The sequence below is a fragment of the Sapajus apella genome, unplaced genomic scaffold (genome assembly GCF_009761245.1).
Source record: "Sapajus apella isolate SASKATOON/1434 unplaced genomic scaffold, GSC_monkey_1.0 scaffold28, whole genome shotgun sequence".
In the NCBI taxonomy this organism is placed as follows: domain Eukaryota; kingdom Metazoa; phylum Chordata; class Mammalia; order Primates; family Cebidae; genus Sapajus; species Sapajus apella.
The window spans coordinates 5,527,603-5,815,960 of record NW_022436968.1 but is presented as its reverse complement, the minus strand read 5'-3'; the positions used below and the strand labels follow the sequence as shown (position 1 = coordinate 5,815,960).

The window sequence follows — 288,358 nt, the reverse complement described above, 5'->3', positions numbered from 1 at the left end:
TTGGTTTTATTCATCTTTGGAAACCCAGCACCTATTAGAATGCTTGGTACATAGCCACAATTGAATAAGTGGTATATAGCCACAGGTCACTACCAGAGCTGAGAACAAGTCATAGACTGAAATTCAGATTATGTCAGTAACTTCTGTGAACTTTCATGAGTCAGTTCCTATCCATCTGGTCACCTAGGAAGGAGGCTGCCTGTTGGGATGTGTAATGTATCCAATGTACATTGAAGTCACCATTTAAAAGTGCCAAATTACTATTATTAACTAAAGAACTGGTTCTTCGTATTCACAAAGGTATCATTCATCTACATACTTGAAAGCACTTCCAATCATAGCAAATTACTTCTATCACTTTTCTAAAACTTTAATACATTTTAAGTATTAAAAATGTGTTTATAGTTCTCATTTTTAGTTATCTTTACCCAGTCCTACATGGCTTAACTGTAATTACAACTTTTAAAGTCTTTGCCTGGTCTTTTACCTTTTTTAGTATTAATGAAATACTTACATGGAAAAGATTATGAGGTACAGAGAGATAATATAGTAGGCTCTTAGAATCAGTAAGTTCAAGGGCAGTACGACTTTAACTGTGTTCATACCTAGGCTCAGATAAATCTGAAGAAATCTTTGCCATTATCCAGAGACTTGTTATGTCTGAACTATCACTAGCCCTGGGTGGATGGGTCAGATCTAGGGCTTAAGTGGCCCATAACCACCAGGGAACAGCCATATTCAATAACAGAAACCAAAGTCCTCAGGAAGCCTTTAACTTCTTGGTTCTCCTAGCACCTGAGAAGTCAGGGGTGTTTCAGTGTTGAGAGGTTCCAACAGGACACATTCAAGGGCCCCCTCTACTTCGGCTGCTTAAATCTAGAGTAGCCTTGAGTATTGGTACTTTAGCCATTTCCAGGCAACCCTCTGAGAGTCACTTGTGATTGCAACACTCAAAGGCCCAATTTATAACTGGTGCAGAGCTACCTGCCTTCGCTGCTGAAAAGAGGGAAAATGCTCAGAGAAAACCAAAAAAGCCATGAGTCAATAATAGATTCAAAAAATGCTTATGTCTGTTTAAAAACTTTTTTTGAAAAATATGCGATTCTCTTGCAAATGTAATTTATTTCAATAAATAACAATAAAGTGACTTTTATAGGTAGGAGATATATCAGCACTATAAAGATTACAAGGGTGACTAAAATATAGATTCTAATCCATGACAGTTATTCCTACCTTTAAAGGAGAGGGAGTTGGGAATCCAATCCTTCTCCTTTAAAGGTAAGAAGGGGGTTGAGAATCCCAACCCCCTTCTTTCAAACAGAGGCAGCAAAAGCCAAAGACTCACTTTACCAAAGTCTCTTAACTGTTAGAGGGGTGAGTCCCTCAACTGCCGTGTGACCGTTTTGGCCAGTGAAATGTAAGAAGTCTGCTGGAGGTGTTGGGAGATATTTTTCTTTTGTGTTGTGCCTAACCCTGCCCCTTCGCCTCCACCTTGCCTCGAATGCTGACATGCTGCCTGGAGCTGTGGCAGGCATCTTGCCATCAAATGGGAAAGAATGGGAGTGTCGCCATGATGCTGGACCTGACAACATTGAGCTGCTGATGCAATGTCAGCCTCCACATCTTCCCAGCTTTTCTGTCATGTGAAAAAAAAATAAAGCCTTATCTTTTTAAGCCACTGTCAATCTTTGTTGCTTAAAATGGAAAAGCACTTGTAACTGATAGAGAATTAATAAAAGTATTTTTTAGGTACACAAATAACCAGGTTCAAAGAAAGAAATTACATGAAGTAGGTGCCACTGTACTCCAGCCTGGGTGATGGAGTGAGACCCTGTCTCAAAGAAAAGCTGCTTGAGTTTGAGTAGCTTATATTTATTAAAGTTCATTTTACTCTTATTTTATTTTTCTTTCCTGTGTTTCTTAAACATGGAAACAAAAACATCATAAACCCATTTAATCACGATAAATTATTGTTTATTAAAAAAATTAAACCATCAGTAGCCAATGATTCATTGCACCCTTCACACAAACCTGATTATTATATGTATATATTCTAAAAATAAATACAATAATGAGCTCCTTGCTTCCGCATAGATGTGACATCAAAATTATAGGATGTGTAGGCTTAAGGTCAGAGCAGTAAGTCAGAACTCTGATCCTAACCAGCCCTGGACAAAGCTGTTGATAAAAAACAAAAATTATTTTAAATAACATCAACAAAAATCCTATCCCAGTGCAGGGAAATGCATTGTGACTAATTATTAGATTCAAATATCTTTGCTGCTTATGGGCAAGTCCATTAAAGATGTTAATGAAAAGCCAATTTTTCTTTTAAAAAATGATAATTCTCCAAATATAATCCAATGGTGAGGATGATCAATTTAGTTATTTATTTAGAGTGTAAGAACATATCACTTGCATACTTGGCATTAGCAGGAAGGATTGATTTATATTCTCTGAAATAATCTCTACCTAGATAATTTTGGAATTTTCCAAATCTGTACATTGTCAGATTTCTGTAAGTATGTTTAATTCTGCAACAGTAATAATTAAGGATATTTTGTGCCAAGGTATTAAGACTAAAAATTCTGTTTTGTGTCTTAGTTTTCCCAAGCAAATTAGTCTTGAGAAGTTATTTTAGTATAGAGTTAAATACTAAGTTACATTTTTAAAAAGCTGATGTATTATAGCCTCTAATATTGCTATGCATTTTTAATATTCTGATTAGTTCAAAACAGAGATGACAGATTAAACCTGTTAACATACGTTCCCTGTTTTTAGGGGAACGTATGTTAACAGCTTTCATCTACAAAATATGTGAAGTTATTTTTAATAAGTAAAATTATGCTTCTAAGAGGGTACATGCTAAAAAAATGTCTAACTTTACTATGTTAGTTAATGGGCATCTAAACAACTTAAAAAATAATTTTTTTCTTCTTACTTAACTCATAATTACTAATTTGCATTTGATTTGATTTTATTAGTATTTACTTTAAATACTTCACCCATAGAATGTGTGTGTGTGTGTGTGTGTGTGTCTGCATGTATTTGTTCTTTTATTTCTTCATAGCTTCAGAAAGCTGATCTATTTATAGTTAAAATACATTAGTCTTCGAATACGCAAGTATTCACGACTTTCAAGTATCCTAAAATCAAAAGCTAATTTATTTTACTTTTAAAATATCTTTAAGCCTCTAAACATTATCCATATTTGTTTGTGTCTGTTACAGATTGAATTCTATTTAGCAAATATCGCACAACCTGAGAGCAAGGGACTGTCCCTTCTTACATGCACATCATTCTCAGCCTCCTCCACTCCCAAACTACCACCATACACGCACAATGTTTTTAACAAAACCAAGGAATCATATCTTGCTTTTTTCAACATTTCTTTGAAAACAAAAACTAATGGTTCATGTTTGGGGTTGAAGGTGGCCAACTTCTCAACAAAGGTACTCAAGAGCAAAGAGAATCTTCTGCTCCCAAAATAGAAGCAGTGGATCTTCCATCCACTCCTGACTGATACGGGGGAAACCAGGCAGAACCAGTCAAGAGTGGGATCCCAAATGTGTGCATATCTGTGCATACACATACATCTCTTTCTTTTTTTCTGTCTCTCTTACACATTTCCAGCTGACCGTTGGCCTAAGTAATTTGCTCCATGAAGTAAAACTGATTTCAGAATAAATTATGGAGACTACTAAATTACTGAATTCAACTTTGATACCTAAAGAGTTTAACCAAACCTTTCTAAATTTTTCCTAGTCAATTGCAATCATTAGGTTTCCATTTAATTTCTTTTAACTCATTCAGAGGCTGATCTTTCATGCACCATTACTTTTTAACACCCATAGTTATCTTCTATTACAGAGAGAAAATTTTATAAATATATATATTTAAAACTCATTCTTAAAAACAATTTGAATCATAATCAAATTCTTTCAACTCTTGCTAGGTTCACCTGAGCTCATATTGGTGTTACGAATAACTTGTTTTCCAAAGCCTCAACTTTTTTGACAGAATTAATTGGCACTGTCAGGATTTGGTTAGGAGTTTGTTTTTGTTTTGATTAACTGTGTTTATATTTATTTTTAACCAATTCAATAAAAATAACCAAATTAAAATAATATATTACTAAATTAATCATTTGTTTGATTGAACTGACCAATTCAACCATGAGTGTAATCAAATACAGTGCAAAATACCAAGATTAAAATTTAAATTTGTTCAGAAACATGGAAATTCAGAATATGTAACTACATTTATACTACACACACACACACGCACACACACACACATGCATATTATGGTAATGTACTCTCATCAGACAAAAAGGTACTGCCATAGGACATGATCAGATAACCTGAAAATACTGTGTGCTTTTAAGAGCTTTGAATACATGGAACTGTACAGAATAATATTTATGCAACTAAACAATGTGTAACAAGGTGTGGCTCTTGAGTGCCACATCATAATTGTTATTTAGACTTTTGAGCTTGTTCAACCATCACTTATAAGTACCAGGAGAGAAGCTAAGCTGACAGCATGGCAGACTGTGGCCTGGATGGGTAGATTGTCACGTGGTCCGAGTTTGTCTTTGGAGCTTCCCTTCCCTTTGCTGGGCCCTCCTTGGTGTGTATCCCTCATTTGCCCTCCACGTACACCCCCATATACTTCCTCCACTACCAAACTAGTCCTCTGGCCCTCAGCAAAACATGCTCCAGAAAATGATGGAATACATTCCCTTTCATGTGTAAATAGCCAACAAAGCTTCATTTGTTATCACCCCTGAATTATTTAAATTTTAGTTACACAACACATAAGTAAAGAATAAAATAATTAATTTTCTAATTTCAGGATCCTGGCAAATGAAGACAGTAGTTTTGTAGTAGGAGGTGGCACTCTTCCCAGCGAAAGGGTTAGGGGAAGCATAGTAACCTCAAATTATTTTCAGAATTTACTATAGATATTCACATAAACTTGGATCAAGTGAAATATTTCCATGTAAAATGTGAATGCCAATATTTCCTTATGTCAAGTAGTTGGTAACTTTTAGCTTGATAACTTAAACCATGATTACTTTCAAGACTCATTTTACCCTGAGTCGCCTCCAAATTACTATAATCTGTAGAAAAGTATTTGGTTGTCCACTTCCCAGGGATATTAATCTGTCATTTTTCACTCTGTTCCTGTTGCCTATTTTAACACATTATAATTTGGCTCACAGATAAAAGAGAAAAGTTCAGTTTTCTCATTTTAGTATTAAGAGAATGAAAATAGTAACTGTGTACTAGGTTAAGCAAGGAACATCATGTGAGACAAAGGGCAGGAAAACATGTTAGAATTAGGAGGATGATTGCCATGCAATTAAGCATTCAAGTTTCCCAATATGTTGAGGCTGTTAACTCTTTCCAATACTTCATGAACCGCATAAAGAAAGAGCCACATCCAAAGCAGCATTAGCCGATATCCCAGTACCCGTCTCTCTTGTCTCTGACACTCGACATCACAGTGTGAGAGCTACCCAGTTCTGCAGCAGTTTGTGCAGCTAATGAGAGCTGTTCATACCCCAGGGCTGCTCAAGCTCCATGTTTTTAACATGAGCACTGAGGATTGTTGGCGTTTTAGGCCGCATTGTTATAATGTGGCTTTCTCTCTCCCTCTTTTTCTTTCTTTCTTTCTTTCTTTTTTTTTTTTTTTTTTGCTTCTTATCACCTCCATCCAGTTGCCCTTCAGTGATCCCTACTGTGGTTGTATTTCCCAGGAGATCCAACAAAAACAGGGGCAAGGGTTTCCAAAGGCTTCCTCAGAATTTACAGAGTTTTTTTTTTTTTTTAGATGGAGTCTCACTCTGCCACCCAGACTGGAATGCAGTGGCTCCATCACAGCTCACTGCAGCCCCAACCTCTCAGGTTCAAGCGATCCTCCCACCTCAGGTCCCTGGGAGCTGAGACTACAGGTACACTACACCATGCCTGGCTATGTTTGTATTTTTTTGTAGAGATTGGGTCTCACTGTGTTGCCAAGACTGGTCTCGAACTTCTGAGCTGAAGCAATCCACCCGCCTCAGCCTCCCAAAGTGCTGGAATTACAGTTGTGAGCCATTGCACTCAGCCTAGGCACGAAATTTTTAAATGAGCTATGTTTGGGGCATTCTGAAGTGTTCTTCCTAACCGCATACCAGTTCATTTTCACAAGGGAAGCTACTGCAGGTCTCAGGTGAAGAATTCAGACAGATGGAATCTTTAGTGAGCAGTCAACATGCAAGGGAAGCAGCATGATATGCTGAAAAGAACACTGGTCCAGCAATCAGGAGGTCTGAATTCTAGACCTGGTTCTGCTGCAAATAGAGTAATTTAAATCAGCATTTATTTGCCCTGGGCCTCATTTTCCTCATCTATAAAAATAGATGATCATCAAGATCCAGTATAACATTTTTTTGAAATCTATAAATTCTACCAATCTGTAAGGTCCTATAAAAAAGTAACCAATTAGTTAAATTATTAGGTAGAAGTCTGACCTTCCAAGTAATCATAAAACCTTCCGAAAGGAAGAAAAATGACCAAAACAACAACAGAACAGCAAAGAAGCTTCACCCCATTCTTTTGAAATTATTCACTGTCTTTCCAGTAACAGCTCTGACTGTTACAGGCTAACACTTGTCTCTTGGCCTACTCATATGTTGAACACTTAGCATCTGAGGCAAAGGAATAGGAATTAGTTTCAGTTATTGACACCATATTCTTAAAGCTCCTTATACCACAGTTATCCAGTTTGGAACTCTAGTAATATAAAGGAAATTCTTCTCTTATATAATTCACAGAAATAATTTGTTAAGACAGAAAACAAATTAACCAATTTGAAGGTCAATGAACTTCTTGGTTGATTTAGAGATGGCTTTCTAAAAGGCTTTAGGGATCTTCAATTTCCTAGTAATAATATGCTACCCATACACAAAGCACTTTAATATAATTCTTTATGCTGTGTTATTTTTGTCTTTCTTTTCATAAAGTTCTACTATTTAACCTCCTTTGTAATCTATATTAAAACATTGCATGATGTTCTAATAAAAGTAATAATGATCAAAAATTAAAATTACTTAACAGGAAATTCATCATTTTCTAACTTTTTAATTAGTTGCTTAGTATCCAGATGAATTAAAGACATGTTCTCCTAAAGAAATTAAGCTTAAATTTATTTATGCTAATTCACTTGAGGTTAAAGCAGTTATAAAACAACGTAGGGCAGGTTCCTCAAAGATAAAGCTATCAAATTTGGCCTTCTACTTGAAGATAACACTGTGGTTTGACATAAATAATAGAGATTATAAAAACACACAGGAGAAACTGACATAGAAAAACTGTTAAAATCTGATAGGCAATGAAAAAACGGTGCTTATTGGAAAAACAGAACACACTTGATTTAAATAAAACTGGAAAACCATTCTAAAATAATAAACAAAAAAACAAAAATTTTATTTCGCCATCTCTGAATATTTCAAGATTGTGTCATTGGATTTTCTGATTCATTCCGGTAACTGTCTTCCTCTGCCTTTGTCCTTATTTTGTAGGGCTCTAAATGTATACAGATCACCCTGTTAGGAGTCTAGAAGATCACATTCCCCATGAAAGTTGCTTCAGTCTCGTTACTCATCTATAAAACAAGAAAATTAAACAAAGATCTCTGGGTTGGGTTTTTTAGATTTTTAAAAACTTTTTAGAAACTGAATCAATTTTTAAGAAAAAAAAATCTTAAATATGAAACCCAATAGTGTAAACAGATACAAGAGTAGCTGTGTGTGTGTGTGTGTGTGTGTGTTTGTGTGTGTGTGTGTGTGTGTCCATGTGTGTAGCATCACGGGATGAGAAAGGGCAGAGACCTATCCACTGGGCCTCTCCTCCTCTGCTTAATGACCATGAAACATCACAGGGTTTGAGAATAACCATGATCTCTTAGCTATTTCTGACATTTGACACATATTTGCACTCTGTTTAGTACTGCAATTATTACTGCAATAGAGCCAACTACATAGCAATGTTTTCTCAATTCCACAGAGGTACCTCTGGACTCTTGGGGGTAATGAGATTCAAAAAAGAAGCCTTGCCACTGGGGTTCTGTAACTTTCCTATCCCCCTCCCCAACCATTTCAACCAGAGCCTATATGTTGTATATATTTTAGGGTCATATAAAATTTAGTTTGAGAAAAAGACTCTGTGGCTTAAAAAGTTCAAAATCTACAATCTGGAACAGTGTTTTTAACCATTGTTTCACCTTGAAGCACAAGAAAAATGGCATTGGCATGCACCTCACAGTTTTGTAAGCAGAGACGTAGGCAGTAGCTTCACTCCTTTTCCTCCCTCTCAAGAACACATAAAAACTTTCAAGAGAGTGACCTTAATGTTACTACAGGGTTTGCCTTGAATACATGTATTTATTCCTCCTTTGTGGCTAAAATGACTGCTGTTCCCACCATTGCTTGTGAGCAAGAAATGAATAGGATATATTAACTTTAACTTAGTTCTTTATTTATAGAATTATTATATCCTGAGGCAGGAACTTTAACAACCACAAAAAACTAAGTTTGGTAGTTAAAAAGAACTAAAATGCATCACTAAATACATTCTTAGTTGCTTCATAATTTATAATTCATCTTCAAGGCTGCATTGGCAAGTCAGCAGGTCAAAGGGGCCTGATAGTAGCTAGTTTCTTTTTTCAGTTCCTTCTAAATGATGAGATTTAAAGAGATGAGAATCACCAATACTTGGAGCAAGGTGAAGGACAATATGGAGGATTTAAAGAGATGATTTGATATGTTCCTGTTTTTAAAGCCTGGCATATTTAAAATGCATGTGTGTGTAAATATATATGTGAAATATTAACTGATATTCTAATTACTGCCTACAAATGGTAATCATTGAGGTTTTTTAAAATGAAGTTGTTTATATAACCACAGTATTCATAATCAACAATCAAATGTATAAATGAATCAGGGCAAAATCAACCATTACTAAATTTGAGGCCACACAGCCTTTCCTTCTCTTCCCAGTTTCTCCATGTACTGCACTCTACATGGTATTGGGGTGGGATGGTGTACCCTACCACTCCAAATCCAGAGTATGTATCTGTTGTCTCTGAGAAGCTATACAACTTGGAGCTAGAGGGAAATATTTGTGGTTTTGATACCTTCCTGACCTACCTGAAGTGTGAGGTGAGACATAGTGACTCCCTGAACTCTATTTCATAACTTAAACATGAAAAGGTCTTGACTGCTTAGGAAATGCAATAAATAAATAAATAAAAATAATTTTTAAAAATATGAAAAGGTCCATCAGGTATGTATACAGGATGACTTAGGGTTATAATCCAGGTCTTCTCTTTCAGATTATTTCTTAAAATGTCCAACCTTCACATATTATCAGTTCCAGGGAAATTATTATTCACCATGCCCGAACAAAAAGAAAAGTCAATGATACCATGATCTAATGGAAATCTAATTTAAAATCAGCTAATCACAAATGTATTAGAAATCAAATCAATTATTTTTATATTAGATAGGGTTCTCAGCTATAGAAATATATATACTTATTATAACAACATATATACTTCCTTGTCTTCCCTCCCCCCAAAACAGTTTTTTTCAGAAGACTAAAAATTTCACAAACAGAAAATATCTTCTACTGTGGAAACTTGGTAAAATTAATTTTATTGCTATGTTCCAAACTTTCCATGTAAAGTTAGATACCAGATTACATTGGCAATATTTAAATTTTTATAAATTCATTTTAAAATTTACATAACAGAGACAATTTAATTGTAATGTGTGTGTTTTCTTAAAAATATGAAATAGATGCTTTTAGAATAGAATAGAATCTGAATTTGAAGGAACTACTGAGGTCATTTTGTATTTCTCTGTGTGTGTGTATACATATGTTTATATATACACATACAGAGAAATATAAATATGTATATATGTATATGTACATGTATGTATACATCTTTTACAACTCTCGTTTTTTCCCTTGCCAATCAAGCCAAAATTCCATGAAATTATGGTATAGAAATAGTGAATAAAATCTGTTAGCCAATAATATTAACAGAATGGGAACCTTGATTTTAGCTACTGAATTTGGAAATATTTCAGCTTTAAAGCTGTGAGGAAAAGCATGAAGAGAGTCTTTATGTATATCTACCTGATTTGAGCACTGTGAGCATCCAAGTAGAGTAATAAAGGACAGAGGCCTAGGAACTTGGAGAAAAGGAGGCCAGGAAAAATGTATCAAATATACAGAGCAGCTGAACCCAACAGCAGGCTAGGACCCAAGGAGAGAGCCTGGAAACACCTCCTGTTGGAGCTTGGGGAGGGAATTTAAGACAATCTAGTGTCCACCTTTCCTCACACTGCCTTAGAACATGAAGGAGGGGCTCTGGTCCCATTTGGGAGCCGTGAAAAAGAGAAGGATTGACATGCGGTATGGGGATCAAATGGCCAGTGACAACCAAGAACTGAGAAAACAATTTAATAAAAAGTGGCAAGTGACAATAAAACAGGTAAGATTCGAAGGAGCTCTCAAAAATACCCAGCTCTCAAAAACTCAGTTCCTTGTGGGCAAGCAAAGGAGAGTGAACAATTTTTATTTGATTGTTAATAAAAAGGACTACCCCAGAGGGCTGGAAAATGTAAAGCACTCCAGTTACACTTGTATTACCTAAAACATTCTATGTGCAATTATGAGATGTATTCTCAATGAAGCGGAAGTTACACTGTGAATACATTATGGCAACAACTAGTTAAAACCATTCTAACTTCTTTACTTGAAGAAAAAACACAACTCTCTCTAAATTAAGTCATTTATGTCTCTTTTGTGCTTCTATATATCGCCTGAAGAATGAGGAAAAGGACCTCACAGAGGGAAGAGAACTAATATTTATGGAGCACCCACTAAGTCCCAAGATGCTTTATAGACATTGTCTTCACTTAATCTAGAGCAACCTTTGGAAAGAGTTACTGTAAATCCATTTTATTGGGCAAGAAATTGGGGCTTAACGTCAACTCACTTGCCCAAGGTTGCGTAGTGTTTCTCACACTTGAGTAAAGAACAGGCTCCTTTTATAAACTATCACCAAGAATATGTCAAGTCCCTGGTTTAAAATACACAGATTTATGACATAATTCATGAAAGCATCATTCAGTTATGAATTATCAGTATAAAAAAATTTTCTTTCATGTAAAGGTAAATAATAATTTTATTTTATTTATTTATTTGAGATGAGGTCTTGCTCTGTCACCCAGACTGGGGTGCAATGGTGTTATCTTGCAACCTCCACATCCCAGGCTCAAGTGATCTTCTGGCCTCAGCCTCCAGAGTAGCTGGGACTACAGGCTTGCACCACCACCCCTGGCTACTTTTTTTCTTTTTTTAAGGGATGAAATTTCGTCATGTTGCCCCTGGCTAGTCTTGGACTCTTGGACTTAAGTGACCTGCCAACCTCAGCCTCCCTAAGTGTTGGGATTACAGGCATGAGCCACCGCGTCCGGCAGTAAACAATAATTTTAAATACCGTCATTGAACTGAAAACAGCCACATGCATGTGTACGTGCGTAAACACCCCAAAATTCAAAATACAAGTATCTGAGAATGTCTTCAGACTCTTAGATGTCAACAAACCCTTGAGAAACATTACATTTTTACCATACTCCCATCATTCAGACATCAATAAGAGGATTGAGCCGTGCTATACAATAATAAGTAGACTGTAACGTCGTTAGAACTCATTTTTAAGCTTGTAATCTACAACCAGACATGAAAATCCATATCCCTATTTTCTAATTAGCACACAAACTTCCACACTGTAGCCAAGTTGTTGCAAAGCTTTGCCAAAATGGGTCAGCCTCAGAAGATCAATGTTATGATATCCTCAAGCAGTGTAAGGCCATTATTTTTGGACCTAGTTTCATCCAGCGTTCTTCCTGCTTCCATAAGCATGTTTGACTGGTTTGGACAGTCTTAGACCCTTGCTGGCAGGTTTATCTCACCCTTCTTCTCCTCCCCCTCACAGATCTGCCTTGCACTAGCCTCTATATAAATAAACTAGTTAAAAGCGGCTCTCCATATATACTATGCTTTAGGAGCATTTTCATAAAGAGTCGTACCTCCATGTCCACTGGGGATTGGTCCTAGGACCCTCCTCCAGACCCTGATACCTAACAGATGCTCAAGTTCTTTTTCTTTTTGTTTGAGACAGAGTCTTGCTCTGTCTCCAGGCTGGAGTGCAGTGGCATGATCTCGGCTCACTGCAACCACTGCCTCCCAGGTAGTTGCGGTGAGCCGAGATCGTGCCACTGTACCAAAGTGACTATCCTGCCTCAGCCTCCTGAGTAGCTGGGATTACAGATGCGCACCACCACACCCAGCTAATTTTTGTATTTTTAGTAGAGACAGGGTTTTACCATGTTGGTCACACTGGTCTTGAACTCCTGACCTCATGATCCACTGGTCTAGGCTTCCGAAAGGGCTGGGATTACAGGTGTGAGCCACCCGCCCGGCTGAGATGCCCAAGTTCTTTATATAAAATGATATTTGCATTTAACCTACACATACCCTTCTATATACTTTAAGGCATCTCTGGATTACTTAAAATACCTAATACAACGTAAATCCTATGTAAATAGTTATTAAACTGTATTTTAAAAATTTCTATTACTTTCATTGTTACATTAGTTTTAAATTTTTTGGAAATATTTTCCACATGTTGTTAGTTGAATCCATGCATGCAGAATCCATGGATATGGAGGGCCAACTGTACAAATTCCAGGATACAACTCACATGATACAAACTTAAGAAATAGGAACTCTTTTACACTGTTGGTGGGAGTGTAAATTAGTTCAACCCTTGTGGAAGACAGTGTGGCGATTCCTCAAAGATCTGGAATAGAAATTCCATTTCACCCAGCATTCCCATTACCGGGTATATACCCAAGGGATTATAAATCGTTCTATTATAAAGACACATGCACACATATGTTCATTGTGGCACTGTTTACAATAGCAAAGATGTGGAACCAACCCAAATGCCCATCAGTGATAGACTGGACAAAGAAAATGTGGCACATATACAACATGGAATACTATGCAGCCATAAAAAAAACCTAGAGTTCATATCCCTTGTAGGGACATGGATGAATCTGGAAACCATCATTCTCAGCAAACTGACACAAGAACAGAAAACCAAACACCGCATATGCTCACTTACAGGTGGGTGTTGAACAATGAGAACACATGAACACAGGGAGGGGAAGGTCACACACTGGGGTCTCTTGAGGGACAGTGGGGGGTGGGAGGTTGGGGAGGGATAACACTGGGAGAAATGCCTGATGTAGGTGATGGGGGGATGGAGACAGCAAACCACCATGGCATATGTGTACCTATGCAACAATCCTGTAAGATCTGCACATGTACCCCAGAACTTAAAGTACAATTAAAAATTTGCATGATGATCCACGCCTTGTAGTCCCAGCTACTCAGAAGGCTGAAGTGGGAGGATCATTTGAGCCCAGGAAGGCAAGGCTGCAATGAGCCAAGATAGTACCACTGCACTCCATCATGGGCAACAGAGTAAGACCTGTCCAAGCAAAACAAAACAAAACCCACTAGATATGGTGATGGTTGTACAATTTGGTAAATTTACTAAAAATCATTAATTGTCTATATAAGATGGGAGATTTTGTGGTATATAAATTATACTTCAATAAAGGTGTGTTTTAAAAGAGGAAAGAAAAAAAAAAAGAACAAATGGGCCCCTTTAAACAGGAATTTCCTTTATCCCAGAGACTGTGCAGCCCACTTTACCAAGCATGTGATTTGGCAGTCTCCCAGGACTTCAGTATGATCCCTCTTTGCACCACTAGAGATAGAATAAATATGTATGATAAAAATGCATGTGATAACTAAAATAAATGGAAGTAGCAGAGCCTAATTACATTTCCAATAGGAAAGAACTAGTCATGAAACCATAAAGACATGAGTTTTTTTAAACAGTAAAATGGGAATTGTAATTTACAGCCCCTAAAAGTATGTTTTCAATTGCTTTCTATGAATTATTAAAGGTTGACTTTCTGACTTAAGAGGTCTTTTCCATCAAAAATGTCTAAACATGCCAGTTTAAATACATGGTGTCAGCAAAAAATGAAAACCAAACTGCATATATTTTTCCTCTCATTAATAAGAGTTGAGCCAGCTGTTCTCATGTGCCCACTCTGGCAGGGAAGCTGAAAGCAAGTATGTGAGAGGGAAGGAGTGGTATCAAGGCTCACACTTGCCTGCAGATGCCATAGCTGGCTTTCGTGTTGCTGTGATTCATATATTATTATAATATTGCAACCTCACCAACTGATTTCAACTAAAAAATAATTTGAATTATATATGACTTTTTCACCTCTATCTAGGGAAGAGAATGCATATTAAATTAGTCCATATATGATATTTTTTCCCTTGTGATAAACCCTGGAAGAACAATTTGCCAAAAAAAAAAAAAAATATATATATATATATATATATATATATATATATATAGCTAATAGGTTTCTTCCTGTTTCTTCCTTCCTTCGTTCTTTCCTTTTTCCTTCTTTCCTTCTTTTTTTTCCTAGCAAAAAGAAACCTAACCAATGGCATGTACTTTCCAAGTATCCATATATTGACTATTAAATTAGTTTAGAAAGATGAAATTGACAAAACACTTTTTCCCTTAATGCTAAACTCCAGACAACGACTGAGTTGTTTTCAGTTTGGAGTGTGTTTGTTTTTGACCAGTATGAGTCTGCAGTCCTTTAAGAGGCTGAAGCTGATATCTGGCACACGTCACTGGGCATGTCAGATAGTGAGAGTTTCAAGCTTGCGGAAGGCTGAAGCATGCAAGGTCGTATCTTCTCTTTGCCTTCTACTATTCAGAGCTCCACTTCCTGCAATTCTTTCCTAATGTGCTTCTTTGCCATTTTGCAAGTGTTGATCAAAAATGTCAAGATTCTTTGCTATCTCAAATCCCAAAATATCCGTGACCTTGAACAGCACATACATGATTTCTAAAAGGAAAACAGCAGAACTGATGGGAAGCATTTTTATACAGTCTTTTTTTATTTCCCTTGGAAATAATAGATATCTTGAAAGAACAACTTTAAAAATGTTATGCTTTATTGGGAGATTGATAACTATAATTTGAATAAGACTCAGTTAAATAACCAATTGATAAATATCAAGTTTACAACTTCTAGGTTAAAAATGAGATTTCCACCCTCCCTGCCCTACCTCTTAAATTAACCCATTTAATTCTCACAGCAACCCTATGGCCTCCTGCTTTATTTTTCAGTCTATATGTGTAGAAAATGAGATTTCTACCTCCTTCCCTCAAATACGAGCCAATTTAAAATTAAAAACGTACAAATGCTTGTTTCCTCAAGCAAATCTCAAGGATAGTTTAACTTTCTACCAGAAAAGGCAAACAAACCTGATTTGAGAAAGATAAGGCTGTTGCTAATGCTGAAATAAAGTATCAATCCAGAAGCTAGCCCAAGACAAGATGTCAAGGTATGCATATTTTGCTGGACATGGTGGCTCACACCTGTAATCCCAGCACTTAGGAAAGCCAAAGCGGACAGATTACTTGAAGTCAGGAGTTTGTAACCAGCCCGGCGAACCTGGTGAAACACTGTTTCTACTAAAAATACAAAAATTAGGGCTGGGCGCGGTGGCTCACACCTATAATCCCAGAACTTTGGGAGGCCCAGGCGGGTGGATCACGAGGTCAAGAGATCGAGACCATCCTGGTCAACATGGTGAAATGCCGTCTCTACTAAAAATACAAAAATTAGCTGGGCATGGTGGTGCACGCCTGTAGTCCCAACTACTCGGGAGGCTGAGGCATGAGAATTGCTTGAACCCAGGAGGCGGAGGTTGCGGTGAGCCGAGATCCCACCATTGCACTCCAGCCTGGGTAATAAGAGCGAAACTCCGTCTCAAAAAAAGAAAAAAAAATACAAAAATTAGCCTGGTATGGTCATGGGCACCTGTAGTCCCAGCTACTCAGGAGGCTGAGGCAGGACAATCACTTGAACCCAGGAGGCAGAGGTTGCAGTGAGCTGAGATCGCATGACTGCACTCTAGCCTGGGCAACAGAGCAAAACACCATCTGAAAATAAAACGAAGTATGCATACTTTTGTGTGTATATTTCTCCAGCATTTCGGATCTGCATTATGCAACCCACTTGATAACACCCTCTCCCTGACCCCTCAGCTGCTGGGAGGGCTCCACCAGGTTTCCTGTACACCACTCAGCCCTTTCCAAAGCTACTCTCAAATGGGGACTGAAGAAGACGTTTCCGTTCAGTCAATGTGACTATTGAGTCAGTCTGAGTAAACCTGTTAATCTCACGAAATGTGTTTTGAGTCTTACCTTTAATCATAGAATGAAAGGTAAAGTTTGCTTTGTTAAAACACCTTCAGGCTTTGTTGTGCAGGCCTGGAATTGTGATAGGGGATGCCAACCAAGAATTCCCTGTACTACTCTCAAGACTGACTTCTAAAATTAGGTTGAGATCCAGGACCAGCAATGGCAATGAGTCTGTGCAGACATATTCCATACAATCTGCATTTGAGAGAACTTTGTGAGTTTGTGACAATTGTACTTTTCAAGCTCCATTTCCCTGGCAGAATAAAAACACCTATTCTAACTTTCCTTTACTTGAAAATAAAAATAGTAAAGCATTTTGCCAAAATGTTTTCACAGCCATCAGCCTCACAACACCTGTGAGGTAGGCAAAGCTGGCCTTGTTTCTTCATTCTACGGATTGGGAAGCCAATGCTCAGAGAAACTGATGATCATGGTAAGGCTCAAAGAACCCAAGTAATCTCAGAATTCTTTCACTTGCCACAATGCATCCCAAACACAACATCAGGGTCAGATTCCTGAATCCTGCCCCAAAAAGGTCTGGAATAGATCTGGGAATCTGCATGTTTGTAAAGATCTCCCTAATGATTCTAGTGCTCAGACAGTTCATCCTAATGAGGTCATAATCAGCCGATAAGTGAAGAGAATCCTGGCCTGTCTTGATGTCTACTGTGATCATTCCCTCATCAGCTCTATGTTCCATTGGATTGAATCTCAATGGAACCAACTGAGAGAAGAGAGAACAGAGATATAAAAAAAGCAGAGAAGTAAGTAATTTGCCTCCATACTGCCTGGCTTCAAATCCCTGTACCTTGACTTAATAGTGTGTAAGCCAGATCAAGTTACTTTACCTCTTTTGCCTTAAGTGTCTTCAGGTCATAGGGTTTCTGTAAGGATTAAATGGGTTAATCCAGGTAAATCACCTAGAACAGTGGCAGGAACTTAGTAAATGTTATTAAGTATTATTATGATTCTGGTTTTTAAAGCTAATAAAAAAATAGAATATTTGATGTTTCATTTTAATGAAACACATATAATCACCAAATATATCAATTGGGGTTCTTTGTATACCAACATAGATTGGCTCTGGCTAAAAAAAGCCAAAAGAGGAATTAATTGGAAGCCATGGGACAGCTTGCAGAAAAGAAGGAAAAGCTGAAGAACGAGATCTCAATTAGGACAGGATTAAGACTGCTATGAATATTTAGATGTCAGGAACCACTTGACAGTCCCTTAGATTCCTGTCCTTGGCCTAATATATGGCCTATCCTTGAGAAACATTAATGTGCTGAGGAGAAGAATGTGTATTCTGTAGCTGTTAGTTGAAATGTTCTGTAAGTATCTATTAGGTTTATTTGCTCTATAGCGGCAATTAAGTCTGGTATTTCTTTGTTGATTTGTCTAGATGATTTGTCCAATGCTGAAAGTGGGGTGTTGAGGTCTTCAGCTATTATTGTATTGGGGTCTATCGCTCTCTTTAGTTCTAATAATATTTTCTTTATATACCTGGGTGCTCCAGTGTTGTGTGCATATATATTTACAATTGTTATATCCTCTTGCTGAATTGACTCCTTTACCATTATTTAATGACCTTCTTTGTCTCTTTTTGTAGTTTTTGTCTTTAAATCTACTTTGTCTGATATAGGCATAGCTATTCCTGCTCTTTTGTGGTTTCCATTGTCATGGAATATCTTTTTCCATCCCTTTATTTTCAGCCTATATGTGTCTTTATAGGTGAAGTGTGTTTCTCTCTCCCTTTCTTTCTTTCTTTCTTTCTTTCTTTCTTTCTTTCTTTCTTTCTTTCTTTTTCTTTCTTTCTTTCTTTTCCTTTCTTTTTCTTTCTTTCTTTCTTTCTTTTTTTTTTAGATAGAGTCCTGCTCTGTTGCCCAGACTGGAGTGCAACGGTGTGATCTCTGCTCACCACAACCTCCACCTCTTGGGTTCAAGCAATTCTCCTGCCTCAGCCTCCAGAGTAGCTGGGATTACAGGCATGTGCCCCCACAGCTGGATAATTTTTTGTGTTTTTAATAAAGATAGGGTTTTTCCATGTTGGCCAAGTGGGTCCTGAACTCCTGACCTCCTAAAGTGCTGGGATTACAGGCATGAGCCACCATGCCCAGCCAAGTGTATTTCTTGTGGGTAACAGATTGTTGGGTCTTGCTTTTTTAAAAATCCATTTAGTCACTCTACATCTTTTGATTGGATAATTTATTTACATTCAGTGTTGTTATTGATAAGTAAGAACTTACTCTTGCCATTTTGTTGTTTGTTTTCTAGTTGTTTTGTGGTCTTCTCTTTTCCCTTCCTTTCTGTTTTCATTTTAGTGAAGATGATATTCTGTAGTGGTATGTTTTAATTTCTTGCTCTTTTGTGTGTGTGTGTGTGTATGTGTGTGTGTCTGTTGTATGTTTTTTGAATTGAGGCTACCATGAGGCTTACAAATAATATCTTATAACCCATTACAAATAATATCTCATGACTTTAAACTGATGACAACTTAACACTGATTGAGGGTCCTGTCCTTAAGATGAAAGAACTACACTCTTTGTTTCAGATGACAGGTTACTCATTTAAGATTCAAATTCAAGATCATCTATTGACCTGGATAAGGTCATGTGCACACCTCTTGCCTAAGAGATAAAAGAGCATTTTAACTAAAACTCCCACTAAGACTTAAAGATAAGTAAGTAAAATCAGGGTACTGTTACTAGATGAAGAGATACATGCTGGGAAGACAAAGAAAACAGATATTCATCATCTAACTAAACTCCAACCTTGATTGGCTGGAATTTGTTTACATTTTGCCACAGATGCCCAAATAGGTGTGCTAAAGTCCTCTGGCTAGCCCCAAAAGAAAGCCAGTTTGACTTACAATATGCTAGAAACAACATTAGCAATATTCTAAAGTCAAGATATTCAAGGATTCTCAAGCCTGACCCTAAATCTGAGCACTCCTCTAAAAACTGTGTAAGAATGTTGGAAAACAGGCTCAGGAGTATACAGACCTATAAAAATTTCTAGGAGGCTGGCTGTGTTAATGACATGTTGATGTAGAAAGGAAACAATACCAGAATAAGAGATGAGGGGATGGGCAGGGCCTGGATTCTGTGGCTCCACTGGATATAGTAATGGGAAGCTTCCAAAGAAGACATAAAGTTTTCAAAAAGTTAAAACATAATTCATACAAATTAAGAATGCAGATGCATAAAGGTTTTACTCAACCTATTAACTAATGTGAGAACCATGAAAACAGTATTACTGGTGCAGAGAACATTTTGAAGAACTGAATATTTATAAGCATTTTGAGGAGGAATGCTAGAATAAGATTCCTACATTAAATAACAAACTGGTAAATATCTTTCAGGAAAATAAAACCATAATCACCATAATCTTTGAGTTCCCCTTTATGCCAGGCAGAAATAATGTGCATCTCTAATGGAGACAAATCTATAAATTAAAGAGTAACTTCCCAAAGTCTGGGCCAAATAATAAGTAGCTCATCTCAAACACAAGTTAATGACTCTAAGATAATTGAATAATCCTTGATGATGGGTGAGAGCTTATTATTAAATATTGTCTTTTATGACAAGAAGAATATGTGAAGAATTATCTTGTTTTTATTTTTAAGTTCTTATAATGTTTCTTAACAAAGGTATATCAACAGGAAGCAAGAACTCAGGGAGAGAAAGCAACAGTGGCTGCCAGGGTATCACAGGTAGGAGAGGTCTCTGCCTAGTGGCAGGGGACCGATGGGAGGCCTTCTTTCACACAAGGTGTTCCTATGCCAAGTGTTTTTGAATAAGAAACCATAATTAATATTTGCAATGGTGACAAGTCACAGTGGGTAATTCATGATTAAAGAAGAACATCAAAAGTCTTGTGTGTCTTGCATACTAGAATAATTGGATTTATTAAAATGTTCTGGTTGGTTAAATATCCTGTGTGTCTGATGCCACAAGAATTTATTAATTACTTAGGTTGCTGTTCTTTTTCTGAAGCACGGAAAGCATTTTTATTTCTCAGTTCTTTGGTTTTTGAAATTCCTAAAAATCCAATTTTCTGTCTTTTTAAGTCCTGTCATTCAAGAACAAAGCAGTAGAAATCCAACAATATTATGCTGTGATAACTTTATTATCCCAGAATAAAATCATAAAATCATTTTTAGGAAGTTACATTTCTCAAGACATTAAATGAAATGGATTTTTATTTTCTAGAATTTTTTTATTCTATTCTGCTCTGACACAAGGAATGAATTCAATAGCCTCCAGGATTCCTTTATTTTATTGTGATCCGAGAAATCTACCTTGACTAGGTTTTCCAAATGGTCACATAACCCATTTCCATGACAGATAATTAAAACTGTACATTGTGGCAGATTTTACCAATTCATCTTTTAAATGTTATGTCCTTAACACAATTAAAATATAAAATATATGCTGGCTCATTTCTAAGAACTTTTACAAATACCATACTTATGTTGGTCTCCCAAAAATTGAAAACCACTTTGTGAGAATAAAGATAAAACACATAATTGAGAATAACCTCTGCCTCCTGGGTTGTCTCAGCCCCCCCAAATAGCTGGGACTACAGGCGCATGCCACCATGCCCTGTTAATTTTGGTATTTTCAGTGGAGACAGGGTTTTGCCATCTTGGCCAGGATGGTTTCAAACTCCAGACCTCAAGTGATCTACCTGCCTTGGCCTCCAAAAGTCTGGGATTACAGACGTGAGCCACTGCACCTGGCCTGCAGCAGCAGCATTTTTTGAAGAGACTGTCTTTTCCCCCATTTAATTATCCTCTGACCTTTATTACGTCTTTTAGTCTTTCATCAGTGTATATTTTTTGCACCTTCATTAAAAATCAGTTGGCTATAAATACATGGATTTATGTCTGGGTTCTCTATTCTGTTCCATTGGTCTGTGTGTCTGTTTTTATACCAATACCATGCTGTTTGAGTTTCTATACCCTTGTAATATATTTTGAAGTCAGATAGTGTGCCTTCAACTGTGTTATTTTTGTTCAGGATTGCTTTGTCTATTAGGGCTCTTTTTTTTGGTTCTACATGAATTGTAGGTTTGCTTTTTTTCTGTTTCTGTGATGAATGCCATGTAATTTGATGGGTGTTGCATTAACTCTGTGGATCACTTTAGGTAGCATGGTTATCTTAACAATATTACTTCTTCCCATCCACAAGCATGGGATGGCTTTCAATTTGTTTGTGTACTCTTCAATTTCTCTCATCAGTGTTTTGTAGTTTTCCTCGTAGAGGTCTCTCACCTTCTTGGTTAAATTCATTCCTAGTGGGTTTTTTTTTTTTTTTTTTGTAGCTACTGATAATAGATTATAAATCTTTGAGGAATTGCCACACTGTCTTCCACAGTGATTGAACTAATTTATATTCCCACCAACAGTGTAAAAATGTTCCTATTTATCTGCAATCTTGCTGGAATCTGTTGTTTCTTGACCTATTAATAATTGCCATTCTGACTGGCATGAAATGATATCTCATTGTGGTTTTGATTTGCATTTCTCTAATGACCAATGATGTTGAGCTTTTTTTCATATATTTGTTGGCCACGTGTATGTCTTCTTTTAAGAGATATCTGTTCATGTCCTTTGCCTACTTTTTAACGAGGTTGTTTTCTTTTTGTAAATTTGCTTAAATTCCTTGCATATTCTGGATATTAGACCTTTGTCAGATAGATTGCAAAAATTTTCTCCTATTCTGTTGGTTGTCTGTTCACTCTGGATAGTTTATTTTGCTGTGCAGAAGCTCTTTAGTTTAATTAGATCCCATTTGTCATTACTGGGTATATATCCAAAGGAATATAAACCATTCTATTATAAAGACACATTCATGTGTATGTTCATTGCGGCACTATTCACAATAGCAAAGACATGGAATCAACCCAAATGTCCATCAGTAATAGACTGGTTAAAGAAAATGTGGTACATATATACCATGAAATACTATGCAGCCATAAAAAGGAATAAGATCATCTCCTCTGCAGGGACATGGATGGAGCTGGAAGCCATTATCCTCAGCAAACTAACACACGAAGAGAAAACCAAATACCACATGTTCTCACTTATAAGTGAAAGTGAACAATAAGAACACATAGACACAGGGAGGGAAACAAAATACACTGGGGCCTTTCAGGGGAGGGCAGGGATGGGTGGAGAGCATCAGGAAAAATAGCTAATGCATGCCAGGATTAATACTTAGGTGACGTGTTGATAAGTGTGGCAAACCACCATGGCACATGTTTACCTATGTAACAAACCTGCCCACCCTGCACATGTACCCTGGAACTTAAAATTTAAAAAACAAAAAAATTGACTTCTGTATTTCTTTTTCACATAGTTCATTATTGGTGTATAGACATACTATTGATTTTTTGTATGTTGATTTTCTATCCTCCAACTTTACTGAATTTATCAGATCTGAGTTTTTTAGTGGAGTTTTTCTTGGTATAATACCATGTTATCTGCACAGAGGAACACTCTGACTTCCTCTTTTTCAATTTGTATACCTTTGATTTTTTTTCTTTTGCCTGATTGCCTGGCTAGGGCTTCCAGTACTAGGTTGAATAGCAGTGGTAAAAATGTGCACCTTTGCTTTGTTCCAGTTCTTACAGTAAAGGCTTTCAGCTCTTCCCCATTTAGTATATGCTAGCTGTGGGTTTGTCTTAAATGAACTTCTATACCTAGTTTGCTGAGAATTTTTATCATGAAGAGGTATTTAATTTTTTTTTTTTTTTAGACAGAGTTTTACTCTGTGGCCAGGCTGGAGTGCAGTGGTGCAATCTTAGTTCACTGCAACCTCCACCTCCCGGGTTCAAGTGATTCTCCTGTCTCAGCCTCACAAGTAGCTGGGACTACAGTGCACACGACCACACCCAGCTAATTTTTGTATATTTAATAGAGACAGGGTTTCACCATGTTGGCCAGGATGGTCTCCATCTCTTGACCTTGTGATCTGCCCACCTCGGCCTCCCAAAGTGCTGGGATTACAGGTGTGAGCCACCATGCCCAGCCGGGATATTTAATTTTATCAAATGCTTTTTCTCTATTGAAATGATCATATGGTTTTTGTCCTTCATTCTGTTGGTATATCACATTTGTTGATTTGCATGTCAATCACTCTTGCGTTCCTAGTGTAAATCCCGTTAGATCATGGTGTATTATCTTTTTGATGTGCTGTAGGATTCAGTTTGCTAATATTTTGTTGGGGACTTTTGCATTTATGTTCATCAGCGATATTGGCCTATGGTTTCCTTTTTTGTTGTTGGTTGTCTGGTTTTGGTATCAGGGTAATGCTGGCCTTGTAGAATGAGTTAGGGAGAATTCCCTTCTCTTTAATTTTAGAATAGCTTGTGGAGAATTTACGTTAGTTCTTTGTAAGTTTGCTAGAATTTGGCAGTGAAGCCATCCAGTCCTGGGCTTTCCTTTGTTGAGAAACTTTTATTACTGATTCAATCTCACTACTGGTTATTGGTCTTTCAGGTTTTCTGTTTCTTCCCGATTCCATCTTGTTAGGTTGTGTATGTTTCCAAAAATTTACCCATTTCCTCTAGATTTTCCAGTTTATTCACATACAGTTGTTCATAATAATCTCTAATGGTTCTTTGTATTTCTATGATATCAGTTGTAATGTCTCCTCTTTTTTCTGATTTCATGTATTTGAGCTTTCTCTCATTTTTTTCTTAGTGTAGGTAACAGATTATTGATTTTCTTTATCTTTTCAAAAAAACAATTTTTAATTTTATTGATCTTTTGTAAATTTTTTAGTCTCTATTTCATTTAGTTCTCGTTTTACCTTTATTATTTCTTTTTATCTATTAATTTTGAGTTTGTTTTGTTCTTGCTTTTCTGGTTTCTTGAGGTACACTGTTAGATTGTTTATTGAAATATTTGTACTTTTTTGGTTGTAGGGATTTATTGCTACAAATTTCCCTCATAGCACAGCTTTTGTTGTATCCCATAAGTTTCTGAATGTCTTATTTATTTTAAAATTTTTTATTTATTTCTTCCTTAATTTCTTCAGTGACTCCATGGTCAATCAGAGCATGTTATTTAATATTTATGTATTTGTACAGCTCCCAAAGTTCCTCTCGTTATTAATATATTCAAACTGTGATTAACTACTCACTATTGTGGTTCTGTGAATTCTCTTTTCTTAACACAAAAGGTAATTGAGAGGAAACATGTCAGTTCCAGGGTAATCTATCAACCTTGAATTGGCTGTCCCATATTCAGATATTTTCCTTGGCATAATAAATAACTTCGTATAAGCTAGATTAAATAATATATGATAATAGTCTAACATAAAATGTAATATATAAAATTATTCTATATAAATCCTATATGTGATCATTATTCAGGCAAAATTAGGAAACTTCTGAGTAAAAATATATTTTCTCGAATTAGTTGGTAAAATTTGCTTGAATTATGGAGTTAATAGCAGCAAGAGCAATTGATTTTGTAATATATGTAGTAAACTGAGCATTAAGTGAACAGTATCATGGGCCTCACCTTAAATGCTATATCATGACTTAAACTGAAATTGAGTATTTTAGATTATTATTTGGTTGATTTCTGAAATTGCATAGCTCAATGGGAAGAGTTGGATTAATTCTGAAGTCAGATAGGTCCTCAGTTTCAGCTCAGTCACTTAACAGCTGAGTTTGAGCAAGTTGGTTAAGCCGTCAGAGCCTTAGTTTGACCATCTGTAAAATGGTGCACCACTATGCACTCCTCAGACGTGTTTTGAAGATTAAATGACTGCACACACATAATAGCATCCAACACATAGAACATGCTCACTAAATGTGGTGGTTTCCCCTTCTTTTCTTTGGGAATCTTAAGCTGAAATAATGATCATTAAGTGAAAGAAAACTAAATTAAGTAAAATGTGTTTCTTCTGGCAAGAAGCTCAGTTTAAGAATACCGATTTAAGAATAACCTAGCTCTCAGAGCACATACTGCTGAATTTCCTAAGAAACAATATACAAGTATTTGACTTCAGCAATCTTTAAAATTTAGTTGCACTACTGTAGCTGGTGCTGAGATTTAAGGCTTCAACAACTCATACCTTAAAGTAGCTTTTCAGTTCCTACATATGAGTTATTTTCCACAATGATAACAACCAAAAACCCACAGGTAAATGAGAGAACAGTAGATAAGAAGGAAAAATTTATTAACTTTTGTACTTTTGGAAAAAAAAACCCTGAGGGATTCTTAGAAATATGTTTGAATTTGGGAATATCAAACCTTAAAAAAAGTTACACAGTATATACCCATTACACAGATTTATCCTCTTAACCATTTGTCCTTTGGACTCTCTTGCTCACTCACATTCTCTTTTTCTCTCTATCTAGACGAATAGAGAAATGAATTTTTTTCAAATATTTAATGGTAAGTTGCATATAGCCCTTTCTCCCAAACTCCTAAATACTAGTTTCTTTGTATTATAGGAAAGATATTCCCTTACATACACACACAAAATATAATCAATTTAACATGGATACAAAATTTATCTATTGCCTATTAAAATCTTGGCAATTTATGCAGTAAAGTCCCCATGAGAATTAGCTTTTTGTTGTTTTCCGTTTTTCTGTTTTGCTTTGAGTTTTGGTTTTTGGTTCCTCCATTTTTGCCATTTAGAACATGATCCGGTAGGATAATTATATTTGGTTTTCATGTCTCTGGACATCCACCACAAAATTTTCAGATTCAAGGGTCAGGCAGTATGTCCAGATCATCCCCATTCCAGGAGCCCCAGGGAGCCCATTTCCCCAGTCAGGCTCTGCCAACATGAGTGAAAGAAGAGAGGTTCCTCAGGCTGCCCTCTTCACTGTCTCTGTCTTTAGGGATGGTCAACAAGAAAGTCTTTCATCTCCTCTGAGGAAAGAAATTTCTGTCAACAAAATGTTTCTGTACAATTAGACAAGATTAGCCACATGCTGCCACATCCTCTGAAAAACATGGTCTCTGTTATGTTTCTCATAACCAAGGATATTTATTCTTTCCAAATATATTTGTTCTTCTAGTAACTGAGTCCTGTCTTCTATCTCTACTGTGTTTGGAGCATTGTTTTGGGAATTACAGAAGTGTGAGCTCAGGGGAAGGAAGGAGTCCTCTTCAGCTCTTCCTGAGTGCCTGCTTTGGCTTCAAAAGTTAGGAGGAGGTTGACAGTAAGTTTGCACACCCTCCCAACTCACTGGTAGGTAGCCAAGGGAGTAGGCAGCACGGGGGCGGTGCTGGGTCTTCTTTACCCACCTAGATCAAGTGAACAGTGACTCATTCCCAATAGCCATTTTTGCAGGCTAGAGGCCTTCCCTTCTTCACTCAGAGAAGGTAAAAAGAGCTCAGTGTGTGAGGCATTGATAAGTATGTGCATAGTAACCATGACCCTGATTCTAAGATTCTGTGTACTCGTGGTGGAATGAGAGTAGTAAAGCAATATCTATGGTTTCCTTTTCCTCTTTATGTCAGAAGGAGGACAAAGAGAGGGGAGAAAAAGACCAGGAGCCAAAAGAAGACAAGGACTGTGAATCTCTATATATTTTCATGTAGTACCAGGTCACTTTCCATCACTAGAGTATGACCTGGATTCTAAGATTGGTACATAAAATTGACTCTTGACCTGGGCTGACTCTCCCCACCTCTTCTCCATGCTGCCGCCTCCACTCCAAGAAAGCCTAACTTCATAGTGGGTCAGGAACAGAAATATTTATTCTGAATACTATGGGTTTTTGCATTTTAGAGAAGTTTTCCAGTATCTTTGAACCCAGAACTGCATATACATTGGGTGAGAGTTTGGGTGGTGGACAATATTGCTGTGTTAGACTGTGGGCTGGCCCAAGGTACAGTGTATGATCAGGGTATGTTTCATTAAGGGTCTGTCGTATCTGTGGTATTAATCTGTCTGGGAAGCAAACTCTAAATTCATCACAACAATATCTCTCTGAAGCAGGCACACTTAGAAAATGAAACTTTTCCCCATGGAGTCTGCCCAAGGTGCCTGAATTGATGACATCATTGCTGAATGAAGGTATCACCTGGGTATCAATATTGGAAAGGTTCATGATGCCGCCTCTTTGTGCCTAGCGGAAAATGAGGCAGAAAGCGAAAAATTGGTTTGGGTTTCACTAAATAAGGAGAAAGAAGAACAAAAGGCCTGGAAAGAATGATCCAGCTAGTTTGAAGGAAAGGTAATGTTGCTGTTATCCCCAGTGCTGTCAGCTCCACACAAATACAACCTGATCTGGATCCCACCTCCCAGAGACTCATCAGGCACTGTGAGTATATTGACACCATCCTGGAGGAAACATGAAATGGCCTAGTTGTTGAGCACAAAAATAATGTTTATAGAAATATTCTCAGGTATGGCATGCCCTCTCTCCTCTCTGGGGATGGTGGCCTTGGTATGTTCCTTCTGGCCATTCTTGATGACAAGATGCAGAAATTATCTTCTGTACACAGTTCAACCATCAGGGTTGAGGCACCACCATGTGATTTTCATGCTCTGGGTGGAGCACTGACAGAAATCCTCCAGAGATAACCACAGTTCATGTACCACAGGTGAGTACTACACCTTGCTCTCAGCAGGCAATGTTTCTACAGGTTGCCTTGAGGCCCAGTTCAACAGTTTGAAGCCAAAGCAGTCAAAGATATCAAGTGAGTCCTCATCCTTGTCTACTTGTAATCATTTTTCTGTCCATTGGACTCTCTTGCTTCATGTCATCTGGATTAAAGCCACAGACTTCAGGGGTGTCAGAGAAGGCAAAGAAGCTATCAAGAGGATAGAGCTGCAAAGAATGGAGCAAAGGATGGAGCAAAAGTGGTTTGTAGAACCCAGGGAAAGGTAGAGCAAGAAGAGCCCCTTGAGCCACCAGATACCCCACTGCTATACTGTAGGCTTGGCAGGAGAAGTTAGGGCAGTGTGGTTCAATCAGTCTCCACCCCAGCCTCATCACTCTACCCAAGCTCTAAATAGGTCTAGAATAGCAACCATTATCTTTTACAGAGAGAGCCATTCTTAAAAGGAAATGAAGCCTACAGACTAGCAAGATTAATTTCAACTCTTAATAATATCACCTAGTACTGTACATCCCTCATTTTATTTGAGTCTCATTTCTGAACTTTAAGTTCAGAAAGGCTGAGTTATCCAATAAGTGAAAAATCAGTACTGAAGAACTCAGGGGATGTGACTGCTTATCTGTCGATGTTCGGCATGAGCAGAACAAAGACACCTAATCAAGGACTGAATGATTTCTCCAGGAATATAATTAAAGTCATCCCTGGATTTTTACTTATCTCTAGAGACACAAAGAAGATGAAGCAATAAGGCAGTTTTAAAACAGGAGTAAAGGAAGGATTTCCCCTATCTTACTCTGCTTCCAGCACTGTGTTTCTCCTTCCCAGGATCCATCCCATATGAAAAAGCAGGAGAACAGGCCAGACATGGTGGCTCACACCTGTAATCCCAGCAGGTAGGCTGAGACAGGCAGATCACAAGTCAGAAGATAGAGACCATCCTGGCCAACAAGGTGAAACCCATGATGAAAAAGCAGGAGAACAGGCCGGATGTGGTGGCTCACGCCTGTAATCCCAGCAGGTAGGCTGAGGGGGGCGGATCACAAGGTCAGAAGATAGAGATCATCCTGGCCAACATGGTGAAACGCTGTCTCTACTAAAAATACAAAAATTAGCTGGGTATGGTGGCGCATACTTGTAATCCCAGCTATTCCGAAAGCTGAGGCAAGAGAATTGCTTGAACCCAGGAGGCAGAGATTGTTGAGAGCTGAGATGGCCACGGCACTCCAGCCTTGTGACAGAGCAAGACTCCGCCTAAAACAAACAAACAAAGCAGGAGGACAAAACTCATTTGCTGCATACTAGTGGGAGAGATGAGGAGCTCTTTCTCATGTAAAATACAATGTTGAAACAAATTTTAGACCTTGACCTAGGTCTTACAGTGTTGCTTAATTCCAGGGGTCGTTTTTCACTTTGTATAGATGACTCTGATATAGAATACAATGGGAACAGGCTCCCTGGAGTCATAGGATACTAAGCCCTATGCCCTACACCTAATAGAGAGTCAATCAAAAATGCATGAAGGGCCTAGCACAGTGGCTCATGCTTGTAATCCCAGCATTTTGGGAGGCCAAGGCAGGTGGATCACCTGAGGTTAGCAGTTCAAGACCAGCCTGGCCAACATGGTAAAACCCTGTCTCCATTAAACATACAAAAATTAGCTGGGTGTGATGGTGGGCACCTATAATCCCAGCTACTCAGGAGGCTGAGGCACGAGAATTGCTTGAACCTGGGAGGTGGAGGTAGCCAAGATCATGCCATTGCACTCTGGGCAACAAGGGTGACAATTCATCTCGAAAAATAACAATAAAATAAATAAAAATTTTTAAATGTATGAATGGGCTGGAGCTTGGGGATGGAGCGGTTGTGGCTTACACATTTTGGGAGGTTGGTGTTTTAATTAAATTAAATATAAAATATTTACATATTTTATATTTAAAAAATGTTTTACATTCTTTTATTTATTATGAAAGAAAATAGAAGCATCTAGATGAGGCTCCAAACAATTACATTTTAACATTTTATCTGCCATCATCAGAATAACCCTCTAAAGAAATTTCCTTTAAAATGTTCCTCTTCAACAAATGTCCACATAAAAACTTGTACATGAGTCTTCACAGCAGTATTACTCATAAAGGCAAACAGTGGAAACAACAAAATGGTCATCAACTTATAAATGGTTAACAAAATATAGCATACCTATACAATAGAATATTATTTGGCAATAAAAAGAAATGAGTAGTGATACATGCTACAACACAGACGAGTCTTAAAAACATTACACTAAGTGAAAGAAGTCAGTCACAAAAGCCACATATCATATGATTCTATTTCTATGAAATGTCCAAAATAGGAAAGCCACAGAGACATAAAGTAGATCAGTGGCTGCCATGGGTGAAAACAGGAAATGATTGCTAATGCTGCTAATGGGTATGGAGTTTTGTGTTGAGGTAATGGAAATGTTCTAGGATTATATTTGCTGATTGTTGTATAACTTTTTCAATATACTAACTCAATTAATTTATACAATTTAAAGGGTAAATTTTATGGTATGTTTATAGTTCAACAAAGCTACTATAAAAAGTTTTTATAAAAAAGTTTTTAAAAAGTTTAAAAAAAAAGTTTTTATAAAAAGTTTTTATAGTAGCTTTGTTGAACTATAATTAGATGCAAAACTCAGAAGTACGAGTAAATAGCATTTCAACAAAGCAAAAAATAAATGAAAAAAGAAAACCCTGCTTGTACCTTAAATAAAGACAGAAAAGAAAAATATCAGAATTGGTTTTCTTTGAGTTGTGGAACTCTCAGTAAACTTTTTCTTTCTACGATTCTGTATTTTCCACATTTAAAAAAATAGACAAGTATAAATTTTTAATGAAAAACAAACACCAAAACTAATGCACATAGAAAAAAAAAATAAGTACACCAAGAAGTTAACAGACTTTAGTTTGGGGGAGTGGGATGGTGATTGATTTTTAATTTCGTCTTTGTGTGTGTGTCTTTATTCCCAACTTTTAAATATAGTAAGTATGCATTACTCACTTAAATAAAGGGAGAAAATTCCTAGATTATGGACATGGCTGAGCTGATTTTCACTTGCTCCCAGATCGCTAGCCAAGGTGCCATAGGCTTTCATGGAAGGGCGTGCACCATCATGCTAGGCTTGAGGATTCCTGAAAAGGCACACTCTGGAAGGAACTGCTCTGGAAGAAAGCTCTGGAAGGAACCCCTCATGACCAAACAGTAGAAGATGTGACTTGGCCACGTAGAAATTAGTCAGCCTTTAACACGTCCATTTTGGTACAGCGGTGCTTGCTGTTCATCCAGCTTTCATGCTGGGGATGGATAGCCGGCAGTCCAGCATAAAGGTAGCTCTTCAGTAAATATCTCCAAAACTGAGAAATTGCATTGGATACTGGTTGAGGTAATTATCAGTAAATACCTTCAACTTCTCTTTCTTTTAAAGCCACTCTTTCACCCTTTGCTTAGCTACTTTGTATCCCTTCCTGCCTCATCCGAAGTCTTCCCATCAGCTTGCCCTGACCTCTCTGTGTTCACCTCAACCTCTCTCTGGTTTGAGGCACCTCCTATGTGCTCTCACAGCACACTGCACTTTCCACATCACAGCATTGAAGAAGGTTTCTGTTCAGTTCTCTGCCTCTCTAACTACATCATGTGCTACTTGAAGCAAAGACAGCTGTCTGTCTTGTTCATTATATTCCTAGCACTTAGTTTAAAACAGAGTAGAAGCTAATATTTACTTGGGGGATGAATGAATAATATGTGTATGGCTTTATAGGAAGCACTGCATCGGTCCCATATTTCATTCTGCACAGGAATTTGGAAGGCATGGTGGATTAAAAGTGGTCTTCCATGATATCACAAGACATGCCTTCTGGATGGGTAGTGATACAGGCTGTGTCTTCAACAGAAATCGAAGAACTACAAAACCAAACATGTGGTCATTTGAATCTATCTCCCTGTTAGTTAGGGAGAGCTCCGTTTTAATTCCAGAGAATCACCCATGTTATTCCTGTTGTTTGAGTTGTTTTGTTTTTGATTTTGCAATTGAAACCTGAAAACTAATCAAAACACTAGCAGGAAACATATGCTGCTAAACAACATCAAGAGCTGGGGGCAGGAAAGAAGAGACAGAAGTAGGGAAGGGAGAATGAAAACAAGCTGAATAAATCAGCATTCCAAAACATACTCTTATTCTAAGACAGCAGGAAGTTATCTGACTGTGATTCTCATGAAACATTTGACAAGTTGGCTGATCTTCAAGAGAAAAAAATACAAACAACTTCTTGATATAAATCTAGTCTTTTTCTTAGACATCAAGCAGAAAAAAAAATCTTTCTTTTTCCAAGCTGGGATCTTAGCCAAAAAAAGAAAGACAGAAAATTCTGAAATTCTGTTTTCATTAATAAGATTATGTCATATAGTTCAGGCCTGATAGCTCCCACCTATAATTCCTAGCGCGTTGGGAGGCAGAGGTGGGTGGATTGCCTTGAGGTCAGGAGTTCAAGAATAGCCTAGGTAACATGGAGAAACCATGTCTCTACTAAAATACAAAAAATTAACTGGGTGTGGCGGTGCATGCCTGTAGTCCTAGCTACTCGGGAGGCGGAGGCACAAGAATTGCTTGAACCCAGGAGGTGGAGGTCACAGTGACCCAAAATCACATCACTGTCCTCCAGCATGGGTGACAGAGTGAGACTCCTTCTCCAAAACAACAAAAAAGAAAGGATTATGCTAAATAAGGTAAACAAAAACACTGAGAAACAGTGAAAACACTGGATTAACAGAATATCACCTTTAGAATGAACATTAAAAGGTTGGCTGTTTATCTTGATGATTTTTTAAAAACCCTTTTAATGCTCTTAGAAGACAAACACGCTCCTTCATTGCTTGAGTTCAGCAGTTACTATAGGAGCCACATATATTTGTGTATCTGGCCCCTTCCCATTCTCTCCTCACTCACCCTCCCATCAACACACACTTGCTAGCACCACATCCCCTGTAGGAAAGATGAATCCCATGAAACAATGTGATGCCTCCTCCCTGATCACAGGTGACTGAATCAGCATCAACACCTTCCCTCACTGTTACCAAACAGATGTTCTCAATTTAGAGCATACAGACAGCAAAGTCAATTTGGCTTTAATTCATCCCCCTTTATAGCAAGAATAAATGTATGCTGCTTTGAATCACTAATTTAAAAACTATTCCATTACAACATAATGAAAGAAGGAAAAGGAAGGGAGAAAAACAGGAGGAAGGAGGCAGAAAGAAAAGGAGAAAGGGAGGAAAGGTGGAAAGAAGGAAGAAGGGAAGGAGGGAAAAAGGAACAGAAACAGATTAACCATTTCCAAAGAGGTGAAATAAATATACATTAACCTGAGTTATGTTGTCAAAGTGATTCAATACATTTTGGCCTTTCAAAAGTAAAATTTCGTTATTGGGATTGAGAATTTATAGATACTAAACATATCTATAAATTCTGCTTCAATTTAAACAATTGTACTACATTAGGCAGTCTAAAATTGCCCATGAACTTTGAATTTAAGTATGAATCCAGGCAGCAAAAAAAAAAAAAATGAAATAACTCTCCTATTTTGAGAAATAGGGAATAAAACTCAATAAGATAAAGCTATTTTCAAGAGAATTTATCTACCTGGTAAAACCAAAAAAGAATCCTTTAATATGTAATGATGTGAGAAATTTAACTGAATTCTAGTTAAATCCAACATAAGTAATAATAAAATTACATTCATTTATTTAACAATCATTTATTGAAATCCACCACACCAGGCCCTGCAGTAGGCACTAAGGATATAACAATGGACAAAACCGACATAAATTACTGACACATGGAGCTTATATTTGAGATGGGGAAGATAAACAAAACTAATAAAATATACAACATAGTCTGTTATTTGTGGTGATAAAAGTAAAATAGAGAAAATGAAACAAGAAAGGGATGGTCAATTAAAAACTTACATTTGAGTAAAGATCTGAATGGACCTTTAAGTTTATTCACATAGTCTAAATGCTTAGATTGAAGTGACACTTTTTGAAAACAAAATATGAAGGGCAACGCTTCCTAGTTAAGAGTAGACTTTCTGTCCCTAGAACGAGGACACCATCAAGGTGGCATCATCCAGCCTTTGTCCAGCTGACAAACACCATCAAAGTTTCGTGGAGCTTTGCCAGACTCCCTCACTCTCAGACAGACTTAATCATCCACTCCTCTGTCTGATGCCTCCTCACTACATACAGACTTCTATGACATACCAGGCATTCTTCCCTAGTAAATTATATGCTCCTTAAGACTTTTTATGGCTCTGTTTATCCCTAACATGTAGCACAAGGACTTATTCATTATAGGATTCATTATATAATTCTTTTCTTCATTTTTATATCAGGTCTTGTTCTGACGCCCAGGCTGGAGTGCAATGGCACAATCTTGGCTCACTGCAACCTCCATCTCCTGGGTTCAAGTGATTCACATGCCTCAGCCTCCCCAGTAGCTGAGACTCCACACATACGCCACCACACCTGACTAATTTTTGTATTTTTAGTAGAGACAGGGGTTTCACCATGTTAGCCAATCTGGGCTTGAACTCCTGACCTCAAGCGATCTACCTGCCTTAGCCTCCCAAAGTGCTGGGATTACAAGCATGAACCACTGCACCTGGCCCTCTTTTTTCCTTTTTAATTGAACAGATGCACATAACCAAATAGTTATAGTAAATGCAATTATAAAACAAACATCTCAATATCCAAAGTCAGTAACCACTAAATAAAATATCAGTTGGCAAGAAATTCTTCAAGCATTTCTCATGGCTTGTAGGAGAGACCATTCAGAGACCTTAGCCAGGCATTCAAGGCCTACAGCAGCTGGCTCTTGCCCGCTTTCCCAGCCTCCTCTCCAATCACCATCTTCCATCTCCCCTATTCCAGTCATACCACCGAGTTTATCATCCCTTAAAAGCCATGCCTCTGAGCCTCTGCAGAGGCTGTTTCCTTTGCCTGGAATCCTTATTCTTTCTGCGTGCCTGGGAAACTCATAGTCATGCTAAGCATCTGTTCCTGCTTGGTTTCCTTTTAAAAGTCTTCCCTGATGTCCTCAGGTAGAGTTACGCTTTCCTCTGAGCTCCCAAATTTCCATTTCTCAGCTAGAATATTTATTACATTGTGGTATAACTGTTTCCTTGTCTGGCTCCTCTACTTGGCTAAGAATTCTTTGAGGATAGAGACCATTTTATTCATCTTTGTACCTTCAGCAGGTGGCAGCAGTGCCCATCACATAGTAGTAACTTAATAAGTCTAGGTTGACTGAATGTTGATTGAGAACATTCAGGGACATATTGTCAGAGGGAAGAAAAACAAGTCTCTAGTGTACTTTTTTCTATATACCATTGTCCACTTTGAGTAAGGTGGCTCACATTGTAAAAGCATAAAATCTAAACCAATAACATCATTTATCTAAAAAGAAAGAATCTCTTAGATCCTTGGTGATAGAGCATGTATGTAGTATGCTCTATTTCATATGGCATTAAAGATTTAAAATATATTCAAAATTAGAAATGTAAATAAGTATAAGAACTTTATAAGCAAGTGGTTTTCACTGGGGATGAATTTGACCCCTAGAGGACATTTGGCAATGTCTGGAACCAGTTTTGTTTGTTACAACTTGGAGGATGGGGCTGCTACTACCATCTAGTGGGTAGAGGCCAGGGATGCTGCCAAACATCCTATAAAGCAGGGGTCCCCAACTCCCAGGCCACGGACCAGCCTGTTAGGAACCAGGTTGTGCAGCCGGAGATGAACAGCAGGAGAGCAAGCAAAGTTTCACCTGTATCTACAACTCAGGTGGTAACCTGAGCTCCACCGCCTGTCAGATGAGTGGTGGCATTAGATTCTCATAGGATTGCAAACCCTATTGTAAACTCCACATGTGGATAATCTAGTTTTTGTGCTTCTTCTGAGAATCTAATGCCTGATGATCTGTCACTGTCTCCTATCACCCCCAGATTAGACCATCTAGTTGCAGGAAAACTATCTCAGATTTCCCACTGAGTCTACATTATGATGAGTTATATTATTATTTCATTATATATTACAATGTAATAATAATAGAAATAAAGTGCATGATAAATGTAGTACACATGAATTATACCAAAACCACTCCTGCTCACCACCTGTCTATGGAAAAACTGTCTTCCATGAAACCGTTCCCTGGTCCCAAGAAGAAGATTGGGGACTGCTGCCATAAAGCATAGGACAAATCCCACAGCAAAGAATTATCTGGCTTTAAATGTCAGTGGTACCAAGGTTGAAAAACTCTGACCTAACCCTTTTATCTCAAAAAACGATATATTTTTTTCAAATTATTATAATGACATTGAAGTTATGATGGGTTCTTAGGGTAATGCAATTGGTTCACTAATCAACTTTTAGGAATGTACAGCTTCTAAAAATAATTGTAAAATGTTGTACTCTGAACTCAGGGAAATATCAATCTTGAGAAAAGGGAAGGGCTGGGTTTCATGTTCCGCATTTGATCAGCAGCAACCTGAACTCTGCTAAAACAATTAGATGATAATAAACATCATATTCAATCTCAAAAACATTTGGATAATTATTAATAAGCATTAATGAAAGCATTATTGCTGATAAAATGGATTACGACTTTGGAAAGAATCACTTGGCTACTTAGCAATAAGCTTACCAACCTTTGTAACATTTCAGCAATGCATACAAGACTAGGGTAGTTTAAAAATCAGAAAATACATCAAAGCAGAATCAGAAAATGTGAAAGTACTCTAAATGATGACAACTAAGCTTAACTTGTCACCCAGACCCCAGAATATATGTTAAGAATGTGCTGAGAGTAGCAACACTTCAAACTTACTTACCTTATTGCAGTGACACAATAGGAATGTGATGCAAAGGAAAATCTCTATTTCTGTCTCTAACTTGTTACTGACCATATTTTGATGACCTACAGATGGGCTCATCTAGATTTACCTTCGATATGCAAATACAGATTGAGCAGTCCTAATGTGAAAATCTGAAATCTGAAATGCTCCAAAATCCAAAACATTTTGAGTGCTGATATGACACTACAAATGGAAAATTCCACACCAGTACTTTTGCTTTTCGATGGTTCAATGTACACAAACTTTGTTTCATGCACAAATTTATTGAAAATATTGTATAAAATTACCTTCAGATATATGTATAAGGTATATATGAAACATAAATGAATTCTGTGTTTAGACTTGAATCTCATCCCCAAGATCTCATTATGTATATGCATATTTAATCTAAAATCCAGAAAACTGAAATACGAAACACCTGCGGTCTCAAGCATTTCAGATAATACTCAACCTGTGTAACACTTCAAAAAAAAATGAACTTATCATTTTTCCATAATGAAGTGAAAACTCCTAAATTATTTTCAATGATGTCGCCCAATTTCTGGGTACCTAGGCTCATAATTCTATTATCTTTAATATCCAACTACCCTCTGGATTTGTATCATACAGTAGCTTTTTGATTTGATCCTTTGCCCAGTTTATTTCCTTTTAATCCTGCTCTTAAAGCCACTGCTTTAATGAGGTCCTTATCATTTGTTTCTAGATTTTTGTAACAACCTCAAAGGTCTTGTATCTTTAGTGTCTCCCTGCTCCACTCAGGTTATTACAAGATAATGAAATAATAACAACCACAATTATAATACCGACAATTCTAGGCTACTGTAGCTTCAGGGTTTATGGCCCAAGGTTTGGAATCAGACTGCCTGGATTTCAAGCAATTAATAACAATCCTACGAAGTAGCTACTGTGATTATTCACATTTTACAAATGAGAAAGTGAAAGTGTAGAGCATGGAAGTCACTTACCCTAGGTCACATATCTAGTAAGCGTGTAGCCAGGACTTGGTCTAGTCAGTTCGGCCCATCCTCCAGCCTATTTTCACCCAGGACTTGGTGGGTCCTATATCCATACCATGGAGCTACTCTCCATACATCTTGATCCAATGCGCATAACTTGTTTTCTCTTTCAGTATCACTTTTGCATGTAATAGGCTAGTCACATTTGTTTCTTTTTGTATATGGTAGTGAATCATTTTGAAATTGTTCTCAAGTAGCTCCATTTATTTTTTGTTTCTTCACCTAGGCTTAAGTTTTTTAAGAGTTTTGTTATTCTCTCAAATTTCCTACTATAATACCAATTATTAATTACTTTTAGACTACCTTTAACTACACTTCGGGAGGCCGAGTCAGTGGATCATGAGGTCAGGAGTTCGAGCCTAGCCTGGCCAACATGGTGAAGCCCGTCTCTAAAAATTAGCCAGACGTAGTAGCTTGTGCCTCTAATTTCAGCTATTTGGGTGGCTGAGGCAGGAGAATTGCTTGAACCCGGGAGGCAGAGGTTGCAGTGAGCCAAGGTTGTGCCATTGCACTTCAGCCTGGGCAACAGAGCCAGACTCTATCTCGAAAAAAAAAAAAAAAAGAAAGAAAAAAAACCCTTTACAAATAAAAAATGCAAGAAATTGAGGTGAGTACCTAATATGAGTTATTATTATAAAGATCGAGTTAGAGATTCCCAACATTTCCTAACAAATAACCACAGCAAGCTAAATTTGGGAATCCTAAAAAATAGTAAAAATTTTAGGCTTCATTTGCTAATGCCAAGTACAAGGGCTGAAAAACCAAAAATTTTATTCTTCCGATTAGTATAACTGTTCCAGTTGTTCCAGAATATCATCCAGCTTGAGGGCATAAAAGCTTTTGACACTTTCAACTGAAATCACAACCTAGATTGGAAGTCAGCAGTGATAGTTTTTACAATAATTGTAAATCATTTGAGCAAGAGCATTTGAGCAAGAATCTCAGGAAGGATAGAGACTAACATTTTTCTCCATTTAATACCACTGTTACCACTACGGCCACCATTCAGAAACCTTCCGTTGGAATGACAGCTGCAACAAGTCTTCAGTTTGGCTTATCCTTATTCAGAAAAGAGGAAGAGGTGAGAAGCTTAACTTATCCATTAACGTAAGTTCAGCCTTGTTCATTGCCGTTCACTGTCTTGTACCCAGAATGGGCCTTGCTCATAGGCACTCAATTTGTTGAATCAAAGGCATGGGTTCAGATATTTACATTCCCATTATATAACAGTAATCATAACAATAATATCTGCCATTCATCAAATTGATGATATAGCATGGTGGTTAAAAGCCAGCTCTCTAGAGCCAGATTGCCTGAATATACACTCCAGCTGTTTGTCCTTGGGAGAGTTATTTAATGTTTCAGACCCCCAGTTTCTTCACATGTAACGTTGGCCCAATGAATGTTAACGATCTTCCACCAGACTTTTGAAGGGATTAAAACAGAAAATTAATGCTACACACTTAGTATAGTATTACACAAATTCAGTGCTCTAAAAACTGCAGTTATTTTTGAGTGCCTCCTCTGTGTCAGGGACTATACCAGGGTTTCTCAAATTTACCACGATTGACATCTTGGGCCAGATAATTCTTTCTTGTGGGGGCTGCACTGTGCATTGCGAGAGGTTTAGCACATCCCTAACCTCTCTACCCACCAGATGCCAGTAGCATATCCTCAGTCATGACAATCATGACTGAGGAGCAAAACCATCCCTGGTTAAGAGCCACTGCACCAAATGAGCTCTTTCTTTACAAACATCTTATTGATCCCTTAACACAATTTGACAAATATGCCAATAGTATTGTCTCTATTTTACAGATAAGAAAATGGCAACTCAGAGATGTTACCAACTTGACCCAGGTGACCCAACCTGCCCAGCTTCAGCTGACTCCCATGGTTTTTCGTTTTTGATTTTGTTTTGAGACGGAGGTTCACTCTTGTTGCCCAGGCTGGAGTGCAATGGCATGATCTCTGCTCACTGCAACCTCTGCCTCTCAGGTTCAAGTGATTCTCCTGCCTCAGCCTCCCAGGTAGCTGGGATTACAGGTGCCTGCCACCACACCCAGCTAATTTTGGTTTTTTTTTTGTTGTTGTTGTTGTTGTTGTTGTTTTATTTTTTTAGTAGAGTCGGGGTTTCACCATGTTGGTCAAGCTGGTCTCGAACTCCTGACCTCAGATGATCTGCCCACCTTGGCCTCTCAAAGTACTGGGATTACAGGCATGAGCTACCATACCTGGCCTGACCCCATGGTCTTGACTATGTATTGCCACCTCTTTAGTGTAGACGATGTTTGTTTTTGTGCCTCTCTGTCTTGGTTTCTTACCCACAAAGGTACTATCTGTAGGCAGAGGCCACAGAAGGACCTTCAGAAGGTAACAACGAAGACAAATCTCACCTCTGCAGGGTTGTGAGATAATCTCAGGAATCCTCGTATTATTCCTAAAAACCTTGATCCACAGTTTTTCTATGCAGAGCAACACAATTTTGGTAAATCCTACCTGGAGTGGGTAAACAAGGAAACATGGCATTATTCTAAAAATATATTTCAGGAATGCGAACTTTGCATAAAGTCCCACCTTTAATTCCTCCCTCTTCCTCAGTTTCCTTGCCAAGTCCCTCACCAAGCAACATGGATGGCTCTTCCACTCAGCTTCTCTTTTTTGTTCCTACAAACTCCACGGCATCCCTGGCCCTCACAAGTCTGCATGGCACTGCAGTTTATTCAGCTTCTTGCTGCCAGACCAATCTTTCACAATAATTAAATTCACCAGGTTACTGCCCTGCTAGAAAAGCACTAACAAATCCTCATTTTCCGAAGCGTCATGTTTAAATTTCACTAAATTGATATTCCAGGCCCTTCAAATGCTGTCTCTGTCCACCTCTTGTCATGTTGTCTCTCCTCCCTTCACCAAATTCCTCACTATCCTACATATTTGCTGAGGAGAATCCTGCCTTTTTAAGCCCTTCATCCTATGGCTTCCTTGCTTGTCAATGCCCTCCCTTTTCTGCATCTCTGTGTCAAAATCCTGGCCATTCTTTTAGGCCCTGCTCAGTTAAAGGCCCTCCAGAGAGTATTGTTTGACTATTTCAGCCTCATCAAGGGCTTTAAAGATATTCACAGCCCTGACTGTCCAAGCCATACCACCTAGAATCTCAATTTTAATTCAGTATCTGCTGGAGTTTCATGTTTGCCCAGATGGATTATAATTCTGTTGCATATTGGTACTGTGTCTCACACTTATGGGCTATGCTCAGAGAAGGTCCTCAGTGAACCCTTACAAATGGAATTCATAGAATTCTTCTGCTGCTGTAGGAATAGAGAATAGGAAAAACCCGAAACCATGATCTTATCTTTAGTCTAGGGCTCCACCCAACATGAGGTCGCTTCATGCTTGCTGCTACTTGGAAACATTATTACCAGCACACCTGCCAACTCACTTCCTGCTTTGGCCCTTTGTCAGTCCTTAGCTTTCAAGACTCCTGGTCTCCTTTTCTTATCAGCACATCCTGACTTATTTCTGTATCATGGTCTTTGACACTAACCTTCTTCCTTGGGAGTAAACCCAAATCATCACGTTGAGATTGTGCTTTATGGCCTCTTTACTGGTGTCTGGGAATGGAAATTATGACATCATCTAAGTCAATAAATTCCAACATAACTGATTATAAGATCAGTTGTGTGCTTATTAAACATTCCAATTCGCAGGCCCTGCTCCAGACCTTCTGCATCAGAATATCCAGGGTAAGGGCCTGGGAACTTGAGAGATTAATAAGCATCTCAGGTGATTCTTATGATCAGATGAATCAAGGAAGCACTGAGCTCAGCTACTGGGTAATATTTTACCAACTCGGCTGATGAGACATTCAGATTCAGTTGAAAATCAGAAAATAGGCATCCTGGAGAAGGAAAGCATTGATTTCAGGAGCCTGGCAGCATTCCTCTTTATCAACTTCCATTTTTCTAGCTATTAATATAAGGGAGTGTATTAGTCTGTTTTTATACTGCTGATAAAGACATACCTGAGACTGGGTAATTTATAAAGAAAAAGAGGTTTAATGGACTCAACATTTCCAAGTGGCTGGGGAGGCCTCCCAATCATGGTGGAAGGGGAAGGACAGCAAAGGCACATCTCACATGGCAACAGGCAAAAAGAGAATGAGAAGCAAGCAAAACGGGAAACCCCTTATTTAAAACCATCAGATCTCATGAGACTTATTCAGTATCACGAGAACAGTATGGGGGAAACCATGATTCAGTTATCTACTAGTGGGTTCCTCATACAACATGTGGGAATTATTCAAGATGAGATTTGGGAGAGGACACAGTCAAACCATATTAGGGAGTATGTTTTATTAATGAACCACTAATATAGAATCTAGCTGTGGTTCCTTAAACAAGTTATCTAGGAATTCCGAACTTCAATTTACTAACTTATACAAAAAGGGAAGATTGGATCATATCAGTAATTTTTTTTTTAATGAATACTCACTGCATTTCCCTTAGAATCACTCCCAGGAATTCTGTTATTGATCCAATTCTGTCGTATAATTGAGGTTAAAATAAAGTATACTGGCGATTTTTAAGATGACTTACAGCTCTAAAATAACCCTTTGATTAAGAACTCTATTTTTTAAAAATACTTGTGTCAATTCTAGACATTTATTTCATACCATAGGTAAATATATATATATATATATATACTTTTTATTCCATTTTTTCAATATCATCTTTGTTAAGTGTTTGACATTTATGTAAAAAAGAGGCTGAATAATTCTTTCTCTCTCTTTTTTTTTTTTTTTTTTTTTTTTTTTAAGATAAGGTCTTGCTCTGTAACCCGGGCTGGAGTGTGATGGCTCAATCGCAGCTTACTGCAGCCTCAGACTCCTGGACTCAAGTGATCCTCCCACCTCAGACTCCCAAGATGCTGAGACTACAGGTGTGCACCACCATGCCCAGCTATTTAAAAAAAAAAATTTTTTTTTAGAGATGGGATCTCCTTATGTTGCCCAGGCTGGTCTAGAGCTCCTGGGCTCAAGCAATCCTCCTGCCTCTGCCTGAACAATTTGTATGAGTTATTATTACTATACAAATACATTCAGGAGTATAATAAAGTCTTTTAAAATATATAAGCCAAGAGACACGTGAATAACAACAACCTAGCTGTTAATCCAATCAAAGGTAGGCATATATTTATCCATTCCTTCAGTATTTTGGCTAATATTTATTGTTGAATGCCTGCTAATTTATCAGCTCCAGTTGTAGTTCCTGGGGATACAACAATACATGAGAAACAGTCCAGTCCCACATTGGAAAGACAAACATACTGTCACTGAGACAAACATGGTAAGGATGACAAAGGAATCCAAACAGCTACAAGAACATATAAAGAAAGACCTCCTCCTCTGCTCAGGAAAGGCTTGTAGGAAGAAGTGACAAGTAGGGTGAAACCCGAGAAGTTAATTGGAATTAAGTGTCTACATTAGGGCAAGGTAAACAGCATGTTGGAAGAACCTGAAGTAGAAAGAGCACGAGAGTACTAGGAAGAGAAAGAAGTAAGGGCAAAAAGGCTGGAAATGGTCAACGAAGGGGACAGTGGCACAAGCAACTACCATGTAGGCCCAGGTAAAAGAGTGCAGCATTTAAGAGCACTGGGGAGCCACTGAATACTTTAAGCAAGGGGCTGAAGTAATCTTATTTACATATTTAAAAGTTCCCAACGTGCTTGGAGGGTAGAGATGCCTGAGTAGGTACAGGGAAAACAGGCTGTTGTAGAAGTCAGGGGAAATACGACAGACTAAAGTGTTAGGAGCAGAGATGGAATAAGGGGAATGGATTTCAGAAATCTGTCTAAAGGAACTCAGAAGAGCTCAGTGATTGGCGGGCTGTGGGAGGTAGAAAAATCCATGAGTCAAGGTTTCAGACTTGAGTAACCGGGTGTGTGCCCATGTCATTTACTGAGATAAGAAATCCGAGAAGAGGAAACTTAATGAGTTCAGTCTGGGACACATTGAATGTGAAACATCTGTGAGTCAATCAAGTGCAGGTCTTGAGTAAAATGAATCTAGAACTCAAATGAAATATCTAAACTCAAGTTACAAATTGAGAGTTGTCAGCATATAGATAAAAATGGAAGTCATTAGATGTGGATGAAATCACCTACTATGAAAGGTGCTGGAGCTAAACTTATATACCTGTAAGACCTATTCACTGTCAAGGGGTTCACAGGCCAACACATGCAGCTATGTATGAGCAAGGCCAGAATTTTACTTCAATTAACATGGAAACTACACTGAAAAGCGCTATTATTGATCACTATAGGTATACCCCTTCTTTGTTCTACCCTCTGGAAGCATATTTCCCAATTCAACCCAAAACTAGAAATGCACCTAAAAGTAAACTAGCCACCACTTTGTTTTAGTAAAGTAGGCTTCAACAGAGAGTACCTCTTGAGTCACTAAGAGATTTCAGTTAACTCTTAAAAATAAAATTTAGAAGTTGAAATATATTTACATTGATACTATGCTTTTCTAAATCATTAAGCAAGAAAATACAGGGAGTGAATTGCAGATTTTGTGTGTGGACATTCTCACCGTCATGTAAACTTTACAGTTTACAAGGCTGTGATCACAAAGCCCAAGGTCTGCTGCTAGACTTGTGCTGCATGCCAGTCAGTCCGCAGTCTGAGGGATTTTGGGGACACGGTCTATTTTCAAAATGTATTTTGTAGCTTGAAAGAGCAGTTAAGCTTTCTGTTTGAAAGTTCACTTAATATCATAAATAATTACCAATTAACCTAATGAATATTGACATTTTTGAGATTTGACCCAATTATCCCTTTTCCTCCCTCCATTCCTTTCTCTTTCTTCTCCCACTTCTTCCCTCAATCATTCCCTCCCTCTCTTCATTCCTTTCATCCTACCTCTTCTTTTTTTCCTATTTTTCCATTTCTCAACAGTTTCTGCTTCAAAGCTTTTTTTGTGGAATAAGACAGAGCACACACATAAAATCTACACACCTAATACAGCAATGTTAAGCAACCTCTTCTATGGAAAGCACTTTGACGGAACCACAGCATCAGTATCAAAATTGGAAGAGTTCTTGTGGATCATCTTACCCAATTCACCTATTTTACAAATCAAAAAAGGAAAACTTCTACCCATTGGTGTGCTTGAGACTCATCTTAAGGCTTTTTTGGCCATCATGCTAGATTTCACATAATAATGGCAGACACTCTTTTTTATTATTTTATTAAGTTAGCAGGCCTAGACCTATACTAACAATACAGTTAACCACTGACACATGTGCCGGATGAACCCTTGAAATCCAGCAAGTTTGAATTGAAATGTGCTGTAAGTATAAAATATGCAATAGATTTTGAAAACAGCATAAAAAAGTAAAATGTCTTAATTTTTATATTGATTTTATGGTGAAATGGTAATGTTTTAGATACATTAAGTAAAATATATTCCTGAAATTCATTTTACCTGTCTCTGTTTAGTTTTTTAATGTGGCTACTAGAAAATTATATATGATGCTCACATTTTGACTCATTTCCATTCTGTTGCAGAATAATAGTGCCTATCTCATTTAAATTTTTGTTGGTTAGCTAATATTTCAGGCCTTTATCGTAAGTTCCCAAACTCATCCAACATTGATAAGTAAAGAAATTCAGTTACCTTACCAAAAAAAGGGGGGGGAGAGATCACATGACCTAAAGAATGCTGAGAATACATTGGTGGTACATCAATAATCCAAAGAATGTAATGATTTGTCCAATATCACAGAGATTGGTACAGATATGATTCCAGGGCTTAGGACTTATATTTTCTTGTTGACCTTTTATCTTGAAGAGTTCGGTGAATAAAACTGGGGAGTGGTTTTCAATGGCTGCAAAACTGATTTCAGTTGAATTAAACAAATATTTGAAAGCCTAATAGGTGCCAGGCATTTTGCTAGGCAGTAGTAATTGAAGGGCTTAAGTTTTATCACTTTAATGTGTGGAGAACTTCCCTTGAGTTCTAAATGAAAAATAAAACTACTTTTGTCACACTTTTCTCATATTCTTAATTTAATTATGACCATGTCCATGTGGGCATGTTTCTTAATTTTAAAGCTCTAAACAGAAAATTTCATCAACATAAAAATGCTGTTAAAAATTTCATAAAATGTGGCTGGATATAGTGGCTCATGCCTGTAATCCCAGCACTTTGGGAGGCCAAGGTGGGTGGATCACTTGAGGTCAGGAGTTCGAGACCAGCCTGGCCAACATGATGAAACCCTGTTTCTACTAAAAATACAAAAATTAGACAGGTGTGATGGTGTGTGCCTGTAATCCCAGCTACTCGGGAAGCTGAGGCATAAGAATCACTTGAACCCAGGGGGTGAAAGTTGTAGTGAACTGAGGTCACACTACTGCACTCCAGTCTAAATGAAAGAGTGAGACTGTCTCAAAACACAATTCATAAAATTTGATTATATGTTAATAAAAAATTAATTTTAACTTTAAAAAATATATCAAAGTCATTATCAAAGTTTTTCACAAAATGGTCTATTTCTTCTGGTTATATTTTAGTTGAAGCTTGAAGCTTAAGTATATTATCTGAAATATACTATTTATTCTTTCTTTAAAAGACCAGATTTTGACATCTATTTATATCATCTATGGTCATGAGGTTTATAAGTGTTCTGTTATCAAACAGCAAATTTTAGTTTTTAACTATAGGCAACTCATAAATATGCTTGGCAAATTTAAAGGAATTATACTTTTTTCAGAGTAATTCTTCACTGCAAGAATAGTAAAGGAATTACTCAAATTACTTGCCTTAAAACTTTGGACACTGTGGCTTAGTTCTTCTATTATCATCTTGGCTTTAACTACTTATTGTTTATATCATCAACAAGGAAATGCACCATCGTAAACTACAGAATTATTTCTACTTTGTTATGAGTCTTCTAGTATGGTGATGGATTCAATATATAAATATTTTAGTTAATTATTTACATCTATATTCATAATTTTGGGGGCTATTTCTATCAAGTTTTGGTATGCAAACCATGCTGGCTTCAAAAATTGGAGGTTTTCCATAATATTTCATAATTATCAGTGTAGTAGGTCAATCCAAATACATGAAATTGTCAGTTCTTTGTAGATGAGAAAAATATCAGTAGTCAAAAAACCACTCAGCCTTATGCGTTTTAAAACAGTATTTCTCCAACAATCTTTTCAATTTCTTCTGTATTTATTAGTCTTTCACTGTTTACTTACTTTTCTTGAGTTACTTGTGTTCATGCATATTTAGCCATAAACAGTTTTATCTGGACTTTCAAATTTATTGCCACTGAATCACAAATAATCTTCTCCTTAAAAGATTTTCTTTTTAATTTTGCCATGCCTGTTCTTATATTCCCTTTCTCATTTCTAAATTTATATATTTTACTTTTTTCCTTTTTACTTAATCAGGCTTACTAATCTTTTTTAAGAACTCAGGCTTGGTCAGGTACAAGCCTGTAATCCTAGCACTTTGGGAAGCCAAGGTGGGCAGATCACTTGAGCCCAGGAGTTTGAGGCCAAACTGGGCAACATGGTGAAATCCCATCTTTACCAAAAATACCAAAAACAGCTAGGCATGGTGGCACATGCAGGTAATCCCAGTTACTCTGAGGGCTTATGTGGGAGAATCACCTTAGCTCAGGGAGGTGGAGGATGCAGTGAGTTGTGATGGTGTCACTGTATTGCCGGGTGACAGAGTGAGACCCTGTCTCAAAACAAAACAAAACAAAAAACATTTAAAAATCTGTTCAAATTTTATCATCATTAAATCTCTGTTCCTAGTTGTTTTTATTTTGTTGCTTTCTTTTTCAGTCTCTTTATTTGAATTTTAATATCATATATTTTCAGTGTACCTGTTTTGAAAATAAGCAAATAATGTTTTAAACACTCAGGTGGGAGGGGGGGAAAGAGGAAAAATAACATGTTTTCTTTGGTGCTTTTCTTTGTCATTTGAATTCTGGCCAAAATATAATTAATCTTATCTTGCCTCTGTAGTTTGACAGAAAAACAAAACAATAAGCATATTTTTAAATTTGTGATTTATTATCTCAGGTCCCACAGAAATGGTGGTGGGTAGGGAAGAAAAAAATCTTTGTATCCCACATTCATTCAATAATCAACCCACTAAAAAATCTGTCTCCAGTCAAATATCTCTGTCCCTTCCTGCCCCCATGAACACTGGCATCTATGCCCAATAATGGGTGGTTAATTTCTGGCTAAAGTGAGATGTTGGAAACATTAGTGTAAACAAGATGAAAATCTATTTCAAAGTAATATTACAAATGTCACAAGGCTGTGAAGTGATGTTTCAGGAATTACTGAAAAAGCCTTTAACCAAAGAGAAATTCAAGAAGGCATATATGTAATACAGTAGGTGCTTCAAAAGAGAATGTTTTGAATACCAAAATACTTAGAGTCAACTTTGGGAAAATTGATAAAGTATGAAGTCTGCAAATATTTTTGGAAAATCAGCACTTTTTGGTCATTTCAGGCAAATCAAATGTGAAGTGAAAGATGTCAAATCGGGCTCTTATATGGTGTTGGGTTTTTCTTCTGGTGCCTACAAAAGCCAACACAATTCATTCCTTGTTCATTCAAAAAATTATGGCATAGTTGACATATAACTCTATTTTGTTAAGCATCAGATGATATGAATTTATTTGCATAACTGTTTATATTCAAAGTTTTTAATGTATTTACTATAAAATTTGTTTTCACTATAAACATATTCAATTTAATAAAGTTTTCATGTACAAATTATCCCATAATTAAACTTAGCAATGTTCCCAGAAAATTTAGCAACATTCCCAGAAACCAGGTGAAAACCATTTTTTCCTTCTTCATACAGTAGAATAAGAAGTAAAAAGGAATGAAGAGAGCAGGCATCGAGAAATAATTTAACTGCTTCCTAGTCCCTCCCCACTAGGCCTTTCTCACATTGCTTTATTACTAGTTATTAGTTGCGTTCTGAAGACAATGGGCAAAACAAGCTGTAATACCATATCAGGAACGTAGCTCCTGGAGCAAGGTTGCCTTAATTCATGTCTCACATTTACTATTTACTAACTGCATAGCGTTGGGCAAGTTAACCATGCCCTATGCATCCTCATCTGTAAAATGGAGACGATACTGACTGCACTTGCTCCTTATGGCATTATTACAAGGATTAAGTGAGTTAAAATACATAAAGGCATTAAATCAGTGCCTGGTATGTAGTGATAAGTTTCCAGTAAATTTAGCTGCTGTTTTTATTCGTATATTCCTGTTCAAATGCCAAGTGTAAAAGTACATACTTTTAATTGTGTAGTATCATTAATTATCCTTGGTTGCCTGTGAGTGGTTTCATTGGAATAGATAAATGAGAGTAAACTGTAATAGTTCCTCAGGAGTTTTATCATATATGTTTTTACCAAGTAGAAAAATTAACACTAAACACCACTACATTTTCAATTATTAAATTTGGTTATAACAATAGATGACAACTTGACCTTGAAAATAAAGATTATATTCCATAAAAAGATTATAAATATTTTTCTATTTCAACAATAGCATCACTATTATTTTTCAATTTGTTGTTTTCTAATATAAAACAACTTAGTTTTATATTAGAAAAAACATAATTCCAAAGAACAGTGGAAATATCTGGTAAAATGATATTATCTTTCTCTGTACTAAGAGAAGACAGTAAAACCTTAGGGATACACATGATCCTTTGCTATTAAGTATAAAAATACCATGTAATGGAAAGATGAGGACAGAAAAGTATGGAAACACCAGAATTCAACCGTTTTCCAGGTGTATAATAAAAATGGCAAATATGTTTGCACCTGTGTGGACAATTCTATTCCTTCTGTCTTTTTCCAACCCTTCTACTTATTGTTTTATTCAAATACATTAGTTACAGAAACACTGAAGCTATAAATTGCTTTTAAAATCTAGGTTTTATTTTCCTAGATGTCATATTGCTATACCAAATCTATTCAACTGTATCTGAAAATGTTTTGATTGATTATTTTAAAATATACCCTAATAACTGGTTTCAGAGGCTCTAGGCTGTCTCAGGAATTTTTTAAAATATATGCTTGCTTTCCCCCACAAACTTGTCTTTTTTACAAATTCCCAGGGCTACAAGTGTAACATTCTGACTGGTTACAAATTAAAACTATTCACCCATATATTTGGCAAATAATAGTGACCTATGTGCCAGACACAACAGTCATAGTCTGCCCTCACTGAGGTTAGTTAAGTAAATAATTATATAAATAAATGCATAGTTACAAACTGCTACAAATGAGAAGGAAGATTTTCTAATTAAATTCAGAAGGTCAGGAAAGGCATCTCTGAATCTGAGAAAGCTATTGCAATAGTTTATGCAAGAGATGATTAATTGGCCTTGGATGGTACCTATGTAATGGAGAGAAGACCGCAGGTTTGGATTTATTTTACAAGTAGAATAATAGGACTCTGATAGTTTGAAAAGAGAGATGAGAAGCAGGAAAGAACTGAAGATGACTCAAAGGTTATGACATGTACAAGTTTTTGGATGAAGGCACCATTTACTGAACTGGGGAAAACTGAAAGAGAAGTAGGTTTTCAGGGGGATGACATAAAGTTCAATTTGGGATATGTTTACTACAAGATGTTTGTAAGGCATTTATAATGAAATGTCAAATGAGGATTTAGATATAACAGGCCTAAATCTCAGAAGAAAGCCATGGGCAAGATCAAGTTGAGCTGTTGGGATTTAAACGCATTAAAAGCCTCAGAAGTAAATGAGGTTGCCTAAGACAAAAGTGTTAAGAGGAGAGGAAGGTTTACAACTAAGTCCCAATTAATTTCAATATTTAGAGCTTGGATAGGGATGGTCAAAAATGTCTAATTTGACTAAGAAATCAAATAAAACACTATTAAGTAGGAGTTATTATCCCCATTTTCCAAAGGAGAAAACCTAGGTTTAAAGAGGTTAAGTAACTTACCCAGTTGACACAGCAAGTAAGTCATCCCGACGCCAGATGCCAACTAGGTATGTGTGGTACCAAAGCTGTATTCATTTCCTGTGGCATATTGTCAGACATACTACTACTCTGAAATTATTGCTTTTCCATCTGCTAATGTAGGGCTATATCGAACATGTTCTTCTATCAATGTAGACATTTCTCTGTTCCCTAAAATATATTCATACTATAAGTTTAGTCACTAATAAGAATACCTCAGTAGAATGCATAATTGTATGCTCTATTTTTGTAAATGAATAATAAATAATTTTTCCTTGAGAAAATAAAAGACTTAGCCTCATACTCCCTTGCAGTGTGGACTTAAGTCATTAATTTCTTTGAGTTACAGATTCCTTATCTATAAAATAAGCAAAAGAATACCCATCTCACAGGATTGCTGAACATTAAATGAAATGACACATATTAAAAGGGTTGTAAACTGAAAAGTGTTTTACAAGTAACCATTTTTATTAGTATTATTATTTTCATTTCCAAGGTCATTATAGGCTGCTTCTACCAAAACACTAAAGTTTTCTAATCCCACAATTTATCTCTCTAAAACAGTATTATAACATGATATAAATACAAAATAATTTACTTACAGTTAAAGAAGGTACATTACATTCAATACTTAAAACCAAATGAGCAATCATCAAAACTAAAATAATTTCTAGATGTTATATGCTTTCCTAAACAACTTTTTAAAATTTTCTGTGACATTTGCCATTGAAAATAAATAATTTTCACATAATTATAATAGTTTTACTCAACATTATTTTATATGGCCATACCGTTCTATGTGTCTAGATATCTTATGTTTATTATAATGAATGCACAGTGTTTCATAGAGATAAAACCATAAATTATTAATTAGGCCTGACCTACAATTGAAAATTTAAAGTATTTTCAGAACACTATTTGGATATTTGATTATATTAAAGAATTACTTAATTCTTAATTATTTACCTTTGATAACTTATGTGTTTTAAATGAGTCATTTTCAAAGATTCACAATGAATGACTCATGTACAAAATGATATAAAGTCTGGGGTTTGCTTCAAGCTAATGATGGGGGAAGATGAGTGGGGAGAGAGATACATGAAACATGAGGCCATGAGTTTATAATTATTGAAGCTTAGTGATGGAACACAGAGGTTCATTATCCTCTTTCTGGTTTTTGTATATGTTTGAAAATTTTCATAATAAAAACATTTTTAAATGAAAAGGCTAAATGTCCACTAAGAAAAAACTAAACTAAACTAAAGCTTACGTGCAAACCAGAGCAAGGCTTTTCAAAATGTGGTTGAATGACTACATGTCTCCTCACAATCAGTTGCAGGACTTACTACAAAATACAAGCCTCCTGGAAATCTAGAACTTTGGGAGATGAAGCTTAGGAATCTAACGGGGAACTTCAACTACAGACTGGATTTTGACAGCTACTCTTTTATATCTAAAGTACTTGGGGGAAAAGAAGTCTTTCTAGGCAACATTTAAGACTGTGTTCTTAGAGATGACCCGAGTCCTCAATTATAGAAGAGAAGTTTAATAACTTTTGTTTGAGTATTCTGTATCCAAGGGGGTTGCAATTAGTTTGTGTTTCTTCTTTCATCCCAGCTATGTTTAAGTAATCCTTTAGGAAGTTTCATGTCACTCTTATAATTCAGGTAAGGTACTAATTATTAGCCTTATTTTACAGAAAAGAAAATGGAGGCACAGAGTTTCTGGAACTTGCTCAAAGTTACACGATGAATTAGGGCTATCTTGGATTTAGAAGTTATAATTTCACATTTTTAGACTAGAATATACTTCTAGGGTATGGAATAACTTCCACTTTGAAGAGGGATCAAAGGGATATTATACAATTGTTGATACTGTTGCATTTTGTTTTTGTTTATCAATAAGGATTAAGTTAACTTTTTATGAGTATTTTTATTAGAAATTATACTTTTAGAATTAAAAACAGCAAAGCATAAACCATAAAGAAAAAAATGAGATAGTGTAGAGTTCAGAAACCCTTATCACTCTAAGAGAGTTTATCACTCCAAAAAAGGACTATGAAAGATGATACTGGGCCAGACAAGGTGGCTCACACCTATAATTCCAGCAGACTTTAGGAGGCCGAAGCAGACAGATCACTTGAGGTCAGGAGTTCAAGACCAGCCTGGCCAACATGGCGAAATCTCGTCTCTATTAAAAATACAAAAAATTAGCCGAGCGTGGTGGCACTTGCCTGTAATCCCAGCTACTCAGGACGCTGAGGCAGGAGAATTGCTTGAACCTGGGAGGTGGAGGTTGCAGTGAGCTGAGATTCTGCCATTGTACCCCATCCAGCCTGGGCAATGCAGCAAGACTCCATCTTAAAAAAAAAAAAAAAAAAAAGAGCCCAAACAAACAAACAAAAACGACAACAGCAACAAAGATTATACTGGTTTCAGATAGCTGGTTTCAGGTGGATTTAGTTCCCAGCAAGAGTATCCCTTTCCTATGGATTCCCTTCTGGTTCTTCCTCTAATAGGCAACCTTCCTTGATATAACATGGGATAAAGTAGTCTGGTTTAGGAAATGCTTAGGAAATTCATTAAATATTTTACGACCTTCAAGAAAGTAAAATTTATGAATGACAGAATTCTTGAATGGAATAAATGGGAAAAAAATGATCCAGGGTCTTGTGACTCTTGTAAAAATATTCAAACCTGGATAACTAAGTTTTCTCTAAATAGTTTCACTAGATACTTTAAACCATGTACCTTGCAGGAAAAAAAAAAAAAAATCGAACCAGTTATTGATTTGAATTCACAGGCTACTCTACCCACCTGTGTTTTGTCTTCACTAACTTGACTCCAAAATCATAACTAGTTTAAATAACAGTACTAGTGGTACAATAATATTTTCTGGTTCTTGGAACGAAATAGTCTGCGAAGTTCTAACTGCTCAGCTTCCTTCCTACCCTTTCACTTCCTCCCCTCCCCCTGCTCCCTTTATACATTCCTCCTTCTGCAAAAGCCCTCCTGTGCCCTTTCTGTCAAGAGGTTTCAATCACAGTGGCAGCCACACCTATGATTATAACACTACATCAGCAGGAAGTATGGCTTTAAGAATTTAATCTCAACTTCCATTAGAAAATAATCAGAAACACAGATACTTAAACATGTTTTGTTCTGGGACAAGCCAACAACCATAGCATAGCAGTGGTTTTACAACAATAACAACTGAACCTACAAGCAAACACAGGTGAATGGAGCTAAACTGCTTCTTTCACTGTCGTAACAGAAGTAGTATTTTTCTGACTAATTGTTAAGACCCCAACGCACAGTTACTTTTGATCATAAACAGACATTAATTAATCATTTTGTAAAACTTTATTATTGCTAACAATCAGAAGTAGGGTAAAAACGCCTCAGCTTTGAAGAGCTCTGCATTATAGTGAAGGCACTGTGTGAAGAAAAACATCATCTGAATACATAAACAATTATCACTAATATGTCACTTAGGCTTTATTTGTCTCTCTTGCTTCACTCAGGTGGAAATACTTACACATGTTTCTTAAAGCATCTCAATTCGAATTCAGTAACAATAAATCCCTCATCATTATTTGCAACTCCTCAGAGAGTAAACGTTTCACAACTATTTTATTTAAAGGGACCAGCCACGTACTGTGACCTAAATAATAGACTATTACATTTAATTTTGTTTCTTCAATAATGTAGACCAAAATATTTCGAGCATGTCCTCAGTGTTTGGGAAAGAGGTGGACAGTGGCACCCACATGTAACAGTTCTGAAAGAAGCCAAGATAATTTTGATTAACCTGCTTTATAGCTGTCTGACATGTAAAGATACAACAGGCATGGGCGGTATATAAAGCATCTTTCACTGGTGTCATTCACAAGCCACACTGACCTCTAGGTTGTAAAACAGAAATACCAATGGAATCTTTAAATCCAGCTGGCAGGAGCGCAGAGCTGTGACTGAGATGAGGCTTGTGAGGCGCCTGGGGCGGAAAGTCTGAAGAGGCTTTTCCTGCAGGACTCAGAGTCCGTGCGTCTTCAGATTTTGCGCCCTGCCTCACTGGCCACATCCTAACTTTCTGCCCTGCACAAAACCCCGCAGCGAAGTTGGCTGCAAGAGTCAGGGAGGCCCGATGTCCACATTCCACAGCTTTGACGCAAAGCTTGAGAGTCAGCCTTATCGCAGGTAAAAAGGATTTACTTGGAGACTGCCATTTCCCTTGGGACCAGCCTGGTGCGCGTTGTGAGGACAACAAAACGTTTTCCCCTCATTCTCCCCACAAAGAGTTTCCGATAAGGATCCAGTAGTTCCTCTCGCAGATCCTAGAGCCCTGCTGGAGAACAGCAGTCCGATATCTCAGGCCCTGTCACCTTCTGACGGAACTCTTGCTACAGATCGCCTGTTTAGACTGTGATATTACCTCCCCCTTGACTTCACCCCTTGGTCTTACAGCCTGCCTTACTTCGCCCTCCGCGCCCTGTGCAATTCCCCGTACTGTCTGCTTGCTGAGATTTCCCTTTGGTCTGCTAGTCTACGCTTCTTAGAAGAGTCTGTAGTTGAGTCTGTCTCCTTTGAAATGGCTCCCAGTTTGTCCTACCCCATCGGAGTTGACAGAACCATCCAATCCCTGTGACAACCAACACTACCTCCACACATTTTTAAAAGCATCTGCTAGGGAAACCCCTAGCTCTGTTGAGACTCACTGAAAGAGAAGACACAGCTTCTAGTTGAATGGTGGGCTGCAGATGGGCAGTCTGGAGCCAGTTAGACACGACACGTGGCACCAGCTAACCCAAAGCTGACTTCAAGCAATGCAGGAGTTAGAGCAGCTGAGGGCGGAAATAGAAGCAAATAGGTAAATACTCCTAAAATAAGATAAAGAGTGAAAGCATTTTAAGACAGTTTAGCATCATATTAAAATGATTGTCACCACTTGGTTGAGTACTATGTTGTCTTGGGCAGCCCCTGCTGTGAATAAACAAAAACGTCAGAACGTGGCAGGGCCATAAGCAACAGCCCACTTCCCAGAACGGGGTGAGCAGTTATAGACCAATCAGCGGTGTCGGGTGTTTCCGGCTGCTCAGTATGGACATGCTTGTGAGTCAGAGCCAGTCCCGACTTTAACCAGAGCTTCCACTCTGCCAGACACTACAGTAGAAGTTGGGGTACAAAGACCAATATGCTGGCGTGCTCAGTCTCTGCAGCTTTACAGATAAGCCTCACTATTACCTCTAAACAAAGTGGAAGCCAGGGCTGCCAGCGAACACCAGGAATCCCAGCACTTTGGAAGGCTGAGGTGGGCAGACAGCTTGAAGCCAGGAGTTTGAGACCAGCCTGGCCAGCACGGTGAAACCTCCATCTCTACTAAAAATACGAAAATTAGCTGGGCACGGTGGCACAAACTTGTAATCCCAGGTACTCGGGAGGCTGAGGCAGGAGAATCACTTAAACACAGAAGGCAGAGGTTGCAGTGAGCAGAGAAGGCGCCACTCACTGCACTCCAGCGGAGGCAACAGAGAAAAAGTGTCCCAAAACAGCAGCAGCAAGTGAAGTGACACTTCAGAGTTCTCTGTTTCCTAAACTTGGATTCCTAAAATGTTTCTAAGCCAGCAGTTTTGTAAAACCTTTTTTTTTTTTTTTCCTTAAAAATCTAGCACATTTAAAGCATTGGAAATTCTAGGCTTTAAAAAATATTGGTATTATACCAGTGCTTATTTATCTCTATAAACTAGTCAGAACAGAGGCCCTCTAACTAGAGACATTAGAGTAGAATTTATTAACACACTCCAGAAGTAGGGAAATAGTTTACATTCACACAGTGAGACATAAAGCCTGTTCTAAATTATAGACACACGACACAGAGAGGTTATTGCTTCTGTTTTACAACTTCAATCTCAGGTCAAAAGTAAACACAAAACCACAAACATTCACCAGCACTTCTGCTTGAGCTGCCTTTATGTTAAAACAGACAGGCTGGGCGTGGTAACTCACGCCTGTGATCCAGCACTTGGGGAGGCTGAGGCAGGCAGTTCACCAGGTCAGGAGTTCAAGACAAGTCTGACCAACATGGCGAAACCCTGTATCTCCTAAAAATATAAAATTAGCCAGGCGTGGGGGCATCCGCCTGTAGTCTCAGCTACTCAGGAGGCTGAAACAGAAGAATCGCTTGAACCCTGGAGGCAGACGTTGCAGTGAGCCAAGATCGCAGCACTGCACTCCAGCCTGGGTAACAAAGCAAGACTCCATCTCGAAAACAACAAAAACAGACAAAACAAAACCTTACCAGCCCACATCTCAAACAGCTGCTCTCCTTCCCTCTCAGTGGACACAAAAGTAATTAATTAATTTGAGCTCACAAGTGATAAACAAAAAGACTTACAAACTGGCTTCTTTATCACCTCTCTTTATTTATTTGAACCTCTGGCCTCAAGCAATCCTCCCACCTCAGCCCCGAGTGGCTGAGATTACAGGTTTGGGCCACTGCACCTATCTACCTCAATGGAGACTAGACGTCCATCATGCAACAGATATCACCAAGTACTTAGACTACACCACCAAACTCCCAATCATTGATGCTATCAATGTATCAGTAATGTATAAGTTATACCTGAATAACATCGGGAACGTACAAATCAGAAACAAAAACAAAATTTTTAAAAATCAATAAAAAGGAAAAAAGTATAACCACTTGGGATTTCTCTAAGAGCAAATAAAAAACATGCCTCAGGTTGAAAAATCTGTGATGTATACATTTCTTTAGCCAGACAGTTTGATTCATCACATAAGTCCACTTGGGCATCTCTGTGGAATCTTAAGATTTCCAATATTAGAGTATAATTCTCAAAAATCTAAAATCATGTCTCTAATGTGAACATAAAATGAATATACATCAAAGTTTTATTCAACGCATTAGTTAATGAGGGAACTGATAAGACTTTAAAACCAGTACAGAATATTAGAGAAGCTAGGCATATATCAATAAAGAAATGTTAAGATAGAATTGCCGGGTTAGATACAACACTGACTAATGTGTTACAGGACAATAAATCATAACCTGTGTTGGTATCTGGTGCACCAAAAAAAAATTATTTCCATCCCTACCAGACCAAAATTCCTACCAAAGTTAACCTTTGTCCCTACAGAATTGTAAAACAGCCCAGTCAACATAATAAAGTCCACAGCAGCACTGAAAAAAAACCCAGTAAATCTCTTTTGCCTATTTCCAAGTTTTAGTCATTTTTTCCACAGAAATGAGATATTGCAAATATTGCATGGGACATAGATGTCTAAAAAACTATTAATTCATCTGAAATTCATACTGCATTTTATCCGGCAACACTAACCACGAGTTAACCAAAACTTTACCAAGTTTGTACAGTTCTGTTGCCAACATGGTATCTCTTAAATCCGTTCCTCAGCTTCATCTTTCCGTAGATAATAAATAATATATTAAGTCCTATTTCTATTGCACGACTATTCTTTATATTTACCACTGGAGGGCGCACATAACTCGTAGTATACTAGATAAGCGGTCGTGAAGAAACCACCTGAGCGTTTCTGCATCCCAACCACTAGAGGGCAGTACAGGAACATCAGATTTTGCAACCAGATGGTTGACTCGCGCCCTCAGCAGCCATGCGCAGGCGCAAAACTGCTCCCCAGGCCAGACCCGGCCTGCGCATGCGTTTAAGTGAGGGCGCAGACTCCGTTGTTAACACTCGCGGGAAAAGAGGGAGCGCGGCTGGAAGCGCGCATGCGCCTTGGCTGCTGCTGTATGCTCCTTCAGCGCTGAGCATCCTGTCGGTCTCGTGCTGGGTGGAAATGCCCAACCGAGGGACGCGCCCAGAGGACAGCTCTGTGCTGACCCCCACCGACAATTCGACCCCACACAAGGAGGATCTTAGCAGCAAGGTGAGGGTGAGACGCGACGAAAGGCTCCTGAACTAGGGACCGGGCGCTCCTGGACCCTGAAGTTGGTCCGCAGGGGGCAGCCTGGGGCCTGCCCGGGCCTCGTCTTTGCCCTGCTGCTTTGCTCTTTTTATTCTTAGCACTTGACAGCCACAGTTCGTCCTTTTATTTTCTGAAAACAGTTGCGATAAAGGAGATCTTGAAATTTCTTCCGAGATTGGACCCTCCGGTGGCAGTGGGGCGGAGTTTTGGTTGAGGGTTGTCCTCCCTAGCCTTTTTAAACTTTTGGAAATACCGCCCACCCCAAATCTGTTCCATCGCAGATATTCTCCATCCAGTTAACCGTGCCAGCAACCCGGGGTCCATCCTTGACGCCCCTCACGGAGGCTTATCAGTTCTACCTGTGAGGCTCATCTCAAATATGCCCCTTTATCACCATCAACACCCTCAGCACCCCAAATAAGCCACCGTCATCTGCCGTTGGGACCTCCCCGCCACCCCCGCCGCGAAAGAGGAAGCCAATATAATATAAACCTTAACTTCAACAAACAGACATAACCTTTAAAGATAAATGGGGGTGGGTGGTGAGGAGGGATACAGTGGGGAGAAGTGTCAGATATAGTTGTTGGGGAATGGAGGCAGCAAACTACTTTGCCATGTGTGTAACTATGCAACAACCCTGCATGATCTGCACATGTACCCCAGAACCTAAAGTACAATTTAAAAAAAGAATATATTACTATTTAGAAAATACATCTTTATTGACAAGTTTGAGAGGTAACTGCCCCCTGCAATATAGGTCAGCACTTTTTTTGTTTCAAATTTTATTGCATATTAGAAATCACCTGAGGAGATTTTTTTCCCAATAGTTTTTAGGGAATAGGTGGTTTTTGGTTACAAGAATACGTTACTTAGTGGTGATTTCTTAGATTTTGGTGTACCTGTCACCCAAAAAGTGTTAAAAAAAACAACAAAAAAAAGATAAATGGGGGTGTGGAGGGTTATAGTCCTTCAGGTATTACACGTCCTAGATTCTACTTTGGTTCTCTCCCAAATGACATCTTGGGCAAATCTCTTTAATCTTTCTGTATCAGTTACCTTCTTTGAAGTAAAGTGAAATGTAACACCTGTCATTCCTAAAATGGGAAAGCCCTGTACAAATGTAAGTCTCAAAGAATGTTTGCAAATTCGGTCTTGGAATTCAACCTCATTACTACAGCTCTGCCAATGGGGAGACCAGAAGGTGCACACTCATGGGGATGGGGGCTGAATTTTCAAAAGACACACAGCCCATTCTGATTACCACCGTAACAAGCCACTTATGCGTACTGATGGATACAGATCCCTGAGGAGTGTCAGGTAGCACAAATATTGTAAAAGCTGCTTTTAGAGGCACTTGCGACACTGTAGTGAGTCATATTCACAAAATAAAGAGTTAAAAGGAAACTTAGTTTTCACTTAGTTGAGCCCTCACCTACAAATAAATAAAGTCACGGCCAGAACGGACGCCCAGACCTGTAGTCCCAGCTACTCTAGGAGGCTAAGGTAGGAGAATCACCTGAGCCCAGGAAGGTCAAGGCTACACTGGGCCTTGATGGCGCCACTGCATTCCAGCTTGGGCAACAGAGCAAGACCCTGTTTCACAAAACCAGAAGAAGCCTAGTTCAACAGTGCCAGCTCTATGCTAATCATTGAGATAAAAAGAGGGAAAAATACAAGGATGGAATGTGATAGGTCTTACTGTCCCCAAATAGGGCATTGCTTGATTTGAATGTTTGACTACACCACTTAGTAAACAAAATCATGAAAATGTTGAAAAAAGTAATCCACCTCTCATTCTATTTGCCTTTTTAAAAAAAATCTAAATCACAACTTAATTGAAAGACTGGAACAGCTTTTGGTGTATATCATATATTTTTAATAAAGGTATAAATGTCATTTATTAACTATAGTCCTTGGAGTGATTGCTGGATACCAACACCAAATCCCCTGTCTGGACTTAATGGGTTATCTAACATTTTGCAAATGTAATCACTTTTTTTTCTCCTCCAGCTTTTCCCCAACTGTACCCCCATACAGACTGCTGTTGAAAATAATCTGTATATTCATGAACTGCTCGTTTGGAAAATCAGTACATCATGGCCCCTTATCCCATCTCTAATTTTAAAACAACCCCTTAAGGATTTTCATTGAGCATACTTTGAAAACATCTAACTTAAGTTTTTTTTATTGTTTTTTTTTTTTTCGTTATTTCAATAGATTAAAGAACAAAAAATTGTTGTGGATGAACTTTCTAACCTTAAGAAGAATAGGGTGAGTTATTACAGGAATTCTGAATAATATGTGGGAGGTTTATTTAACTATATATTAAAATTATAAGAATTATATATAAGATATAATCATACTTTAACAAAATTTGTAGTATTTCAGCATCTTTTTAGTTAAATTGCAAGTGTCTAGACTCTTTTTTTAAATGGATAGATCTCATGGTTGAAGATGTCTTTTTTCTATCATATGCCATTCACATTGCCTTTGCAACAAATGATTCTAGTTGTACTTTGGTATCTTGGAGCTGTAATCACTAATGATGTTTATTTTATACTTGAATTTGGTGTTTTCTTTGGATATACATGAACTTTGTATTGAGATGAGAAGAAACTTTTAAATGAATGTGGATAATTAATGAACAAAAAAGGATACATTGCTTCCCCTCCCTCTAAAAATTTTTACATAGATTTTTCTAAATGTGTAACATGGTTATTTAATATCATTTCCATTAATATAAACAAGCAAGCTACTGCTTTGTGTATAATTATAGTGTCAAATTACATTTTAAAGTTCAGGAAGAAATGAATTTGAGCTCTTAAAAGCATTTTAAAGATTATTTAATAACTGGCAGGCGAGATATTTCTCATATTGTCACTTATGGAATATTAGAAGTTGAGGCACATACAAAAATTAGCTGGGCACATCTCTGTAATCCCAGCTACTTAGGAGGCCGAGGCACAAGAATCACTTGAACCTGGGAGGCAAAGGTTGCCGTGAGCCAAGATCACGCTGCTGCACTCCAGCATAAGTGACAGAGCAGGACTCCATCTCACAAAAATAAAAAAAGTCCAGGCACAATTAATACAAACTTTCTCTAGAGGCCGAATTGACAGAAAGTCTCAACAACTCAAAACTATAACACTTTGACTCAGCAGTTCCATTTGTAGTAATTGATACTTTGGAGAGAGACAAGAGGGTACACAAAGATTTGGTTATGAAGATATTCCTCACAACATTGATTTACAGTAGTGAAGAGTTGGTAACACCTTAAATGTCTACTATTTGAAAGCTCAGCAAATAAACTATAATATGTTATATCTATATAGCAGGAAGTATAATTTGGTTGCCGTAGCTCGTTTTAGCGTTTTAGTGTTCCTGTAAAAGAACACTTAAGAAAAAGTGTTCTCAATGTATTGCTCATTGATAAAAGCACAAATCTGCAGGCATAGTAAGAACCTTTTCTGTTAAAATAGTATATGGAGAGAAAATAGTTTCATTTTAGTAGTAGCAATTTCTGGTGTTAGGGTAATGGGTGACTTTTACTTGTCTTTTTGTTTATCTGTATTTGCTAAAGTATTGTGCTGAATATATATTACTGAAGTTCAAGAATTAGTGATAATAGGGTTAAGGATTTTAACATCTACTTTTTAGATCAAAACTTGATATTAGCCTAAATTTTGTTTTGCAGAAAGTATATAGGCAACAACAGAACAGCAATATATTCTTTCTTGCAGACCGAACAGAAATGCTGTCTGAGAGCAAAAGTAAGTTTTTTTGGGGGGCGGGGGGGTGGGTGCCTAAATTATACTCATCTGAATGTTAAAATATATATCTAAAGAATAATGCAGCAGTTTGGTTTTCAAGTTAGCCTTCAAAGATGAGTCAACAGTTTTAAAAATATATATATCATAATATGTGTTAGAAAGCAATGGTTATTAACATGTGCTTTAGAGTCTCAAACAGGTCTCAGTATGACAAACTATTACCATCTTCTATGTTTGTGATTTCAGGTGAAATATTTTAAGCCTCCAAGGTATTGTGGGATCTAAATAAGATGCTCTATATAAAGTGCTTAGCCAAGTGCTTGGGCCAAAATGAGTACTCAGCAAACAGAAGCTATTTTTCTAAATGATAAATATATTTTATTAGTAGCCTGTTAATTATTATTGGCACTGGCACAGTGTGTGTGTTTATATGGTTTGATTTTGGTAAACAGACTTGTATTGCCCTATGAATTACTAGGTAAAAGTTCAAAAATTTTTATTTTATTTAATATTTATTCTCCTTCCCTGCAACAGATATATTGGATGAACTGAAAAAAGAATACCAAGAAATAGAAAACTTAGAGAAGACCAAAATCAAGAAATAGTCAACCTGATTTCACATAGTAATGTGTGGCATTTGTTGTTCTGTAAACTTTTCTGCTGAGCATTTCAGTCAAAATTTAAAAGAGGACTTACTGTATAATCTTAAACAGCGGGGACCCGATAGTAGTAAACAATTGCTGAAGTCTGATGTTAACTATCAGTGTTTATTTTCTGGTCATGTCCTCCACTTGAGGGGTGTTTTGACTATCCAGCCTGTGGAAGATGAAAGAGGCAATGTGTTTCTATGGAATGGAGAAGTTTTTAGTGGAATAAAAGTTGAAGCTGAAGAGAATGACACTCAAATTATGTTTAATTATCTTACCTCCTGTAAGAATGAATCTGAGATTTTGTCACTCTTCTCAGAAGTGCAAGGTCCCTGGTCATTTATATATTATCAAGCATCCAGTCATTATTTATGGTTTGGTAGGGATTTTTTTGGTCGCCGTAGCTTGCTTTGGCATTTTAGTAATTTGGGCAAGAGTTTCTGCCTCTCTTCAGTTGGCACCCAAACATCTGGAGAGACAAATCAGTGGCAAGAAGTTCCAGCATCTGGACTTTTCAGAATTGATCTTAAGTCTACTGCCATTTCCAGGTGCATTATTTTACAACTGTATCCTTGGAAGTATATTTCTAGGGAGAATATTATTGAAGGAAATGTTAACAGCCTGAGTCAAATTTCAGCAGACTTACCAGCATTTGTATCAGTGGTAGCAAATGAAGCCAAACTATATCTTGAAAAACCAGTTGTTCCTTTAAATATGATGTTGCCAAAAGCTGAATTGGATACTCACTGCAGTAATATTTCCAATGTGCCACCTACGAGAGAGACACTTCAAGTCTTTCTTACCGATGTACACATGAAGGAAATAATTCAACAGTTCATTGATGTCCTAAGTATCGCAGTCAAGAAACGTGTCTTGTGTTTACCTAGGGATGAAAACCTGACAGCAAATGAAGTTGTGAAAACGTGTGATAGGAAAGCAAATGTTGCAATTCTGTTTTCTGGGGGCATTGATTCCATGGTTATTGCAACCCTTGCTGACCGTCATATTCCTTTAGATGAACCCATTGATCTTCTTAATGTAGCTTTCATAGCTGAAAAAAAGACCATGCCAACTAGCTTTAACAAAGAAAGGAATAAACAGAAAAATAAATGTGAAATACCTTCTGAAGAATCCTCTAAAGATGTTGGTCCTGCTGCTGATGGCAGTCCTGATAAACATGTCAATGTGCCAGATCGAATCACAGGAAGAGCAGGACTAAAGGAACTACAAGCTCTTAGCCCTTCCCGAATTTGGAATTTTGTTGAAGTTAATGTTTCTATGGAAGAACTGCAGAAATTAAGAAGAACTCGAATATGTCACTTAATTTGGCCGTTGGATACAGTTTTGGATGATAGTATTGGCTGTGCAGTCTGGTTTGCTTCTAGAGGAATTGGTCAGTTAGTGGCCCAGGATGGAGTGAAGTCGTATCAGAGCAATGCAAAGGTATGACACAGTATTTCTTCTCATAAGAATTTCCGAGACCTATTTTTGACCCTCAAAGCTTTTAGTATTTTGATTGTAAGAATATAGTGTATTTTAGTTGCATTTAAGCCACAACACAACATATATGACGTCTTTAGAATTGGATATATTTTACCTTATCTGGTTTTTCTCCAAAAGTGTTATCTTTAGATTTGTAATTTTTTAAGCTTTTATTTTCTTTACTGTGTAGTTGATAACATTTTTATATGGATTTCTTTAAACCGCTTAGGTAGTTCTCACTGGAATTGGTGCAGATGAGCAACTTGCAGGTTATTCTCGTCATCGTGTTCGCTTTCAGTCACATGGGCTGGAAGGATTGAATAAGGAAATAATGATGGAACTGGGTCGAATTTCTTCTAGAAATCTTGGTCGTGATGACAGAGTTATTGGTGATCATGGAAAAGAAGCAAGGTAATTCTAATCATTTGAGTGTTATGATATTTTTATAAAAAACAGCAGAGTATAAATGGAGACTTGTAAGTTTCCTTTCTCTTGGAGATTATTCAAATGAATAACAGCAGTAATAATAGCTTGGCTTTATATTATAAACACAGAAACAGAGCTGGGAAGAGCTAGGAGAGCAGTTATTTTCTAAAACCCATTCTCTTAGAAATGTCTTTTCAGCAATTTTCAAAGGTGACATAATTACATGATTGTTTTTAAGACTACAGTGAAAAAGACTGTCAAAGTAGGCCAAGCATAGTGGCTCACATCTGTAATACCAGCACTTTGGGAGGCTGAGGTGGGCAGATCACCTGAGGTCAGGAGTTCAAAACCAGCCTGGTCAACATGGTGAAACCCCGCCTCTACTAAAAATATTTTAAAAATTATTTGGTTGTGGTGGTGTGTGCCCATAGTTCCAGCTACTTAGGAGCTGAGAATGACTTGAACCCGGGAGCTGGAGGTTGCAGTGAGCCGAGATTGTGTCACTGCCCTTCAGCCTGGGCAATAGTGCGAGACTCTGTCTCCACAAAAAAACAAAACAAAACAAACAAAAAAAAAACACTGTCAAAGTAAAACTGAGATGTGAAATATGAAGAGAAGGTATTTAGAGGGTTTTGTTCAGTTTTAAGTGTTTGCTTTCCTCCCAGTAAGGGCATAAGCACCCCCTGCAAGCTTTTTTCTTCAATGTTATAGAATTTGGCCTTGTCTCTATAGACATTTCTGTATGTATAGATCCATACTAATTTGAAGGTAGTCCTTAAACTGGATATTCCTCTGCCACATGTTTTTTGAACACAATTTAGTCACATACTGCAGATTACCTAAAACCTGCAAAGAGACCAAGGCATTTTCATGTATGTATTCTTGCTTTTCAGGTTTGTTTTTACCTATATCCTATTTCTGGTGGTAGTGAACAAGTGCAATATTTAAATAGAACTTTCTAAAACCTTAAGGATAAAGGAAGATGTGACATTTAAAGAGCAAAAATCCATTCAAGTAGGCTAATTTATTAAGTGGTAGTTTATTACAAGGGTACAAGCATCCAAGAACAGGAAGTCCAAGTAAGCTTCATACTACACTTTGTCTCTCTCTCTCTCTGTCTCTCTGTCTCTGTCTCTGAGACTTCATTGTTTCTTGTCTCTACCTTAGTCTTTTCATCTTTCCACTGACTCTTGGTTGCCTTTACACAGTTGTCATTGTTAAGTTTCTGATATTGGCCCATGTAAAATTTTGGCTACTATGTCATTATTCTGTCATAATTTTCAAGATTTCACTATAAAGAGATAATTAATACAATAATTCAAAGTCTGTAAACTGTTTTTGAAGAACATGAGAGAGAAAGAGGAGAAATTTAGTTTTATTTCAGCTAGGTCATAGAGAAGGGAATTTGTCTAGTAAAGACACTTACTTATGAAAGTTTTATGCTATGCTCAAATAAAAATGCATATGAAGAATGTTTAAACCAGCTAATACAGAATTGTGATCTAACAAATATTATAGTGGCTAGATCTAAATAATTTATTGTGTATCTTGACATATATATTAACAACAGTGTGTTGATTTGATTCTTTAGTTAAAATTGCTTTTGCAACTCATTGATTTTTATGTAATATTCCCTATAACAAATGTCTTTACCCTTTCCAATCTCTTAACCTAGAATAAGAAGTAATAAAGCAGAAACACTAGTGTAACTGCATTGCATTTTGAGGCGTGGGATGGAGGGTGTTAAGTATTTTAAACAGAAAAAGAACATAATTTTTTAAAAATTGGGGAAGCAAAAGGGCAGAAAGTTTTTTTTTAAATCTAATATTTTGTTTCTAGATCATCCCAGAACTTAGGGGGAAAAAAAATCCAATATTTTGTTCTGTTATACCAATTTATCACCATTTCGTTGGTTTAAGTATAATTAAACAATTTCGATTAACAAAGTTTTACCATAAGTAAGTGTTTTTTAGGTTCAGGACTGTGGAGCCCTTCTATATTCGTTCCATATCCCTAAGGCATCATTTCTTTAGATGGGATAAAGGTCAGACTTAACTAAGATCATGCTTGTAAGCCAAGTGCAGTGGCTCACACCTGTATTCCCAGCACTTTGGGAGGCTGAAGCAGGTGGGTTACTTGAGTTCAGAAGTCTGAGACCAGCCTGGGCAACATGGCAAAACCTCATTGCCACCAAAAAAATACAAAGATTAGCTGGGCGTGGTGGTGCCTAGGCAGGAGGATTGCTTGAGCCTGGGAGGCAGAGGTTGCAGTGACCTTGCTCCAGATTGCACCACTGCACTGTAACCTGGGCAACAGAGCAAGAACTTGTCTCAAAAAAAAAAAAAAAAAAAAAAAAAAAAAAAAAAAAAATCATGCTGTTTTCAGGGCCTCCACAATGATACCTTGTAAAACAATTTGAAATTATTTCCGGACACCATAAACCTAATTTATTTATTGAGACTTAGACTATTTTGTAGTATATGTATTAAAATCAGTCATATGTTATGAAACACTTTTAATGTGACTAAATTTTAGCTATAAAACTATAAAAGTTATTATAACAGGTTGATTTTATTTTTATGTAGTGATTATATTATGTATGTTTATTTTAGATTTCCTTTCCTGGATGAAAACGTCGTCTCCTTTCTAAATTCTCTACCAGTTTGGGAAAAAGCAAACTTGACTTTACCCCGAGGAATTGGTGAAAAGCTAATTTTACGCCTTGCAGCTGTGGAACTTGGTCTTACAGCCTCAGCTCTTCTGCCCAAACGGGCCATGCAATTTGGATCAAGAGTTGCAAAACTGGAAAAAAATAATGAAAAGGCATCTGATAAATGTGAACGGCTCCAAATCATTTCCTTAGAAAACCTTTCTACTGAAAAGGAGACTAAATTGTAATGTGATTCACAATGTAACTATGTTATATAAAAGTCAAAACACTCTGCCGCTTTTTTGTTGTATAATATAGTAGTTTTAAAGTTTATTTGGGTGAATTTTCATTTTTTCTTGTCACAGAGCTCCTAAAACCATGAGATTTCCTTAGTGATAGGGAGTATCTTTTGTTATTCATAACAAGCCCCTTTTGATCACACCTGAGTTGATGCTAATAAGGTGACTTAGGGTGAGGTCACTAAATAGCCTTTAATACCTGCAGTTTGGGAGGCCAAGATAGAGGGATCTCTTGAGTCCAGGAGTTTGAGATTAGCCTGGACAACATGATGAAACCTCATCTCTACCAAAAAAAAAAAATACAGAAAATTAGCTGGGCATGGAAGAATGTGCCTCCCTATTTGGGAGGCTGAGGTGGGAGGATTACTTGAGCCCAGAAAGTCAAGGCTGCAGGGAAGGGTAGGATCACACCACTGCACTTCAGCCTGGGCTTCATTTCTGCATCTGGCCACGCTTTGATTCTTTTAATCATAGTAGCAAAGAAATTTTAGGATCCTGACAAACAGGTCAGTAACCTGGCAAAGGCTTTCACAGACCCCAAATTTATTCCCTGGAACATGCAATGTTCAGCCTAGATTTAGATACTGCCTACATAGCTTTCATCCCTCCATCTGAAAGTAGACAACTTCAAGTGTCTGTGTGGTCCTGAGCACTAAATTGACATTGCTTATATTGGGAGTAGATGAACTTCAGAAGTTTGCTCCATGGCCTAGATAGAATATTATAACAATACAGTTCAATACTGAAAACAGCTATGACTTACATAATACTGTATTCCAGGTGCTACTCTATGAGATTTAAACGTATTCATCAGTTGAACTTTTATAAGGAATTTCCAGGTCATCTGTTCCACCACCATACTGTGAGAGAGAGAGGATAGACATGTATTTGTGTGAACCCCAAGAGGGCCTAGGTATTTACACCCGTCTGCTATTCAATCCCATTAGCTCTGGGATGAAGTTCTGTGTTGATCCTTTAAAAAAGGAGGCAGCTCTTTTCCAAGATTTGAGACATATGGAACAAACAATTTGGCTATCTGGAAAAAAAAAAACACAAATCCTTGAAGTAGGAGATTCATATTTCATAAGTGCAAACATGCAAATCTCTGTTAAAAGTCCTGGAATAGTCCTCATAAGTTTATTAATATTTATTTCCATAGTAGCTAAAATAATGACATGGTTACTGGAAGAGAAATTATGCCCCAAAGAGTCACCAAGAACTTCCATGCTGCTACATTCAGTGGCCAAGTTTTTGTTCTCATCTCCCCTGACCTAGCAGCAGCATCCAACAAAGTTGGCCTTTCCTTTTTTTTCCCCTTTGGCTTCTGTGACCAATTTTGGTTTTCGTCCTGCCTTCTTGGCTGTTCTTTCATTGTCCTCTTTGCTGACTCCACTCTCTACCTGACCTTTAAATGTTAAATTTCTCAGGTCTCTAATCCTTGGTTCTCAACTCCTCATTCTGTACGCTCTCCCTTGGTGATTTCAACCCCACTCCTGTCTTCAATTACCATAAACTTGCCAAAATTTATACATCTAACCCCTACTGCCATTCTTAGCCCAGAACTGTTTATCTAAAGCATATCTCACATCTCTATTTATTTCTCTCACAGGTACTTCAAGGTCAATTATGTCCACAACTGAACTCTTAATCTTGCCCTGATATCCTGTTGCTCCTGACAGAAATTTGGTTCTCACTTGGACACCACCTTCTTTTTCAACATATCCCCATTCAATCTGTCACCAACAATCTTCCTCATTATTTTTCAAATCTGTCCACAGTCCCCGAGCCCCCACCTCCACTGCCACTACTGTAGCCTAATCCTTTGGGATGAAATTCAAAATCATTACTCAGCAGCCTGCAGAATCTGTCCATTGCACACCTCTGCAACCTCAGTTTGTGCCCACATCTCTCTTGTTCTCTGACAGGGTTTTGCTCGGTTTCTCAAACATTTCAGCTTTCTTCTCACTTCAATTCTTTGTCTCCTGTCGCCTGTTCCTGAAAAGCTACTTCTCCAGTATTTTGCTTGGATAGCTCTTTTTCATCTTCCAGGCTTGCGGCGGTGGCGGGTGCGGGGCGGGGCGCGGGAACGAGGGGGGTGGGGAATGGGGAGTGGGTAGATGGGGGGCGGGGGATGGGAGTGGAGGGTGTGGGGGGTAGGGAGTGGGGGTTGGAGGGGCTAAGGGCACTTCCTCAGGCAGCCTTTCCTAGCCCTGGGCTAGGTTAGCTTTCATTCGAGTGCTGTCATTCCATCTCCTTTTGGCACACTGTTAAATATAGCTTTGAGATGATCTGTTTAACTGTAAGCTCCTTGGAGTTTTGTGTCTGCCCTTGTTTTCTAGGGTTTCCAGCTTGTAGCTCCGTGCCTGGCTCATAATAGGTGTTCCATAAATGCTTGTTGAATGAAAGAATGATGATGGAGGTGGCATTCTAACTCGGGACTGCCTCAGAGCCCGGCGCTTTCTCCTCTGCCACTCTGTTACTGTGTTTTAGAGGCAGATAGTGAGTGCGGCACAGTGCCCAGGGCGAGCGGCTGGATTGAGCTTTAAGCCGTCTTGGGAAGATGAGGACGCGGTGGGTCTGAGCCGCCGAGGGGCCGGGCGCCGCCTGGGGGCGCTGCAGCCCCGGCGGGACGCCCAGTCGCCCGCAGGCTCCGCCCCAGGAGAGGCCCCGCCACCCCAAGGCCCGGAGGACCAACCGCCTCGACCCGCGCCGGGCGGCGGCTGTGTTGGCTGGTGAGGCCGGGAGGGCCGGGCCACCACGGTGAGGCTTACCGCCCGGAAACTTCCTCTCAGTTTTTTCCGGTGCGCCTCGGCTCGCCCATGCGGGGGCCTTGAGGGCGGATTCAAGGCCCTGCGAGAAGCCATCTAAGGCGGCGACGACTGTTCTCAGTGCCACAGGAACGGCGCGGACGCAGCAGCTTTCCTCTCCTGGACGGGAAAACAGTCATTCTAGAGTAGGTTCCTCTCTTTTCCTTGTTCTTTCCCCTTTCCCGTGCCCATGGCAGACCCGAGCTGCTTGTGGACGTGGGTCTGGGGACTGAGTATGGACAGGCGTGGGCTCTGTTTCTGAAAGGCGTGAAACCTCAGACAAGTCCTGCAACCTCCTGGTCTCTGTTTCTGCGTCTATAAAGTGGGCACAGCAAGGTCTGACTCACTCACCTGAGGTCTCAAGTGTGGCGCCCAAACCAGCAATATCAGCATTTCCTGTAACTTTACCAAAATGCATATTCTCTGGCCCACTCCAGCTGATTGAATCAGAAACTCAGTGGTGGGATTCAGCCATTTGTATTTGAACAAGCCCCAGCTGATTTTGATACAAGCTAAATTTTGAGAACCACTATATAAGAGACCAGTAAGATGAAATAAATAAAACTATTACGTAGTAGAGAGTGTGGAATATAGTAGATGCTCAATAAATAGTAGTCATTGTTATTATTATTTATTCCAGAATAGAGACACATTCAGTGACACAGAAATCGAAGTTTAAGCAAATGCACAGATGCTTCTTTTCTTTTCCTTCTTTTCTCCCTCCCTCCCCTCCCTCCCTTCCTCCCTCCCTTGTTTCTCTTACTCTCACCCCTCCCTCCCTTCCTCCCTCCCTCCTTTGTTTCTCTCTCTCTCACCCCTCCCCACCTCCTTCCCTTCCTCCTTCCCTTCCTTTCCTTTCTTTCTTTTCCTTTTCTTTCCGGAATTTCACTCTTATTGCCCAGGCTGGAGTGCAATGGCGATCTCGGCTCACCACAACCTCCGCCTCCCAGGTTCAGGCAATTCTCCTGCCTCAGCCTCTCGAGTAGCTGGGATTACAGGCACCTGCCACCATGCCCAGCTAATTTTATTTATTATTTATTTATTTATTTATTTTTTAATAGAGACGGGGTTTCTCCATGTTGGTCAAGCTGGAATCAAACTCCCGACCTCAGGTCATCTGCCCGCCGCAGCCTCCCAAAGTGCTGGGATTACAGGCATGAGCCACCATGCCTGGCTCTTTCGTTTTCTTTTAAGCGGTCATTATAGTCTTGCTTTAAAAAAAAAAAAAAAGAAAAGAAAAAAGAAAGAAAACAAAATAAATATCCATATGGCTTGGATATTTACCCACTCCAAATCTCATGTTAAAATATATTCACCAATGTTGGAGGTAAGGCTTGGTGGGAGCTGTTTGGATCATGCGGATGGATCCCTCATGAACGGCTTGATGCTTTCCTGGCAGAGTGAACTCTGCCTCTGAGCTCATGAAAGATCTGGTTAAGAATGGGCATTTTCTCTTTCTCTCCATTGCTCCCTCTGTTACCATGTGACACGCTGGCTCCCCTTCGCATTCCACAATAATTGTAAGCTTGGTCTCACCAGAAGCTGAGCAGTTGCTGGTGCCACGTGTATACAGCCTGCAGAACCAGGAGCCAAATTTCTTTATAAATTTTGCAGTCTTCAAGTATTCCTTTATAGCAACCAAACACACGAACACAAACATATACAAAAGAAAGCCTCTCCAACAACAACAAAATAGGTACGTAACAGTAGCTTCTCACACATAAACTTAACGTTTCTGACATACATCTTCTTTTGACTTCTTTGAAAAGCAGAACATGGTTAATGTTAAAGGTTTTATAATTCTTATTATTTAATTCAAATTTCAGCTTTCATATACTGCAGTTATTTTTAATTTGAACAATGTAATGGTTGACTATGAAAAATTAACCTTATATAGGTGAAAAGTACAGATTTATTTCTAGAGAAATCTAGCTTCACTACCATGTCAGATTTTATTGATGATCTTTTCCTCTTTATTCACTGCAGAAACTTCAAAAAGGACACACTAGATTTAATTAGTAATGTCAAGATTGCCCAAAAAAGGAATACCTAGACTTGATCAAGTTCAAGATGAAGAAACCTTCCTGGAAAATTTAGCAATACAAAGAAATGCATCTGCTTTTTTTGAAAAATATGATCGAAGTGAAATACAGGAGTTACTAACTACTGCACTGGTTAGCTGGTTGTCTACCAAAGAGGATGGTCGCTCTCAAGTAGACATGCCATGTGGAATTATGAGTCAAATGAATAACGTAGGCTTCTCCACTGCAATCCTACTGACTCCTGTGGACCCTACTGCCCTCTTAGACTATAGAGAAGTCCATCAGATGATAAGAGAGTTGGCAATTGGAATTTATTGCTTAAATCAAATCCCTTCCATCAGTTTAGAAGCTAATTATGATCAGAGTTCTTCTTGTCAATTACCTCCAGCTTATTATGATACTAGAATTGGGCAAATTCTGATCAACATTGACTATATGCTGAAAGCACTATGGCATGGAATATACATGCCCAAAGAAAAACGAGCTAGATTCTCTGAATTGTGGCGTACCATCCTGGATATTGATCCTGATGGAAAGCCTCAAACAAATAAAGACATTTTTACAGAGTTTAGTTCAGCAGGTAAGAGAATTTAACACTTCTTAAGTTTTTTTGTTTTTTTTTTTTTGAGATGGGATCTTACCATGTTGACCAAGATTGTCTTGAACTCCTGAGCTTGAGCCGTTTACCCACCTAGGCCTCGGAAAGGGCTGGGATTACAGGTATGAGCCACTGTGCCTGGCCACTTCTTAATTATTTTTATTCAAAATCATTTAAAAATTTTTTAAATTTTATTTTGATAGTTTTGGGGAAGCAGATGATTTTTGGTTATATGGCTAAGCTCTTTAGTGGTGATTTCAGAGATTTTGATGCACCTGTCACCCAAGCAGTGTACACTGTACCCCATGTGTAGTCTTTTATTCCTCACCCTCCTCCCACCAGAGTCCCCAAAGTTGATTATATCATTCTTATGCCTTTGCATCCTCATAGCTTAGCTCCCACTTATAAGGGAGAACATACAGTATTTGGCTTGCCATTCCTCAGTTACTTCACTTAGAATAATGGTCTCCAGCTCCATCCAGGTTGCTGTGAATGCCATTATTTCATTCATTTTTATGGCTGAGTAATATTCCCTGGGGTGTGTTTGTGTGTGTGTGTGTGTGTGTGTGTGTGTGTGTGTATCACATTTTCTTTTCTTTTTAGAGATGAGGGTCTCCCTTTGTTGAACAGGCTGGTCTCAAAATCCTGGCCTCAAATGATCCTCCCATCTTGGCCTCCCAAAGTGCTAGGATTATAGACATGAGCCACTGCACACAGCCACCACATTTTCTTTATCTACTTGTTGGTTGATGGGCATTTAGGCTGGTTTCATATTTTTGCAATTGTGAATTATGCTGCTATAAACATGCATGTGCAAGTGTCTTTTTCATATAGTGACTTCTTTACCTCTGGGTAGATACCTGGTACTGGTATTGCTGTATCAATCTACCTTTAGTTCATTAAGGAATCTCCATACTGTTTTCCATAGTGGTTGTACTAGTTTACATTACAATCCCACCAGCAATGTAAGTATTCCCTTTTTACCACATCCATGCCAACATCTATTATTTTTTTTATTTTTAAATTATGATCATTCTTACAGGAGTAAGATGGTATCTCAGTGTGGTTTTGATTTGCATTTCTCTGATAATTAGCGATGTTGAGCATTTTGCATATGTTTGTTGGCCTATTGTATATCTTTTTTTGAGAATCATCTATTCATGTCTTATGCCCACTTATTGATGGGATTTTTTTTCTTGTGATTTGAGTTTCTTGTAGATTCTGAATATTAGTCCTTTGTTGAAAGCATAGTGTGCAAATATTTTCTCCCACTCTGTGGGTTGTCTGTTTTCTAATTTTTTTTTCTGTTTAGAAGCTTTTTAGTTTAATTAGGTCTCATCTGTTTATGTTTGTTTTTGTTGCATTTGCTTTTGGGTTCTTGGTCATGAACTGTTTGCCTAAGCCAATGTCTAGAAGGGTTTGTTCAAGTTCTTTTCTAGAATTTTTATGGTTTCAGGTGGTCTTAGATTTAAGTATTTAATCCATCTTGAGTTGATTTTTGTATAAGGTGAGAGATGAGGATCCAGCTTCATGTGGCTTGCCCATTATCCCAGCACCATTTGTTGAATAAGGGTGCCATTTCCCCACTTTATGTTTGTGTTTGCTTTAGTCAAAGATCAATTGGCCATAAGTACTTGGTTTTATTTTCAGATTCTCTATTCTGGCCCATTGATCTGTGTGCCCATTTTTATACTAGTACCACATTGTTTTCATAACTATAGCCTTGTAGTATAGATTGAAGTCAGGTAATGTGATGCCTCCAGATTTGTTCTTTTTGCTTAGTCTTGCTTTAGCTATGTGGGCTCTTTTTGGTTTCATATGACTTTTAGGATTGTTTTTTCTAGTTCTGTGAAGAATGATGATAGTATTTTGATGAGAATTGCATTGAATCTGTAGATTGCTTTTGGCATTATGATCATTTTTACAATATTGATTCTACCCATCTATGAACATTGGATGTGTTTCCATTTGTTTATGTCATTAATGATTTATATCAGCTGTGGTTTGTAGTTTTCCTGGTAAAAATAGTTTACCTCCTTGTCTAGGTATATTCGTAAGTATTGAATTGTATTGTATTGTATCGTACTGTATTGTATTGTATTGTATTGTATTGTATTGTATTGTATTGTATTTTTTGCAGCTATTGTAAAAAGGATTGAGTTCTTGATTTGAGTCTCAGCTTGGTTGTTGTTGGTGTACAGCAGTGCTACTGATTTGTGTTCATTTATTTTGTATCCTGAAACTTTACTGAATTCCTTTGTCGGATCTAGGAGGTTTTTTGGATGAATCTTTAGAGTTTTCTAGGCAAATGATATTATCACTGGCAAACAGCCACAGTTTGACTTCCTCTTTACCAATCTGGATCCCCATAATTTATTTCTTTTGTCTGATTGCTCTAGCTAGGACTTCCAGTACTATGTTGAATAGAAGTGGTGAGAGTGGGCATGCTTGCCTTGCTCCAGTTCCCAGGGGAAATGCTTTCAACTTTTTCCTGTTCAGTATAATGTTGAGGGCTTTATTACCTGTCCCTTCTATGCCCATTTTGCTAAGGGTTTTAATCATAAAGCAAGGCTGGATTTTGTCAAATGCTTTTTCTGCATCTATTGAGATGATTTTTGTTTTAAATTCTGTCTATATGATATATCACATTTATTGACTTGCATATGTTAAACCATCCCTGCATCCCTGGTGTGAAACCCACTTGATCATGGTATGTTATCATTTTTGATATGCTATCAAATTCTGTTAGTATTTTGTTGAGGATTTTTGCAACCATGTTCATCATGGATATTGGTCTGTAGTTTTCTTTTTTTGTGTGTGATTTTTTTTCCTTGTTTGGGTGTTAGGGTGATACTGGCTTCATTGGATGATGTGGGGAGGATTTTCTCTTTATCTTTTGGAATAGTTTCAGTAAGATTGGTACCAGTTCTTCTTTGAATGTCTGATAGAATGCAGCTGTGAATCCGTCTGGTCCTGGACTTTTTCATTGTTGGCAATTTTTTATTGTTTCAATATCTCTACTTGTTATTGGTCTGTTCAGAGTTTCTATTTCTTCCTGACTGAATCTAAGAAGGTTGTATATTTCCAACAATTTGTCCATCTCCTCTAGATTTTCTAGTTTATGCATGTAAAGGTGTGTATAGCAGCCTTGAATGATCTTTTGTATTTCTGTGGTAAATGGGAGTCGTAATAACTCCTGTTTCATTTCTAGTTGTGCTTACTTGGATCTTTTATCTTCTTTTCTTGGTTAATCTAGCTAATGGTGTACCAATTTTATCTCTTCAAAAAACCAGCTTTTTGTTTTATTTATCTTTCATGTTGTTTTCTTGTTTCAATTTCATTTAGTTCTACTCTAATCTTTGTTATTTCTTTTCTTCTGCTTGGTTTGGGTTTGGTTTGCCCTTGTTTCTCTAGTTCCTTGAAGTATGACCTTAGATTGTCTATTTGTGTTCTTTCAGACTTTTTAATGTAGGCATTTAATGCTACCAACTTTCCTCTTAGCTCCACTTTTGTTGTATCCCAAAGGTTTTAATATCACTATTATCGTTCAGTTCAAAGATTTTTAAATTTCCATCTTGGTTGAGATGGAAGTGGGACTGATGAGCCATCATCCTGAATGGGAATATGCCAAACTGGTAAAGAAACAATGGGCTTTTTTTAGATTCAGTTATCTAGATGGAAACTTTCAGTATAGAAGTAAAATTCTAGAAAGTGGTAAAGGTTAGAGATACACATTGATTAATCATCTGCATGTTAAAACCATGACAGCCTTTGGATCATCCAGTGAGAGCACCAATAGCAACCTGGTCATGGCAGAAAGTGTAACTAAGGGAAGAGGGCTCCTGCTTACTTGATGACAAAGTTAGTTACATCAAGCAATGTTATGGCCAAAGGGTCCAGGTCCCTTTCTTAGAGTCTAACTGTTGGTCCTATAGGATCTCACAGTGATGCTCCAGGTGTGGTGCTTGATGGGGGACCTGTGCCTATTCCTGCTACTGCCACTGTGAGTTTCCCCCTATAAACTATTTCAATAGGTCTAGTATGTATGCTGGTGATCATTTACCATTCCTTGCACTACACATTGTTGAAATTTCTGAAGCTGACAGCCAATGTGGAGTGGAGGGAGATAAAAATATCTCTCCTAGGTGTAATGCTCATCTTTTTTTCTTGTTTTTATTTTTTGTTTTTTATCTTTTGTTTTTCTCTAAGAGATGGGGGTCTCACTGTTTCCCAGGCTGCAGAGTGGTGGTTATTCACAGGTGCAAACATAGCACACTACAGCCTTGAACTGGCCTCAAGTAATTCTCCTGCATCAGCCTCCTGAGTAGATGGGAATAAAGACACATTCCACCATGCATAGTTTTGATGTTCATCTTTTATTGCCCAGCAGCCAACAGTATGAAGCACTTTATTGTAAACACACCCAGCACTATCCTCAGGCACATGATAGTAGAACGACTGGATTTGGTGAGGTTCCCAGCCTTATTTATAAACAACTTTAAAAAGATTTGAGGCAGAGAGCAGCCAGAATGCTGTTGCAGTGGAAAAGGGTGTTCTGTATTATAGTGTTGCAGTAGAGATAAGTCAAAGTAGATGATTTTGAGAGATATTTTAAAAGTAGAATGACAAAACTCAAGACATAAGTTTCATACCAGGAAAGTACTGATTTTGGCTGATATGCATCAATAACACCACATTGTTAAAATATTGAACACTTCAATTGGCAAATTGAAATACTGCAGCCCCAAGCTCATTGAATGCCTCCCTCTCCAGGGATCCCCTGAAAAACTCCGTGATCCAGAAAAGGGTAAATATGGCAAGCAGGAGGTATCTGAGATCCTGCTTCAGCACTATGGCTAACGTCTATTCTGATTGGTCAGTGTCAATGCTATGCTTGTGGTTAAGTGTTTTGAGAATCACCCTTGAAAATGTAGGTGTAGAAGAGACAGCATTACTCTTTTGATGCTTTCCCTTTCCACCTACAACTTGATTAGAATCTTCTTATGTATCTCTAATCCCCTTTCCAGGAACACCACTGCAAGGGAATCCTCATAGAGGGTGGCCCTCAGATATGACAGACAGCTGGTGAAATAGACCAGATCCTGGGCCATGACATTGCTTGATGTAACTAACTTTGTCATCAAGTAAGCAGGAGTCTAACAGCAGTGGCAGAGTAAGACTCAGGACAAAAATAAGTATCCTGTGGTGCACTTGAGGCAAGGTGCAGTCAGGTCAAGGCTGTATGGAGCAAAAACTACAGTTTAAAAATGTGGTCTAAAAGGATGTGAGGTAAGGAACAAAAGGTGTCTTGTACACAGTGTGACTCATGTAAATTTGGCTGCAGCCCTTTCTTCCACGCTTAGTGTCAGAGATTGAGGCAGTGTACCACCTCTCCACTGGCATGGTCAGAGAGCTGGTGTCCAAGCTTTGTAATTGCAGCTACATGGCGGCAAGCTGGCAGCAGTGTAAGTTGTTACATCACCATTCATGTTTAGGAAAACAGCAGCTCCTCTCTTGGCATGACTGAGAAACTGGGTTCCCACCCTGCACCTGACCATATGATTATCTTAAACACTGTGCTACAGTGGATTTCAAAGAAACTGTGCAAAAAGCCAACTCTTTCTGGGAGGGCAGACTGCTAGGAATCAGCCTTGGCCAAGGGAACCTTTACCTCTCACATAGCTTTGCATTGTACAAATCACCAGCAACACCATTCTTTAAAAACAGTAGCAAATGTAGAGAATAGAGCACACCAAAAAATCTTGGTCATGTTATCCAGCTTTCTCAGCAGGGATTTTAATTAGGGTGGATCCCTTGATTTAATTCTCAAATTCTTGGACTCTTTCCAGAAGGCTAGCGGGATGGAAGGAAAGAAGAAAACATTTCATGATAGCAAAATAGGAGAAGGGAACTTTTAATTGAAATATTGAAAAAAATTATTATTTTTTTTCTTGTTCATTCCTTGTTCTTTGTCGGGAATGCCTTCTTCCTGCTCACCTCACACCACTCATCCACATTCTTCTTAGGGTTATTGTTACTCATTTTTTGAGACTTGATTCAGACACTGCCCTCTTTATTTGGACTCTTATCTATGCACAGAGTAATACTTTGTATTTTGAGTTGAAATTATTGGCTTCTTTTGTTTCTTCCATATTAGACATTAAGCTCTTTCTTGAGAGCACAGAAAATTGTCTTTTTTTGGTTTGATTTTAAATTCTCAGCACCTTATACAGCACATAACACATAGTAAACTTTAAATACATGTAGAAATTAAATGGTTAATAGAATATAAGGGAATTGGCCAGGCACAGTGGCTCATGCCTGTAATCCCAGCTACTTTAGGAGGCCGAGGTAGGTGATTCACTTGCACTCAGGAGTTCGAGACCAGCCTGGCCAATGTGGTGAAACCCTGTCTCTACAAAATATACAAAATTTGGCTGGGCACGGTGGTGCATGTCTGTAGTCCCAGCTACTCAGGAGGCTGAGGTGGGAAGATCACTTGAGCCCAGGAGGTTGAGGCTGCCGCAGTGAGCCAAGATCATACCACTGCACTCCAGCCTGGGTGACAGAGACCCTGTCTCAAAAAAAAAAAAAAAAAAAAAAAAAACGCAGAGAGATTAAAGCCATGGAAAGTTATATTTCCCCTCATCCTCCAAATTTAGTTTGATCCAATTTTGTATTAAATTCTTTTTCATTATTTACTTTCCTATGTCTTTGTACATATTCCTTCCATCTAATTTATATAATGTACACTTTCTTTTTTGAATTTGTTTTTAAAGGGACAAGCTCTCACTCTGTCCCCAGGCTTGAGTGCAGTGGCATGATCTCAGCTCATTGTAGCCTCAGACTCCTGGGCTCGAACGATCCTCCTACCCCAGCCTCCTCAGTAACTGGGACTATAGGCATGTGCCACCATGCTCAGCTATTCTTTTGTTGTTGCATTTTATTTTTTGTAGAGATAGGTCTTGCTATGTCACTATGTTGTCCAAGATGGGACATTTCCTTTCTTTAATAACTTTATTATTGTTATTCTTTACTTCTGGTACTTGATTCAAGGAACTTTATTTTTCATGATATAAATGATCTTTTTTGTTGTTGTTTTTTTTTAAGTAGCTAAGTTTTCCATGTACTTATTATTAGTTCAGTTATACAGTCTTTTGAAGGGAAATATTGAACTCTTCTCAATAAAAAGTGTGATATCAAGTTCCATTTTTTCCTTAGAGATGTCTCTTTTGATACCTTTATCTTCCTCCTTTTGTTAGAACTCATTGCTTTAAGCCTATTTCGCTTTCCTTTAGGCTCCCCCTCCCTGCTCCCAGCTCAGTAATTCCTGTGTCTCTCTTTCATCTGAGAGGCTCTCCTCACCCGTCAGGTGACCCTTGCTGCTTGTTTTCATTTGGGAGATAGGAACACTGGTAGACCTCAGTGTAGAGTGATGAGGAGGAAGCCCTGACTTTCCACTGGGAAGCCTGTCCCCCAGATGTTATATCTGCAGGTCTGTTTCCTCCAGTCTCCTTCTTGGAGGGAAGGCCGTGAGTCTGGGGCCAAAGGAGGAGAAGGAGTTGTGGATCTCTCAGTTCAGCACTCAGACTCTCATTTAACTAATTTTCAGCACAGCTGCTCCTCCCAACCTTCAGCTGTGCTTTGCACCCTTTTAGTGAAGAAGAGGAGAGGGGCTGTGCTATCTGGGGAAGATGATCTAGGTGTCTCACTACACCTTTTCTTTAAAAAAAATTCTTACGCTATGGCCAGTCCTTCACAGCCTCCACATAATGTTTTCAATTTCTAAGGCTTCTTGTGGTTTTTGTTGGCTCCCAGATACCCCAAGCAATGAAGTTTTAGTGCCATCAACAATCCCTCTGGCTTTTTAGACTTCTTTAAATTGCCAGAGTCCCTTTCATTACTTTATAATTTATCTACCAATTTTGCAGAAAGGAAATGAATTGTAGTGACCATTTAAAAAAACCCAGGAGTATTCTGGGCTTTTAAAAAAAGATTTGAAGAAGAAAAAAGGAAAAAGATACCTTGACCTATTATTTATACTTAAAAGCATTTATATTACAAACAAATGCCACATATTCTACAGGCATGTCTTATGACTCCAAGCAGTTTTCTCAAGTCTATATTAAGGGCAACATTGTAGATAGAACTATTTTTAAAAGACCGTTTGACAACAAGAAAGTCCTCAATTTCTTTGTAAATGGCAAGAAAATGTAGCATGCGAAATTTGTCATTTTTTAATAGAGTAAGATCAAGTTTTAATTCTTTTTTTCTTATATCACAATCATAATCACAAAGTTTTAATTCTTATTTATTAAATGATGATTACTTAGCTGGCAGGTTCTTTATTCATTGCATATGCCTATCTTCTCATTGGCAAAAAAAAAAAAAAAAAAAAAAAAAAAAAAAAAAAAAAAAAAAAAAAGAGAGAGAAAGAGAGAGAGAAAGAAAGAAAGAAATTTCTAATACTGGCCTGAAAAAACACAAACTATGCTTTTGGCTCAAGTGAGAAGCTGATTCCCTACTTAAAGAAAAATCACATTTTCTTCTTGTTCCATGTTTTCTTTGATCAAAGGTGGGACTTATGTTTTCTCTTTCTTCATTCTCCTTAGTAACCTACTCATCTGTCTGCTTTCATCTTACCCAGTTTTACTGGCATTGCTAACTTAAGAATCATGAGATTTACAGATTTGGAAAGGAGACTATTTTTTGAATTATTTTTAATTTTTGTGGGTACATATATATATTTTAGGTATATATATTTTTATGACATATTTTGACACAGGCATACAATGCCTAATAATCACATCAGGGTAAATGGAGTATCCATCACCTCAAACATTTATCCTTTCTTTGTGTTACAAACCATCGAATTATACTCTTTTAGTTTTTTAAATGTACAATAAATTATTGTTGACTGTAGTCACCTTGTTGTGGTCAAATACTAGATCTTATTCATTCTATCTATCTATATTTTTGTAACCGTTAATTATCCCCACTCTCCTCCCACCCCACCATTCCCTGCCACCTTTCCCAGCTTCTGGTAACCATCTCTATTTCTATGAGGTCAATTGTGTTAATTTTTAGCTCCAACAAATAAGTGAGAACATGCAAAGTTTGTCTTTCTATGTGTGGCTTATTTCAGTTAACATAATGTCCTCCAGTTTCATCTAAGTTGTTGCAAATGACAGGATCTCATGGCTGAATAGTACTCCATTGTGTATACGTACCACATTTTCTTTATCCATTCATCTATTGATGGGCACTTAGGTTGCTTCCAAATCTTGGTTATTAAGAACAGTGCTGCAACAAACACGGGAGTGCAGCTATCCCTTTGATATTCTGATTTCCTTTCTTTTGGATTTATACTCAGCAGTGGGATTGCTGTATCATATGGTAACTATATTTTTAGTTTTTTTGAGAAACCTCCAAATTGCTCTCTATAATGACTGCACTAGTTTACACTCCTACCAACAGTGCACTAGGGTTCCCTTTTCTCCACATCCTTACCAGCATTCATTTTTGCCTGTCTTTTGGATAAAGGCCATTTTAACTGGGGTGAGATGACATCTTATTATAGTTTTGATTTGCATTTCTCTGATGATCGGATATGTTGAACACTTTTTCATATGCCTGTTTGGCATTTGTATGTCTCCTTTTGAGAAATGTCTATTGAGCTCTTTTGTCCATTTTTTAATCAGATTAGATTTTTTTTTCTTGTAGAATTGTTTGAGCTCCTTATATAGTCTGGTTATTAAGCCCTTGTTGGATAGACAGTTTTCAAATATTTTCTCCCATTCTGTGGGTTATCTCTTTACTTTGTTGATTGTTACCTTTGTTATATAGAAGCTGTTTAAGTTGATGAGATCCCATTTGTCCATTTTTGCTTTGGTTGCAAACTGTGCTTGTGAGATATTACTCAAGAAATCTTTGTCCAGGCTGATATCCTGGAAAGTTTCTCTAATTTTTTTTAGCATTTTCATAGCTTGAGGTCTTAGATTGAAGTATTTAATCCATTTTTATTTGATGTTTGTATATGGTGAGAAATAGGGGCTAGTTTTATTCTTCCATATATGGATATCCAGTTTTCCCAGTGCCATTTATTGAGGAAACTGTCCTTTCCCTAGCAAATGTTCTTGGCACTTTTGTTGAAAATGAGTTCACTCTATAAGTATGGATTTGTTTCTAAGTTCTCTATTCTGTTCCTTTGGTCTATGTGTCTGTTTTTATGCCAGTACTATGCAGTTTTGGTGATTATCACTCTGTAGTATAATTTGAAGTCAGGTAATATTATTCCTCCAGTTTTGTTCTTTTTGTTGAGGATGACTGGCTATTCTGGATCTTTCGTGGTTTCATATATATTTTAGGATTTTTTTCTATTTCTGTGAAGAATGGTGACTGCTATTTTGAGACAGATTGCAATGAATCTGTATATTTCTTATAAAGGATTACAGTCTTCAAACTGGCCATTCTGACAGGCACTTCAAGGAAGGGAGGAGCAAGACAGGAATTTAAGATGAACTGTTTGGCCAAGTATACATATGCAACAAGTTATAGGAAGAGCTATGAACATTCATGAAGTGGGTTCTAACATGCATATTGAACAGACATGCATATTACATATTCATGTTTACTTTGGGGTGGAGACTTAACATTTAAATGCATTACAATTAGGCCCTTATTATATGTCAGAAGAAGCAGGGACTTGAAGGCATCCACTGTTTACAGCCTCTGTAAACAGGCCAGAACCACATTATGGTCAGTGGTCTTATAAGGAGAAAGTTATTAAAATCAGTCTCTTTTCCAATCAAAGCTCTAGTTATGGCTTGGGGGACAGGGAGGTCAATTACTTAGTATCTGTTGGGGAATGAGCTATAATTCTTTTAAAATTGCTTTTCTTGAGACCAGTGCTCAACTGTTAGAGAAAACAGAAAAACCTGTGGCAGTTAGAACCTAGTTTACTCTTTAAGTATAGGGGTTTGTGACTTCACCCTTGCCTGGCATGGCCCTAGGTTTTGTTTATAATTTGGTATCTTATTGTCATAAAGAGTTCATTCTGTCAGTCTTATGATCTGTATTTTAACATTAATGCTGGTCAGTTGGTTGTGTCTAAACCACAAAAGGAAAGGGGTATAATGAGGCATGTCTGACCTTCCATCCCATGATGGCAAAAAACTCAGTTTTTAAGGTTTCTCTGGGGTCCGTCCCCTTGGCCAAACAGGTTTGTTCAGTCAGTTTTGAGGGGGGTGCTTAAAATTTTGTATTTGGTTTACAGCATCTAATTTTTCCTTTACTGTCATGTTAGTAGGATTTCATGATAAAATCCTGTGCTCGGTCTTTCATATTTATCCAGATGCCGAATATGAAATTTTCATTATCTAAAATTTTTCTTTTTTATTGTAAAGGTTTGACTGATATTACAAAGGATCCAGACTTTAATGGAATCTATGATGAAGACATGAATGAAGATCCAACATATGATCCCAGTAGCCCTGAAGAAACAGCTGTATTTATGAAATATGCTGAAAATATTATGCTAAAGTTAACATTCAGTACCACTCAAGTTCAGCAGTATGAAAATGTCTTTATATTTGAAACAGACTATTGGCTTACTAATGCTATAAAATATAATCAAGATTATCTTGATATTTGTACCTACCAGAGACTACAGCAAAGGTTATATCTTCAAAAAAAGATTATTCAAAAACACTTTGAGAAGAAAAAAGATACCAGAAGAGGGATAGGATACCTAAAGTTAATAAGTTTTCTGATTCCATTTCTATTGAGTTTAAAGAAGAAAATGAAAGTTCCATATTTAAATAGTCTGCTTCAGCCTTTTTCAGGTAAGAGTATCACCAAAAATCAAGTATAAAATATAGGTATATATTAGATATATGTTTAAATACAATTTTGTTTCTGGTGTATGGGTACAGGCAGTAACCTAGCTATAACCTGTTAGAAAGAGAACATAAAATTTAATGTCTCTAATGTAATTTAAAACACTCAGTGTCTGTACATAGTACTTTGTATATATTTGTATAAGGGCTACTGAAAGTTTCAAAATAGGTTAAAATAAGTTCTGTATGAATAGGGAAATATGCCATGTTCATGATGGAACAACACTGTGAGTATATCATATCTCATTCAAATTACTCTATAAATTCAGTGTACTTCTATTCAAAATCCTGATCATATTTTTCACTGAAGTTTACACACTTACTCTAAAGTTAATATAGAGCAGCAAAGGGTAATTAATTTCTGAAAGACCATTAATGACCCTTTGCTGCTCTATATTAAAACTACAGTAATGAATGTGGAATTAAATTGAAATGAAACATATTAAAACTACAGTAATTAAATGAAGGCAGTATTGGCACTGTAATAAACAAATAGAGCAATGTAATAGAATAAAGAGTTGAAGCAGGGCCATGATTAATGCAATTTGATGGGACTTCAGTATAAACTCTTCATCCTATCCAGATTAGCATACAATTTATACACTTTCATTGCTGTCCAGGCATGTAGTTTATTATAACGGGCTTTTTCTTCAGATGGCAAATTTTCAGCAGAAATTTTGCAAATCCTTTAGTGAAAATTGGTACCATGAGAATTCAGGTGCTGAAGATATAAATTATCTGTGAACTATTAGAAATGGAATCATGACAGTGCGTGGCTTTTGGGTGGTGGGGAGCATGTATAGAAGTGGGAGGGACTTGCTTAAAGAGAAGGTTACCTATATCTGCAATATCTTATTACTTAAACTATGGGAAGCAAATATGACTAATGTTAAATAGTTAATTCTAGGTGTTGAGATCAGGATGTGTAGTGTATATTACTTTTTGTACTTTACTTTTATTTCCTAAAATGCATTATGTACCTTGTGTTGATGAAACCATATTCTGCTAACCAGTCAACATATTGAAAAACCTAATCTTTGCTGGAATTTGAGATTTTTTTTTTTTTTTGAGATGGAGTCTTGCTCTGTCACACAGGCTGGAGTGCAGTGGCATGATCTCGGCTCACTGCAACCTCTGCTTCCCGGGTTCAAGTGATTCTTCTGTCTCAGCCTACTGAGTAGCTGGGATTACAGGCATCCGCCACCATACCCAACTAAGTTTTCAATTTTTAGTAGAGACAGGTTTTGCTATGTTGGCCAGGCTGATCTCAAACTCCTGACCTCAGGTGATCTGCCCACCTCAGCCTCCCAAAGTGCTGGGAGTATAGGTGTGAGCCACTGTGCCTAGCAGAGAAAATAACTTTTAAAAATAAGTTATCTGTATAATTTCATTACTTTCTAGAAATATGGGTTGGTTATTTTTGTATATGAGATATACCCATCTATTTCTTTATAATGTCTCCTTTTAACTAAACTAGCTAAGATAAGCTTTTGTTTATTTAACCAAAGATTATCTTAGGCATAGAGTTTCTAATCCTTTCTTATACTTGGAGTAAGATGTTAATCTTGAGCTCACTTACAAGAAATCAGTAATTAGAACAATGTTTTGAGCATACTTTTGAAATGGCTTTACAATAAAACTGCAGAAAATGCCCAAATGTCTCATATATTTATATATATGAGACAGGGTGTCACTCTGTCACCCTGGCTGGAGTGCAGTGGCATGATCTCAGCTCACTGCAGCTTTGACCTCCTGGGCTCAAGCAATCCTCCCACCTCAGCCCCCTAGGTAGCTGGGATTACAGGCATACACCATCACACCCAGCTGGTTTTTGTATTTTTAGTAGAGACAGGGTTTCACCATGTTGCCCAGACTGGTCTTGAACTCCTGGGCTCAAGCAATCTGCCCCCCTTGGCCTCTCAAAATGCTGGGATTACAGGCATGAGCCACTGTGCATAGCCCAAAATATATTTTAATGTTAAAATATTTATATACATTAACAGCATAAATAATTTTATGGACTATAATTGCTAAGATTTTAATTTCATCTGGAATTTTCTTTGTTTACATGAATGAGAAATTAGATCTCTTAAAATCTGATTGTTTATGTGCTGTTCACTTTTTAAATAAAAGCTTGTTTTCATTTCTGCAGATGACAAGGTCAAGACAGAGAGAGAATTGCCTCCATTTATTTATGGAAGAAATTTTAAATGCCAGAATTTTCACTACAAAGAGAATCAATATTTTCATGTTCATGGAGGAATTGAATTTGATATCAGCACCCCTTCAATTGAAAATGCTTTGGAAGATTTTCAGGTTTAAATGATCATTCCTTAGATGGTTTATCATTTCACAACTCTTTTATCCTAGTCTCCAATCAAAAATAGCCTCTGTTGGTACAGGCACTAGACAGCTCTCCAAATGACTATTCTCACAATTCACTAACTGTTTCATATATTATTTTAACATAAATGAATTAAGTACAGTTATATGTAATATACTGTGTTGGATATCTGAGATAAAATTATAAATAAGCTAGGTACATCTATCATCCTCACAGAATTTACAGATTTCTAATGGACCATATTTGCCCTAGAATAGGTAACCACAGAGTGTGGTAGAAATCCCTAGACACTCATTCTTCCATTTTTTCTCAAAGAATCAGGATTAGAACAGAGATCCTCTAAAGTTTTAGAACAGTAATTCTTCACCTGGAATTTAGTGTAAACATTCTACATTTCAATTGTTATTTCTTTTCCACCTTCTGTATACTCTATGTCTTCCCTTTCGTATTTTTTTCTCATTCTCAAAGTAAGGATTAGATACATGCCGCTGCTATCAGAGTCTTCTGGAATAGTAAATTTAAAATTTGTTATTTACATATATACCATCTCATACAAATAATTCTTATAATTGTTTAGATGTGTTTAAAGATATGTCTTTAGTAACCTAACTCATATTTTAGAAAAATTTAGAAAAGATACGAGATTGTGCTGCTAATACATTTATAGAAGATTCAGGATACAAAGACTATTACTCAATACCAGTCATGGAATTTTATGGAAAAAGGTAAGGAGTTTTCGCTAATTACTGACACTAGCTACAATTTGTTGAAAGTTTGTAGAGAACAAAGAAAATGACAAAATGCAAAGGTTAATTTAAATGTTTACAGTGGTAATTCCAGAATAATAACTACCATGAATGACAGATTGACTCAATAAAGTATTAAATGTTATAGTTACTAGATGTATTTGATACAGTCCGTGTAACAATCCTTAAGATCTTGTAATTAGTTCTTATAATTAACATAGTGGTTAAATAGGGATAGAGATGGGGATCAAATCCCAGCATTTTTTGTCTTTTACGTGTTGTGTTCTTAGATTTTTAAATCTCAGACACTGATATTTGGAAATATGAGAAGTAGAACTCAGAAGAAACATTTAATTAGAGGCAAAGATTTAAAAACAAATAAGGAAGTTTTGCTTGTTGGTTCATTTTTTGTTTGTTTTTTGAGATGGAGTCTCACTCTGTCACCCAGGCTGGAGTACAGTGGCACGATCTTGGCTCACCACAACCTCCGCTTCCTGGGTTCAAGCAATTCTACTGCCTCAGCCTTCCAAGTAGCTGAGATTACAGGCACGTACCACCATGCCCGGCTAATTTTGCATTTTCAGTAGAGACAGTTTCACCATATTGGTCAGGCTGGTTTTGAACTCCTCATCTCAGGTGATCCGCCCGCCTTGGCCTCCCAAAGTGTCAGGATTACAGGCATGAGCCATTGCACCTGGCCCATTTGTTTGTTTTTAAGGCATGCAAGCAGTTGAGAGGATAGGACCAAGTCTGAAACTTTGGAGAATAGTAACTTATAAAGAGTGTAGGGAGAAGTAGAGGAGAGAGAACAAAGAAGACTGAGAGGCAATGATACAGGTAGAGGAGGAAGAAGAGCGTATGATAGCATAAGGCTGAGGTGGGAGGATCACTTGAGGCCAAGAGTTCAAGTCTGCAATGTGCTGTGAATAGCTGTTGCACTCTAGCCTGGGCACCATAGCAAGACCCCATCTCTTAAATAATAACAAAAAGAGAGTATGAAAGCCAAATTTCAGAATATAGAAATAGTAAAAAGCATCAAATGCAACACGGAAAAGGGCCAAGTCATTTTAATCTTGGAGAGAGCCCTCTAAATTTAGCTATGATTTGCTAAATCATAGCTGGTTGGTTAAAGGAGTGTTGGCTAAAGGAGTCTATTTTCAGTAAGTTGAAGTGTTAAGTACAGTGGAGTTATAAGTCATAAAAAAGTAAAGAATATGAATTTCTTTTAAGATGCATGTGAGTGAGAAGAATAAGAAAAATAAGGCAGAGAGGGTAGTGGGATAAAGGAGGAAAGGGGTAATCTTTCTACTGAATTACTCTCAGGATACACATATCGTATTCAAGCTGAAGTCAAAGACTATGTGGCTAATGACCTCCATGATTTTGAAGGGAACCAAGTAGCAGATCTCATGCCTCTGGAATGGACAGGTGATGTGTACTCCCTGGAGGAAGAATCTCTTGCCCAGAGTCCCAGCACCTGTTCACATACTCCACATAAAATCCCTGCCAAACTAAATAGTTTCCTTGAGTCACTTTTCAATAAACCTTTATTCTTCAAGTTCTATCAGGCTTCTGGGGCACCAGTGATCCTGGGAATTCAGGGAAGCAGCTGGGACAGAAGCTGTACTTGGTGAGAGGCTGTTGCGGGTGAATGAGTACGGTTGCTATAAAAACACTACTATTGGCCGGGCGCGGTGGCTCATGCCTGTAATCCCAGCACTTTGGGAGGCCGAGGCGGGTGGATCACGAGGTCAAGAGATCGAGACCATCCTGGTCAACATAGTGAAACCCCGTCTCTACTAAAAATACAAAAAATCAGCTGGGCATGGTGGCGCATGCCTGTAATCCCAGCTACTCAGGAGGCTGAGGCAGGAGAATTGCCTGAACCCAGGAGGCGGAGGTTGCGGTGAGCGGAGATCGCGCCATTGCACTCCAGCCTGGGCAACAAGAGCGAAACTCCGTCTCAAAAAAAACAAAACAAAAAAACAAACAAACAAAAAAAAAACACTACCATTGCACTGTAAGAGATCAGTCATATCATAGTGGAATTGTTTTTCTAGTTTGAACTAATGCACAGCATTTGGTCATCAGCGTTGTTGAATGGTAGGCTGATACATACCAATTTGCTGGTTTTGAAATCTAAAATAAGCCTGTATCCCAGACCCAGACAGCATGGAGTAAAAGTAAAAACCACAGGTAGAGTTATAAGCAGAACTTTTCTGGCTTCTCTACCAATCACTAGAGAACTTTCAGTTTCTTCTACAACCCAATCCACACACAATTTTTTTTTTTTTTTGAATCTCATATGTCAGCAGATCAGCATTCTCAGCTACCATGGAATATCTTCAATTTCCTCCTTTCCTGTCTAGGCACATAAAGCCCAATAAGCCCCATGAGCTGTTTTCTTCTAAAAATTCAGTTTAGTCATGTAGTACCAATCAAGCATCCAGGTCTGATCCAAACAGCTCCTTAAAGTCCTAGAGCCTATCACCACTGTGAGTCAGACTGTTCAAAACTTTCAAATCTAAGTAAGATACCGAACACCTGCTCCTTGATTTTGGAGGCTAGAGTCTAATAAGCTAGGCAAGTCCCCACTGATGACCATGGCACCTCTGCAAGCTGGGACCTATGAACAAGTGACAAGCCCCACCACCTGATCTGGTACTATACCTGCAAGCTGTGGGTCCAGACAGCCTTTAGTTTATATTCTCGTGGTCTAGTTTCCTTTTAGGGGAAGAGGATGATGTATGGGAAGAATAACACCCTCAGAGAAATGTGAACAGGACCTCAGACATACCTCTATCCAGGCACTGAGGTCCCTTATATTCAGAAAATTGGAATTGAAGTACAGATCAAGGAAGACTATTAGCCTCTGACTAATTTATAACAGTGTTTCCCTGTGACCGTCCTGTAACTGACTCATGAGACCCAGTGATTCTTCCTTAGCTACTGTGCACAGTTTCCTTAGCATAATCACTAACTTCTTTCTCAAAATATTAGTGTAATGGAACAAATTTTTAGCTCTTTTAGGAAAACTGATCATCCCTGAGCAGCAGTAAAGAGCCATAGGAGGGGTTACCACTATCAAGAATACTGTATTTGGGCCAGTTGCAGTGGCTTATGCCGGTAATCCCAGCACTTCAGGAGGCTGAGGTGGGAGGATTGCTTGGATAGGCTGACGGAGCCTAGGAATTTGAGACCAGACTGGGCAACATAGTGAAGACTCTATCTTTGTTTATTTGTTTGTTTGTTTTGACAGAATCTTGCTCTGTCACCCAGGCTGGAGTGCAGTGGCACAATCTTAGCTCACTGCAACCTCCACCTCCTGGGTTCAAGTGATTCTCCTGCCTCAGCCTCCTCAGTAACTGGGATTACAAGCATGCACCACCATGCCTGGCTAATTTTTATATTTTTAGTAGAGAAGAGGTTTTGCCATGTTGGCTAGGCTGGTCTCAAACTCCTGACCTCAAGTGGTCTGCTCACCTTGGCCTCCCAAAGTGCTGGGATTATGTCTGGCTTTAAGACCCTATCTCTACAAAAAATGTAAAAGTTAGCCAGGCATGGTGGCACACACCTGTAGTCACAGCTACTCAGGAAGCTGAGGTGGGAGGATCACTTGAGCCTGAGAAGTGGAAGCTGCAGTGAGCTGCAATTGCACCACTGCACTCCAGCCTTGGCAACAGAGTAAGACCCTGTTTCAAGAAAAAAAGAATACTGTATTTACAGCAATAAATAGTTGCATTTGGAGGAGAAACCCTGGCAATATTAAGAGGCCTCCCACTGTCAGAGGTAGTTCAGCAGCTGAAGTATTCACTGCTGAAACCCAGACTTGGGAAAGGTACTTCACGGGGGGCAGGAGAGGAAGGTTGCCATTTTCCCTCACCTGTGATGATAAGCAAACCTAGGGTACAGAGTAACTCAAAATTTTATCAATTTTCCATTCCAGAGTGATAGGGATCAGGGCTGTTTCAAGCCCCAACTATGTTCCAGGGACCTGGTAGGAGGGGGGTTTCTCTAGTTCACTGCTGCAGTGAGTAAAAGACAAGGAGCCATTACCCAAAGCATCATTCCAGATCACATTCAGGGTAAACTCTTGAGAAACCAAATATAGATGTAATTAGCTTAAAAGAATAAGAGGTGGGTAAGCAGACAGTTAGATGACCTAGAACTTCACCCAGAGTTAGGCCCTTGAGGAACTTTTAGACATTGCCCCAGATCACTGACATGAAAAGGACAGAGTCAATACAATATGAAGACATTTTTATATAAAGACTTGATTAATAACAGTTGATAATCATGTTATTAATATACTTACAATTGAGTACAATTTAAACTACCATTTTATATTTAATTGTTACAGAATAAATGAAGTTTGCCAGCACAGAAAAAAAAGTAGCAAATCACTTCAAAGGTAGAGATATATCTTTTTTTCTTTATTTTTTATAGGTACTATGTGATCTATTTTGAACTTGAAACTTTCTATCAGCAAATATATAAGACACAGTGGTGGGGAGCCATAAATGAAATAGTGAACAATCTGAGACTGAAAAGACTTCCACTGACAGATGCTCAGTTACATGAACAATTTAAGAAAAAATTTGGTTTCAAAAAAGCAATGAAATGCAAGGTATTTCAGTGACTACCACATAATAAAGTATATGAAGTTTTGTTTTATCCATAAGTGTATGTCTCAAATGAATGTTTATTTTAGGGGTAAATAATAGGCTAAAGACTTCAATATGAAATAAAATGCCACCTTTTTTTTTTTTTTTTGGAGACAGAGTCTCACTCTGTTACCTGAGCCTGGAGTGCAGTGGCGTGATCTTGGCTCACTGCAATCTCTACTTCCCAGGTTCAAGCAATTCTCCTGCCTCAGCCTCCTGAGTATGTGGGACTACAGGCGCACACTGCCATGCCTGGCTAATTTTTTTTTAAATTTTATTTTAGTAGAGATAGGGTTTCACCATGTTGCCCAGGCTGGTCGTGAACTCCTGAGCTCAGGCAATCCACCCACCCTGGGCTCCCAGAGTGCTGGGGATTACAGGCGTGAGCCACTGTGCCTGGCCAAAATGCCACATTTTAGTAGCTGAAAAGGTATATAATTCTGGATTATAAATTTCTGGCAGAGTGCCTGTTAATGCACTGGACAGTGATTAATCTCAATAATGGCTCATATTTATTCATTGCTTATTCTGTATGTTAGGCAATATTATAAATCAATGAACTCTTTTAAGATATGACTAGTTTTATTATTATCATTTCTGTTATACAAATGAGAAATTTGAGGTGTAGAGAGGGGTCTTTCACAAATCATATAGGAATGGCAGAGCCAGGCCTCAATCCTGGGAACTAAAATCTAAGGAGAAAATCTAGCATCCTGAATCAAATCTCCACGTCTGTTTCAACAAGCCTTGTTGTACAGCTTCTGGAACTGAGCAATGAAGCTCACCAGCTTCAAAGGTTAGACGGATATTTACTTTCCATTTATTTGCTTTCATGTCCACAAATTAAAACCTTAAAAATTTGTTAGTTGAATTTTTAAACATTAGTCGGAATATCTAAAAGAAGAGGATGATATTTTTATTTTTCGATGACAACTGTATTTCTATAGCTCTATATGTCAAGTTTCTAGACTTCTAAACTAGGTTTTTCTACAGTCAGATAAGGAGCACAATGATCTCCATTTGTTTTTAAAATATTTTAGAAAAAATAAAAATAATAAGAAAAATTCCCCGAAATATTTTTTAAGTTCTTAATAGTCGCTTATAACTCTAACAACTTTAATCATTATCCAGTAAGAAACTTTCCACGTAGATCTTGTGAAAACTCTACTTAATTTTAGCAGCATTCATGTGATTCTGTTAATATATTTCATGTCCTTTTTTCCTTAAATCAAACTTTAGGTGTGTTTTGATAAACTGAGTCTGGCCTTCTTAATTTTAGAGTATTCCATTTGGTATGAAGTCTGCTGTTGAAAGAGGGTTGTCTGCAGTTTTCCATACATTTAGCCGTAAAACGTCAAGCTCGACAATCAATGTTGCAGATGAAGCAGGTTATACTATTTTTCATCATGCTGCGCTGCACAACAGAGTTTCTATTATATGTCAACTGTGCAATGCTAATTTTAGGGTCAACCAGAGGCGCTTTGTTATGTTCAGCCAAGGTAACATGAAGTTTTTAAACCTAAAATGTTGTTATTTTATTTGCCCTAATTGAGCAGTGGGAATGCATGTTGATTTTAGAGCACAGTAAAATTGGATTAACTAGAGCAAAGTTGAGGTTTTTTTTTTTTTTTTTTTTTTTTTTTTTCATTTATCTAAGAAGGGCTCCTTTTAGTTTTCTAAGTATCACTTATAGCTAGCTTATGTAGTTTTGTATTTGCTCGCTGTGTCTCCTTCATTTGAATATAAGCTCTATAAGAGGGCAAAGATTTGGTCTACTTTATTTGTCATTGTACCCTGTGTCCAGATGAAAGCTTGGCTTAGTGGTTGCTCAGAAAATAATTAATAAAATTAATGCATGGATGGGTGAAGGCAGGATATCATTTGATAAGCACTGGCAAAATTAATATACACTGATATACTATAGAAATTCACAGAACAGCAATAGATATGACTGTCAGGTCCCAGTAGAACAATCATTCTTTATTCTAGGATCCTCAAACAAGGAATAGTTTCTTCATATTATGTATATTTAAATTACATTTAAGAACAAAAAATTTCTTGATAATAATAATGTTTAGAATTAATAGCCCCTTTAAGATTAACCTCATTTAAACTTTAAAAGCTATTTTTGTGATGATTAAATATGCATGCATATTTTATAGTCATTGAAATAAACTTAGCTAGTATAAAAACAAACTTGAAAATGAAATTGGTGGCCCTCCATAACTGGAAAGGAAAATATAGATACATTGTCAGGGGCAGGTATAATGGGTCACTACTGTCATGCCAGCACATTGGGAGGCCAAGGCTGGAGGATCACTTGAGACTAAGAGTTCAAGACCAGACTGAGCAGCATAATGAGACTGCTCTATAAAATTAAAAAAAAAAAAAAAAAAAAACTTAGCCAGGCTTGGTGGTGTATGCCTGTAGTCCTAGTTATTCTGAGAGGCTGAGGTGGGAAGATTGCTTGAGCCTAGGAGTTCAAGGTTACAGAGAGCTATAATTGCACCACTGTACTTCAGCGTGGGTGACAGAATGAGTGTGTGTGTGTGCGTGTGTGTGTGTGTGTGTGTGTGTGTGTGTGTTTAAATTGTCGGGAATGGCCAATGCAACAATGTTGGCAATATGAAGTGGTGATTTTATATTTAATGAAGTCAGCTATCTTAATAAGCTATGTTAAATTTTTACAGACATCAAACAAAATGTTGTGCTTTAACCCTATTGAATATCCATAAATTCTGTATTCTATCAGTGTGATTAAAATGTTTTGATATTCAGATTCTTCTGTTACTCAAAATATTCAATACATAATGAACTTAGTTAAAATAAGGCACAGTTCAATCACATTTAAATGCAATAGGTAACATTATTTAAATATATATTACTTTAAGCCTTTTTTAGTGTGGAGAAGTCTTTGGTAAATTAAAAGTTTCTCATGTGCCCTCTGACTGAATTTCCATTTGCTGAGAATTGGGTAGATTTTGAAGTGTGGAAAACATAATACTCTACTGCCAGTATTATTGCTTAACCAACACAAAATTGTCCCACCTGTGAGTTTTAAGCAGCCACTTGAGGGGCAGAGTTTCCAGGTCTGCTTTGTTGCATTGTCAGATGCATAGGACATGCCCTGATGACTTGACCAAAAGTTATTCTCAGTACTGTTCAATGTAATCTTGCCAGCTACAGCTACATAGTCATTTTGTTCCTATTCATATGAGTCTTTTTGAATAACTTAGGAAACCGCTGTATATTAATAATCATACTTCTATGTGCATTCCCTTTTAAAACAGAGTCATCCAAAGTAGAAGTAAAAAAGGAAAGAGATGGTAAGACATAAAATATTTGGTGGATTTAAAAGGACTATTATCTATATTAGAATTTTTCTTTATAGTATATAATTTTCAAAATGCTGTTGCATGTTGCATAATAATGTTTTGTATTCATTTTGAAGTATAAATTACTTTCTACCCATAGTTATTTATTGATATTCCTCTTCAGTTTGGGGAGTTTGCTCTCTTTTTTTTCCTGTGGAATTTGCTGTCACCTCTATTTTTATAAATTCAGGCCCAAAAGTGGTTTCTCCAACTTAAAAAAAAAAAAAAAAAGAGTGATTATAATGTAATTTTGATATGCTGCCATCTAGTGGCAGTTACAGTCTGAGGTCTGAGGAATGAGTCATTCTTGACTGAGGTAATAAACTTGACCTAAATGTTGGATATGCAGAAAAACAAAAATTTAAGAGGTTATACTTTCTGTGTCTATATTTAAGAGACTCTACTTTCATATTCTATATAAGAGAATTCAAAAAGGCTTTTGTTTTAAAGAAACAACTTGCAGTGACCTGAATTGTCAAGGGGCAGGGGATAGTTAGTCAAACTGGCCATCTTCCAACAGATGTGCTATTGCACAGCAAACCTGCGATGACCTCAGAGAGGGAGCCCGCCCTCATCCTTCCTCCTTGCAGTTTCCTGCCAGGGCTACGCATTGGTAGATACTGACAAGGAGCAGAGGACAGGGGTTGCTTAATCGTCAGGGGTAGGAGAGCCACGGTGGTAAAGGAGGTGAGTGGACCTGGAAGGGGAGAAGGAAGCTTACCTGTCCCATCCACCCTGTAGAAATTTCTAGCTGAATAACAATGATGTGTCTCCTACATTATTGCTCTCTTTTTCTTTTCTTTTCTCTCTCTCTCTGTCTCTCTTTAATTGTACTTTAGGTTCTGAAGTACATGTGCTGATCATGCAGGATTGTTGGATAGGTACATACTTGGCCAGGTGGTTTGCTTCCTCCATCCCCCTATCACCTACAACTGGCATTTCTCCCCATGTTATCCCTCCCTTAGCCCCCCCAACAGACCCCAGAGTGTGATGCTCCTCTCCCTTTGTTCATGTGTTCTCATTGTCAATACACGCCTGTGAGTAAGAACATGCAGTGTTTGGTTTTCTGTTCTTGTGTCAGTTTGCTGAGAATGATGGTTTCCAGATTCATCCATGTCCCTACAAAGGACACGAACTCATCATTTTTCATGGCTCCATAGTATTCCATGTTGTATATGTGCCACATTTTCTTTGTCCAGTCTATCATTGATGGGCATTTGGGTTGGTTTCACATCTTTGCTATTGTAAACAGTGCCACAGTGAACATTCGTGTGCATGTGTCTTTATTGTAGAACAATTTATAGTCCTTTGAGTATATATCCAGTAATGGAATTGCTGGGTCAGATGGAATTTCTATTTCTAGATCCTTGCAGTATCGCCACACTGTTTTCCACAATGGTTGAACTAATTTACACTCCCACTAACAGTGTATAAGTGTTCCTTTTTCTCCACATCCTCTCCAGCATCTGTTGTCTCCAGATTTTTTAATGATCGCCATTCTAATTGGCGTGAGACAGTATCTCAATGTGGTTTTGATTTGCATTTCTCTGATGACCAATGATGATGAACATTTTTTTCTGTTTGTTGGCCTCATAAATGTCTTCTTTAGAAAAGTATCTGTTCATATCCTTTGCCCACTTTTGAAGGAGTTTGCTTTTTTCTTATACATCTGCTTTAGTTCTTTGTAGATACTGCATATTAGGCCTTTGTCAGATGGGTAGATTGCAAAGATTTTTTTCCCATTCTGTTGGTTGCCAGTTCACTCTAATGATTGCTGCTTTTGCTGTACAGAAGCTCTTAAGTTTAATTAGATCCCATTTGTGTATTTTGGCTTTTGTTGCCATTGATTTTGGTGTTTTACTCATGAAGTCCTTGCCTATGCCTACGTCCTGAATGGTTTTGCCTAGGTTTTCTTCTAGGGTTTTTATGGTTTTAGGTTTTAGGTTTAAGTCTTTAATCCATCTGGAGTTAATTTTAGTGTAAGGTGTAAGGAAGGGGTCCAGTTTCAGCTTTCTGCGTATGGCTAGCCAGTTTTTCCAACACCATTTATTGAACAGAGAATCCTTTCCCCATTGCTTGTTTTTGTCAGGTTTGTCAAAGATCAGTTGGTTGTAGATGTGAGGTGTTACTTCCATCCACCCTGTAGAAATTTCCAGTTGAGTAACAATGGTGTGCCTCCTACATTATTGCCCTTTTTCTTTTCTTTGCTTTGCTTTTTTTTTTTTTTTTTTTTTTTTTTTTCTATTTTGGACAGTGTCTCGCTCTGTTGCCCAGGCTGGAGTACAGTGGTGCAATCTCGGCTCACTGCAAGCTTTGAGTCCCAGGTTCAAGTGATTCTCCTGCCTCAGCTTCACTAGTAGCTGGGAATATAGGTGCATGCCACCACACCTGGCTAATTTCTTTGTATTTTTAGTAGAGACAGGTTTTCACTGTGTTAGCCAGGATGGTCTCAATCTCCTGACCTCGTGATCCTCCGCCTCAGCCTCCCAAACTGCTGGGATTACAGGTGTGAGCCACTGCACCCAGCCTCTCTTTTTCTTTTCTAAGTATCACTTATGCCTATCTTATATAAATGTATTTATTTATTTAGTTAGGCTCCTTCACTTGAATATAAGCTCCATAAAGGACAAGGATTTGGTCTATTTTGTTAGCCACAGTTCCCTAGCACCCAGAAAAATGCTTGGTCTTTATAGGTGCTCAAGAAATTTTTCTTGAGGTCTGTACATTTTATTGGAAACCCTGAATACTCTTCAGACAGAACATGTCTTCAACTAAGGCTCTTATGTAGTCTACACAGAAAGCTGAAGCTTTCCAGATTAGGGGCAAGGAGAGGGACAGTACAGAGGACAAGTGCTTAGTTTGCCACAAGGACCCCTCATGATTAATGTTCCTCAGCCAGCTTATCAGCTTCTTTTTCCTTTTTATGGTTTTCTTCTTAGCATATTCATTATACTTCTTTCTAAATTTTTGTTAGTGATTGCCCTAAAGTTTATAACATTCATTTACAATTATTCCAAGTCTACTTTCAAATAACACTAAGCCACATCACAGGGAGTACAGGTACCTTATAATAACAAAATATTCCTAATTCTTCCCACCTATCATTCATTCATTCACTTCACTTGTGCATAAGCATATATATATATATGTCATTCATTTCATTAATGTCATTCATTTCACTTATGCATAAGCACATAGAAGTATGTATCTAATCGATATTCAAACCCTTTGTTGATAATGCTATTATTTACTTATTTTGAGATGGAATCTTGCTCTGCCACCCAGGCAGGAGTGCAGTGGTGCATTCTTGGCCCACTGCAACTTCCACCTCCCAGGTTCAAGTGATTCTCCCACCTCAGCCTCATGTATAGCTGGGATTACAGGTGTGCACCACCACACCCTATGTATTTTGTATTTTTAGTAGACACGGGGTTTCACCATGTTGACCAGGCTGGTCTCGAACTCCTGACCTCAAGTGATCTGCCCACCTTGGCCTCCTGAAAGTGCTAGGATTACAGGCATGAGCCACTGCACCCAGCCAGATAATGTTATTTTGAACAAACTGTTATCTGTTAGCTCAGTTAAGACAAGTAAAACATTTGACTTGACCTTCATTTTCTTCATTCTCTGATGCTCTCCCTTCCTTTTTGTATATGTAAGTTTCTGACCTATATCATTTTTCCTCTCTTTGGACAACAGGTCTACTGGTGGCAAATTCTCTTAATTTTTGTTTGAGAAAGTCTTGATTCTTCCTTCACTTTTGAAGGATAATCTTACAGGTTACAGAATTCTTGGTTAGTGGTTCCATTATCTCAGCACTTTATTTTCCTCCACTCACTTCTTGCTTGCATAGTTTCTGAGGAGAAATCGGGTATAATTCTTATTTTTGCATCTCTATAAGTAATGTGTTTTCCTATGGCTTCTTTTAGGATTTTCTTTTTAAAATAATTTTTAATTTCTGTGTGCACATAGTAGGCATATATGCTTGAGGTCCATGAGATTTTTGGATACAGGCATGCAATGCATAATAGTCACATCAGAGTTAAGTAGAGTATCCATCACCTCAAGCATTTATCCTTTATTTGTGTTAAAAATAATCCAACTATACTCTAGTTATTTTAAAATATACAATTAATTTTTTTACTATAGTCACCCTGTTGTGCTAGAAAATGCTAGGTCTTACTCATTCTTTCTCTTTTTTACCCATTAACCATCCCCACTTCCTCCCACTACCCTTCCCAGCCTCTGGTAACAATCATTCTACTCTGTATTTTCATGAGTTCAATTGTTTTAATTTTTATCTCCCACAAATAAGTGAGAACAGGCAGTTTGTCTTTCTGTGATTGACTTATTTCACTTAACATAATGACCTACAGTTCCATCTGTGTTGTTGCAAATGGCAGGATTTCATTCTTTTTCATGGCTGAATCCTACTCCATTGTATATCCATTTGAATGGATACATTTTCTTTATCCATTCATCTGTTGATGGACACTTAGGTTGCTTCCAAATCTTGGCTTTTGTGAATAGTGCTGCAATAAATAGGATGATTTTCTTTATGTTTGTTTATCTGTAATTTGGAAATGATATGCCTTGATGTCGTTTTTTGTTTGTTGTTTGTTTCTTTTGGCATTTATTCGGCTTGGTGTTCTCTGAGTTTCCTACCTGTGGTTGATATGTCGCATTAATATGGAAAAATTCTCAATCATTATTGTTTTAAATATTTCTTCTTTTCCTTTCTCTCTTCTCTTTCTGTTCTTATTTTACCTAATCTTTTAAATTTATTTTTATTTTTATTTTTGAGATAATGTATTTTGTTGCCCAGGCTGGAGTGCAATAGCATGATCTCAGCTTACTCCAGCCTCTACCTCCCATATTCAAGTGACCCTTCCACCTCAGCCTCCCAAGTAGCTAGGACTACAGGCATATGCCACCATGCCTGGCTAATTTTATTTTTTATAGAGATGAGGTCTCACTATGTTGCCCATGCTGGTCTCAGACTCTTGGACTCAAGCAATCCTCCCTCCTTGGCTTCCCAAAATGTTGGGATTACAAGTGTGAGCCACTGCACCTGGCCTAGAGGGTTCTACTGATAAATCTTCAAGATTAGAGATTCCTTCCTCAGTTGTGTCCAATCTCTTTATAAGCCCATTAATGACATTCTTCTTTTCCTTTACAGTGTTTTTTATCTGTAGCATGTCATTTTGGTTCTTTCTTGGGATTTCCATCTCTGCTTACATTGCCCATCTGTGCCCATCTGTTCTTGGAGGCTGCTTTATCCGTTAGAACCCTTAGCACATTAATCATTATTGTTTTAAATTTTAGACAACAAAATCATTGTTGTCTTAATCCCTGCCATGACTAGTTTTAATGCTTGCTCTGTCTCTTTAAACCGTGTTTTTTTGCTTTTTAATATACTTGTAAATTTTTCTTGATAGCAGAACATGATGTACTGGGTAAAATGAACTGTAGTTAAATAGGCCTTTAACAATGTAATGGTAAGGTATGGGGGGAGAAGCATTCTATGTCAGTCTCTTGGTGAGCCTGCATCCCTCTACTTTGAACTTCACCAGTGCTTCTCAGTCCTCTCCCCATGTCCCTTAGGCCAGGCAGGATGGTTAGAGGTGACTGGAGTTGGGCATTTCCCTTCCCTAGGTAGCTTAGGCTCTGATAAAACCCCAGCAGGTTAGTCTCTGATAAAAGCCCAATAGGTTAGGCTCTGGTAAAGTAGTTTCTCCTGAGAGCAGGCCTTGTTCAGAACAGAATGCCCTGGAGTATTTCAGAATGGTTCTTTTTCTCCCTCCCACTGCTGGAAGTATGAGGGGATTTTTCTTCAATATTCACGGTAAGGACCTGATAAAACTCCTAGAGGTAAAACACATGAAAGCATGGGGTCCCACTATGATGGGTCTTTCTAGAGTTTTAAACTCTCATACTTGTCCACAGTGAGCTAGCAATTGTAAATTAATGTTAAGGTTTTCTTACCCCAGTAATGATTCCTTAGGAAGTTTCTGCTTGTGAATTTCTGCTCTACTAAGTTATGATTCTCTGAATCCACCTGTCTCTCCAATTTTGAGGAAATCAGTTGCCTGTTACCTCACTTCTCTGATGAACTTAAGGGTTGTTGATTTCTTTAGGGTTGGTTCAGCTTTTTACTTGTTGTTAGGATGAAGTGGTGATTTCTAAGCTCCTTAAATGCCAGACCAGAAACTGGTAGACTAAACAACAATTTTCTTCTTTGAAGAAACTGGAAGACTAAATAATAATTTTCAATAAACAGATTTGGGTCTGATTTTATGGAATATCAAGGCTATACTATCAAGCTCCAACTACAAAGGCAGGTAGGAGGACATTGGAAGTTTCTGATGGGAGACATTTAATGAAAACAGTGCTTCATTGAGAAAATATCATTTAAACAGAGAAATGAATAGGAGTTAGCTAGATCCTGGTAAGGAAGAAATTGTTGGGGAGACGGAAGGTGTCGGAGAGCAGGAATAGCCCAAGGTGACAAGATAATTCACCATCCAAATCAAGGAGACTTGAAAAGTGAAAGGGCACAATTAATAATTATGCTGGTGCAACAGACATTGGCCAGTACTTTCCTGGGTAACCTGGGACGTGTAATTTCGCTGCATTTGGGGAGCTACAAGAAAGTCAGAACAAACAGAACAATGTGTGGATGGTTTTATTGGGAGGTAGGTGAAGAAGGTAGTTGTAGCTGGTGTTTCAAGTTAAGTTGGAGCCAGTGAATCGTGTCACTGTTCCTCATAATCAGATGGCTTTGAGAAGCCATTGAGCAAGGAGATGAAAAGATCAGATTTACGTTCTGAAAAACTGGATTGGATAAGGGCAAAACAAGGTGGGAATAGCAGTTGGGAGATGATTATGGCTTGGATTAGGATGGTGATGCTGGTAGAGATGGGTTCTAGAGATATTTAGACTTGGTGATGGGCTAGTTATGGAGAAGAAAATGAGAGGGAGGTGCCAAAGAGTCTTCCAGATTTGTGGTCTGCAGAACTGGGTGGATCATGATCTCTCTCACTGATTTTGGAAGCAATAAAAGAGGATCAGGTTTGGAGGTAAGGACAGGAGTTCAATTTTGAATACATGAAGTTTGAGGGGAAGTGTGAAGATGCTTTATGAGATATCAAAGATATAGATCTGCAAATCAGAAGAAATCAGATCTAGAGCTATAATCCTTGGAGTCATCAATTTGTATATGGTAAGCAAAGTGACTGAGAAGAGAAAAAGGCCCAAGATTGAGCCTTAAAGCTCATTTGTATATTAGGACAATGAGAAGGTTCCAAAGGAGACTGCCAAGGAGTAACCAGTAAGGTTAGACAAAAACTGGGAGTGTGATATCACAAAAGCCAAGAGAAGAAATTAGTTTAAATAGGAAGAAGTGGACAATGGTGTAAAATGCTATTGAGGAATAACTAAGGTGAGAATTGAAAAATGACAGTTGGACTCACGTGACAGTTTACTTACTATCATGACAATAGCATGGGGGAACTGCCCTTATGATCCAATTACCTCTCTCCTTCGACATGTGGGGATTACAATTCAAGATGAGATTTGGGTGAGGCCATATAGCCAAACCCCCATAACAGGTGGTAAAGATATGAATTGCTATTACGCTTTGGGAGAACAGTTTGGCAATATATATTACTGGTAATAATGATGCTATTGATAATTGTATACTTTCACCCAGCAACTGCTATTTTTGGGATTATTTATTTTTTTTTTTGAGATGGAGTCTTGCTCTGTTGTCTCGCTCTGTTGTCTCGCTCTGTTTTGCAGTGGCACAATCTCGGCTCACTACAACCTCTGCCTCTCGGGCTCAAGCAATTCTCCTGCCTCAGCCTCCTGAGTAGCTAGGACTACAGGCATGCACCACCATGCCCAGTTAAATTTTTTATTTTTTTGTATTTTTAGTAGAGACGGGATTTCACCAGGTTCGCCAGGCTGGTCTTGAACTCCTGACCTCAGGCGATCCACCGCCTTGGCCTCCCAAAGTCCTGGGATTGCAGGCACGAGCCATCGTGCCTGGCCCATTTTTGGGAATCTACTCAAATTATAAATACCTATATACAATGGGAAAAAATAAAAGTGCCCATTGGATTTAGTGACATAGAGGCCTTTGTGAAAATCTATATATTTTTCAATTTCAAAGGATCTTATCCTTTACTAAAAAACTTGAGTCAAATGGAAAATAAACAAGAAACATTTTACCATCAGACTGTTGTACACATTGACTTAAATTTTCAAATATTTAACATTTTATTTTTTCAAATATTTAATATTTTAAATGTTACTCATTTTTCTTTGCTTATAAAGAAGTATGGATTTTTTTTTAATTTTTGGTTTTTGTTTCTAAGTATGGATTTTTAATGGTTGGATATCCCAAGTTAAATAAAGGAATATAGGGTTGCCTAAGTATTTTTTTAATGCTTACTTTGGAGATTTTACATTATACAATACTAAGCTCTGTGGTTGGATATCAATAAGGCATTTAGGCTTTTTAAGGAATGTTAGTGCTTTGATCACTGAAGTAATTGTCCAACCATTCTAGGTCCAACACCTCTACACCTTGCTGCACAGGCTTGCTCATTAGAAACATCAGTCTGTCTACTCTGTTTCAAAGCTGATTACACGCTTTCTGAAAAAAGAGGCTGGATGCCGATTCACTTTGCCGCTTTCTATGACAACATTTGCATCATTATTGTTCTCTGTAGGAAGGATCCTAGTTTGCTAGAAGCTGAGGCAACAGCTGAGTAAGTCATTAAGCACTTATATCAGGTTAAGGTTGATGTCTAGGCAATAATAAAAAAACAAGAAGAAAGATAATTAAATCGAATATAAATTTCTGCTTTTTGTGGCTTGCCGAACACACTGCCACTAAAAGGTGATTGGCATGGGTAATCTGAAAGATATGTAAAGTTTACTGTGCTATCCTTTCTACTCACTGTCTCTAGAATTTAAAAAGACGAGAGTTTCTATCAACCCATGCATGTTTTCTGAAAGAATAAGGACTAATTCCTAGGGAGTTGTCCCTCACCTTGTTCCAATAGCATGGTTCTGCAGATTAATTTTTCATGTTAAATATTTTACTTAGTGTCCTGGAAGAAGCCTGAGACTAGGGAGGGGAGAATTGCTCTAAATTGGATCCTACACAACCAGGTGGCAGCCCTAGGACTTCAGATCAAAGGGGATAGGCTTTGGATTACAGGAGAAATATCTAGGGGTATCTGGAAGAGAAATACATTAAAAAGAGTGAAATAACTTTGACATTAAAAAAAAAAACCCAACAATCTTTCGTTTAACAATTTAGCTGCAGATCAGCATTTAGGATAAAGGTGTAACTTCTCCAGAAGATACATTCTTGGCTGGAAATCTAAAGCCAGGTTATTATTTTGAATCTCTGAGCCTGATTTAGACCTAGTTTCATTCAGGTTTTTTAGGTCTTCGAATAACCTGTCCACTATTATTCAGAGGTTTAGGGCTAGCATAATGGCTTGTTAGTATGAGGGACACCAGCTTCTTCTTGACGCTCTTAACATGTGGAAGCCACCAGAGGAAGCTGGTGTCCCTCAGATGCCAACTCCCACTTTCACCATCATGTCTACATTGTAGCTATGAGAAGAAAGAAGAGGCCAGGTACAGTGGCTCTCACCTATAATCCCGCCACTTTGAGAGGCCAAGGCAGGCAGATCACTTGAGGTCAGGAGTTTGAGACCAGCCTGGATAACATAGCAAAACTCCCTCTCTACTAAAAATACAAAAATTAGCCAGGCATGATGGTACATGCTCATAATCCTAGCTATTCTGGAGGCTGAAGGATGAGAGTCGCTTGAACTGGGGAGGCAGAGGCTGCAGTGAGCCGACATCTACCATTGCACTACAGCCTGGGCAACAGAGTGAGACTCCATCTCAAAAAAAAAGAAGCAGCAGCAGCTGGGAAATGGATAGCCAAACAAAAGATCTTCACTATCTAAAAATCAGTTAAGAGTTTTTGAGCAAAACTGTTAGTTTTTGCCACAATGAAGAAGCTGGGATTTGAAAACTGGACATGAAGTAATGGGTGTAACTAATTCCTGAGCTTCAGTTACATCATTTATAAAATGGGCTGATAACACTTGCTTTGCTTTTTCCTTCACTTACAGAGTAGTTGTAAGACTTAGATAGGATAGGGTATTGTAAGAACTTTGTGCATTATCATCCTCCAAACAAATTTTAAGGCATGATAATTAAGTTGAGGAGGTGGGTAGGGACCCATACTAGGGATAGCATGGCAAAGGGGCAAATTCATTTACATGTAGAATACAGAGGATGGGAATTCCTAAGACCAGAAGGTGGTGGTGTAAGTCAGACTTACTCTAATTGCAGTTTGAACAGTTTTACAAAAAGCAAATTTGACACTATATGTGTGTTTACTTGTTATATTATGTTTCTTAATTTTTAGGAATCAGTGCACTCCGCTGTTACTTGCTGCCACTTCAGGAGCACTGGATACTATTCAGTACCTGTTTTCTGTCGGTGCTAACTGGAGAAAAACAGATATTAAAGGAAATAATATAATCCATTTATCAGTGTTAACTTTTCATACAGAGGTTCTCAAATATATAATAAAGTTAAATATTCCTGAACTCCCAGTGTGGAAAACTTTGGTAGGTGAGTATAATCTCTTTATAAATACATGTTCTGATTATTATTTAGTTTAATTATTGATACTCTGAAAGAAAGAAAACAACACATGCATTATATTTTAAATATTTAAAATCATGAAGTAAACATTATTAATTAAAACCAGAAATAAAAATACAAATAATAAAGAACTAAATTTTCGTGTGTGCAAACGTGGTTTTATTTCCAAGTTAAAATCAAAGATCTGTGACCCAAACAGACTATATTTTACACAACTATATTTATTTTTATTTTCCAACTTTCTCCAAAAGCTGAAACATCTCCTTCATCAAGAAAAAGGAAAGAGGAAATTTTAAGTGAAAAACATTCCCCCCAATTTATTCTTGCCTCCCAATTGTAGAGACAAATTTAGCAAAATCTTTTGTTGTATTTTGACAAATGTTTTGTGAAAAATTCCACTTGAGTTTTTTTTTCAAATTTGCATTCAGTCTAGCCAAAATAAGGGTAAGTTACTAGACCAATTATATGGACGTATCTAATTTTACTCCCTTTAACGACCCCCACTAAAATTACATGGAGATTAAACGATAATAATACCACCAGCAGCAGACAAGCAAGGGAAAACAAGAAAGGATACAACAGCAATAAAATACTGGAAGATGGAAACAGACAGTCAAGGCTTAGGACTAAGCCTAAAAAGCTGAGAACCCCTTGGACTCACACCATAAATCCTCAAAAGGCTTGAGAATTGGCAGTGCCCATTAGGAATGCTCTCCTCAGAGCCTAACTTGGGGAGACCTAAAGATACCAAGGCTAGAATTCTCCGCAATAAATGGAAAGGAGAGAGACTCAGGAAACTCCTTTACGCATGCATACTCCCCATGTGTAAAGCATAGGGAATTTCAAGGAAGATAGCAAAGGGAAGTTCCAGAATGGAACTGTGTATCCAGTCTAGAGGAAAAAGATGGGAGGAATTATCAGTAGGTACAAGGAAAACTAAGCAGATGAAATACAGCAGTCTCCCCTTCCCAGCGGCTTATCTTTTGGTGGTTTTGGTTCCCTGCAGTACAGTAAAATAAGATATTTTGAGACGGACAGAGCACATTCATATAACTTTTATTATTATATATTGTTGTAATATATTATTAGTTGTTGTTAAGCTATTACTATGCCTACAGATTTTGTTATAGATATGTATGTTCAGATAGTCTGGTTTGACTTACGGTTTTTTAATTTACAGTCATGCAAAAGTGATACACATTCAGAAGAAACAGATACACTTACAGTCCCCATACAACCATTCTGTTTTTAACTTTTAGTACAATATTCAATAAGTTACATGAGTTATTAAACACTCTATTATAAAATAGGCTTTGTGTTAGATCATTTGGCCAAGCTGGAGGCTAATGGGTAAATATTCCAAGCACATTTAAGTTAAGCTAGGTAAGCTATGCTGTTTGGCAGATTAGGTTTATAAATGTATTTTCAATTTATGGTATTTTCAACTTACAATGAGTTTATCAAGATATAACCAATCATAAGTTGAGAAGCATCTGTCAAGGAAAAATCATAGTATATACAGGGTTCAGTACTATCCAGTTTCAGGCATCCACTGGGGGTTTTGGAATGTTTCTTCTGCAGATAAGGGGGGAACTATTGTAAAATAAGGAAATTATTTTAAAAAAATCAAAAATAAGAAATGAGACACAACCACAGTACATTACAGTCCTCAGCTGTGAATAATAAATGTAGAGACATCATCATATAAGTACCTAACATTGATTTAACTAAAAGCTATAAATACAGAGAAAGGGAAGTAAGAGGAAAGAGCCGAGCAGTGTTGAAAGAGTTAATTTCCCATTTTTCATAACATGAAGTCAGTCAATGAAGTCCAAGTCAATGTAGCAAAACAGCACTATATGTAAATATGTAGAAATAAGAAAATTTATAAATCATAGAAGGTTATAGGGAAGAGTCCAAACTGATTGTATATGGAGAGATGAACCCAAAACAGTGGGGAGGGTGGGGCCAAGAATCACTAAGTTTTATTATAGATCTTCTAGTAACATTTAACTCTGAATCATGCACATGCTTAATTTGATATAAATAAAAAATGAAAGCCAAAAAAGAGAAATTAATTGGAGAATGAGAACTGATTTTTTTCCAACAACTCATTTTAGGATGCGATAAGATATGTTTAAGGTTTTCAACCTCATTCTACTGATTCAAAAAGTCTGTATATTCGGTTTTAAACTGGCTCAATACCTGATCTTGGAATTTAGTGGGTACTGTGAACATATCCAAAATACTGGATATGAGCTCCAAGAGATATTGGAAAGTGTTTTTAATGTTTATTTGTGTGCATTTAAATCATTTTGTAGTCTTGTTAGGAGGAAGTGAGAGGACCATCCTGTTACTTTTACTAGACTAAATCATTGTAAATACCTACCTTAATAGTAGGAAGCTCTGGCCCCTAACAGGAAGGGCCTAAAAGAACAAAAATTCACCAGGGCTGCTCCTTCCTACAGCCATTGTGGGCAAGTCCTGACAATGACACAAAGAACATGAGCATCTGGCCACTGCTGTTTTGCCCTGGGCCCTGCAAGAGCTCTCTCTCCTCACACTGCCCATTTCTACTATGCATAAAAGCAAAATCAGTTAATTAGAGGTCTCAGGATTAGCTCTTGGAATAGAAGCCGAATTTTAAGAGAATGCCACAGAGTAATCCAGCCAACGTAGATTCAGGATAGATTTGGTAATAGAGTAGCTGGCTAAAGAGATGGGGAAGAGATAGTCTGTGTATCTTTTCTAGCACAATAGACATGTATATTTGTAATATCTTCTGTCTGTAGTAAAAGTTCCTCCAAGATTGTATTTAAGGTATCTTTTTCATACTCAGGAAATGTATAAAGCCTAATTTCTAATTTAATGGATATTAGATTTTTATTAACAGTACCGTAGATTATGTTGCTATTCTTGAAAACCCACATTCAAATTTTATTTAACAACGATTTTACACAAGAGAGAGATGTACTATTTTCCAAGGAAATTTGAAGTATGTGACCAGCCAACCTAAGCTATTCAGACCAAAGATGAAAAATTTTGGCCGGGCACAGTGGCTCATGCCTGTAATCCTAGCACTTTGGGAGGCCAAGGGAGGTGAATTGCTTCAGCCCAAGAGTTTGAGACCAGCCTGGGCAACATCGCAAAATGCTGTCTGTGCAAAAAAATATAAAAATTAGCCAGGTGTAGTGGTGCATGCCTGTAGTCTGAGCTACTAGAGAGGCTGAGATGGTAGATCACCTGAGCCCAGGGAGATGCAGGCTACAGTGAGCTGTGATCATGCCATTGCACTCCCGCCTGGGCAACAGACTGAGACCCCATCTCAAAAAAAAGAAATTTCAGGATTTTTTCACTAATTACATAGACTATAAACCTCAAAGATCATGGGCTGATGGAATTTGTCAGTAATTCACAGGGAACGATGCAGAGAGGGCAATTTAATCCATGCATTTGGTGGTAATACTGGTGACATCAGCCCTTGGTTTTACTTAGCTGGTACAAAAACAGAATCAAGCATTTCATTGCCTCTTGTGTAAATTACAGCTGTGTTTTTCTGTTGAACTCTTAACAGAAATGTTACAGTGTGAAAGCTATAAACGAAGGATGATGGCTGTCATGTCCTTGGAAGTAATTTGCTTAGCAAATGATCAATACTGGAGATGTATTTTGGATGCAGGTGATACAAACTGTAACTATTTTTAATGCTATTTTATGTAAGCTATATTTTATTCAGCAGTCATTTAAAATATATTTTTAATTGTAAAGGAAAAATTTTAGTTGATTTTAGGTTTCTTTTGCTAAGATCACTTCATTTACCTGTCAACCATGTTTTATTTTCCACATGGAGGCTGCACAGGATCAAAAAACTATATAAATTCTATTCGTTTAAAAGCTCACAAAATTAAAAACTGATGTTAAGTATTAATTTAAGTATTAAATTACCATACTACTCTTATATTTACTTTTATTTAGAAATTATTCCCATTATATAATCTGCACAATTTACTTTTGAAATTATAAATAGCAGATTTAATGTCAGGCCTGGTTTGTAACTAGCTCTGCATTTAGAACCTAAGATAATTGCTTAACCTCTCTTAGTTTAGTTTATTCACTAATAAAATGGCTCTACGCCATAGGATTGTTTTGAGAATAGCATTGTCCAGAATAACTTACTGAAATGATGAAAATGTTCAGCTAGGCACGGTGGTTCATGCCTGTAATCCCAGCACTTTGGGAGGCCAAGGCAGGAGGATAGCTTGAGTCCAGGAGTTTGAGACCAGCCTGGGCAACATAGTGAGACCCTGTCTTTATCTATATCTGTCTACCTATCTATCTGTCTGCCTACACACACACACACACGTACGTATAAGGAAAATGTTCTATTTGAAAATGTCCAGTATGGTAGCCACTACCGTAATGTGCTCATTGAACGCACGTGAGATGCTCCATAAATATTAAATGAATAAATTAAAATTTGATTGATTGTAGATGGTCCCCTAATATATTCCTGAAAACATGAACAAAAAGCTCTATAACCAAAAGGTGAACTATAGACTTAAAGAAGTCAGGAGGGATATTTTATTTCAGGTAGCCAAATAAATAAGGTTGTTTTTATACCTATTATATTTTCTAGCATTTTGTGTGTGTACTATAATGTGCTTTCTGTTTACCATTGAATTGATATAAGTAAAACAGGCATCCAACCGAAGCCAGATTTTCTACTCTCACTATGCCCAACGATTTTCATCTTTGAGCCAATTTTAATTGACACTAATGTTGCATTTTTACTAGATTCAGCACTTTTTGTTTTTCACATGCTGGTATAAAATAAGGATAAAATATAATACAATGCTCAAATAATTGCTTTAGCAGTGCCATACAAAGTTGATGTAGTAACCAAAACTGAACTCTACAATGTGGTAGCACAAATAATTTATTTATCAATAATCTTAAGCCAGAATTCAGCATTTCAAAGATGGCTTAAGGTTACTAATATAAAATGTATAATTGTGCTATAGGAAAATCAAATGTATGAACAATGAGAGCTGCCCATACCAAAGACAAGATGGAAGGTTTCTTCATGTAGTTTCAAATGATAATTTTATAAATATTTTATGAAATTATTTGCTAATTGTTTATATTGTAATATCCATAAATATTATTTAAATATCACCATGATATATTGACTACAAATGGTTACCAATAATTCATGTTTTTTTTAATTGCTCTTTTCATTACAGGCACCATTCCTGCCTTAATCAATCTATTAAAAAGTTCTAAAATAAAACTGCAGTGCAAAACTGTTGGGTTATTAAGTAATATCTCAACCCACAAAAGTGCAGTGCATGCTTTGGTAGAAGCAGGAGGCATTCCATCTCTAATCAATCTACTGGTTTGTGATGAGCCTGAACTAAACTCTCGCTGTGCTGTCATTCTATATGATATTGCTCAATGTGAAAACAAGGATGTTATTGCCAAATATGTAAGTTCTTTTCATAGGCCATTATTTTTAACTCATAATGAATAACTCCCTCATATAGAAGTTAGAAAAATAGAAACCCATGTTATTCAGTGACAAAACTCTCAGGGAAGAATACAGCAGGGAAAAGGGAGGGAGAGGGAGCCTGGTGAAAAATATTCCACTGAGAAGTTGGCATTTGAGTGCAGTCCAGAAGTAGATAACGGAGTGCTTTCTTAAGTTAGCATACGTTGATTACTTCTTGCTGTTTACCAATTACCAGTGCAGTGTCTATAATGGCAAATATTTCTTTTTTTTTTTTTTTTTTTTGGTTTATTTTTAGAATGGAATCCCAAATCTGATAAATCTCTTGAACTTAAACATAGAAAGTGTGCTAGTAAATGTAATGAACTGTATACGGGTATTATGCATAGGAAATGAAAACAATCAAAGAGCTGTGAGAGAACATAAAGGCCTCCCATGTCTTATCAGATTTCTGAGTTCTGATTCAGGTGAGCTTCTATCTCTGTATTATTTTATAATGACCAGATACATTAAGTGAAGCAAACATGGATTTGGACTTGTTGTGTATGAATAGATGTCCTGAATCTGTCTTTGAATAGATCTAAACACGTGTAATGTAACCTAAATATCTAAAACACAAATTTATTTATATTTCCTAACTGCTAAACTATGTAGAAAACAGTTTTATTTATATATATATATATATATCTGAGATGGAATCTCACTCTGTTGCCCAGGCTGGAGTGCAATGGCGCAATCTCAGCTCACTACAACCTCCACCTCCCAGGTTCAAGCAATTCTCCTGCCTCAGGCTCCTGAGTAGTTGGAATTACAGGCATGCACCACCACACCTGGCTAATTTTTGTAGTTTTTAAGTAGATATGGGGTTTCACCATGTTGGCCAGGCTGCTCTTGAACTTCTGACCTCACCCACCTTGGCCTTCCAAAGTGTTGGGATTACAGGCGTGAGCCACGGCACCCGGCCTCTTCCCAGTTCTTTATCCACATCCCCAACGTCTTTCCTGAGCTTTAGAGCTAGTTTGGATTACTGAAGAGCTAAGTAAAGACACTTCACTCCCTTCAGAATTTGGGTCCAGATGAGAAATAGATAGGAATCAAATAGAGATCAAAACTTCAGCCTTATTGTTGGAAAGCTTGCTCCAAGAAAACAACGAAAAGTGCCTAAAAGAACCTAAACCATGCATTTGCAATGACTCATTCTTCAAACTAAAAAATTAGGTAACTCACTATTCTTCTCATAAGGAAGGATGAACAAGGAGTAAATTTTGTTCTTAATACTTCTGATTTTGTCGTGGGTGGAGGAATTTCTACTTTTTGTACTGATGCAGGGTAAGAGAAAGAATGGTTTTCCCTACACTCTTAATTTTATTAATCTTTAAGGGTTAACATTCCAAGTGTTACTTGAGTGATCTATCTAAAATGTAAAGTTGATTATATCTTCTTCTTTAAATTACTCAGTGACTGTCTATCACCTAGGATATGGTCCAGATTTCCAGCATGGCCTATAAGCCCTTTTTACTTTCCTACTTCAAGAGGAAATGACCTTCCTGTCACTCCCCTCTGATGTTACTGTCAAGTAATATTGAACTTATTGCTATGTTCTTTACTTTGGCCTTTCCTTTTGTTCCACAAGGTCAAGGACCTTGTTTTGTTGGCTCATCATTGTTTCCCTAGTGCCTGGGACAGTGTCTAGCACATAGTAGCTATTCAATAAATATGCATTGAATAAAATAAATAATTAGATGATTAAATGAAGAAAATACTCATAACAATAAAAATGATATATTTGACATAAATTGATATAAAGTGAGTATAGAAGTTGGTATGAACAATAAGACTTTAATAGAGAGATGATTAACCTTGATAGTACATAAAAAAAAATGCTGCATTATGGAGCATCTAAAGGATATCAGTAGCTGCATGAATGCACAAACACTTTTCCATCTAGTTTTGCTTTTGGAAATATGTTGATATTCTACATAATAAAAAAATTAAATCTACAAAGCTGGGGGAAATGAAAACTGAAAGAAATAAATTGTATAACTAGATTCATAAAGAAAAAATGAATACAAATAATTGTAAACACAGTGCATTATATACCCTCTTTCTAAGGGTAAACACAAAACAAACTACACACAGATCTTGAGTTCTTTTTAGTGAGCTTGTATGTCATAGTGATATGGGTAGAACAAATCTGAACCCACATGATAAGTACTGTAGGACTGAAGAAATGAATAAATGTGTTGATATTATTAGGTTCTTCTTGTGCAAAGAAATGTGCAGAATGTAGGATAACAATAAAGAACCTTGTGGGGTTGGGGTTGGACTGGAATTGGAAGTATATGTGTGATACACGTATACATATATATATAAACACACACATATGTGTGTGTGTGTGATCCAGAAGCAATTATATTTCAGTAGCAATGAGCACACCTAGCACCCAAATCTTGGTTTCTAAATATCATCCCTCATTAAAAGGAACCAGAGGGTCAGGTGCGGTGGCTCAAGCCTGTAATCCCAGCACTTTGGGAGGCTGAGGCGGGTGGATCACGAGGTCAAGAGATCGAGACCATCCTGGTCAACATGGTGAAACCCCGTCTCTACTAAAAATACAAAAAATTAGCTGGGCATGGTGGCGCGTGCCTGTAATCCCAGCTACTCAGGAGGCTGAGGCAGGAGAATTGCCTGAACCCAGGAGGCAGAGGTTGCGGTGAGCCGAGATCGCGCCATTGCACTCCAGCCTGGATAACAAGAGCGAAACTCCATCCCAAAAAAAAAGGAACCAGAGCTTCCTGGAGAAATAGTTGATTCCAGGGCAGGGACAGAAAAGGTATATGGTGAGTCAGGAATCATCATATGGTGACAGAAAGTGATAAAATACATTTTTTTATAAAAGGGGAGGCATATCTATAGGACACAAGGACAACCTGAAGGGGCTCCCACTGGCCAAATCTTAGACAATTTGAGTACCAACATAAATAGGAAAATACACTGGGCACAGTGGTTCATGCCTAAATCCCAGCACTTTGTGGGGTAAAGATGGACAGATAGCTTGAGCTCATGAGTTCAACATCAGCCTGGGCAACATGGCAAAATCTCATCTCTACTAAAAATGCAAAAATTAGCTGTGCATGATGGCACACACCTGTATTCCCAGCTACCTGGGCAGCTCAGGTGGGAGGATAGCTTGAGCCTGGGAGGCAGAGGTTGCAATGAGCTGAGTTCATGTCACTGCATTCCAGCCTGAGTGAGAGATTGAGATTTTGTCTAAAAAAAAAAAAAAAAAAAAAAGAGAGAAAAGAAAAGTAATGGGTTATAACTCATTGAATAAAATAGGAGCCCATGCACTCATCCTGATAATAATTGGATAAATAAGGAAACAAATAGAGAATAAGGTAGGGATCTTCCATACAGCAGAATGCCAACAAATGGGAAGGAGTGGTAGATTTGGAAAATTAGTATTGTGCAAACAGCATAGTAAAGATTGGTTCAGGCAAAAATTATAAATAGTTGCTAAATCTTGGGGGACAAATTTTGATATTTACATGGCCTTAAACTGTTTTGCTCCCTATTAGTTGCAAGAGGGAAAAATAACTATACAGTAGAAAAACTGTGTGATCAAAAGTAACATCACCAATGAGGAATAGATGGACATTATATAACTCCACAGATGATATCCCTAGAACATAATGTCACTTTTTTTTCTCTTTTTTATGGGGTTGCTATGTTGCCTGGGCTGGTCTTAAACCCCTGGGCTCAAGCAGTCCTCCTACCTGAGCCTCCTAAGTTGCTGGGATTACAGGCACACACCACTGAACCCAAGCCATAATGTCTTTTAAAAAACATTCTGGGCCGGGCGCGGTGGCTCACGCCTATATTCCCAGCACTTTGGGAGGCAAAGGCGGGTGGATCACGAGGTCAAGAGAGTGAGACCATCCTGGTCAACATGGTGAAACCTTGTCTCTACTAAAAATACAAAAATTAGCTGGATGTGGTCGCACGCGCCTGTAGTCCCAGCTACTCGGGAGGCTGAGGCAGGACAATTGCTTGAACCCAGGAGGCGGAGGTTGCAGTGAGCCGAGATTGTGCCACTGCACTCCAGCCTGGGTAATAAGAGTGAAACTCCGTCTCAAAAAAAAAAAAAAAAAAAAAAAAATTCTGGATGGAGGTCCATATCTTGAGTCAGGAGGAAATATCAAACAAGCCAAAATTGAGGAAAATTCTCTAAACTAAATGACCCATATTAATTAAAAATGTCTAAGTCATAAAAGATAAAAAAAAAAACAAAAAAAAAACAAGAAAAGGTTCCAGATTACAGTATACTAAAGAGACATAACTAAGTGCAATACATGGTCCTGGTCTGGATCTTGTACTGGAAGAAAGTAAATATGATAAAGGACATTACTGGGACAATCAATGTGGTATGATTAAAGTATTGCATCTTCTAATTGCCCTGTAGTTACCTCAGAGGATAGCCTCATTTTTAGTAAATATACACTGGATTATTGAAAAGATAAAAGGCCATGATGTTTGCATGCAATATACCCTCAAATTTACAAAAGTAAATTATATAGATAAATGGATTTTAAAAAAAACCCCAACATGGCAATATATTAAACTTATCAATCCTGGTAAATGTATATAGGAATTATTCATACAACTTTTCTGTAAGTTAAAAAAATGCAGCTGGTTACAAGGATAGGAAAATGTTTGGACTCACCAGTACCAAAAATATAAAACAAAATGAGACAGTATTTTCATCTATCAAAGTAGCAAAGTTGATATATTTATTTTTAATGATAATACATGTACTCAAAATGGATGCTGCAAACCACCATGGCACTGTATACCTATGTAACAAACCTGCACGTTCTGCACATGTACGCCAGAACTTAAAGTATAATAATAATAAAAAATAAATAAAATTAAGACAATCAAAACAAACAAAAAACATGCCACAGTGCAACTGGTTAAAAGAATATAGGAAAATGTTTAGGCTTACCAGTACCAACAATACAAAACAAAATGAGACAGCATTTTCATCTATCAAATTACCAAAGTTGATGTATTTATTTTTAATAATACCCATACTCAAAAAAAGTGCAACTTGTTAAAAGAATATAGGAAAATGTTTAGGCTCACCCATACCAAAAATACAAAAGAAAATGAGAGTATTTTCATCTATCAAATTAGCAAAGTTGATGTATTTATTTTTAAGGATAATAATCATATTCAAAAAATACAGTAACATTGATACTTTTGAACTCTGATTACAGAAGGCTAAGATGCTATTATCATTTTTGATAAGTAATTTACTGAGATGTACTGAGTTATTCCAGTAATTCCTGAGCCTCTGTGCTAAGGGGGAAAGATACAGACATGAAGGAAATAACTTAAATGTCAAGAAGATTTCTCCTGGAATTGTTTAAATAGTGAAAAGTTGGATACAACATATTTTCAAAATGTGAATGGATAAGGAGATGTGATATACTCACCTGTTAATGGAATATTTAAAAGGCACTGATGTTCATAAAGAATGGGAAAATGAGGCTGAGCGAAGTGGCTGACATCTGTAATCCCAGGTGTAATCTGGTAGCCTGTAATCTGTAATCTGCTGACATCTGTAATCCCATCACTTTAAAGGGGAGGCTGAGGAGGGTAGATCCCTTGAGTCCAAGAATTGAAAACCAGCCTGGGTAACCTGGTGAAACCATGTCTTTATAAAAAACACAAAAATTAGCTGGGCGTGATGGTGCACTCCTGTAGTCCCAGCTACTTGGGAGACTGATGGCTTGAGCCCAGGAGGTGGAGGTTGTAGTAAGCTGAGATCACACCACTGCACTCTAGCCTGGGTGATAGAGCCAAACCTTGTCTCAAAAAAGCGGCGGGGGGGGATGTTTTAATGGTAAGTAAAAATGCAGGTTATTGTTTTAAAATACAACTATATTAAATACATCTGTAACTATCTAAATCCATCTTCATAAGAAATAGCACATGAGATTATGCCAAATGTTTGATTGTGTTTAGGTGGTAAATCTAGTCAGTTTTATTTATTTATTTTTATTTTTATTTATAAGAAAATATAAAGAAATATAATATTTCTATTTTTCTATAAGCTTTCCATAAATTTGATTTTATAATATGGGAAATGAATGATATACTGCACTTTGATATTATTACTTTTCATAAAGTTTATTTAACTTGTTCTTAAATTCATTTGAAGATGTGTTGAAGGCTGTTTCTTCTGCTGCAATTGCTGAGGTTGGGCGTGACAATAAGGAAATTCAGGATGCTATAGCTCTGGAGGGAGCTATTCCTCCTCTGGTGGCTCTTTTTAAAGGGAAACATATTAGTGTCCAAATGAAAGGTGCAATGGCTGTGGAATCACTGGCAAGTCACAACCCTTTTATTCAGAAAGCATTTCTGGAAAAATCATTAACTAAATATCTTTTAAAACTCCTAAAGGTAGGAATTTCATGATTACTGGTCATTTTTCTTAGATGATATATTCTATATTGAATTGTTATGTGAATAGAAAAACTAAACCAATTCTATAATAAACATTTTATAAAATATACATTCCTAAAATGTTCAATAAATATTCACTGAATTAATGAAATATTTTTAAAAATAGGCATTTCAAATAGATGTTAAGGAACAAGGAGCTGTTGCACTTTGGGCCTTGGCAGGACAAACACTAAAACAACAAAAATATATGGCAGAACAGATTGGATACAGCTTTATAATAAATATGCTTTTGTCACCATCCGCTAAAATGCAGTATGTTGGTAAGTTATTTTCCTTATTTTATTTTTATTTTTTAGAGACAGGATCCCGATCTATTGCCCAGCCTGGAATGCGGTGGCACAATTATAGCTCACTGCAGCCTTGAACCCCTGGGCTCAAATGATCCTCCTGCCTCAGCTTCCTGAGTAGCTGGGATTACAAGTGTGAGTCACATGTCCTCTGCATATCGTAGAACAGTCGCACTGGAATATCATACAGTTCTCTTGCTTTTCTTTATCAGGAGGTGAAGCTGTCATAGCTCTAAGTAAGGACAGCAGGATGCATCAAAATCAAATATGTGAAGGAAATGGAATTGCACCATTGGTTCGTTTACTAAGAATTAGTAAGATTGCTGAAGGCACACTTCTCAGTGTCATCAAAGCAGTGGGATCCGTTTGTATTGGTTTGTATACTTATTCTCAATTTCTTAAATATCTGTAAGAACAAGAACAGACTTGCACAGAGAAGTGGTAATTAATCTCTCTTCCTCTCTATCCTCACTGTTTGAGCCCTAAATGGTATTTAATGTATAAAAGACTATTAAAACTTTAAAAATTTCTCTAAGAAATTGGTCAGCAAAAGTAGTATAATTAAGAATTTTATAGCAGACTTGCCCTTGAACTATGGCTAGAAAGGAAAATTAGGACAATAAGCCTGGGCTATTTTGACTGAAAGCAATCTCTTTTTTAAGTTTAAAAGAAAAATAGTACTTTTGAATCTCAAGAACTATATCTTTTGGAAGATACAGAAGAGCTTCTAATGCTGGGGCACATTCTTGAATGTCTCTGTAATGATCATTTGTTTATATAACATAGAATTTCATTGCAGTGGAATTGACATTTTGGGGTTCCTAAGAAAATGTGGAACTGTCAGTTGTGACTCACCAAAAGTTAAAATTTGGGTTCTTGCTGACTTTAATGAATGCAGCATGCCAATTGTAGACTGCTTCTTGCAAACAAGAGGAAAATCAATCTTTATTTCTAGATCACTGAATTTCCTCAAAAATAGTCCAGCTGAATGAAGTATAATAGGAATTGATTCTAACATTTTTTTTCTCTTTGCTTGCGAAAAGTTTCTTGCATAAATTCATTCACAATTCCAAGAGAGTAAGCCAGAGAAGATGTTTCTTTTCTCAGCCAGACACTCTGACATAAATTACAGTAATTTCTAAAGTTCTAATAAGTGATAACATATATGCAAGGTTGCTTGATATGCATACACATGTACATAATCAAGTTTCTTCTCATTAGTTCATTTCAAAGCTGTCCACATCAGCTGAGTGTGTGTAGGGGGGTTGGTTTGCAGGGACAAAGATGTTTTTTTCTTCAAACTTCCCTAGATATAATATGTAGGTGATTTCTCTTCACTGTTCACTGAAAGTGAAGAGAAAGGCTGAAAGACTCAATCTTGTGTTCATATTTAACCCATTTATTTAGAGTTAACCCATTTATATAAACCCACTGTATATTTATTGTGACATTTATTGGCAAAAGAACAGAATTAAAATTGTTTGTCCATGTTCAGTAGAAAGAAATAAGTTTTTCAACAGGAAATTGTAAGAAGTGGAAAAAAAAAGAGAGAGTTGAGTTTCTCTGGTGAGATTAGGCCTGCAATTTAAAGTAGCATGTCATAAAGAGACATAGTAAGAGTATCTTTTAGTCGTATATAATTTAAGAAACCTAGAAATTTTAACTTGGTGATTTACTGTAGTCATTTTTATAAAAATAAACTTTTTATAGAAAACAATAGAACTATGAACTTAAGTACCTTGCATATTTCTTCAATGAATGATAGCTATTATTATTATTCATTGATAGTATAACATTTCAAATTTCTTTGCTTTGTGACTATTAAGAAGCCATTCACAATTCTAATAAGTTCTCCATGTTTATTCACTTTGCCTTTTAAAATATTAATTCAGGCCTATTAAAATAGTGTCAGTACAGCATACCGTTTTGTAATTTACTAACCACATTACCTTAGAACACTGTGTCAACCAAAAATATCAACCTATGTTTGACTTTACCATTTACAAGATGGAAAAAACTATTACCTCATTGGCATGGACTCTTACAGGTGTAGCCCATACAAGCAATCCTGTCAGTCAACAAGTTGTTGTAGATGAAAATGCCTTGCCAATACTTATCTACCTACTAAGAAATCACCCTTCTCCTAACATTAAGGTATATATAAAGCATTACTTTTTTTTCTGATATGGTAAAAATTAACAGAAATATAATTTTAAAGAAAATTTTGTATCTTTATACAAGTTCATAAACATAAAAATATTTAATCTTTTAGACTAAATCCTGTTTTTCTTGGAGAAATAAGCCAAAAATAAAAATAAACAAAATCCTAGAAGTTTTAAACAAAAAGGTTGCTTCAAATCATAAGATACTAGTAAATTTTATTAAAAGAGGTTTTCTTCAAATATGACAAGAAAACGTTACGTTTTTACTCTTCAAAGAAGTTTTTTCCTCAGATATTTGATTATTTATTTACAGAACTTAGGATAATACCTTTTTACATACTCTGTTGGCCCTTGTTCCCTTCTCCAGTGCCCTCAAATGGAGCCCTGTGGTTGGTCTCTGAACACAGAGAGAAAGGATATCTTCTCAGCTGTTAAAAATTATGAGGGAGTTGTTAAGTGCAGCTGTTTCACTAGTAAAATAACTGGAATCGATGGATTATATTTTATCAAATTTTACAGTATCTTTCCGCAATGTATCCTATATAAATGCCTGCACAATGAAATGTGTAATTTCATAAAGCTAAGTGAAAAATAATTTCTGAAAACCATATATTTAGGTTGAAGTGGCATTTTCCTTGGCATGCATTGTCCTAGGGAATGATATGTTACAGAAAGACTTACATGAAAATGAAGGATTTGAGTATGCTGATGTTCTTTATCTTCTTCACTCAACAGAAAAGGTAATACCTTTACAAAATATTGAGGGTCATTTAGAAAAAAATGGTTTTTATACCACATCCTCAAATTATCTTCAAGTCTTCTTCATGGTAATATTCAGTGTATTATTTAAGAAAAGACATGTAAAAGATCCCTTTCTAGGTCATTAGTTTATAATAATGTAATAATACTGCTCCATATTTTTCTGAGTTGTCCCATTTCATTATTGAAATGCAGTAATTTTAATGTTTGGTGATGAGTCAGAAAACAAATCTCTTCTGTCCCAAATCAAATTTTAAAAATAATTTTATGTGCTTTCAGCCCTCAGTCATTCACTTCTTATACAATACACTAAAGTGGTACTTCTCAAACTATTTGTGATGAAGAAGTAGCTTTTTCCCAGGAATCTATTATGGAGGGATCTTACTGGTAATGTTAACTTTGATTACTTGGTTAAAATGGGAATCTGCCATATTTCTTCACTCATTGTTTTTCCTTTTGTAATGAATAAGTATCTTAAGATGAGACACTTTGAGATTATGCAAATATTTTGTTTTGCATCACACTTTTGCTCACCAATCTTAACATCCATTGATGCAACAATAATAAATGTAACATTTGCCTAAGGGCAATAAAAAATTCCCTTCTTCCTTCTACAACTATTAGTTGATATTCAACTATAAAGAAGATTTGTTTCTGTTCAATGTTTGTTCTCAGTTTTGTTATCCAACTGTTAATGATTTTGTGGACTGTCACTGGTTCACAGGCCACACTTTCAATAGCACTACCCTAGAGAAATGAGAGCTATTTTGTACAGGGCATTTCACAACCAGGAAGAAAATTGCCAATGATGTTTCTCTCAGTTCTGCAAGACTTTAAAGGAATCAAGGAGGGTCAGGAGGTGGGTGGGAATAAAGTCATGTTATTTTTTTAATATAAAAGTTTGCTCTACTGTGGTACACAAAAAGGAAAGTGCTGCTATAAAAATATGGGAAATATTTTGGGAGGTCAAGGTGGGCAGATCACCTGCGATTAGGAGTTCAAGACCAGCCTTGCCAATATGGTGAAACCCCGTCTCTACCAAAGAGACAAAACTTAGCCAGGCATGGTGGTACATGCCTGTAGTCCCAGCTACTTGGAAGGCTGAAGCAGGAGAATCACATGAACCCGGGAGGTGAAAGTTGCAGTAAGCCAAGATCGCACCACTGCACTCCAGCCTTGGGGACAGCACTAGATTCATTTCATCTCAAAAAAAAAAAAAAAAAAAAAAGAAAAAAGAAACATATATACGTATATATATACATGAAAAATAATAGAGTGAGGAGACTAAATGAATTTCTGACTGATTCTCTAAGCCACATTTTACCCCTCTGTTCCTTCTAGATTTTATTCTCATTACTTTACTCATGTGCACCCTTCTTCTCTTTTCTTTTACTACACATTCCACTCTCAAGTGTTCTGCCTTCCCTCCCACTTTGTTACCACCAGCTTCACTCTCTAGACCCTTGATTTGTCTTGTAATAGATATATTATTGTGCCTCAGTTCTACAAATGATAGAGAATCTTAGAGAACTAGAAGGTTTAAGTATAAACCAAAGGATTTATCTGGACGTGGCTACAATTTTTAATTCTAAGGATCATCAAATGCAAGTTAAAAATCCTCTAGGGTTTCTTGTACTGTATTTTGTCTCAAACTGCCTGCACTGTAGAGGCACATTAGTGCTCTTAGGGCTTTAGAAACAGTACTGAGCTACTGTGGTCCTTCATTAAACCTATAGTGGGAGACTTCAGATTACAAAGATGTGTTGTAGTAGTTAAAGGGGAGGGAGCGATGTTCAGCAGTTAAATATGTCACTGAATGAATAGCTATCTTATGGATAATAACAGGAATGCAATAAAAATTAGGTCAGGAACCCAGGAACCTAGCCACATCAATATTGTCACATGGAGATGCAATAAGTTATGTGTTGTTTTTAAATTATAATTATTCTCATGCTACCAAACTAGAATAATATAGGAAAGGGACCATTGAGATTGATTTCCACAAGCCACATAAAATTAGTCACATTAATTTAGTTACTGGTATTCTTTTTTTAATCAACTCAAATATGTGGCCTAATTAATTATGAATATACTTTTGAAGAAATGTTAATGAGCATAAATAACAGGCACTCTTCTCCCATTCATAAATCACAGTGTGTATAAAGTGAAAATAAGTAACCACTGGGTATAGCCACCTTGATAGATAGGTAAATGAAAATATATATGAAGTAAAGAGTTTAAGACAGTTGACATTTGGGAAAAAAAGGTATGGAAAAATATGTCTTTCCTCAAGGATTAATTTCTAGCCCTCTGAACTGGGAATAGCCAGCTTGGTTCTTATCCTGTATCTGATACTAGCTGGCATGGTAGAAATAATCAAACTATGGGATTCATTTTGAAACACTATATCCACTTTATAATCTAAACTATTTACTGTAGACTTCCACAGTGATATTGCAGGAGTGAACCCTATGCGGAAAAAAAGTGGAAATCGGTCAAGTCTTAACATATTTCTCTTATTTCCCTCTATCTGACCTTGATATACAAAGCATTCCCCTTTGGTTCATTTCCCATTGACATTCCTTCCTACTTGGCTCTAGGTTCTATTCTGCTATCTCTTAATCTACACTTTGACCAGGACTGAGACCTAGTTTCTCAAGCTTGACTGTACCTAATACCTCTCCTTCTGCCTGTTGCTAGGTGACCATTTGTGTGTGTGTGTGTGTGTGTGTGTGCGTGTGTGTGTGTGACTTTTATTATGGGAAATTTCAAATATATATAAAATGAAAGGGTAGCATAATGAATCTAAATGTTCCTGTGACCCACTTCAGCAGTCATCAACTCATAGCCAATCTTATTTGATCTGTACATCCATTCACTTCTATTAAATTATTTTCAAAGCTAATTTCAAGCATCATATAATTTTATCTATAAATATTTCAATATGTACATGCAGCATTTTAATACTATGATTAGCAGTGGCAGAAGAAATTTCAGGGCTGGCTGTGGTGGCTCATGTCTATAATCTCAGCACTTTGGAAGGCTGAGGCGAGCAGACAGCTTGAGCTCATGAGTTCAAGACCAGCCTGGGCAACACAGCAAAACCCTGTCTCTACAAAAAATACAGGAAATTGGCTGGGTATGGTGGCGCATGCCTTTAGTCTCAGCTACTTGGGAGGCTGAGGTGGGAGCATTGCTTGAACCTGGGAGGTGGAAATTGCAGTGAGCCAAGATGACGCCACTGTACTCCAGCCTGGGTGACAGAGAGTGACTCTATAAAAAAAAAAAAAAGAAAATTCACTAAGATTAATGAGTTCTCTCTGTGTGTACTACATTGTTCAAATAACATACTAACAATACAATATAACTGAATTATTTTTAATATTAAAAATAAAATTTAGTAATAATATTTTATCTTTTGAATCTTTCTGGAAGATATACCATACTTATATAGCTTTGGCAAGCAGACTAATTCTACAGAAGAAACTAGCTTTTGCTGTCTGCCCAGCCTCAGAATGTTAAAATATGATTCTTAAAAATATTTTTCTCCTATTCTTCCTTAAAATATAGTACAATGGAATTTTACAAATGAATTTAAGAGACGATATGAATACCCAATAACACATGGAATGCAATAGATAACATGCTATACAAGAGAAGTTTTGATTTATTAACTCTACTTTGAAATGCTGAAAATTATAACATTCTGGAGTAACTGTTATCTATTTTCTCTAGTAACGTCATATTCTACTCCCAGTGATAAGAATGTAATATATTTTAATGTGCCAAAGTCTATTATGTTGAGTAACATGATCAATGAAGTTCACTATAATGCATGTTTCTCCTATTTTTAGGATATTTGCTTAAGAGCAGGGTATGCATTAACCCTTTTTGCCTTCAATAATCGCTTTCAACAATACATAATATTGGAAAGTGGAATAATGGCCATATCTATTTTTGAACCTTTTCTTGAATCAACAATTGAAACTGAGAAGGCAATGGCAGCATTTCAGGTATAAAATCAGAGATTAACTCCTCAAATTAATAAATATGTCATTTTGTGAAAACTTGAAAATTACAACAATTTGGAGGCCCAGAAAAATGTTTACTTATTTGTAAAAATTTAGTACTTTGTATATAAGCCCCTCTACCTCATAAAAACTCCATTAGCTATGAGGATTTCTTCATTAATATAGAATTTTATAGGTTACAAGATGTGTATGCCTTTATACCTCATCTGATGTTTATAATAAGCCTGTGGGGTTGACAATCAGGTAGTATTATTTTCATTACCCCATATTAAAGGACATAGGTAGGCTGGGCGCAGTGTCTTATGCCTGTAATCCCAGCACCTTGGGAAGCCTGAGGTTGGGAGTTTGAGAGCGGCCTGACCAACATGGAGAAATCCCATCTCTACTAAAAATACAAAATTAGCCAGGCGTGGTGGCACATGCCTATAATACCAGCTGCTTGGGAGGCTGAGGCAGGAGAATTGCTTGACCTTGGGAGGCACAGGTTGCGGTGAGCTGAGATTGTGCCATTGCAGTCCAGCCTGGGCAACGAGCCAAACTCCATCTCAAAAAAAAAGAAAAATAAAAAAAAAATTAGATAGAAAAACATGTTAGCATCCAAGACAGGTTTTCTAACTGTAAATCTTTAGTTGATCACACTGATCCTTCAACCTAATAATGATTGTATGTATCTGGGAAGTCTTATTCTATTTTCTATCCTGTGCCCTTTAAGAGAAGTACTTTCTATGAACTCATGTTGAAAGAGTACAAAAGTTGCAACTGTTGTAGGAAGAATAATAGCACTTCCTATGGTCACTGCTATGACCAGACAGGAACAAGTGCTCTTAACTCTCCGCCGCCCCCCCCCACCACATGCTGCTTTTATTGAATCCTCTAAATACTTCATTTACTCTTCTAAGAAGTATCAAAAGAATAAAAAATTTTTTTTTTAATTACAAAAGTGTGGCAGGGTGCAGTGGCTCACACCTGTAATCCCATCACTTTGGGAGGCTGAGGCAGGTGGATCATGAGGTCAGGAGTTCAAGACCAGCCTGGGCAACATGGTGATACTCCGTCTCTACTAAAATACAAAAAATTAGCTGGGCATGGTGGCGGACGCCTGTAATCCCAGCCACTCAGGATGCTGAGGTGGAAGAATCACTTGAACCTAGGAGGCAGAGTGAGCCGAGACTGTGCCACGGCACTTTAGCCTGGGTGACAGAACGAGACTCTGTCTCCAAAAAAAAAATTACAAAAGTGTAATTAGAGAAGCTGAGTAGAAAATGTTTAAAGATTCTATGCTTTTTTCCTGTTTTTTTCTGTTTTCAGATTGTCGTATTGGCTAAAGTCATTAGAGATGTGGACCATATTACTTTGTCTGCAAGAGGTGTTACTATTTTAGTTGATAGTCTGTATTCGGTTCAGAGTTCTACTATTGTCTTGACAGGTAAGAAATGACTAGAAGTTAATTTTAGCCACATAAAATTATTTTCAAAAACAGTTTACTGTTATCTGAATAATAATAAAATAATACACCTGGTACTCTGCCACAAGAACTCATGTTTATCTACATGGAACTCCGCAGCAAGTCCATGTGAAACAATGGGTATCCACTCTGCACCCAAAATAGAAGCAGAGTAACTCTGAACACAGACTTTTTGCTTTCCTAATTACTTTTCTAAACACTTAATTATTTTTTTTTCCTGGATATAAATGTGAATTCAACTTTGAACTACCAAAAGCAAAATCAAAAAACTGATTTATAATAGTGGTGGCAGATTTACACAGATGTACCTCTGGTTTCCTTTTGTCCAGTTGTGCACATTTTGCTAACAATGAAAAGTTATTTATGTCACTATGCAACAAAGCAAAGCAAGATGGTCCCATAGAGTTCTCAACACATTTAATGCTATTGCATAACTGCATCTACTGCCGACCTAACCCAACAGCTCACACATATTAGGTGATCAGTAATATTTAATGGACTTGTTACACCTCTCTCAAAGTAACATAAGACAGGGTCAGAATTATACTAATATGCAGTAACTACTACCATTATAAACAAACAAATAAATATTTGTTTTTTAACCAAAATGGATCTCTAAAGGAAACTTCACTTGATGCCATAGAATTCTATTTTTATGAAGTACATTTGCAAGGCAAGGAAGGAAAAATGAAGCAATGAAAACTTTCTGATGGAAACTAGCTAGAAAAAAATGTTTAAAGAAGTTATTAAATATGTTTTAATCTAAATAACATTATTAATTCAGTGTTATAGTAATTCTGTGACTCTGAAAAATAACTGTAGTGGGTATACACTCCACAAACTCTTATGGGAAAGAAATGCCTTATTACAGTAGCTTTCAAATATTAAATTAATTTCCCCAGGATGAGGAGAAATGAATCTCAGAAATTACTGGACTTTCTCTGCACTCCATAACCAGAGTCATATGCATGTCCAGGGTGTATCTGGCTTTGCCAGATATTCAGGCCTCAGGTATAGTGTAAAAATAACTGATGTGCTTGGTGTCAAGTTGACATGGTTCCCAGAAAAGCCTCCAAAGGCACAGAAGTTTTTAAGAGACTGTGATTTCTGTTACTAAGAATGCGGTTTTCCTATATATACCACTTAGCCATTCTCCACTCAGAGTTCCTCCTTCTACTCCTTTGAGAACTATAAACCTTAGTTCTCTTTCTTAGCTGCTCCCTCTGTTTCCATTTCTAACTTCCCATCTTTAAAAGCTCTTTTTAACTTTAAATAGAGCTTACCTTTAGACAATTTTTGCTTTAGATGATACAACCCAGTTCTCCCCATTCTGAGGCAATAAACACAAAGAATTTCTTGGCTTATAATACAGGCCAGACAAAAATACAAGGAAAACAAAAACTTAGGTCATATAAAGTCTCCACACACAACTATAAAAATACATTTTTATCTTCAAACACAAATATATATAAAATAGTAAGTTGGTAGCTACACAATTATTGGGACACTTTATTATTTTAAATCTGAAAACATTTCTTTTTATGGTAAAAACTTCAATGAATTTAAACCTCAATAAGCAATACATTGTTTGATTTTAAAGTATTAATAAAGCTTAAAGCCACTTCAACTGCAAAAAGGACATATTAAATGTTCTTATGATAATCAAATCATTATGTTCATAGTTATTTTTAAAACCCTAAAAACTTCAAAACAAAATATATTCTGAAGCTATGGAAGAAGGAAAACCTCTGATTTTCAAAACTGTCCACCCTTACATAAACCTACTTATACCGTTTGTGACAGAAAACCAAACTGTAATTTGGGGGAGTTTATTCTATATTTACATATGCATGCTTTTCCTCAGTGCTGCTTCATTGACAGAGATGTCTTGTGACACAAACCTTTTTCAGTGCTATGTGCAATTAATGAAAATACTGTAAGTTTATATCAATTAAATAACACAAACATTTTTCTTGTTTAATTTATAGGGAATTTAATAGCAAGCCTGGCTCATTCTAGAGCTGGTATCCCAGAAGCATTTACCACATTAGGAACAGTCCAACGGCTCTGCTTTCATTTGTACTCAGGGATAGAAGAGGTAAAAACAAAAAGCAACCAATTCTAAAATTAAATATGCTAAAACTATAATTTACCTTTCTTTGTACTAATTTTTCCACTGATTGACTATGTTATATAATATAGTTCCTGTTACTAACTCAAAATTAGATGACTTTTCTAATACTAATTAGTCATGCATATCTGCCATCCACAATTTTAATTCCTATAAAAATATACATTTGTTTTAACTCTAAGACTTAGGATTTTAATAACAAAAGCAGTATAAAACAACTGTAATTAAAGATTTAAAACAAACTACCTGTTCAAATTAATTTCTGATTTAGAAAACAAAAAACCCTACATAATAGGTGATCTAAATGCTGGAATTAAGAGTCAGTTTATAAATATGTTGATGACAAAGAAATTTATAATTAAGGTGTTTGTCAAGTAACAAAAACTGATGACTCTGATCTAAGTCATTTCTATGATTTGAAATGAATGAAAATGGAATACATAGGATAGTTTTCCTTATGTGCCAAGCAGGGTTAGATGTAAGGGTGTGTGTAAGAGGCCGTGCTGGTCACAGCAGTGGCTTGCCTCTGAGTGTTCCCCAATTCTCTTCCACTAAGGTCTAAAGCAGTGTTACTGTACCTTTAAAGTATATCAGAATCACCTGGTGGGCCTGTTAGATTGCTTGGCCCCATTCCTAGAGTTTCTGAGCCAGTACATTTGAGGTGGGCCCTAGAATTTGCATTTCTAACAAGTTCCCAGCAGCTGAACTGCAGGTCCAGGGTTCAAGGTGTAGAAGACATATGAGCATACAGAGCAACTGAATGCCAACATAAAGACCAATATGTTTACTCTATGAAACTTTTTATGCTACCAACTATCATATTCCATAACAACTGCCCAGGAGCATACTTTAGTCATATGACCAACCTATGGGTCATAGACAGAGGGAATTTTCCTCAAAGAACTACTTTTTCTAGAGTCCTGTGGCCTGACACTTGTGCTTCTTTCTTTGTTTTGGACAGTGGAAAAGCGAGTTGCTTTAGTAACATCTGAATGTTTAAAAAAAGTAATAAATAAATAAATGAGTTGCTTTCCCTAAGATTTCTGTTGCCAAGAGTTCAGGTTTCTTACATGTACCACTTAGCTATTCTCCAGTCAAAGTATCTGGTCCTACTTCTGTGAGAACTATAAACAAAATAATTAAATAAGAGTTTCTAGGGGTGGAACCCAGGCATAAGTGTCAAAGTTATATGGGTGATGCTAATGGATTGTCAGGGTTGTGCTCCACTGCCTTAGTTCAAACTCAAAGTTTCTTTCTTGGGCAGCACATTAGAATTACCTGTCACACCTTAAAAAAGAAGGAAAAAGGCCCAGATTCTACCCTCAACACATTTTGATTTATTTGGTGGGCTTTTTTTTTTTTTTTAAACATTCCGAAAGGTTCTAAAATGTAGTTAAGATTGAGAACAACTCATAGAAATCAATGGCAGTTGACAGCTCTCTGTAAAAATATGGCTGTTAAGCTTCCATCTATACATTGCCATTTGTTTGCATACATATTTGCTTACACTTGTTCCCTCCCTTACAGAGACTTTCCTATGAAGTAGCTAATTAGATCACTAAGATATTTTAAGAACAAAGCCCATTGGTTAAGAAAGAACTGTTTCTTCATTTAGGTTCGTGCAGCTTGTTCCTGTGCTCTTGGCTACTTAACATACAATGCAAATGCTTTCCGCATCCTATTAAAGGAATGCAGGAATAAACCTAATCAGTTCATTCGTATAAAAAATAATATCAGCAGAGATGCAAGTATTAATCCAGCATTTTTAAAGGAATTTCAAATGCAACAAACACTGGTGGGACTTCCTTCCTTAAGGTATAGTCCTATATTAGAAGTCGCAGTAGTGAAATTATTGATAGAGGAAACTTTAAGGAGGTTTAGTAAGATCAAACAAGAGGAACTATTCTTGAAATGAATATATCTCCTATATAGCAGAGGATAAACTTCATTCTAAATGGTCATTGTCAAAACCTGTTTTAATTCCAACTTAGCACCAGAGTTGTGGGTGCAGACAAGAATACACCTAGATTTTGAAGATCTTCTCTGGCCAGGATTATTCACATTTTAGAGAGTTTTTGGGAGACTGGTCACCACCACATCTGATTCAAGAAGTCACTTTTTAGTAGACTAGGGGTACATTTGACAGTTCTGAGACAAGACCATCACTCCGACCTTAGCATCAAATGGGTCTTCTGGACTAGGCCAAATTCCCAGGGTAGAAACAGGGCTAAATTAGACTTAGTGGTTAAAGTTATGGTGAAGTTTTCCAGGAACTTATTCAGAGGATTTCAACTCACTGTTGTGGTTTCATCACAAACTGAAGGCCCCCCCAAAAAGGAAGAGAGGAGAATCTCTTTACTATGGGTATATTATCTGTTCTGTAAATGCAGCTGAATTACAAGTTTTCTCTGCAAGTAGTGATATTCATACATAGGAAATAGAACTGCTCAAAATATATGATAAACTCTATGATAATGGAAGAGAATAGGACCCAACAGAGCATCATGGTTAACTATGATTGTAGATAGCCATGTACAAACATGTTCTCTATCAATTTTAAGTACAGAGAATGATGAGTACAGCTTTGGAGCTACTTTAATTCTTTGAAAAACTGAAAGTCTAAAACGGGTGACCTAATTTTATGATAAGCCAGGGAACCTAAATTATAACTGTTATAATTGATAATGCTAAATAATTTTCATTGGTTCAAAGAATTATGATAAATAATGTAAGTAGTATTTTACACAGTCACTCCCACGGCTAGCCCATATGATGAGTTTGTGGGAAGTAGAAAAATATACCCCTTTCTCAGACCTATCTTCTTCAAAACCCAGCTGAAATGTCTCTTCTTCCATAACACTTCCCCTGATCACTTCAAGCAGATTTAATATTCCAAATGCTTAGAGTAAGTAAGTGAGTAAATGAGTGACTGAATATAAAATACATACAGGTAACATGCAGTTAGTGGAGGTAACATGTATGAATTAGGCCATTAGGCATTAAACCTGGTACTGTTATTTCTTCATGTATTTTTTTCTGGGTGCATTATGTCTTCATTTATTTTAATAATGATAAAAATGTTTTTCTTTTAGTCTGGAGAAGAATGGAGGACCATCCATAATTCCTGTCTTTAAAAAAGGTAATTGATTTTTCTTTTATCTATAAAGCACCTCCTGCCCCAGATACTTTATGATTCTGTACTCCATCTCTAAAAATTATTCAAAATGTAGGCCGGGTACAGTGGCTCATGCCTATAATCCCAGCACTTTGGGAGGCCTAGGTGGGCAGATCACTTGAGGTCAGGAGTTCAAGATCAGCCTGGCCAATATGGTGAAACCCCATCTTTACTAAAAACAAAACAAAACAAAACAAAAAAACCAAAAAGTAGCCGGGCACAGTGGCGCATGCCTGTGATCCCAGCTACTTGGGAGGCTGAGGCAGGAGAATTGCCTGAACCTGGGAGGCAGAGGCTGCAGTGAGCCGAGATCGCACCACTGTACTCCGGCCTGGGTGCTGGGTGACAGAGTGAGATTCAATCTCAAAAAAAAAAAAAAAAAAAAAAAAGAGGAGAGGGGCCCCCCCCCACCCCGAAAAAGTTTACCTACATACTTTTCTTTTGTAATTCCATCTACCTAAAGTATCTTCTTATTTACAAGCCCATGATAATCATTTTCTTTAAGGCCTTCCCTACTAGTATCACTTGAAAGTGATCCCTGTCTTATTTTGCTTTTCTCAAACCATGCTTAGAAATAAATCCATTTAAACAACCTGTAAGTATGACTTAAATTATGATCTTGCTATTACTGTTTCATGTACAACTTACTTATCTGAATTCTTAGGGCTGAGACATTTTTTTTCATTGATACTCTATTATATAGTTTTGAGTTGGTACATTATACTTGAATGGACTAGATTTGCAGAGATCAGGGTCTAGATCTCATATTATTTATCCCTTCCAGGGAATAGAAATTACTTGTCAATTTCACGTATATTCTTAGTGCTTGTTCATGTAGGACCAAAATCAGTCCTTATTTGGAATGTTGTCCTATCATGAAAATCAGGGATAGAAACATTCAGAAGGCAAGATCAGTTTGCTAGAGAGAGAATTTAAAAAGACAGTAAAAGGAGAGGAAACAGCTTCACATATTCAGCAAGTATATGAGGGAAGCTAGGTATGTGAGCAGGCTATATAGAAATATATATAGAATATCAATATAGAAATAAATATAGAAATATATATAGAATATCCATTTTTTTATATAGCTTCTTTAATGTAAGAGTAATTTACACACAAGAATAAAGTCAGTCTCATTCTTTCTTCACTTTAACACTGGTTTCTAAACAACAACCTGTTTATCAGTCATGATCTGAAGTTTTCACAGGTTTGTGGTAACATAAGAAAAAATAAGGACAAGGTAGCAAGTTTCTGATGATATTCATTTCATTCAATGTCAAGTCCATCATTTTGAGATAATGTCTTTTATATTTTCTTTTGGTACTAAAATATCCTTTATTTTATATAATGATGTTTAAAGTAGTATTTGTTCTTTTATTGGTGCTAACTTGACATAACAAGCTAGCAAACCATATAGCAGTCCTACAAATTTTAGGCCTCTGACATCTAAAAGTTTGGAAGCACTGATTGGGTTCTCTTAGTATGTTTTAGTTATGTAAAGAAAATAGAACTACATAGAACTAGAAGTAATAAGACTACACCCAGGGCTCTCAGGAGAGACAATTAATTGGGGCTCTCTAATTTTTAGGGAAAGAGCACCGAAGAAAATTAAAACCTAAAATTCAACCAAAAGATTCTTTGACTTTATTGCCTCCTGTAACTAACTTCGTGGGACTCTTCAAAGCAACAAAAAAGACCAAGGATTCCCATAATATTTTTTCTTTTTCATCTACAATTACATCAGATATCACAAATGTATCAAGACCAAGAATAGTGTGTTTGAACCAACTTGGGAAACATGTCCAGAAAGCCAACCCAGAGCCTGCAGAAGGCTAATAAAAGCACTTTAGTATGAAAGGATTCCTGAGCCATCTTTTAAAAAAATTTTAATTTTTAATTATGGTAATATGCAATAATACAGCTGAATAATCTTTTTGAATGAAAGTTCTTGATCTTGATATTAAGCAGATTTTCCTTAGCATGTCTTTGGAATTTAATATCAGGTCAGAGTTATGGTTTCAAAAAATAAGTAGGATTTCTGTAAAGATAAGTAGGATCTCTGCTTCCTAGGTTCAGGCAATTCTGTCCCAGCCTCTTGAGTAGCTGGGATTACAGGTGCCCACCACCACGCCTAGCTAATTTTTGTATTTGTAGTAGAGATGAGGTTTCACCATGTTGGCCAGGCTGGTCTTGAACTCCTGACCTGAGGTGATCTACCCGCCTTGGCCTGTCAAAGTGCTGAGATTACAGGTGTGAGCCACTGTGCTCGGCTTCACTGTGTACTTTAAAGCTCCCCTTTTCTCCATCCACTTGCTCAATTGCCTCCATACAGTCTGAGGGTCTTGCTATAATCCATTCTCTACCTGGGCTGCAGTTGGCACTGTAAGATATATTAATTAGCAGTTATTTTCCCTGATATGTACTTAGGGCTTTTATGTGCCAGAGTCCAGAGCCGGTGAGTGAGTGAATGAATGAATGATTATTTATTTGTTTGAGATAGGGTCTTGCTCTGTTATCCAGGCTGGAGGGCAACAGTGCAATCACAGCTAACTGCAGCCTTAAACTCCTGGGTTCAAAGCAATCATCTCACCTCAGCCTCCTGAGTAGCTAGGGCTACAGGTCATTGGTCTCTGTTTTCCTGAGTGTGGTGGTAGAGGCCAGTAGTCCTAGCTACTTAGGAGGCTGAGATCTCTGCTATGTTGCCCAGACAGGTCTCAAATTCCTGGCCTCAAGTGATCCTCCTCCATTGGCCTCCCAAAGCACTAGGATGACAGGTATGAGCTACCATGCTTGGCCCAAAGCTTGTGTTCTTAACCACTGAAAAATAAGAGACCTCTTTAATCTTCGTATTTAATTCTAAATTATCTTAATAGTGCTGAGTCACAACTTTCTGGTGGATTGACCAAAATACAGGAAATGTGGAGGGAAATTGTATATTTTATACTAGAAATCAATACATATTCAAATGATAAATTCTATTATCCAGCACAATTAAGGATAAGAATTCATAAGAATGGATATATTAAGCTTCTGTAGATATTTTTAAAAGCCTTTAGAGGGCAACTTTTGAGCTCTGAAACTGGTTTCAGGTGTGCTCAAGACTGTATTTTAGAACTATTATCAGGTTATCAAAGTTTCTCTGCATTCAATTCCAGTTATTTCCTGAGTATCTTGGCCTAGCCAGACCATCTTACCACTCCTAAAATGTGTACTATTTCTCCTAAAGTACAATGCCCCCCATAAAGATTATTTTTATTACTCTATGTTTTTTACTTTTTAAAAATGATGTGTGAGAAATTGGCCCTTGGAGGCTGAAGTTGGAGGATTACATGAGGCCTAGAGTTTTAGTCCAGCCTGGGCAACATAGCAAGACGCCGTCTATAAAAATTAAAAAAAAAATTATGTATGAGAAAGGCCTCCAGATATAGAGGGTTATATTCAAAGAATAGTACATTTAGTTACTTCAATCAAGGCAGAAAAACAGTGATAAGCTTATGAAATTTGCAGTACAAAGTCTGGATTCAAAAAAAATTAACCAAAAAAACTCCCACATTTATTTCTATCTGATTATATACAATTTCTCAAATAACTGATGTGAAAGTATATGGACAACTAAAGTGTACAATACATACTTCAGGGATTACTTACATGTTAAAATTGTAAAACCTCAAATTATACGGATTTTTAAAAAATGCACAGATATCCTATTTACTCCAGAGAGCATACCTAATAACAAACTCTTTTTTTTTTTCTTTTTGAGACAGAGTCTCTCTCTGCCACTCAGGCTAGAGTGCAGTGGCACAATTGTGGCTCACTGCAACCTCTACCTCCTGGGTTAAGGCAATTCTTCTGCCTTAGCCTCCCAAGTAGCTGGGATTACGGGTGAACGCCACCATGCCTGGCTAATTTTTGTATTTTAAAGAGATCGGGTTTCACCACATTTGCCAGGCTGGTCTCCAACTACTGACCTCATGCCCACCTCAGCCTCCCAAAGTTCTGGGATTATAGGCATGAGCCACTGCGCCCGGCCCATAGCAAACTCTTAAAATTAATAACATATTATGTTAGAGAAAGTCAGCTTTTGTCTTGATTTGGAAATGTCTGCTTTGTATGACATTGATCTAAAATTGCTCTCTCACGCACACCTGTAATCCCAGCACTTTGGGAGGCTGAGGCAGGCACATTGCCTGAGCTCAGGAGTTCAAGACCATCCTCGGCAAAATGATGAAATCTCGTCTCTACTGAAAATACAAAAAATTAGCTGGGCGTGGTGGTAGTCACCTGTAGTCCCAGCTACTTGGGAGGCTGAGGCAGGAGAATTGCTTGAACCCAGAAGGCAGAGGTTGCAGTAAGCCAAGATCACACCACTGAACTCCAGCCTGGGTGACAGAGGGAGACTCTGTCTCAAAAAAACAAACAAACAACAACAAAATAAAATTACTTTCTCATTATAAAGTCAGGTTCATGTTTCAATAGAAGTCAAGAAACAGCTTCTCCTATCCTGATTTGAGGAAGTGGGGGAAAGTCCTAGGCCCGTATGATACAGGGCCAGGATTCAGCAAAATTACTGTACTTCTTTCAAAGTTTTTCTTTCTACCTGCCAACATCAATACATTCCTTTCTCAAAAGATGTTTTATTTTGGTTTTTAATAATTAAAAAAAGACTATATTCCCTTGTAAGACTTTAACATTACAGTATCTTAGAAGAGCAGGTAAAATATCAAACGTAAGAAAAAGAAATAACAAAAGAAAGTCTTGATGAATAATTAATATTATATTTCTTCTACAATTTGATACACAAAACAATAAAAACTTAATTTTAACATTAATACTACCTGTAGGGATTTTTTTGAACAGCAAAAATCATAGGTTCATTTTTAATCGCGGTACTTTTATGGCAGCTTCTTCAACTTCTTTTGATATGTCTACCCCAAGAGGACATCTACGTCAGAACCAGACAAATCACATTATTTATTTGCTTCATGATCCATCACTAGTTCTACAGACTATTTGCTTAGAAATCTGACAGTATAAGTATCTACTGTATAATTCATCATATGTGGTGATGATTCTTAAATGCATACAAATATAGTGGGCCCTCAAGTCAGGATAATGAAAGCTAGCCTCATTAATAAGAAATCTAAATTTTGAGACTTTTTTTGAGAACATCTGTTTTCTTGTTCTCAAATACTGTACATAAATAAGTTAAAACGTAAAATATAAAATAAGGAAAATATCTTATAAATCTCTACAAAACTAAAAAGGCAAAACATTTTTACCACACAGCTAAAGTCAAACCTGCATTCATTCACATTTTAGAAATGTCCCAGGTTTCTATAGGTTCTTCTCTATAGCACAACTATCTAGTTATGGAATATAACGTTGACAAATTTTTTTGTTTGTTTTTGGTTTTTGTGAGATGGAGTCTCGTTCTGTCACCCAGGCTGGAGTGCAGTGGCACGATCTCGGCTTACAACCTCGACCTTGTGGGTTCAAGCAATTCTCCTGCCTCAGCCTCCTGAGTAGCTGAGATTATAGGCGCCCGCCATGACACCTAACTAATTTTTTGTATTTTCAGTAGAGACAGGGTTTCACCATGTTGGCCAGCTGATCTTGAAAACCTGACCTTAGGTGATCTGCCCACCTCAGCCTCCCAAAGTGCTGGGATTACAGGCATAAGCCACTGTGCCTGGCCAATGCTGTCAAGTTTTAAAACATCAGATGAAAAGATGTTTAAAATATAATTATGTTAGATTATGAAAATAATTGTCTTTTACTATTCCAGAATTAACTTATAACAGAATTATATAGTAAATTGAAAAACCAGCTAGGCATGGTGGCTCACACCTGTCATCCCAACACTTTAGGAGGCCAAGGTGGGTAGATCACTTGCGGTCTGGTGTTCGAGACCAGCCTGGCCAATGTGGCAAAGCCCAAAAACTAAAAATACACAAAATTAGCTGGACATGGCAGTGTGCACTTGTAATCCCAGCTACTCAAGAGGCTGAGACATGACAATCACTTGAACTCAGGAAGCAGAGGTTGCAGTGAGCTGAGAATGGGCCACTGCACTCTAGCCTGGGTGACACAGTAAGATTCTGTCTCACCAAAAAAAAAAATAGTAAAAGAAAAAACTGTGCTATTTGTTGGAATTTTGATTTGGGAGAGGAAATAAGGCTTGCAGGAAATAGCTATCTTTTGGCCAATTCTCAGCTGCCTGTGTAAGAGCATAATCCCAACCCATTTTCACACCTGAATGCTTTCTGCAGGTTTTCCTTAAATTTCCCAGCATGTTAGCTGGTTTTGAGATGTTCTTGACATTGCAAAAGTCCAGGCCATGAACATGGTTTCCACTCTGGTTCCACAGGAGGGAATTCATCACTCTTACTCATGGCTTGTTTCTAATTCACCTAAACTGGTCAAGATTTTTATAATTTAATACTGTAGCAAAAATATTTCTTATACAGTATCAACCTCAACTAGGTTTATGAAAGACATTTATGTCACTTTCCTTCAAGTACCACAAGAGTGTCAATGAAAACCTCATATATAAAAGCAGAATTCAGGCTTTGACTTAAGTAATGTAACTTGCATAAAGAACATGAATGGTACCACATACTTTGGTTCATAGCGGATGTCTTCTATGTCATGTAAGATGCCCACGCCAGCACGTAATCTTTCAATACCGTTCCTAAATAAGAATCATTAAAATAAAATCAATAGCTCCAAGATCTGAAGGAAGGTTTAGTATGATAAAACGGCAATTAATATTTACATGATTATGAGTGAAGCACATATATCTTGTGGCCTACCATGCAATCATAATGCCATTATCAGTGCACAGTCTGGGAGGAGGACACATCAAAGTGCACTGTGTTGCGTTTGTTAAAATTTCCAGAGCTCTGCGGATATAGAAGTTACTTGCAACACCTCCAGATGCAACCTGAAGGAATTGAGAAAACCAAAAACTATCATACATGGATATGAATCAAGCTGTTAATTAAACCTGGGGGAAAAATATCAACATTATACAATAATTAACTATCTCATTTTGAGATGGGTAATGGGCAAGTTATATATCTATATAATAAAAATTTAGAAAGAAAAAATCACTAATAATTCTAATAGCATAGAAACATTACTAGCATTTTTGTATATTTTCTTCACACCTTTCGTCTGAATATTTAATATAATTACAATCATAGTAAACTACTATTTTAGACCTTGAATTTTTTATTTTGTGCATCTTACTACATAACTCTTAAAAAATTATTATTTGATATCCATGTAAAATTCCATCTATGAATTACCACCATTTAAACATTGTCCCACTTTATACTTTTTAAAAGAATAAAGTTTCAGATACAGTTAAACAGGATGTTTATCAAGGTTTTTAAGCACAATTGAAAGGATTTCGGCTGGTACAATGGTAATAGGTTATCAGAACTTATTAACATTAGTGTTTCATGAAAGTTTTTGTACCACCTCCCACTGCTAAATTTGACTGGCTTATTTAAAAACAAAAAGGGATTTCATTAAAGGATGAAGGAAATCTGCCTATTTTTCTAAAAATAATGAGCAGTTACTGCATTTGCTTTCTTTATTGTAAACCCTCTTTTAAATCCAAGAAGAAGATGCGATTTTGGACTTTTGTGCTATAGAAGCTATATAGATGTCTCGTGAAGCTGTCAAACTAGTACAAGAAATAGCGTTAGTCCTTCCTATCCTGCATAATTTCATACTGTCAGGGCTAGCATAGCGCATAAAGATCTGTTCACCTAAACACAAGGTCAAGGTCTTGGGAAAAAAGCAACATATTGCAAAGTGTAACTATTACTATAAAATGAGATAAAACTTACCAGTACTGCATTATTTTGAGGTAACAAGTCTCTCTGCTTACAAAACAGAATAGCCCGATGTGTTCTTTTCACAATAAGACATGCTGTTGTGTGCTGTACTGTGGCAGCAATGTCTGCAGCTGAAGACAGGATTTGTCCCTGCTCAATACCTGCAGAAATGAGCAGGTATTTTTAGAAACAATCCAGGAATATTTATCTGTTCAACTTTATTAATTAGGAATATACCTTCCTCTTTTTCCTTTTGTATTATTATTTTATTAATAAGGTGTTGAAGTCCAGTAAAAGAAAAATCACAATTTTTAGCACGTTGCAAGGGAGGTGTGATGTCAAAATGAAATCTGTTTCCTTGTTTGGCCAAATGTTCTATGGCTTTCCCACCACTCATGGTGGAGCATTCTGGATGTTTTATTAAAGAAAGTCTTCTTGCCACCTATCAAAAAAATATTTTTTTAATGAGTCATAAAATTAAATACTTTGAAACCAAAAGACGCAAAGTAAATAAATTGAAAACTGCTAACAACCCCCACCCACCACCAAATGAATAAAACATGCTATACTTTGAGAAATATAGACTATAGCTGATATTCAGGTAAGCAGACAACTCTGTTCCTTATGATGACCTGAACAACAGAGGCCAATCACTGCCCCTGTCTATTTTTGCTCTTCTGTTGGGGTTGGAAAATAGGCTTGAAGTTGACAGTGACTGCTTAATGACGAACATCAGCAATAAGAACTTGCCCTGTACTTTCTTCCTATCAGTTCACTGTGGGAAGCAGTGTTTTGTTTTGTTTTGGCCCCATATATATGGCAGTAGCCTCTGCAGTATTCTAAAACAAAGGGTGAAAAAAAACCCTATGTGTCTCTGGTGTCAGCAATTATGTGATTTAATTATAGAACTCTGTGTCCTTATGTTAATCTTTATACATTCTCTTACCTTTTTGCAGTATGTTAGTTTACAAAGCACTTTTCTTCACATATATTATTTGACAAAATATATAACTGTATCTGCCAACTATTTCAGCCTTTATGTATAGATACTAACCTCTTACCATTTTATTAGGAAGGGCTAAGAAAGAATTCTAAAGTTGTGTACTACTTTTTATTTTTTCTTACCATATGTGAATTTTTTTCAGTTTACTAAGATATCATTCAGAAATATTTAGATGAATGGTGGTAGCACATCTGTTGCTACTTAGTTGAAATGTACAACATAACAAAAAAGAATGGAGAAATTAATTCTTAAATAATTACCTTGTCAAGCATGTCACCTGGTGCTATGTCCAAAGACTTTCCAAGAAGCAGAAAATCCGAAACTCCTTGAACTAGTGCCAACAGACAGTGACCTCCAGAAATCAAAAGAACTAAAAAAGGAAATTCTACTTTATTGGTCAATCTAATAGTAAGTGCATGAGCCTCCATATGATGAATGGGAATGAATGGCTTTTTTAACTGTCCTACCAGCTGTAAGCTAAATGATAAGCCCACTCCCAGGCTTAAAGCAAGTCCTGGTTTTATGGTAGTTGCAATTGCTGAGAGGTCACTTGGAGAGATGCTACTGGCAGAAAGAGCTTCCTGTACTATTCGTTGAATATTTTCTCTGTGAAGCTGTTGAGCTACTGGAGGAATAATTCCACCTGTTCTGAAAGAAACAAAGACAGCTTTTTGTAGTTTTAAGAATGTAAAAATGAAGAAAAATGAAAATATAACTAAAGGCATGTCCTCAAGTTAATCATTATATAGCTGAGTAAATCAAGTATTTTCTAATGTGTACCTTCTAATGTAGCACACTATGGTTAGAACTCAGTATGCAGTAATCAAGGAGATAATGTTTCTGACTTTTTCAACTTATTCACAGCAAACTCCCACGGATTTATTTGTTGTTTAATGAAATCACCAAAACAATCTTGCAAAGCATTCCACACAAGTTTTGAGCATGGGAAGGACAGGAAAAAAACTGTATTTAAGGAAAATTAATCTTCTTGCTGACAGGAGATTTTAAGAGAGATTACTGCAAAAGTATTTGTGTAAAGTGATTATATCTTAAACTGAGTGATTGCGGGAGTGGAAAGAAAGGGACAGAGAACCTTGAGAACTGCAATAACTAATTGAATATAAGGGTCGGGGACTAAGGCATCAAAGTTTGTTCAGCTATTCAGCTGGAATGACTGGGAGAAAAGAAATTCTAACAGAGAAACATGAAGACAGTTTTATAAAGATGAGCTAATTTTAAAACACATTCCACTTGAGGTCACAGCAGGAGACAGATAGCTTGCAATCCTGAAATACAGTTTGGGAATCTGGTGTTCAGAACTGGTAATTTGGATTTTTAGTCCATGTAGGACAATGGATGGCCACTCCAAACGTCAAGTGTAAAGAACTGAGGCAAATTTTCTAGCAACAGATTTGCTATGTGACTGAGTTACAATATGAGAAGTAGAGCAATAAAATACAGAGTCTGCCAAATGCACTGCTAGTCTCAAAAAAAAAAAAATCTTCAAATATTTGATGTTGCAAAACCTACTAGTTCTATATGTAGAAATGAAACTTCTCAGTAAGTGCATTTAATGAATATTTGCTGAATAATTAAAATATTGTTTCAGGAAGTGAGGGGGATATGAATGAAATGATCTGATTTCAGCACATCTACACTGTAATACGATTTCCCTTTATTTTTCAAAGCTACTTTTTCTCTTATCTCTCTCATCTCTGTTAGCAGCATCAAATAACCCTCGGGTTTCAAAGTTCATCTTTACCTCCTTTCTCTTCCTCGTTCTGTTCTCCACATTTAAGTTTATCACCACTCCCACTGCCAAGCCTCAAAAGCCCTCATCTCAGTCTATTCAGCAGTCCTCTAATTGCACTTTCCTAACTATGTCCTTTGATTCTTAGAGGCCATCCTATATTGTTGCCAGAGAATACTCTACAGCACAGTGCCACCCGTTATTCCCCTACTCAAAACCTTTAGTTTTGTGGAATTTGGGAGACATCAAATCCAGATTCTCTCCCTGTCACTCATTTCTTCCCTCTCTGTCTTGCCTCCCTCCTTTCCTTTCTGTGCCTTTTCTGTGTATTTTATCATCCAGGGATTATGCTAAACACTAGGGCCAAATAAGAACATGGCTTTATTCTCAAAGAATAATAACAATGTATTTTTGTCTTGCTATGATTTGTAGACAGTATGGAGTGTGGATTAGGGAACAAAGCTAACAAAGAGGCAGAGAAATCATTGAGGTTGAAGCTATATAGCCAAGAGTCTATATAAGCCTACACTCTAACCTACTTATATGGTGAGCAGTTCAAAGGCAAGGGTCATGTGTGTCATTCATATTTGTACCCCAAATGCCCCAAGTATTGCCTGGCAACTATAGGTATTCAAAACATGCTGAAATGAGCTAGGTGGATGGTATCACTGAAGCCTATTTGTCTCCTCAAGTGACCTATGCTTTAGCTGAATTGAATGTCCAGCACTTTCTCACTTCTTTGCCTTTGCTGACAATGCTCACTCAGTGATACGGTTTGGATCTGCATCCCTGCCCAAATCTCATGTTGAATGGTAATGCCCAGTGTTGGAGATGGGGCCTGGTGGGAAATGACTAGATCATGGGGGCAGACTTTCCCCTTGGTACTGTGTTGTGATAGTGAATGAGTTCTCATGAGATCTTGTTGTTTAAAAGTGTGTAGCACCTCACCCCTCTCTCTGTCCTGCTCCTGTCATGTAAGATGCCTACTCCCACTTTGCCTTCCGCCGTAAGTAAAGGCTCTCTGGGGCTTCCCAGAAGCAGATGCTGCCATGCTTCCTGCACAGCCTGTGGAACCATGAACCAATGAAACCTCTTTTCTTTACAAATTACCCAGTCTCAGATATTTCTTTAGAGCAGTGCAAGAATGAACTAACACAGCCAACTTATAATATTCTTTCCATCTCCATTTACTGAAGGCCTAACAAAAGGCCCCTGAACACCTGTGACGTGTCAAACATTATGTTGGGCACTAGGTATAGCATAGTGATTAATATAGACATGGCTTCTGTCACCATGGCACTTAGACTCTACTGAGAGAGATTATACATAAATGAGCAAATGTATAAATTGTAAAAGTATTACAAAGTATATATGTAGAGTATGGTGACACAGAATCGAATTTAGATAAAGTGGTCAGGGTAGTCCTTTCTATGCCATTAACATTTACATGTTCAAAAGTTCAGTGCACTTGAGAGAAACTGAAAGGACTATGAAGCTGAGACATGGGAGTAATAGTTACTGTTTGCACCACTTGTTTGATATTTACCTTATGCTGCCTTTTACTATTAATTCTCCTTGTAGGTCTACACATCATGTTTCTATGATCAAGTTAAGCTTCCTGAAGCCAAGGACTTTCCAGTACTTCATGGTGCCTTATTAATATCCAGCACAGTCCCTCCTGCATATTGTTTGAGGCTTAATCTGCCTCTTCACATATATTATTTCTAATGCCACCCTCCCCTAATTCTATGAGGCAGATGTTAATTTTCATATTTTACTGATGTGAAAACAGAATCAGAGAGGATACGGAACTTGCCTACAGTTACAGAGCCACTACTAAGTGCTTAATTGAGGATTCAAATACATGTCTATGATTTCAAAATACCAGGCTTTTTCACGATTCAGATGTTGTAAATTGATGGCTTAAAGACATACTCATCTGTAGAGTATTTTAATATATTTTGAATTAGCTACTAATTTAAAAAATCTCAAAATGTGACATTAAAAATTTGGATTTCCATTTTTTCTTAAAAATTACGATACTCTAATAACACAAGTCCTGCATTCCTGCATGGCAATTGGCTAGAGCTGAGTAGTGACCTCCTCCAGACATTTTCCTCTTTATATCTTGTCCATTTATTTGGGTATCCTTCCTGGTGGTCCTCTACAAACATCTCAGTTTATAATCCTTGCACCATTCTATGCTTATTATAATTTACTTAAGTACTAACACAACGTATATGTATAAATATGAATAGGGTTTTTTTTTTTCAGTGATTAACTCAGTTTTCCTAGGACTTCAGCTGAGACCATGAAACACAGAAGTGGAGAAAAGAAGGAATGCATTACTGAAGGAAAATCATTGATAAATACTGAAGCTGAGAATGAGCTTAGTTTATTTTGGCAACAGGATTACTTAAGGTTGGGACCTCACTCTGAAGACTCTTAAAAGCCAGGATGAGGTGTCTGAGGTTTTCTATAGCAGTTGTTTAAAGTGTTTGCAAAAAGAAATAAGACAGTAGCTCCTGAAAACTTTTATATATGACAAATAGAAAAAAATGATTTCATTTTACTTTTTCCAAAAAAAGTGGAAATGACTAAGATAATGTCTACTTACTTTAAATGAACTTCAGTTTGGGAATGTATTGCTTCTCCCAACACATTTCCAGTTTCATCCACCACAGCAGCTGCTGTATCATCACAACTGGTTTCAATTCCCAATACTATTTTATGAAGAAATAGTGTTCCAGGATGAAAATTAAAACTTCTTAAAAATTCATAAACTTTCCTTTTTGATGGTTTAAAAACTCCTGCTGTCTTATTCAAGGTTAGCATACTTACTCTATAGATAATTCCTGAAAAAGAATTACAGAAACAAAACAACTTCTTATTTGCAGTTGACATTGGCCTGCTAATCTTTCAATATATAGTTTTACAGAATTACAGGAAAGTCTGTAAAAATCACCAAAATTTTGTAAAGGATATATAGCAACATGTGAATATAAATAACATTATGAGTGGATATAATGTTCCTCAAGAGGGAAAACGGGTCAGATATAAAATTTTTTCATTACTTGCATGCTGTTCATTCCAAAGGACTTCTTATTAAAACAGCTAATATTACAGTACAATAATTGATAGAGTCCTCTGAAAAGTGCTATTTATTTTTGACAGCTAAAATTAAGACAAAATGTGGATTTTCTAAAAAGAATCAAACAACAAAGGCAGATGGAGCAGATAAAAATACTGTTAATGTATTCTGTTTCCTAAAAATACCTTTTAAAATAAAACTTGATCATTTGGTTCAAAAACAAGAGTTAACATAAACACACACACATCAGATTTAGTCTCTGGGTTATAAACAATAGTGTTCTCATGAAGCTCTTCTTCAAAGAAATATTTCGACTAAAATGACTGCAACCTAATACCTATTTTATCTTTAATTATAATCTTTGGAATTAAAACTCCACTTTTTGCTACAGGTTTTATCATAACAAGCATCTTCCCAAATCCTTTTCCCCAAAACTAATAGCCCATCACTAAAGCACAGTAGTATTTTCACACTGCGAAGTACAGTACCTAATTTTATGCCCCCAAATCATCCGTTCTAAAACTTTCCGGGTGTTAAAGCTGGTCGTTTCTCCACCACACTAAAGGGATACAGGGTATCCCAGGGATTCGAGGTGAGCGACCTACTTGCAGACAGTTGCGGGCAGTGCAGCCCAGACAGACAGGACACCCTAGAGGAATTAGATTTGCATTAACAAAATCTGGACAAGGAGGACCGTGCAAAGCACTACGCTTTGGGGCCAAGAAAGCTGCAGGGTGAACCCACGTGACTTAGGTAGCGCTGTTCTCTGGTCTGCTATAAAGCAGCGAAGGGCGCGAACTGGAACCGCGTTTCCAGGTGCACACCATCATTGCGGTGAAGAGTGAGCAATTTCACCCACCTTCCTCTTGGGGAGCAGGTGCTAACACTTGTCTCCTTTCCCTAGTAAAGACTGTCGACTGCCCGTATTGCTGCAGGAGAAAGCCCGAACCTGTCGCTCGGAAGTGATGTCATCAACACCGTGCCGGGTCCCTTCCAGAACTGGCTGGTGTTTCACTAGAGAGCGGCATTCTTAGTAAAAACAAAAGCTTAAAGGCCGTCTTTGCCCAAAACGTCCTGTGTGCTCGCATGCATTTTTCTTCAGATTTGCAGTTGATGGGAGTTCCATAGAATGACACAGCTAGTGACTGATCAGCGGAGACAGATTACAGGTTTGTCTGACTACACATCAAGTTGCAAACACTAAGCTACAATAAAAAGAATTTTTTTTTGCCTTTTGCTGGAATTTAGTTGATATTGTGAGAAAAGGATGGGGTAGATTGTTCATTCCATTTTTAAGGGAACTATCACCAAATCTAAAGATAGGGGTGGGGTACCTGATACTTTCATAAGAGAAATAGGATGGAAACTAGCGGCACCCCCTAGCGGGGCAAGGGTTGGGGGGGGCGGTGTCCGAAAGAACGGAAGTGTTTCTGGTCGGACAGTGTAAATCGTTACTCCCAGTTAACTTCGAAGAAAGGTGCTGGCTTGTTTTTATAATTTTTTTTTTTTAAGTCGGTGGTAAATATTCTGTTACCTTAAAAAATCCTATTTTCATATTGTTCTTACTATGTACACGAAATTCAGCATGGTATGTTTTCAGTCTTGCACCTGCTTTTTTTTCTTTTATTGGTTTGTGAACTTGTTACCATTGTTTGAACAGATTTATTCCAAGAGTCTTTCTTCTCCCTTGCTGGTATTTAAGATTTCAGTAAGCAAGGATCTTAGAATGCACTGTTGTACAGGGCTGGCATATATACCTGTACTTTGCACGTTGTGAAGCTCTGGGTATAAAAGATGAGTAAATCCCATAACATGTTGGGAAGTCAGAGTAGAGTCTAGAGGTAGATACAGAAGAAGTAAGTAAATAATTACCAGAATATGGTTGAGGTTTTTTAGTGGAGCTTATGTTTTTCAAAAATTTCAATTATGTGTAACAATAACAATAATAATAAAGGGGCACGGTGTACCAGGCACTGTTGTAGATTAATTTTTTCACCATCCCATGACGTAGTTATTGTCCTCATTTTACAAGCAACTGGGCCAGCGAGTTTGGGTGCTTTGGAGGTCACACAACTAGGAATAGTGAGCTAGGATTAGAAGTCAGGCCATCTGGCACTGGAGTCTGTTTTCTTAACTGCTAGAAGATAAAATAACTCACATTTTCTCTAGGGTGAATTGTTGGTCTAAAAAAGGAAAAAAAAATTTAAAACCTAAAGTTTAAGAAAAATTATATTGTTTGATTACATATGGCAAGTTAGAGGTTATTTCTGTTATACACTGGAATCCAGTTTGAACATAAAAACCTGTCACATCAATTATTATTTTTCTTACAATTCAATTATATTCAGCAGGTGTATCCCAATACTCTCCTGTGCTGTCAAGACAAGCAAGATCCTGTTGTGTGTGCTATCATTGGTAGATTCCTCATCTAGGCACTCTTTGGCCAGTGTTTAGTCCAAATGCTGTCTTATGTGAAACAGCAGAACTCTAGGGCACATTAGAAAAGAATTTTATCTTTCCTTTGACCTAATATATGTGACATGGCACTTATACAAGTCCCATGTATTTTCTATGTTCTTTATTGTAGCACAGGAGAGGGTTATTAGGGAAAAGGCATGTATGCTCTCTGAGGCCTGTCTGTACTTTATGTAGATATCGTATGGCTAGAATGCCACTCATGGTCATTCTCAACAAATATGGCCTATGTAATTTCAACATAAGAGTTCCAGCTCAATCTAGATATGCTCATTTTGTCTCAGATATTGTGTGTCTAGCTTTCCATTTGTAGCCTTCAAGGAAATTTTAATATGTAATATGTATTAAAACATAGAAGAATCTTATTTTCAATATTTATTTCCTAATTATGTCCTACTATGTTAGGTTTTATTTTCATTTATTATATTTTTATTGGATTCATTTCTTTGTGATAGGAACTTTAGTAGTTGCTAGCGATACGGATAAGGTCCATTCTGTTCTCAAGGATCTAAGTCTATAGGCAGAAGACAAAAGGCAATACAGAATTATGGAAATATGTATGGAAAGTGCATTCTGAGAGGGGTATCGCTTGGGGAAAGCCACGTCAGCTTGCCACAGATGTATGCAGTCTGGCAGGTCCACAATGTGATTACTTAAGTTTCAATATCTGATTTTTTTTATAGGCTTGAAATTGGTTTATCAGGTCTGGAAGTGACTGGACTTGGGAGTACTCAGTTACACACCACAAACTGCTAATATAATACTGTGTGAAAGCCATTAATACTAATGTATTAACTTATTAGAAATGCAATTATGGGGGAGCAGGGATAGTTGTTTGCTGGTTATCTTCCTTGTATTGACCAAATTACAATGAGGCTAAATCCAAATTATAATCAGAAGATTGCTTGGTAAATATGGAATGGAAACAATAGAAATTAGTTTGGTGCTTTTAATGGCTAATATTTCAAGCCTGTTGCGGCCCTATCCACTTGAGTCACATATGTGTCTTACATTCTTTGAGTTGGATAGTGCTGAAAATACACTGCCATTTTCCTTTCTCCTTTTAAATTTTCTTTGCTGACCAATATCTTTTGATGTGGAATATTCTTTCATTAGTGGTAATACTGTCAATCAGGTCTTTGGAAGATACTTTAGTTTTTGTTTGCTGAGTGTTATGCTTATTTCAAAAATTAACTTTCCTGAACTTTATTGTGGTAGAATTTACATAACAGAATTTACCATTTTAACCATTTTTTTTTTTTACCTGTTACTAGCAATCTCAGAATAAAGACATTTTAACCATTTGTAAGTTAAAAGAAACTAAGTACCTTCACATTCCTACACAATCATCACTTCCATCTAGCTCCAGAACTTTTTCATCCAAACTGAAATTCTGTACCCACCCAGCTTCTGGCCAGACACAGTTGCTTACCCCTGTAATCCCAGCACTTTGGGAGGCTGAGGTTGGCGGATTACCTGAGGTCAGGAGTTTGAGACCAACCTGGCCAACATGATGGCCATCTCTACTAAAAATACAAAAATTAGCCACGTGTGGTAATGAATGCCTGTAGTCCCAGCTACTCGGGAGGCTGAGGCATGAGAATTACCTGAACCCAGGAGGCAGAGGTTGCAGTGAGCTGAGATTGCACCACTGCAGCAGAGGTTGCAGTGAGCTGAGATTGCACCACTGTAGTACTCCAGCCTGGGCAACAGAGGGAGACTCCATCTCAAAAACAAACAAACAAACAAAACCAATAATCTCCCAATACTTCTGCCCTCCAGCCCTTGGCAACCACATTCCACTTTGTCTTTGATTCCTCTAAGTAGTTCATAAAAGTGGGATAATACAATATTTGCCATTTTGTAACTGGCTTATTTCACATATCATAATGTCTTCAAGAGTCATCCAGGATGTCATATGTATCAGAATTTTCTTCCTTTTTAAGGCTGAATAATATTCCAATGTGTGTATACGCCACATTTCTTTTAACCATTCATCCCTTGATGGGCACTGGATTGCCTCCACCTTCTGGCTATTGTGAATAATACTGCTGTGGACATAGATGTACAAGTATCTGCCCAAGTTCCTGCTTTCACTTCTTTTGGGTATACACCCAGAATTGAAATTGCTGGATCATCTAATTTTTGAGGAATCTCCATACTCAGATGATCTTATTTCCTTATTTTTCAAGTGTGTGGGTCTATGTGTGGTTTTGGCAGGGAAGGGACAGGATAAGTCTCTGTTGTTCCCACATACTCCCCATGACTGTTAAGTGCTGTGAGCTGTGATAGAAGCATATGGTTTTATGAGAATTCTAGGAGGGACAGATGTTTCCAAGGGTCTCTGTATTTTCACCAGCAATAACTAATACATCATCTGGCTTCTCTGTTCCCACTATAAAAATTATAAAATGAAGAAAATGATTCATGTTTTAGCATCTTGGTAATATGGTCAACATAAATGCAGAATATTTAAACACTCTGGGGTTTTCAAAATAAGACTGTCAATAAAAATTTATAACTGCAGAAAATTTATATACTGTAAAATTCCTTTCATACTTTATATCTTAAAACTATTCATTTTACAATGTTAATGAAATGGCTTATTTCTTTACTATAGTCCTTGTATTTATTTTATCAACACATACTTATGCAATCAGAGTGAAAGAACACAGTGATAAACTGCCTTATCTGCTAAACTTAACATTATTTAGAACTTGAGAGCTACATATAAGTCTTGAATAATTATCAAGGGCTTGAATAATTAGTTTATCAAGGGCTTGAAAAATTAGTCAAGAAATGAAATAAATTACTATGCTGAAAATAAAACCCAAATATTTTTATTCTTCTAATTATGAAATATTTCAGATTTTGAAAAAAATTAAATACTATAAACAACTTCTGTGAGGTCAACATTCAACTTGAGATAAAATCATCCAATACAGTTGAAGCCGTATATCCTATATACTTGATACATTCAGGATTCCGACTTTGCTGTTTATATTCTCATGCCTTCATTTGTAGTTATATGAAAAATTTTAAACCCCATGTAACAAACTATTGCTGAATTACTGGATCATTTTTACCTAGAACTGAAATTAGGGAGTAAAATAAAAATGTGATACATCTCATTTTCACACAATAAAGGAGATTTTATCTCTGCTATTCTACTTACCTTCCCCTTCCCTGCCCTGCACTACTACAAACCTCCTTTTAGGGTATTTTACCTAGACATGTCTTTTTAGTACTGAACTTGTTCACATTTCTCACATCAACATGTACTATCTATGTTATTGTTTTGGGAATTATTCTTTTCTATCCTGTTAGAAAGACTATTAAATTGCACTGGTTAATGGTGGGTTCCTCCATTTGTGTTCTTCATGACTAGCATGAGGCTATTTTTGGTGATGATGACATATATAACATTTAAGACATAGGAGAAATATACTGAATGAAAATCAAGATTCAGCTTTAGCTAGACAAGATGAATCAATAAACTAAAATCTAACAAGATAGAGTTCTATAGGAAAAATGTCTTAAGAGTTTGGTTTAATCAATAAGTATGTGAAGGATAAGCCATCATTTAACAGCACTACCTGTTGACAATTTAAGGTTTTAGTGACATAAAGTCAATCAATGATATGTGGTTGTCAAAAATAACTAAAGTGGTATTTGGCAGCATTAAAAAAAAAAAAAGCATCCAGAACAAGGGAAGTGGTACTCTTTCACAGCATATCTGATCACCTCTTGTATTTAACTCTTGTGCTATATAATAAATAATAAACTGGAACTTAGAGAATTACCAGGATAGTGGGAGAAATCTGAAACCATATGAAAAATGGTTAAAGGCTCCAGTAATATTTATTCAATGCTGTTGACACCAATTTAAAACTTATCTTTAAATAGTTGAAGAGTTATGTAAAGATAACTTTTGACTCAATATATAAAATTACAAATTCCATTACAAAAATAGAATGTGCTGTCTTACAAGTCCTCCTCTATTATTATAAAACAGAACTGAATGGAATGGTGGCAATTAATGAAGATTTAAGCTAAAGTAAGGGGCCAGGTGCAGTGGCTCATGCCTGTAATCTCAGCACTTTGGGAGGCCAAGCCAGGCAGATCACCTGAGGTCAAGAGTTTGAGACCAGCCTGACCAACATGGTGAAATCCTATCTCTACTAAAAATACAAAATCAGCTGGATGTGGTGGCACGTGCCTGTAATCTCAGCTACTCGGGAGGCTGAGCTTGGAGAATTGCTTGAACACGGGAGGCAGAAGTTGCAATAAGCCAAGATCACGCCACTGTACTCCAGCCTGGGTGACAGAGTAAGACTCTGTCTCCAAAAAAAGGGGAAAGGTAGGAGGTAGGTGGCTGAATTATGTAGTCTCTAAGGGCTTCTCTAACTTAGCCTCAGACAGCTCTATAAGCTAATTCATACAGGTATTAATTAGTCAAGGAGATATTCTTATGCCCCTTAGGATCTTTATAATTCAATAGACAATAATACTATAAACCTAGAAAAAGGATGGGGGCAGGTCAAAGGGACACAGCAGTCAACCTGTAAGAGCTCCTAATGGTCAAAGCTAGAGGACAATTTGAGCAACAAATCATGATAATGGATTATAACCCAAAGAATGAAATATCCATGAACCCAGAGTTTAAGTGATTTAATAAATAAATGAGGGAGAAGAGACAAATCTTCCTTATAAAAGATACCAATAAATAATTAAAGAAGGAATAAGGAAAACAGAAAATCATCATTAGAACTCCACAGTAATAATTGCTGCAGGAAAGATCCACCAATGTATGCTAAAACTGGTGGCATTTCTGAGCTCATGATTCCTTAGAAATTGCCATTATGTCTCCTGACTTGAAGTTAGCAACATTTATGACATGGCAATTTATTTTGTTTGTTTGAAGTAATAGTCATTACAGATTTTGTTTTAATGGAATGTATGCATCGAAGGGAAGGGAGTTGGTTTCTCTTGTTTACAAACTATCCTTAATACCTAAAATAATTCCTATAACAGAGTGGGCTCTTCAAATATCTACTGAGTAAATATTTTTAAAACAATGACAGGAGAAAGCAGGAAAGAAAGCATGTGTAAGAGATTTCTATCTGATTTTAAAAAAGTGTAAGCCTTTTGAGATAAACTTTAAAATAAAGAAAAACAAATGAATGTTTTTTGTTACTTTAATTTTACAAATTCAGTTGCTCAAAAACTGGAAAAATGTCACTTTAATTTTGATGACTAAATTTGGAGAGCTTTTCAAATAATCTTACACCAAGGAAAAATTTTATTATAGATACCAGTTATTTAAAAATACATGGGAAAAGACAAATATACAAAGGTAGCATCATACAACTGATTTCTAAACTCAATGCTTTTGAAATACAAAACAACGATCATTACCCCCAGAAGTCAGTTTACTGACACAGATTGATGTTTAACTTGATCTATAACTCTTTTCATTCAATTTTGTTTATAAATGTTACTGAATTTTTAAATTTCATCCCATATCTGAATTTTGTGGGGTTTTTTTTTTTAATGTTTACTTCTTAATGCAGTATATAGTTATTTCTTGTAGTTAATGTCAGCAACTATAGGAAGCTTTCCTAAGTCACAAGAATTCAATGCGGTTGCTGTTCTGAAGACAGTTACCATTTTGAGCTATCTATACTAAGACCCATGTATTCAAAGGCAAAATATTAATGGACAAAATATGGGGGTTGAGAGCAGGAGGACTAAGAAAAGAAAACGTTACCATCTTTTACTGCAGACTGCCAAAAAAAGACTCTGTTACTTTGGTACTATTGCTAGAGAAGCAGCTTCTGCCAGACCAGAGGATGGCTATATGGTTGTTCCTTTTATATTTCCTTTTCCAAATGATGACAGACTTTGCCAACTAAATTGTTCAAGCAAATAAGCAGATACCTTTAAATTACCATATACTTTTTAGTTGCTTGAAATAAATTATTTTCTCAGTTGGTTTAGCAGCCTTGTGTCTGGAAAAGCAGTAAAACCCACTTTGTTCCAAAATTAGAACACTGACTCTGAGGCTGCTTGTAAAATGCTTGGCTATCTTCTATCACCAATCAGTCATGAAGGTGAACCTCCATGAACTCTGTAATGTAATAAATGTAAAAATGACCTCATCGATCAATACACAATATTGAGCCAGCAAAACCAAAAAAGTACCCTCATAAGTAGGAACTGGCTTGTATAAAACAAGAGGATACATATCCTCTTACATAAAACAAGAGAAATATGTATGGTAATAAAAACAATCTTTAATAAACCTGTATAGAGATGATTCTGGTTTACATGTAAGTCTGCTTTAACCATAACTGAATGATTGGAAATGCTCTTTTCTTAACACAATTCCCATTCATTATAAGTTAAGCTGGTCCTAGTATCTTACAAATTCTTATTTCCTTGAATTTATCTACTACATCTTCACTGTGTTGCCCTTTAACTTATAAGCTGGGCCTGCCCAGCCTGCTTATAAAGCCTCTCTTCAGATACCACATGTATTAAAGAGAGGCATCATTTAACAGAAATCTGCACTTCAAAACAGCACTTGAAGGACCAGCCATTGGCTCTCCAATGTAAATACCTCTCATTTCACATTATCACAGAAACAGTGCAGTTTACTAACCACTCCTTCCTTATAAGAAATTCAGTAGCTATAAAAATTTTTGTTCAGTTTCAAAAAATGTCAATACTTATTAATTCCAAAGATCCGAACACCATGTAGTTGTGGCATTTTGGGAATGAGCACACTCAGGAGAGAAGCTGTGTTTAGGATGAAGTGAGTTGAATCATACTTCGTATAGAAACTTGCCAGAAAATATCTGTAGAGATAAAAGTTAAGAATATATACATGTAACATCCAAAAATAAAATTACTTAGAAATTAAACAATTTTAAAGGTAGAAAAAAAGGCCAAAACATAAATACCTAACAATAAAACTATTTTTCAACACTAAAACAAGAGGAATCCTTTTAGTTTGGCCCCCAGTTTATCTGATTAGGAACTAAAAAATTTGTTTAATGGAGGTCCATATTTTCCATTTCTGTAATTGTGTTAAATATGTTTAATAGAACACATTGCATCCTTTAAAGCAGAAGACTTTCAAACTAGGGTTCATATGCCCTCTGAAATATCAGATGTAGTTCTGTATTTCCATGTATGTTTCTGAAAAAGATATGGATGCAATGCATTCATCTTATTCTCAAAAAATTGTGTAACTCACAGGTTAAGAACCTCTACTGTAAGGCTCTGAAAAATGGGGTTTTAGTGCATTAGTACAATTCCTGTCTTTGAAGGAAATAAATATTTGGTTGCCCTTTTGATGTTCTCATTTTTGTACTGTAGTTGAGCAGGTCTACAACCAGTTACTGGTAATTTGAAAGACGCTGTTGTACCATTCCAGCTGCTTCTTAATAATCAAATGCATGTATGTTTTTGGATATCCAACTGAGAATTTGTTTTAACAAGCCCCAAGCCTAAAGCACCTTTAAAACCATAAATCACCACTGCACCCAAGTGTTACCTTTTACTAGGAAAAAAAAAAAAAAAAAACACGTAAATCACTCAAATCCAGAATGTTTAGTATTACCTATGGGTATATCAAGGTGCAGACACATCATCTGATTACTCAACAAATAATACAGATAAGATGTAAACAATAAAACATCCTATCTTATTTGTTCATAAATAAGAAGTTAGTTTACATATAGGTATTTGTCTATGTTTGCAGTACATAAAAGTATTCTAATCGTGTTTACTGACATTAGTTTCTCATAAGGGAAATAAATGTCTTACATAATATGGTTAGAAGAGAGGAGCTACTTCCAAGTATGACTAAAAACATCACAGAGAATTTTATATATTTTCAGAACCATCTGGATTGAGAAATTCTACAATCCTCCACCTATTTTACAAACTACAGTCAGAAAATTCTTTCTCAAGAGTAAACCATATTCTTCAATTTTGAAATTCTTTCTTCCTGGTTTCATACATTTGAACACTATATTTATACTTCCTTTACTGAACAAAATAGGATATCCCTGCAAGCTCATTTCATTTGCCACCATCATTATAGGTTTAACCTAATCTGATAGGTTAGAAATAATAAATGTTATAATAGGTTCTTCTGACTACAACATAGTGTTATGTCCCTTTTTTGTCTTTTAATTAAAACTAATTTTGTGTGTAGACTATAAGAAAATTACTTGACTCTGTCAAAAACTTAGACAACCCGTTGATGGTATGCAAAACCCAGGTGGCAATCAGTGTGACAACATTTATTTGCCAATAGCTATACTGGAAGGAGACCTATATTACAAGATAGCAGTTTAGGTGGTTTAACCTGGGCTCTTTACTCCACCTAGGTGCAAGATCTTCAACAAGGTAATGTATTTGAGTCTGTTCCTTTACCTGGAATAACACTCCATGTCACACCTACCTGACAAATGATCAAATAGGAAAATGTGAAAGCACTTTGAAATGTCTTAATGCTATGTAGATGGCTTTAATGCTATTTCTTCAGTTAAGTAAGCAATTTAATCAGAATATTTGAAATCCTACCTGCTGGTCAAAAGTATATTTTGAGAAATATAGACACTGTATAGAGGTACATCTCAGCTGACCTTTTGTGTGATAGCTGTGATTAAAAATTCAGAATATGTCAGGTGTTTTGCATATATTATAATGCTATATAGATGAGAAAACTGTAAAGAAATTGCCAAAACTCACAGAACTTCAAAGTGGTTGAGCCAAAATCCAAATTTAGGGCCATCTGAATAACCAATATTTTTGTTATTACATGCATGCATACATTCATTATTTATTTAATAAATTGGGTCTTGCTCTGTTGCCCAGACTGGAGTACAGCAGTGTGACTACAGCTCTCTACAGCCTCCAACACCTAGGCTCAAACCACCTTCCTGCCTCAGCCTCCCCTGTAGCTTGCATTTATTTTTGTTAGACCACACCAACACTTTTCTTTGAGGTTAATTTTATATGGGACTAAACCAATTCAAAATTTCCTCAAAGTGTTATAAATTAAGGAAGAATAACCCCATTATTTTATGCTTAGTTTATACCTTTCACTTGAAAAATGCCTTCCCTTATTTATCTATCTAAAACCTATCTTCTCTTAAGTTCTAGCATAAGGATTGCAAACACCTCCAAGAAGTCTTTTGTGCTACACCAGGCTACACTGACTATCATGGACATTATTATATATAACCTATGTGGTACAGAGTATTATGACACATGAGCAATACTTCTGTTATGTGCAGGCCACTGTACTTTGGAATTCAAAGCAATCCATGTCCTTATAAATTCTTTGAAGGGACAAAATAAAACATATATACAATTTTTATTTGTCAATTATACCTCAATAAAACTGGAGGAAAAAGGAGGTGGCATTTCAGGTAAGAGACAGGATTTGAACAAAGAAACAGAAATAGGACTATACATGAAATACTCAAGAAATGCTGCTTAGAAGGCCAAGTAGGAGTTGGGTGGGGATAAAATACTTACATAATGGGAAAATGAGGTAGTAACTATTTTCTGGAAGGCCCAGAATATCAGACAAGAAGAAGAAATTAGATACCAGATACAAGGTTACATGCAATCCAGATAGATACCTCATTTATTTCTTACAACATTAGGATTGAATTAGGTATCACTAGCTAGAATTTTATATACGAGCAAACCCAGCTGGCTGAGTGACATATATAGGACTCCACCCAGGTCTGTCCTATAATGAAAGCCTGACCTCTTTTTTTCTAAACCATACTTTCCCAAGGAGTCTGAATATCTTAACAGGTTGGGTGGCCAACAAAATTCTTCTGATTGTCTAAAGCATTGCTTAGGGAGATTAATCTGATAGTGTAATATAGAACATGATTATGTATTTTGTGTTCTTATAAGAAACCTAAGGACAGGGCCTGGAATACATGTGACCTGTGTATCCTAAATGTCCAGGTGCACTGATTAGCATGTAATATTGTCTCCGTATGACCTGACTGAAGTGAAAACTAGTTTATTATCAACTTGCTAAAAATTTTGTCTATAATTTATATTATATCTGAGGTGCTACTTATTGATAGAAGTTTTCAACAAAATGTTTTCTAATTCCAATTCAATCTTCAAAAGATATTTTCCTCTTATCCAAACCTCCTCATATCTAAAAATTTCTGCCACTTACAGAATTATTGGAGAAATTGTGAAAAACTTCCGTGAAGATGTAAACTGTACTCCATAGTCCAGTTGTTCCCAATGAGTTAGGAGTCTTGCTTTACCCTGGTCAGGAGTTTCGAAAGGTGTTCCTTTCACTGCATGCAAAAATACATACATCCCCTGGAAAACAAGCAAGGGGGTATAAATGATCAGTATCAAATACAAAATTAGTCTCTGTCAGTAAGCATTAACGAGGTTCCAAGCTGTTTGTGAGAGTGTGATTTAACTGAGTTCGTTTTAAGCTTTTATATAATAGTGACAGGCTGTGGCCAGTTTCTTTATAATAAAATAGAGCTTTCTGGGGTATGTAAATTTTATTATGTGAGAATTGGTAAAATGAAAGTAACCTGTTTGCATTTCTTTTTCATTAAACGAAAATAAGTATCAGAGTAGCTTCATAACTTTACATTCAGATTTTCTTACATTTTTCCTATTAGGAAATAGGATTACTTTTTCCCCAATGTATAGGAGGTTTTTCTTCGGGTATATTAATAAATTTGATGATACTTTAAAAATGATAAAGACATACAAACTGGTAGAAAACAACAAAATGATTAAAGACTATTGGGAAAAATAGTTTTTAGATATTTAATGACGACCGCCTTTGTCTTAATAGTTCTCTTCCAAAGCAACAAAGATATAATAGATATAATGTTCCACTCAATTCCCTTTTAAAATCACCATTATGCCTCAACAGTGTTTCTTCTGAAGTCAGTTTTTAAAACTCAAAGCAAGTAACATTACTAAAAGCCATTCTGTCAGATCGAAATCTAAACATGCAATTTTTTTTATTAATAGAGTAGAAAAACCCAATATATACTAGATTTGGTTTCCTTGAGAGGATGATACCCATTTAGATTGATAGGCAGTGTTTCATTCAGGATCACTGCTTGAGGCACTATAACAGGATAATGCCTAAATATTATCATGACACAAAGTTTTTCCTTCTAGATACTACAATGTGATGTCATTTTTCCTACATCAACTTTTAATGATTATATAGAAAAATTAGGGATCTGAAATTTTATATGACACCAGGTTAACCAAACCCTTCCTTTTAAGGCTTAGTCTACTTTGTAGTTATTCCATTAAGCAATTCAGAAGTTGTTTAGCTACAATTACAAAGCTATGGAGGAAAGGACTCATGTTCAACTGGATTTAACCCACCAAATATTTAATAAGTGGCTTATATGTACAAGACACAGGACATATATACACATATGAAATTGAATGAGATGTACCCAAGCCTTGGAAAAACTCAATCTGCTAAGAGATGGTAAGAAAAAAATAATAAGCATAAACAACTAGAAAGTAGGGCAGAAACTGCTATCAAGGTACAATCAGTACTCAGCAAATGGGAGAGGAGGGAAAGTTTCCTTGTTGCTGTGGCAAAGGTCTTGATGTGACCTCGTTAATCACCTCCTTCTTAAAAGTTCAGCTCAAATACAATTCCTTAGAAAAACCTACTTCATTAGTAATAATCTCTTGTCTATGTGGTTGTATACAATTTTATTTAAAATACTATTACAGTACAATATATCATGTTAGAATTGTTTGCATGATGTTTATTTTCCCATTAACCTAAATACACTAGTAATAAGCACTGGTACACTGCAAGCATTAGAAATGTTGGAACATGACATTACACCAAGGAGTATTTATTCTGTAAGCACTAGGAAACCATTTTCATATAGGCTTTAAAGTGAATTATAAAACAAAGTACAGTATATGTTTTCAAATTCTCAGGGGGTATAGGACCCCAAAAAAGTTAAGAACCTCTATTCCAGACCACATACATGTTAGAATCTAAGAGAATCATCATCCTGTCATTATTTCCTCAAACCACCTGTACTTAAATCATGTTTAAAGTATCTAAACAGTTTATTTTATATATCTTTTCAGTGAAAAAGAATAAAATAGTATCTGGCCATATATCTTCTACCCCAGTATTATTTTTAAAATTGTTTTTATACAGAAAAGTTTGTGATGATTATTCCTACATTAAAAGAATTAGGGAACAAAAGCAGGTAACTCATGGCTAGTCCTTACTGAATACCTACTGAATCAAATGAATCATTTAAAAATGATTTGAATTCATTTAAAAATGAATCATTCATTTTTAAAGCTGGGCCAAGAATCTTGTGATTAATACCTCTAAGGGTAAACTGTAACACTTAATAAAACAACCAGTGTAGGTTTCTACTGTATGGTTCAGAAAGGCAAATACACTGTATTTTTCTGACTGGGTGTAATAATTAGGTCCATTTTCTCATCTTTAAAGGCATTCAGTATGTATTTCAGATTTTTAATTGGTTTAATGTAGGCTATTTTCAAAGTAAACTTAAATTTGGAGTCATGTAATTACAACTCCTATAGCTAATTAGTTAAGTTTTTAGTGTGGTGAACTAATCACAAGTAAATCACAAGTTTGCTTTTCTATACAGTGTCAATTACCAATCATTTGTCCATGGTCAACCAACTTGAAACATGGTTAGGGGCCAGTGGTGGTACAGAGGATGGCTTCTAAAATATATTTAATACATGTGCCACTGGAGAAAAGCCTAACTTATTCAGCAAATGTTTAAAGACGTTTTTAGAGATATAAAAATTAAAACATAAAGAGATAAACTGCTAATTCTAAAACTATTACAAACAAATGATTTAAAGAATCCAGCATGGGAGTTGTGTAGATTCCTGGAGGGATAGTTTTGCTGGGCAAGTAGGAATCAGGCAGAGGAGGAAGAAGGGTGGGGTATTAACATAGTGGAGACTGGGCTGGGTGTGGCAGCTCATGCCTGTAATCCCAGCACTTTGGAAGGCCAAGGCAGGTGGATCACCTGAGGTCAGGAGTTTGAGTCCAGCCCGGCCAACATGGTAAAGCCCCATCTCTACCACGCATAAAACAAAAATTAGCCAGGCGTAGTGGTGCACACCTGTAGTCCCAGCTATTAGGGAGGCTGAGGCAGGAGAATCGCTTGAACCTGGGAGGTGCAGGGTGCAGTGAGCTGAGATCACACCACTGCACTCCAGCCTGGATGACAGAGAGAGACTCGATCTCCGAAAAAAAAAAGAGTAGACACTGAGTGCCATGGCTCACTCATGCTTTGGGAATCTGAGACAGGAGGATCTCTTGAGGCCAGGAGTTTGAGACTAGCCTGGGTAACATAGCAAGACATTCCCATCTCAATCAATCAATCAGCTGAGCATTGTGGCACATACCTGTCTATAGTCTAGCTACTTGGGAGGCTGAGGTAGGAGGATCACTTGAGACCAGGAGTTCAAGGCTACAGTGAGCTATGATCATGCCACTACACTCCAGCCTGGGTAACAGAGTAAGGCCCTGTCTCTGTAAAAAAACAAAATGGCTGGGCATGGTGGCTCATGCCTGTAATCCTAGCACTTCTGGAGTTGGTTCAGGACTGCTTGAGGCCAGGAGTTTAAGACCAGCCTGGGCAACAAAATGAGACCCTATCACTATTAAAATAAAAAAAAATAGCCAGGTGTGTTATCATATGCCAACATAGTGAGACACTATCACTATTAAAACAAAAATAATTAACTGGGTGTGATGGCACATGCCAGGAGTCCTAGAATTTCTCAGGAGGCTAAGGTAGGAGGAGCTATGATCATGCCAGTCTCTTAAAAAAAAAAAAAAAAAAAAAAAAAAAGAGTACTTGGTGGAAGGGAAAAGAAAATATAGTAGAAAAGTTTAAGCCAAAGCAATAAAATGAGAGCAAAATGATTTTCTTTACTGCTAGTGTACAACCTGTATTTAGAGATGGTTGAGATAAGGTGAACTCTCCTTCTTGTTTCTGCACTGTTATCAACTGGTCTTGAAAGACTTAAGAGTATGACTTTAAGCAAACATGCATTTTTAAAACATCACTCTGCCAAGTTGGAATGGAGAAGGGTAGGGAGGCATCACAAAGGCCATTTGATTTATCTGAATAATTTACTTGAGAAAAAAAGGAGGGTATGGGGATCAAGTTGAGAGTAAAGCAGAAGACACTGCTCTGAGCAAATGGATATGGAATATAAAGGAAAAGAAGTTATCCTAAGATTTAGGTGACCTTGTTCTTATTTGCATAGGATGATTCTGATTATACCTATTCTTTTGTAGTAGTTATTACCAGAGCTCAATTTTACTCTCAAAACAGTCTGTTTGGACTATACATTACAGATCGAGTATCCCTTATCCAAAATGCTTGTGAGCAGAAGTGTTTCAGATTTTAGATTGTTTTGGATTTTGGAATATCTCCATATACATGAGATATCTTGGGGACAGAACCCCAGTCTAAACATGAAATTCATTTATGTTTCATATACATCCTACACACAACACAGTCGAAAGCTAATTTTATATGGTATCTTTAATAATTTTGTAAATGAAGTTTTGACTGCACTTTAATTGCAACCTGTCAGGAGGTCAGGTATGGAATTTTCCACTCGTGGCATCGTATTGGTGCCCAAAAGTTTTGAATTTTAAAACATTTTCTATTTTGGGTTTTCTGATTAGGGATGCTCAACCTGTATATTAATTGCTTTACCATTAACATTCAGCTATCTGGCTTGGCCTTTAGATAAGATTAACAGTGAAGTCAGAGGAGCAGATTATGGGTGGTAAGGGATTAATCAGGAATAAGATAAGTACCATTTATACTTGTTTGGTTTAAAGTGCAAGGTAATCTGGTGATATAAATAAATATAAGCATCCTTATTCTACAGGTAGAAACTGAAAATATGGGTAGATGAAGTAACCTAGGTAGAATACACAGCATAAGAAGAGATGAAGAAAAGAACTTTGGAAATAGCAATATTTAAGAGAAGAAAAGAGAAGGAAGACCCCATCAGAAGAAAGACAAGGTCAGAAATACATGCAGGTGATCCTATGGAAGCCAAAGGAAGAGTGTCAACAAAAGGGAGATGATTAGTGTAATGTATTTCAGAGAAGTCACTATTTAAAAGAAAACATCGTTTGCCCTTACAAAGTCTATCACATAAAATGGACTAAATGGACACATATTTATCATGTCTACCAGCACATCATTCCTGTCCTCCTCCAGTCAACTTCAAATATCCCCCAGAAGATAGAAAATAAATATCATTATTATTATTATTTGAGACATGGTCTCACTCTAGAGTGTCACTCAGGCTGGAGTACAGTAGAACAATCTTGGCTCACTGCGATCTCTGCCTCCCAGGCTAAAGTGATTCTCCCACCTCAGCCTCCTGAGTAGCTGGGACTACAGATGTGCCACCACCATATCAGCTAATTTTTTGTAGAGATGGGGTTTCAGATTTCACCATGTTGCCCAGGTTGGTCTCGAAATCATGAGCTCAAGCGTTCTGCCCACCTTAGCCCCACAAAGTGCTGGGATTACAGGCATAAGCTACCGTGCCTGGCCAAAATAAATGTTAATTTTAAAAACTCAGTTTCTCCTGTTTTCCTGTCTTAATGCTTTAAGTTCATTAAAAAAAATATCTTTCAACCAATGTTCTACTATACTGGATTCAATTAAAATTCTCAACCAGCTGTATTTCCTCCTTTACACGTTACTTTAATAGGCTGGTAAAGACAAGAAAAGTTGCTATCAGGATTGTTGTGTGTGTGTATGTGGGTGCGTTTTTGTAAAAGGCAGTTTCCAGGGCTGCATAATATGTCAGTAGAGTCAATCAAAACTTTGATGCTTTGTAGAGCTAATATGAGAGAGTGATATTCAACAAGCAGCAGCTAAGGCACCATAAGATCCTGAATCATATAAGATATGATTAAGTTCAAAACTTAAATACTGAAACAGTAAAGTATACTTACACAATTTAGACAGATAAGTTAACAAGGATTGAAACTAAAATGATCTATTTTCTAGAGTTTATACAACAAGAGAAAAAAAGTCTTACTTAGAAAAAGGCCCAATGTAATGTAGAAGAAAGAGAAAATTCTATCCCAGATTAGAATTTTTCGAAATTAAATCTTACATACTAAAAAACGACTACACTGTGCACTTTAAATGAGTGGATCTTATTGCATGTTAAAAGCTGTTAAAAAAAACGAAGTCGTCTATATCATAAAACCTTAAGCTTTTTTAAAAAACTGTGTTTAAACACACATATCATAAAATTTACTATCTTAGCCCCTTCTTTTGTTTTAAACGAGCAGTCTGGAGTGCAGTGGCACGATCTTGGCTCACACAACCTCTGTCTCCCAGGTTCAAGCGATTCTCCTGCCTTAGCCTCCCCAATAGCTGAGACTACAGGCATGCAATATTTTTAGTAGAGATGGGGTTTCAACATGTTGGCCAGGCTGGTCTCAAACTCCTGATCTTGTGATCCACACGCCTTGGCCTCCCCAAGTGCTTGGATTTTAAATGTACAATTGAGTGGTATTAAATACATTCATATTGTTGTGCAATCATCACCATTACCATCCACATCCAGAACTCTTCATTTTGCAAACCAAAATCTCTGTACCCATTAACCAGTAACTCTCCATTCCTTCCTCCCTTTAACTTCTGGCAACCACTAAAGCTAAAGCTTTTAAGTAGTATAATGTGAAATTCTTACCAGATTATGTATAATATTTGTTAAAGTCCAAGCAACAGGAACACTGAAGAAGGGAATGCTGAGTAAGACAATATGAAGCAAGCCAACTCCCAATGCATATGTCAGCCACATACCCCGACTGTTCATGACACGGGTATTTGGATTCACTTCACTGTGGGCGACTCCAACATTCATGTTTGCTCTGTAGGAAAGTAATGAAATGAATCAACACTGATACAACTGGCAACCTAAACACCCTCAATTCTGACATGACAAGGTACATGTATTACGAGGATTATTTTTTCCTAGTTATTAAACTTGAAATAGCACACAAACACCATCCAAAATATGCTACTTGTAGCTGCTGATGACAGCAGTAAAGATTCTTCAACATTTGACTTGATGGTAAGACAAGACATTTTTTATGGATCTATTTGAAAAAATAGTTAAAATGCTTTTCCTAAAGTTTGTTTTCTAGCATGTTGTTTTACTGAATAAGAAAATTCAAAGAGAAAACCTACATTTTCTTATATCATGAGAGTAAAGTGAAACGCCAGAAGCTAAATTTACCAATAAATTTATATTAAAAAGAAAAAGCAGAACTCACCCAGCCAGTCTGTCAAGTAGCCAGACTCTTATATCTGACTTAATGTATCCATAAAGAATGGTCAGAGTTCAGATCACTTCTTTCCGAATACTGAATGTGGAAGGTACATGCTGTTGATATAATGCAGTGTACAGTTTACATGGTCAAGGGATATTTCTCAACTTTGTGATAAAACTACGTGAAAGCAAGGAGTCTTCTGAATATTTCTCTAGTTAAAGCCTCAAAAACTTCAGTTTTCTTTCTTTTTAAAAAGTTTTTCCCTGGGTATGTCTTTGTAGCAAAAATAAAATAAATAAATAAATAAATAAACGTTTTTCCCTTCTCCTTTTCCATTGAAGATGGACTCCAAAGGAAGAACTGATAATAGTTTTCAGTTCTTTTAATGATGGTGTTTACGTGGGTCTAAGTATTCCTTAAAATAAAACTGTCCTGAAGAACACCTATCATCCGAGGGAGGGGGAAAACGAGGCTGTATTATATTTGGAACAACTGTGATTTTAAAAAATAAACAAACGCTTGTATTACGGACTTCGCATACGGAGAGGAATTTCTCATAACCCCATCCAGCAAGTGTTTCCGGAGTATAATGCTCCTTCCCCTCTAAAAACCCATGGAACAGGCATCAAGGCTTAAGGTGACTAAAAGTTAGATACACTAAGACTGCTAAAGTCTCCAATTTACATGTGTAAATCTTTCGTCTAAACATCCATCATTTATCATACATTATTTTTAACTATTATGTCATATGCCAACACTCAAGATAGTTTTCCCACTTTCTACAGGATGGAGGCCTGAAATTTACATCTCAGCTGGAAGGCAAAGCTGGTGCGGTACTCACCCTACTCCAACCAGAAAACCCTTCCCCCCAGCAGGTTTGCCAGGCTGCCCCAGGTCTGGCAAACAATGACCGTATAAACCGTGAAGAGGCTGTCGGTTCTGCCCTTGTTGATGCCTCCGAAGGCAGCGACCCCTCAGGGAAGCCCCCCTGCCAGACGGGCAGCCCAAGCGCTCCGGGCCAGAGAAACTCAACAAAGGCCGCCACTGCTACCACCGCCACTGCTACCACCTCCCCAGCCGCCCCTTCCTTCTCGCTGCCGCATGTCACGTCGGACCCCGGCAAGACAACAAGGATTTGCGTAGGGGGCGAGCCTCTGAGGCCACTTGGCCCGCATGGCCGCGCAGGGCGCTGCAGATGCAGCCGGAGCCCACTTTTTCCTCTCAGGACGACCCTAGGTCACCAGCAGTTCCCTATCGACGACGGCAACTATACAGCATCCGTCGCGTTCGTGCCCACTTACCCGCCGCCCCACTCCCGGCCGCCAGCTCGCAGCAGGTCCAACCCCGCGGCTACGGCCGCGGATTGACGCTTTCAGCCCGGGCGCTGCGCAGCTAGCGGAAGCTTTCACGGGCAGACTCGCTGCCAGCTGATTGGCTGCAAGCAACGCCAATCCCACGTTCCACCAAAGAGAGGCGGGACTAAGTGCCGCGTTCCGTGTCTGCTCCGCCGTGCGCGCGTGCTGGGGGCGAGTTGGGGGCTCGGCCTGCGCTCCGGGTGAGACCCTGGCTGCTCGCCGCTGGTGGATGGTAATTGCCTGCCTCGCGCTAGAAAGGTAGTGTGGTGTGACTAATGGGTATTTATTACATTCGCGATGGCTCGAGGGCCCCCTCCCCTCTGCTACTCCTGGTCCGGGTGCAAACGCTGCCGGCAGCTGAGGACGCTCCCCGCAGCTGAGGACGCTCCCCGCTCGGGGCGGGAAGCAAAGTCGGGTTTGCGGGCGCGCTCACGTGGAGCGCGTTCTCTGAGCAGGTCTGGGCTGCTGCGGAGTGTTCTGGTTTGGTCTTTGTTGCGGCCCATTCCCCAGACCCTTTCTTTTGTTTTCCAAGCAGCAAATTTAACCCATGGCACCTATAACTCATCTTGTGAGGGTGGCAGTTATTTACTATTGTATGCTGTGGCATCATACAGGGGGTACAAGTTAAACTCTTTAAAGTTAATCACGAGTTTTGCTCCTGGCGTTCTGGGTTTATCCGTACTCTGAAGACAGGCAGCTGTATTACATCCTGAGGAAATGCGGATGCCAAAAATTGATCTTGAGGAAAGTCTTGATTCGATTTTTTTGGAATCGTCTTTGAAATGTAATTTCCCTCACCTTGGCAGTGCGGGAAATTTGTGATTTTTATTGCCGACATAGCTTTCAACATTTTGAAGTTGACTTAGAATGTTGGCTATGTATGTCTGTGTATCTTGCATTTCTGTTGGCTTTCTGACCTTAATTGTTTTGAATTTGGTGTAATCTTTAAATAAATTATTTCTTTGTTTTCTCTCTAATGAAAGTCTGTGAGTTCTCTGATCTTTACTTCTTTTTTAGGCACACCTATTGTCCTTAACTGACTTTCCTGGTCATCAGCACTCTTTCAGAAGTGTTTCATTTCCCCCTCAGCAAATATGGAAGACTATCCTGATATGCCCAGACATTCTTTGCTGTGATTTGTAAGCTCGATATAAACCCTTCCACTTTTTCAAAAACGTTCATTTGGTACACATACAGTAGAGTACTATATTCCAGGAGTTATGCTAGGGATGTGTGATTGATATGAAACTCCTCTCTTCAAAGAACTCTTAAGTCAGGAGTAACAGACAGAAATACATATTAATAGAATAACTTGTGATAAGGTTAAAGTGAGGAATGAAATAAAGGGGGACTGCAGAGGAAAGAATGCCTAATCTGTTGGCAGGTAGGGAGAGGAGGCTGGAGCAGGGAAGAAAAGCTTTCTTGAAGAGTTGATATTTGAATTAAATCTGGAAGGATGGTTAGAAGTCAGCCTAGAGTGAGAGAACTGTATGAGCTGAGGAGGGAGTGAATGTCACCACTTTTAAGAGAGACAGTTGGCTGGGAGTAGTGGCTCATGCCTGTAATCCCAGCGCTTTGGGAGGCTGAGGCAGGCAGATCACCTGAGGTCAAGAGCTCGAGACCAGCTTGCCAACATGGTGAAACCCTGTCTCTACTAAAAATACAAAAATTAGCTGGGTGTGGTGGTACACGCCTGTAATCCTAGCTACTTGGTGGGAGCTAAGATAGGAGAATTGCTTGAACCTGGGAGGCAGAGGTTGCAGTGAGCTAAGATTGCTGCACTCCAGCCTGGGAGACAAAGTGAATCTCTGTCTCAAAAAAAAAAAAAAAAGAGAGAGAGAGAGAGATGAGTTGTACAATATGATTGCTGTCGTGCACATTTGGGCAAAGATGGGATGACATTGGGAGAGAAGGCAAAAATCCAGTTGTTAAGAAGTTTGGACTTACCCTGATTGGCAATTGGAAACATAAAAATTTTAAGTGGGGCAGCAACATGATGAAATTTAAATACAGAAGGAACCCTATAGGTGTCAAAATATCAATTAGGTAGATATTGCAGTAGTTCAGAAGAGAAAGTTTGAGAGGCTGAATGGAGGCAGCACAAAGAGGAGAGGACTAGTTTGGGAAACATTTAGATATTAGGAGAGGTAGAACTGGGTGGCAGGATATAGAGTGAGTAGAATTTCTAGGATGACTTTAAGGTTTCTAATTTTGCATTAGGTACTTCAGATGAAAGTGTTCGGCAGGGTGCGGTGGCTCACGCCTGTAATCCCAGCACTTTGGGAGGCTGAGTTGGGCGGATCACCTGAGGTTGGGAGTTCGAGATCAGCCTGACCAACATGGAGAAACCCCATCTCTACTAAAAATACAAAATTAGCCAGGTGTGGTGGCACATGCCTGTAATCCCAGCTACTGAAGAGGCTGAGGCAAGAGAATCACTTAAGCCTAGGAGGCGGAGGTTGCAGTGAGCCGAGATCACGCCATTGCACTCCAGCCTGGGCAACAAGAGCAAAAACTCTGTCTCAAAAAAAAAAACCAGAAACTCTTCAAGGGCATGGCCTTTGGAGTCAATGCCAAGGTGTGCATCTGCCACTTAATAGTTTTGTGATCTTGAGCAAGTTACCATGCCTTCAAGTCCTATTTGGTGATAAAGGATGATAGAATATGTAGAGTTGTGAGGATTAATAGGATAATATATATAAAATTCTCATGTTGGCTATTTTTCTATTATCAAACAAGAAATGTAGGAAGAAAGTTAATTAGAGGCCGGGTGTGGTGGCTCACTCCTATAATCACAGCACTTTGGGAGGCCAAGGTGGGCAGATCACCTGAGGTCACAAGTTCGAGACCAGTTTGACCAACATGGTGAAACCTTGTCTCTACTAAAAATACAAAAAATTAGCCAGGTTTGGTAGTGGGTGCCTGTAACCCAGCTACACAAAGGCTGAGGCTGGAGAATCACTTGCACTAGGGAGGTGGAGGCTGCAGTGAGCCAAGATCACGCCATTGCACTTCAGCCTGGGCAACAAAAGCAAAATCTGAAACTTCATCTCAAAAAAAGAGAGTGAAAGATTCTCTAATCACTTTGGGACATGTTACGTTTAGGTTGCCTTCAGATCAAATAAATGATATTTAGAACATAGATGGAAGTAAGGCCCAGGAGTCCAGAAAAAAGTTATGATATGCAGGTGAACTGGAGGATGATATGGAGGTCAGTTAAAATTATGTATATAAAGGGAAGGAGGTTGCTTTTTCTAATGTTTGTGTTAGCGTAAGAAAGATGCTGATAAATTATATTTAGTGGTCCTTCATTAATATTCATGAAGTGAAGGGCTTGCCATGAATGAAGCATTTGATTGTTCTGCCTGGCACCCAGAGATACATAATACATAATTTCCTACATTCAAAAGTTGTACAGCAGGAAAAAAGGAAGAAAAAAAGTTTTACAGTTCAGGACGGGTGTAGTAGGTTCAATTATACAATTTAATTAATTTAATCTTTACAGTTGTAATATTTTACATTGATTATAGGACAAAATGATATTTGATATTTTGAATATATTAGATTATCCAGTACATAATTAAAATTAACTTCACTTTTTTTAAAACCTTTTTTAATGTGACTACTAGAAAATTTTAAATGATATATATGGCTTACATTATAGTTCTGTTAAACAGTGCTGGATAGAATAGTGGTTAAAATGGCAGGCTCTGAAATCATGCTACTTTGGTTTTACCCTAGCTCTTACTAGCAGTTGCGTAACACTGAGGAAATTAAACTTTCTAAAATTCAATCAGCTAATCTATAAAATGGAGATAATACAGATACAATATGCTTGTGAATTTGGGAGAGACAGAAGTATTCAGACTGTAGCAATTAGGAGAGAAGAAAGATAACCTGATGTATGAAATGAGATACAGACATCTTAAAACACCAGAGGACACAATGGGATGGGGTAGATAAGTGATAGAATTCATGCTATGAATTGCCATGGTCTTAGTAAACTAGAATGAGGAATATTGGGATGAAATTAAAAAAAAAAAAAAGATTTTAGTTTTTTCGTTGTAGGCAATAAAGTTATTATAGGGAATGAGACAAAGATGATGAGATTGAGACTGCCCAGAAGGAGTCAGTCTTGGTTTGTACCCCAAGTTTTGTTGATCAGTGTTTTTCTGATCAACAGTTAGATTTTCTAGCTAAGGGAGAAGACTTCTTGAATCCAAGCCCCTATGTGGTAGGGGTTAAAGGTGAAAAGATTGTTCATTAAGAGGTTTGGAGGAGCTCAGTTTAGAACACGTACCCTGGGATATTTTTAGCATTTATATACCAAACACTGTAATAAGTTATTTATATATACTACCTTATTTACTTCTCATCACAATCGTATGATATCATTATTATATCCATTTTATAGATTAGGTGATTGTATTTTAGAGCGTTTAATTTCCTCAGTGTTATATACCTGTTAGTGTAAGAGCTAGGATAAAACCAAAGTAGTGTGATTTTGGAGCCTGCCATTTTAACCACTGCTCTATCCAGCACTATTCAATGGAACTATAATGCAAGTCACATATATCATTTAAAATTTTCTAGTAGTCACATTAAACAGATTTTTTAAAAGTTAGTTTTAATAATGTGTTTTATGTAATCTAATGTATCCAAATATAAAATCATTTAATCTTCTAATCAAGGTAAAAAAATATGATTTTTATTAATGTTGAGTTGGAAATTGTGTGTGTATTAGCATATCTCAGTTTGGACTACCCACGTTTCTAGTGCTCAGTAGCTACATGTGGCTAAGTGGCTACCATATTGGACCGTGCAGAACTGTCCCTTAGATCGAGGTAATTTTGAAGCTTTGGAAGAGTGCAGAGGTGCCTTTTGCTTGTGACAGCACTAATTTGTGTGAATGTTATGACAATGCAGTAGCCCACAGTCCACTGTTTCCCTGCATGAGTGGGACGGGAAAGCCTCTCAGCCGTTGAGAACAACAAAAATAACCACTGAGAGGTAGTTGTTCACAGCTACTCTCCTGAGAACTGGGTACTCCAAACTAAATCAAATATATAGATTAATTAGAGGGTAGTTAGTATTTAAAAAGAATTCCCAGCATTCCTTTACATAATGATCTCTCATCATAATACTCTACATTTTATAAGGCCTTATGGTTTGTAGAATAACATTTTGTATATACTTTCTTACTTGATTCCTCACAGTAAACCAGTGAGGTGTTAGCTCCATTTTTATAGATGACGAATTGATTTATGGAGGGATTTGAGTGATTTGCTGAGTGAAATAAAGGTGAACCCTGAATACCTATTTTATAGGTTCTGGTCTGTACGTCTTTTCACTGTGCCAATCACTTTTGCCTTGTATATAGCCAAATATACTGTATTTTTGAACTGTGATCAGTTAATACTTTCAGAACACAATATGTTGGGCCTCTTCCTGGAAGTGCATTCCTTAAACTCCTATGTAATTGTTATAGTGCCTGTGCTACATTTCCCACTCAGTTACTGAATCTTTCTTTACATGTCTTTATTTGTCTTAGGCTGCTTGAGAAATAATCCTAAACCGATGACTTTCTGTTTTGTTTTTGGTGTTTTATTTATTTTATTTACACCTAGGTTCTATAGGATTAAATTATCATGGGAGCTAGTCATGGAAAATAAAGGAAGTACCTTGATGTCCACCCCTAACCACCCTTTTTTCCTAATAAAACCTTGACTCTATGGAGGAATTGCATGTTGTCAAGCTTGTGCTTATTTTCCCGTTATCTTTTCTGAAATTAGGCAGTAAGATGCAAAAAGCCCCCTCCCTGCATGCTTTACAAATGGAATTTCCATAGGACATTTTTGGATTTTTTGTTCATTTGTTTGAACAAAGGATTTCTAGTTACCAACAGAGATTTTGGATCTGCAGGTTGGAGCTATAAAGGACCTCAAATGCCAACCTAGAGATTTGAGCTTTATCTTACTGGCTTTGAGAAACCACGTAATTAACATAATGTTTTAGGCAGAATAGTGTAGAGGATAGTTATCTGACATATCTGATATAAGATTAGTTCAGGTTGACAGTAATCCTAACTCTAAAGGAGCTTGGTGATTGAAACACATTATAACTCATGAGAATTTATGGATGACTAATGATGTTTAAATGAGACTGTTGATAAGCCACATAACTGATTGTCATTATCCACTTCCCAAGGTCATATCATCACTTGCTCATTCTCAGCCAGCTACACTCATTATAGCACAATTGTTCTTTTCATTCTTCAATTATTACTATAGTGTTTTTAAGAAATCTCTTTAGAACATGCATTTCTTGATTCCAATATTTATGAGCTTTCAGTGATCTGCTATAAAGAGTTTGGACCACGATATAGTTGGCACAGACGTTTAAGGAAATAAATTTGATATAAAAATCTCAAATGAGAAGTACCCGGGTCCAGTTACTTACTCGGCTTTCAGCCTCTTAAATGGTCATAACAGTAAGTGTAAGTCTCAATGAAGATGATCTACATAGTACCTACTTTTTATGGTTTAAAGGTTTAAATGCAATACCATATGTAAAGTGTTTAGCACAGTGTCTAGCACACTATATATTTAATGTAGTAGTTGCTATTTCTATTGTAATCATCATCATTTTAATTAATGGGCAGTATGGACTGGGTGGCCAAAGGTTAAGAGTCATTGAGGCTAATTAGGAAATTATATTGGGAACTAAATGTGAGAAATACTGAGAAAAAAATGAATGGGATTTAGGAGTTGATCAGATTTGAGTTAGGGTGAATGGATTATTCCTATAGGAAAGTCATGGGTTTGAGGTAGGGATTGGTTAATTATATTTTTCTGCATAAGATAAAATTACAGTTTGAGCTAGTGATTATTTCAGCAGGCAGTTGGAAATACAGGGTTAGAGTTAAGTTAGAATTGGTGATAATAATTAGTTCCACAAAAATCCTGGAAGAAATCTAAAAAAAGCAATTTCTTCCTCAAGAATATTGTGGCCTGTTTGTTTTTAGGTCTATTGTGGATTTTTTGAACCCATTTTTGGTTATTTTTATCCATAGGCATTTATATATATTCATATATTACGTATCAATAGAGGAATTGTTGAAGGACTTGCCTTAGCTCTGCCTCTTAACCGTATGACCTTGGACAAGTTTTCTAATTTCTTTGTGCCTCAGTAGTTTTATAAAATTGAGGTGATGATGGCACCTAGTTTCAAAGGATAATAGTAAGAAATGGAAGACTTATGGCTGGACCTGGTGGCTCATGCCTGTAATCCCAGTACTTTGGGAGGCCAAGGCAGGCAGATCACTCAAGGTCAGGAGTTCAAGACCAGACTGGCCAACATGGCAAAAACCCCATCTTTACTAAAAATGTAAAAATTAGCTGGGTATGGTGATGAGCACTTGTAATCCCAGCTACCCTGGAGGCTGAGGCAGGGACACATGAACCTGCAAGGTGGAGGTTGTGGTGAACCTGGGTGACAGCAAGACTCCATCTCAAAAAAAAAAAAAAAAGGAAGAAATAGAAGACTTAATATTGTATGTGCTAACAGTTGAGCCAGCATACAGTAAGTCTCAATGAAGATGGTCTATTATTTATCATTATTATTGCCATCTGTTCTGTTGGTCGGGAATGTTTAACAATTCTTACAAGTTGCATTTTTATCTTCTAGCTGCTCTGTTAAAAGTGAAAATGAAACAGTTGCCTGCGGCAACAGTTCGACTCCTTTCAAGTTCTCAGATCATCACTTCAGTGGTCAGTGTTGTAAAAGAGCTCATTGAAAACTCCTTGGATGCTGGTGCCACAAGCATAGATGTTAAACTGGTAAGTGTCCTTAAGAAGCCAAATATCTTTAAGACAAAGAAAAAGGGCTGGACAGATATTTTCTCTTTAAACTGTTACCTTTATTTCTTTATACCAGCAAATTATTCGTAGGATATTGAACCCTTTGTCTTAAGAGGAAATCCTTAAAAATAAATTTTAATTTAAATTAACATTATAGTAACACTAAAGGAAATAGGTTATGAAAGAAAACATGTTCTTTAGGAATCCATCACCTAAACCATCTAATGTTTGTATTTTCTACATACATATGTCCTTGGTTATTCATATTTTCTTGTTTTAGTTATTTTCTTTTGCATTTTATTTTTTCCATCTAATCAAATTTCAGACCATTTCCCTTGTTACTTTTTTCACATTTAAAAATTTAAGTGCTGTATATTAAATCATTTGGGAAAATATGACCTACATCACTCATGATTTATTGCAATTAATTTGCATGTCTATTTCCTTTGTTCTAATTGCTAACACAAAGAGGTATATTTTATATATTTTTGTGTCCTCTATACCTGGCCAGTACCTAGTACATAGTAGGAAGGTAAATAAATCTGTTGGATTTTTAAGAACACATTTTTAAAAATCTCCTAATTATCAGATATTTATTGCTGCTTCTGGTTTTTTGGAACTAGAAACAATGCTGATAGAGAAACATTTGTAAGAAATGGACCTAACTTTTTCTTATCTACTAGGTAAGATTCTATGACATGGACATACTATATATATTTTGTGTAAAAATAAAATCCCGGTCACTTTTTATTAAACTCTGTGACTTAACTACTACTATACCCATTTTATTTATTATTGTTATTATTTTTTAAATTTTTTGAGATGGAGTCTTGCTCTGTCACCCAGGCTGGAGTGCAGTGGCTCCATCTCGGCTCACTGCAATCTCCATCCCCATTTCAAGCAGTTCTCCTGTCTCAGCCTCCCAAGTAGCTGGGATTACAGGTGCGTGCTACCATATCTGGCCAATTTTTGTATTTTTAGTAGAGACGGGGTTTCACTATGTTGGCCAGGCTGGTCTCGAACTTTTGACCTCAGGTGATCCGCCCGCCTGGGCATCCCAAAGAGCTGGGATTATAGGTGTGAGCTACTGTGCCCAGCCATACTATACCCATTCTACAAATAATGTTCTGAGAAGTTTCCCAAAGTCACATAATTAGTAAGTAGTAGAGCCAAGACTGGAATCCAGGTCTTTCTGACTCTAAAACCCATTCTAGGTTTTCTTTCTGTGGCAGTGGTTCTAATGATGTTTGGCTGCATCAGAATAACTTAGGATGTTTGCTAAAACCATTACTGAGTCTTACTCACCTGCCTTGGCCTCCTGAGTAGCTGGGATTACAGGTGTGTGCCACCATGCCCAGCTAATTTCTTGTATTTTTAGTAGAGACCGAGGTTTCACCATGTTTACCAGACTGGTCTCTAACTCCTAACCTCAAATGATCTGCCTGCCTGGGCCTTCCAAAGTGCCGCAATTACAGGCGTGAGCCACTGTGCCCAGCGAAACTTAAATTTTAGATTGAGAGAGGTGTGAGGAACAAAATCTTAGGTGTCTCCCTCCAATGCTTTGTATATCTAATTTATCTAAAAATTGCTGACATATACAGTATTATATCATTTTAGGTTATTAGAAAGACATAATATTTTAAATACCAGAGTCATTATAATTATAATTTGTCATCATACAAATGAACACCATGGGAATTTAAATTTAAATTTTGTTTTTGTTATGTATGCATATTTTTAGTATTAGAATATAAAACTGTGAATTGAGATTTTGAAAAAATTTTCTTTGCCTGATGTGATGGCTCACACCTATAATTCCAGCACTTTGGAAAGCTGAGACAGGAGGATTGCTTGAAGCCAGGAGTTTGAGATCAGCCTGGACAACAAAGTGAGACCCCCATCTGTACAAAAAATTAAAATAAAAATAGCTAGGGACTATGGCATGCACCTGTAGTCCCAAGCACCTCAGGAGGCTGAGGTAGGAGGATCACTGAGCCCAGGCCTTCAAGGCTGCAGTGAGCTATCATGCCACTGTACTGTAGCCTGAGTGACAAAGTGTCTAAAAAAAATCTTGACTTTTTTTCAAATTAAGGACTCACTGATTGCCAAATTAGAGGTGTTTTCTCAGCAGTTTCCTGTTGGATGGCTATAGATTTTTATGTGAGCAATAAGGGAGAAAGTATTAAAAATCAGGTTGATTCCTGCCATAGAAAAAAGCAAAATGAGTAAACAAAAAAACAAAATAAACAAAAATCAAGTTGAATAATGATACTTGCTAGGTTCTTCCTGACTAGAATATGTGTTACTTTGTTGCTGATGGACTTCTGTTCTGTTCTGTTTTGTTTTGTTTGGGGACCGCATATATAAAAGGTATATGTAATTCAGAATAATTTTTTTAGTTAAGTTTAAACAAATTATGTTATATTGTAAATATCCATGATAATGAAACAGTGAAAAGAAACCTTAAAGATCAGCCTAACCTCCTTATTCTACAGTTGAATTGAGTCCAGAGAAAACAAGGGAGTTGCCCATTGTACCATAACTAGAAATTAGTAGAGCTAAAGAATTTAAGCTCTTGGCCCAGCGCAGTGGCTGACTCTTGTAATCCCAGCACTTTGGGAGACTAAGGCGGACGGATCACCTTTGGTCAAGAGTTCGAGACCAACCTGACCAACATGGAGAAACCCCATTTCTACTAAAAATACAAAAATTGGCAGGGCGTGGTGGCGCATGCCCATAATCCCAGCTACTTGGTAGGCAGAGGCAAGAGAATTGCTTAAACCATTGTGGTGAGCTGAGATCGCGCCTTTGCACTCCAGCCTGGGCAACAAGAGTGAGACTCTATCTCAAAAAAGGAAAAAAAAGAATTTAAACTCTTATTTCTATAATGTTACGTTTCCATAAAAGTAAATCAAAATGTCAAAATTCTTTCACTTGTGTTTCTAAGTGTGATAACAGTTTAATATTTTTATATACTAAAACTGTTTGTTGACATTTTGTAGGAGAACTATGGATTTGATAAAATTGAGGTGCGAGATAACGGGGAGGGTATCAAGGCTGCTGATGCACCTGTGATGGCAATGAAGTACTATACCTCAAAAATAAATAGTCATGAAGATCTTGAAAATTTAACAACTTACGGTTTTCGTGGAGAAGCCTTGGGGTCAATTTGTTGTGTAGCTGAGGTAAGGTAATTATATTGGTTATTTAGTGATTTCATAATCACTGAATGTTACAATTGAAACTAACCCGGTATTTGGTGAAGTATGGCTTTAAATATTTTTATTTTGGTAAAATACGCATAATGTAAAATTGATCATTTTAACTATTTTAATGCTGTACAATTCAGTGGCAATGGCATTTTCTGCATTCACATTGTTGTGTCTCCATCACCATTATTCATCTCCACAACCTTTTCATTATCCCAAACTCTGTACCCATTAAACAATAATGCCCTTTCCCCTATCCCCTAGTACTCACTGTTCTACTTCCATCTCTATGAATTAGACTATTCTAGGTATCTCATATAAATGGACTCATAAATTATTTGTTCTTTTGTATCTGGTCTCTTTCTCTTATAATGGGTTCAGGATTCATCCATGTGGTAACATGTATCAGAATTTCCTTCCTTTTTAAGGCTGAATAATATTCCATCGTGTGTATATACCACATTTTGTTTATCTGTTCATCCACTGGTGGACACTTGGGTTACTTCCACCTACCTTTGGATTATTGTGAATAATGTTGCTGTGAACATTGGTGTACAAATATCTATTTGAGTCCCTGCTTTTACTTCTTTTGAGCATATACCCAGAAGTAGACTTACTACGTCATATCATAACTGTGCTTAAAATTTTTTGAGGAGCAGCAAAGTGTGTTTTACATTTGGAAATTAAACAGATGTTTAACTGCAGCACTTCTCAGAGCCTTTACTATATTCGAGCGCCTTGTAAATCTCTAAGGTTGGTAGTCTATATAGGTACATTTTCCTATACCTACTTGACCGTGAAATTCTTTTATTGAGAAAGCATATCATTTTTGTTTGTTTGTTTGCTTGTTCTGTGGACTACACTTTGGAAATGCCACTCTAATCAGTACATTTAATGAAAGTATGCTCTAGAGATGTGAATTGACTTGATCTAAACCATAGGCTAGTTAAGGGCAGATTGGATCCAAGAACTTTACCCTTCTGACTGTGGGTTAGGTGCTCAGTGTCTATAAACTCCTGAGTTTAGTGCTTGAAACGGTCAGTTCCATAGTACCAATTATACTATACTGTCTCTGCTCCAGATTTTATAACTAGTTTGTGGCAAAGCCCATTTAGAACCTTGATCTCTTCATTTCTTTGTATTTCAGTTGTGTTTGATTACATGACTCTGTACTACTTTTTTTGTACTATACTATTACTCTGGGTGTTGGGCTCTTTTATTGTGTGACAGTACCTATGTGCCAGTGAGTGATAGGATGATTGTAAGGGTCTCTTGAGCTATTGAAATTTGCCCAGTAGCCATGTAATTCTTCATTTGTGCTTAGGCTGGCAGACCGTATTTAGGCAAGAATGTTCCAGTACAGTGAAATGATAGGACTTCATACCTGTTCTGAAAAAGTGGCACAGATGTGATATATTGTTGCTGTCTCCTCTTCTGGTCTTTGGACATCTGTTTAGTAGTCCAGTCTTCCCAGGAGTGATATAGTCTCTAGGTTCATTGTGGTCTTCCCTCAGCCCTTCTTCCTTTGAAGTGCTGGCACAGTATAGTGTAGGTTTTCTCCATTTTTTTGTGGATAGGATTCCAGCTCAGTACAGATGCTCCTTGACTTACGAGGGAATTACATTCCTGATTAAACCTTTGCAAGTTGAAAATATTGCAAATCAAAAATGCATTTAATGTGCGTAACTTTTTGAGCATATCACAGCTCAGCCTAGCCTACTTTTAACATGCTCAAAACACTTACCTTGGCCTACAGTTGGGCAAAATTATCTGGCAACATAGTGTACTGGAGAGGACCTGTTTATCCTCATCATCACATGGCTGACTGGGAGCTGAGGCTTATAGCCTCAGCATCGCTATTGTATCCCCCACTTTTTACTGAATGCGTATCACTTCCATAGCACTGCAAAGTGAAAAAATCCTGTGTAAGTAGCACCATTGTTAAATTGGTGACCGTCTGTATTCAGTTTTTTACTTTTGCACTTTTCTGGCTGTATAACATGATGTCCTAAGTAGGCCAGAAAATTTGCAAAGGAGATGAAGTTTAAGTGGGAGATTTTGCTGTTAGAGCGTGGAGGACTAGGGGTCCTTGTTTATTAGAATTCAGATGTTGAGACATCATTAAAGGGAAATTATTATGTGTACTCTTTTTTTTTTAAAGATGGAGTTTCACCATGATGGCCAGGCTGGTCTTGAACTCCTGACCTCAGGTGATCCACCCACCTCGGCCTCCCAAGGTGTTAGGATTACAGGCGTGAGCCACCACACCCAGCCTATGTGTACTCTTAAAACCTCTATCCAAAATGTAGCACACTGTGTACCTCTCTATTTTCCTCAGCGATTGCTTTAGAGTTCACTGAACCTCCAAATAGATTTTGGGGAAGAGTGACTAGAAGGTTCAACTGGGCATTGTCCATTTTTCTCCCCAAGACTATAAATGGGAACCTACAACACTGGATCTTGTACGAAGTTTGTTTTTAAAATGGAATGGTATTTGCACCTGGGAACCTCTGAATCTCCCTGTACTGTTTAGCTGTTAGTGGCTGCTTTAGAAGTCATCTTTTTTGTTTTAGAACGTAAGCATTTGATTTTTTTTTTTTTTTTTTTTTTTTTTAGCTCTTGTTCAAACTTGGCAGATAGGCTTTAAGCTTTATTTGGTAGATTATTGTCAAAAAAGATAATTTGATATTTCTGTATTTTCTGCAAGATACGTGTACTTAAAACCCTTCAGAGCCGAAATTGGTCATAATTAGCTTTGCCTGCTAGATGGCAGCACTATACTTGGTTTTTAGAAATATGTTTTACAAGATCCATGTGATTTATTCAAATCTTCACTGTAGTTCTGAGTTTAGATGGCAATTTTGTAAGTCTTTGTCCATTGGTCACTTTCTATCTTGTTTCCTTATTTGGTTACTTAAATCCACTTCATAGGCAAGTTGATCATTTTGTCATTGTTTTATTTTTAAGCACTCAAGTGGCCTTGAATATAAATAAAATAATTTTGCTCATTAGAATTACAAAACAATTGTCAGAGTATCACAATATTAGAAAACTGTAAGGTTTTAAAAAAATGTTTGCAATGCCAAGCATTTGTTTATCTTAGAAAATACAGTATTTTATAGAGTTTCCTTTCTTACAGGTCTTTGGGAAAATCGTATATAGATGTGTGTATGTATGCATGAATATACACACGCAGACACTAACAACACAATGAATTTTTACATATGTACACTCCTGATCAAGATTTAGAACATTATCGGAACCCGAGAAAGTTTCCTCATACCCACTCCCAGTCAGTACTCCTCAGAGGTAACTGTTACTCTGACCCCTGTCAACACAGATTAGTTCTGTATGTTCTTGAACTTGATATAAATGAAATCTTACAGTATGTATTATTTTGTCACAAGAGTTTTTGATGATGATTTAGGCTTGGTTATACCTGAAAGCTAAAGGAAATACAGAGCTAGCTGGAAGGAATTCTGATAGTAGTAGGGGCTCTAGTACACCATTAGATTCCCCCACTTTCAGGACTGAGCAGTCAGCCCCCAGCTGCCAAAACTGTTGGTGACTCACCCCTGAGTCTTCCTCTGGAGTTTGCCCTTACTGCAGCTGAAGAGAACTGCCTTACACCTGCATACAGTGACTGATTGAGGGGCTATAAAGGTCCCAGTTCAGGACAACATTGCCCTATGCCCACTGGTGATCATCCCAGATAACCCCCCAATAAGCTGCCTGCTCACTAATCTCCATCTCAGAACCAGCTTCATGGATTAGCCAGCCTGCAATGTAGGTCTTCTGTGCTTCAGTGTCTTCATAGTACTCATGAGGAAACTGAGGTCTTGTGAAGCCAAATGCTAAGTCTTAGCTCAACTTTAAAACTCCATCTCTAATAATCAAGTAATGTTCATTGTCTACTCCATGCAGGGTGCTGTGCTAGGTAGATGATTTCAGAGGATTTGTACACAGTGAAATAAGTGAAATATGAAATTTGTAGCCTATTCAGGAATACATAGTGTGTTCAAGGCAAAACCCAGAATTCAGTTCTAATATCATGCCTTTTATTAGGGAGTTTTCCATAGTAGGTTATATTACCTCCTTACTAGCATGATTAGAAATGTTATTTATAAAGTTTAAAAATACATCCATATTAAATATTAAATTATTTACAAATTTACCCAGGCTTGCAGTAGTAAGTTCAATAACTAAGTTGTTAGCAGTAGGTGAGTTGAAACTTATGTGGAAGGACTATGAATAGTATTTCAGAAAAACAGGAAATCTTGTATGTTTGTTGAAGTCAGTTACATTTAAAAATAAAATTTTTAAAGTAAGACCTATTTAATGGCTGCTTTTTTGGGGGAAAAAAAGTTCAGTTTTTAAACTGAATGAATATTCCTTAGCACTCAGAATTGAGGTTTCATATATAGAAAAAATACATTTTCATGACTGGCTTATTGTGAAACTTTTCAGATGAAAATTACAGTGAACACAATAACAATTAGTGATTTGGTTATTTTATCTACCAAACTGATGCAAATAATTTTAAAGTCATAGGGTTGTAAACCATCCCAGGCTCCACAGATTGATACGTAATTGGGCACACTATTAAACAGCCATCACCCATAACTCCGGTTGTTGAAATTACTTTCTCTTTATTTTTAAAATGTTGATAATTAAGAAGAAAAATTGAGTTAGACTTTTCAGCAAAATTGGCTGGAGAAATCTAAAATATATCTAATTCTATGTTCTTTATTTATATACTAGAATGGTCAGTTTTCCTAATTTGTCAATAATAAAATAACTTCCAACCTTAAACAGTTCAAAGGAGTAAACCTTTATTTTTGTTTTGTTTTCTAATTTAAAAAATTTTTTTGTAGAGATAGGGTCTTACTCTGTTCAGGCTGGGCTTGAAAACCTGGCCTCAAGCAATCTTCCTGCCTCAGCCACCCAAATTGCTGGTATTACAGGCATGACCCACTGTGCCGAGCAGGCATTCTTTTTATAGCTACAGAGTAAACTGTTGGCGTTTAAAAATGAAAAGTAGTAATTGATCTGTGATGAGTGTAAGTATATCAGCAACTGACACAAATTTACTGGTAATGGTTTTCTTTAAAATCACATCAGCAAGCATAACTTCTTGAAATTGTTGACTGTAGAGGAGTAATTTTGAGATATTTGTCATCTGTAATTACTAACACTAATTACTAAGCACAGTGACTGGGTTGAATTAGAGATAGTGAAAATCCTGTTTTGACCTTCTCATGCAAATTTTTATAAAGATTGTTTGTATTTATTATTCCTATCATAAAATATACTTAAAATATTTTATTCCTTTTTAGGTTGATATTTTATATGTGTTATCAAAGAAATGTTTAAGAAACTAACAACATTTTTGAACTGGATTTTATATGGGTGCTAAATTACACTTTGGTTTTGGGAGAAATAAATAAAGAACAAATTCTGAAGTAGGAGTCATAAACCTAATTGTAAATCCTGAGTGTTTGGATAGGCCAAAGGCCAAAAGTAAGGTTAAGTTTTCTGAGAATATTTTTTTTTCTTTTTTAAATCAAGTGAGGATCAAATAAAATAATACATATTACATTGTCTTGAATATTGTGTGCATACAGATGAAAGTTATTTCTACTTTGGACTTGTATGTGAAAAGTAGTATACTGCTGTATCATATAGGTGATAAGATCATTAGACTTGCTTATTCCTTTCTGCAAACAGTATTTTACTTCAATATTCAATGTTTATGTATACTTTTCCACATTTGGGGAAATCCTTTCTAAAATATAATAGCCATTTATAGGTAAATTCCTTCAATTTCTCGCCAAATGTCTTTATTCTGTAGTATTAGTTCATTTTTTTCCCTTGTTTTTTCCTCAGAAGTATTAGTCATCCTCTGTATAACATTTATATTTGATTCATTCATTCACCATTTAAGTGGTTGCAATGTACTGAATATTATTCTGACCATGTCAAGCTCATTATGCAATTGACCCTTAAACATCAGCTGGTTGAGGTGCAGACCCTGTCCCCCACCACTTCGTCATGCAGTCAAAAATTCACATGTAACTTTTGACTCCTTTGAAACTTAACTACTAATAGCATACTGTTGACCAAAAGATAACATATTTTGTATGTTATGTGTATTATATATACTGTATTCTTACAATAAAGCAAGCTAGTTTTATGTTATTAAGAAAATTATAAGAGAAAATATGTTTCTGTTTATTAAATAGAATCTGTTCATTAAGTGTTCATGTTGAGTAGGCTAAGGAAAGGGTGGAAGAGGAGAGATTGGTCTTGCTGTTTCTGATGGCAGAAAATCTGTGAGTAAGTGGACCTGCACAGTTCAAACTTGTGTTGCTCAAGGGTGAACTGTATAATTTTGTGATGAGGTAATGTAGGATCTATAGATTTGTTTTTGTATCACATCACATTAGGCCTCCATAGCTTAGAGGAGCAAAATGAGAAGCTGAGTTATTCTGTTTTGAAGATGGCAGTTGGGACTCACTTATTTGTGGGCCTACATGTTATAAAAGGGTCAGGGGAAGCCCGTAGCATCATTATGATGGTTCTAAGCTGCCAAGGATTCCTGACTCCTTTTCCACAGTGTAGGGTGGTCTCCTATTTCCTTTATAGCTGTGATGGTAGAGCTTCAGTCAGAGTAAGTCTGGGAAGTTTCAAAGCAGTTGAATATTTTACTTCCTAAATGCAGCTTCCTCACAGGCGATGGAACTCTGTTGAAAGGAGAAAAGCCAGGGCTAAGAGCTCCCTGTTGCCAGGCTCCCCAAGTGGGTATCTGGGAACAAGTTCTACAGTCAGAGTACTTTAATTAGTGCACAATACTTGTATATACTGCACAGGCAGGCAGGCAGGCATACTCACATGCAGAAAAGAAAACATTTCAGTCATTCAGGCAAAAGTCTGTATTTCACCTGCATCATAAAGACCTTTAGTTTTAGACTCATATTTGTGTCAGTGTTCATCTAAAAGTTAGCCCCCCAAAAACTCAAAAGTCTTTATCATAATTAAATGCATTTTTGTCAGAGGATTTTTACTCTAATTATCAGAATATATATTTTTCTTTACTTTTTATCTAAACATTGAAGAAAAACTATGTTTATCTAAAGTTTAAATGCTTTTATGTAATTTTAATTTTGTAATGATACTACAATTTCTTGAAACTCAGTAAACTGGACAAGAGTCAGTTTTAATAACTGATAGCCTCTGAGGTTCTCTAAGGACTTCTAAAACTTCTCCTTTTAAAATACTGGTTTCCTTTATTGCTTCTCTTGACATCACAAGATTCACTCTCTGTTACCATTCCTCAATGTCTCTAGTAAGAATCACCAGTAATATTGTGTACTGTTAGAGATGCTCCTGATGGTGGAGTTACTGCAGGTTCAAATGCTGAATTCAGTAGCTTTCTGAACCTATGCCTGGTCCAAAAAATTTCCTGCTCTGGACACAGGGTCATGTGATGAAACGAACTCTTGAATTCATTTTCCGTCCTTTGAGGAACACACTGTATTTCATAAGTTTATGTGTTTGCTTTATGCTTTATTGTCTTTAGCCATGAGTTCCAAAGCATTTCCTATCTAAATAAATTTTCATAATCTATAAATTGTAATTTTACAAAATTTTAATGTTGGAAAATAGAGGGGTTTTTTTCACTTTAATGTAAATGTTGCATTATGAGCACTAAGGTCTTATTTTGCTTTTTAGCACTTCAGCTTCTTCATCTAGGCTGGAATATATTTGTTATCACTAATATGTTTAAAGGATGAGCCCTTTAATATCTTGTAAGATGCTTTGAAGTGGTTGAAACAAAATCCCATGTAACCTTATAAAGTATTAGCATCATCTTCATCTTATCACCCTTCCCTTAAAGATGTTATGTGTGATCATTTATTCAGAACCATCTAGAAGCCACTGGCAGAGTTAGTACTGGAACTCAGAGTTCCAGGGCTGCCTTTGATCAGTGACACCAACTTTAGGTCAGGTGGCTAGTTCTTTGGAGAAGAGAAATAGAATTCAGTTAACCTTGGCATTTTAGAAAAGCAGTTGGTTAAATGTAGAATTGTTTTTAAAGGAATAATTATGGAATAATTAAACACAGAAAAGAAAATCTCTAGCAGTTTCTGTCCTCTAAATTACACAGCATTTGAACCATGTAATATATTTTGGAAGAAGTGGATCCCTTAAGAGTACTCAGAAACTCATAGTTTTTCAGTTCTGCTTTTTTGGGGAATAGTATCACAGTAATAGCAGCTTGACATAGAGCCCCATAAGAGTTGTATAGACTTTATTTTCAGAGAGAATCTAATGTCCTCCACTAGTACTGTGAGCTAGAGAAGCTGTTTCTTTTTTGTTGCTCTGATATTCCTTGCATGGTACCAACATGTTCCACAGAGCTGTAGGCCCTACAATAAATCTGCTTGGTTAGGGCAGGGTGACAGAACTATCAAGTGTAGACCCACCTGGATTCAGATGAGTTCTAGCAGTGGGGTTGGATCCTTATGGTGTCTAAATTTTATAGATTTACTTTAGAATATTCAGCTCTGCATATAATGATGGCCAAGAAAGATTACTCCCAATTTTGGGTCATCATTGGTTCACCAGGTGTGTGAGGAGACTACCTTCTTCCCAGTGCTTTCTTTGCCAGCATCCCCACTCACCACTTTGTTTCTTTCTGACAAAGGTATGTTTTATTATTGTTATCCTTCCATACCTATCTCATGGAGTAAGTAAACAGCTGAGGATGAACCTAGCTCAAAAGAGGGCAGACACTTTAAAATTTATATTTCTATGACTAACATCTGAGGAAATATTTTCATGCCAAATGAAATGTCTTCTTGACATATGCTTACATGTTTTAAAGATTTTTGGTTAATAAAAAATGTACACTTAATAAGTTTAAAGCTCAGGTTTAAGAAAAAAATCCATAACTATATGTATAATTTAAATTTTATTTTATTTTTTGGACCATAAACTTGAAATACAGAAGTCCAGTTTTACACATAATATAGAAGAGGGAGGGAATGATCACTTTACCAAATAATTATTTATTTACCAACAAATTTATAGAAATAGTTTGTTAAAAAGCAAGTTCCCTTCATACAGTTGAAGTACTTGCTTTTACAGACATAAGTCATAATGCATATAATACAAAAAGGCATTTCAGGTATACTTGTTTGTATACGAGTGTTTTAATAAAGTGAAATACTCAAAACAGTGATTTGCGACATAAAAAGTATAAGCTGGCCTATTGCTTATTGGTGTAACTCTAGGGAGTATTACATAAGAATTGGTCACAAATGTTTATTAGGTAAAATACATTATTGAGTAAATATATTGTACAATAATTATTTCAAATCTACTTTGATAATGAACCCATCGCAATATCTAAAGTGTTAGTTTTATTAGATGGTTTTTTCTTCCCAGGTTTTAATTACAACAAGGACGGCTGCTGATAATTTTAGCACCCAGTATGTTTTAGATGGCAGTGGCCACATACTTTCTCAGAAACCTTCACATCTTGGTCAAGGTAAGAGAGTAGCTTTGTATACAAACATTCTTTACCTTTTCTGTCTTAATAATGTGTTTTAAAAAAAAGTACTCCTTGAGTACAAATGTATTGCTTTGGGCTTGGCCCTGATAAAGGCTAGTTAACTTCCAAGTAAACATTCAGCCTTTACTCTAGCCACCAATTTCTGAAATATTTAGAATTGTTCTCAAAAGGAACTGTATAAGAGACTGGACACCTCCATGGACTTGTTACTCTTCTTTAAAAACTAAGAGTATTCATTTTATCAGTGTTGGATCACCAGTGTCATCTTTATATATGAAGGTTAATATTTTATTGAAACATATAAAACATAATGGATTTGGTAATAATGGTAATAAGCCATACCCTCAAGAGATGATTAAATAAATTAAAATATATTTGTTTATTTATGGAAAACTTCAAACATATGCCTAAGAAGTTACAGCACTTATCGCTCAGTTTCAGTAATTTATCAACTCATTGCTACAGTTTTTTCATGTAATACCCTCACCCATTTCTTCCTTTTCTGTATTATTTTGAAGCAAATACATGTATTAATTATTGTTTCTACTGGTAATGTAGTTATATAGTGTTTTATATACTTTTATGTAATGTTATTACATTTTAATTGATATCTTACTTTTTTTGTGGCATTTTTTTTCTATACACTTGGTTCTCACAGTGCATTTTCATTTTTTATTTTTATTTTTTTTTTCTTGAGACAGGGTCTTACTCTGTCATACAGACTGGACTGCAGTGGCGTCATCTTAGTTCATTGCAATCTCTGCCTCACAGGCTCAAGTGATCCTCCCACCTCAGCCTCCTAAGTAGCTGGAACTACAGGTGCACACCACCACCAAATTTTTGTACTTTTAGTAGAGACAGGGTTTTGCTATTTTGCCCAGGCTGGTCTCAAACTCCTGAGCCCAAGCAATCCACCTGCCTTGGCCTCCCAGAGTGCTGAGATTACAGATGTGAGCCACCACGTTTAGCTGATATGTTATGTTTTTAAGTTTCTCTAAAAACTATTTACTTACAAGGGTAAAAAAGATCTCTTTGGGCTTGAGTTTCACATATATCCTTTAATCTTTTTCTGATAATGTCTAATAATGGGATGATTAAGAGACTGTTAAAGTTATTACTTCTTTAGAGTCATGTTCAAAATAATTATTAGATCTGAAAAGGGACTTGTGGGTTTTGTTGTTGTTGTTTATACTGTATATTGTCTGTGGTTTCTTCCTTCAGTTTTAATGTCAAATTATTGAGTTTTTCAAATGAATTCTGTCTTCATTTCATATGTAAAATATAAATTTCTTACATTTTAATACTGGTACCAAATTCTTTCACTCTTTCTCTTATTTTGTAAATCCTTAGCTTAATTACCAATTACTTTTTGCCCATTAGAATTGATATTTTTGTTCCACATAAAGAAAAGAGTTAACAGAAACTCCTAAGGCAAAGCACTTTTTTTCTCATTTATTCATTTAATGAAATTGAGCTCAAGTCTAACAGCTATTTTATTTGACATAGACTAATACAAATATTACATATATTTTAATTAAAAATAATAGATTATAATTCTTTTATTATATATCAAAGGTTAGGACAGAGAGAAGGCATTTGTAAAATATGATTCCTCTCTAGAAATACTCTGACCCCAATTCTTACGAGTTCAAATTAGGAAACCATTAGGAGATATTTGAGTGGCTATCCAGTAGAGTACTTTGAAGTAATCTAGTCGCCTTATAAAACTTAAAAGAATTTATTTTTATCTTAGTAGTAACCAGTCTAATCTGGATGGCCAATGGGTTTGCATCACTCATACTTCTCATGCTTTTCTTTATTCATCTCCATGGGAACTATGAAATAACAATCCTTAGATATGGAATCCATCTGATCTTTGCCCTTTTGCTGTTGATTTTCCTTTTCCTGCTGACCTCAGTCTTCTACCTTAAATAAGTGAGGTATGCATATTAAGGAATATCTGTCGTCAATAAATGAACTTTATTTTCTTCGGTACATTTGTTTTATCCCAAGAAACAAGATTAAATATTTAGAAGGTCAGTAGTTACAAAACTACTAATTGCTTTTCATAACTCAGTTTTTTCACCTAATTATAGTTGATTGGTTAGGAAAACAGCAGAAAATCAAAGTCTTAATTTTAAGTTGTTCTAGATGGATGTATCTACAAACACTTTCAAAAGCTTTTTATATTTCTATTGCCTTAGTGCTGATAGTTTTTGAGTGATTGAATCACATACTCACATTTCACCAGCTGTCATTTAGCTTCCATTTAAATATTTTCTGCGTAAGATAAAATTACAGTTCAACCATCCTAATTTATACCTGTACATGTAGGGTTCTTGGACTAATTTCTGCTGTGAAGTGAACATCCCTGCTTAACATTTACGTTTCATATTATCCGATGTAATGAAATCTGTGGGTGGCGTAATTGTAGGTAAAGAAACAGCTTAAAATTTTATTTAGGCATTGTAAAATTTGTTACCCCCTTAAACATATTTTATTATTATTTTGAGACAGAGTCTCACTCTATTGCCGACTGGAGTGCAGTGGCATGATCTTGGCTGACTGCAGCCTCCACCTCCCAGGTTAAAGCAATTCTTGTGCCTCAGTCTCCCAAGTAGCTGGGATTACAGGTGTATGCCACCACGCCCGGCAAATTTTTTTTAGTAGATACAGGGTTTTGCCATGTTGGCCAGGCTGGTCTCAAACTCCTGATCTCAAGCAATCTGCCCACTTTGGCCTCCCAAAGTGCTGGGATTATAAGCGTGAGCCACCGTGCCCAGCCTATAAAACAAATTTTAAAATGTTTAAAAATAGTTTACTAGAAATTCCAGTTCTGGCTTTTCTAGGTGTAGATATTTGTTTTCTGAATTAATTTAGCCATTTAAAATGACTTACGCGTTTAACAGTATGTCACCTTAAGTTGCCCTTATCTTCTATTCACTTCCATTTTAAAGCATTTTTTTTAAACTAAAAAGAAAAACCTCTATCGTTTAGATTATTGTACCAAGTACATGGAGTAAATTATTTGTGTTAGTCCTATCATTTTCTGTCATCACATCTATTCTCTTTACCCTGGGTAATCAGTATCAAGCTTTCTAAATTGATTTACCCTCCTGGATAAATTCTTTTAATACCTTTCAGTACTTCTGCCTTAGAAATTTCTCATATATCAAAAGTATATTTAAAGGGCTCTGATCAAGGTATTTCCTTTCCCCGCCGTGTTACTAGAGTAGAACATCATGTTCTTTGTAAATTTCTACTGTGTGTGATTGCGCATGTATTAAAAGATCTTTGCATCTTAATTTAAGAATGGAACTTTTATTCATTAAATATTTTAAGAAAACATTCTGGTGTATTCAAGCAACCATACCTTTACATTAGGAATATAAATAGCTGCCATTCCAATAAATGGCATACCATAGGGTCATGTAAAAATGTAACAGGGAGCATATTACAAGACTGCAGTTTAATTTTGGTGTTCGTAGGATGTGCTAAAGTTAGAGAGCTGAATGATCTTCTTGTAAAACATAATAGTATAATGGGACCTCCTCCCTACTGGCCAATATTACTTGGTACTTTTAAGGAAGCACATTTCTTTTTTGTTTGTTTTTCGTTTTTTTTTTTTTTTCTTGAGACAGGGTTCATTTGGAATCAGAAAAGACTTTTCCATCAGTATGTTTTATTCAAACATATAATTCTCATTAGTCTCAATTGGCTGAATGCAGTGGCTCATACTCCAGCACTTTGGGAGGCCGAGGTGGGCAGATCTTGAGGTCAGGAGTTTGAGATCATCCTGTCTGACATGGTGAAACCTTGTCTCTACTAAAAATACAAAAAATTAGCTGGGCGTGGTGGCTGGTGCCTGTAATCCCAGCTACTCAGGAGGCTGAGGCACGAGAATCACATGAACCCAGGAGGCAGAGGTTACAGTGAGCCAAGATTGTGCCATTGCACTCCAGCCTGGGCAACAAGAGCAAAAATGCATCTCAAATAATAATAATTCTCAATTTAATTTCACAGGATATTTTTAGGTGATGAAGCAATAATTTATCAATATACAGATTAGGCATAGTGTGGTCCTAGATAGACAACATATATTTAAAAATCAACAGGTATCTCTTTTTGCTTTCATATACACATTTATATTTTGCCCTCTCGATTTCTGTCTTCTGTCTATTGCATGCCATTATATTTGTCATCTAGGAACTTACAGACTAGTGGGGAACACAGATGAGTGAATAATGACAAAATGAAGCCACTGACTGCTTAAAGAGAGGTTAGGAAGTTTTTCAGAAAAGATGATGTTTGAGTTTGAAGATGGTAGGAGTTTGAAGATGATAGGTAAGAAGACATGGAGTATAACCTTTTGGCAAGAGAAAAATGATGGATACAGATTTCAAGAGACCATTACTATCTGTGTAGCAATGGAGGAAAAGCATAATTTTTAAAATTTGTATACGTTAAACTATGAAGAACTGTGTCACAGAGAAGTTTAAATGAACTGAGCCCAAGAGAAAGACAACCTCTTCCTAGAAAAGAAGTGCCGGGGGGCTATTTGCATCCCTGGGAGCATTAACTGAGTCTGGAGGAATAAAGGAGCAGTCCTTCTGTAAATGAGGGATCTTTTATGGTACTAGGAGAAACCAGCTGAACTTTTAATAGCCACTTGTGGGCTGACATGACTGATTGGAATATGGGATCCTCAAACAGGGCTAGTCCACCCCACACACTGAATCTCAGCAGGACTTTTGTTGAGTAAAAAGTGATGAAGAAAATTGGGACTGAGCTAGAGAAAGAACGATCTTAAAGCCTTCCTAGAGGAAGAGACCTGATTCCATCTTCAAGACATTTGAAACCAGAGGTGAACTGAAACTAAAAGGTTCAACTCAGATAACTCCTGGTTAGATTGAACAGATCTGTTCTTCACCCTACTTGCTTGGCAGGAAACAAAACACTTTTTCTGGGAGAAAATATTTTCTTCTTCAGTATCTATTGTTCTTTTATACACAAGTTTTGGCAAAAATAAAAATTTTGAGAGAGTTGAGGAAAGGAAAATGGGATCCATAATCAAGAGAAAAAACAGTGTAAACAAACTCACCAATAATCCAGATGTTTGAATTAACAGACAAAAACTTTAAAAAAAAAATTATGTTAAAGAATTTAGAAGAAAATTGATAAGAAGGTAGCAAATTTCAATGGAGAAATGGAAACTAAAGAAATGGAAATTCTAGAATGAAAAATGTACTATGTCTGAAGAATTAATTGGATGGACTTATTGGAGTCAGGTCAATAAAAATGATGTAGACAAAAGCACCAAAAGTAGAATGAAGAAAGAGCATCAGAGACCTGTGGCAACATTAAATGGTATAACATGTGACTGAAGTCTCAGGAGAGAGAGAATGGGGCAGAACAGAATTTGAAATGAAAATATCTGAGGGCTGGGCACAGTGGCTCACACCTGTAGCACTTTGGAAGGCCAAGGTAGGCAGATCACTTGAGGTCAGGAGTTTGAGATCAGCCTGGACAACATAGTTAAGCCCTGTCTCTACTAAAAATACAAAAATTAGCCAATTTTTTGTATTTTGGCACATGCCTGTAATCCTGGCTACTTGGGTGGCTAAGGCAGGAGAATCTCTTGAATCCAGGAGTTGGAGGTTGCGGTAAGCCAAAATCATGCCACTGCACTGTAGCCTGGGCCATGGAGTGAGACTCTTTGTCTCCCAAAAAATATATAATAATAATAATTTTAAAAAAGATTTAAAAAAAGGAAAATGTCTGAGAATGTTTCAAGATTTTTGAAAAGTTGTAAAGTCACATACCAAAGACAGTAAACAGAACCAAGTGGAATAAAAATAAACAGAACCATAGCTAACCACATCATAATTGAATTGCTGAAAACCAATAATGTGTTGGACAGGACTGTTGTTAAGGCTGTATATTATACTTTAATTGGAAGTGCTTTGTTTTTAGAGATTCATAAAAATATGGTGCTGTTTACAGCTTTCAGGAAATATTAAAGGCAACCAGAGAAGAAAATAACATTGAATTCAGAGGAACAACAAAAATAATGACAGCTGATTTCCCATCAGAAACATATAACCCTCAAAAAATGGAATGACATCTTTTAAATATTTAAAAAATTTTTGGCCAGGGACAGTGGCTCATGCCTGTAATCCCAGCACTTTGGGAGGCTGAGGCAGGCAGATCATCTGAGGTCAGGAGTTCGAGACCAGCCTGACCAACATGGCGAAACCCCATCTCTACTGAAAATACAAAAATTAGTTGGGTGTGGTGGTGCACACTTGTAATCCCAGCTACTTGGGAGGCTGAGTCAGGAGAATTGCTTGAACCCAAGGAGGCAGGGGTTGCAGTGAGCCGAGATGGTGCCACTGTACTCTATCAGCTTGGGTGACAGAATGAGACTCTGTCTAAAAACAAAAAAGAATTTTTTTTCAATTTGGACTTCTATAACCAGTAAAAATGTCCTTTAAAGAATGAGGACAAAAAAAAGGCAATTTCATACAAATAAAACAGAGAGAATCTGCCTCCATGCACAATAAGAAATACTAACAGAGTTTTTAAGCCGAAGGAAAATGATTCTACACAGCAACCTGAATCTGCAAGAAGGAAAGAAGAGCACTAGAAAATGTGTGGAAAAAAATGGACAGACAGAGTATTCTTAAAATTTATTTTACTAAAACAAAATCAGCATACTGTGGAGTTTATAACAGAAAAGTAAAATATATGACAAAAACTTTACAAAAGGTAAGAGTAGATGAGGTATCCTGTTATAAAGTTGTGAATATATGTTATACGCTCTAGATTAACCACTAAAAATAATAGAGTTATTTAGCTAAAAGCCAATAAAACGAAGTACTAAGAATGATGTGGCAGAGTTCAGTGTGAGGATTTAGAGTAGTAGAAGCAGTAAATTTAGCTTACAAAATGGTAGCATAGGTCTTAGATTATGAAGGGCCTTTTATATCATACCAGGTAGTTTGTACCTTACCATTGTAAGCCGTTGGAATTTATTTTAAGCAGAAGGTTGATACGATGTTATTTACAAAATTAACTAGTAGGATTGATAGTATGTTATTTATGAGATTAACTGATAATTTCTACTGTAAATTTTCTTATTATAAGAGATACTAGAACTACTAGGGTTTGAGGGGAGGGAAAGGATTTTACATAAATTTAAGAGAGACTTTTAGGATAGAATAAGATAGACCTATAAGACTTAATGCAATATTGCAGTAAGAAGTAGAGGGAAGAATCAATTTAGTCTGTAGTATCTGCCTTTGGAAACAGTTAGATGTTGATGTTATATGGGAAAAAAAAGGTTAGGTGTAGTATCAGACCCAAGGAAGAAGATAATGACTTCCGGCCTGAATGTGGTTGATTTCAGATACTTTGAGGATAACCAGGTGAAGATACTGAGTGAGCATCTGTCTATAAAACTTAAAAGAGGCCAGGTGCGATAGCTAAAGCCTGTAATCCCAGCACTTTGGGAGGCCAGGGCAGGTGGATTTCAAGGTCAGGAGTTCAAGAATAGCTTGGCCAATATGGTGAAACCCCCGTCTTTACTAAAAATACAAAAATTAGCCAGGTGTGGTGGCGCGTGCCTGTAGTCCCAGCTTGGGAGGCTGAGGCAGAAGAATCGCTTGAACCCGGGAGGCGGAGGTTACAGTGAGCCGAGATCGCGCCACTGCTCTCCATCCTGGCAACAGAGCCAGACTCTGTCTCAAAAAAAAAACACAACAACAACAAAAAAGAGTAGTGTAGGTCTTAGTTAATCAATTCTAAGATACACATTTTGTCACATTTGACATCCTAAAAACAAATTGTGGCTTATAATTAATGGCCTCCCAAAATCCATTTTGGAAAGACAGCAATTTTGTATGTTCTTATTGTTGTATCAATTGAGTTTTGTGCAATATTGATAATTCATGTGTTAATTGAAGGAATAAACATCTTCATATTTTATTGCAACAAATGCTTTATGACACTTAAAAAGGGAAATAATCACAAGTAAATGAAGTGAAGCTGTGTTAAATGCCAAAGGATTGCTGTCATATGCAAAGCATTAAAATTGATGGCACCAGAAGAAATTGCCACATTTATGGGGGTAAAGAAATTTGAAAGCAGTGAGAGGGTGATGTGACCATTTCATGTGTTGCACAGGACTGATGTTAAGGCAGTGTATCATAGTTAAATTGGAAGTGTGTGTGTGTGTTTTTTTTTTAAGAGATTCACAAAAGTGTGAGTGCTGCTTGCAACTTCTGTGAAAAGAATCATTGGCATATAGGTAGTAGTTGACGACAGGAGAATGGAGGAAACATCTAGGGAAAACAAATAATGAAGTGAGGTCTCTGTGAATAGGATCTGGTATGGATTCCGGTGTGTCTGTGTTTTCCGTTAAGCATTGGAGGCAGAATGCATACCTGCTATAATTGCTAAATGCATGCACTTCTTGATCTCCATCAGCTTCTGCTCCAAAATTTGGCAATGACCTGTTTACTTTCCTAAGGCAAAGAATAGTAGCACCAAAGTGTTACTAGTGAGAAACGCCATGGTGTTCCAAGGAATTTAATCCGGCCTTTGGAAGTGATGTGTGCAGTTAAGCCAAGGAAATGCTCTACATAAAAATAGAGGAAGACCCCTCCCCCCACCAAAATCGTTAGTAATGTTATATGCTAACGAGGACCCGATCAAGAAAAAAGCAGGAAAAGATCAAGTGTGAGCAAAATAGGAATATTGCCCTTCCTTTAGTCTTTTTCCACAAAGATCTTTTCCCTCCTATCTTATTTTTTATAGTAAATTTCCTTTCAAAAATTACAAGTGCTATGTGTCTTCCATAAATAAATAATTCAAATACAAACTTTATTACTTTCTCTTATTTTCTTTCTTCAATATATTCATTTAAGACTTTTTAAAATTCTGATAGATTATTGGTCATTGTTTAAGGTACTAGGGATATAATGGTAAATATGGTAGTCCTTTGCTCTCTTACTTGTATCCTAAGAGGGGAGGCAGACAAAAGTTTTATCAACTAGTGACATTTTCTAAAAAGAAAGGAAACATAGTTCCAGTGTAGAAGGAGCAGCCTTGGATAGGGCATTTAGGGATGGATTTTCAAAAGACATACTCAAGCTGAGATCTGAAGGAGTTAGCTATGGCAAGGTTGACAGAAGAACGTGTACAAAGGGTCTGTGATGGAAACAAGTCTGACGTGCTGTAGGAACAGAAGGAAGGACATTGGTAGGAGAGAAGATAGCCATGGACCAGGTTATGTAGGATCATGTAAGCTTTATACCTCTTCATTCCCACCCCTCTTCTCCAGTTAACCAGTGTTACTGATATGGTTTGACTCTGTGTCCCCACCCAAATATCATCTCTAATTGTAATCCCCATGTGTTGAGGGAGGGACCTGTAATCTCCACTTGTCAAGAGAAGGTGGCGGTTGGATCATGAGGGTGGTTTCTCCCATGCTGTTCTCAGGAATAGTGAGTTCTCAGGAGATCTGATGGTTTTGTAAGTGTTTGACAGTCCCTCCTTCATACACTCATACTCTCTTCTGCCACCTTGTGAAGAAGGTGCCTGCTTCTCCTTCTGTCATCAATGTAAATTTCCTGAGGCCCCCAGAGCCATGTGGAGCTGTGAGTCTAAACTTCCTTTGTTTACAGATTACGCAGTCTGGGGTAGTATCTTCATAGCAGTGTGAGAACCAAGAGACTAATGCTGATAATAGTTTAATAATAGTTTATAACATTGAGTTACAAGCTATTGTTAGGCCTTCTCTTACATTATATATCTTTCTTTTCATGAATCCTTATTTAAGTTGTATTGGAAAGTGTACCCACATTAGGATCTTCTGTTTACAGTCAAACTTTTAAGATGCTTTGCTCACCACATTTATTTTCTCATCATGTCATCATAAAATGTGTTTCTTTCCCCCTTAGAAACAGGGTCTTGCTCTGTCACCCAGGCTTGAGTGCAGTGGCATAATCATAGCTCACTGCAGCCTTGAACTCCTGGGCTCACAGGATACTGTCACCTCAGCCTCCCATGACACGATGGCATGTACTACCATGCCAGGCTAATTTTTTATTTTTTAAAGACAAGATCTCACTTTGTTGCCCAGACTGGTCTCTACCTCCTGGGCTCAAGCCATCCCTACTGCCTAAGGCTCCCAGGTAGTTGGGATTATAGGTGTACCCGCCACCTGGAGAAATCTCTATTTTGATATTATCGTCATTTGGTTAGAGTTTATCTTCCATTATTTTCATCAAATACATTTGGGTGATATGCTTCTGGATCTTTGCAAGTCCAAAAATGTCTTTATTTTGCCCTATACCTGGGTGTCAGTTTCTTAATTTCTTCTTAATAGTTTATAAATTGTTTGTCTTCTAGTGTTATAGGTGAGAAATCTGATGTTAGTCTTGTATGAAACTTGTTCTTTCTGTATGAGAGTTTGTAAAATTCTTTTCTTGTCCTCAAAATTTAGAATTTCCATTAGAATGTAGTTTTTTTCTTTTTAAGATATTCCTCCTTATAATGAAGTAAGCTCTTGAAATCTGCACTTAAGCCTTTAACTCCAGAAAGCTTTCTTCTATTATTTATTTAACTACATCTCCATTTGTTTCTTTTTCTCCTTTTACAACTTTAAAACTACAAGTAATTTCTTTTTCTCCTCTTGGAACTTTAAAACTATATAAAATTTTACACAAGGGTTTCAAAGTCTTACATGTTCTTTATGATTACCATTTTCTTTGTGTTTTTGCCCTGTTTTATAAGCAGTAGGACAAAGATTGACCTATTGCAGCAACTTTAGCCTTTTTGACTGATTCATGCTAATAAATAAATTTTACGTGGCAACCCATTTCACACATAGCTAATCAAAACAATGTCATGACATATTTATTCTAACTATAGGTGATGCACTCTGTTTTATCTTTTTATTCTATTTTATTTAAAAAGAAAAAAAAATGGTCATTGTTAAATACTAAATCAGTGGTTCTCAACCAGGACAACTTTGTTTCCCAGGGAACATTTGGCAGTATCTGGAGATATTTGATTGTCACAACTAGGGAGGATGTTACTGGCATCTAATGGGTAGGAGGCCAGAGATGCTGCTAAACATTCTGCAATGCTGAGGATAGTCCCCCACAACAAATTATCTGGCCAAATGTCAGTGCTACCAAGGTTGAGAAACACTACATTACACATTTATTTCATTACTCCTCAGTGTAATGATTCTCTACTCTACATTCACAAGAATCACCTGGGAAGATTGATTTCATAACTCTGAGACTAACTGGTGACTAGTAGTTTTAAAATGTTTCATTCTTCAGTGTTTTAAAAATATGGACCTATCGTATATGGCTATGACAAACATTCATTCCTAATTTTATATGGCAGTGGCCTTTTTTTTTTTTTTTTTTTTTTTTGAGTAAAAGCCAGTGGTTAACCTGATAGTACAGCAGTATAATATTTACACCTTTGTTCAGCTTTTCAGTTAAATTATAAGTTAAGGGAATTCTTTTGTTAGATTATCCTGTGTTTTTGAATGTTGTTGAAAATGAGGTAAATTAAACTAGGTTACTAGATATTATTTCAGGCAAGAATTTCCAGTGACATAAGGTTATTACATACACTGTGTAATCTTATATCTCCTGTAGATTGTAAAGTCCAGAGTAAGCACCATTCCCAGGTAGTTTGAGCACCAGCAGATTTCTTACGATACTGCATTCTCATAAGCACATGTTTCTCCACAGTGATAGAAGCAAGATTATGCTTGTTTAGACCACATAGAAGAGGTCATACTTCATAGTTCAGTATTGTTACAAATAGTAGAGTCTAGCATGGAATCAGAATAGTTTGCAAAGTTGGGCCTTTGGGTTTCTAGAATTGGAGGAGAAGGCTTTCCAGTTATAGAAGGGGTTAATTACAAATTGTATATGGATTTGAAGATCTGTGAAGTTCCTTCCAAATCTAAATATGTTTTTCTCTTGTCTGCCAATAGGTACAACTGTAACTGCTTTAAGATTATTTAAGAATCTACCTGTAAGAAAGCAGTTTTACTCAACTGCTAAAAAATGTAAAGATGAAATAAAAAAGATCCAAGATCTCCTTATGAGCTATGGTATCCTTAAACCTGACTTAAGGATTGTTTTTGTACATAACAAGGTAAGCATTATTTTATTTTTATAAGTTTTTTGGTATATGATATAATAAAAAGAACAATGTTTATTTTCTAAATCAGTTAGATACGGGCTATGACTAAATGTTTGTGTGCCCTCACAAAATTATTTGTTGAAAACCTAATCACCATGTGATGTTATCAGAGCATGGGGCCTTTGGTGAGTGAAATTCATGCCCTTAAAATAAAGGAGACCTGAGAGGGCTACCTGCCTTTTTCTGCCGTGTGAGGAGGCCACTACATAGTCAGAGGCACCATCTGTGAACCAGAAAGTGGGACCTCACTAGACACCAAGTCATCTGGTACCTTGATCTTGGACTTTTCAGCCTCCTAAATTTTGAGGAATAAATTTCTATTGTTTATAAGCTACCTGTTTATGGTATTTTGCTATAGCAGCCCAAAGACAAGATGTAAAGTCTTTTTTTCAAAATGTTAGTCCACAGAGTATCTTTAATTTGTTGCCCAATATCTATATGAAATATGATTGAACCTTTCATTTATTAATCTCTAAAATCAGGGATTTCCCCCAACAGACTTTTTCATCTAAGAAATGGCTTGAGTGCTTACTTTTATCAGGTGTTATAATCTGGAAATACGAAAATGAATAAGACGGGTTCTTTTCCTTTAAAGACTTCACAATTTAGTGACATTTTTCACCTTCTAAACTGTTTATTCTTTGGAAGAGTGTGTGTGTCAGGAGGATACAAGTGTAATTTTGTTACATGGATATGTTGTGTAGTGTGAAGTCAGAGCTTTTAGTATCTCCATCACCAGAATAACATACATTTTACCTTTTAAATAGTTTGTCATCATCCAGCCTCCTCCCTCTCTAACCCTTCTCAGTCTCCATTGTCTGTCATTCTACATTCCACACTCTATGTTCATACATATGGTTTAGCTTTTACTTTTACGTGAAAACATGCAGTATTTGTCTTTTTCTGAGTTTCACTTAAGATAATGACTTCCAGTTCCATTGTTGTTGCTGCAAAAGATGTGATTTCATTCTTTTTTATGGTTGAATAGTATTCGACTGTGTATACATACACATTTTCTTCATCCAGTTATACACTGATAGCACTTAAGTTGGTTCTATAAATTTGCTGTTGTGAATAATGGTGTGATAAACATATGAGTGCAGGTGTCCTTCTGGTATAATGATTTCCTTTGGGTAGATACCCAGTAGGGCGATTACTTGATCAAATGGTAGTTCTATTTTTAGTTCTTTTAGAAATCTCTGTACTGTTTTCCATAGAGGTTATACTAATTTACATTCTCATCAACAGTGAGTAAATGTTCCCTTTTCTCTGCATCCTTACCAACATCTGTTGTGTTCATCTTTTTAATCATTGCCATTCTGACTAAGGCAAGATGATATCTCATTGTGGTTTAATTTGCATTTTTCTGGTGATTAGTGATGTTGGGCATTTTTTCATGCACTTGCTGGCCATTTGTCTTCTTTTGAGGAATGTCAATTCATGTCCTTTGCCCACTTTTTAATGGGATTTTTTGTTTTTTTTTTGGTTTTGATTTTAGTTTTTTGAGCTCTTCATACATTCCGGATGTTATCTCTGTTGGAGACATAGTTTGCAAATATTTTCTCCTATTCTGCAGGCCACCTATTCACTCTGTTGATTATTTCATTTGCTGTGCAGAAGGTTTTGAATTTAAAGGAAACTCCACCTCCTTTCTTTCCATTTTTTGAAGCAGGGCTGATAAGAGAAGGTAGTCATCTTGTTGCTTGATGAATCTTAAAGGAAAGGTTTATATGTTTTCTAATTATTCTGTTTGTCTGATGAAATTTCACATGGGTATCTTGCAGGAAAGCGAACTACACAGCAGTGTGGAAACCTGATGTGGAATAGGGAATTGACATTTATTGAGGGCCGACACAATGCCAGGACCTGTGCTAGGTGCATTTAGTTTTCTGTACTCCTCACAGCAACAACCAAGTGATGTAGGGATTGTATCCGTTTTGCAGTTGTTCTCTGAATGGAACAACTACAAGTTCAGATAGGTTTAATACTTTGCTCATTGTTATGCAACTAGTAAATTGAGATGGGATTTGAAACTTAACATGCCTTCAGAGCGCTTTACACGCTACTGTGTTCTCTTCCTTTTTCTTTCTTTCTTTTTTTTAATTGAGAGGGTCTCGCTCTGTCACCCAGGCTGGAGTGCTGTGGCACGAACACAGCTCACTAAAGCCTTAGACTGTAGCAGTCCCTTCCACTTCAGCCTCCAGAGTAGCTAGGGCCGCACATGAATACCACCATGCCTGGCTCATTTTTAATTTCTTTTGTAGAGATATGGTGAGGTCTCCCTATGTTGCCTGGGCTGGTCTCAAACTTCTGAGCTTTCAAGCCGTACACCCTCCTCGGCCTTCCAAAGTGCTGGGATTATAGGCGTGCGCTCCTATGCCTGATCTTTTTTCCTCTTTTAATACTACTTTATATTTATATAGTTCTTTCCCAGGTTTCAGAACAGTTGCAATAACTTTGTGAGCTAGAAAGCATTATCTCTGTTTATATGGGGAAACTTAAAGCTCAGAGCAATTCAAGGGGTTGTTTTATATATTATAGTAATAATGCTGAGGTCAGAACCCTTTTTGATTCAGTTTTCTTGTCAGGAAGATTATTAAATAAAGCCATGGTAGAATGTTGAATGATTTTGATCAAAATCTTTGATCATTTAAAATAAAGAAAAAAATTAAGACTAGCAACCTATTCCTTCCTGCTGGATGGAGCTCAACCAGATAATACCTTGAGATCCCTTCCAGCTCTACGATGCTATGATTCCTCAGGATGTTGATGGATGGAAGCTCATCCTACTAATAAAAATAACCCTATGGCCTCTGGATCCCAAGGATATTTAGTAATAATTTTGTTTGTCCCCAAATTAATAAAAAGCCAACATCAGAAAAAACATAATAATTAGGAAGAAAAAACAGATGAAAAAGGTAACATATAAAGAGAAATATGAAGTATATATTTGTAAAAGAAAAGTGAGCAACCTTTTGAGTAAGAAAATATAATAAGTGAAGGCTAGGTACGGTGGCTCATGCCTGTAACCCCAGCACTTTGGGAGGCCTAGGTGGGTGGATCATTGAGATTAGGAGTTTGAGACCAGCCTGGCCGACATGGTGAAACCCCATTTCTACTAAAAATATAAAAATTAGACGGGCGTGGTGGCAGCTGCCTGTAATCCCAGCTACTCAGGAGGCTGAGGCAGGAGAATCGCTTGAACCTGCGACATGGAGGTTGCAGTGAGCCGAGATCGCACCACTGCACTCTAGCCTGGGCGACAGAGTAAGACTCCGTCTCCAAAAATAAATAAATAATAGGTGAAAACAAGATTATTACCTCACATGGTAAAAATGAATATATAGAAATATTTGAAATGACATGAGAGTTCTTACTCATTTTAAGTCAAATATATGCCTTCTAAGGTTTTTTGAGGTTTATATCATTTTCCCAACCAATGTAAGATTATCAATGTAGGCATTTTCTTTAGAAATTGGAAGGCAGGGGCCTTGGCCTCCGCCCGCCTGCACATCCCCCCTGCGTGAGGGGGCAGAGGCGGGAGAGGTGGGGTGGAGGTGTTGGTGCTACCACATCTGGGCCACGGTTCCCAGCCGTGGCGCGGGCAGTGGAGGAGGTGGGGCTGGCGCTGAAGCCAGATCCAGATCCGGTGCCATGCACCCTGGTCAGTGCAAGTCCGATGCGCCTGGAACTTAAACTGCAGGGCCTAGGGACCTTACTAGAAAGATAAAACCTGATGGAACTCCTGTGTTTGACCCAAGACCACTCACAGTGGTGAACTGGAGTCAGAATACAGCTACATTTTCTCCAGCCGTTTTCCCAGCATCCTGGAGAAGGCTTGGTTTTGAGGCCTCTTTGTACTGCTGACTTAGAGATTTTTTTTTAAGGTCTGGGGTCAGCTGACAGAGACTGGAGTTGCCAGCCCTGAACAATTTATGAAGTCTTTTAAACATATGAGGAAATCTGGAGATTATTATGCTACAGTTGCAGAAGATGTGACTCTAGGACAGATTGTTGCTACAGCAACTCTGATAATAAAACATAAATTCATCCATTCCTGTGCTAAGGGAGGAAGAATAGGAGATGTTGTCCTTAGTGATGAATGCAGAGGGAAGCAGCTTGGTAAATTGTTATTATCAGCCCTTTGCTAAGCAAGAAACTGAACTGTTAAAAGGTTACCCTTGAATGTCTACCAGAGAATGTTGGTTTCTATAAAAAGTTCAGATGTACTGTATGTGAAGAAAACTACATGTGTCGGAGGCTTCCAAAGTAAAAATCGTATAAGAAAATTGTCAAAGGAGCTAATGCTTCAAGGCCACAGTCTTCCTAGAGTTGAAATATTTTGTTGCTGCAGCCAAATGACCTCCATAAATACTGGATTGAAAAAATACTGTAATACTACAAATATAATGACATTTACAAAATTACTTTGGGCTGCTGGGACATGCTGTGAATTTAGATTACAAATGAATATTATAAAAGGGATGATTTTTAACCAAAGGCATCTATTTTTAACTTGAATATTTTCTTGCATTGTATTTTTCTACAAGTTTGGCTTCATTTCTGAATGGTATTCAAGAGTATGGGTAATAAGGAGTCGTGTCTGCTATCTGTGTTGCTCATTTTTAAAAAATGTATATATTGAATAAAGGCTGTTTCTTATCAAATGCATACAATTTAATATTTTTGTTTCAAAGAGACATCTCAGTATATTTGGGGGTTTATCGTTTCCCACATACTAAGGCTGGATAAATTAGTTGTTATAACTAAACATAGTGTAGTCCAACATTGGCTGATCCCAATACAGGCAAACTGGTCAGCCTTTTAAAGAAGTGAAGAAATGAAAATTATTTCACAAGATTAAAAGTAAAACAATTTAAATGTCTTACTAAAAGTTTATGTAGGTCTATGTAGATAAAAAAGTACAACTTGTCTTATCTGTGAATTATAATTATTCATTTGTTAAAAACACCTAAGAGCAATTATAGTGGGACATCAAAGGTACTTTTTAAACAGTGAATTAGCAAACCTCAGCACATGTGTTTCTACCCTGATTTTTTTTTTTCATGGGTATCTGAAGCCTCTCTTCTGAGTAAGTTATTTTCAAAAATGGAATATCACAAAATTGAGTGAAATACAATACTTAAAAATATATTGTACTGGATTTGTCAAATTCATAAAATATTGATGGAAGCTTTACTTTTTAATGTGGCACTATTCTGGTCATTATCCTGTTTTTTGTTTTTTGTTTTTTGTTTTTTAATTATTTTTTAAAGTTAAAGAATTAAATACTTTAATGGTTCTAATCATTTGCATTCCATGTTACATTAAACCTGTTTATATGATGAAAAGCCTTCCATTAGAAAAAAAGAAATTGAAAAGGAGTATTTATAGTGCACTACATTTTATTATTTTTGGAGGACACTATAACAGAACTTATATTTAGCAAACACAAGTTCCTTTATAGCCTTCAGTAATTTCAGATGCAGTTAAATCCTGGAGAGTATGTTGAGAGTATTATACAGTGTGAAAGTAATACAGAGTTACCAGAAGTCTTTTTGTAAAATTAAGTATTAGCTATTATTATACATTGAAATCATGGACTGACTTAGAACAAGCCGTCTATATTCAAGCTTTTTTCTCATATTAGATTTTTAAATTTTTTATATATTTTTAATAGTGCTATTGCACCTTTAAAATGTTAAAATATATTGTTAAGCCTCCCAAAATAGCATTGACATTATAAACCTTTTTGAACACTGAGTCCTACTTTGCTCTTAGCCTTTTTCTTTTAAATATGCCTGCTTTCATCATTCTTTTTTATTTTTATTTTTTTTTTATTTTTATTTTTTTTTGCGTTCATCATTCTTTATGTACTTTTTTAAAGAATTTTTTTGTCTGGTTAAAATTTAAACAGGAAAATATTGTCTTTATTTTTTTTCTGCATTGGAAACAATCATATTGCGTATAATATGAGAAGTACTACTGCTATTTTGATAACTTGGATTAGATAGTGTTCCTTCTTTTTATGAAGGTTTAACCTGCCAAGACATTCTTTGAATACTGATAATGTTGATGTTCTTGCCAGTATGGTTATGTTAGAAAGAGGTATTTTTCTTCTTTCATCACCATGTTCCTTGAAAGCGTAGTGAATAATGAGACAGCCAAAGGGAAATAATTTACAAGTGGATTCAGTGAGTTTATTTAAAGTAGATATTATTTGGAGAATTGCTAGAGCCATTCCTTAGATGAGCACTACAGTTTTCAGCTTTAGTTGTAATAACTGAATCCCTGTGAGATTCTCCCATAAATATTTTTATTTATAAAGTAGTTATTTTGCAGAATTAACAGTTTTTCTCAATATGATAATACTTGAAACCAATTTAGGTTTCAGGTATTATCTTAGCTATTTCATATGACCAAGCTTAATTTCATAGACCACTAGTTCAGAACATGTGAAATGTATGATTTCAAATAAGGGCTACTCCTATATACATTATAATTGCTGATTTGTGTATATACTTGTTTTTCCAAAAATATTATTTGTGATTTTAAACATTGTTTTGAGTGAATTTTGTTTTGATAATTAGAGGCCCACTGGTACTGCAAAAACTGAGTTGAATGTCATTGATATAAGAAGGTTTTAACTGCTATGACAGAGAAACATGAATTAAAGAATGTTTTCCTTCCTATTCCCACTTCCATATCACATGAGCATTAAGGCTTATTGAGGTGTTGGTTTTTCTGTGTTTTTGTTGTTGTTTGTTTTGAGGTCTGGAAGAATGATGTCAGCTCTGAAGGGCTGAATATCTCTGAATTCAGTTAATCTGGGAAGAGGCAGGGGCTTAACCAGAAACAGAGATCCGGAAAACTGGCCATGGAGATTTGGTAGTGGTGGCTGAAGATTTGGATTATAAGATGAAGATAAATAAGTGATGCCCTACATTCATGATATTCTCCATGGTCATTTTTTCTTTCTCTACCATTTACTCAAATCATCTTGAATGTCCCAAGTTTGCTTCAGCTGTGCTATGGGGAATCAAGGAAAAGTCCTTTGCCATGTTTGGACCAATGTTAAGGGTCAGCTTCCCTCCCCCAATTCCATCCAAGCTTGTGGAGTCAGTATAATCAGAGAGAGGCTCCAATTTAGGAGTGTGGTTCAAATGCCCCTTCCTTAGGAAGAAATTATTCCAGTGCCAATCTGGAAAGTTTAGGTGTGTTTTGTTTCTTTTTAAATTAAAAAAGGTGGATATCTTTTCAGATATATTTTAAGATTAGCTTGGGGCTGATTATCAATATGGTTTTGTTTGGGGTCTTTTTTTTTTTTTTTGCTACTTACATATTAATAATGACAAAATTTATTAAATGGTTTTCATGTTTTCTTCTTTTTTTTTTAAGGATTCTTTTACTTTTCACCTAAATTCTGTGAAATACGGAAAAGATAAAAGACGGAAGTCAAATTTTAGTGTAGTTTCATGTTTGTAAGCACTGTTAGGAGTGTCTGAAGTCTTCCATTATCTCTCAATAGGACATTATTCCTCAACTGCTCCCATTGTGTTTTCCACATACTTCTGTTATGTCATTTTGCTTTAGTGGCAGTGATTTGCCTTCTTTCTTTCTTCTTTGACAGCCTTTGTGGGAGGGAGGGCTGCATCTAATTCATCTATGTTGACCTTATTACTGAGTGCATAGTGCAGGATTGAATATTAAATGAATTAGGTGGTGCTAAAGCCAATAGTAAGTGTTTGAAACACTAATTTTAAACACTCTAGCCTCTCTCCGACCTTTTTCATAATATTTATTAATAAAATTCATTCTTGGCCGGGTGCAGTGGCTCATGCCTATAATCCCTGCACTTTGGGAGGCTGAGGCGGGTTGATCACCTGAGGTCAGGAGTTCGAGACCAGCCTAGCCAACATGGTGAAACCCTGTCTCTTAAAGATAAATAAATAAAATTAATTCTTTTGAATTCCCTGGTGACCTCTTACATATTTAGAGAGTATATTTTCACTTGTATTCATATATACAATTCTAGTCCATTGCCCTTCCTAGAAGCTAAGTCACTGATACAACTTCTTTAGAACCAATAAGGAAACATATAAAGACTGCATGGATGGTGCAGGTAGGGGAAAACATTGATGGACAGCCTCTAAGAGCTGTGAATTTAATGGATTTTGTTGCTATTAATAGTCGGATAGAACCCACATAATTGTTCCTTTTCTTATTCTCTAACAAAATACATTTTATGTACTTATTATTAATCCTAACACACATTTCTCTATTCCAATACTGTAGATTTCTCTTCCAAACAATAATACACAGGGAATCCTGCACAAATCTAGCTTTTTGAGATTAGGCCAGTGAAAGTCAATGACATGGCCTCTAAGGCCTTTTTTAACTCTAAAACTCTTCGATTTTTAAGGATGTTTACATATGTATACCTTGAGTACTTCATTTCTTTTTTACAAAATTGGAATTTCACATTTCTGTTACTTGGTTCTACTGAGTTCATATATCAAATTGTAAAATAATAGAGGGTGGAAAGTACTACAGTAAACATGGTTATGCAGATCTCTTTGACATACTGACTTTCAACCTAAATGCCCATCAAATGATTAATGGAGAAAGAAAATGTGATGTGTATATTCTATACATAACAGAATGCCATTTGGCCATATAACAGAATGAAATCCTGTAATTTGCAGCAGTATGGGTGATCTTGGAAGACATTATGTTAAGTGAGATGAGCCAGGCACAGAGAGACAAATACCACATGATCTCACTTATATGTGGAATCTTAAAAAGTTGATTTCATAGAAGTAGAGACCAGAATAGTTGTTACCAGAAGCTGGGGAGTGGAGGGAGGAGGAGGAAAGCTGGAGGGGTTGGTCCATGGGGTTAAAGTTATACTTAGGAAGATTAAGTTCTGAATATTCTGGCACTCTGTAGGGACCATATAGTAAATAACAATGTGTTATGTAGTTCAAGATAGGTAGCAGAGCTTTTGAATGTTGTCATCACAAAGAAATGAGAAATGTTTGAAATGATAGGGTAATTGCCCCGATTTGATAATTGTACTAGGTATACACGCATTAAAACATCACATTCTACCTCATAAATATGTGTAATTATTATGTGTAAATTATAAATTTAAAATCATAAGTGTTTTAAAGACTGGATTACAGAGTTTACTGGTAAACAGTTCAATTCACTGTAATAAAGCATCTTTCAGTGTATCTCTGAAGAAACATTCTCAGATTTAGCTTTTTAACCTGTATATGTAAACTCTTCACAATGCCACAATGGTAAAAGAGTTAAAAATCATACTGTAGATGAAAAAAACTAGATTATAGAGTTTACTGGTAAACAAGTTCATGTAATAAATAAACTCACAATGCATCTCTGAAGAAACATGCCCAAACTTAGCTTTTCAACCTGTGTATGTAAACTCTGCTATAAGTTGGAATGGTCAAAACTATGATTAAAAAGCATGTTCTAAACACTTGATTACAGAGTTCACTGATTGGTAAACAGTTCGATTCACTATAATAAAGCAGCTCAAATTGCATCTCTGAAAAAAAAAAGAGGATGTAGAAGGGATCCTTAGGTCTTTAAATCTGAAAAGACCACTGAAAATCTTTTTTGTCCTGCATCAAATCTTTTAGCAAATAGTGTTTTTAATCCTGTCCACCTCCCCTTTTATCTTTATGTGACCCCAAGAGTTTGAGTGGGTTGCCCAATGACTTAAACATTGAATATATTAGAAGATGAACTACAGTTCCTATATCTTAATTTTTAAAGCAGCATTCATCCTCTCTTATTGTAGCTTCCTCACACCAATTATACTTAAAAGTATTGAGTAGGTGCTTTGGAAGGGTTAAGTGATGACTTGTACTTTGAAGGAGCTTAGGATGGAAATGAGATAAGATGTGAAAAGTGTATAAACATAACATAAATGTACCATAGACCTTGTTATTGCCCAAAACTGCACTTACTCCATAATTTCGGTGTTATGTGTTACTTCTCTAATCACTACATCCTGTCTCTCCATCTTACTCTCTTCAACAATCCTTAGATTCTGTTGAACCAATGATCTGTTGATCCTACTGCCTCTTAACTGTTTCTTGTCCTCTGGTGTCCTTGGTTCTTGCCTTACCCTGCTTAAATTTTGTGGTCCATCATTATCATTCTTTTGGGCACTCTGTCAGTTATCTTCGTCCTTTCTCACTTAATTGTACTTGTTTGACTAACCAAATCCAGATTAAACCCATCTCATCATCATTTTGGTACCCGAGCCAGTATGTAGGGGAAGAAAACACACACCCATGCTGAATAGTGCCTCTGTAAATTCATGAGCACTAATGTTCATGTTGTCAGACAGTCATACTCCTGTTTTTCCAGTTAGCAAACCAGAAGCCTTAGAGTTGTTCTTCACTACTGATTCTCTCACACTCTACTCTGATTCCAGTGTAAATTCTGTAGATTTACCTTTAAAATACACCTAGAATCTAATGACTTTTCACCATGTCTGTGACTACCACTGTGATCCAAACCACCATTATCTATCACCTGGATTTTGTAATAGTATCCTAATTAACTCTCCCTGCTTGCTTCTTTTGGTCTTCAGTATATTTTCAGCCCTGTAAAAATGTGAGTCAAATCATATAACTCCTGTTTAATTAGTTCCCATCTCATTCAGAGTAAAATCAAAGCCTGTATAAGTGGCTATGAATTGTCTATTGTGGTCAGTAAATTTTTTTCCGATGGTGAATATTTTAGGGTTTTCAGGACCATATAGTTTCTCTTACAGCTATTCAGCTCTGCTGTAATGTGAATGCAGCCATAGACAATAATACTTTACAAAAACAGGAGGCCCCTGGGTTGTAGTTTGCTGACCTCTGTAGATCTGACCTGCCTTCATTACCTGTGATTTCATTATCTTTTTCCTTTTCCTCATTTTGCTTCAGTTGTTTCTGGTTCCTATGAGTCATACTTCCAGCTCAGGACTGTTGCATTTGTAGTTTCTTTGTCTAGAACATTTTCCCTCCAGTAACTGGTTCAGTACTTATCTTTTAGGTCTTCACTTAAACTTTCTCAGTGAGGCTTTCTTTAGCCATCCTAAAATTGCAACCATTTCCCCTCCTCCCCCCACCCCCATGTTCCAGCTTTATTTTTCTTGTTCAATATGCTATGTATTTTATTTATCTTGATTTATTCTCTCTACTCCTAGAATATAATTTCCTTGAAGGGAAGGACTTTTGGTTCTTTTTTCACTGTCATATGCCCAATGCTTATAATAGTGTCTCAAGTAGGTGCTCAAAAAATATGTCAAATGAATGAGGGCTGAGAACAGGAGCACTCTATTATGCTGGTGACACTAGCCCAACTGGACTGTAAGCCTGGGCCTTAAAGCACCTGAGATCCAGAGGCAGATGGTATCACTGAAGATTAAATGTAACAACTGGACAGAGAGATGGCAAAACAGCAAGTATTAGCTCTCATACTCTTGACACTTTCCTCTCCTATTGGTTGGGAGACATCTAGAAAGTCACCAAAAAGTGGGGGCTGAGTCTGGCCACTTGGCAGGTGGTGTTATTCATTCAGTGGAATAGGAACAACCTCTGAAAGTGATTTCATCTACCACCCCCAGGTGGTTGGGTCATAGGGAAATTCTGTTACAGCAGAATTTGGTTATGTGGATAACTGGATCAAGATTATTCTAACTAGAGAAACAGTTTAAATATAAAGTACATAAAATACACAGGCAGGAGAGCACATTTAGAGGCAGTGAAGAAGTTTATTTAAATGAGTTGGTATTTAATATGAGGGAATAGAGGAAGATAAATCCAGTAAGATAATTTAAACTTTTTAAATTAGAAAATCGGAAGCCATTAAAAGCTTTTAAGTATGGAATTGACGTAATCAAGACGCTACCTTTGAGATTCAGTTTGACAGTACTCTACAGGGAGGAGTTAGGGAGACCATAAATATTTTGGAAGCTGCTGTAAATTGTAGGCTCTAAGGGCCTGAATTCAGACAAATGCATGAGACATGGAAAGCACAAAGTGTCTATGATCTGTCATAGCTATCATGAGGAAGAATCAATGTCACTAGTTGACTGGCTGTGAGTAGAAAAAGACCAGAAGAGATTTGAAGATACCTGATTTATTTAACTTACATGCCTAGAAAAATAATACTATATCATTTTTTAAACCCTGAATGCATACATCTGAGTTTCTCCTATATTACCTTCATGAATTACACTGACATAATTTTGATTTTACTCCTAAAAGAAGCTTATAGAAACAAGCAAAACTTTTAAAGTGAAATTATTACTGCACCAGTAGGGAGTTCTTAACTATTCAGAGAGAAAAGCTAATCAACTCTAGGCTGGATATTATTATTATTATTATTATTATTACTTTTGGACAGCTTCTTGCTCTGTTGCCCAGGCTGGAGTACAGTGGCATGATCTCAGCTCACTGCAACCTCCACCTCCCAGGTTCAAGCAATTTCCAGCTTAATGTTTGTATTTTTAGTAGAGACGGGTTTTCACCATGTTGGCCAGGCTGGCTCTCCTGACCTAAAATAATCTGCCCTCTCAGCCTCCCAATGTATATTATTTGTTACCCTTAAAACTTGCTGCTTGTTTTGGGAGGGAAAAGAGCCCAGAAGTAGAATAAAGAACCATATTGTTGTGATGTTTGCCTCAACAAAATAGGGTACATGGGAAGGGAAATAACCTTGGGTAGGTACCAGGGAGCTGGCTGGGTGCGGTGGCTCACGCCTGTAATCCCAGCACTGTGGGAGGCTGAGGTGGGCGGATAATCTGAGGTTGGGAGTTCAAGACCAGCTAATCAACATAGAGAAACTACATCTCTACTAAAAATACAAAATTAGTCGGGTGTGGCAGTACATGCCTGTAATCCCAGCTACTCGGGAGGCTGAGGCAGGAGAATCTCCTAAACCCGGGAGGCGGAGATTGTGGTGAGCCAAGATCGCCGTATTGCACTCCAGCTTGGGCAACAAGAGTGAAACTCCGTCTCAGAAAAAAAAAAGTACATACCTTACAGAATAAGGTTTTTAAATGAGAGAAAGCATTCATAGCACAGTGCCTACTCCATAAGTATTCAGTAAAAGTTAATTGTTATTGTTATTGATGGTGTGAATATTGTAAAAATCTGATTAGATTCAAAAATGATCATTAGAGGAAGTGGCCTTGGGACTGGTCCTGGGAAAGACTAGGTGGGCAGAGGTATTCAAAGCAGGGAGAACAGCATGTGCAATGTCAAGGAGTCATCAGAGAAAGCTGGTCTAAGAAATGAGGACAGGAAGCGAGGAAGGTTGCTTGAAGCCAGATTCTGAAGGACCTTGTGTACCTTACATGGGAATGTGTAATTCTTGTTGAAGTGACCGATAGGGAACTAATTGAGAAGTTTCAGTAGGAGACTAACAAAATAAGATAATTCTCATGGCAGTTTGAGGATTGACTAAATTATCTTAATTGTTGTGTAAGAATGTGGAAACTGATTCCATTGTCTGGGAAGTTACACAAGGAATGGAGTAGGGGGTCTAGACAAGAAAAATATTTCTGATATAAATAAGACAAGATTTGATTACCAGTTAGAAATAATCTTTCTTGTTTTTAAAGACTGCAAAGGACTGAGTCTCAACAATATCCTTTTGAAAATTATGTAAAGATTAATGTTATACCTTTAAATTTTTATTATTTAATGTTTTGTTTTATATCATTTTATTTTTAGAAACAGGGCGCTCTCTGTCACCCAGGCTTGAGTACAGAGGCATAATCATAGCTAACTTCAGCCTCAAACTCCTAGGCTCAAGCAATCCTGCCTCAGCCTTCTGAGTAGCAAGGAACACAGCTGCATGCCACCACATCTGGCTAATTTTTTTTTTATTTTTTGTAGAGACAAGGTCTCATTGTGTTGCCCAGGCTGGTCTTGAACTCCTGCCTCAGCTTCCCAAAGTGCTGGGATTGCAGGCCTGAGCCAACATGCACAGCCTATTATTTAATTCTTTTAAAAGATCCTACCTTTGCTTGGTTCAAAACCCAGAAATGTATGAAAAGGTAGAATGAAAAAATTACTCTTATCTTTTTCTTTCATCTGCCTAGCTCCTATAAACTGCCCCTTCTGCCCCATTCAATAATAATGTCTATTATTTTATTTGCAATCTTCAGGAAAATAATTATGCATGTTCTATTTCAAAAAGAGAATATAAAATTAAATAGAGTAAAAGTAAGAAATTTTAGGACTCATTTGTGCTGCATAAATTTTACCAAGACAGAATCATTTTTGAAACTCTGAGGCTGCTTAGCAATAATCAATTCATATTAATGTTTATTATGTCAGTAGAAGATGGTTTGTTCTTTTAACAATAGTATTGATACTGTGATAGAATAATCTATAATTTTATACTGAATTCAAAACATTTAGCAATGTCTTAGCAATTAGCTGCTATAGCTAATATTGTTCTGTATTGCCAGCATGGGAAATAAATAACCTTTTTAATATTGTGTTTGTGCCTCTGTCCTTTTCGGAGTCAGTCAGTGCAAGTACATACCCAGGAGTAAATAGTAATAGATGTAGATCCAGTTATAGTAGCTTGTAAGATCTTAGAAGTGGTTAAAACTTATGATACTTAAGACATTTGGCTGGGCATGGTGGCTCACACCTGTAATCCCAGCACTTTGGGAGGCCAAGGTGGGAGGATCGATTGAGCCGAGGAGTTCAAGACCAGCCTAAGCAACATGGTGAAACCCTGTCTCTTCAAAACACAGAGAAAATTAGCCAGGTGTGGTGGTGCGCACCTATAGTCCCAGCTACTTGGGAAGCCAAGGCAGGAAAATCCTTGAGTCCTGGAGGCTGAGGCTGCTGTCAACTGTGATCACACCACTGTACTGTAGCCTGGGTGACAGAATAAGACACTGTCTCAAAAACAAAACACGAACGACAACAAAATTCATTGGTGCTGCTTCTTGTTTACTGAAAAAAAAAAAACAACACATCCAAATATGAGTTAGTACATGTATGCCTACAATTTGCAAGAATTTTGGTTGCAGCCTAAGCCAGTAATGTATCCTCTTTATTTCACTTTCTAGAAGGAGTTGACTTTGCTCAAACAGTTTTAGCATTGTATTATTCACTTAATTATTCATTATCTGTGTGCAGCCTACCTTTCTCTTTATCACAAATTGCCTTTACAAAGAATTGAGGTTTACTAATTAAATATTGAGTATTCCCAACTAACTTCATTTTCTTCAAGCAGGGTATGTTAGTGAAGTAGAAATGGGGCAAGATATATTTGGCTAAATTCAATCAAACTTAAGATGGTGTGCCTGTAATAATATATTTTTGATTGAAGTGCTTTTGCGCTGTCATCATACTGACTAGAGTCAGATTCTTAGTTGGCACATCTAGATGCTCCAACTTTATATGACCTAGATAGAAAACATATGGAGGTTTGTGTGTATTTTTAGCACATGTTAAGCTTTCAGCCTAAGAATAAGATTTACAAAAACCTTCAGGTAGTGAAAAAAAATCCCTGTTTTGGAAAATAACATAGAATTGATGAAATGGGAGAGAAAGCAAACTGAAAACTGTATTCTGGATTTCCAGAATCCATCACATTTTATAGTTTAGTTTTTTGATGATGGATCCTATTTTGAAAATGAATCTTAGTTGCCTAATGAGAAGATTTTACTTGTTGGCAGATCGCTATCATTTATTGCTGGCCCAAGTGTAACTAGTTTAGAAAATGCTCTTAAATTAGTCCCTTGATCTGATGCAATAATTGCCTAATGTGAAATAATGCTCTTAGACTCCTAGCATGTTTACTTTAAAGTAAAATCACATTGCATAGTTCTCATGTTTCACAGCTTTTCTAGGACTCGTTTCCTGAAGTGATCTTTTTACAGTTCTGTATACTAACTATTCAGCAGGTCAGGCAGTGAAATAGCATCCTTGCATTAATCAGCAGCTAAGATTTATATCTGTATCTAAGGTATCACTCTAATATAAACTAAAATAAACAATATGATGTTTACATTAGTAATACCCCAGGCTTTTTTAGCTGTATTCAGTGCAGGAATTTTAAAACATTAGTTTTTTTTTTAAATATTTCCTTGAATGTTTTATTCTAATTATGTCACTATCAGAGAGATAGCATTCCTTTAAAGAGGTACATTTTTTGTGTATAAGTTTGTTGTTGTTGTTGTTGTTGTTGTCGTTTTAGTGAGGGAGTCTCATTCTATCACCCAAGCTAGAGTGCAGGGTAAATCACTCCCACCTCAGCCTCCTGAGTAGTTGGAACTACAGGCATGTGCCACCATGCCCAGCTAATTTTTAAATTATTTTTATAGAGACAGGGTCACACTATGTTGCTCAGGCTGATATTGAACTGCAGGCCTCAAGTGATCCTCCCACCTCAGCCTTGTGAATAAGTTTTTATTGTTCAGCTATTCTTTGTCATAAGTAACTTTTGATACAGAAAGTACAAAGCAGGGGACATTTCATTTCCTATAATTGCAGATTATTCAAAACCTTATCTACTTCCTTTTATTTTGAACATTGTTCCTAAATAATTAGCTGTTGGCTGGCTTAAAACTAGAGCCATAAAAGCAGAAGCCAGTAGTTTTCCTGTTTAGAGACTTAAGTGCACATGCACACAAAGATTACAGTCTGGTAGTTCTTCTGAAAACATGGAGCTACCATGTGACCCAGCAATTCCACTCATAGGCATATACCCAAGAGAAATGAAAACATATGCCCACACAAAAACATGAACGTACATGTTTATGGCAACATCAGTTGTAATAGCCAAAAAGTAGAAACAGCTCAAATGCCCATCAGCTCATGAAAGGATAATTCAAATGTGTTATCTACAATGGAATATTATTCAGCCATTTAAAAGGAAGTAATGATATAAGTAAACCTTGAAAAGGTTATGCTAAGTCAAAGATGCCAGTCACAAAAGACGATATATTGTATGATTCCATTTATGTAAAATATCCTAAGCAGGCAAATTTTGTATAGAAAGAAAGCAGATTAGTGATTGCGAAGGGATAGGATTCATCACTGATGGATATAGGGCATCTTTTTGGATTGATAAAATTGTTCTAAGATTAGATCATGTTGGTGGTTGCACAGCTCTGTAAACCCAAAAACCATTGAATTGTAAATTTGAAGTGGACAAATTTTATATGAATTTGTATATGAATTATTCTTTAAACTGTTATGTTAAAAAGAAAGAAATGCAAAGATTGATTTGGATTTCCTTGAGTCAAATAGAAGACAAAAAGTGTAATTTCAACAGGTATGCTGGTGTGACAACTAGCAGCCTTAATCTTTAAAAACAAAGAGCTAGGTTTCAATTCTACTGGGGTTACTTTTCCCCCTTTATTTTCTCATTCCTTTAACAAATAAGTATTTGGTGGGCCTTACTAGGTGTCTGGTACTGTTCTTGGTACCAGAGACTCAATACTCAACACTGAACAAGCTGAACTCATCATCTTCCTGCCACTAAACCTGCCCTTCTGAGTGTATATCTTGGTGAGTGTTACTACCACCATTCCAGTGTCACAGGTCAGAAATCTAGGAGGCATTCTTGATTTTTCTCTTTTATTCCCTCTCCACACGTAGTCAGTCATCAATCCTGTTTCGTATCCTTTAGTCTGTCCCTGTTTTCTCTTTTCTTCTACCAGTGTGGTGGTTCTGTTAACACAGCCCAGTGATTGTCAGCCATAGTGTATTAATATTAGTAAAGTACCAAAGTTTGCTTATGGTTTATCTTTCACACACACACGCACATACACACACACCCCACCCCTAAGGGAAAAATCCTGTCAATGTCACTTTCACGGATTTGCATTCCACTGAACTTTTGCAAGAGGAAGAGAAAGCAGTAGCATGATATCTAGTATACTAGGAAGTAATTGCACATAGTCTTCAGGTCACCTATGGGAATATTTTTTAAATGTTAAATTTCAGTTTTGCATGTCTTCCTTAAAAGTTGAGAGTCTCTGAGTTGGAGGAATACAATCACTTTTTTTTTTTTTTTTCTTTTTCAAGACAGAGTCTCTCTCTATTGCCCGGGTTGGAGTGCAGTGGCTCGATCTTGACTCACTGCAACCTCCACCTCCTGGGTTCAAGCAGTTCACTTGCCTCAGCGTACCGAGTAGCTGGGATTACAGGCATGTGCCACCATGCCCAGCTAATTTTTGTATTTTTAGTAGAGATGGGGTTTCACCATGTTGGCTGATCTTGAACTCCTGACCTCAACTGACCCACCCGCTTCTGCCTCCCAAAGTGCTAGGATTACAGGCGAAAGCTACCGTGCCTGGCCTTATGATCACATTTTATAAAAATCGCATTGCTGTAGTTTCAGTTCTCACTAAATCATTCTTGCCAAATATATTTTTCATATATCCATCTCTAATAATAGTATTTTCCCAATTAGATTTATCCAGTGACTCTGCATTGCATGTAAGAGAAACTATAAACTCTTTTGCATGATGTGTCAGGTCATTCATATTTTAGCTCCTTTCTGTCTAGCTTCATCTCTAACAAGGCATGCTCGCCATATATTCATGCTTTGGCATGTACTGTTCTATTTGTCGGGAATGCGCTTCTTGTGATTTGTCTTAGAGACAAACTCCTGTCAAGTCTCATTGCCATAAAGCTTCTCTGTGCAACTGACTTAGGTTTCCTCTGTGATGCTCCCAGTGTGCTGTAATAGTAGTTTTTATAATGTATTATAATTATTTTAAGATTTTGATTTCTTTGTATGTTGTTAGCTCCTTTAGAGCTGAGACCTCATCCTTTTATCTTTATATTCCCAGATTTTAGTATGGAATCTGGAACAAAATGGATAATAAGTATTTATCGAACAAGCTCAAAATTAGTTACTTTACAAATTTTAATTTAACCAAAGTATTTTACATTATAATATCAGACGAAATTAAGGGAATAAAATATGCTTATGGTGACTCTATATCCCATTTTCTGCAGCAGTTCTAAATTTGAATAGTCTACTTCATTGGCCTTTAAATGTAATTAATAAAACATACCATAATATTTTGTTTAGAAGTACAATATACACATTGAACCTATACCTTAAATTTAAAATTGTATACAATTTATTTTTATAATTCAATTTCATGTATTTGTTAAAAGAAAAACTTGAGATATAAATTTAACAGTGTTTAATTGAGCAAAGGACAATTCACAAATCAGGCAGCCCCCATAACCAGCGTAAGTTCAGAGCAAGGCCAGGGCTGCCTCATAGTCAGATGATATTTCTGGACCAAAAAAAAAAACCGAAAATGTTGGACAGAAAATGGAAGTGAGGTACAGAAACAGCTGGGTTGGTTACAGCTCAGTGTTTGCCTTATTTGAACACAATTTGAGCAGTTGGCTGCCTGTGATTGGTAGAAACTTTGTGATTGGTACAAGAGTAGGTTTCAGCCTAGTGACAGATGCATTTAGGTTACATTTCACTATGTATGGAGAAACTTTTAGGCCAAACTTAAAATATACAAGGAGTCAGCTTTAGCCTAAATTTAACATATTTTATGTCTTTTTTCTTATACAGGTCCCTATGAAAGCAATGATAATGAAAAGCTGAAATTCAGGATAGAGAAATACCTGAATTATTTTTTAGCTCTGCTATTTTGCTGTGCATTATGGTACTAATTATTGCATATCTATATGAATACTAATGAATGCAAATTTTTGAAAATTTATAAATCCTTAGATATAAGGCTCTGCATAATATGATTAAGGTTGTTAACAAGAACTGTGTTCCCAAAAATATTCTGACATTAGTTGCTGGAATAGTAGCTTTCAATCTTTTTGGACTTTTCTGTTCTGATGTGCTTTTTTAAATTTGAGGACCCCAGTGTACTCCTTGCCGTCCTTCTAAAGGCAGATTATTTGTATGAATAGGTTAAAAATAATTTTGTATTCTTTAATACGCTCAATTGGAGATAACATAGCATATCACAAGGCCATGGGTGATAATCATACATAAAAAATGCATTTATCAGTCAGACCCTTTACTTTTTGAGAATTCCCAATTTGAGTCTGGAGCTGCTTCTAAGATGTTTTTGTCATTGACTAGAAAGGGGATAAATATTGGCAAAGTAAAAGGAATGAATGTTTAGAGCTGAAAAGATGGACTGTAGATCTTGGTTCCATGACCTACTATTTATGTTTCTTTGGATGTAACAATTTCTTTGAGTTTCAGTTTACTCATCTCTAAAATGATATAATACCTACCTAAAATGGTTATGAAAATAAACAGTAGCTTTTATGACAGTAGTACCTAGCAAGGAATAAGGTTTTCATAAATTGCAGCTCTTATCGATATCAATAAAACCCTAGGAATAGGTAAAAGATTTTCCTGTTACACCAAATATTGAGTTATTTGTCTTATTGAGTAGTTGTTACACTGTCTCTGCTTTCCCAAGCAGGTTGCTCTTTGAGACTCTAAAAACAAAGTGGTTTGAAGATGGCAGAAATCAACAAGCAGAGTCATTGATTATTGTCACCTTGTCTGGGAGAGTGCATTCCTTCACTTCTGTTCCTGATATGCCAATTAGAGAATATCAATCTGTTTACTTCACCGTTCATCTTGTTAGACGTAATATCATTACCACTACTTCCTGTCTACATAGATTCCTGGTAATGGTTAAGGAGTTCCTTTGGCCAGAATCCTTTGGTCCAGTCTCCTCTTTTTTTCCCTGTTACAGACTTCTGCCTCTTTTAGACTGTAGAAACAGTGAGACTCTCCCAAGAATGTGCTGACATCACTGGTTTTTTGAAATGGCTAAATAGTGCAACCTCACACATGGAATTGGAAGCAGAATTTTATTACTCAGTTTCATTAGCTTGGTTCACTGAAAAAAGGACTTTCAGCTAATGAAACTGAGTAATAAAATTCTGCTATTTTGTACCTCCTCCATAATCTTTAAATATCACTGTCATTTTGCTTTCAACAAAAGAACCTCCTTTCTGCATTTTAGAACAAAGGGGAACTTTCTCAACCTCCAGCCACTGAGTCTACAAACCCACTTGCTAGTGTACCCATTAGTTTCCTGGTCTTTAATTTGCTGGTCAAATGTGTCATATTCCTGCCTCCAGTTATTTCTCTGCTTGCACTTCCCAGCCAGACTTTCTGAAACACTTGTTTAAGAAAAGTTCTCTTTTTATATTCACTACCCAAATTGGTTCCATTTACTTCTCTAGAACTGCTCTCACACTCTTGATTGCCACGTAGCCATCTACATCTGTTCCCACCATACTCGCTTGACATTGGAGACATATGAAAACTGCTTCCTTCAAAAACGTCCTTATTCTGTCTACCACACACTCCTGCTGCTCTTTCTGCCTCTGTGACCACTCCTTTTAGGTTCTTCTTCTTCTGCCTGTACCTTGAATGGTGATATTGATGTTTTCTCCTAAGCCTTTTGCACAGTTTCCTCAGGATATAGGCAGTGCTAAGTAAATTTGTTGAATTCTACCTGTACTGATGATTTTTTCCAAGGAATTTGACTGTAATTGAACCTTGTTTAACTGAAGAAATTCCAGTATATCATATCTGATTATGTACTTCGCAGCCAAACCTTGGTCTAGTCTCTGTGGACCATGATTCTCTTAAACTCTACCCTATGTTGACGTAAAAGGAAAAAGCTGAGGCAGAATTAATATAGACAGTTTATTTGGACCAGCGCTGAGGACAGCTGCCTCAGACACTTCCAAATTGCCTTGGGGAGTGCTCCATTAGGCTTTTATTATAAGCAGGTTTTTAAAAACAAAAAGGGAGACAAGAAGTGGGCTGATAGAGCTGTCTGTTAGGAATTTTCTTCTAGTTTACAGAAATAATGTTGATTAGTAATTAGCTATACATCATTGAGCTATAGGGCATGAGTTATGGTGTCTGGTTTGTGGCATTGTTAAGTCAATGGCTACTTGTGGCAATAGCAGTCAGTTTCAGTAAGGAGGAAATTGCTCTCATTTTAATTTCTCTCTGGGCCTAATAATTTAAAAGGGCTCACATTTTTCAGATGCGAAGTATTTTGTGTGTGTGTGTGTGTGTGTGTGTGTGTGTGTTTATTTTTTTAAGACAGAGTCTCGCTCTGTTACCCAGGCTAGAGTGCAATGGCACAATCTTGCCTCACTGCAACCTCTGCCTCCCCAGTTCAAACGATTCTCCTGCTTCATCCTCCTGAATAGCTGGGATCATAGGGGCGTGCCACCATGCCTGGTTAATTTTTAGTAGAGACAGGGTTTCACCATGTTGGCCAGGCCAGTCTCAAACTCCTGACCTCAAGTGATCTTGGCTCAGCCCCCCAAAGTGCTGGGATTACAGGCATGAGTCACTGCACCAGACCTATTTTTTCTCTCTAATCTCCAACATACATATAGTGAAAAAAATCCAATCTCATTATTCAGCTTTTATGTTTATGAGATTAAGTTAACATTTTGTGAATTCACTATATAGAAGGTACAAAGGTAATTTTAAATTACGATTTAATTAAGAATGCTTTTTTCAAAATGTTTTATACCTGTTTGACTATCCTATAGCATAGCTGCCCATCCTCAATAAAATAGTAATACCTTACTTGGAGCAGCAATTTGTTTTTAAATATACACAGAAGTCTATATTTGAATGTGAGGATTAGCAGTGGAGAGACAATCAATATTTAATGAAACCGTTTTATACTGGGCACAGGCATATGTATGTGCTTGTCTACGTATGGATTTTTATCTTCCAACAACTCTGAGAAATCTTGTGAAGAGGAGAAAACCAAGATAAGGGGAAGTTAGATTGTACACTGCAACATATATAGCTTCTAAAATTCAGAACCTGAGTTTCTTCTGTCAGATCTCATAGCTCGTGAATCTAAGTGATACTGAAATTTTAAGTTGAGGATGAATGCCCAAATGTAGGAATAAAATACTGAGTTCTTGAGTTTAATAAATCTAAATTGTGTTAAAAGTTGTCTGTATCATTTCTGTCCTTAGGCTGTTATTTGGCAGAAAAGCAGAGTATCAGGTCACAAGATGGCTCTCATGTCAGTTCTGGGGACTGCTGTTATGAACAATATGGAATCCTTTGAGTACCACTCTGAAGACTCTCAGGTATACAGCAAAGATGTTCTCTGATAATTCCGATTTACTAATGAAACTGTTCACATATTTCCCTTTGGGGGAATTGCAGTGGCAAAAGGTTAGTCTTTTAACATTTTAATCAAATATGTGTGTGAGGTAAAAAGAAAATATGGAACTGCTGTTAAACCTCTTTCCCCTGCTTCCCTTTTTATCTTTTCTGTTTGTTGCTTACATTGATTTTCAAAGAAATTATGTTCAATTTGGAATCTTTTCTGTTTACTTTCTACTATTAAAGAAAAATAGTTGGCTAGGTGCAGTAGGTCACGCCTATAATTGTAGCACTTTGGAAGGCCAAGGCGGGGGAATCACCTGAGGTCAGGACTTCAAGACCAGCCTGGCCAACATGGTGAAACCCTGTCTCTACTAAAAATACAAAACTTAGCCGGGGATGGTGGCACGTGCCTGTAATTCCACCTACTCTGGAGGCTGAAGGAGGAGAATCACTTGAACCCAGGAGGCAGAGGTTGCAGTGAGCCAAGATTGTGCCATTGCACTCTAGCCTGGGTGACAGAGTGAGATTCTATCTCAAAAAAAAAAAAAGGGGGGGAAAAAGAACCGTTTCTCCCTCTTTCCCATTCCAAATATGTACTTAAACTTTTTCTTTTGTTTTTGAGATGGAGTCTTACCCTGTCACCCTGGCTGGAGTGCAATGGTGTGATCTTGGCCCACTGCAACCTTTGCCTTCCAGGTTCAAACTGTTCTCCTGCTTCAGCCTCCCGAGTAACTGGGATTACAGGCGCCTGCCACCACGCCCAGCTAATTTTTGTATTTTTAGTAGAGGCAGGGTTTCACCACTTTGGCCAGGCTGGTCTTGAACTCCTGACCTCATAATCCATTCCCCCCCTTGGCCTCCCAAAGTACTGGGATTACAGGCATGAGCCACCACGTCCAGCCAACTTTTTCTTGATCTATTAGTTTTAGACAGTGCTTTTTTACTCCCTAATACTAGATGACGTTATTAACTCAAACTTTTCCTCATACTCCTTCCTCTTTCAATCATATCAGCAATAGTTTTATATTATCAAGCTTAATTATATATATATATTTTTTGTTTTGTTTTGAGACAGATTCTTACTCTGTCACCCGGACTAGAGTGCAGTGGCAGGATCTCAGCTCACTGCAGCCTTTACCTCCTGGGTTCAGGTGATTCTCATTTCTCAGCCTCCCTAGTAGTTGGGATTACAAGGGTGTGCCACCCCATCCAGCTAATTTTTATATTTTTAGTGGAGATGGGGATTTCACCATGTTGCCCAGGCTGGTCTCAATCCCCTGACTTCAGGTGATCTGCCTGCCTCGGCCTCACAAAGTGCTGGGATTATAAGCATGAGTCACCACACCCAGCCTCATGTTTTCTCATGTAGCCATTTTTTAAGTCTTCTATCTTTTGTCTCAGGATTGATTCTAAAAGTTGAAAACTTGTATGGACTATAAAACAATCTTCATTAAAAGGCCAGTGTTGTAGTAAGATTACATTTTACCTCTAAAGAGCCAGTGTTACATCTCTTATGCCTTATAAATTAGAATATTCTTACAGCCCTGATTAAATGGACTTTTCTGTTCTTGTACTCCCATCATTGCTCAGAATTTATTTTTTCTTTGCTTTAAAAATGGACTATCTTACATAGTTTTTCACTTTTTCTGGGGTTTTCAAAAGTTTGTGTCTTTTTTTTAATGAAAAAGTTTTTTTCATCATGTTAGCAATAAAATCCAACTGTTTTAGTCATCCCAGCTGCAGTTGGTGATCCATTTCATTATATCTTTTTGAAGTCATTGTTCTTAGACCCCACTTATTTCTTATTTGGATCATATCTTAGGCCTTCTACATAACTCTTATCTTCAGATTTCTTTTTATAGGAACAATGCTAGATATGAGAATTTTTGCTGTACCTTTATGTGGTTATTATTGCATAATGGAATGAGGGAATTTGGTAAGCAAGCATGTGTTAGTGTTCTACTTCCATGGGCTGCCAGAATGATAAACTTTTGAGTGTCTCTCTGGTGAGAGTGATCATCTAACTAAATCCCTCTTCTGTTATTGCGGTATATGTCTAGGGTGTTGTGTTTATGTTGCCACCAGCTACCCATCATGAATCCATGCTTTCTGGGCTTGTATGGTTGAAGGAGACTGATCCTAAATCACAGTTTCTTTGAGCCCTTTCTCCATCCCCAACCAAAAGCAATCTTGTTTTCCAACTGCTAGTTAGTGGTTGTCCTCACTCACCTCACTTCTATCCCCATTATATACCTTTAAATTGTGCAACTTGGACACCAAGGCCCCTTGACTAGTCTGGGATGACAGTGCCATTGGCCACTGGGAAACTTGGATGTAGAGAATCTTTATTATCTCTTCCCATAATATGAGGTTACCTTTCTTTTTTTTAATCTACATGGACCCCACATGCAAAGAACTAATTATTGGTGGTGATCTCAACAGGGCCACTGCTCTGGTGGCTTTTGTGAGGCGTTTCCCATCACGACTTTGTGTGCTTGATGGAGCTCCTGAAGTTATCCTTTTTGAAATCTGTCTTCCCTTTAATTATTTCCATCTCTGCATTACTTTATGCTAAGTTCTGAATACATTCCTCATCATTGCCTGCTTTTAATTCCCAAAACTATATGGTTTGTTTCCAGGATTTAAAGTTGATTTGTTTTCGTATTCTTCTCTTCTAAACTTGATGTACAGCTACCAATTTCAATTTCTTTATCTTTGCTTAATTGGATGCTACTTTTCTTTTTTAAAAAGCATGTTACATATACTAATAATTTCAAAGTCCTTTTCATATTGCTCTATCATTTCTACTTTCTTGAGGCAAAATTCTCTAATTCTCTGATATTTTGTATGCTTTAAAAATTTAATTTCAAAATCATCTTGAATTCAGGTTTATTGTTTTTGTTGCTTTATTTTTGCTTTCCCAAACTTCCCCTTCCTTCCCATAGTTTGGCAGATAGTTCACTCACTGGCCCTAATCCCACACCAGGTATAATATTAGTAATTCATGCCTTGTCTTGCCAAGATTTTACAGGCCCCATTTCTTAGCCAGTTTGGCTTAGCCTTGTTCTTGATTTGGAGTTGTCCCTGTTCTTTCTTGTGACTCTGGCAAGCAGCTCCAGACAGTGGCCACAGTATTTTTAAACTTTTTTTTTGGGGGGGGAAGAGAAGAGGTGCTATATGAGTCCCCTTTTTTAAATGGAAAAACTGGTTTCAATGCCCTGTCGTAAATGGGGTGTTTTCTGTCCTTATTTCTGTACCAGAATTTAATTTCCAGCTGATACATCTTGTTTCTGATCCTAGACCACACAGAACATTTGACTTTAGCCGTCACTCCCTGTTAAATATTTTGCAGTCATAACATCTTTAATTACTTTTATGTGGGTGGCCTTTTGAAAATTTGTATTTTATCTGTCATTGTTATATATTTGCAGTTGTGATGGGGGAGAAGGGGATTTTCACATGAACTTGTTTCATTGTCCTGACTAAAAGTAATTAAATTACTACTTTAAAAATATAACTTCATGGTATTGTGGAGGTTTACTGAAAGAGGAGAAGGATTAGTGTTAGGGGACCAGCCAGGATTGCATCAGTATAATCAGGGGTAAGAAGAGGATATGGGTTTGACAGATTGGGTAGCTGGCAGGGCTCTTATCATAATAAAGGAGTATAGGAGGAGCTAGCAGGGTAGAAGTAGGATGAAATACTTTACCAAGTTTTGAATGTGGTGAGATTGAGAATATTTTTTGTGACAGCCAGTTGAAGATAGTGAGCACTGGGGAGTGAAAGAAATAGAAGCTGTACATCTGTATATCTTAGCATCACTGGTGTATGGGTAATTGTTAAAACTATAGATGTGAATGAAATTACTCAGGAATAGTAACTGGAGAGAAGAAAAAGGGGCCTGGTAATGGAAGTTGGTGATCATCATCATTTATAGGGGGTAAGGAAAAGGAGAGAAACCAGCAAACCAGAACGAAGAAGAAGCGGAAAGACCAAGAGAAAGTTGCAACAGATTCACACAGTGAAACGCTTCCCAGACGAAAAAATTGTTACTGGTGTCAGGGGCTGCAGGGAGTCAAATAAGAGAAAGGCTGAGTAGTGTCCCTCAGAGTTGGTTCTTGAAGTACAAGGGATTAAAGTGAGGAAGCAGCCCACAGTGGAGATCAGTTAGGGAAGAGAGGTATTTGTATTGTGCCTTCAATTTTTGTTTTGCTTTTTAGGTTGAGAAATACGTGGGTACAGAATTTTGTAAAGTCATATCTAATTTTTAATTTTGTTGCACTGATTTGGTGTCTCAAATTATTTCTCTATGAACTGGCCTGATTTTCACTTTTTACACCATTTTATGAGTTTACTGTTTTACTTTACCATATAACAAAAACATAGTTTGTTCTTAAGATTATCCTAAACCATTTTTAAAGCTCAGTATCTACAATAGTAATTATACAGTGGCCAACCAAGATGGTGTGAAAGGAAATCACTAGCAGTGTTACATATTTCTTCTTCATTTTATTCTTTCTTCTTATCCTCTCAGGGCAGACTTTTTTTAAAGTCACAAACCCAGTAAGTCTTTCAGAGGCTAAACAGGCTCTTTCCCTGATGCCCAACAGATGCTTTAAGAAGGGTCTCATGTTACCTGGTAAATTATACAACCATTTTTAAATGCTGTGAAGTTTTGCAATTAAGTAAGTAGTATCATTTTATAATGGATTATACAGATTAATTTATTTTTTCAAATTGGCAAAATTTGGCATTGTGACAATAATGCACTTAGTGTTCTAAAATTGGTAATGCATCTCCTTAAATACTTAGTTCCAAGGACAGGGATAGCCATAGACATAGGTGGCAGCCTACAGGCTATGTTAATAAGGAGCCTCATGGTTTCTGCTTAACTAAAAATAGTACCCCCACTGACTTACTTGTTTTTCTCAACCTAAGCTAAAACTTTACTGTTAATGTTCCTTGGCAGATTAATAACACATCTAGTTGTTTCTGATAAGAGATTTTAAGCCTGTGTTTTAAATAACTTAACCAAAATCACATAGCTAATGGTAGAACTGGGATTCAAACCTTGTCAATCTGACTCTGTCTTATATTCTTAACAGGATAGTATATTGTCTTTAGCTTTGTTAGTTAACTAAAGATAAAAGTGGGAGCATGTTCCCTGCTTCCTATCCCTTCAATATCTTTCTCTTTTCTCTGATATTCTTTTCTACTATCCTTCTTTATTTTCTCCCTCCTCTTTATATACGTTTGTAAAGTAGAGAGACCATGTAAATAATCTAAAATTTTTACAGAAGAGTTTTCTAAACAAAAATGAAGCTAAAGTACAACAGTGCAATCAGCATTTAGCTCTGAAGAAATTAATATAGAGTAAAAGAGTCTTTTAAAAACTCAGAAATGAAAACCCAGTAATATTGGCTTTATATAGCATACTCAGAATGAAGATAAAAACAGCCACTTCTTCATAGGAAAAGATGGTTAAAGAGAAAAGGACAAAGAGCCAGAGAAAAGTCATAGTGTGAGGAAAGAAACTTTTGAAAGACAGAAAAAATGGTTGAGTAGAGAGTGAATGCTGTATGTCCGATGGCAGTTAAATATCTGAAAGTATAACCATTCATGAATATTTTTATAAATGCCAATTTTACCTTACAGTTGAAAAAATTTAAAAAAAGGCAGACAGCACCAGTGTAGCATGCTTCACTATTTTATTTAAAGTTAATACTTGGCACATGGTTATCAGGAAGTATGTGGCTTTTTAAACCTTAAGATGAAAATCTGTTTTTAATTTTTTTATACCTTTCAAAGTGTTGTATATAGCCGGACTCATGGAACCACATTTCTGACATTGCGTATTCTGTAATTACTATATAGATTTATCTCAGCGGATTTCTTCCAAAGTGTGATGCAGACCACTCTTTCACCAGTCTTTCAACCCCAGAAAGAAGTTTCATCTTCATAAACAGTCGACCAGTACATCAAAAAGATATCTTAAAGGTAATCTGTTTTAGGGAAAAAAAAAAATCATTTAAATTGGAAATTTGGAACTACCTCTATCATTAGGCACATTGTAACAAGGACTAATTCTAAGAATTTGCTCTAAAATAAAGAAAAAGAGATATAATATCATTTATTAAGCATGGTGCCTGATAAAGAGACATATAACATCTCTCTTATTCTTCACAGCAATTCTATAATGCGTTATTATCCCCACTTATAGTGAGGAAACAAATGTTCAGTGTTTCTCTTAGGCCACGTAGCCAGGAAGTTAAGAGTTAGTAGTTTTATTTGAACCCTAAACCTTCAGAACTTCCATGACATTGTGATTTTTAATTATTCAGCCAGTTTCATTGGACATTTGTACTTGCTATGAATGCTTGTGCTTCATTTGGCTTCAAGCCTCCAAAGGCTACTTATATAATGCTTTTCCTTTTTTTTTTTTTTTTTTTGAAATGCAGTCTTGCTCTGTTCCCCAGGCTGGAGTGCGGTGGTGCAATCTCAGCTCACTACAGCCTCCACCTCCTGAGTTCAGGCGATTCTCCTGCCTCATCCTCCCAAGTATCTGAGATTACAGGTTTCTGCCGCCATGCCCAGCTAATGTTTGTATTTTTTAGTAGAGATGGGTTTTATCATGTTGGCCAAGCTGGTCTGGAACTCCTGACCTCAAGTGATCCGCTCGTCTTGGCCTCCCAAAGTGCTGGGTTGACAGGCATGAGCCACTGCACCCAGCCATGATAATGCTTTTCCTAATAGGCAGTTGCATCTACTCAATTTCTCAGTTGAATCTGCTCCTTTTCATTGTACTTTAAGGTTGGTGATATTATCTTTATTTGCATATTTTTCTTTTATTTATTACATGTATTTCTAGTTAATCCGACATCATTACAATCTGAAATGCCTAAAGGAATCTACGCGTTTGTATCCTATTTTCTTTCTGAAAATCGATGTTCCTACAGCTGATGTTGATGTAAATTTAACACCAGATAAAAGCCAAGTATTATTGCAGAATAAGGTAATCCTTTTCAGATAATTTTTTGTTATACTATTTATAAACATATTCCTGTTTTTATATAAAAAAACTGTTTATATTTTTCTTTATTTAAAATATTGTCTATTATTTTCATATTTTCCCCTAAGATTTGTTAATTTGTATTTTTAGGAATCTGTTTTAATTGCTCTTGAAAATCTGATGACGACTTGTTATGGACCACTACCTAGTACAAATTCTTGTGAAAATAACAAAACAGATGTTTCCGCAGCTGACATCGTTCTTAGTAAAACAGCAGAAACAGATGTGCTTTTCACTAAAATGGAATCATCTGGAAAGAATTATCCAAATGTTGATACTTCAGTCATTCCTTTCCAAAATGATGTGCATAGTGATGAATCTGGAAAAGACACTGATGATTGTTTAAATCACCAGATAAGTGTTGGTGACTTTGGTTTTGGTCATTGTAGTAGTGAAAATTCTGACATTGATAAAAATACTAAGAATGCTTTTCAAGACATTGCAATGAGTAATTTATCATGGGAGAACACTCAGATGGAATATAGTAAAACTTGTTTTGTAGGTTCCGTTAGGCACACCCAGTCAGAAAATGGCAATAAAGGCCATATAGATGAGAGTGGGGAAAATGAGGAAGAAGCAGTCCTTGAAAACTCTTCAGAAATTTCTGCAGATGATTGGAGCAGGGGAAATATACTTAAAAATTCAGTGGGAGAGAATATTGAACCTGTGAAAATTTTAGTGCCTCAAAAAAGTTTACCATGTAAAGTAAGTAATAATAATCATCCAAGCCCTGAACAAAAGAATCTCAATGAAGGTCCATGTAACAAAAAATCAAATGTAATACATAGTAAATCTGGACAGATTACAGCTTATGATTTACTTAGCAATCGAGCAATCAAGAAACCCATGTCAGCAAGTGCTCTTTTTGTTCAAGATCGTCGTGCTCAGTTTCTCATAGAAAATCCTAAGGCTAGTTTAGAGGATGCAACAGTACAAATTGAAGAACTGTGGAAGACACTGAGTGAAGAGGAAAAACTGAAGTAAGTTTCCAGAGCTTGCATGTGACCTGAATGTTCGGCTATTTCCATTCTATATGACTCACTGTTTAAAAGGAATTATTTATGGAAAAGCAGAACGGAAAATAATGGCTTGGATAGAGTACCTTTTTTGGCAACACTTTTTTGTTGTTAATTTAGGTTTTTTGCTGGACGGGAACTTGTATTATTTTGTTTTTTGTTTAATATAAGCCTTAACTGCCTTCTGATTTATTAAGTTTGTTGTTAAAGGTTTTCCATTCATCTTAATTTCAAATCACCATTATCTTCTATTTCTTTTTGTTTTATGTTTAATAACTTGCCTGTGGTAGAACTTTTTTAAAAAGCTTTTGCATTATAGCAGTTATAATTGATGTTTTTAATACCTTAACTGTGCCCTTTCTAAATTGGTATCCAAAATATGTAACACAACACAGAAAATTTAGTATTGCAGATTCAATTTAGGGTTGTTCATTCATACTGTTTCTATTCAGTATAACTTGAGGCTTGCTTCTAAGATGCATTATTTATTATAACTTATAAATGATAGTGGGTGTTTTTGTTATGTAAATAGGTGGTTTGATCTGTCTTTGATTAAAATATTACTTGCCATCTTTAGATATCTGAATAAATGTTCCAAAATAACATGATGAATGTTTCTAATTGACTTAGGACACTTAATATAAACACAAAGTATATTCTGGTGATCTAACCCAGCAGAAAATGAGAGTGGAATTATACCTCCAATCATATACAGGTATCTAAGTATCTCAATATTATGTCAAATATGTGGACACAATTTTAAAGGTAATTCATCATCCAAAGTTTTTATTTAGTGTTCAAACTACTTAAATACTTGACCAGTATTTTTATTTTTTTAATTCTTTCCTTAGCTTATTCAGTCTTATAAAAGCAATATCAATTTAAAATGACAAAGACCACTATTAACACCAAAACAAAAAGCTTCCATAAAGCTTTTCTCTTCAGCCTTTTTTTGTCAGGCTTTTTTTTTTTTTAAGTGGGAATGGTTACTGTGTTTTGTTCTTTTGGAAATATCCACGAAAGTTGACATTTTGAAGTGTGAAGCCATTACCCCGTTTTACCACCCATCGTCTCACAGTCAGTCCTGTTAGTCCTGTTTTATCCATACTTCCATTCACTTTCTTTCCCTTTATTATTCTGAAGCAAGTCATAGTCATATCATCTATTTCAGTATGTTAACTCTAAAAGATAAAGATACTCATATTTTAACACCATAATAAAATTGTTATAACTTTTTTTAAAGGTATATATTCTTTAACATACCAAATACTCAGTGTTCAAATTTATAATCGTTTCATAAATGTCAGATTTTTAAAGATTTGTTTTGAATCATGATGCAAATAAAGTTCACATAATTGTGATTGTCTTTAGTTTTATCTAAATGATACAACTATGCAATTTAATGGTCAGGGGACTTAACTTTTACATGCAATAAGCCCACAAAAGTTGAATTGCATTACCCAAGGAAATGAATTGAGAATTGTCTGGGAATAGGAAAAAAGCATAGATATTTCAAGTTCTTATGGAAATAGGGACAGTGTACAAGCTTATGATGAAAACTTACCTTGCTGACTGTTCCTTGCAGCCTCACAACAGCAGGTATCTTTCCAGTTGCCTTTTGGGGAATGTTTGCATTGTTTCTCCTTGTGGATCCCAGGGTGTCAGGTTACTAGGATTATGATTAATAGGCCTCATCTAAAAATCTGTTTACCATCAATTACCAGAATATTTCAGGTAATATTCTGGGATCAATTTTATTTTCTCTCATATTGCCGTAAAGTAGCCAAAAGAGACATTGATGATCAAGACAGGCCTCTGAAGCTTCACCTGGGTTCTAACCACAGTTCTTTGTTAGCTTTTTATTAAAAAATGTGGACAGTCTGTCGTGGATTGTTGTGAGGATTAAATAAGATATTGTGTGTTATAATATAAGATCAGTTACCAACACATGACTGCTCACAATGTCAGTATGATCAGTTTTTAATCTATGAAAGGGAGTTTTTCTGTTGAGAGTAACATTTTTCATTTGCTGAGTCAAGATTAAATTGAATTTGGAGGCCAGAAATAGAAACCTGTGAAGAAAATATAGGTATCTTGGGATCAGAGGTCTACTGTATGTCACAGAGTACTGTGCTAGAACCTTTCAGAGCCAGGGGTCCTGGGACCATGATCAGCTAAGTCCGGAATCATGATTAGTGAGAAGGTAGAGCAAAAATGGTATGACATCCAAGAATCACACCAACTACCACTTCTCTCCCTGTCTTTATCTTGGAGTTCTTTCCATGAATCTAAATTCTCTAAGGTATATTAAGGGATATGAGAGCAGACTCCTCTTCTGTAGACCTTCAGTCCATCCTTCCTTTTCTTTCTTCTTTTTTATTTCCTGTTTTCCTTTTCCTTTCTTCTTCTCTCCATCCCTCCTTTCCCTTCCCTTCCTTCAACTAGGAAATATTAAGGGCTTTCTGTGTATAAGGCCTGATGTACTCTAGCTAGTCACTTCAGTTACAGATAAAACATACTTTACCGACTCATGAATGGTATAGGCTAGTAACAAGAATGTGATGAGCTTTAAGATATAAGTTTTAAATTTAAGGAGTTATAGAAACACTTGGAAATTGGACTTAATATTATCTGTGGGACAGGTAATGCTTCCCTGCATAGACATTAACCAAAAGGATTTTAGGGAATTGTGTAGGTAGGAGGAACATTAAGTGAGAAGGCCCAGAAGCTACAAGAAGCATGGTATTATTAAGATTTTTCTCTCTGACAGGAACAGAATATGAGAGAGTATGAGTAAAGAAAGATAGGGGAAGGTGGAGGACGGACAATGGAAGGTTCTCAAAGCTATAACAAGGAGCTTGAATAAGGAGTAGGATCAGGATTATTCAGTTATTAAAATCCTGATGAGAGCTTGGGACAGACTTTGGACTCAGGGGGTTACTTTCATTGTTTTAGTTCTTCCTTTCTGGAGTTTGTTTCTTCTTACTCGCCTTTTTTCTGGTGAATTAAAATTCAGATTTAGGCATGTGCGCTGCCACTGGGGTCTCGGTCAATTGACATTAGCTTGAATTTTCATTTGCAGTAGTTATGAATATGTTGCTATTTAAACTAAGAAAAGTATTGCAATTATGAAAATGATAAACTTTATAACTAAATGCAATGTTTAGTCGCAAGAACATTATTTGAATTGACTTATGGTCAAATCAGGATTAATATTTTCCATTCAGGTTACTAAATCCCTTATTGGCATTAAGTACAACAGTACCAGCTGCTTTTACTTAGCATTTATTTAATAGTCCTTTGGACATAACTTTTTATATTTCCCAAAGAACTAATTAAATTGACTTTTTCAGTAAATCGAAAGATGAATACCATATGTGAAAATTTGCACATTATAATTAATTACAAATGGTGACCTTTGTTTTGAACTCATTTTACCATGGCACAGGAAAAACATTTAATTTGAATGTCTAAGAGCTAAAAATACTATTTCTAGGACATGTAGAAAGTAAACTATTGAAAATCATGTGTTTTATATAGCTAATCCAGAATCTCAGATTCTAAGTAGAAAATATCTTTAAAATTGTAAATATGGGATGGTAATGGAACCAAAGAAGCCATTTATTAGTGTAATTTACAAGGAAACATTCTCATCCAGATAACATTTCTTCATTCAGCACACATGTACTGAACACAAACTACATGCCATGCCGTGGTCTTCTGTCTGTTAAATATCACTTTTCACATTTAGCACTGTTCTCTCAATAATATTTTTATTTCTTCACATTCCATATTTTTCCTTGAGATTATTATATGCATATAATAAAATTCAGCTATTAAAAGTATGAGACTAGAAATGGCCATAATTCTCTAGTGTCGAGTTTAAAACTTTCTTTAAAAATAATTTTTCAGCAAAGTTACTTAATTTCCAACCATTACTCGCACCTTCGCTGTAAGATTTCTGTTTCTTGGTAGAAAATAATGATAGCAAAACATTTATCACCATTTACTCTGTGCTAAGTAGTATTCTACATACTTGGCACACTTTAACTCATTTAATTCTTCACAACAAAACTGAAGTAGATAATATGTTACAGTAGAGCATAATGAGACACAGAAACATTAAATAATTTTCATAGGTTTATAGAACTACTAAGTGGCAGAACCAGGCCGGGCTGTCTTCAGGGTCTGTATTCTTAATCACCACACTTTGCTGAACACATAGCAGTAGTTTCCAATTCTGGCTGTGTACTGGAATCACCTGTGGCCCAATCTCAACCTAGGCCTAGGAATTAGAAGCTCTGAGGGTGGGATCCAGGTATCACTTTTTAAGGAAAGGGGTGACATTAACCACTGTACTATGTCTTTGGCTCCAGAAGTTTCATTTTCCTCATATTATTGTTGACAAAAAGATCTCTTTAACTTTCTAACCAGTGTAATGTTTTTTAATTCTTGAGTTCTTAGAATCTATCCAATATAATTTTTGAAACATCCATTATCTTGTACCTTTGAAATTGATTTATAGGGAATTCCTCAGATCTGAAATTGACCCATTTCTTTATTCATTCTCTCTTTTTCTGATTGCTTGTGGCTCAGCACTTTCTTGTGGCTCAACTAAAAAAAAAAAATTTTTTTTTTTTTTTAGAAGGGTCTCTAGTTCTGTCAGTTACTGAGGAAGGAGTATATACTGTTGCCATTCTGGCTTCTATGCTTACTATTTGCATGGTGTATCTTTTTTCAGCCTTTTAGACTGTCATGTCTTTGTATTTCAAATGTAAGTCTTGTAGATAAAGTTGGGTGTTACTTTTTAAATTCAGTTTGATAATCTTTGCCTTTGGATTTCAGTATTCAGTCCATGTAATATAATAACTGACATGGTTGGGTTTAGGTCTGCCATTTTCCTGTTTGTTTTCTGTTTGTCCCATCTCTGTTTTGCTCTTCTGTTCCTCCTCTCTGGGGGGAGAGGAGGCCTTTAGGGCTAAAAAAAAATACATTTTAGTATCTAATTTTAATTTCTTTATTGAATTTCCGTTAGTTTTTGCTTTGGTGATTACATTATGTATCCCTATCATAATCTGCTTGGAGTTAATAAAATGGAAAAATCCTGTAAGTATAGTTTCACTTATATTTGGTGTCACTCCTTAATAGTGCACATATACTGGCAACTAATTCTCATCTTTTTCTGAAAATGTCTATTTCATCTTCATTTTTGAAGGACTTTTGTTTTTTTTAATGAAATAGCCAAATTCTGCGTTCTTTTGCCACTTAAAAGATTTCATTGCCAGCCGTGTGCGGTGGCTCATGCCTGTAATCCCAGCACTTTGGGAGACTGAGGCAGGTGGGTCACCTGGGGTCAGGAGTTTGAGACCAGCCTGGCCAACATGGTGAAACCCCATCTCTACTAAAAATACAAAATTAGCTGGGTGTGGTGGTGCATGCCTGTAATCCTAGCTGCTCTGGAGGCTGATACAGGAGAATCGCTTAAAACATGGAAAGCAGAGGTTGCAGTGAGCTGAGATCGTGCCAGTGCACTCCAGCCTCAGCAAAAGAGGGAGACTCTGTCTCAAAAAAAAAACAGATTTCACTGTCATCTGGCTCTTTACGATAGCCATTATTTTTGCTGTTTCCTCTTTGTATTGTTTTTTTTCCTCTCTGCTTTCAGGATTTTATCTTAATCTTTGGTTTTCAGCAGTTGAATCTCATATACCTACCTGTGAATTTCCTTGCATTTATTCTGTTTGGAGGTTTGCTGACCTTGCATCTGTAAGTTTTATTTCTCCAAGTTTGCTGATTATCAACCCGAATTTCTTCATATTTTATTTTCTTTCCCATTTTTCCATTTTTTATCTGGGACTCCAGTGACATATATATTAGATTGTTTGTTTTCCCATAGATCACCGCAATGCCTTTCCAGTTGTCTTCACTTTTCTGTAAAGTGGACACAACACATTTTGTCATTTCTATTTTGATCTGTCTTCAACTTTACTGACCCTTTGTTTTCCCATCTCTGATCTGCTGTTAAGCCTATCCAGTGAAAATTTAATTTCTGATACTATATTTTTTAGGTCTAGAATTTCCATTGTATTTTTTGTTTTATAATTTCCACTTCTCTGTTGAGATTCCCCCTTCTATTCTCGCATGATGATGATCTTTTAATGTTTAATGGTTAAGAGTTTAAACATTTATTAAAATTTGTTTTAAAATGGTTTTTTGATAATCCTAACATCTGGGGCATCTTGAGGTTGGCTTCTACTGACCACTTTTTTTTTACCATGACTCACATTTTCCTGTTTTGTTAGAGTGGTAACTTTTGAATGTACAGTGGGGCATTGCGGATGATATGTTTAAAACTCTGGGTTCTGTTATCTTCTTCTGGAAAGTTCTGATTTTTGTTCTACCAGGTATTTAAATTACTAACAAATCATCTTGAGCTGTGGAGGTTTTGTTTTTCACTTTGTTAGGGAGAAGCTGTTTCAATTTTGTTCTTGATCCCAGGGCAACTTCCTTAGTTTAGGACGTAGGTTTTTCATCATAGGATGTGGACCTCTTCCAGTTTTAATTGAAAGCCCAAAATGTTTCCCAGGCCATGAAACTGGAATTCAGCTTCCAAACTTTGTTTCCCCTGCAATGGGCAGAAGCTGAAATCTCTGTTCAGCTCATTTAGCCTTGTAATGGCTGTTTTCCTTTGGGTTCCCACACATGGGATTTTCTTTCTCAATTTTCAGTTGTTCTGGAAGCAGATGGCTCTGTGTCTTGGTGACTCGGGCTAATAACATTGCAACATTCTGACTGAGTTCTGACCACCCTGCTCCCTCTTAATACCATGGATTGCCCCTCTGGGTAAAAGTTGTATAAATGTGGGTCTCTGTCTCTTTTTTCGCTCCCGCAAGGAGTGAATCCATTGCAAAGTTTTCCTACTTTTGGCTGTTCTTCAGTGTCTACTTTAAATAATTGAGTTTTGTTTTTGTTTTTTTGAGGCAGAGTCTCGCTCTGTCACCCAGGCTGGAGAGTGGTGGCATGATCTCGGCTCACTGCAACTTCTGTCTCCGGGGTTTAAGCGATTCTCCTATCTCAGCCTCCCAAGTAGCTGGAACTACAGGTGTATACCAACATGCCTGGATAACTTTTGTATTTTTAATAGAGACAGGGTTTCTCCATTTTGGCCAGGCTAGTCTTGAACTCCTGACCACAGGTGATCTGCCCACCTCTGCCTCCCAAAGTGCTGGGATTATAGGCATGAGCCACCATGCCCTAACAATAATTGATTTTTATATTTTGTTAGGTGTTTATCATAGTTGTATGCAGGAGAGTTAATCTAATACATGTTCCTTTGTCATTACTATACCTGGAATGCCAGTTCTTTATTTTTATAAAATTTACCTCAGTTGGTTAATATGTTTCTGATTATGATCTCAGTTCTATTTTATTTCTATTCTTAGATATGAAGAGAAGGCTACTAAAGACTTGGAACGATACAACAGTCAAATGAAGAGAGCCATTGAACAGGAGTCACAAATATCATTAAAAGATGGCAGAAGAAAGATAAAACTCACCAGCACATGGAATTTGGCCCAGAAGCACAAGTTGAAAACCTCATTATCTAATCAACCAAAACTTGATGAACTCTTTCAGTCCCAAATTGAAAAAAGAAGTCAAAATATTAAAATGGTAAAGATCCCCTTTTCTATGAAAAACTTAAAAATAAATTTTGAGAAACAAAACCAAGTTGACTTAGAAGAGAAGGATGAACCTTGCTTGATCCACAGTCTCAGGTTTCCTGATGCATGGCTAATGACATCCAAAACAGAGGTAATGTTATTAAATCCATATAGAGTAGAAGAAGCTCTGCTATTTAAAAGACTTCTTGAGAATCATAAACTTCCTGCGGAGCCACTGGAAAAGCCAATTACGTTAACAGAGAGGTATGATGATATAATATTTTTTAACTGTAAAAATACTTGTTATAATAGTTCATACTAGATTAGAAATTGAAGGTAGAAGGTTGAGAATGTTTCCTAGTAAGGATTAGTGGTTTTTGTTTGTTTTTTTTTTTTAATCTTTTAAAAATTTGACTTCTAGGCCAGGCACTGTGGCCCACACCTGTAATCCCAGTACCTTGGGAGGCTGAGGCAGGTGGATCACGAGGCCAGGAGTTTGAGACCAGCCTGGCCAACATAGAGAAACCCTGTGTCTACTAAAAATACAAAAATTAGCTGGGTGTGGTGGCACACACCTGTAGTCCCAGCTACTTAGGAGGCTGAGGCAGGAGAATCACTTGAACCTGGGAGGCAGAAACTGCAGTTAGCCAAGACGGCACTTTGCTCTCCAGCCTGGGTGAAAGAGCGAGACTGTCTCAAAGAAAAAAATTTGATTTCTTATCCTTAATGGAATTGTTTATAAATAATATCAGAATACATAGTTCACTTCTACATTTAATAAATACGAAGTTGATTTCTCTTGTACATTAGTAACTTCTCTGGGGCAATTTTGAAGTTAAGATTGTCATGACTTTATTCCATTATGTACTTATTGTTTTAACAATTTCAAACACATAATGAAATAGAAGTATACAATGAATATCTTTATCAGTAATTATCAAGACTTTGCCACGTTTGCTTTGCCTTTCTAGGTAGTATATACACATAAATTTTCTTTCCTTTGCCAAAGAAGTTTAGAACAATTCCCCTTCCTACATCCTTCATTACTTCTCTCTCAAAATATGGCTGTTTTCTCACCTAACCACAATACCTTTTTCATACCTTACATAATAATAACTCCTTGGAATTGTTCCTCATTATGTCAAAATGCCTTTTTTTACGGTCTTTAAAAAATTTTATTTTTAATTTGTGTCTAAACAAGATCCATGTATTACATTTGGTTATCTTGTTTACTTGTCTTAAAAATCATTTTATTATTGTACATACTGAGTCATTTGTTCAGTGGAATGTCCTATTGTCTCTGTTTGCTTTCTTAGGGTATTCAGCTTCTTTTTCTCTCCCCCATGTTTAATTGAGATTTAGCTCAGGAGGACTGAATACATTTAGATTCTACTTCCTGGTGCATCTACTTAATGGATTGGCTGTGTGCTTTATACTTCATCACATCAAAAGGCACTGTCACTAGCTTCAGCTAATGACAGCCTGTCTTTCACATGAAAGTTTCTAATCAACCTTTCCATGTAGCGGTGCCATTCATTGATGATTTTTGCCTGAAATAATTTTTTTATTGGTTGTAATATAGGGTACTTTCTTTTCCTATTCTATATGAGCAAATTGCTTTCTGTAAAAATAAATAACCTTGGATGACAAAGCCTGAGGAGACAAAAATAAATTTAAAGATTAAAAAATAATGACTAACTTATTAACATTTCTCTTTTTTAACTTAATATTTCGTTTTTAGTCGAACACAGGTAGAAGAGAATCATGACAAAAATAATAAAAACCTGAAATTTAAAAAGATAAGAATTTGTTCACTAGGACACATCATTAGATAACTGTTTCAGAACTTACAAAAATAAAGCAGAAATCATTTATAAAATGTGTTAAAAGTCTTGTTAAAGATACTGCAGTCTTGGAAGAGAAAAAAATAAGGACAGAACACAGAAAAACATCTGTTAAGTCTGTCTTTTTAAATAAGGCAACAGCAACCATATTAACCAAAATCCAGTATCTTTCATTGTGTTCTCTTGAGAGTGGCTTAGGAAACTGTGGCTTAGGAAACTGTTGGAGGAAGGATTAGAAAATAGTTCCTTAGGCTACATTCAAACAGTTTAAACACCTGGTGGTGCTTTTTGCTTTCTTCTCTAAAAAAGAGCTAGGGTACATCTGAATTTTTAGACTTGACTGCTTTTCTGAATGGCATTTATAAACTTCATTTACATTTCAAAAATCTTTTTGTGATTTTTAAATTAGAGGTTTTAAAAATATTTTTATATGTGATATTCTGTTATTCAAAAAACAAATACATTAAAAACTATTATTTTGGGACCATATTGGCCTGAAAATAAATCTTTCTTAATTGAGCCTAAATAGCAATAAAGCTTAATTCAAAATATATATATTTTTTCTTCTTCTTTTGGAGTGTGGCATCCCCATCACAGTTAATGCTGTAAGTTTTTCAGAACAGAGTCATGGGCTAATTTATTCCCACAATGTTGCAATATGGACAGGGTAATTATAGGTTGGGCCCAGTTTTCTTGCCAGAGTTCTAATGCTGTTTGTGTAACTCACTTCTGGATGGAATAATTTTGGTAACTATAAAACATAAAGTAAGTATTCAGTAATTACAATGATGGCTAATATTTATTGAACATTTGCTATATGATAAGAACTTGGCAAAGTTTAATTGTGGAGCCTGCACCATTAATTGCTATACAGTATCATAATCATTACCACAACCACCATCCCTACTGTCTCTCAGATAGATTTTTAGGATATTAGTTAGATGAAACAGAGTACATGTAAAATACAGCCAAAGCTCTCTTCTCTGTAATATCAGCTGTCACAGCCAGTGACTGTAATACATCCTGACCAAGCCTAAAACCAATATGGAAGGTTAATTTGTACCCTAGATAATCTTTGGCTTCCTCAGAATTCTTCACCACTCAGAATCATTTCATGTGCCACCTTTGGCAAACATGCCATACCTACAGTAGACTGAAAGAAGCTCTCCCAACCTCTAAATTGATTAATATATAAGTTCCTAGAAGAAAGAGATACATGTTTATCTTTTTGTTACAGAAGAAACTTGGCATAGCAATTGAAAATTTGGCAGAATGGACCACCTAACTTGACTATTATTGTGCCTGTTTTGAAGGGATAAAATGGAATTATTTTTAAATTTTTCATTTGTATTATATTTAGAGAGAGCCATTTTTAAAATTTCACATTGATTTGTAACATTCTAGAAAACAGATTGTCTTCTTCCTGTTCCTCCTTTCTGTATACTGTGTGCAGTAGATATCAACAGAAATGTAAAAAAGTGGTTTCTCATAGGGCTACTTATATATCTTTGTATTTTGGTTAATGATAACACTTGTCAAAAGGCCCTTGGATTAACTTTTTCCCATTAACCCTCTATTTTGTGTATTTAATAAGTTAAAGAGCCATAATTTCTTTTGCAGTCTTTTTAATGGATCTCATTATTTAGACGTTTTATATAAAATGACAGCAGATGACCAGAGATTCAGTGGATCAACTTACCTGTCCGATCCTCGTCTTACAGCAAATGGTTTCAAGATAAAATTGATACCAGGTATGATAGTATGGTTTAATATTTTCTGATATGGAAAAAATAGCCTTGTTCCAAGAGTTAGTTTGGGTTTCATGATCTACAGATATGATGGTATATTTTTTTCTCACTGTAAGTACAGTGTTGTCTGTGTTAAAACATTTATTTCAAAAACATCACCTCTGCCTGGAACAAACGAGTTTGGCATCTCTTTCAGTCTAGTGCTTTGCATTTGCATTTTCATAATGAACGAAGTAGTTTTATTGTAATTTTTGTCATTCTTTGACACAATAGTCAAACTGCCTGCTTTGTTTAAATTATTAAAATACTCTTTTAGATGATGACACAGAATTATGTAGGGTACTGGAATGGCCTCACAGAAATGGCCATCTCTTCTTTTTAAAAAGCATTTGCTTGTTTTGCCAGTTAGACATGTAACATCAGCAGTCGTGCTGTATGAGAATGGCTGATTTGATACAAAAGACTCATAATTCTCTTTGCTCAGTATGGAAATTCATTGGGGGGATTTTTAAAAAAAGGAAAACCCGTCTGGCTAGAGACTTCAGTTTTCCTGGCTGGCCCCTCTCAGCTCTTTTGTACTTTTCATAATCAACTGCCTTCTGCCTTACCTTCTGTTGCTTTCTCTTCATCTGGTATCAAAGGGTTACAGTGAAACCATGAGGAAGGTCTCCACTGTCTTCCTTCTGCCTCTAATCTTGTCATGCCCAAAGTATAGAAAAACAGAGTTCAACCAAAACAATGTTTGAAGATTTTTAAAGGAATGTTTTACTGAGATATGAAAATAAGTTAAAAGAATATACCAAAACCATGGAGCTGGGTATATAAAGAAAATACTTTGGTGTCCCAAACATAAACTAATTTTACTTGATTTTTGTGGTTTTAAGGATACCTAACCTAAACTTCTTACCTGTCACCTCAATTCTATTAGTCCAAATCCCAGCACTACCATTTAAAAACAATGTGTTTTGGGGCAAGTCAGCTGGCCACACTGTTTTTATTGATAACAACTAATAATTACTGAATTATTATGTACAGGGCTCTATTCTAAGTATTAAATGCATTAATTTAATCTCCCTAATATCCCTGTAAAGTAGGTTCTATTACTGTCCCCATTTTACAGATGGAAAAATTGAGGCACAAGGAGTTAAGTTTGCTCAAAGGGACACTATTGGTAGAACCAGGATTTGAACCTAGGCAATCTGCCTTTAGAGCCTAGCTGTTAACTCATTTATTATATTGCCTTCCTGTCAAAATTTAGCCATTTACTCCATGAAGTATTTGTGAGCATTAACCAAGGTAACAGTTAAATCAGTGAGCATGGTACTTGGCAATGGGAGATGCCCACATAGTCTCTTTTCTTACCATCCTTCACCCCCCTTTAGCAGGCTTGCAGTCATTTCTTTTAGTCTGCCTAGAAATATTTCTTCCTCAGGGTCCCTGGCATCTTAAAATTTATGTGAAGTGAATTTACTTGAAGCAAGGGATAGGTGGGTGTGTTTGTTTTATTGACTTAATCTGTTTTTCTAATTAACTATATGGCGTTGTTGGCAAGTACCAGTTTTTTCATGAAAGATATTAAACAGGCTGGGCATGGTGGCTCACGCCTGTAATCCTAGCACTTGGGAGGCTGAAGTGGATGGATCACCTGAGGTCAGGGGTTCAAGACTAGCCTGGGCAATGTGGTGAAACCCTGTCTCTACTAAAAAATACAAAAATCAGCCAGACGTGATGGCGAGCACCTATGATCCCAGCTACCCAGGAGGCTGAGGCAGGAGAATCGCTTGAACCCAAGAGGCGGAGGTCACAGTGAGCCAAGGTCATGCCACTGCATGCCAGCCTGGGCAACAGTAAGACTCTGTCAAAAAAAAAATATATATATATATATGTGAAACAGCAGGCGGTGGTTGTTGTTTTAAGGATAACTGTTCTTTCTTACCTCCCACTCAATTCCAAAAGCATATTTATTTTTGAGCTACCCGGTAAGTTTATATCTGACAGATGCTTTCAGCTCTTAGCTTTTAGATAGTATTTTTAAAATCTTATTAAATGCCTGATACTTTCAATAGTATCAAAGATGCAAAAATGATTAAGTCATCTGCAAACTGACTTTGATTAGATGATCATCAGCATTATTTCCCTTGTCAATAACAGAGCAAGTTAAAGACACTTATGTTTTCTTTCTTCATTTCTTTGTTTTTTCATTTTTAAAAAATAAGTTGTATTTTCTTAACAATTCTATCTTGTGAGAGTATTGTTGTATTACAGTAACTTTGAGTCAACAGTTTGCCTGTAGTCACAATATATTTTTGGATAAGAATAAAAGCATTTGAAAGAGAAGGAATACATCTGGCCTTGAGAGAGAAGATTCTCAGTGTGACCCTAAGAACTTTACATGCTAATGGGAATAGCTTTCTGTCTTGCATAAATAAGAATTCCATATTTTAGGAAGTGAAAACTTGTCAAACCACTTACTCATTTGATATATTTTCCCTGAAAATTGGTAGGCATTTCACAGTATTTTATGGAAACTTTTCAAAGGTTATTGTTACATAGTTCCAAATGTCTCTAACTTTTCCATATCTGAATTTTGCAAACACAGAAGTAAAAATATTGCTCAATTTCCTTGTTTGTTGTCAGATACTTCTTACCCGTTTCCACTAGTAATTCTGTGAAATGTGTGTAATTTTCCAGAGCAAATGTAGTTAGTATTAGACTTTTCATTCTAATCATACTGTAAAAAATATAGGACTACCAATAGTGAAAAGTCACTGAGACTGATATTTTTGGAAATTTTCATATCTATAGGTAAAAGAGATGTGAACTAGAATATTCTACTACTACTTCTTTACCTATCCACGCAAAGTTTTGAGTTCCATTTACATTCCCCCTGTTGCTCAAACTCACTTTGTTTCCACTGTTAGTCCGTTTGTGTTGCTGTAAAGGAATACCTTAGACTGTGTAAGACTCAGGTAGACCTGAGACTAAAAGAAATGACCGCAAGCAGCCTGCTTTATAAAGAAAAAATGTTTATTTGGCTCATGGTTCTGCAAGCTGTACACGAAGCATAGTGCCAGCATCTGCTTTCCTTTTACATGTAAGTTCCAAGTTTAAGTCATTTCTTTGCTCCCATATCTGATGGTAACCATGCCACTTCTTGAACAATTTGCTGCTTAGAAATTTCTTTCACTAGATAGCGAAATGAAATAGTGATGGCCTAGGTCATCACTCTTAAGTTCAAACTTCCACAGATCCTAAGGGCAGAGGTATCCAATCTTTTGGCTTCCCTGGGCCACACTGGAAGAATTGTCTTGGGCCACATATAAAATACACTAACACTAACAGTAGCTCATGAGCTGTAAAAAAATTACAAAAAACTCTCATAATGTTTTAAGAAAATTTACAAATTTGTGTTGGGCCACATTCAAAGCCGTTCTGGGCCATATGTGACCCATGGGCCACAGATTGAACAAGCTTGCCCTAGGGCATGGATACAGTGTAGCCAAAATCCTTTCGAGGACGTAAAAATGGTGACATTTACTCCAGTGCCCAATAAATTCCTAAATATCATCTGAGACTTTATCAGCCTTTTCATTGTCCATATTTCTATCAGCATTTTAGTCACAACCATTTAACCAGTTTTTAGAAGTTCCAAACTTACCCTTATCTTCCTGTCATCTTCTGAGCTCTCAAACTCTTCCAGCCTGTGCTCTTACCCAGCCCCAAAACTACTTCTACATCTTCAGTTATCTTTATAGCAATGCCCCACTCCTCAGTACTAATTTTCTGTGTTAGGTCGTTTGTGTTGCTATAAAAGAATACCTGAGACTAGGTAATATATAAAGAAATGAGATTTATTTGACTTGTGGTCCTGCAAGCTGTACGTGAAGCATAGTGCTAGCATCTGCTTCTGGTAAGGGTCTCAGGAAGCTTACATTCATGGCAGAAGGAGACGAAGAGCCAGCATGTCACATGGTGAAAGAGGGAGCAAGAGAGAGATACCAGGCTCTTTTAAACAACCACCTCTTGTGTGAACTACCACAGAGACCTCACTCATTACAATGGGGATGGCACCAAGCCATTCATGGCGGATCTGCCCCTATGACCCAAGCACTTCCCACTAGGCGCACTTTTAACTGTAGAGGTCACATTTCGACATGAGATTTGAAAAAGACACACATCTAAACCATATCATCTTCCTTCATTGAACTCTGTATCTTATCCTGTAATGCTTGATAATAGATTATTATATATTATTCTCCAGTAGTTCTCTGGGAAAAATGTTAGGATACCGTCCGTCTCTGTAGTCTGCCACCATTGCACCTGCCATCCAGGTCAAGGATCTAGTCTGAAATTGGGAACAGGCAAGGGATTGGGTTATTGAAGTCTCAGGATTTGTAACTCAAGTTATATCACATGTCTTTTTTAAAATTAATCCTTGATAGCTACTACTTATCCAAGATTGGACTGTCCCTTTTCCTTTAATTCCAGGAAGCATTATGTAGACTTCATGAAAGAACACTGTTACACAGATACAGCCAAAGAAGACAAATCTTTGCTATTTTCAAAAAACCTGCATTCTAAAGCCAAATCTGATGCTTTGAAATATGTGCTGTTATGAATATGTACCCCGTTTTACATCCAGTCCTGTAGCTAGTTTTTAGTCTTATTTTTTGAGACAGAATCTTGCTCTGTCACCCAGGCTGGAGTGCAGTGGCACAATCTCAGCTCACTGCAACCTCTGCCTTCTGAATTAAGTGATCCTCCCACCTCAGCCCCCCAAGTACTGGGACTACAGGAACGTACCACCACACCCAGCTAATTTTTTTTTGTATTTTTGGTAGAGACGGGGTCTCACCATGTTGGCCAGGCTGGTCTCGAACTCCTGATGTGACTCACCTGCCTTGGCCTCCCAAAGTGGTGGGATTGCAGGTGTGAGCTACTGTGCCCAGTCATTTAGTTTTATTTTAATCACTAAGAGTAATTTAAGTAACAGTTAACATGTCAGTTTTATACATTGTCCTGGTAAAATATTTTGAACAACATTAGTATTTTCTTCTAATTAGTAATATGTTAATAAGTTACCGTGTGACTTTTTATAATTTGTAAGTTAAAATCACAGAAATAATTCAGGCCTTTAGATATTAAAATGGTACAGTAGAATTTGAAGAGCAGCAGTTGTTAAAACACTTAAACTGGTTTTATTTTAATAAATATCATGGGACTCCATTTTCTCTCCAAACCAAGAAATGATCTAAACAAATGTAAGGAACAAAACAGCAATAACTGAGATTAAATTAAATTATATAAAGCACATGTGGTGTCAGTGAGCACTTATGACTCAATTGAAATCCTATGGGAAATTACTATTTGTTCTCCAACTAAGGAACAAAACTTTGTCCTGACTATATTAAAATCTAATGAGGTTTCACTAAATTGTTTTAACAGCAATTTTTGTTTTTAATGGACATGTTCTGGAATATAAACTTAACTATGTGGGTTTTTTTCTTTCAGGAGTTTCAATTACTGAAAATTACATGGAAATAGAAGGAATGGCTAACTGTCTCCCATTCTATGGAGTAGCAGATTTAAAAGAAATTCTTGATGCTATCTTAAACAAAAATGCAAAGGAAGTTTATGAATGTAGACCTCGCAAAGTGCTAAGTTATTTAGAGGTATGCATTATTTTATACATATGTTATCATATACAGGGATCCCAACTCCTGGCCATGCCTGTTAGGAACCAGGCAACATAGCAGTAGGTGAGTGACCTGCCAGTGGGCATCACCACCTGAGCTCCGCCTCCTGTCAGATCAGTGCAACACTAGATTCTATAGGAGCACAAACCCAATTGTGAAGTGTGCATGTGAGGGATCTAGGTTGTGCACATCTTGTGAAACAGTTTCCTGAAACCATCCCCACTTGCCATCTGTGGAAAAACTGTCTTCCACGAAACTGGTCCCTGGTGCCAAAAGCTTGGTATTATAGATTGGCCAGACTTTAAGATACTTATTTCTTAAAATAGTAAATTATTTCCAAATAGTAAAATATTTTCTGTAAGTTTTATTACGTATTTGCAAGAAGAACACTATTAAAAAAACACTTCATTAAAAGTTTTCCATCGTAGACTGACTGTGGTAAACTCTATCATGAATTCTTACCATAACATTTATTGGGTACATGAAGAAAAACCTTACGAATGAGATGTTTTGCAGTGAAGTTCTTTTTTAAAAAATTTTTTATGAATAATCCCCTTAGAAGGGATTCAAAATAATTCTGCCTTTATAGCATATAGTTATCTAAAAAGTATTGTAATATAATTCTAAGTCCTGATTTCATCAAGAGCAATAGAAGGGAAGGAAAGTGAAAGATCTGAATTGTTGAATAAGTGGAAATTTTCATTTTTGTGACAGTATTCATCATAAATGAGAAATGTAGCAGTGGGTTAAAAAAATAAAAGGATTAAGGAAGGTTATAAACTTTAAAATGTCTAAGATAGTAGCAGGAAGACAATAGTGTTTACATCTATATCTATATCTTGTAGATATCCCTCAAGATTGACTGGTATCATTTAAAATACAAATCTGAATTCTAATGAAGTTTTTCTCCCTTTTTAAAAATGAGCCATTTTTGTTTACAGTTGATAGTGTGCCTGCTGTATTCTGAAGGTCAGACTTCCTTAACAGGAAAGTCTGCTTGTTACCCCTTCTGAAGTATGTATTCAGTAATGTTCTGTAAATCCTTTAGGAGCTTTGTCCCATGGGAATTCCCAGCCTTTTGTGGGGGTAGCTTAACATTGATAGTTTCTAGAGACTTCAAGGGAATATACTCTTGTGAAACAGTTAGTATGAACTTAAAGATTGAGGGAGTCGTGGGAAGTGTTTTGTGTACTGAAGAACCCTGTGAGGAGAAATAAGATTTCAGAAATAACAGAAAAAAGGTAATTGGGACTGGTTTTAAATATTTGTTTGCTAATACTTTACCTTTCAGTATATTAAGGCAGTAGTGGTATGAGTGTTAAGAAAAATGGCCTGGAAAAAAAGGAAAGAACTTAAACCACAGGGATGCTTCTATTTAAGGTCAGTAAGATGAATCGGAGAGAAAGATAGGAAAGTGAAAGGAGAACCAAGAGAGGGGTGGATATAAAAGGCAAGGAAGGAACAAATTTTAAACATAAGCCGTATCACGTTCTGTATAGAAGACCATCAGATACAGCTGCTAGATGGAAGTGATAACATTGAAGAGAACCACAATGGCAAAGTACAGTTGTCCTTCTGTATACTCGGGATTGGTTCCAGCACCACCTGTGGATACTAAAATCCAAGCATACTCAAGTCCTGCAGTCAGCCCTGCAGAACCCACATAAACGAGAAGTTGGTCCTCCGTCTGTGTGGATTTTGCATCCCATGATACTGTATTTTCTATCACAGTTAGGGTTGAAAAAAAAAATCCATGTAGAAGTGGACCCGCACAATTAAAACCAGTGTTGTTCAAGGGTCTGCTGTAGTAGGAATAGAAGACATTTGCCAGTGGTTAAAGAGTGGAGCAGTAGTGGGAAGGTAGGCAGCAAGTCACATGATAGTGAAAGGAAGGAAAGAGTATGTTTGGCGTGTTTGGATTGAATTGGTGTAAGACTGACAATAAAAAGTTGCAGAGGAGGCCAGGTGCAGTGGCTTATGCCTGTAATCCCAGCACTTTGAGACGCTGAGGTGGGCAAATCACCTGAGATGAGTCGTTTGAGACTAGCCTAGTCAAATGGTGAAACCCCCTCTCAGCCAAAAATTAGCCAGGTGTGTGGTGCGCACCTGTAATCCCAGCTACTCAGGAGGCCAAGTGAGGTAGGAGAATTGCTTGAACCCAGGACGTGGAAATTGCAGTGAGCTGGGGGCACACACACTGCAACAGCAGCCTGGGCAATAGAGAGAGACTGTGTCTCAAAAAAAAAAAAAAAAAAAATTGCAGACGAAATGTTTCCAAAAAGGCCTCAAGAGAGAAGATAGGATATGAATGTAAGGTTTAGAAAGTAGAATCTCTCTGAATCAAGAACAGAAAAGGGGAAAAATGAAAATATTTATATGTAAACTTAAAATTTCTTAATCATTAGAACCTGTGAAATTTTAGGTGAACTTGAGAGACGTCATGTTGATATATGTGATAAAAGAGTAGAAGTTACCTGCTGAGAGTGGAGGGGTTGTGGGAAGGCATTTGTAATTTTAGTACAGTAACAAAGATCTGAAAATAAGAGCTGTAGGTTACTTAGAGAGGAATAAGATTTCCAGGTGTCATTGAGGGCTCATAAAAGTTAACATTTGTGTTGGGTCCAGCCAGAACAGTTTTGTGACTCAACCATGCTCAGAATTTGTCCAAGGGTAGAGATTAGCAAGTTAGATATGGTAGAAGAACAAGAGGTAAATGAGTGAAGGAAACCTGAACACATTATATATAAGACCTAGGGCGTTAGACCCTAGAGGGATATAAAGATAAATTAGATTCTAGTAAAAATGTAAAGAGAATGCAGGTTGCTAAAGCTAGCATCCTTAATGTCTTACTATTCCTACCTTTAAGGAAAGATGACACAAGGGTGCTAGTAGGTCAGGAGAATAAGGAGGGATTGGAAAGATTAAAGGTCAAAGTGAAGAAAAACATGTTTAGTTGAAATAAAGGAATAGGATGGTTGGAAAGAAGGAGGGGTGAGTTGTTAAAGAGAATGTTAGGACTCAAGATCTTTGAAGTACAGCAGTTTTAAAAAATAAATCTTAAGCCAGCTTTGCTAACACTATCTTATCCCCAGACCCTCAGTTCTCCTTACCTCAGAAAACAGCATCACAATACCAGAAATATGGACATGATCCTTGATTCTGCATCCCTCATAACCAATCCATCAGGGAGTCTTCACTCTACATTCAGCTCATGCCAGGAATCTTTATACCCCCGTCCCTCTCAGCTTCCATGACCCTAGTCAAAATCTTTCATCAGGACAGCAGTGGTTGCCTGCAAGACTCCTTGCTGCTTTTCTTAACCTGCCTACCTCAAACCACCTGCCTCAACCCATAGCAGTCAGAGTGATTGTTTTAAAATGTGAAACAAATTTCAGGTTTTTGCTTGGAAAAAAAAAAAAAAAAAGCTGGGCATGGTGGCATATACCTGTAGTCCCAGCTACATAGGAGGTTGAGGCAGGAGGATCACTTGATCCTGATCAAGCTCACTGCAGTGAGCTGTTACTTGCCTATTCATTCAGACCAAAACACCAGTTTCTTACCCTGTCCTAAAGAGTGATCTAGCCTCTGCCTAATTTCCTTTTCTTGTTTTTCTCTTTTCACCACTATGTTTTACCCACACTGAACATTTGGTTCTTTCTGTTCTGTCTGCCTGTTATGCTTTTCTTTCCCCATGACCTTTGCACCGATGTTTCTTATTTATTTATTTTGAGAAAAGGTCTTGCTCAAAAGCTAGAATGCAGTAGCATGATCACAGCTCACTACAGTCTTGACCTTCAGGCTCAAGTGATCCTCCTGCCTCAACCTCCATGTAGCTGGGACTAAAGGCATATGCCACCATGCCCAGCTTTATTTTATTTATTTATTTATTTATTTTTTCATACAGACTGGGTCTCACGGTGTTGCCCAGACTAGTCTCAAACTCCTGATCTCAAGCAATTCTCCAGCCTTCATTTCCCTAAGTGTTGAGATTACAGGCCTGAGTCACCCCACACCCAGCCTGGTTCCATATTTAAATTCAAGCTTAAAGCCATCTCCTCAAGTAATCTTTTTCCAACTCTACAATCACTCTATCATGTGGCCCAGTTTAATTTTGTGCATTATTTATTGACTAAAATGTTCTGTCTTTTGTCTGTTTTCTGTTTCTCTGCACTTGAATATAAATTTCACAAGAGCAGGGGTCTAGTTTTTCGGCTCACCACTACATCCTCAGAGCTGACAACATAGTGGATGCTTAACAAATTGTTGTGTGAATTCATAATAAGATGAAAATAATCAATATTTTGTCTTCCTTCTTGCCAGGATAATATGTTTTCTGCTTCAGGGTATATCATGGTAAAATGTGCGACTTTCCTTTTGGACAGGGAGAAGCAGTGCGTCTATCCAGACAATTACCCATGTACTTATCAAAAGAGGACATCCAAGACATTATCTACAGAATGAAGCACCAGTTTGGAAATGAAATTAAAGGATGTGTTCATGGTCGTCCATTTTTTCATCATTTAACCTATCTTCCAGAAACTACATGATTAAATATGTTTAAGAAGATTAGTTACCACTGAAATTGGTTCTGTCGTAAAACAGTATGAGTCCGGTTTTAAATTATCTTTGTATTTTGCGCTATATGGTTATTTTTTAAATGAGAATTCACTGACTTGTTTGTATATTGAAAAAAGTTCCAAGTATTGTGGAAAGGATAAATAAACTATTATAAACTATTCATTTTATTCTCAAGAACCAGCCATCATAATAATTACAAGTTATAGTCTTAGAATTGGAAAATAGGTAGTATTCCTGGGTGGTTGATTTACTAGGTCAGCTCTGTGCAGGGAGAAATCGGCATCACACATACTAGCGTATCTGATAAACAGTGTCAATATTTCTTAAACTACGATAGAGAGACAGAGTGGGAGAAAATGAAAAAATGAAGTTCAGAGGAAGGAGAAAAAAACAAATCTTTCCATTAACTTCCATTTAGGGAGTAACAGATTAGATGTTGCTGTCTCTGTTATTTGGTAATTATTGGATTTTGGGGTCAACATTTGTCAGAGAACATTGGAAGAACTAGATTTTTAACAGAAAATTTAGGTGATTTTTTGTTTGTTTTTTGTTTTTTGAGACAGAGTCTTGCTTCTGTCACCCAGCCTGGAGTGCGGTGACACGATCTTGGCTCACTGCAACCTCCACCTCCCAGCGATTCTCCTGCCTCATCCTCCCAAGTAACCGGGATTACAACCACCCACCACCATGCCTGGCTAATTTTTGTATTTTTAGTAGAGATGAGATTTCACCATGTTGGTCAGGCTGGTCTCACTCCTGACCTTAGGTGATCCCCCCACCTCGGCCTCCCAAAGTGCTGGGATTACAGGTATGAGCCACCATGCCGGGCCATTAGGTGAAAATTATTTATTGTACATATGCCCCTTCCAAAAACCAGGTCCCACAGTGCACCAAAATACCTTTACAAAAAGTTGAAACATGATTTTTAATGAGTATATTTGTTGTGCAAAGTAAGGTATGTTATACTGGATAAGATGCCTCCACACACACACCATCTCCCATAATTCTCAAAGATCATCTTTAAATTCCTAAGATCCTCCTTGTGTTAAGAAGCACAAATTGTGAAACCTGGATTCTGCCTTTTCTTCTGGCAACATCATCCTGTTTTGCATGACCCAAAATCCTGCTTCCCCCAACTCTCCATTATCCCTTTTGTAAATGTGGAGAGCTTACTAGGAGTAATCATTTTAAATTAACTGGGTAAACTGAGGGAAAAGAGGCTATCAAAAGATGAAATTTGCATCATACATTTGCACTTGCCCTAAGTAAAACGACTCATTTTTTAGCCAATATAGTCTGTATTGATCCTACAACTATCTTGTAGATGAAGAAACTCATTTTTTCCTACCAGTTTTGAATTGTGCCAAAGCAGGTTGGTAGGAATGGCAGTAGGTATTTACCACCTATTTGCTAGATAGGTTAAGCACTTACCTTGGATGATCCCATTTAATGTTCACAATGAATTTAAAATTGTAGGTACTGTTGAGATTCTAATCCCAGAGCTCCTGTTCTTAACCACCGTTATACTGCCTGCCATGAGAAATGGGCCCTAAAGAGTTATTTGGGTCAACAAAGTATGGGTAGCTGGGGACTATTAAACACTTCCTGACACCACTTTAACGAATGCTGGAGCAAATCAACCTTGGGGTGCAACTTTTTTTTTTTTTTTTTTTTTTTTTTTTTTTGGTGACAGTCTCGCTTTGTCACCCATGCTAGAGTGCGGTGGGGCGATCTCGGCTCACTGCAACCTCAGCCTCCCGGCTTCAAGCGATTCTCCTGCATCAGCCTCCCGAGTAACTGGGATTACAGAAGTCCGCCACCACGTTCAGCTAATTTTTGTCTTTTTAGTAGAGATGGAGTTTCACCATGCTGGAGAGGCTGGTCTGGAACTCATGACCTCAAGAGATTCGCCCTTCTCAGCCTCCCAAAATGCTGTGATTACAGGCGCCAGGAACCGCGCCTGGCCACGTTTTTCTAACTGTGACGAGTAGCAGCTGGTCGTGAATCAGCTGCTTTTTCCAGAACAGGAATGGGCTTCAGGTGAGGGTCTAGCGTCGCCCCACGGACCAATCTTGGTTCACGAGGCCGAGGGCAGCCCAGCAACCACGCGGAAGCCGGGCAATCACCCGCAGCCCTCCCATCCACCCTCCACAGGTCTTTGCAGCAGCCCCAGCACCACCCGCGGGACGAAAAGGGCTGGAGCTGGGGGAGGCCACGGTGAATCGCTGGCTCCCAGGAAGGAGGTAAGGGCCGCTGCGGGCTGGGAGGCTTACCCGGAATTAAGGGCGAGGCGAGGAGATCCGAAGGAAAGGGAAAGCCTCACTCCAACTTACCCATTTGTCTCTTTAGTCTGGGTTGCTAGAGCCCTTGGGCTGGGAGAAGGAGTCTTAAGATGTGAGTTCCAAAGTGCTCTTTAGACCCAATTGTGTTGATTAGGATCCCAGCCTTAGCTATAGCCACAGGGCTGACCCAAAGCCATATGGAAGTGAGGCTTTCAGGACCCTCTTGGATGGACTTTTTTTTTTTTTTGCTTGCCTGCAGAACTGATTTTGATAGTGTTCTCTTTTTTTCCTTTTTAAAATTTTATTGTTATTATTATACTTTAAGTTCTGGGGTACATATGCAGAACGTGCAGGTTTGTTACATAGGTATAAACGAGCCATGGTGGTTCGCTGCATCCATCACCCCGTCATCTACATTAGGTATTTCTCCTAATGCTATCCCTCTCCTAGCGCCCCACCCCCTGCTATCCCTCCCCTAGCCACCATCCCTGAGGCCCTGGTGTCTGATGTTCACCTCCCTGTGCCCATGTGTTCTCCTTGTTCAACACCCACTTATGAGTGAGAACATGTGGTGTTTGGTTTTCTGCTCTTGTGTCAGTTTGCTGAAAATAATGGTTTCCAGCTTCATCCATGTTGCTGCAAGGGACATGAACTCATTTTTTATGGCTGCATAGTATTCCACGTTTTCTTTATCCAGTCTGTCATTGATGGGCATTTGGGTTGGTTCCAAGTGTCGCTATTGTGAACAGTGCCGCTATGAACATATGTGTGCATGTGTCTTTATAAGAGAATGATTTACAATCCTCTGGGTATATACCCAGTAATGGGATTGCTGGGTCAAATAATATTTCTGTTTCTGGATCCTTGAGGAATCACCACACTGTCTTCCACAATGGTTGAACTAGTATACACTCCCACCAAGAGTGTAAAAGCATTCCTATTTCTCCACATTGGATGGACATTTTGCTGGGAAGGTAGCCATCTATGGTCCTAGCCAGGCCTAGGAGGTTTTAGATATTTAACATACTGAAAAATATTAGGCCTGTATTCAGATGAATGGATTTTTGTTACTTTCATTGGCTACGGGATTCTTTGTGATTTTATCCAGATTTTGTGGCTCAAGTTGGAGGAATTGCAACCCAACCCAGCACAGCCCATATTTCTCAACTAAAAATGTAAATAGGAGCTATTTTTCCCTCTCCAAATTATTACCTGTTTTATTTTCATCTTACGTTTGTCCTACAGCCTTTTTTTTGGGGGGGGGTGGGCAGGAGGGAGCAGGAGTCACTAAATAAACTTGGGCTTGGGTCTACACTGAAAATCAAAAATAGATTTAATTCTTGTAAACCAAAATCATCTGAGGTAGGTCTCAATAAATTTAGAAGTTTGTTTTGTCAAAATTAAGGACATATCCAGGAGACAGGTCTGTGTGCTTTTCTCCAAAGATATTTTGAGGGCTTCAATATTTAATGGGGAAAGAGAGGAGGTTATGATCACATTGCTAAATCCACATGTTGCAGGAGAAAAGGAGCAGGTAAAGGAATGGTCAGTGTATTGTATGACGCTCAGTAAATTCACAGTTTACATAAGATAAGGTGAACATAGAGTAGCTACCTGTAGAAATGTTTAACCTTTTATCTGTAGCTGTCTGCTTAGGAACAAAGGAAGGGCAGTTTCTTAGATGACTCAGCCTTCAGCTTAATTTCTTCCTTTTGATACAGTGAATTGGGTCCCAAGTTTTTATTTTTGTTTACACTCTTTACCTAATTAACACACAGGAAATAATACATTTGGGGATCCCAAATGTTGACCACTAACTTAACCAAAGTTACCAGGCAAATTAAGATACCAATAATGAACTAAAGTATTTAAATAACTAGGCTTGTTCTTCGAGTGGAGCATTTCAGGCAAGCCAACGTTCATGGATTTATAGTGGCTAAAAATAACCTTGATGTGCGCCAACTCATTTTACAGATGAGAAAATAGAAGCCCAAAGTGATTACATGACATACGTGAGCACACACAGCTGTATCTAGTGCTCTACTAGTTCTACTTTAAATGTTTATATTACCATAAACAAAGGAAGGTAAGTAGTGGGAAGAAAATCAAATTTTGCTGCAAAGCCAAATAAAAAATGACTTGAGATTGTCACCTGCTTTCTCCTTTTACAAGCATAAATAATCAAGAGTTAACTATTAATCTTGTAAAAGGCAAATAAATCTTAGGCCTCCTAAATCACTAAGCTAAAGGGAAAAGTCAAGGTGGGAACTGCTTAAGATCAACCTGCCTCCCATTCTGTTCAGTCACCCCTCTGCTCACTGAGATAAATGCATATCTGATTAGCCTCTCCTTTGGAGAGGCTATTAGGAGTTATTAGGAGAGGCTCCCAAGTTATTAGGAAAGCTCATTTTTAGCAGGTTATGATGTATCATGTCCTATGAAAAGAAAATAAGGGGAGCAAGGAAGAAAAACAATAAATAAAAGAACAATCCTGGAAAATCTATATAAGCTGCATTACTCTAAAGTCCATATACCAGTAGGCAGATATAAAAGTGGCTTATGTATGTAAATAGGTTGCTGTTATTTTCCTCTGAAGTATAATTTGTCTAGCTTCACTTTGCAAGGCTTTATGAAAGCACAGCTTAGTTTTCAGTGATTTCAAATTAAGAAAAATGGGGGAAAAGAAGGAAAAAAATGGAAAACATTATTTTGCAGGCTTATAGCCCAGAAAAAATAAATTCAGTCCAAACTCTAGAAAATAATAAAAATTGAAAAACATTAGGCCAGACTAGAATCTAACAACAGGTGTACTATAGTTTTTGAAACATAATTTTTCTCCAGTTTCCCATTTTCTTAAAGACAAATCACGGTAGAACTGATTCGTTTTATTATACTTGTCCTGATTATTTGTATACAGTGCAGCAAGAATAATGATTTGTTTTTACATAGGATTTTAAATTGACTTTGATGGAATTTTATTCCATAGAAGGAATCTCAGATAAAAATTTTTTAGAGCTAAGCCCAGCCATGGATTTGTATCATCAAATACCTATGAGTTGGGTGAATTCCTCTCTGAGGTTCCAAGATAAACTTGGGGCTCCTGGGCCTGTCAGAAAGTGGCATTCATTCTAAATTAACTGAGACTTGTCACAGATTTTCAGGGTTCACAGCTTTATTCTAGAACTTTCATTTAATCTCACCTAAACTCTATAAGTTTTATTTTTAAAGCCTTCTTCAATGTTTCCAGTAATAACTAGTATGAACCCAAAAGTATCTAAGAACAGATTTCAATCAATTTAGAAAGTTTATTTTGCCTAGGTTAAGGACTTGCTAATGACATAACCTCAGAAGGTCCTTACAACATGTGCCCAAAAGTGGTCAGGGCACAGTTTGCTTTTATACATTTTAGGGAGACATGAGACATCAATCAATAGGTGTAAGATGTACATTGGTTCAGTCCAGAAAGGCAGGACAACCCCAAGCAAGGGGCTTCCAGGTCAAGGTAGATAAGAGACAAAAGGTTGCATTATTTTGAGTCCTTGATCAGCCTTTCATTGAATATGCAACTTAGTCTGGCTCAGTGAATCTTCATTTTTATATAAGCAATAGAGCAGAGGAAGCAATCAGGCATTTGTCTCAGGTGAGCAGAGGGATGACTTTCTGTCTGACACCTGTTAGGATAAGCTATCAGTTTACATTGCCAGGGTGAAATTCAACAGAACTGTTTTAGGGTGAAGATCTTGAGGCCCACAAGGAATTTCCTTGTGAGCAAAATATGAGGAAGGTTTGTAGCTTTTTAAAATCTTTGTAGCTATCTTATTTAGGAATAAAATGGGAGGCAGGTTTGTCTGATGTATTATAGTTCTCAGCTTGACTTTTTCCTTGGCTTATTTTTGGGGTCCCAAGATTTGTCTTTCACACTAGCAACACACTATTGGACTCGCATAACTGCTCTCTGAGGTTTTCTCTGCTTATTCTTCTTTAAAACACTACAAATTAATGTAGAGATATTTTCGCTGGCTTTTAAAAATTCTGTCCCAGTGGTTGTCAGCCTTGAGCATACATCAGAATCACCTGGAGGTTCTTATTAAGTACTGATTGTTAGACATCATGTCCACAATTCCTAATCTTGAGGGTCTGAGGTGGGACGAAAAATTTCATTTCTAGCAAGTTTCAAGATGATGCTAATGCTACTTGTGGGGGAGCCACACAGGGAGAACCACTGCCCTATCTCATGTATCAAAATTCCCCTACCAATCTCAAGTTCATTTCTATGAGCCCATATTTCTTACTGACTTTTACTAAAATCTGCCAGACAAAAAACAAACCAAGACTTAGCAGATCTCAACCTGACTATGCTGTTCTAGACATCCATTTCTTCATCTCTGAAATTAAGATGCTGAACTTGATCTACAAGTACACAGTCATTTCTAACATTCTGTTATTTTGTTTCTTCCTGTTTTTTTTTTTTTTTTTTTGATTGTCAGCAGCAGGATTTGGAACAACCTCTTTTCCATTACTTATGTCTACTATTAAATATATTTAAATGCTTCTGAACTAGCTCACTTTTTCATAAAATCTTTTAAACTAAAGAGGGGAGGAGCAGACTTCTTCCACCTTGTGTTAGTTGGACATGAAATTGCTGTATCAAACCCCATTTCTATCTCCTTAGTTATAGCTACATTTCTTAGTTTATTCCGTGATATTTATTGTAACAGTCAGTACTACTTAACAGAGAATATAGAGAGAAGACATTCCTTGCCATCTAGAGGAAACAAAATAGGCAATATAATATAAATGTTATGATGAGATTATGTAGTATTGTTAATCTATGTGGGTCTGCAGCACCCTCTTGAAAACCAACCTAAAGTTTCTAGTTGTTCCTTAAATTAAATAGTTTTTTAATTTATAAAGAATGTAAATATTCAAATATAATTCTCTACTTAACATTTACACACAGATGCTTAATAAGATGAAGTAATGACTGGTAATTTAAAGTGATTTTTAATGATGAACTTATTTGATATTTAAAAACTTATAGATATTTTAATTACATTTTGTAATTTAGATGATAGAAATGAACAATGAATTAAGAAACAGGAAAGAAATTGTGAATGGATTGAACTTTTTTTTGGGAAAAATATATGTTTTTTATTATTTCTTTTAAAGGCATTTTTGTTTTTAAACTGGCTTTCATTTTATCTTGAGACATTGGTAAATTATAGCAATTTAACTTGCAAGACAGTGATGCTGTACTGCCAAAAATATATTTTAAGTAATTCACCAATAATAATAGCCAAAAAAATTTCTACATTTTTACATGTAACTTACTAAATATGTATGATCCTTCTTATCTGTTTTGAAGTTATTTGCATTGTTTTTTGATCTTTTCTCCTTAGTTTTCTCAGTCAATAACTGTTGTAGAACACTTCCCTGTATACATAGCAATAACTCTTGATCCCAGATGAAAACAAGATTCCCAGCCACACACACACATTCAGGTCTTAAATAACAAAGATGTTATTGAAGCAATCTAGTTTTAGCTGTTTTCCCCTTAAAAAAAAAAAAATAAATAAATAAAATAAAATGTACAACCCTCTGTCCCTTAAGTTGAAAGGAGAGTACCTCATGTTTTGTAGGTTTCTTTACTGTGAGTTTGAGGATACTGTTTATGCAAGTATATGGGTATGGTACTTCTCCCACTTTAATGTGCATGTGAATCTCTCTGGGCTTCTCTGATTAAGTAGGTCTGGGGGAGAGTCTGATATTCTGCATTTCTGGCAAGTTCCCTGGTGATGCTGATGCTGCTGGTTCAGGAATTACACTTGGATTAACAAGAGTGCACATAATCCTGTGGCCAAGTGCTAAAGTCTTGAAATAGAATACAGATAGATTTTTAATGCAAATATATACTGAAAATAATCAGATTAATGAATCTGTTTATGGCTCTTTATTCTCTTTGGGAAGTCATTTCTCATGGGACATCATTCTCTATTTAGAAAATCAGATTTATTTGTCTCAAAAATATTATGAGGTAGCTGGATCCGCCATCATTTCTTTCTTTATTGTACACATAGGCATTCCTCCATGAAAAGACGGGACCTGTTCCTCCACTCCCTCGAATCTGGGCTAGTTTATGATTACTTTGCCCATTAGATTATAACAGAAGTGACGCTATACAACTTCCAAGACTGAGTCATAGAAACCTTGCAGCCTTCCTGGCCATCTTGAAATGGTTGCTATGGGGAAGCCAGTCACCTTGTAGGAAGACAGCCTACCCTGAGTCTGCCATTGTATAAAAAGTATAAGCTAGACAGACAAAGAGGCTATGTAGAAAAAGATGCTTGATTAGTTCTCAGTTGTTACAGTCATCTCAGCTCTGGTGCCAGACATTGAGTAAAGATGTCTTCAGATAACTTCACTCTCAGCTGTCATCTGATTACAACTATATGAGGTAGCTCAAGTGAGAACCACCCAGCTGAGCTCTTTAACCCCCAGAACGAAGAAATAAAACTTGCTAAACCATTAAATTTTGTGGTGATTTGTTTTGAAGAGACAGATGAACAGAACACTTATATTATGCTAACTTGAGTTTTATTACTGAAATGTCTTTTTGGTCTTCCAGAAAATGACCAGTATAGGGATTGCAAATCAATCTGAAATTTTCATACAAATAATAATATGGTCCTGGTTTTTACATAAATATGTAGCATTTTGTTTTTTAAATTAAAATGTTTGAGTATTAATTTTTTATTTTATTTATTTATTTGAGATGGAATTTCACTCCTGTCACCCAGGCTGGAGTGCAATACCTAATCTTGGCTCACTGCAACCTCTGTCTCCTGGATTCAAGCGATCACTTGCCTCAGCATCCCCAGTAGGTGGGATTACAGATGCCTGCCACCACAACTATCTAATTTTTTGTATTTTTAGTGGATACGGGGTTTCACCACGTTGACCAGGCTGGTCTCAAACTTCTAACCTCAGTTGATACCCCTTCCTCGGCCTCTCAAAGTGCTGGGATTAAAGGCATAAACCACTATACCCAGCCTAAATGTTCTAGTATTAATTTATATATGAGTCATGTCTTATGATGCCTTGGAGACGGGTATCAGTATTTTTGAGACTTCTTTATAAATCTAATTTTTTGCTTTGTCACGTAATCACTAGGGTTTACCATTCTCACCTATCCAGGCAATCAAACTATGAGTGAGAAAGCAATTAATATTCTTTATTGAACATTAGCTTTTCTTTTAGCTTTGATTAATGCCATGTTTTGTCTAGATATTGCTCCTCACAGTAGTTTCTTAAGGCACTCTCCTTTGAGCATTACTTCTTTCATAAGAATGATTTAGTACAATTTACAAACTTATTTATTTACTCAGTATTTACCAAACATCTGTCATAAACATCCTGGGAGATTGAAAACATAGAGTAATTCAAAATTAAAACATAATCTACCCTCAAGAAGATTTTGGTCTTAAGTGACAAAGGTCTATAAATAGTCATAATAAACCAATGATAAATCAGAGGAATAGAAATGCGGGAGAGGATCAGAATAAATAAAAGTCACATCAGTAAGGTGATCAACTTCATGAAGAAAAGTGCATTTGAGTTCAGCAATGAGGACTGGGAAGGTTTTCTTATTTGTTTTTTAATTAGAAGTGAAAGAAGGCATTCTAGACATAGGGAACAAAAGGACAGAGGTAGTAGGGGTGACACATTCAGAACTGTGCCTTAGTAAAGGTTACTACGGCCCCAACGTGTGAGGGAGAAACTCAAGTCCAGTTAGAGGCCTGCTGCAGTAGTTAGAGCACACACACAAAAATGCATGAATTAAGGTGATGGCCCTGTAAACTGGAGGGAAGAAAAGAGACAAGTGGAGATAAACACAACAGGACTTGTGCTTGCTTTTTCTTTTTTAATTGCTTTTTTAAAAATTATGCTTTAAGTTCTGGGATACATGTGCAGAACGTGCAGGTTTGTTAAATAGGTATATACACGTGCCACGGTGGTTTGCTGCACCCATCAACCAGTCACCTATGTTAGGTATTTTTCCTAATGCTATCCTTCCCCTAGCCCCCTACACCCTGATAGGCCCCAGTGTGTGATGTTCTCCTTCCTGTGCCCATGTGTTCTCACTATTCAACTCCCACTTATGAGAGAGAATGCATGGTGTTTGGTTTTCTGTTCCTGTGTTAGTTTACTGAGAATGATGGTTTCCAGCTTTATCCATGTCACTGCAAAATGCATGAACTCATCCTTTTTTATGGCTGCATAATATTCCATGGTTTATATGTGCAACATTTTCTTTATATAGTCTATTTTTGATGGGCATTTAGGTTGGTTCCAAGTCTTTGCTATTGTGAACGGTGCTGCAATAAACATATATGTGCATGTGTCTTTATAGTAGAATGATTTTTAATCCTTTGTGTGTATACCCAGTAATGGGATTGCTGGGTAAAATGGTATTTCTGGATCTAGATCCTTGAGGAATCACCATACTGTCTTCCACAATGGTTGAACTAATTTACATTCCCACCAACAGCATAAAAGCGTTTCAATTTCTCCACATCCTCTCCAGCATCTGTTGCTTCCTGGCTTTTTAATGGCTGCCATTCTAACTGGCATGAGATGGTATCTCATTGTGGTTTTGGTTTTTTTTTTTCTAATTACCAGTGATAATGAGCTTTTTTTTCATGTTTGTTGATTGCATAAATGTCTTCTTTTAAGAAGTGTCTGTTCATATCCCTTGCCCACTTTTTGATGGGGTTGTTTTTTTCTTGTAAATTTAAGCTCCTTGTAGATTCTGGATATTGATCCTTTGTCAGATGGATAGGTTGCAAAAATTTTCTCCCATTCTGTAGGTTGCTTGTTCACTCTGATGATAGTTTGTTTTGCTGTGCAGAAGCTCTTTAGTTTAATTAGATCCCATTTGTCAATTTTGGCTTTTTTTGCCATTGCTTTTGGTGTTTTAAGTATGAGGTTTTTGCCTATGCCTATGTCTTGAATGATATTGTCTGGGTATTTTTCTAGGGTTTGTATGGTTTTAGGTCTTATGTTTAAGTCTTTAATCCATCTTGAGTTAATTTGCATATAAGGTGTAAGGAAGGGATCCAGTTTCAGCTTTCTGCACATGGCTAGCCAGTTTTCCAAACACCATTTTTCAAATAGGAAATCATTTCCCCATTGCTTGCTTGTTTTTGTCATGTTTGTCAATGATCAGATGGTTGTAGACGTGTGGCATTATTTCTGTTCTGTTCCATTGGTCTATTTACCTGTTTTGGTACCAGTACCATGCCATTTTAGTTACTGTAGCCTTGTAGTATAGTTTGAAGTCAGATAGCATGGTGCCTCAGCTTTGTTCTTTTTGCTTAGGATTGTCTTGGGTATATGGACTCTTTTTTGATTCCATATGAAATTTAAAGTAGTTTTTTTCCTAAATCTGTGAAGAAAGTCAATGGTAGCTTAATGGGGATAACACTGAATCTATAAATTGCTTTGGGCTGTATGGCCATTTTCACAATATTGGTTCTTCCTATCCATGAGCATGGAATGTTTTTCCATTTGTTTGTGTCCTCTCTTATTTCCTTGAGCAGTGGTTTGTAGTTCTCCTTGAAGAGGTCTTTCACATCCCCTGTTAGTTGTATTCCTAGGTATTTTATTCTCTTTGTAGCAATTGTGAAGTTGCATTGGGAGTTTGCTCATGATTTGGCTCTTTTTAAGTCTGTTATTGGTGTATAGGAATGCTTGTGATTTTTGCACATTGATTTTGTATCCTGAGACTTTGCTGAAGTTGCTTATCAGCTTAAGGAGATTTTGGGCTGAGACGATGGGGTTTTCTAAATATACAATCATGTCATCTGCAAATAGAGACAATTAGACTTCCTCTCTTCCTATGTGAATATCATTTATTTCTTTTTCTTGCCTGATTGCCCTGTCCAGAACTTCCAATACTATGTTGAATAGGAGTGGTGAGACAGGGCATCCTTGTCTTGTGCCAATTTTCAAAGGGAATGCTTCCAGCTTTTGCCCATTCAGTATGAAATTGGCTGTGAGTTTGTCATAAATAGCTCTTATTATTCTGAGATATGTTTCATCAATACCTAGTTTATTGAGAGTTTTTAGCATGAAGTGCTGTTGAATTTTGTCGAAGGCCTTCTCTGCATCTATTGAGATAATCACATTTTTTGTCTTTGGTTGTGTTTATGTGGTGGATTATGTTTATAGACTTGCATATGTTGAACCAGGCTTGCATCCCAGGGATGAAGCCATCTTGATTGTGGCAGATAAACTTTTTGATATGCTGCTGGATTTGGTTTGCCGGTACAGTATGTTGTTGAGGGTTTTCACATTAATGTTCATCAGAGATATTGGCCTGAAATTCCCTTTTTTTGTTGTGTCTTTGCCAGATTTTGCTGTCAGGATGATGCTGGTCTAAATGAGTTAAGAAGGAATCCCTCTTTTTCTATTATTTGGAATAGTTTCAGAAGAAATGGTACTAGCTCCTTTTTGTACTTTTGGTGGAATTTGGCTATGAATCCATCTGGTCCTGGGCTTTTTTTGGTTGATAGGCTATTAATTACTGCCTCAATTTCAGACCTTGTTATTGGTCTATTCAGGAATTTGACTTTTCCTGCTGTAGACTTGGGAGTGTGTATGTGTCCAGGAATTTATCCATTTCTTCTAGATTTTCTAGTTTATTTGCATAAAGGTGTTTATAATATTATCTGATGGTAATTTGCATTTCTATGGGACCAGTGGTGATATCCTTTTTTTTTTTTTTATGGTTTCTATTTGATTCTTCTCTCTTTTCTTCTTTATTAGACTGAATAGTGGTCAATATATACTGTTAATCTTTCAAAAAACCAGCTCCTGGATTCATTGATTTTTTGAAGGGTTTTTTGTGTCTCTGTCTCCTTCAGTACTGCTCTGATCTTAGTTATTTCTTGTCTTCTACTAGCTTTTGATTTTATTTGCTGTTGCTTCTCAAGTTCTTTTAATTGTGATATTAGGGTGTCGATTTTAGATCTTTTCTGCTTTCGCCTGTGGGCATTTAGTGCTATAAATTTCCATCTAAACAATGCTTTAGCTGTGTCCCAGAGATTCCGGCATTTTGTGTCTTTGTTCTCACTGGTTTCAAATAATTTATTTACTTCTGCCTAAATTTCGTTATTTACCCAGTAGTCATTCAGGAGCAGGTTTTTCAGTTTCCATGTAGTTGTGCAGTTTTGAGTGAGTTTCTTAATCCTGAGTTCTAATTTGATTGCACTGTGGTCTGACAGACTGTTATGATTTTCGTTCTTTTGCATTTGCTGAGGAGTGTTGTACTTTCAATTATGTGGTCAATTTTAGAATAAGTGTGGTGTGGTGCTAAGAAGAATGTATATTCTGTTGATTTGGGGTGGACAGTTCTGTAGACCTTGTTCCAGAGCTGAGTGCAAGTCCTGAATATCTTTGTTAATTTTCTGTCTTGTTGATCTGTCTAATATTGACAATGGAGGGTTAAAGTCTTCCACTATTATTGTGGGGGAGTTGAAGTCCTTTGTAGGTCTCTAAGAACTTGCTTTTTGAATCTGGGTGCTCCTTCTTTGTCTTTTTTGATCTTTGTTGGTTTAAAGTCTGTTTTATCAGAGACTAGAATTGTAACCCCTGCTTTTTTTTTATCTTTTCATTTGCTTGTTAAATATTCCTCCATCCCTTTATTTTGAGCCTATGTATGTCTTTGTATGTGAGATGGGGCTCCTGATATAGCACAACAATGGGTCTTGACAGTTTATCCAATTTGCCAGTCTATATCTTTTAATTGGGGCATTTAGCTCTTTTAGATTTAAGGTTAATATTGTTATGTATGAATTTGATCCTTCCTTTAGATGCTAAGGGGTTATTTTGCCCATTAGTTAATGCAGTTTCTTCATAGTGTTGACGGTCTTTGCAATTCGGTATGTTTTTGCAGTGGCTGGTACTGATTTTTCCTTTCTATATGTAGTGCTTCCTTCAAGAGCTCTAGTAAGGCAGGCCTGGTGGTGACAAAAATCTCTCAGCATTTGCTTGTGTGTAAAGGACTTTATTTCTCCTTTGCTTATGAAGATTAGTTTGGATGGATATGAAATTCTGGGTTGTAAATTCTTTAAGAATGTTGAACATTGGCTCCTACTCTCTTCTTGCTTCTAGGGTTTCTGCAGAGAGATCCACTGTTAGTCTGATGGGCTTCCCTTTGTGGGTAACCCAACCTTTCTCTCTGGCTGCTCTTAACATTTTTTTCCTTCATTTCAACCTTGGTGAATCTGACAATTATGTGTCTTGGGGTTGTTCTTCTCAAGGAGTGTCTTTGTGGTGTTCTCTGTATTTCCTGAATTAGAATTTGGCCTGTCTTGCTATATTGGGGAAATTCTCCTGGATAATATCCTGAAGAGTGTTTTCCAACTTGATTCCATTCTCCCCATCACTTTCAGGTACACCAATCAAATGTAGGTTTGGTCTTTTCACATATTTCCATATTTCTTGGAGGCTTTGTTTGTTCCTTTTCATACTTTTTTCTCTAACCTTGTCTTTATGCTTTATTTCATTAAGTTAATCTTCAATCTCTCATATCCTTTCTTCCACTTGATCCATTTGGCTATTAATACTTGTGTATGCTTCACATAAAGTGTGTTTTTTTAGCTGTGTTTTTCATTCTGTGCTTTTCAGCTATGTTTTTTGTGCTGTTTTTTTTCAGCTCCATCAGGTCATTTATGTTCTTCTCTAAACTGGTTACTCTAGTGAGCAATTCCTCTAACCTTTATTCCAGGTTCTTAGCCTCCTTGCTTTGGGTTAGTACATGCTTCTTTAGCTTGGAGGAGTTTGTTATTACCCACCTTCTGAAACCTAATACTGTCAATTCGTCAAACTCATTCTTCTGGTTTTGTTCTCTTGCTGGTGAGGAGCTGTGATCCTTTGGAGAAGTGTTTAGGTTTTTGGAAATTTCAGCATTTTTGCGCTGGTTTTTCCTCATCTTCACGGATTTAGCTACCTTTGGTCTTTGATGTTGGTTACCTTCGGATGGGGTTTCCGTATGGATGTCCTTTTTGTTGATGTTGATGCTATTCCTTTTCTGTTTGTTAGTTTTACTTCTAACAGGCCCCTCTGCTGCAAGTCTGCAGGAGTTTGCTGGAGGTCCACTCCAGACGCTGTTTGCCTGGGTATCATCAGCAGAGGCTACAGAACAGCAAATGTTGCTGCCTGTTCCTTCCTCTGGAAGCTTCATCCCAGGAGGGCACCCACCAGATGCCACCTGGAGCTCTTCTGTGTAAGGTGTCTCTTGGCCCTTCCTGGGACGTATCTCCAAGTCAGGAGGCACAGGATCAGAGGCCCACTTGAGAAGATAGTCTGGAGCGCTGTGCTGGGAGATCCACTGCTCTCTTCAGAGCCAGCTGGCAAGAATGTTTAAGTCTGCTGAAGCTTCACCCACAGCAACCCCTTCCCCCAGGGAGATGGGAGTTTTGTCTATAATCCCCTGACTGGGGCTGCTGCCTTTCTTTCAGAGATGCCCTGCCCAGAGACAAGGAATCTAGAGAGGAAGTCTGGCTATAGTGGCTTTGCCAAGCTACGGTGGGCTCTGCCTAGTTTGAACTTCCCAGCCCTTTGTTTACACTGCGAGGGGAAAATTACCTACTCAAGCCAGGGTAATGGTGGATGTACTTACCCCCATCAAGCTTGAGTGTCCCAGGCCGACTTCAGACTACTGTGCTGGCAGTGAGAATTTCAAGCCAGTGCATCTTAGCTTGCTGGGCTCCATGGGGGTGGGATCCAGTGAGCTAGACCACTTAGCTCCCTTGCTTCAGTCCCCTGTCCAAGGGAGTGAAGGGTTCTGTCTCACTGATGTTCTAGGTCCACTAGGGTATGAAAATAACTCCTGAAGCTAGCTTGGTGTCTGCCCAAATGGCCTCCCAGTTTTGTGCTTGAAACCCAGGGCCCTGGTGGCTTAGGCACCCAAGGAAATCTCCTGGTCTGTGGGTTGTAAAGACTGTGGGAAAAGCAGTCTTTGTATCTGGGCCGGAGTGCACTATTCCTGAAGAAACAGTCCCTCGTGGCTTCCCTTGGCTAGGGGAGAGAGTTACCCAAGCCCTTGCACTTCCCAGGTGAGGCAACACCCCACCCTGCTTCAGCTCTCCCTCCATGGGCTGCACCCACTTTCTAATTATTCCCAATGAGATTGCAGGGTACCTCAGCTGGAAATGCAATCACCTGCCTTCTGCATTGATCTTGCTGGGAGCTTCAGACTGGAGCTATTCCTATTTGGCCGTCTTGCCAGCCACCCTTGTGCTTGCTTTTGTATGTACAGCTGGCCCTCCCTAAACATGGGTTCTGCATTTGTAAGTCCAACTAACTGCAAATGAAAACTTTTGGGGAAAAAATGCAATAAAAAATAACAATACAACAATAAAAATCCAAATAAAAAATTAAGTATAAAAACTATTTACATAGCTTACATTGTAATATGCGTTATAATTAATCTAGAGATGACTTAAACTATATGGGAGTATGTACAGATGTTATATGCAAATACTATGCCATTTATTTTATTTTTTGAGACAGAGTCTTGCTCTGTCACCAGGCTGTAGTACAGTGGCATGATCTCGGCTCACTGCAACCTCTGCCTCCCAGGTTCAAGTGATTCTTCTGCTTCAGCCTCTTGAGTAACTGGGACTACAGGTGCATAGTAGTCCCAGCTCATTTTTTTGTATTTTAGCAGAGACCGGGTTTCACCGTGTTAGCCAGGATGGTCTCGATCTCCTGAACTTGTGATCTGCCCACCTCAGCCTCCTAAAGTTCTAGCATTACAGGTGTAAGCCACCATGCCCAGCCACCATTTTATTATAAAGGACTTTAGCATCTGTGGGTTTTGGTATCTGGTATGTGGACTGGTCCTGGAATCAATCCCCTGGGCATACCAAGAGATGACTATATATGTATTTTTTCAAGGTATCGTAGGCATTGCAGGTGACTCAATTTTCATTTCTCTGCATAAATTATACTACCATTAGTATAATGATATATAATTATGGCCACATTATACAGATGGACACTGGTGGAAGGGTCTGGGTTCAATAAAAACAATTTTCTCTGAAAATCTGTTTTTCAAATATATATCCTTTGTACATTAGGTAATAGACCAAGAATGTCTTTAGATGCTGCTTTTAAAAATAAAAATTAGTGTAATATTCATGTCTTAGAAGAACAGAATGAATACTTCTAATATCAGATACTTATACACAGAATCTTTGAAAGATGAATGAACTTTGCTGCTAAAGTGTAGATCAAAATAATTTTCTTTATAGCACATTTATGAAGTAACATTCAGTTTAATGTCCCTGATCTTATGCCCCTTTCTCATAGAATGGACATCTGAAGTTGTTTTTCTATTTTACTTATATCTTCCACAGGTAGAATTGACATCTACCTCTTTTGGGCATCCTCAAATAAAATCTTGTTTATTACTGAATTAGAAACAAGAACTAAATCTCACTGAGCTCACTAAGTTTCAATAATGCTTGAAACTACCTAATCAATTTTAGACTTGTTTCTTCTTGGATCACCTCATCTGATCTCTCTCTTCTTATGTCCATATCAGGCAATTAAATTTTATTTATATAATTCTGCTTCTATTTTTAGTTTTCCTCTTATATAGCATTACATAATATTGTAGTTTGTTACTACATTATCATTAGAATATATAATATTAAATATATAGAAAAATAAAATTATATAGAAAAGTTAATATATCATTATGTTATATAAACAACATAATGTTTCTAATGCTTGAAATAAGTCTTATTTTCTTAATGTGGAAGTTTTTTATGTCTTTTCTTAAAATACCTCTCATAATATCTTATTTCAAATATCAGGAAAGATTTGCCCTTGTGATTTATATTTTCAAAATGTAAGGGCCATACTTAAAAACCTTGTTAACTAAAAAGTGCCAATTAAAATTTAGAAAATTTAGAATCAAATATAAAATATTGAATATTAAACATTCACATTAAATATTTAAAACATCTCAGTACTGAATTCTAGTCAATTGAAAGAACAACACTAATGAAAGAAAAAAAGACTGAAATAAAAATGTGACTTGAACATTATTTACAACAAAAAAATGCAATTTGTTACAATTAACGAAGAAATAAAATGAGATCACAATCATTAACATAAAAGAAAATATTCAAATGAAAGAGCAAAGGAAAGAGAAATCGGAAGAAAACATTCTGAGTAGAGAGGAAGAAAGGAAGTGAAAAGGAAGATCACCACAAAAGTTCTTCCCCCATTTTCTCCTCCACTAACATTTTATACAGTTCTACACTAGCATGTAATCCTAATACCTGGCTACTCCAGCTGGCCAAAATCTCCTATTTTTATTTTTAACACTGAAGTAACTCTTACACCCTAGCACTTGTGTTTACCATTCATTCAATGCTTATATTAAAGTCAGTCAGTATTGTGATTTTTCTTATATTGCTTCACTTCTGTTTATCTTTATTGCCTAGCATGAAGCCTAACCCAGAAGGCAATCTATTAATATTTGTATATTTGAATAAAACATTTTATTTAGCTCTCTTTTTCTCCAGTTCCAACTCTGCAGGTATTAATGTACCAATGCTGGTCTTAATCCCCACACTCTCTAAAGGAGAAGCATCATGGGAAATAGGATTAATGTTTTATTTGGGAACAAATCTTGAGGGGACTTGAATATCAGGCTAAAGGTTTTCAACATTGGAAAGAGAAACTAATTGTTTTTGAATAGGAAGGTAACACAATCAGAGCCATACAGTTTAAAAGCAAGTTTAAGATGAATCAGAATGAATAAGAAGAGAAGTGGGAGATTAGTTCAGAAAATCATAGTGCTATGCCAATTAGAATGGCGACCATTAAAAAATCAGGAGACAACACATGCTGAAGAGGATATGGAGAAATAGGAATGCTTTTCCACTGTTGGTGGGAGTGTAAATTAATTCAACCATTGTGGAAGACAGTGTGGCAATTCCTCAGTGATCTAGAAACAGAAATACCGTTTGATCCAGCAATCCCATTACTAGGTATATACCCAGAGGATTATAAATCATTCTCTTATAAAGACGCATGTACACGTATGTTTATAGCGACACTGTTCACAATAGCAAAGACTTGGAATCAACCCAAATGCCCATCAATGATAGACTGGATAAAGAAAATGTGACACATATACACCATGGAATACTATGCAGCCATAAAAAATGAGTTCATGTCCCTTGCAGGGACACGGATGAAGCTGGAAACATCATTCTCAGCAAACTGACACAAGAACAGAAAACCAAACACCACATGTTCTCACTCATAAGTGAGTATTGAACAATAAGAACACATGAACACAGGGAGGGGAACATCACACACTGGGGCCTGGGGAGTGGGGGGCTAGGAAAGGAATAGCAGGGGGTGCGGGGATTGTGGAGAGATAGCATTAGGAGAAATACTTAATGTAGATGATGGGGTGATGAATGCAGCAAACCACTACCATGGCACATGTATACCTATGTAACCTGCACAATCTGTACATGTACCCCAGAACTTAATAAAATGAAGAAAATCATAGTGCTATTACCCAGGCATGGTGGCACACGTCTGTAGTCCCAGCTACTCTGGAGGCTGAGGTACAATAATCACTTGAACTCAGGAGGCAGAGGTTGCAGTGAGCCAAGATAATGCCAATGCACTCCAGCCTGGGCAACAGAGCAAGATCCTGTCTAAAAAAAAAAAAAATCATACTGCTAAAATTTCATTTATGTTATGTCCGTTTTAGCCATCTTACATTCATTGTGTTCTTTCAATATATTAATAGAAGTTTCTTTAGAAGAACTTGAAAAAGAATTTGACTTTCTTGAGGTATACAAATATATTATTTCTAAACTTAAATTCAATTGTAGTAAAATTTTAAAGCATATATATTTTTTTGGTTTTCTGGTTCTGATACTTGCCAGTAAAATGTGTTAGTGACTTTGGAGGATGACAAAGATGGAACGTAACAAGCATGTTGAGTTTATGCTATACATAAACAAAAAGATGCTTTAAATTTATTTATCTTGATTTTCATAACAGCAAATATTCTTATATTTGCCTAGGGGAAAATGTACATTTTGTTATCTTTCTTTGTGTATTAGGATGATGTTGGTCTCATAAAATGAGTTAGGGAGGATTCCTTCTTTTTGTATTGTTTGGAATAGTTTCAGAAGGAATAGTACCAGCTCTTCTTTGTACGTCTGGTAGAATTCAGCTGTGAACCTAACTGGCCCTGGACTTTTTTTGGTTGGTAGGCTACTAATTGCTGCCTCAACTTCAGCCCTTGTTATTGGTCTATTTAGGGATTCAACTTCTTCCTGGTTTAGCCTTGGGAGGGCGTAAGTGTCCAGGAATTTATCCATTTCTTCTAGATTTACTGGATTATGTGCACAGAGGTGTTTGTAGTAATCTCTGGTGGTAGTTTTTATTTCTGTGGCATCAGTGGTGAAATCCCCTTTATCATTTTTTATTGCATCTGATTCGTCTCTCTTTTTTATTAGTCTGACTAGCAGTGTATCTATTTTGCTGATCTTTTCAAAAAACTAGCTCCTGGATTTATTGATTTTTTTGAAGGTTTTTTTTGTGTCTCTATCTCCTTCAGTTCTGCTCTGATCTTAGTTATTTCTTGTCTTCTGTTAGCTTTTGGATTTGTTTGATCTTGCTCCTCTAGTTCTTTTTATTGTAATGTTAAGGTGTCAATTTTACATCTTTCCTTGCTTCTCATGTGGGCATTTAGTGCTATAAATTTCCCTCTCAACACTGCTTTAAATGTGTCCCAGTGATTCTAGTACATTGTGTCTTCATTCTCATTGGTTTCAAAAAAAAATCTTTGTTTCTGCCTTTATTTCATTATTTATGCAGTAGTCATTCAGGAGCAGGTTGTTCGGCTTCCATGTAGTCATGTGATTTTGAGTGAGTTTCTTAATCCTGAATTCTAATTTGATTGCACTGTGGTCTGAGAGACTGTTATGATTTCCATTCTTTTGAATTTGCTGAGGAGTGATTTACTTCCAAATATGTGGTCAATTTTAGAGTAAGTGCAATGTGGTGCTGAGAAGAGTGTATATTCTGTGGATTTGGGGTGGAGAGTTCTGTAGATGTCTATTAGGTCAGCTTGGTCCAGATCTGAGTTCAAGTGCTGGGATTGCAGGCATGAGCCACTGTGCCCAGCCCTATATAGTTACTTCTTAAGACTACTTTGCTGCGTCAAATAAGTTTTGACATGTTGTGTTTTCATTTTTATTTATCTTAAGATACTTTCTGATTTTCTTTTGATATCTTCTTTGACCCTTTGGTTGTTCAGGAACATGTAGTTTAATGTCCACATATTTGGGAATTTCAAAATATTTTTTCCGGTTATCAATTTCTAGTTACATACCATTGTGGTTGGTAAATATATTTGACATGAACTTCAGTCTCCTTCAATTTGATAAAACTTGTGTTGTGGCCTAACATATTACCTGTCCTAAAGAGTATTTCATGTGCATTTGGAAGAATGTGTATTGTGTGGCTATTGGATGGAATGTTTTGTGTATATCTCTTAGGTCTAATTGGTCTACAGTGTAGTCCAAGTCCAGTGTTTCCTTATTGATTTTCTGTCTGGATGACGTGTCTAGTCTTAAAGTGGGGTATTGAATTCTCTAGCCACTATTGTATTGCTGTTTATCGCTTCCTTCAGATCTATTAATATTTGCTTTATATATTTACATACTCCAATGTTGGGTGCATATATATTTACAGTTGTTATAGTATCCTGATGAACTGACCCTTTTATCATTATATAATTATCATCTTTGTCTCTTTTTACAATTTTTTATTTCAAGCCTATTTTGTCTGAGAGTAGAATAGTCACACTGCTTTCTTTTTGTTACTATTTGTGTGTAATATATTTTCTTCATCTCTTGGCTTTCAGTCTATGTGTGTTCTCAAAGCTAGAGCAAGTCTCTTGTAGGCAGCTTATAGTTGTGTCTTTAAAACAAAATTCATTCAGTCACTCTGTATCTTTTGGTTGGATAACCTAATTTATTTACATTCAAGGTAAATTATTGATAAAGACTTACTGTTTATCTTGTTAATTATTTTCCAGCTGTTTTGTAGATTCTTTGCTTCTTTCTGTCTCCCTTGCTATCTTCCTTTGTGATTTGTTGATTTTTTGGCAGTGGTTTGCTTTGATTCATTTCTTTTTCTTTTTGATATCTATTATAGGCTTTTGCTTTGTGGTTACAATGAGGCTTACATGAAACATGTTACATTTGTAATAATCTATTTTAAGCTGATAACTTTCATTGCATACAAAAGCACTATGCTTTTACTTCTTCACCCCTACATTTTATGTTTTGGATGTCATAGTTTACACCTTTTTATATTACAAATCTATTAGCAAGTTATTATAGTTATAATTGTTTTCAATATTTTTATCTTTTAAGATTTCTGAATTGTTTTTTATTCTTAGGCAAGGAAGTCAACACTGATATGGTAACCTGTAATATTTACTGTATAAAACATTTGAATAGTTATTTTTACTAATGGTCATTTGTATGCTTCTTATATGCATCAACCACTTTGATGAATAACTGCTAGTTTCAATAGTGATAATTATGTGTCAAGATATTTTTTATAAGTATAAAACTGATTTCTGTAACACAGGTCACATGTCAGCAATAAAGAAATATGCTTTGTTTTAATTTATGGTAGGATAGGCTTCATATATATATATGGTCTTGTGTTATTGGATATATTCTAAATTTAGCTTTATTTCATTCAGTAATTTACTTGAAATTGATGGGGCAGACATTTACATTTGTATTATGAAATTACTGAATAAACAAATATACAACTATAAGTGAAATGGTTATTTAAATTACTTTAGAACAAACATTAAAAGTTATATTTGCATAAAAGTCATGATAATTTATAACACCTAGTTTTTATAAAAGAAATCTTGTAGAATGGGAAGCATGGTTTTAGGAACTAGTTTGATAGACATTAAGGATAATGGTTGCAGCCTTATGTCAGCATAGGGTACAGTGTATTACTTTATTGTAGTTTGTTGTTTTGGCTTCACAGTATCACAAAGTCTTGATTCACAGATAGCAATATTGTTGACCTTACCTGAATTCTTTCCTGAGAGTGAATATGGTTGGGCCAAACTACTATAAACCAGTAGCTTCATGCAGAACTATACTTTCTTAACCAATTATAGTATCATAAGAATTTGGAATGTGTGCAGAGATGGGAAAAAAAGATTTTAAGATCTATTCTCTTTTTCTCCTCTCTCTCTCTCTCTCTCTCTCTCTCTCTCTCTCTCCTGCCATCTCTAATTGTTAAGAGCTAAAGCATAGCCATATTTTTTTGCTGATAATCAGTACTTAAAACTGGAATTCAAATTAAATTGCTAATATGATGTCAATAAAAGTCACTTATTTAAATTCTCAATGAACACAAAGACACAACACTTAGGTGACATGTTGTATATGTAAACTTTTAAGAGGGTATTTATAAGGACTATTTTGTAACTTATTACTTGCACTAGAGATTGGATGTTATCTGATATAAGCCAAACCTCAGTATCTATTTTCTTTTTAAGCACTGTTCACATGTCAACTAAAGGAGAGGCATAGTTTATTCCACAGATTTAAGTTAAGCGTCTGCATATTTCTCTAAGGGACATTCCCTATGTGTTATTTCTTTCTATGGATTTACACATTGATTAAAGTTTATTTGAATTGTTGGAAACTAGAAAATGCACATGAAGAAGAATTTTACTCCCTCTGAGGAAATGTTGCATATTAGACGGTGGAAGGAAGGGAGACTATTTAGGCTTATTACTTAGTGTCTTCAGAATTTACCATATAGATAACCACATCTTGGTTGAAAGAATTACAAGCAACACTTTGGGATTTTTGAAGTATTATGGGACACAAAAAGCTGAGATGTGCTACTCTTCATACCATTTATTAGGACCCATTTGAACATATGATTATATTTTTTGTTACTAATTTTAAAGGATGTATGTCAGTTTTTAAAATTGAAGTGGAGGTACATGCATTATGATTACTAAATTTTGAAGAGGATTTCTAGATTTTATTGATCTCTTATGTTCTTAAAATTTTTCAAGTCACAGCTGTAATTTATTATTTGATTGTTAAGTGGTTTATAGTAGCTACTCAGGTACTCTGTAATGTCAAATATTATGCCAGTATTTATCTCATGATTCTGATCATGTTTATGTGTGGTAGAAAAATAGTCAAGTGTTTAATGAAGAAATTTGACCAAATTTATAGTTTACTCTAGAAATTTGACTAAATTTACTGTATACAATAAGAATTAGAAAAATTCAGGAAAGAAAATTTTTTGGTTATTTGAAACATCTATAGTTTCTTTAAAGGCTGTTTTTAAAGCATTAGGCTGCCATTCTTAATATCTTTAATGACTTACATTCATTTTATCCCTTGATTACCATTTTGCCTTATTTCCTCTGAATTATTTGGATTGATTAATTGTTTTAGCAAACATTCTTTAAAAATTTTAGTTTTCTAAGATTTCTTGGAAAACTCTGTTTCTACTCTTTTTTTTTTCTATAATTACCTCAACTATTTCCTTTAATAATAAAGACTGGTTGATTTACCCTTCTTTATGAACATGGTAAGAATAGAAAATAAATATATAATTACTGGAATATATATATATGTATATCCAGTTATAGCAACAACTGAACAATTTAACATATTTTTGCATGTTAAGGGAGCTTAGAATGTACACTGCACTTTTTGTAAGTTGATGCACCACAGCATGTACATAATTACATATGATAAACCTTTCTCTTTGTTTTTTCAGTTGTTTTTGTTTGTTTTTCATAGAACCAATTCAGTTTTCTCTTGATAAACATTCTAACTTATGCTGTTATAATTAAATATAATAAATATTAGGATTGTTTGGATATGGCTGACCTGATGGTTCACACCTATAATCCCAGCACCTTGGGAGACTGAGGTGGGCGGATCACTTGAGGCCAGGAGTTTGAGACCAGCCTGCCCAACATGGCAAAACCCTGTCTCTACTAAAAATACAAAATTAGCCAGGCATGGTGGCTCACGCCTATAATCCCAGCTACTCAAGTAGCTGAGGCTAGAGAATTGCTTGAACCTGAGAGGCAGAGGCTGTAGGGAGCCAAGATCCCAACACTGCATTCCACCCTGAACAACAGAGTGAAACTCTTGTCTCAAAAACAACAACAACAAAAAGACAGTTTGGATAAATGATCACATATAGAAATTTATGAAAACCAAGGACTTTATGAAGTTATATAAACAACTCATAAATTGATGTATCATGTGATTTATTATTATCTCTACACTTTTGATTAGTTTATGAAACAGTCAATCACATAGTCCATGGTATGTTTCTAAGATGACATGTCAACATTTTACTGCATGTTAGGCAGAATTAAACTTTATAAAATTTTGCAGTAAAATTAGTGTTTTTCTTGATTCTTTTGATGTGAAAAATTACTTCCTGTGTTTCTTTTCAAAACCTAAGCAGCAAACTAAGAATGTTCATTTATGTTTACTTCCAAAAGGACCAGAAAAACTGTTGTAACATAATGGCTTGGCTGAGGACATGTACTGCCAAACTGCAGAGTATTTTATTTTAATTTAAAATCATCTATACCCGAGCTAAAGAGAAAAAGGATCTGTTGGGAGGAGATCTGAATGCTTTGTTCATCTCGAATAAGCAAATGTACATATTATACTTTACATGTTTTTCTTCATGTATATATTCAAATATAGTCTCAAGAACTCTTTATATGTACATGTTAATGGACTTCTTTTTCTAAACCTAATTTGACAAATGTCTTTAAGAAAAGAAAGCGACTGGAACACTTTTGACTCCTTTCATATTCTCCCTTAACTTTTCCTCTACAAGTTCTATAATTACAAGTAAATATAAGGGCCAAATTAATATATTTCGCAGTGTTCTTTCTCATCAATTCTTTAATGTTTTCATCAATGTTTTTTGTTTGTTTTTTGTTTTTTCGGTTTTTTTTTTTTTTTTGAGATGGAATACCCTCCGTTGCCCAGGCTGGAGTGCAGTGGCGGGATCTCAGCTCACTGCAACCTCTGCCTCCTGGGTTCAAGTGATTCTCCTGCCTCAGTCTCCCGAGTAGCTGGGACTACAGGCACGTGCCATCACGCCTGGCTAATTTTATTTTTGTATTTTTAGTAGAGACAGGGTTTTACCATGTTAGCCAGGATGGTCTCAATCTCCTGACCTCATGATCTGTCCACCTTGGCTTTCCAAAGTGCTGGGATTACAGGTGTGAGCCACTGTGCCCAGCCTCAACATTGGTTTTGTAATTATTTTTCATCGTCACTTCTGTAATTTATCCATTAAATATTAGTTATCCAGATTTATTAAATTACTAGAATAGTCACTTATTTTGCCCAAAACACTTTAATAGTAACATATTATGTTTTCTTTAAAAAGTAAACAAAAGCCCTCCTGAAACTATGTAAGTTACATTTATTGTATTTACCAATTTTGATTACTTTGTCATGCTACAGGGAAGTGATTACTGAGAATTTATTATTAAAATCTTGGCTTTCCTCATGGTTCCCATGAATTACATACATATGGCTACAGATTAGCTGCAACAGTGATGAAAATGAATTGTAAGCTCAAACTTCATTATCATTTGTAATTTAAACAGTGAATTTGATACAGTGTTACCTCATAATTTTGATGCTCTTTGCAGTAAATTCGATATAGAACAGTTGCTACAGAAACCCTGTTCAAATGTGTGACCATTTTTATGGAAAACATCTGGGGTAATTATGATTAGTTCAGGATGTGTATTGTTTAAAAATAATCATGAATTCATGGAGAAGGAAGCATATCTTTTCCTTAATGAGTAGAATAATCCAAATAATATGAAAAAAACCCTTTAAGTTATTGGTAGCTGTACTTAGGCTTTGCTTTAGAATATTCCATAAGGAAATGAGAAATAACTTTTATGTAAAATGCCAAATTGGCACTTTACACCTGTTAGTGTGTTTCCTTTAGAACAGCTGTGTCTTTTATTATCAGTAAACAGATGCAGAAAGTAATGGAATGTTTTAAAGCAATATGTTAATCCTGTCTTCCACTACTGAACTGTCTCACAATATAGTGATTAAATATTGACTCTGCAGCTGTTACTTACAATTATAGAATTTCTTAATTTCTCCTTCCCAAGCCCAAATGCTTTAATATTTAGAGATCTAGTTTCTAATCTTAAAGTGTTTCATAATGTAGTTTATTTATGACAAATGGATTTCTGAAGACAAGTTATCTAAGCACTACAAATTCATATTCTTAAAATTCTTATTAAATGTTTCTATGAATTGATGAATGTTCTTTGTAGGATAAACCATTTAAAATTTTTGTTTATTTTTCTTGTTCATGAGTATGAAGATGATTATTGACTATAACAATTTTGTTTAATTTTGTACTTGAAAACTGCCAGCAGTAAACTAAATAGGAAATTATGGTTCTTTCATCAGACATTTATGAACCAGAGTGTATAATACTTTCTTAGAATGATGACTATGCAAGCTATTTCAATTACAATAGCCCTTTTGCAGTTTAGTTATGATTTTAATTCTTATATTTACCTTGTCAGTGAAGATATCTAAAATGTTGCTTCATTATCATATTTATTCTTAAGCTTGAGGAGCAGTTGTATTAGCCAAGATTGTTATTAATATCTACCATTTATTGTGCTCTTAGTATATGAAAGGCATTATGTGAAGCACTTTATTCTAATATTCTTGTCTTATTTTATAGATGAGAAAATTGAAGCTTAGAGACATGAAATAAATTGACCAAGGTTTTACAGCCAGGCAGTAGTAGAGCTTGTATTTAAACCAAAGCATTTTCACTCTCAAGCCTCTTGTTCTTAACAGCTTTGCATTTTGCTTGCCGTTAGCATCTGATATCAACATTATACTGACGGGAAATTATGTGCAAAGTAAATTTTGACAGTGTTCTTTTTTGAAGCTGTTCACTGCAGTGTGATTATTAAATTGTTTAGGCAACTTGCCTAAAAAGAAAATATGATTAAAACATGCATGGCAAGAGGGGGCTTCACTTTTTTGTATCTCCTCACACAATGACTGTGTTGGTAGTTCACAGTCTACACTACTTTTTTAAAACTCCCTTTATGATTTTACACTCATTGTACTACTTGTTGAGACAACGCCAGCAATTTATTTGTTCCTCTTCCTAAAAATGACCTTTGCTTCTTTACTTCAAGAGTTTTGAAAAGGCGGCATGATGTAGTTTTTACCTATGTTACATGATTTATGCATTAACCAGGCAATGTCAGTTATTATCAAAACTTATTTTTATTAAATGACATTCCTTTGTCAGAATAGTCATTACTAAATACTTCTGTATTCTTAGTTTAGTGTATCATTTGTCATAGGATGTAACCCCATTTTATGTATGAAAAAACTGGGACCTAGAGATGTTAAGTAAATTGGCCAGAATCCCAGCTAGCAAATGTTGTTTGTGTCAATTTGACCTTTTTCTCAAAAGAAAAAAATTAAAAATCTAAAGTGTGCAACTAATCATTTTTTAGAGGGTTTTAAGACTTCAAATTACACCAGATGGTTACTTAAATATACTTTCCCTTGACACTGATGAGCATGCTTATAAGATTAACCAGGATCACCAATGTCATGCGCTATTGCTGCAGGGGAATGGGGGAGTGGATTTAATATATATTAGAAATCTATTATAAGGTAATTCTGAGGGGGCAAAATGTTTTTGGTTGCAAGCTGCCTAAAATATAAGAATAGATGTATCTTTGCATGCAATAAGATGAAATGTCATGTTTATAACAGACTTTAACATGAAAAATACGTTTTTGTTCAGTTTAATTAGCTATTCTATACTTATTCAGCATTATTGTTTTATTTAAATTATTTTTATTAGTGTCTTTATCAAAACCAGTTACCCAACACACAGAATATAAGATAAACAATTAAGCTATCACTTTGTAGTATATAGCGTAGAGCTTTCCCAGGCAGATATACTTATTTGGCTTTTGTCTTTGTTTTACACTTTTGAAGTCTTTTAAAAATTAAAACTTTTTAATTTGAGATAATTGAAGATTTACATGCAACCATAAGTAATACTAAGAGATCTCATGTACTTTTCACCCAGTTCCCCTCAGTGGTAATATATTTCAATATCATAGCCAGGACATTAATGTTAATATACTAAAGACACAGAACACAGAACATTTTCATTGATCCCTTATGTATTATACTATTATACTTCTATAATTTTCTTTTTCTTTTTTTTTCTTTTGAGACAGAGCTGTTGAGGGCAATGGCAGGATCTTGGCTTACTGCACCCTGTACCTCCCAAGTTCACATAATTCTCGGGCCTCAGCCTGAGTAGCTCAGATTACAGGCGTGCACCACCATGCCCAGCTAATTTTTGTATTTTTAGTAGAGATGGGGTTTCACCATGTTGGCCAGGTTGGTCTGGAGCTCCTGGCCTCAAGTGATCTTCCAGCCTCAGCCTCCCAAAGTGCTGAGATTACAGGTGTAAGCCACTGCACCCAGATTATACTTACATAATTTTAATATACCCATACTGTATTTCTATATTTTTTTCATTTCCAGAATGTTATATAGAATGGAATCATACAGAATGTAAACTTTTATGATTGCCTTCTTTTAAACTCATTTTAATTCTCTAAATTGTCATTCAGGTTGTTAAATGTATCAGTAGTTCATTCTTTTTTACTCCGGGTAGTATTCCTTGATATGGATGTACCACAGTTTACTCACTCATTTATCTATTGAAGGACATCTGAGTTATTTCCAAAACAGAGTAAAACCTGGTTTCATTCACAGTACAATGTGTAGTTTTGCATTTTACTCTTCAGATTATGATTGATTTTGAGTTAATTTTTGTATAAAATGTGAAACATAAGTCCAAGTTCTTCTGTTTTTTGTTTGTTTGTTTGTTTGTTTTGAGACAGAGTCTTGCCTGTCACCCAGGCTGGAGTGCAGTGACACAATCTCGGCTCACTGTAACCTTCACCTTCTGGGTTGAAGCAATTCTCCTGCCTCAGCCTCCTGAGTAGCTGGAATTACAGGCATGCGCCACCATGTCTGGCTAAGTTTTTGTATTTTTAGTAGAGACGGGGTTTCACCATGTTGTTCGTGCCGGTCTTGAACTCATGGACTCAAGTGATCTGCCTGCCTTAGCCTTCCAAAGTGCTGGGATTACAGATGTGAGCCACTGTGTCTGGCCTTTTTCTCTTTCTTTCTTTTTTTTTTTTCTTTATTTTCCTATTTCCTTACTTTATGTTGTCTCCGTAGAGTCAACTCTAGCTTGAGTATGAGTGTGCTTGTGTGTGTTCCTTATCTCTCCCTCCTGCCCTTCCTCCATCCTTTTCCTGTATCTACCTTCTTCCTTCCTTTTCCTTTCTTCCTCCCTTTCAGGGCTTCAATACAAAATAGCAAGTGGCAGCCTACACGTACCAACATTCTGAATTTTTCTAACAAATTTCACTATGCCCACAATAATTTATCTCCAAATTATTGTAGGATACAGTTTTGCCAGATATTTTGTTGTGGCTTAATCAGGATCATTTACTTTCCAATCTACCATTTCTATGCCCTCACCATTGCTGGTCAACCATATATTCTCCGTTTGATTCTGGTAACACCCCACTTCCAGTATTGTATTTTATATCACATTTGTTTACTATAACAAACGTGAAAAATATAAATGTATTCTTCTTTCATGGAGTCATCAATATAGGACTGATATGGCAGTTTGGAGATGTCAGATTCCTGGGCTTCTACTCTTCTTGCACTATCATCCTCAATATGTAACTTTCATCTCATGGTCTAGGATGGCTGTCCTAGTCCTGCCATCACATTCCGTTCCCACCAGTAGACAGAAGAAGGAAGGAGAGTAGAGAGCATTATGTTGTTTTCCTTTAAGGTACAAATAGAAGTTGACACCATTCTGCTCATACCCAGCAGCAAGCAAGGCTGAGAAGCACAGTTTTTATCTGGATGGATATACCTAGCTAAACTGTAAGTGTTATATTCCTGAAGAAAGAGAGGTGAATAGAGATCTTAACAGATAACAAGCAATCCTGCCCCAAGGCCTGAGGGTACCACTATTCAGTGTACACACTTCTGCTTAATTCCTGTTTTCCATCCAATGGTTCAGTCCCACTTTCTACTATGTCTTGTATCCCAGTGTCTGAAATCCTTTTTGTTCAAATTCTCCAGCCCACAAATTTCTACCATACTACAGGAGAAAGAAGGAATGAAAGAATAATGGCCTGACTGAGTGGTGGAAAGAGGAAAGACCTTAGACCTCAGTTCTCAGCCTGCCCTCTCATCCCCTCCTTCTGGTACTTGATGCTTTCAAGAGTTAATGCTTTCTAGGATTTTCAGGGTGTATTCTCTCTCATCAGGATCTCCCCATCAGGGTAACTTATTCTGGTCTCTTCCAGAATACTGGAATTGCTACACCTCCATCTACTTTATATTATCAGGAAATGTGAACTTTCTTACCCACTGATATACCTTTTTTCCTCTTTTCTTTGTCTTTGTGGAATTATACTTTTATGATTCATTAACTATCATTTCAGTGGAGTTTCTGCAAGGAGAAAAGAAAAAGCACATGGTCAATTTGCCGTGGTTGCCTGAAAGCTTTGTATTTACTATTTTGTGTGAAATGTGTTTAGCAACCTCACATAGTTTCTGTTGGTATTGTTTGCCTTAGTACTGTATTTTTAGAGGTTGTTAGAGGAAGACAAGCAAAGAAGGCTGAGAAGAAATAGTCAACAAGAAAAGAAAAGTCAAGAAAATGTATCATAAAAGTTGAAAGAAGAAATTACTTCAGAAAGAATAAAATGGTCAGCTATGTACAGTACTGCTGAGAGGTCAAATAAGATGAAGACAAACCTGTGACCACTGGATTTGACAACATGAAGTTATTGGTGAATTTGTCAAAAAATAATTTCACTGAAGTGATGAGGATTCCCAGTGTGGTGACTTGTAGAGATTAGGAGGTGAGGAATTAAAGGCATAAACTATACGTATCCCTTAGAAGATTTTCTTTAAAGGAGCAGAAAAATGGATGATAGTGAAGAAAGGTAGAGAATTATGGATGGGTTCCATTCATCCTTCCTGTTTTTAATATGGGCAATAATAGCATGTGTATGTTGTAATAGGAATGTTTCAATAGAGAGGGAATACTTCATAATGTAGACCAGAGAGCAGAGAGGACCTAGAATTAGTTTGAGTAAAAAGACTTGTAAGATCATCAGAACTTGTGCAGTATAATCAGCTGGTAGTCAGGAAGGTGTGCAGATATACCACCTTCTCACACATAATTAGGGATTATAGATTTGTTCACCTGATATTAAACAGATATTTTGAACACGTGGGTATGCAAAGTACTGACTGGGTTAGGCTCTGGGAAAGGGTGATAGCAGTCTCTGTCCTAATGGAACTAGCAATCCATTACAATAGAGAGAGAATTTAAAATGAATTGGTAAGTATAAAGAAAGATAGGGAAAGTGTAGGGTGCTGGATGAACACACACCAGAAAGGTTCTGGAAGAGGTAACAATAAAGTAGAAATGTGAAGGGTTAGTATGAGCTAGCCAGGTGAAGAGTGAAGAATAAACTTGGCAGAAGAAATAGCATATATCAAAGCCCAATAATAAGAGAAACCTTAAAGAAATTCTGTTTGGCTGAAGCTCAGTAGAAAGAAGGGTAATAGCAAGAAATTAGGCTGAAAAGACAAAGATCATATCATTGTAACTTTTGTTAAAGTGTTGGCTTTTGCTGTGGCTGGTCATTGAAACATTTTAAACAGGAATTATATCAGATTTTAGAAGAAAAACAATTCTGGCTACTGCTTGCAGACTAGATCAAAGGAAAGCCAGAAACAAGTCAAGGAGACCAGTTCGAAAACTATCAGATTAATCCATAACCAGTATGAGTTGTCTAAACTAGACATGGGTATAGAGGGAAGTAGGTGGATTCAGCAGATACAGTTGATCCCTGCTCGTGAATTCTGTATTTGCAGTTTTGCCTACTCACTAAAATTTGTAACCCCCAAATCAGTACTCACTGTATTTTCACAGTTATTTGTGGACACGCACAGAGCAGCAAAATTTTATGTTGTCCAATGCACATATTCCCAGCTGAGGTTGAACCAGGCAACACCCTGTCTTCTTTCAGTTCTTATACTGTAAACAAATGTCTTTTTCGCCTATTACTTATTGCTATGTTTTTCTCATACCTGTGCATTTTATTGGTGATTTCGCTGTTTGACCTGGCCCTGACCATACTTTTAAAGTACTGTCTATATAGTGTTCCTAAGTTACAAGAAGGCTATGATGTACTTTATGGGTCAAGTATGTTTGTTAAGCTAGGCTTCGTTATGGTCTGCGTTATACTGCTGTTAACCATGAGTTCAATGTTACTGAATGAAAGATGTGTTTAAACAGAAACACACCTTCTGTCCGAGACCATAGTCTCTTATTATACTCACTAACCTTGAGGGAGATGGTTTCACCTCACATTCCTGGCTTCAAAAACCACGTATTGCACATATGAAAGGGAACCCAAAGATTATCCTATCCTAAACTGTTCCAGAGATTCATAAACAGACCTATGGACATGTCCATTTGGATGTCTTTTAGGAATATCTTACAAGTTGTGTGTTGACTGATTGCTGAAAATCTGTGAACAGAGGCTCACAGGAATGTAACCCTATATTTCCTCTAGGATTGGTGGTTTAGTGTTCACTAATTCAGTGTTTATAGCAACTTTATAGAATATAATGCAAATAATAAGAACCTACTC

At 36.8% G+C, this 288,358-nt stretch overlaps 6 protein-coding genes, 1 long non-coding RNA gene and 1 pseudogene across 16 annotated transcripts; 5 read left to right on the top strand and 3 right to left on the bottom strand.

The window, feature by feature from the left end:
• The first annotated feature begins 58,766 nt into the window (after positions 1–58,766).
• On the top strand, positions 58,767–63,680 carry ASDURF (ASNSD1 upstream reading frame). Of its 2 annotated transcripts, none has more exons than XM_032292664.1 (4): positions 58,767–58,971; positions 61,228–61,281; positions 62,751–62,780; positions 63,315–63,680. In XM_032292664.1, exons 1-4 carry the CDS (start codon positions 58,882–58,884, stop codon positions 63,330–63,332), a joined length of 192 nt encoding a protein of 63 aa, XP_032148555.1. In that variant the 5' UTR covers positions 58,767–58,881; the 3' UTR covers positions 63,333–63,680. The 2 variants fall into 2 exon arrangements, with proteins under 2 accessions (XP_032148555.1, XP_032148554.1); XM_032292663.1 differs by having other exon boundaries at positions 58,773–58,971; positions 62,705–62,780.
• On the top strand, positions 58,769–68,318 carry ASNSD1 (asparagine synthetase domain containing 1). 4 transcript variants are annotated; one of them, XM_032292655.1, is made up of 6 exons: positions 58,787–58,971; positions 61,228–61,281; positions 62,705–62,780; positions 63,315–64,870; positions 65,139–65,320; positions 67,948–68,318. In XM_032292655.1, exons 4-6 carry the CDS (start codon positions 63,407–63,409, stop codon positions 68,231–68,233), a joined length of 1,932 nt encoding a protein of 643 aa, XP_032148546.1. In that variant the 5' UTR covers positions 58,787–58,971; positions 61,228–61,281; positions 62,705–62,780; positions 63,315–63,406; the 3' UTR covers positions 68,234–68,318. The 4 variants fall into 4 exon arrangements, with proteins under 4 accessions (XP_032148547.1, XP_032148546.1, XP_032148549.1 ...); XM_032292658.1 differs by having other exon boundaries at positions 58,885–58,971; positions 62,751–62,780; positions 67,948–68,316; XM_032292656.1 differs by lacking the exon at positions 61,228–61,281 and having other exon boundaries at positions 58,769–58,971; positions 67,948–68,316.
• On the bottom strand, positions 59,822–74,055 carry LOC116561035. Its single transcript, XR_004273262.1, has 2 exons — positions 74,007–74,055; positions 59,822–59,909 (listed from the first exon to the last, which is right to left on the bottom strand). It is a non-coding gene; the product is annotated as an uncharacterized LOC116561035 (long non-coding RNA).
• Positions 71,104–135,364, top strand: ANKAR (ankyrin and armadillo repeat containing). The gene is made up of 23 exons (XM_032292665.1): positions 71,104–71,237; positions 73,078–73,713; positions 85,137–85,574; positions 87,781–87,944; positions 88,594–88,697; positions 93,165–93,345; positions 94,662–94,881; positions 105,329–105,530; positions 107,219–107,427; positions 111,035–111,139; positions 112,704–112,945; positions 113,265–113,433; positions 119,193–119,434; positions 119,604–119,757; positions 119,997–120,158; positions 121,832–121,938; positions 122,564–122,686; positions 126,560–126,718; positions 128,045–128,162; positions 130,190–130,299; positions 131,948–132,147; positions 133,425–133,471; positions 135,096–135,364. The coding sequence occupies exons 2-23, from the start codon at positions 73,113–73,115 to the stop codon at positions 135,341–135,343; spliced, it is 4,305 nt and encodes a 1,434-aa protein (XP_032148556.1). The 5' UTR covers positions 71,104–71,237; positions 73,078–73,112; the 3' UTR covers positions 135,344–135,364.
• Positions 135,365–136,356: 992 nt separating this feature from the next.
• On the bottom strand, positions 136,357–148,615 carry OSGEPL1 (O-sialoglycoprotein endopeptidase like 1). 2 transcript variants are annotated; one of them, XM_032292660.1, is made up of 9 exons: positions 148,058–148,615; positions 146,725–146,962; positions 142,618–143,005; positions 141,592–141,796; positions 141,367–141,515; positions 140,320–140,450; positions 140,127–140,198; positions 138,343–138,449; positions 136,357–136,885 (listed from the first exon to the last, which is right to left on the bottom strand). In XM_032292660.1, the coding sequence occupies exons 2-8, from the start codon at positions 146,940–146,942 to the stop codon at positions 138,371–138,373; spliced, it is 1,242 nt and encodes a 413-aa protein (XP_032148551.1). In that variant the 5' UTR covers positions 146,943–146,962; positions 148,058–148,615; the 3' UTR covers positions 136,357–136,885; positions 138,343–138,370. The 2 variants fall into 2 exon arrangements, with proteins under 2 accessions (XP_032148551.1, XP_032148552.1); XM_032292661.1 differs by having other exon boundaries at positions 142,618–143,000; positions 148,058–148,614.
• A 6,610-nt stretch (positions 148,616–155,225) lies between these two features.
• On the bottom strand, positions 155,226–168,476 carry ORMDL1 (ORMDL sphingolipid biosynthesis regulator 1). Its single transcript, XM_032292662.1, has 4 exons — positions 168,379–168,476; positions 166,495–166,675; positions 159,902–160,053; positions 155,226–156,533 (listed from the first exon to the last, which is right to left on the bottom strand). The coding sequence occupies exons 2-4, from the start codon at positions 166,666–166,668 to the stop codon at positions 156,398–156,400; spliced, it is 462 nt and encodes a 153-aa protein (XP_032148553.1). The 5' UTR covers positions 166,669–166,675; positions 168,379–168,476; the 3' UTR covers positions 155,226–156,397.
• A 26-nt stretch (positions 168,477–168,502) lies between these two features.
• On the top strand, positions 168,503–254,269 carry PMS1 (PMS1 homolog 1, mismatch repair system component). Of its 5 annotated transcripts, XM_032292652.1 has the most exons (14): positions 168,560–168,690; positions 169,450–169,571; positions 176,119–176,270; positions 179,294–179,476; positions 188,951–189,053; positions 201,103–201,266; positions 224,360–224,476; positions 230,373–230,495; positions 231,367–231,510; positions 231,658–232,547; positions 240,023–240,505; positions 243,706–243,836; positions 249,345–249,505; positions 253,912–254,267. In XM_032292652.1, the coding sequence occupies exons 3-14, from the start codon at positions 176,139–176,141 to the stop codon at positions 254,074–254,076; spliced, it is 2,796 nt and encodes a 931-aa protein (XP_032148543.1). In that variant the 5' UTR covers positions 168,560–168,690; positions 169,450–169,571; positions 176,119–176,138; the 3' UTR covers positions 254,077–254,267. The 5 variants fall into 5 exon arrangements, 4 of the variants coding, with proteins under 4 accessions (XP_032148544.1, XP_032148545.1, XP_032148543.1 ...); XM_032292653.1 differs by lacking the exon at positions 169,450–169,571 and having other exon boundaries at positions 168,503–168,690; positions 253,850–254,267; XM_032292651.1 differs by lacking the exon at positions 169,450–169,571 and having other exon boundaries at positions 253,912–254,269.
• On the top strand, positions 205,011–206,671 carry LOC116560992 (annotated as a pseudogene).
• Positions 254,270–288,358: the final 34,089 nt, after the last annotated feature.

Excerpts from the sequence above, each read along its gene's own strand:
- ASDURF (XM_032292663.1), top strand. The coding sequence starts at position 58,882 with ATGCCCAACCGAGGGACGCGCCCAGAGGACAGCTCTGTGCTGACCCCC. Across the intron at positions 61,282-62,704 it reads CTAACCTTAAGAAGAATAGG|AAAGTATATAGGCAACAACA; the intron begins GTGAGTTATTAC and ends TTTGTTTTGCAG. Across the intron at positions 62,781-63,314 it reads AATGCTGTCTGAGAGCAAAA|ATATATTGGATGAACTGAAA; the intron begins GTAAGTTTTTTT and ends TCCCTGCAACAG.
- ASNSD1 (XM_032292655.1), top strand. The coding sequence starts at position 63,407 with ATGTGTGGCATTTGTTGTTCTGTAAACTTTTCTGCTGAGCATTTCAGT. Across the intron at positions 64,871-65,138 it reads CGTATCAGAGCAATGCAAAG|GTAGTTCTCACTGGAATTGG; the intron begins GTATGACACAGT and ends TAAACCGCTTAG. Across the intron at positions 65,321-67,947 it reads GATCATGGAAAAGAAGCAAG|ATTTCCTTTCCTGGATGAAA; the intron begins GTAATTCTAATC and ends TGTTTATTTTAG.
- ANKAR (XM_032292665.1), top strand. The coding sequence starts at position 73,113 with ATGTCAAGATTGCCCAAAAAAGGAATACCTAGACTTGATCAAGTTCAA. Across the intron at positions 94,882-105,328 it reads CTTTGTTATGTTCAGCCAAG|GTCCAACACCTCTACACCTT; the intron begins GTAACATGAAGT and ends CAACCATTCTAG. Across the intron at positions 112,946-113,264 it reads AGGATGTTATTGCCAAATAT|AATGGAATCCCAAATCTGAT; the intron begins GTAAGTTCTTTT and ends GTTTATTTTTAG.
- OSGEPL1 (XM_032292660.1), bottom strand. The coding sequence starts at position 146,942 with ATGCTAACCTTGAATAAGACAGCAGGAGTTTTTAAACCATCAAAAAGG. Across the intron at positions 143,006-146,724 it reads CAAACTGAAGTTCATTTAAA|AACAGGTGGAATTATTCCTC; the intron begins GTAAGTAGACAT and ends TGTTTCTTTCAG. Across the intron at positions 141,797-142,617 it reads CAGGTGACATGCTTGACAAG|GTGGCAAGAAGACTTTCTTT; the intron begins GTAATTATTTAA and ends TTTTTTTGATAG.
- ORMDL1 (XM_032292662.1), bottom strand. The coding sequence starts at position 166,668 with ATGAATGTTGGAGTCGCCCACAGTGAAGTGAATCCAAATACCCGTGTC. Across the intron at positions 160,054-166,494 it reads CAAATATTATACATAATCTG|GGGATGTATGTATTTTTGCA; the intron begins GTAAGAATTTCA and ends CTTGTTTTCCAG. Across the intron at positions 156,534-159,901 it reads ACAATTTCTCCAATAATTCT|ATATTTTCTGGCAAGTTTCT; the intron begins GTAAGTGGCAGA and ends TTATCTCTACAG.
- PMS1 (XM_032292651.1), top strand. The coding sequence starts at position 176,139 with ATGAAACAGTTGCCTGCGGCAACAGTTCGACTCCTTTCAAGTTCTCAG. Across the intron at positions 232,548-240,022 it reads AGTGAAGAGGAAAAACTGAA|ATATGAAGAGAAGGCTACTA; the intron begins GTAAGTTTCCAG and ends TTCTATTCTTAG. Across the intron at positions 249,506-253,911 it reads AAGTGCTAAGTTATTTAGAG|GGAGAAGCAGTGCGTCTATC; the intron begins GTATGCATTATT and ends CCTTTTGGACAG.